At 41.9% G+C, this 202,716-nt stretch overlaps 10 protein-coding genes across 23 annotated transcripts; 5 read left to right on the forward strand and 5 right to left on the reverse strand.

Annotated features, from left to right (window-relative positions):
• Positions 1 to 10,885: 10,885 nt before the first annotated feature.
• Positions 10,886 to 76,867, forward strand: tox2 (TOX high mobility group box family member 2). Of its 4 annotated transcripts, XM_061291967.1 has the most exons (11): positions 11,000 to 11,048; positions 29,188 to 29,280; positions 32,135 to 32,253; positions 40,581 to 40,640; positions 52,021 to 52,356; positions 66,344 to 66,637; positions 67,503 to 67,733; positions 71,077 to 71,157; positions 73,797 to 74,207; positions 74,448 to 74,599; positions 74,893 to 76,867. In XM_061291967.1, exons 4-11 carry the CDS (start codon positions 40,596 to 40,598, stop codon positions 74,933 to 74,935), a joined length of 1,593 nt encoding a protein of 530 aa, XP_061147951.1. In that variant the 5' UTR covers positions 11,000 to 11,048; positions 29,188 to 29,280; positions 32,135 to 32,253; positions 40,581 to 40,595; the 3' UTR covers positions 74,936 to 76,867. The 4 variants fall into 4 exon arrangements, with proteins under 4 accessions (XP_061147949.1, XP_061147952.1, XP_061147951.1 ...); XM_061291965.1 differs by lacking the exon at positions 32,135 to 32,253 and having other exon boundaries at positions 10,886 to 11,048; XM_061291966.1 differs by lacking the exons at positions 11,000 to 11,048; positions 32,135 to 32,253 and adding an exon at positions 17,923 to 18,381.
• Positions 76,868 to 83,692: 6,825 nt separating this feature from the next.
• Positions 83,693 to 102,908, reverse strand: snta1 (syntrophin, alpha 1). Its single transcript, XM_061290704.1, has 8 exons — positions 102,626 to 102,908; positions 98,799 to 98,984; positions 87,585 to 87,774; positions 87,318 to 87,507; positions 86,652 to 86,782; positions 86,210 to 86,406; positions 85,458 to 85,645; positions 83,693 to 85,332 (listed from the first exon to the last, which is right to left on the reverse strand). Exons 1-8 carry the CDS (start codon positions 102,906 to 102,908, stop codon positions 85,240 to 85,242), a joined length of 1,458 nt encoding a protein of 485 aa, XP_061146688.1. The 3' UTR covers positions 83,693 to 85,239.
• cbfa2t2 (CBFA2/RUNX1 partner transcriptional co-repressor 2) lies at positions 102,850 to 152,412 on the forward strand. Of its 2 annotated transcripts, XM_061290703.1 has the most exons (12): positions 102,850 to 102,976; positions 110,252 to 110,378; positions 142,843 to 143,013; positions 143,195 to 143,436; positions 143,517 to 143,606; positions 145,858 to 146,042; positions 146,122 to 146,375; positions 147,594 to 147,679; positions 149,038 to 149,224; positions 150,695 to 150,763; positions 150,844 to 151,034; positions 151,108 to 152,412. In XM_061290703.1, exons 3-12 carry the CDS (start codon positions 142,869 to 142,871, stop codon positions 151,432 to 151,434), a joined length of 1,776 nt encoding a protein of 591 aa, XP_061146687.1. In that variant the 5' UTR covers positions 102,850 to 102,976; positions 110,252 to 110,378; positions 142,843 to 142,868; the 3' UTR covers positions 151,435 to 152,412. The 2 variants fall into 2 exon arrangements, with proteins under 2 accessions (XP_061146687.1, XP_061146686.1); XM_061290702.1 differs by lacking the exons at positions 102,850 to 102,976; positions 110,252 to 110,378 and adding an exon at positions 134,067 to 134,515.
• On the forward strand, positions 103,348 to 106,158 carry LOC133161952 (uncharacterized). Of its 2 annotated transcripts, XM_061290705.1 has the most exons (3): positions 103,541 to 103,806; positions 104,392 to 105,267; positions 105,375 to 106,158. In XM_061290705.1, the coding sequence occupies exons 2-3, from the start codon at positions 104,404 to 104,406 to the stop codon at positions 105,699 to 105,701; spliced, it is 1,191 nt and encodes a 396-aa protein (XP_061146689.1). In that variant the 5' UTR covers positions 103,541 to 103,806; positions 104,392 to 104,403; the 3' UTR covers positions 105,702 to 106,158. The 2 variants fall into 2 exon arrangements, with proteins under 2 accessions (XP_061146690.1, XP_061146689.1); XM_061290706.1 differs by having other exon boundaries at positions 103,348 to 105,267.
• LOC133161949 (uncharacterized) lies at positions 106,107 to 108,885 on the reverse strand. The gene is made up of 2 exons (XM_061290701.1): positions 108,683 to 108,885; positions 106,107 to 108,160 (listed from the first exon to the last, which is right to left on the reverse strand). The coding sequence occupies exons 1-2, from the start codon at positions 108,755 to 108,757 to the stop codon at positions 106,397 to 106,399; spliced, it is 1,839 nt and encodes a 612-aa protein (XP_061146685.1). The 5' UTR covers positions 108,758 to 108,885; the 3' UTR covers positions 106,107 to 106,396.
• Positions 152,413 to 153,202: 790 nt separating the features above from the next.
• LOC133161936 (cell division cycle-associated protein 7-like) lies at positions 153,203 to 157,035 on the forward strand. The gene is made up of 7 exons (XM_061290684.1): positions 153,203 to 153,387; positions 153,679 to 153,942; positions 154,049 to 154,141; positions 154,239 to 154,382; positions 154,456 to 154,596; positions 155,507 to 155,656; positions 155,749 to 157,035. Exons 1-7 carry the CDS (start codon positions 153,280 to 153,282, stop codon positions 155,938 to 155,940), a joined length of 1,092 nt encoding a protein of 363 aa, XP_061146668.1. The 5' UTR covers positions 153,203 to 153,279; the 3' UTR covers positions 155,941 to 157,035.
• On the reverse strand, positions 156,192 to 167,469 carry sp1 (sp1 transcription factor). Of its 5 annotated transcripts, XM_061290673.1 has the most exons (8): positions 167,335 to 167,469; positions 165,421 to 165,641; positions 162,010 to 162,104; positions 161,384 to 161,466; positions 159,196 to 160,633; positions 158,408 to 158,549; positions 158,115 to 158,308; positions 156,192 to 157,929 (listed from the first exon to the last, which is right to left on the reverse strand). In XM_061290673.1, exons 3-8 carry the CDS (start codon positions 162,014 to 162,016, stop codon positions 157,634 to 157,636), a joined length of 2,160 nt encoding a protein of 719 aa, XP_061146657.1. In that variant the 5' UTR covers positions 162,017 to 162,104; positions 165,421 to 165,641; positions 167,335 to 167,469; the 3' UTR covers positions 156,192 to 157,633. The 5 variants fall into 5 exon arrangements, with proteins under 5 accessions (XP_061146657.1, XP_061146660.1, XP_061146658.1 ...); XM_061290676.1 differs by lacking the exons at positions 165,421 to 165,641; positions 167,335 to 167,469 and having other exon boundaries at positions 161,384 to 161,451; XM_061290674.1 differs by lacking the exons at positions 165,421 to 165,641; positions 167,335 to 167,469 and having other exon boundaries at positions 158,115 to 158,305.
• On the forward strand, positions 161,500 to 169,240 carry LOC133161935 (protein TESPA1-like). 3 transcript variants are annotated; one of them, XM_061290681.1, is made up of 7 exons: positions 161,500 to 164,286; positions 164,530 to 164,696; positions 167,046 to 167,085; positions 167,354 to 167,562; positions 167,700 to 168,292; positions 168,417 to 168,474; positions 168,587 to 169,240. In XM_061290681.1, exons 1-7 carry the CDS (start codon positions 164,204 to 164,206, stop codon positions 168,601 to 168,603), a joined length of 1,167 nt encoding a protein of 388 aa, XP_061146665.1. In that variant the 5' UTR covers positions 161,500 to 164,203; the 3' UTR covers positions 168,604 to 169,240. The 3 variants fall into 3 exon arrangements, with proteins under 3 accessions (XP_061146665.1, XP_061146667.1, XP_061146666.1); XM_061290682.1 differs by lacking the exon at positions 161,500 to 164,286 and adding an exon at positions 166,078 to 166,118 and having other exon boundaries at positions 164,557 to 164,696; positions 167,209 to 167,562; XM_061290683.1 differs by lacking the exon at positions 161,500 to 164,286 and having other exon boundaries at positions 164,554 to 164,696; positions 167,209 to 167,562.
• tarbp2 (TAR (HIV) RNA binding protein 2) lies at positions 169,079 to 172,018 on the reverse strand. 2 transcript variants are annotated; one of them, XM_061290686.1, is made up of 7 exons: positions 171,816 to 172,018; positions 171,173 to 171,487; positions 170,749 to 170,818; positions 170,560 to 170,677; positions 170,336 to 170,463; positions 170,013 to 170,208; positions 169,079 to 169,915 (listed from the first exon to the last, which is right to left on the reverse strand). In XM_061290686.1, the coding sequence occupies exons 1-7, from the start codon at positions 171,866 to 171,868 to the stop codon at positions 169,761 to 169,763; spliced, it is 1,035 nt and encodes a 344-aa protein (XP_061146670.1). In that variant the 5' UTR covers positions 171,869 to 172,018; the 3' UTR covers positions 169,079 to 169,760. The 2 variants fall into 2 exon arrangements, with proteins under 2 accessions (XP_061146670.1, XP_061146669.1); XM_061290685.1 differs by having other exon boundaries at positions 169,079 to 169,918.
• A 9,108-nt stretch (positions 172,019 to 181,126) lies between these two features.
• On the reverse strand, positions 181,127 to 184,693 carry sp7 (Sp7 transcription factor). Of its 2 annotated transcripts, none has more exons than XM_061290679.1 (2): positions 184,571 to 184,693; positions 181,127 to 184,105 (listed from the first exon to the last, which is right to left on the reverse strand). In XM_061290679.1, the coding sequence occupies exons 1-2, from the start codon at positions 184,604 to 184,606 to the stop codon at positions 182,783 to 182,785; spliced, it is 1,359 nt and encodes a 452-aa protein (XP_061146663.1). In that variant the 5' UTR covers positions 184,607 to 184,693; the 3' UTR covers positions 181,127 to 182,782. The 2 variants fall into 2 exon arrangements, with proteins under 2 accessions (XP_061146663.1, XP_061146664.1); XM_061290680.1 differs by having other exon boundaries at positions 181,127 to 184,101; positions 184,571 to 184,669.
• Between the last annotated feature and the right edge of the window lie 18,023 nt (positions 184,694 to 202,716).

A 202,716-nucleotide genomic window follows, 5' to 3' on the forward strand; every position in this document is an offset into this window, starting at 1 on the left:
AAAAAAAAGTGTTGTGGATGATTTTTAAATGTTGTCCTCCAATTAAACAACAAAAGTGAGCAGTAGCCGAGTAGGAAGTAATTAAGTGCCACCTAACACGAACAATAAAATTTACAGTACAAGGACAAGCTTTAAAGCCCCAAAAGATTGGTACAGTAATTCCATGATTTATGACCACACTTGAGCAATACTAAAGCCTCACACACAAACACACACACAAACACACACACGCACACACACACACACACACACACACACACACATAAACACACAAACTCCTTACCTTACTGCAGATATTGTACTGTTCGAAACACAACCATCCACATCCATCATGAAAAACACAAATATTGCACCCGTCTGATTGATGAGCCACAAACATGCGCACGACTTGGACGCCGCACAAGATTTATAGCCTGCAAGTGAACAAAAAACAAACAATAGATGGGATTTAACCTATGTAATCATATAGGCAGGTGATAACAACAATGTGTCTTTTTTTTTATTCAATGTTGCAGGTGCAACTTATCATTTGTCTAGTGAGCATATCAAACCTCAAAGTTGGCTGTCATATTGATGTTGAATAACATCAGATGGCCATTAAATATGGCAGTTCATCAATGATGAACGCCTGTAAACTGCATTCAACAAACACCTTAACACTTTATTTATAGTTTAGGCTTATTAGTTAGCTATCAACCGTTTTATGATGTCGTTCCAGTGGAGATGCTCGCTGTTGTTAGCATGTCTCACACTGACGTTCATGGGAGTTTCCATTGGGGCCAGGCTGGACTGAGTGGATGTCTGTTGCGGTTAGATCATCAGTGAGGTCAGTCCAGTGAACATTACTGCATGGCTGACTGACATCCTCTCATCAGTGCACAGCCAACTAACTGTGCTCTGACACTAATGTGTGTGCATAGTGTGCGTGGGCATGGACTAGGAATCCTTATTTGAATAGAAATGGGCTGCATGGTCGAAAAAACCCTTGAATGGTCTCATAGGATTCTCCGAGAAGATCTGGTTGTCATATTAAGGACGCAAGCATGAGAGTTTACGAATTAGTAACTCAACTTGTCTACATTTTTCTTTGTTAAGAACTGTTGTGCTCTGGTGGAGGGGACTACGTAATAATATTTTTATATTTTTGAGACAAATAAAACGAATCAACACACATGACAACAACATGCAGGATGCAACTGTTGTCAATCACAGCTTGCATCTAGACCAGGGGTGGGCAAACCTTTTGGCTTGCGGGCCGAATTGGGTTCTAAATTTTGACCGGGGGGCCGAACCAGGAGCAGATGGATGTAGTGTTTGTGTGAAGTAATATAAATGACATGTAAAGGTCATTGCATAAAAGGTTTTTACTTTTAGTAGATACTAAAGCATGGATATAAAAAAAAGCTTTTTGAAAACAAATGCATTTATTAACAGCATTAAAAAAATATTTCACCAAAAAACTACTATCAGTGATTCTTATTAAATACGACCCTGTTATGATGAATAACATTTTCCATCACTTCAGCACCTGCAGGTCAGATTTATGAAATATGTTTATCTAATGAGGCGAAATCACATCCAACGGCAAACATTCCGACCAAATACATCATCTTGAAGAATCAGTGAAAGAATACATCTAAATAAAGTAATAAAGAAATCAATAGTATTGTTGGTTTTCCTTTTTTGCTAGTGCATCATAGTCTGGAGTAAAATTTGTTGTGGTAATTCTTAGGATAGAGCCGAGGTGTCGGTCCGTTAACCTAGATCTGTGACGGGCTTTGTTGACGTTCATGTTGCTGAACGTCTTCTCACACACATAGGTCGAGCCAAATTGTCCACTCTTTTTTAATATTCGGCACTCAGTGTCCACCTTTGTCGACTCCCCTTTCACGTGCCTGCTCTGCTCACAACACAACACGCCGGCGCGCCACTGCTCCCGGAAAGAGGAAGCAAGCAACAATGAACTGGATTTCAAAATAAAGTCGCGTCTAATGTCCGAGGTCAAACACGGCGATATAAATCGATGTTTACGTTTAGCATCGATGCCAATAAATCGTAGAGCATTTTATCGATTAATCAATGTGTATCGATGAATCGTTACACCCCTACTGTGTAGTGTCGTGATTAGTTTTACATACTCCAAATTGGTAGGTCCTGACTTCTTCTGACAAATTGTTGTTGCTAGGCAGCATGTTTATTATCATCATGTGAACTTTGTCCCAATATCCTGCTACTAAAGTAAAAGTGCACAAACTAACATACGATTTGGCCGATTTCCAAACTCTACCTTATTTATGCACCGAGGTACACTATACATGCCCTATGGTTGCTGCACATGTACTGACCTCTCTGCTCTAAACACAAGCCTGTGCTTGTGTGTGTTTGTGTGTGTTTGTGTGTGTGTGTGTGCGTGTGTGCGTGTGTGTGTGTGTGCGTGTGTGTGTGTGTGTGTGTGTGTGTGCGCGTGTACACGCCGCATGCCCATGAGTGGATGTAATGGATTTCATTTATCATCATCCACACAGCAGACATTATGTTAAACAAGAAGCATACTGTGTGAATATTGGAAGACTCAATGCTACATGTACGTGAACGCACGTTAGCTGTCGTTTGGTCTTGCTCACGTTTGCGAGATGACGTGAACACCGGTGACTGACCTTTTATATTATTCTCTCTTTTTTTTCGGACAAGAATAATAATCCGAGGTCTTATTAATCCTTCTGCCCTGACTTGATATGTTTGTCCTGAGAAAGAGATTTTATACAGATATGGTCGGGCCTAAACTTGGTGTTAGAAATGGTGTTGCTGGGCGACATACATTACAACAGCAGTAAAAAACATTTCAGTGGGCTTTGTCTGGCTTTCTCATTTGCGTGATGGGGTTGACTCTCTCCTCTCATCTCTTTGCAGAGAACACATGAGTGAGCGCCTAGGAGGAAGTGATGCGACCACAAAGACATTTAAGAAATGTAACAAGCGAAAACACCAAACGGTGCGGCGGGCTGACCTCAAATGAAGACAAGAAAGTTTTTGCGAGGCTCTAAATGTCAGCTTGTGACAATTAAAGCAGATTTTAAGTAACATAGCGGCTTGGAAAATATTCTGCTTAAATATTATTAGTAATCCATTGCCAGGTTGCCTCGGGCGCTGTAATGGAGGCCGCTGAAGCAAAGCTAAGCATTTTTGACGTTTTTTCCCTCGTCCTGAATGAACTGTCACAGCAGAGGGAGGAAAGCAACCATCTTGTCACATTGACTTTATTTCAGGATTGTCCTGTCTCGTCCTGTCCGGATCATGTCTGCAAAGACTCCTCAACTGAATTTCACTCAGCTCAATGTTTCAAGATAAGTGCATGACACCTTGGAAAATGTGACCCAGGATGAACTCAAGTTTGGAAAGTTTGGTGGCCCAGTTTTGGCAGACGACTGGCGCAAAAACGGGTGCAAATTGATTTTCGTGCCAGCGAGGGTCTAGTCTAGCGTGTTTCGGGCCGTGCGGCATTCATCTAGCCTCGCCCCCCGACCTATCTGGTGACAGAACGTCACCAAGTCTGCACTCTGCGTAAAAGCCGGCGTGGGACAAGCAACAATTGACCAGATTATAATTCTTACCATTATTATTTAAATTATTTTGAATTTCAATTTTAACAACCCCATCACTGTTATTTGTGTGTGCGTGAGGGGGGGGGGGGGGGGGGGTGTCACAATATATCCCAAATATGATGATAAAAAAGAAATGATTTCATTATAATTCTTATTAGTTTCCAGTTTTTGCCTCTTCCTTTGAGTTTATTAAATGTCTGTTTTTAATGCTTGGTACCAGAAACAATAAGCGTCAAGTACAAAATGAGCCACTTCTGCTGAACACTTATTTTAGAGCCTTTTTAAATCGCCCACACAAATTAGTCATTTCGCAAAAAACGAAGCCATTTCAACGAGTTTCGCTTTATGGAGAAGACTGGCTTTTTTGATCACTCAGCGGTGGCGGTGAGCTGATGGCAAGGTTATGACAAAATAATATTTTTTTTTTGCAAAGCACTTTACAAAAACTAAAACTAACAATGCAACAGAAACAAAACAATCGCAGAGAAAAATCTTCACGTGGATGACAATGAAAATCGTTCCGGCTGAATAAGCAATTAGAGGAGGAACAGTGATATTTCTTTTTTTTGTATCAAAATACAGAGACAACAAATAATTAGGGCACACTTTACATCCACCTGCCACACTCCGGTTCAATTCATTCCATCCTGCCTCATCTATATGCGGAATCTGGTCACCATGACAACCAGGCAGCAATTTTGCCACTTTCTAGCAACCAACTTTTAATAATCAGTCAAATTTGGAAAACGCCTAAGGTGTATTTATTTTCATTTTAAGATTTATTTTTTTGCACAGTCACGCTGGAATGCAAAATGAGACGCCTGAAAAGGAAAAAATAAACCCGTCAATCATGTCACTCCTCTTTCAATGGTGTCATAATCCCACGCTGAAAGCTGCCACAGTGGACCTGTTGCAGTCAGTTGAGGAAGTGAATGATAATCCATTTTCCACTGACTGAAAGGTTGGAAAAAGAAACAATATTTGCGACTGTGATGCATCCGTGTTGAACTTTTCAAGTCTTTTTCAAAGAAGTGCTTTAAGGCCAGGCGAACGAAGTGACATTTGGGGAAAAAAGAAAAACCTCACTAAACCAAATATTGTTACAGTGAACATAATACAAAAGGGAGCTTATGTAATGTAGTCGTCACCATGGCGACAAGCTGGGATTTGTGTACGGCTGCGGCGATGTGGTCCATCTGAATTAGGCTGCACCTGTGTGCATTGTACATGAAAATAATGGATGGTGCACATTGAATGAGACCATGCTTCAGATTGTTTACAAATTCTAATTATATCAGATCGAGGCAATTATTTGTTTATTTAAATGTTCTTTATTTTTAAAAAACCTATTAAATTTCAAACTTAAAAGATTAGACTTTAATTTTATTTCATTTTTGTTTTCTGTTTTTAAATGATCAGGTCAAAATTCTTATACTTCCTCCTAAATTCACAACATTGTAGTATTTTGTTCTTGTGGTTTTTTTTTTTATTTGTTTCATACATGAAAAGATTTCATGAGATGAGAACTTCCACTGTAAGATGAAGTCATACATACCCAAATAGGCTGAACGGTCAATACATTGTTTCAGCGCATATAAACATTGCTGCAAATTAATATTTATGACCATACCGCCATTTCTAATAAATATTTAATGTCATCTAACTCACAAAAAGGTTCAAAGGGTTTGTTTAATTCAAAGTGTTGATGTTTCTGCCCACTACATCATATACTGCATATACAGCAATTCGCATAAATATAGCATCCTGTTATCAGCTGTGTTAGTTTCAAAGGCATGAATATTTGACTTGTTCTTTGAGTACCATGCATGTACTGTCCACCAATACAGTCCGCTCCAAAAGTATTGGAACGGTGGAACCACCTCTTTTATTTTCTGAGATAAACAGACAGAAAGCGCTCATCAATTTAGTACTGTACTTTAGTATGTTTGTCAGTTTTTGCATATGTTTCGGAGATATCTGATTATGGGGCCTTGAGAAAATGCTCCACTTAGGTCTTATTCTCACTACATGTGTGCGCCTACCTCGCATAAGTGGTGCGTCCTCATTTTGACTCTTGGGTCTAGCAGTAAAACAGCGAGGTGAGGTGGTGGAGATAAAAGCAAAAGCCTGTAATGTGGTGCGACACAAGACTTTACATGTGCAGCGGAGAAAAGTCATCATAATAAAATCTTTCTCTGATAAAAAAAAATTAAAAACCCCTGTTGACTGTCAAATATTAATGACCCCCGTGAAAGGCTTTGCAGCACATCTGAATTTATAAACAGAAAAGGCCTTAAATTACTTTCCCATCTCCTTACGACCACACCCGAGATCACACTCTCTCTCTTAAACTGTTTATGCTCAGCAACTATGCGCGTGCGTGTGCGTGTGCACGCCGTGTCTGTGCAGCACTTATTATTCGTTTTTCCACTTCCTGCCGTGAGTCACCTTCAATGGAGGAAATTCTTTACAACTCTGCCTTTATCATTTTTTTAGCATTTGAAAAAATATCTTCATGCACACCCAGGACAAAGACAGGAATCTGTGTGTGTGTGTGTAGTGTGTGTTTTGTTTGACTAGTAGATTCCTTCATTTGCTTTGGTTACTAAAGCTGCATTATGAAGCAGTTACATAAGCACCTTGCTTGTTTAAGTGTGTCATGAGCGGTGTTACAAAACGACAATCAAACACGACACACCGTTGTATCCCGCTTATCTTCGAATCCAAGATGTCGTTTGCGCTGATGAAAATTGCTCTCGGTGGGGGAGGATCTTAAAGGGACTGTATGTGATTGTGGTGCATAAGAAATGGCTCACGTCTCATCAAATGATAAAAATGATGGGGTAGTAGTGTTAGTCGTGGAAATGGAGTTGGAAATATACAGCATACCTGATTCATATGATCAACTCATCAGCAAACTTTGCATAGGCCTGATAAGCATCTTTTAGCTCCACCAATGTCAATATTAAGAGTGAACAAGCCTGGACACCTCTTGTTTATCTGCTACCAAAAAGTCAGCGCTATCAACAGTGAGAAGATCTCAACTTAGTCATGCACTAATAAGATCAAAACATGAAAATATATTTTATATTTTTACGTGTTGTATTTTGACTTGACTTTAATATCAGGCTAATATGAAAAGAAGTTTACCATTATTTGTATAAGAGATATAAAAAGTTAAGGAAATTCAAGGAAAGGTTTTGTTCAGACAGTCAAGCATACGGGTCAAAGACTGCATATCATATTTTTAACATATAGCAAAATAGCTCAAGTGTACAAAATATAGACAGAAATTTTCTCATACTGATCTCTTTCTTTTAGTAAATAATTACATTAATAGTTGGCTAATTTCTAACCTCAAAACAGCACCATATATGGAGGACCATTCAAATTTTCCCCAAGCCACCAGTTGAGTCACTGGCCTATATCATGTTCTGACTTGTTTACAAATTTGCATTGTGACAGAATTCAGTCACAAATCGAGGACCCGCTGTGCAAGCATTCCGCCTGATAGAACCTCCACGTTGTCTGTAGCAGGCCTCAGCACGTTTCGTCACTTTCGCCGTCCTACCACTACCTGGTGACTTTTTCTATTTTATACAGGATGTTGGATAAAGGTCACTACTGTTTTTTTGCGATTGGAAACTATACTCACTCTCTGATCCTGATGTATATTTTTTTCCATTATACTTGAAAATAAACATGCAAATAGAATGATAAGGGCTTTGTTGGATTACAAGTGGACCAGGCAGAACATCTCTGCTTTGTACTATTTCATCATTTTTGTTTTGATTTGAATTATCTGTGACCTTCAACTAATACATTCAATCTACTGCAAAGTTAGACTTTATTTCATTTCATCCCTCTGTCTTCCATTCTGTCTTGTCTTTTTCTATGTGTGACACTTCTCTATTTTAAGTCTTGGGCAAAAGGAGATGAGAAAGGACTCCAGTTAAGCTCCCTCCCCCTCCCTCACAATGAGATGGAAACATTAATCAATTAGGTGGCTCTGAAAGGAGATGAAGCTGCCTCTGCTCTGGAAATGAAATGCCGTAGACCTTTAAATCCAGTCAAAAGGGCGTCCCCCTCGATTTACCACCCCAACCTCCCCCCCGCCTCCCAATCGTGTTCTCTCCTTCAACCCCCCCTTTTTCATCCTCCAGTCCCATACAAGTAGGTCGGCCAATGAGAACATGATGAGGATGAGGTGGGTTTATTTAAGTGTAAAATGGAAGGATAGTGAGCTTGGGGTAGAGGGGAAAAAAGCCATCTGTGCTAATTTTCTCTATCAGATAACTGATTTTATTGGTACACTTGTGGATGGCCGTAATCTAATCAAACAGGCGCATTGTTGGTGGCAAAGAAGCTCATTGACAGCATGGAATATGGGGTCGGAGGAGGAGTGGGGGGGTTGGTGTGTGTGTGTGTGGGGGGGTCTTGTTTGAATAGACCATTGTGCAGTGGAACAAGAGGCAACATAGTGTCATTATGGGAGGTCAGCTCCTCCAAAAGGTTGGCAAAGGTTCACTACTGTGCATGCTGTGCTCACTGCACCTCATCAAAAAAAAAAAAAAGAGTATCATTTTACATTATATAATCAATGCTGCAACTGTGAGTTGTCATTCGAAACATTCAAGAGACAACTATGTATCATTGTAAACTGTTTCAATGGTATTCTCTCATATCATGAGTGTGTCCCTTCATCTGTAACAGCCATGCAGAACTTTGGAAATATTATTTAATGTCACTTAAATAAGTTCATAATTCACACAAATTTCGCATTGTTTTACAAAGCAGGTCTGAGCTTTCATTCATTCATTCATTCATTCATTCATTCATTCATTCATTCATTCATTCATTCATTCATTCATTCATTCATTCATTCATTCATTCATTCATTCATTTATTTATTTATTTATTTATTTGCTAATATGAAATTGTTGTTCCTCGTATTAAAATACAATGTGGCAGAAATATCAAGTAGAAGGTGTTGATATTTAGTTGGACAATTTCATCGGTAACAACAATGTTTGTTTTTTTCATTCAGAGTTAAAGTAAAGAGGAAATGGTAGCCAGTAACGAGATGAGTCAGTCATGAGCATAATCATGAATTAAATGAAAAAAAAAAATCAAATTGTTCCCCTTAAAGATGTACTTTTTTGCCATTAAGGCTCATGAGTTAGTGTGACAGACAGCAAAGAGGTCCATTAAATGCTTCCTGCCTTTTTTACGTATATGAATGACTTTGCTTTTGACTTTCTCTGCCAATGAATTTCTCTTTATATCCGTTTAAGCTCAATCAGAAGAAATCACTTTTGCATTTCCAAGAGACCTCTGATGAGCTAAATGAAAAGCACTTTCACTTGCTGAAGCCCCTCGTTTGATTCTCAACCGAGTATTTTTGTTATTTTGAATCAGACCTTCAAGCGATGACAAATTAGAGAGACAAAGTGGAATTAAATGCTAAAGGTATTGCCATGAAATGAAAGTGACCTATAAGGGGGTTTTAATGACTTTTCATTCCGGTTACAAGGGAGCAGAAATGCTTAAAATAGATGCAAACCAAGAACACTTTAACAGGAAATAATTGTGGTCTTTTTTGCACCACTCTTCAGCTGTAATTTAAGACCAAAGCATTCTTGTCAGGAATACATTTTGTACTTTTTCTCCTCTACCCTGCATCAATTATTGTGTAAATAGAATATAGCAGTGGTGACCCAAGACTTTTGCACAGTGTTTACCAAATTAGTTAGGATTTAGTTGGTTTAGTTTAGTACTTTTTGGTTAAAAAAAATGCATGTCCTCTCAAATAATATATTTTGTGAAAATTAAACAATCTTGTTGAGTTCTTAAACGTGCTATGCTATCGTCAATGGAAACATAACTAGATTGTTGTTTTAAGTGGCAATGTACAAAGTAGTAGTAATCTGCATATTCTCTTCAATTCCTTTATTCCAAACACCTACTCCAAGATTGTTTTGATTCGATCATATCGATACTTGGATGGATCTGCACCTGTGCGACTGTATTATTTCCTCCACTTCACATTACATTAGCCTACAGAGATTATTGGTACTTGAACGGCACACCCAGCACTGGCCAAAAATCTTTTTGACGTAGCCTTTTATGTATAAGTCGTGATCGAAAAGTGTGAGGTCAGCATCAGGACAACTGGCCTACAGCCCAAAGTGTGTAACGTGTGAGATGCTCATGAAACGTGTCATGGAAAAGTATTTTGGCCGTAAGCGTGTTATTTTCCTTCTCGGGGCTCTGCTTGGACATTGTTCTGTACTTACATCCTGTTGTGTCCACCAGTGTGTGTGAGACTGTTCAATGCGTGTTTTAGTGTGTGAGAGGTCAAGACTGAAGCAGTGTGTTTAACATGGAAGCCACCAGAGGTCAAGTGCGCTGGTTAACTCTTTGTAGGGAGGGTAATGCGGCATACATGGAAGTTGATACTTAAATTTGGTTCCTAAAATGGACACGGAATGTCTCGATTGCAAAAATCAGGATTAGAAAACTGTTCCCAATGAAAAAGTAAACAGATAAACATCAAAAAAGCACATCAGTGGTTTATAATAAGCGTGGACTTCAATCAAGTGAACTGTGAGCTTGATGCATAAAAATGGATTGGATTGTGGGTGAGGATTGTTTGTAGTGGGCTCTTGGGGAAACTGAGCTCATTAAAATGAAAGAATTGTTACTTTTATGATGCATTTGTTGAATTCAAACATTAAATGAGGAAGTTACATATTTCATACAGATTTTATTATTCAATCACTGTTTTTACAATGGTTTCAAAAAGCCAATAAAGCAAGAACAATAATAGTGAGATTTCAATATATGTATTTAAATTAGAAATAAATAATACTTAAAATAAAATAATTAATAAATAACAAATAATAAAGCAAATCACATTGTACAGGTTTGTATTTTTAGATTAATTTTCTGTTATTTGACTGTGAAGTTTTGATTATTTTTTTTCATTATCATTTTACTTCTCAATGTTTTTTGGAAGTTTACTTTTATTGTTAATTGTATTTAACAATAAGTAAACAGTGTTTTTCAAATGTTTGTTCTTTTACATCTAAAATAAATAATGTCAACCAATAATGCGCGATGAATGGGTACTAAATCTGGTTTCTGGTTTGGCTTTCTGGTTGGTTCAAGGCGACAAAATCTCGATTTGTCCACACGAGGTCGCAGTTTGCTAGGCGCGTGTAGTAGGAAGGTGCGCTCTCCAATCGAAACAGTGCAAAGTGAGTGAGCGAGAGAGAGAGAGAGCGAAAGAGCGAGAGAGAGAGGTGCACATTCGACAGGATCTCCGCTCTTACCAGTCCCGCGGACCCTGTTATGGACGTCAGGTTCTATCCGGCTCCCCCCTCCAGCGTGGGTGCGTGCACGTTAGCGCCTGACTCCACTTTGGACTATTACCACTCCAATAAGGTAAAAAAAAAAAAAAACTCCTTTCTCTTTATACTTTCCATCTCTTTATGCGTGGCATCCATCGCAACCGTGACAAGTGCTCCACTTTTCCCCTCTAGAGAAATAACTGCGCAGGGCTCGCTTTGGACGGATAACTTTTGTGTTATGTAGAATTTAAAGTAAACAAATAAAAATAAGCATTCATGTACCTGTTTTAGTATTTACCTGTTTTTCTGATTTTGGGGTCACTTCCGACCAACTGCATTCTATTTTTCCTGATTTCTAGTTTTTGCTTTACAATAAAGTGCATGACAGCTTGTTTTCTAACTAACTTGGAATTGCAATAATTTGCCGTTTGACTGAGTGACACTAATGTATGCACTCCCACATTGTGCTTCAGGGTGGGCAGCTCGGGGGCCTCACATATATGGAATTGCTATCAAACCCCCAAAACCCGCTTAGAAATGTACAGTGGTGTCTTGACATATGAATTTGAATTTTTCAAGATACGAGCTGACTCGACTGATTTCACGATACTAATTAGTATCCATGTTGCAGTTCTTTTAAGCATTAAGCAACGGCTTGAACACAAATGGTTGAGCAACAATATGTAGACAGACAATATGACAGTAGTCAAATTTATTCTTTATTCTATGCTTAGAGATATTAGTGTAGTCGTGATGAGCTGAAGATGGAATGGTGGGACACTCTCTCCCCTAACCCTAACCCCCCCCTTCCTGCAATATATGGGATTCATAATGTTCAGGCACACCACATTTTATTTAATTATGTCATTACTGTTTGCGTTTCTAAAGTACAATATTATGGAGTGCATTTTTTTTTCATTAAAACCCATTACAACATTTTTGAAAGGTTAGAATTGATGATTGGCCTTTCCATTTATTCTATTAGTAAAAGATGATTTGAGAAACAAATGTTTTGAATTGTGTATATCTCAAGGCACCACTGTGCAATTTCCATTGTTGCAGCAGAACGGTTTGTTGTGATTGTGTCTTGTTTAGTGTCACACGATTTCAGTAGTAAACATGCATTGACTCCCCTATTTATTGTTTTACAGCTACACTTGACTTTTTGTCAATTTTGCAATATACTAAAATACATTTTTGGCTTATCGTTTGATAATGTGGCTCTGTAGTGGTTTGGGCACTGATGACAATGTGTTCAATCAGCTTTAAAGATAACATATTAAGATATTTGTTGACCCCGTTATGGTATCTGTGTTGATTGATGCACGCAAACGTATGCAGTCCCTATTTCTAGTGGTGGTGCGGTGGCTGTCGGCCATATATGGAACTGATTTGAAAAAAATAAATAAAACAGGGCCCGAATGTCTAATTATCAACATTTCTTTTCAGAGTTTGATCATATTTTACATTGGTTGCTCGACCGACACTTTGAAAGTGTAGATTTTTTAGATATGAGCCTTATATAAATATAAATATAAATATAGTACCGTATTAGAATTTGCTAGTACATGTCGTTGTATCAACAAATAGAAAGTGTCTTTTTTTTTATGTATTATTGCACTTTGATGACTCAGAAAGAGAACATTTACTTTAGAGAGTCCTATGGATGCCTTCTTGAGTGGTACTGACAATCACAGTATGTGAAAAGGTGATTTTAAAGCACCTTAAGGGATGATGAATTGCTTGCCCCTCATTGAGAAATTCAGTTTTGGTCACAGGGATCAAGAAGGAACTGTATGGTGCTTTTCTGATTTTTAAGAAAGACCTTTTTGTAAAAACACAACTCTCAATAAGTCTTTTCCTATAATTGTGTGGTTACATAACAAGTTGTATAGTTGGCGTTATGGGGCAGGCAGGCAGGCAGGCAGGCAGGTACACGGAGGTGTCAGATTACTCCAAGTAACAGCTGTTTCTGCGCCCACAACTGCGTAATTGTTGAATAACCATGCGTCCCGGATTGTTGTGACCTTTCGGTTGAGCGGGGATCCTCTATGCAAAGGGGATGATGTTGCGGCAGGTGGAATTGAGTGCAAGGAATTATTAAAACAACAGTTTTTTTTTTTCAAATATAATAGGCGGCATAGTAGATGAGTAGTGAGCAAATAACAATTACATTATTTTTCAAAATCGTTCAATCCTACCTATACTAGCTATTTAAGTGGTGTACCTAATGTTGTGTCTGTAAGTGTGCGTATTTTATGTCAACCTGGATGTGAGCTAGATATGATTCACATTCCATATGTCTATGCATGTCATAATTCATGTAGAAAAGCCCACACTTTGCTTTCTCAAGGAGCGTCTGCCAATGTGATTAGACGCTCATTCAATGTGCTTGATGGAAGAAGACATGATTTCTTGATTGACCATGCATTCAATCAATATGCACTCACTCTCACTCGACCTCACTATTTTATGCGTTTTTACAAAAAGCTAGATTTTCTATTTCAGCCAGAGGGCATTGCAAGCTCCCAGCTGTGTCCAACTTGTCCGCCGCTGCTCGCACAATCACCGTGAGTCATCTTTACATTGGGCCCTGAGATCCTTCCTAATCTTTGTGAAGCCCCCGCGCGTCCTCCCCGAGTGGGAGGCTTGTTTGCCAGCGCTGAAGGCCACTTTCTCTATAAAAATGCCTGTTTTAGCAGTGGGGCTGACTATTTGTCAAATGCATTATGACTTGTGCATATAACCCCCCCTCCCAAACACACACACACACACTTCCCCCCCAGGCTCAATCACTCGTCAGCGATGTGAAGTTGGTTAGATTACTGGAGCTACTGCACCCTCGTTCTCTTACTCTCTCCATCTACCCCATCCTTTTCTCGAAGAGGAGGCCCTCTGTAATTATATACGTATTAGGGGTGTAACGATACATCGATACACATCGATTAATCGATATAATGCTCTGCGATTTATTGGCATCGATGCTAAAGGTAAACATCGATTTATATCGCCGTGTTTGACCTCGGACATTAGACGCGACTTTATTTTGAAATCCAGTTCATTGTTGCTTGCTTCCTCTTTTCGGGGGCAGTGCGCCCGGCGTTGTTGTGTTGTGAGCAGATCACGCACGTGAAAGGGGAGGGGACAACTAGTACGCGGCTCCTGGGCTGCTGCTATGGCTAGTATCCAAAAAGACGAGGAAATTTGCTCCCCTTTAGGCTTCAAGTCATTCGTTTGGAAGCACTTTGGATTCCAAAGAAAAGATGGCTCAACGGACAAGACACGTGCAGTTTGTAAATCCTGCCATGCGGTGATCAAATATTCAGGGAGCACAAATCTCGCCGCACATTTAAAGAAAAAACACGACATCAAAGTTCAGTGTTAAACTAAGCAATTTGTATACTACAATACTCTTGTAATTCCCTAAATAAAGAGTTTGCAGTACCTTGTTGATTTTGCGTATGAATTGTTATAAATTAGGATATTGTTCTATATTTTTTATTAAAAAATAATATATATATCGATCGTAGAGCACTATATCGCGATATATCGTGAATGAATCGCAGCAGGCTTTAAGATATTGGCAAATATCGTATCGTAGTTCTTTATATCGATATTATATCGTATCGTGACAAAACCCGCGATTTACACCCCTAGTATATATATATATATATATTAGGGGTGTAACAATACATCGATACACATCGATTAATCGATATAATGCTCTACGATTTATTGGCATCGATGCTAAACGTAAACATTGATTTATATCGCCGTGTTTGACCTCGGACATTAGACGCGACTTTATTTTGAAATCCAGTTCATTATATATATATATATATATATATATATATATATATATATATATATATATATATATATATATATATATATATATATATATATTTATGAGGGGGAGCTTGATTCTATTTTGGTGTGCCTGCCTTGGCCCCCTGGGGGCAGTATAAGACAGACAGATGGATAGCTTATCAGTACGGCGCTAATACTTGTTGTTCTTTGCACAGGATAAAGAATATATGACTGCATCCACTTAGATTTACATTGTCTTCCTGCATGTGTTGCTGCGTCATTTGTGTTCCCTCTCTTGACATAGTAACACGTAGTTGCTAATTTAAAAAATGGTATACATGGGCAGCAATTTTGGCCAATGTTTAGTGCATTGACTGCGTGATTGCTCACCTCTTGCAAAAGTATTTATAGTATAAATGGTTACTCTCTTTCTTTGGAGGAATTAAGTGGGCTTGTCACCTTTTTGTGTGTGTGTGAGGGGGGGGGCGGTAGTCGCTTGAGGGAAAAGTTGCTAAACAGTGCGAGCAAAGTGCAATGTTCGCAGAATGTGCCTCTTTGGTTGCAGCCATGTTGTTAGTGAAAGTAGTGCACATTGTCAGGAATGCATGTCTTAAAATAAACAAATATAGTTCAAATTATTTTAGAAAATTTGAATAAGGAATCACGTGTCACTATTTAAGGTTGGAATTGTAACATACAGTATCATTGTTTTATATCTCTGTACCCAGCAGTCTCTGTATCACCGCATCAGTCATGCCTTACTTGAGATTACGGCCCAAGCCAGTCTATATCTGCTCTTCGAATGTGTGTTCATGTTATGTTTGGAGCTCAAACATAACTGCAACAGAAACAGAAAATTCCCAGCGGTTCCTCGTCGTGTTCTCACAGATGAAGAAGTTAATTACACGGAGGCGAGCATTCTTCCGCCGGCAGCCTTGGACACAGACGTTTTTGGGGTTTTCACATTGTGCCCATTCATAACATTCTGCTGACTGGCCTGTACCGGCCGGCTCTACTGGCTGAATGTTAACCCATGCGTGGATGGGATGCGGAAATGACAATGTGGTGCCTTTGCGGAGGCGTATAACGACACGTTGATTATAGTGTTTAGTATTTGTTAAGCTCTCGAGCAATAAGGCCTGCTTTTCCGTTATGGTCCCAGAAATCTTGTGAAAAGGTCATGTGGACAAGCTGCGTAGCACTGCAGGCTCCCGCTGTCTTGCAGTTAAGTAGTCGCACATTAACACTAGGAGAAGGTTGAGCATATCCTGAGTTTGTGGTTAACAAAAAGACTTGTCCTGACCACAACAAGCGCCACTGTACCATCAACTTTGTAGTGTTCCATTGTTGCTTTGGAATTTCTTCTGCCACCTCTGTCATTGGAAAGCTCGCAGGCTCACGCCACCAACTGCTGCATGCAAAAGCGACACGGCCACATCACATCCCATCCCATCCAAAGACGTCGGGGTAATTACAGTTTTGACGCTGATTGCGAGTGGAAGCCCGGCCTGGCTGGCCCCGACCGGTGGCCCTCATTAAATCACATTAACCCTAATTACCATCTCTGACCCCATTGATGCTCAAATGGTACAGTCTTTCATCGTTGACGTCCACGATACCAGGGTAGTCTCTTACAGTATATTCTTGATTGGTTCCGGGAGTATGGGCACAGTATATAATGTCGTTCAGCGACGTGGAAACCAAAAGAAACAAAAAAAGAAAAACCAGATGTGTTCCAGCCTCGATAAGGTCTTGAAAGACAGACGTTTATTATTCTGCTGCCTTTGGTGTGGTTCGAACCCGACCTGCGGGAAACGCTGAGTGATGCCTTTCACTTAGCAATGAAAAACAAACAGGAGAAGTACAGTGTGTGCATGCTCCACTGAAGATAAGTGCTGCGTGGCTATACGTAGAAGAAGCAAGCCACTATATACGTTTATAATGACAATGTATTCAAAGTGCTCTCAATTTGTGTTCAGTAACTTAATGGCTAGTGGAGGATGGCGGACCGCAGAAGTTATTGTTGACATTTGGCTGGCTTATAGGTCAGGAGAGTTTATTATAATGTTTAAAGCAGGCTTTGCCAACCCCTTTTTTTTCCCCCCAGCAAATTAGGAATGCGGTTTCTTCCTGGGACCAGAACGACTCGGCTGCATTATCTGCTTGCCAATACTTTCACATGTAATTAAGGTGAACTAATGATAACACAACAAGTATGAACCAGAAAGCCTTTTGCTAAGAAATTATGTCAAAATTGGAGAAAAAAGCTCTTTGCATGTATTGACCCGTAGGAGGTGTGTCTAACAACGTCTTACTGTAAAGCGCAGATCTTCAAACACGGTCCTCGAGGGCTTCCGTCCGTCCTGCATGTTTTTGATGTCTACCTCAAATGATCAGGGTCATCATCAGGCTTTTTCTGAGCTTGCGTTTAGTCTGAACATTTGAATTGAGCGAGTCGGAGGAGGGATACGTCTAAAACACGCTTGACAGCATCCCTCAAGGACCAGTGCTAGACATCCTTGCTGTAAAGTGGCGAAGTCATTATGATAACTACCACATTGCACATAAGAAACAAATAGAAATAATCTATAGTCCAAAGTTTATTGTAAGCTTGATGATGCACTGGCACAGGCGGAGCCAAAAGTTCCCATTTCATTGGCGTCATGCAAATCATTAATTTGCATATAAAAAAATGGATAGAAAAATTGGGGACAAAAACAACTTTGAAAGACAAAGTAAGAATGCGCCCATCTGGTGTATCAGGCGCAAAGATCGCAAGCCTGGGCAAACGCCGACGGTTGTCTTAGCGTCCTCAGGCATGTCCTGTGCAAACAAAAGTCAAAATGACTGCTTCGCATCCATTAAACACACTCACTCACTCACTCACTCACTCACTCACTCACTCACTCACTCACTCACTCACTCACTCACTCACTCACTCACTCACTCACTCACTCACTCACTCACTCACTCACTCACTCACTCACTCACTCACTCACTCGTCTGCACATGAGTCATGTAAACGAACAATCTTTTTGTTGTTGTGCGACTGAAACTCACCGTGTTAATGGATAACACATTGTTGTCAATAAATGAGCTGGTACTGTTTTCGTGTCTGCTTTTGATTGGTTGTGTGTGTGTGTGTGGTTGTGTGTGCTTTTATGTGTGCGAGTGTATATCATCCCAAAGCCGCAGCCCTCTCTCTCTCTCTCCCCCAGGGCCCCTTACCGCCTGCCTCAATCTACCCACGGCACCACTCGGGGCATTTTGGGGCTTTGTTCACAAGGTTTTTCGTCATGGATTTGCTGGCCGGCTCTCGAGGAATTCCATTTGTTGCGTGCTGATAGTCTCCGAGCCACCTCGTCCCCATGACTCGTGATCATAGGATCAAGAGAGGGCAAATGAAGATGTTTTGGAGTTTTCGTTGACAGTTTTTTGGAGGGTCACTTTCAAAGTGCAAGAGCTTTTGGTTCTTTTCTTGTCTTAAAATGTGTTCGCGTGATTGTACTGCTGCATAACAATTGAAGATAAATTTAGTATTTTAATATTTTTGGATTTTTTTCCTCACAATATTTACTTTTTTAATGCCTTGATGGTGGCCAGCAGATAGAGACAAGGTAATGAACAGAAAAAAAAAGAAAAGATAAATTAACCTGTTTTAGTTCGATTATTCTTTGCATTTAAACATTTCAGGTTACGGAGTTTTACTTCCTCAGGCCAAGAGAGGCACAAGTAAATTGGCTGAGTGTTTAATGAAACCAACTGCATAGGAAATAATTGATGTATTATTTGATGTTGTTTTTCCCCATATTGTTAATTATTATTATTTTATTTGACAATACAATAAAATAGTGTGACCTGGCCAAATGAGTCAGAAGTACATTCTCTGTACCAATAAACCAAAACAATAGGATTACAAGAGAAATAGCCTCTAATCACATACTCTACTGGTAATATTGTATAAACTGAATGCTGACCATATGTTTCCAGATGGAAAGATCCATAAAGATTCCTCCAGATGAATGTTTGCTTTCACAAATGCGTAGCAGTGCCGGAGCTGCGTTCAAAGTCACCTCCATTTCCTGTATTGATCACGAAGGCACAAAAAAGGCTTTGTGTCTATCGTGATAACTAACGTCCCGATGTGTTCCGTGTCCTCACTGTGCAAACATAGCAAGGCATTGACACACAGCTTGCACAGGCGTGTGGCCGTGCGAGCCTCACGCGTGGATGTATAAAAACAGAAGGGTCATTGTTCAAATGCTGCATACAGTTGCGCCATTTTATTTTTTTGCGGAGTTGTACAAGTTATAAGTCACTTATTCAGACAAATGTTTTGAAATCGAGGTCTCATTTTTTTATTCCCAAAAAAACCTAACTTTTGAATTAAGGGTGTGTAGACTTTTTAAATTCACTGTGTGAAATGTTCTCAGAAGTCATATATTTTCCTTTGTTTTATTTTATTTCTTTACTCGCTTGTAAATTACATTTAAATTACAGACCACATCTGTTCTAAACAATTCAAAAAGTGTGACGCTAAATAGGAATATCGATGGCCATAACATCTGCTAGGCAGAGGCAGAGTTGCACTGTGTTTGTTTACAGAGTAGCCGTGTGATTCTCTCCAAACTTCCATCTTGACACGTGACTTTCGAAAGTTATCTCTTTGAGACGCAAAAGCACATTCTGAGGAATATCACACGCATCCAATGAAGTTCTTGCATGTTTTTTGGACTCCGATGAGATTCAGTTGTGGCTAATCAGCAGCTTTTTTTTAATTTAATTGGCATGAGTTAATTCTTTTTAGGTATGCATTACTTAATATTCTTTTAATGGACTTCACAGGAAGTGCTGATGGAGTTGCAATTTGGCCAAAGTGGCTCATTTGCACGGCCTGGCTCCGCCCCTTGGCTCTTTGGGTTTGTTTCTGTGGAGTGATGGTTGTTAAAAGCTGTTGTGAAGACTGCGGCCATTTGAAATGTTGCTCAATTTCTTCAGCTGCCTGCCAATCATTTGTTTAGCTGGGATGCACTATATCTGCAGACTGCTTGGGAAATATTTTTAATGTGGTGTGCATGCCATCAATCCATGTAGTTTGTATTTTGAAAGGACACATTTACAATTTACGGTCCAAAATGATCCTGATATCCATGTTTGTGGAATTAGACAATGCACCTACCTCTTGACTGTGAAGTATATGTGCTAACCACTAGCCTACCGCGCTGCTAATATGGTGGAACTTAAAATTAGTTTTGAGGTGACTCCTGTGTTGTGGTTTCCCCGTTTGACATTTCAAAGCTATGATGCTTTTGAAGATTTACCGCATTTTTTTTTCCCCGGCCTCAATTGGCTTCCCTGCCGTTGGCTGACCTGCTGAGCAAAAAACTTTTGCAGTAATAATTTTATGAAAATCCTGTTGTTGAGTGTATACATGTCCACAGAGTTTAGAGATATGCATGACGAGAAAATGCTTTCAGATTTTCTCAAAACAGTTGACAGCAGTGAAATCAGAGTTTCCACATCAAACATTTCGCAGAGAATGTTTTCACACACATGAGCTGAAAATGAGCAGCAGATTTCACACCAGCTGCTTTATCGCTTCACGGGCAAAATAATTACAAGATGAGAAATGTGTATTGGTGATTTTAAAAATGCTGGGGGGTGTTCAGCAAAACACTTACATACCCTCAGCAGTATACACCATTTTATTTTATATATATAGTCATATTTACACAAAAGCAGCTACAAATTGAGAGATTGTGGCAAGATAAAATGAAGGGGAAAAAAACGAAGACCATAAACTCCCTTGCCGTTATTTTGATGCTAATTACAGCATGACATGGCCAATTACTGGTTTGGCATACTCGCTACAAGGCCGCTCCTCAATTCAATGTCAATCAAAACACTGATGCGATAAAAGTTTTCTAAAAATTGCAAAAGCCAACATAGGACTTCGTACTGAGCGCCAAGCACAACCAATTGAAACGTAATTATTGTTGTCGGTGCATTCGTAATGTGCCCGCTCGGAATTTTGACTTATTCCTCGTGTCGCTCGCTGGGATTCTCCCTCCTCTTCATCCTTCTCGTCAGCCAGCGTTAGTTGCCAGCGTGCGACTAAGTGACTGTGACAACAACCTCTGATGTTCCAGCTGCGGCAGATTTATGGCTTTATTAAAACGCATGTCGTGTAATTAAAAATGCTAATTCTTCCCCGTAGTCGCTCGCCATTTTGTTGTTTCTTCTTTTGGCGGCTCATTCAATTACATGGGAAACTAAATGAGGACGGATTATTCGATCTTTGCAGGAAGCGTAATTAAGATTGTTTGGGAATAAATGACTATTAAGGATTCCTGTTTGTTATGAGATTTTAATGTTTCACACACAAGTGATGGTCACGGGTTCATGTTAATTTGTAACTTAAATTTATTGTCACAATTCATTAAGACACATTCAACAAATTAGAGGTAAAATAAACACACTCGAATGATAATGATTAATGAGCCTATGATAGAAAAGAATTCAGTATTGCATTTCGCAATCTGTACTGGGAACTGAAGAGTGGCGCAGCACAAAAATAACTTTTTTTTTCTTTACAAGAACTGTCGTTTAAAAGTACACTAAAGTTTAAAAACTGCATTCAGTTATGATATTCCAACCAATTTCCTTCCTCCAAATTTTAGGTATTTTTTTGTTTTACGTGCTTTTTCTTCACAGCTAATTAAGGGGGGAAAAATATTACAACTTGTTTTTATTATACATTTTGTCTTTATTTGACATTACTGTGACTAATGAATTGTTTCCTTTCCTCAACGGTTCCCTTTCTCCCAATTAATTGCTTTCTTGGTGCTTTCTTTGGCTCTGTTTGGAATCATTACGAATTTGTTTATGTAAAGAGCAAGACTGGTTGGACGGATCTCCTTTGCTAAAATTCTGTTTTCTCAGATGCGGTGGAATTCTGCACACAAGTATACTTGGCCTGAGTTGAACCTCCCTAGCTGGAAATGATTGAAGCGCAAAAGTAATTCTCATTAAAGTAATGAGAGAGAACTTTCCTCTCTTGATCGCCTGATCTTTTTGAAGAACTCTTCTGCTGAGTTGCATATATCGCAAACCAGCGGCGAGATGACCAGCATGCGATATTTCTTTATGTACTGTACTTTTTAGCCTCTGCCAGGGATTTGCATTGATCTAGCATGTACGTACATTGTAGTTGCTTGATTTGCAAAACAATTGGAGTGAATCACAAGATGTCACATGACTGCAGTGATTTGCATTCTTTCTGTATTTTATGATGACAGTGTTTCAAAAGGGACATTTTAGATGTGTAATATTAGCTTACAGTTAGCCTAGTTTATGCTATGCAGATGGTCCATCACAGTGTTTACGTTAAGGTCTTACAAATCAGTATGCGCGTTCGCCATTGCAGCATATCTGTGGGAATAACCCGAACTCTGCACTCTGATTGGCCTTGATGCCAATTAAAGATGTCAAAATTAATTGATTAAGGGTTTTTTTCTTCAGTAATGTGCATTTAAGCTGTTATAAAATAATGTGCCATGATTTGGCCCTTGCAATGCTGAGCATCTGAACTAAAAAAAGAAAAAAAAAAGTACATGGCTAGAGTTAATTCTTTTCTCATTAAGGCATGGCGAGATTTTCTAATGTTTGACTGAGGTTAGGAGTCAACGTTTAACCAACACCGAAGCACATTTAAGTGCCTTCAATTGATTTTTCACTATTTTTCTTTACGCTGCCTTTTGCAACAGCGAATCCTCATTAATGATGAACCTCGGATTCAGAAATGAGAGCCGCACGTGTAAACTATTCAGACCGAAATGATCAGAATCCAATAATCAGTATTATAGAATGAGTGAGACCCTGCATTGCTACCCTGACTGCAAAACGAAGGTTTGTATTCCGTCAACAGTGTCGGGGAGTGATTAGAACTTGGCGACAAAGGCTGCGCTGTGCCATCAGTGTTCCCGAGCGGTATCTGCTTTTCGGAGCGTCCACAAATGTGATGGCGAGTCACGGTGTCGTGTCTCTTAGTGTTACTCACTGGGCTTCACACAGTCAATGTGTTCACCTTGTTGATCAGGCCGATTATGTAACGCTTGGAGTGAGATGGAAAACATGTCAGAAGACCACCCTCTTGATGTGAAATAGTGAAGCGCTGATAGTTTATCAGACCTGTCTCATTCTGCACTAAGGTGATGACTGAAATAGTATTTGGTCTGTCCTCAGGGCAGAGATGTATTGCACGATTGGGTTATGAATGTAACCTGACGTGCCAGATGGTTTGTTTTAGGAATCCTGGAGGAATTGTTTGGACAAGTGCTTTCAAATAAAACTTGGGCGATTGGACAAACATCCTCTTGGAATTGTTGTGTTTTGGGGGCCCCGATTTGCCCAAAAGTCCACCAGTTTTGTATCTTGGTGAATCATCTATTATAGAGAATCTGGAACATGAGATGTTTGTAAAACTCAGTCATTAGAAGCCTTGGAAAGATCCCTGACATCACTTTCACCAATCAACAAGATATTGATGGAAAGCCTGCCATTTTAGTTTGAAGATTGATTTTGGATTAATTCCAGGAGATATTTAGGGGCGTTGCTCAAAAGAAGCCAAAATCATAATCAGGTATAATTTTATTTTTTTTTTTTTAAGATTTGCCATGAAAAAGGTGGCGCAAGAACCTGTTTTATTATTACTGATTGCAAGTGGTTGGTAACCTCAGACCTAACTAATGGCCTTGATTAAAAATTAACATTACCATATTGACAGACAGCCAAACTGCACCCGTTGTCCTCTGGTCACATTTGGTTATGACCCCATCCCCCAACCCCTAGCAGAAAGGTTATGACCTGCAGAGAGGAGTACCGACTCGAGCCAGGGGAGAAATATCAGCCGGAGAATAGCAGGAAACATGGTGGTGACAAGGGAAAAAGCTGCCCGTGGTATTCTAGAGCCCCGATGAGTATAAATAGGGCATTGGGCAAGAAGGCAGGAAACCAGCAGAGCGAGGCCTCAAGTCGGAATTTCTTCTGGGGAGCAGAGATAAGGGACTTAACTCCCTCCTGTCTGGGCCGGCTGACTTCTACATGCCACATGTGATTGCTCGCAATGCTTGTAGACGTTGACAGAGGAAGACCAGATTGAGGGATTGGATACACTGATTTTTGGTGCTTTGAGAAGTACATTTGATGTATGTTTTTGGGTCCAGTAACTAGGACCAAAGGAGCTCTATTAGCAAGTTGGGTTTAGATACTTCACCCGTCCCGTCGTCACACTGAAACTTGTTTTAATCTAATTTCATTTGGGGGTAGTATCAGTGTTTAGCATGTCCGCCCTCAGTGGAGAGGTTCTGAATAGAGAGATTTTGCTTGATCTCCCAATGCTTCCAACATCTTTCCACATCCCAAAAACATGCGTGTTAAGTTCAGTGAAGACTGTAAATGTGTGAATGGTTGGTTCCATGCTGTCCATATTGTGAAATTCCTTTAGGGTGGTTTTACTTTGAATCCAGGAGGTACTTGTGAAGATTTACAGCTGTACTTAACCTTTTGCTTCCACTTGAACTACTTCAGACACTAAAACCTATTCAATTGTTTCTCTTCAAAATACAACTTTAATATGTTTAAAAAACTTTTTGGTGTGTTTAGAGGAGCTTACGTGTTGACGTGTTTTATTGGATGTGCCTGTGCACTCAAATAAACCGTCCTTTTGCGTGAGTTGGTCACACTATTTTATTTTCTTATGCGTTCTTGAATGTGAATCAGCAGGATTTGAAAGTCGCCCATTTCATCTGCAGGCATTTTATATTTTGCAAAGCGAAGAGCTGATCATTTATGAACGATATGCATATGAGGTGCAGGTATTTTGGCCATTTGCGGTCACCAACCTCACATTTTGAGTTCTAGTATCTGTGACTTTGTTGTTTTAAAAGACGGAGCATCTCCTGTTGAGGAATGAGGTGAAGCAATGTAGAACAGAATTGGATTGTGAGAACACAGTGTACGAGGATATGAAGCCCTGTATTACAACAAAATTAAAAAATGATACTCAGAATCATGGCACATGGTTCTAGGCCGCTCTCTCGTGACAGATTCTCAAAGCAGACAAACTCCCACTTCCTAAGATCTGAATGAGAATGACTTGAAGCACTGTTTGAACAGAAACGTGGGATTAGTTTCAAACATGTAGTGAGTCACCATTTTCACAGGAAGTATTGGAACTGACAAATCGTTCTCTCGACGTAAATCGCATGACCTTAAAAATAAGTGGAAATAAAGGGTCACCATTGATGTTGAAAGGAAACTTTTGCTCGAATAGAAAAAAACTTATGACACACCAGCATTAAGCTGCAAGTTCAAATAATAGTGTCGCACAGATGTCATTGTTAGTAAGTGGCTATTTGGTAATGTTAGACGAGGAACAAAAGTCAGTGTGAGACCATTTAATGCTCATTTTTTTGTGGCTTGATCTCATTTCCACCAATGAGCACTCACCGCCTACCGAAGCCTTGGTCACTCTCTTAAGTGATTGCTACATTTCATCATCTGTCGTTGAGGTATCATTATGCAAATGATGAATGGGCAATTAAATTTCAGTTGGTCATACGCGGAGGAGGGTGAGTCTAATTAGAGCAAGGTACTCAAGATGGGGAGAAACATGGGAGAACGGTAAGAAAGAGCGATGTAAATGGTTAGAAGAAAAGCACAAGTGCTCTTTTGTGGAAATAGCTATTTCAGCCATCTTGTCAGATTTTACACAAATCGCAGTCTTGCTCTGAAAAATCATCTGGAAACTGAGTTGTTATTTTACAAAAGCTGTTTCAACTGTCATAAAGGGATGTCGTTGATCATTATAAATGATTATTAGGCCAAAACCCAAGTTAAAGAATAATTTGTATATGTATTAAAGTGTTATTTTATAATCAAAACATCTATTTTTTCTAGATACTATGAGTGTCTAATTTTTTAATAGAAAACATTTTTTTGTAAAATTTATAAAGAAAAAAGGCAATTATTATTTCAGAGTAAGTAGCAATATTACAGGAATAAAGTTGTATTTTTATAATATATGAAAAAATAATATTTTTGGATTAATATGAGGCAAAATGCAGTATTACAAGAACAAACTTGAAATAAAAGTTACTTTAGTTTTTTTTTACAATAAAGTAATTTGATTTTGACATAAAAATTGCTTTAACTTGAAAAATATATTGATTTTTTTTTCTACCATGAAAATACAACACTTCTCATAAACGTTAATTTTTTTTCCCTAGTGATCCTAACTACTTTTTTATTGGCGAAAGAAAAATCCATCATAACACTTTGTTGCACACATAATTTTTGCTTTTTTTTTTCCTTCATTTTACCTCTGCAATCACATACTGTGCAGTATTAGAGCATATGTAGGCATGCCACGAAGAGGACGCACACACAGATATAGCCGAAAGGATTCAGCTGAGCTCAGCGGCTGCCGTCAAATCTTACAATTGGACTCTTTAATTCAAAGCGGCGTAACAGTTCTCTGTGAAACCAAATCAAGTGGCTGTTGTCAGCACATCAGCTCTTCCTCCTCCACTTCGTCTCTTCCTCCCACGTTGTTATCATCACCTCCATCACAGTCACCTGCCCTAACCCAAGAACAAAATGTAGATAATTGTTTCCACGGTTACTGCAATCAAAATGTGTTCCCACCATTGCTTGAAAATTTATTGAACAATATTTTTGTTGTAATTTGTGATAAGGCTTTATTTGTCATTTGTTGTTACTCCTCAGATGCTAAGCAAATACTTTCAGAATGTCATTTCGCCCCCTTCTCTTTCCGTTATGCTAAAGAGCCGTATGACGCCACGCAGATGGTACACGATGTGTTCAAGGAAACCAGATAACATTGCAGTCACAGGATTTCCTATTCAAGTATTTTTCTCCAAGATTCATTCTCTCCAGATGCTGCAGGTAGTTAAAAAGAAGAAGAAACGTCCAAATCTTCTGGCAGGCATCTGTTGTCTTTCAACGCTGCCAGCCAGCCGGCGGCCGAGATTTTGTTTTTGCCACGCTGGGCGGTTGTCACGTTGTTGTAACGACGTTGTTGTCGGCAAACCGCCTCGTGAAAAACAGACGAGCGGTTTTTGAGTGAAAAAGAAAAGTCCATCTTCTTTTCTTTAGACTGTGAGGGAGAGACTTGGGCAATAAGTAAAATGTTGTGTCATTCCTTTGAGGGTCAACCTTTGCTGAGGCCTAAAGCGAGTTTGTTGTGGTCTCACTCCAGTCTAGACGGTCGCTGTATAAAGCAAGTCTTCACCTGTAACACCTGTTGTTGTTTTTTAATCACAGCTCCATCTGCTGGAGTATGTGGGTCACTGGCCCAAATGGCCCCCAGGCAAGCAAACTAAAATGTTGTATATTTAAAGAGACTAGAATCCTTGGATTTTCAATGTCAACTTGTTTTAAAAAAAAAAAAAAAAAAAAAAACACTACTCTCTTCAATAATATGCAAAAAATATATTCCAATACACCCGCATATATTTTTTGATGTAATCGTGGGTAATCGCTAATTACATTACATGTATTGCAGGTCGTACATGTGTCATCACCATCAGTAACACAATGGGATTCTATAGCCACCGTCCTGCATGTTTTTACGACATGTATGATGGGAACCTCAATCTGTTCTATAGCAACTGCACAACATCCTCTGTTCGTCATATATTTTCTCATATGACATCATAACATCTGGTTACATTCAAGCACTGACACTACTCGACATAAGTGTCGTGCAAGTGTATTACTACAGTTTATAAGTGCTTGCTTGTTGTATATATCTATAGAACATTGAATTTTTTTCTATGACATTTTTGCTCCAGGATAAAACTGCATGCAAGTTGTATTTTTCTTTACTGGTCTTTAAGAACAATTCAAATTTGAAAGGAAATGGTGTTCACATTTTCTTAACCACTGCTGTGACATTCTGTAGGGTAATGCGATTTATTTTCATCAATATTTGCATTAATGTCACTCGTTGGTCATGCATTGCTAAGTGCATACTGTACATACAGAGCGGTCTACAAAATGTATACACACAGCATATAGTATACAATCGCTGAGTGATGGGATTTCCCCTCGTCTGGGGCAACACATTCCTCTCATCAATGCGGTGTGATGTATTTTTTATTTTTTTTTAGTTAAGCCGGGAAGAATGTTGCCTTAAGAAAACACATGTGTTGCATTAAGCACACCACATCTGCGCGTCGTGTACTATAACGTGAAACGGCTAACGTTACAGGTAACTATATCCCCTCAGCTGTGCCTAGCGGCTTTACAGAGCCATTGTTGGAATAGTCAAAATGTTGCACTGCTTACTAGATGGTTGGAAAAATGATGTTTATATGCAGCATTACAATAACAATTGATTTATTAAGTTATGACCAGAATTTAGAACAAAATCCATGTATTCATAAATCATCAACCTCGCCACCGGGAAAAGTTCATTACAAACGCTTGGTAAAGAAAATCGAAGGTTCACGCCGAGTTTACGCCCTAACAACGTGGTTTGCCAAACATGCATGGAAATCATGACCTTTCATTAAGTCCACTCGTAGTATGCCGCGACTAAGCTCCATTAGCTCAGCATCCTGTTAATATGCACATTATTCCAACACTGCTAATAGCTTACTGCATAGAGCATGCTTTTGCTTTTATCCCGTGGCCCATTATCTTCCATACATGGTATGGGAAATAAGCTTTGGCATACATTGCTTGTGGGTTTTGCTGCACGGTAATTGCATGGTAATCACTATGCATTCACAGCAGGCCCATAAACACAATCTGTTTATAGCACATATAATATATACAGCGAGTGAGGCTGTTTATGCTTGTGTGTAGACCCGTATTGTCCATTTGAATGCAGGTATGTGTCGCTGTTTTTTTTAAATTTATTTTTAAACATACAATGTTTTCGTCGGGAAACTGTTTGCGGTCCACATTACGATAGTTTTACGATTGCATTAATCAAGAACAAGCAAGCTGCTTGAGTGGGAATTGAAGCATGCAGCTCTTTTCAAATTAATCTATTCTGTTGTGTTTACAGTCAGTCGCCTGACTTCCGTGCACGGAGTGAGATTTTGGGTCCCTACTCGGTAACACTGTGAGTGTATCTATCCCGCGTTTGCTCTTTGCTTGCGTTTACATATCTCACATTTGTGTCGATAAATAATAACATTGTATTTGATTTTAGCAAGTTGGGCTTCAAACCAAATCGTGTCATAGGTTAGTTATCGCAGCCTACTGTCCACAGGAAGTCCCAGTAAACAGTTTTCTGGGTTTGGTCACATACGATGAGCTACCATTATTGGTAACCTTTATTCTTGACTGATGAAAAGTGATACTAAAAACTTGTTGTCTTGTTTTCACAGAGCAGATACAGCGGTGCAGATCGAGGCGTGAGGCTTTACAGTTCCCTGCCCATGCGCCCCAACCCCGACGCCAAGAGACTGCCATCCTCAGGGGTGAGTCTTGTCACATGCTGTATTTTGTTATAATAATAAGTGGTTAGACACTATGGTTTATTTGTGGACTAGGGATCCAGAAATGTCTTTGGATTCAAATGTGTTTCCACTCATAGATTCAATGTCATTCAAAATGTTAAACTATTTTCATTCTGGAGCAGATTGAGTCAATTTCTGCTTTACTTTTAAAACTCCCGTAATTTTCGGACTGTAAGTCACTCCGGAGTATAAGTCGCACCAGCCATAAAATGCCCAAAAAACAACAACATATATAAGTCGCTCCGGAGTATAAGTCGCATTTTGGGGGGCAATTTATTCGACAAAATCCAACACCAAGAACAGACATGAACGAGCAACAACAGGCTAAACGATATGGTATGCTAACGTGACAAACACAAACGAGGAGCTGAGAACGGGCCTGACGTAACATTCAGTTATTTAAAAAAAACTATTACATAAATAACATGTTCATAAAACCATCTGTGTCACTCCAGTTCATTAAATCCATCGATCGTCCTTTGTCAACAATGCCGTGTGCAGCGCCGCAGTTCCAATTATTCCACAGGCCCATACAACGATATATAAACTATATTTTAAATAACTACCACATAAACAACAATATTATCAAACCATTTGTGTCACTCCAAATCATTAAATCCATTGATCAAATTTCTCATCCTTTATGTCATCCTGGTGACAGAGGACATGTCCAGAGGATATGGCACTTTAAAGTGTTAATTACTTTATTTGATTTTTTCTCTCTATTTTTCATGTTTTGAATATGTTGAAGATAAAGATATCAAAGCATGTAAAGTGATCAACTATACTAAAAATAACATGTCAATTGGTCAACTATACTTGTAAGTAAGTGATGTGTTAATGATCAAGTAAAGATTTGTGAAAAAAAACATATATAAGTCGCTCCTGAGTATAAGTCACCCCCCCCCCACCCAATATAGTCCGAAAATTACGGTAGTCGTTTTGAGCAAAATTTCAGAATGTTCAATATTCTTTCAAGTCCAACAGTTTCAACAGAAAAATATTTGTTCAGCAGTTTTTGGAGAAAACGTTTCCTCTATTGGCATTTGTGTTAAATCAAGTGGCCACCATTATGACCCGCGATATGTTCAATATCGTAGGTCAATTTCTTTCTGACAGTTCAGGCTCTCTGAGGGAATTGTATTGTATGTTGTATTTTCATTTTCATTAGCCAGACTGAAATTAAATTGTTAAACTTTGTGAACTTTTACCAACGTGAACTTCCCCCATGCTCGGTAGGGTGCCCCGTTGGCTGCCACAAAGCTTCCGACAAAGCAGCCATCTGAACTTCTCTTTGGGTTTGTGTGGTGTCTGCCTGGTTGGCAGCTTTGTACAAGTGTGAAGCCAAAAGGCCACCAACTGTTATGTAGCCTTTTTTTTTTTTTTTGCATGAAATATTTCATTCCAAAACCAATTGCACTGCAACTCACTGAAGTTTTAGTGATGCTGCACTTGCAGAAAATATTTTGACTTTGACAAAGTGCTGCAAGACTACTTTCGCTCTAAACACCACCACTGTCTTTAGGACATCTTTCAGTATTGCGTGCAAATCATAATTACCATCTAGCTTGCCTTGCTTTTATGTGACAAAGAAGAGACAATGGCGGCAACAATAGAGCAAAAAAGAGACAATTTAATTTCATCTGGCGTTGCAATTGTCGCAAGCGCTTCTTGAATTATCTCCCGGCTGCTTCGGGGAACGTGGGGGGCGGTGAGTCCATCAATGCAGATTGTTAGTGTCCACCTTTTTTTTTTTCTTCATTACAGCTGAAATCCCATTGATGTTTCACGCCCTACATTATTTATGAATCCAGAAAGAGCGAGACTGCTTACAAAGCATTTCCACCTGCTCCATATCTAAAGCGAATACCGTTAGTCGTTCAGCCTGAGAGAGAGACGCTCGCAAATCACGGCGATGAGTTCTGTGTCGAAGGCATGCGTGATGTTGTAAAGATATATATCCGCTCGCAGTGGATTCTCAAATCTTCAAAATCCGCATAAAGCCAAACATGTTCAAAAAAATGTTGTTCTATGGTAAAGAGAATGTATAAGGCCTCCCTTCAGAATTACCAACATTGAATGGGCCAAAATTCAAACAATTGCAATGTAGATTTTGGGACACATGCAAGTATATATAAAAAAAAATCAACAATTTTCTTAGGAAAATAAATAAATTAATATAAAATTGTTTGAAATTAAAATATTCATTTTTTGGGGAGAAGACTACAGACAATCACAATGCTTTTCAAAGTGGGGGGAAAGAAATCGACCAAATTATGGGTGCAAAATATCTTCAAATGTTAAAACAAAATTTTGGGGGTGTATGTATGTCTCAATGAAAAATTTCAACCAAAATAGTAAAACGGGTACAAATAATCTAATTGCAATTATTTTCCCCTCTTCCTATATTCCTGTTTTTTTTTTGTATGTCAAGGCACCTTTGTTTTCCCCCCAAATCAAATAATAGTCAACAATGAATCCCCTTTACATCAGTATTTCTCCTAGGAGCATGTATTTTGAAATACAAAAAACTTGGAAGTCAACCAAGCAACCTCCCAGAATGTCTCCTGCTTGACATTGGAGGTTAGTGTACGCCTTTTATGGCCTGTCCTCAGCAAAGTATCAGCTTGCATGGCGTCTGCATGAGGAGCAATGCAAAGCACTTAACATGCAGAAGGAAAAGCAGACGTTTTTCCATTGCACTTATCAGGCGCTGTAGCGAGAGAGAGCCTGTGTCAAGGTGGACAAGCCGCCCCCTCTCCGTCCCTCTTCCTTCCCCTTTTGTAATCCTCTGATCTGGATCTGTGTCCTCAAGCACCAGCGCTAACACCAGCCGCCACCAGTTCAGTTAAAAGTGGGCCGGGCGCTTCCGTTGCAGCCGCCTACTTCGTTTCGAAAACCTCCATCTCCAACACCTCCTCATTTCCTGTCAAGGTGGGTGAAACCAAACCTCACCCACCGAGTGCAGATGCTTGACCTCGATACTTGCTCGTAAGAACATATTTCAGCGGAGTTTAATTTGTGTTAAATACAGGGGAACCTTCCGGGGAGCTTTCCGGGATGCTAGTCTAATTTAATTTCAAACACTTGTATTTTTCATTGCAAGTAGTGCAATTTGTACGGGCACATTTCTAAGAATAAATACATATTTTCTACTGTCACAAAGTTATATTGCAGTACGACCGTATATAATTCATTCCACTGATACTAATTAAGCCACATTTTACATGGCTAGGTTTTAAATGTATTACTTAGCAGTGATGAAAAGCAAAGTTGGACAAGTTTGTTTTTGTAGCAGGGTTGTAAAAAACAACAACTTTGTACACAGGTTTATTTTGTTTGGGCTTTAGACAGATTTGATCCACAGGGGTGAAAGTTCACAATGTGCTGTAGCGATAAGACGATGGGATCATCTAAGGATTGCTTTTCTTGCATTGGATCCCACGTATTCCTCTTGCTCGCTGTCTCTTTCCGAGTTGATTTGGAGCCTTGCATAGTCAATTATGTCGAGAGAGAGAAAGACAGTTTGGGTACCGTATTCCATATTTTGGTGGGATATTAATATTGCATGAGAGCTGTTCTGTAGCGAATAGCTAAGAGAGTGAGACTATTAAGGAGGCAGGAAAGATGTGACACGTGCACACACACAGTCACACACACCCACACACACACTGTAAGTACATTCCTCCATAAGCAGGTTGTTTTAATTAATGTATTCCAGATTATAATAGAACCTGCCTCAATTTTCATTTTGCTCGGCCAGCTCGACTGAGTGATGCAGCGCTTATATTGTGTTAAGAATGAAGTATTTCACACAGTCGACTGTATAAACAAACAAAGGAAAAAAAAAAAGACATTCCACCCAAAGAAACTGTCCTAGATATGATTGTGATGCATCAAAGCGGGAACAATGGCATGACAGGATATTTATTTTCCCTTGGTGATGCATACGACAGACTATTTGGTGTATGTACTAAGTGGCACTGATGCCGGATGGTCAATGATTGACGGCTCATTTCAGGCCAACGAAGATTGTCGAGAAGCATGTAATTGTAATTAAACACTTTTTCCCAGAATACCAATACAAAAAACATAACCCCAAAGATCATATTTCCCACTGCACCAAACACCGAAAATCTGTTCGTTTACGCTCTTTCCCCATCGCACAGCCGCCTTATAACCAGATGGGGGAAGAAAAAAAAAAACCCAGAACCATGGCCTAAAGTCGACACAGTCAGTTAGCCCCGGCACTCGGGGGGGCTGCACGCTGTGCTCGGACATTGAACAAGTGCCTGGTGACCTCACAGCACCAGCTGGGCCTTGAAGACTTATTTAAACGTTCAATTCTCTGTGGCGGTATCATCGGCCATGCTGCAAATAGGGCCCTGCAAAAAAAAATGTATGGGTGAAGCCAATGAGCATAAAGGGATGGCGGGAGGGAGGAGGAGCAGAAAGGAACACACACACACACACACACACACATGCACAAACATTCCCTGCCATATAAATGTAATTGGCTTTCTCTGAAATTCAAATGGCAAGAATGCAGGGGTGGGTGGGGGTTAGAGCCAAAGATGATGAAAAAGGAAAAAAGCAACCTCTGGCTTAGAAGGGGAGGGGCCTTCCCCAGAAAAAGAAAAGCAGCCATCTATGTATTAGTGCTCTGTAAATATTACATGAGCTCTGCATTCGCTCACTTGTTTGGCATTACTTCCAATGGATGGCTATATTATTTTAGAAACCATGCCTTGTTTATGGAGAGGCATGACCTACTTCCACTTCTCTCTCTCTCTCTCTCTCTCTCTCTCTCTCTCTCTCTCTCTCTCTCTCTCTCTCTCTCTCTCTCTCTGAAGTGCTTTCTCTTCCTCTCGTCTCCAATCTGCAAAAACCTGCGCCGCTCGTCCCCGCAGAACAATTACAAGGCAGCGAGACTCAAATGGAGATGTTTGTACAAAACAACATGTGTATAATTACGCTTTAATGAGCTCTTGTCAGGGCCGGCGTGCGCAATTACTTTGGTAATAGAATATTCCGGCTGGATGTGAGCGTGGCAGTGATGGAGAGAACATTAAATGTATCCTGAATGTCAGATTGGGTTCTGTTGACAGAACTGGATGCAACATTTAGTTTCAAAACGTAACTGAAAATAATTCATGCTATTTGGAATATTCTAACCCGATCAAGGCCATTTTGCTTTTATTCTGAATGGGGGGTGGCGTCCATTAGAACAGTCCATCCGATCATAATTTTAACTGGGAGTGCCGCCATTTTGTCACATACGCACAAAACTGTAAAGCAATGCAAATGAAATACTGAGCTGGGTACTGCGCACAAAATTCAGTTTATTAGACTTGCTTCAAAGGCAAATCCAATGATGGCTTAAGACCTCGACGCAACACTGGACATTTAAACGAATGACAAATAACCCAACAGACATTAATTTATTCCAGTTTACACAAGCCATAAAACAACATTCAGCATTTTACTTTGACACTCGACAAGCGAATAAAGTGACCCTAGTTGTGCGGAAAGCACATATGAATAATGGACCTCCGAGCTGAAATTCCACCCGTGACTGTGACTTATCATTTCAATTTCTCTAGCTTGCACTCACGTGATGACTTGAGCCCATGTTTCATTAAATCCATCCAATCCACTTGCATATATCATCACACCGGGCGCACAATGGGAACCTTTCAAGGGTCCCCAGCCCCCTCCCCTTTCCCCAGAGGATGCCGACAAAGCCCCCGCCCCTCCCCGCGCTTCTCCCTTCCCCAGTGAAGTCGACTAATTCAGCCAGAGTCCCCCTCATCATTTTTTTGTTTGACTGTGTGCGGATCACCGTGCAATCAAGTCGAAATGAAACCAAAGCAGAATAAGAAAAGAGTCACATTTCTTTCCACTCTCACGTTCTCAAGGTCTAGTGAAGTAAAATCATTTATCTTCAGGATGAAAGAGCACAAAGGTAGAAAGAAATGGAATTCTGGGAATAAATGAGGGCAGCTCACATTCAATAAGTACACTTGTTTGTATGTCTCACGGTTTCTCTGCTACACTAGAATAGTGAACATTGATGGCTATGTTATAGATTGGTTATGGAAAAAAAATGGAATTTGAGAACTTTTACGTACGTGTTGCCAACTATTGGTGCTCAGCAGCAGTTTGTTATCATTAAGCTAATCTGTATTTTCTAAGGCAAACGCACCAGAGTTTGTTTGTTTTTTAATGGAAAGAGGGTGAAGGAGAAGGTGAGCATCAGGGGTGTCATAGCATATTATCAGCAATGCATTAGCTTTGTTTTCAATATGTTAACAGCGGAACAATGGTGCAATTGTGCAACCATGAGAAACCCTACACCATACCAGTTTGTTTTGGGGGGAGGGTCATGTGCACTCGAAAGTGTCAACTTCTCCATCAAAACAATGTTGGCTGGCCTCCTCTGATTTTCTAAATTTACCCCCAGCAGCCTCCAGATCACCTCGGCGGCTCTGTAACCTGCCTCATTATGTCAAGGCATCATTTGAAAGCCCCCTCGGCGTGATGGACAAGACCATAAAGCCTGGCAATAAAGCTAAGACGAATGTTACATCTTAACACTGATAGAGGCAATTAAGTCCATCATAAGCAAGACGGGGGATGCGTCTTCTCAGGGGAGCCGTTCACTCGCTTGCCTTCGTTTCATTTCTCCTCTCAGCTCGCTGCTGACAGTCCATTACAAATGGAGCTCATGTCTTCTATTTATTGTTTGAGGTCCTGTTTGTTTGGGTCTCCCTCCCTGCTTTCTTATTTTTCCTCCCTTTTGCTGCCATATGACACGTTAGAAGCCCGTTTTATTGAATGTATTTTATTTACTAAGCCAAAAATCGGAAACGTGTAAAGAAAACCAATGATCTTGTTTGTATTATTAAATTAATGGTGGCGTTTTACTAGTCAAGTCAAATTATTATTTAAAAAAAAATTAATTGTTCATTTTAAATACTAATATTAAATGATAATTGAATATTTTTAATATTATTATTAATATTCCATTTTTTATGTAGAAAAATTGGATGTGTTTGTATGATATTATTTTGTAGTTCTTTTGTTTTTCAACTGTTTTATTTACTCAAAGAAGCAATCTAATTGTATATACATTCACTTGGACGTTTAAAAAAGCATATATGTAATCATGTTTTTTTTCTAGTTTCAAACTAATGAACACCATATTTCTGTGCGCTCTGTCGGACCTGTGGGTGTGGTTTTGGCTCTGGGAAAAAAATAAATATCATAGGAAGTGTTATCTTCATCTGGCAGGGATCAGCGTTGTGTATTATTAGTCAGGTCCTATTACACAAACAGTGCGATGGTGTTTGCAGAGAATATATCACTCTGAACATGCACATAAGGCACACACACACACATATACACGCACATACGCGCACACATGGAGGTAAAATGCAGCAGTGAATATATTCACAAAGGCAATCCATATCTACTGTGCAGTGCACCATCCCCCATTACTCTCTCTGTTTGGTTATGCATGCATTTGTGGATGTGCATGAGTGTGTATGTGTGTGCAGCCAGTCAACGTGAATGCTCTCATGACCGTAGCCCTGACACAGGTATTTGGACTGTACTGCGTTTGGGGGTGAGTTGGGGTACACATGCAATTTCTAGCAAGAAATTACACTTTGCTTTTCAAATGACAATTACGGTTGTCTGTGTTGTTTTCTCAACTCTTACATCCTGCCTGCTTCCAGCTCGGCAAACATGTAAGAAATATGTCGCCATAGTTGGTTTTCTCTCTCATCATTATTTTGTTGGTGACTTCTCTAAAACTTACTGCATTACATTGCTAGCAATTTGACCATGTTATCATTTTACCCCCTCTCGCGTATATTTGCACAGCTACTATGCAAAGCGGGTATCTGCGAAGTCGCTTGTTCACGGACTCGTTGAAAATGTCTTCACTGGAGCATTTCATCCATCCATCTATCTATTCAGTCATCCATCCATCCTTCTCTGCGTGTCTGTTTTCTTCCCCTCCATTGTGTTGAACGCTGTGATTGATGACCTCTAAGACCGGGGAAGGCAAACACACAATGAAACGAGGAACTGTGCCATTCGCTCTTTGCCGTGCGTCAACAGGTTCACAGTGAGTACATCGGGGTGACTGGAGAAAAAAAACTGATCTATAGGGTAAGGATTTGGGAGAGACACATGTTGCTCCATAAATCCATTTAAAATACGGTAATGTTTTTTTTTAACCCAAGAAACGGGAATAAACTTTGAAATGTGTTTTTTAAGAAAAACTGGGGATGCCTCCCATCATAAACAAAATCAAATAAAAGAAAAACAAAATGTTTTAATTGACAACTATTATTTTATTCTTGTAAGATTGCGACTATATTATGTTTTTTGGAACAATACCCAGTTTGAACTTTTTTTTCTTCATATTACGGCATTTATCCCCATACACGCGTGCATCCCCCAATGTAAAATTTTTCTCTGACGCAGCCATTTTGCGTTATTAAATTCTCTGTATGTCATATCATGTCTTGGCCAAATCTTTTTTTTTTTTTAAGTGTTAATGTTCAGCATGTGGAAATAAGAGAATAAGTCATTACCCACAATGACGTCAGACTATTAAATTCAATTTAGCCGTGGGTAAACATGACTAACCTGCGAGTATGTAGAGCTTTCATTCCGCGCAGAGATCTCAACTGTATCCGCACTGTAACATAATTATAGCCCACTTTGCCCAAATGACCGCTTTGTGACCACAGAGAGCCAGGCACATTTTTTGGACCCCTCAATGTAGATATTGTGTGTTATTCTGCCCTCTGTGACTCCACTTTGCTCTTTGCCGTGCTGTATAATTATTTGCTCCCTTTTTTTTGCATTACGCATCGAGCGCAGATTCGCAGGTGTGAAAATAGGCCATTCACAGACACTGTCGGCTCCATGGCCGCGCGTTAAGGACGCAGTGTGAAGTCGTTTTTCGAGAGCAACAAAGGAAGTGATTTCACCTTTTTTTTTTTTTTACCCCTCAGCAACCTGATGCAAAATGTAATGATTGTTCTCGACGGCAACTAACGGCGCTCTCGGAATGAAACCATTTGCTGTTCAAAGAAGGCTTCCATCACGGGGCCAATGATAACATGGAAATGGAATTGGGGATTTCATTTGAATAATGTCGCAAGAAAGTGGACTGCTTGTTTGTGGCTCGGACTGCCTTTGTACCTTTGAAATTATTCCGTGCAAACAAATCACCTTTATGTTAGGCCCATCATTCTGAGTTTGTTTGTCTCAAAAAATGTACTTTTCTGGAAAATAATTAGTTTTTTCCTCATTGGATTCATTGGATGTAGCCTTAACGGCAATATTGCAATATTACGATATTAATATTGCCACAATATTGCCGTCATGTTACGATATTATAAGCAGCACATCTCCGTGAAAATATATTACTTTTCAGTTGAACGTAGCATTGTGAACTACATGATACTTTGAACCAATAAGAACACATGAAAATAAAAGGACTGGCCAATAATATTCATTTTATGTGCAAGAAACACAATATTGTGCTTCTTACTCCAATATCATAAGTTTTTTGTTTTTTTACAATAATGTGAGTTTTTATCCAATATCGCGAGCTTTGTTATATCGTCACCTTGAAGTTCATACCGTGCTAATATCGTATTGTGATGTTTGGGTATTGTGAGAATGATCACATTATCCTTCAAAAATAGTTGTTATGACCTGACAGGTAGAAAAGAAAATGAGGCCATCTTTGTCTTTTTAATATGATAGTTTCATTCTTTTATGACATTGCCATTTTGGATTATTTTCCCAGGCTGTTAGCAAAGTGGCCTATTTGGCATTTTCTCACAAGAACACAACGTCCTCCCAACCTTTCCCAACATGCCTTCGAGCCAAAAAAATGTGTGAGCGAGCCTGAAATAATTTTGCACTTTGCCATACGGTTGACAAAAGGCCAATGGTGCTGATTCACAGTGCCCGATCAAACATAAGCGAGCTTTTAGGTCTTACAGAGAAGACAGAGGTACACCCCTGAGCTAAATGAAAAAGCAGCGAGTGGGTGAATGTTTAAGTGGGAGAGCACATGAAAGTGGCCAGGGTGCCTGCGGTTTATTTGCTTGTTGCACGATTAACAGCGAGGTCGCAGCCAGAGGCCCGCAGCTTGAAAGACAGACGCAGCAACACAACGCAGACATTGGACCAGATGTCTGTCCTTGTGTCTGTGTCACACTTTTTGGCAGCCGCCACTTACAAGGAAGCAAAGTGCAACGTCCGTGAAGCCTTGAGATGAAATATAGCCGCTACTGTTGTCTTAAGAGTGTGTCGTGTTTTACTCAACCGCAAACACTTGTGTCGGCATTTTTGGCAAATAATAAAAGTAAATACTGTCTTTAAGATGTCAAGCCATTAGGGCTGAACATAATGATTCATTTAACGATCGATTAATCGATGAATCGGATCAAAACCATGTTAATTTTCATTGCTTTATCCAAAAATGGGAAACTAATATTCAATTACTGCTTTTGTTCAGAATGTGTCAGAAAAAAGGCAAAAATTAAAAAGTCTATGTTTTATCTTGGTTCATCACAAAGATAATAATTCTGCTTACATTGCGGAATCCAGAAATAGCAGCATACTAGAAACTTTTATAATTGTTTCAAGAAAAAAAAGAGACCTCACAGAGTGAAAATAATTTTTTTATTGGTCTGTATTTTTCCTCTTACAGCGATAAGACTCGAGTTGTATTTTCCCAAGAAAATTCATAGGAATTAAATATTTTTTTTATCTAAAAAGCAGTCAAATACAAATTATATAATGTTGTGACATGACTTTTTTTTTTTGTAGTGTGCTCAAAGCAACTTCAAATCATGTATTAAATGAAGCTGAAGTGCTAAAACACTGCAAGAGGAGTGAAACGCTATTTGACAGCTTATTTGACAGCCTGTTATGCCTTTGTCACTTTGTAAGTCGTGCACACACACACACACACACACACAGTTTGAAGCTTGAGGCACGCTGAGGGGAAAAGTGTGAGTTACACAAGCTTTGACAAGGCCTAATTACGCGTGTCTCTAATGAACTGTAATTACTGGCACACACCAGAGCGCAGAGGTCCGTAAGCCGACGACTTGTAGTCATTAGGCTGCTGCGTCGCCGTGGTTTTTCCGGAGACTGACTGGGGAACTGTTTGCCTCTCTTCAGCCTCCCGCTTGTCTAATTGTTTCCTCCTCTCGTTGCAGTTTGATGGTGACAACATGTACATGAATGAAAACAGCCATGAGTTCCTCCCGCCCGGCCAGGTGAGTTCCTGCATATCTCGCCTTGTGTGTTGAGTGGAAGATTGGTGTCAAGGAAGTATGTTGAGCTGATACGTTTTGACCGTCCGATAAAGATCTTTGCAGGTCTGGGATTAGTTGAATTTAGCCCAGATTGGTCTTGGCCACATATTTATGTTTTTGCTGTTGCATATTTTCCAAATCAAATAATCTGTAAATCATGTGTACTCAAAACACATTGCAACACATATAAATACAATGAATCTGCTCCAGCCCTACAAAGAACATTTTTGTGATGTTTTTATTATAATGGGAAACTCAGCACTCTACCTTATTGTACTTTATGAAAACATACCATAGTTACATAATAAACACAATATTGGATATCCCTTTTTTCAGACCGATATATTACAGATAATGTATCCCTTGTAGCCTACTTTTGATTTATAAAATTTCATCGAAGTAACAACAAATTTGGCTTTTTCTAATATAGATTATGATTCGCCATAGTGCCGCAATATCGTGCACTTACTCAATATCAGAAATAATTTTTGCCTTAAGTATCAGGGCTGCTATCGGCAGCCTCCTCGAGTACCCCGATACCGTAAATTTAGGCCAGTAACAGCCCGATACCTGGTATTGGTACCTGCCCTTCATAATGTCCCATCACTGATAAGATATTTTTAGAACAGGCTACTACTTCTGTCCTTGCAGACGACCCAATACCTATTGGCACTATACTATATTTGTTTGACAACCTCATTTCAATAGACAAAAAAATAGAATTCGAGTGGCAGCCATGGAGATAACTCTGACTTTGACGTTCACTGCGTTTGAATTGTTTAGTCATCATGAAGCACGGCTTCACTTTTGAGTGATTTGGACCTTATTGTAGTGGCAAGTAGAATGGAGTGTGTGTGTGTGTTTGTCATGTGCATGGCAACCCTACCCGGCTTGAATCTCTGCAGCGGCACAGCTGGTCCCGAACAACTGGGTGAGCATATGGTTGTGTTTGGACAGGCAGATTTGTCAGAGTTTGGGAAATAAGCCCATCTGACATCCACGGGGAGTTGGGAATTTGTCTCTGTCAATTGTAATTACCGCAGCCGACTCACGGCCCACACTAGTTTTATGTTTCTGTTGAATTTACTGCTTTTTACACTGGTTAATTTCTTAATGCGCCACTTTATTAAAAGTGTGGCTCTGTGCCCAGAATGATACAAGAGAGTGGATTGTGTGGCTATTTTTTTTTTTTTTGCATATGATTTATGAAGTCAATTGGGAAGATCTCTGCCATCAAATCGACGGATGTCAGACAGTGATTTTGAACGCAGTTATCTGTCACATTTTCCCAGCTGTCAAAGAACTCTTTAGATCCACAGCTTTTCTTAACAACTCCGAATTCAGCATCTTACAGCCCTCGCCACTGAGTGATTACAAGATGTGCTGATGTGCACTCTGCGTTTTTGCCGTCTTACTGGAGAACAGATAAAAGCCTTGCAAATGTGGCGTAGATGATTGACAGGGCCAGAAAGACGGGCGGGGGTTCACCGAGCGAGTCAAATGGCGTGAAAGCGACGACTTCGCTTTGCCGTGTATGTTTACTCCCAGTGACCTTATGTTTGACATGCGCCTTGCTCTGCTTGCTACTTCACCAAGTCCTAGCCTTCTTCCATCTGACAGCTCCAGTCAGAGACAGAGTTAATTGCAAACAATCCCTGACGTGTAACCCATTTGGGTAGTGCGTAGATTTGTTTGCCTGTGTCAATTTGTGCTAACATGCTATTTAGGCTCATGTGAATACAGTTGTTTCTGTAACATAGGTTCATAATTGTGTACATGCTCGATGCTTTGGTTATTATTCTTTGCCACAATAAATAAATCAATGCAATCAGAATAGTTATAATTAGAAAGGTAGTTTTTTATAATATGGTCCCATTTAACTTTGTCTTGTCTCCTTGTTCTCCATTAGCTCCATTCCAAATTGAAAAGTCTTAAAAAGTCTGCATGTGTGCATAAAAACATGACCATGCAGTGAAAGTTACTATACTGAGAGTTGATAGAGCAGTGAGGATATTTCTATAAGCTTCTTGAATTCTTGACAAAAACACTACTGCGTGCACAACAACAGTATTCTCGACACGCTCCGGCTTAAAAAAACTAAACAAAAATAAACAACAAAAAACGAAATTGTATCGCCTAAAGCTCACTTTTCTGTTCTTGCTGCTTTTTCTTCTTCTAGTTCTTTGACTCCCCCTCATTTGCTCTTTTTCCTTGCTAGTTGCTCTCTTTCTCCTTCACACCTCATTGCATTGAAATGCATTTGGGTCAGCAGCTCGGCATGCACACTGTGTAGAAAGTGAATGCGAATATGTTCTTTTGCACAGGATGTTCAAAGCTGCACACCATCGTGTGAATCTGGCAATACCTTTCTTTTGTTGTTTATATATAGTGGATATCTTTAGAGTGGGTGTCACCATTATAAATGTATTAAAAATAATGAGAAATATTTTAACCCCTAAAAAAAATCACATTTTTCGTGAAAACGTTTTCCACACAACAGAAGTAAACCAAAGTTTTTTTTTTTAATATTAGAAGACAGAATAGTTGCTTGCTTGCTTGATTGATTGATTGATTGATTGATTGATTGATTGATTGATTGATTGATTGATTGATTTTAGATGGGTGGATGGAACATATCTGTAGCTTTTTGGTCAGTCACCAAACTGGAGCCCCCCCTCATCCTATATCTATGAGTGCCAAGTTGAAAGCACAAATGGACGGACATTGCATCACTCTGTTCATTCTATAGAGGGACTTTCCTCAAGTTCATTCCCTCTCATGGATTCCGTTCTTTGTCTTTCCGCTGTGATCATTCATCGTCTCCAGACAAGCAGGAAAACACCAACCCTGCCCCCAACTCCTCAAACATAAAAACCTCATCGTTGACGCTTTAATATGAGCAATGAATTTGGAGTGCCTCTTTTGCCCTCCTTGCGAGACCTTCGTCTGAAGTGGGATTTTACTTGCTGATTGTGAGCGGAACAGCAGGCGCATTCAAAGGTTGCCTTCTCACGGCATCGCGGGCCAACTGGAGAAAAAACTTCATTGGCACTTTACCTTGAGGATTCTTCGCTTTGATGTCGTCTTGTCTGACTTATGAATCCGTTTAACAAGACCGCCGTTTGAGAGGAATATGTCATAAGGGGTGTGGAGGGGGGATGTGGATGAGCAAATGGAAGGGAGGAGAGGTTGAGAGTTGGATGAACAGCACGGGGGAATAATTCCGCTAATGGAGTGACTGTTTGGATATTCGGCTGAAGTAGGAATCAGAGATTATGATCTTGCAATTAGTGTAACAAGGTTTTATTGATTGGCTGCCGCTGTTGCGTTTCTGCAGCCAAAAAAACGCCGCCGCATGTGGTTTTAGCATGCACTACATGTGGCGTGTTTAGCTCAGCCAGCCAGCCTCACTAGTACGGAGCTACCATCCGGCTCGCGGCATCAAAGCCGGAACATTATGGATTGCCGAGTTGAAAGAACCACATTTGCATATTTCTTTCACTTTTAAGTGAATGCGTTGCCCTCCAAGTAAAACAGGTACAAAAAAGGAAACATCTGCTGGTGAATGATTGGATTTATGTTTTAGTGGCTCGTTTGCTGATTTGTCTTTAATTACTGCGACAGCAAGCAGATGTTGCAACTCACGGCGATGCTTTCATGGATAATAAAAGAGGCGCTAAGCAATCATTTTGGTCATATATCCATATTATGGTCATATAGTAACAGTGGATGACCGAGCCTAACTGCAAATAACTGATGCTCTATGCAATCATCACAAAACACTTGAATACTTCCTCAAACATGTACTTAAATACCAACGGTGTTTTCCACTACAATCAAGATAGGATCGATCACATAAACTATTGATGGCTCAGTGCAAAAAACTAATCAGAGCAACACAATCTAAGATGTACTGCACCAGTGGTTTAATAATTAATTTTGATTTAATAAGCAGCAGCACGGTGCTCAAGTGGGTAGCACGCCTGCTTCACAGTTAAGCAGTTCTAAGTTTGGATCTCAGCTCAGGACTCAAAAGAGCAAATTGCAGGCCTTGTGATGCGAGTGCTGTGTCTGTCCAATAGGATGCGAGGGCCTACACAAACACATTAAGGTTGCCATTAGTTTCATCTCATCACCGAGGGCGCTGAGGTGAGAGTAAGAGAAGAAGGCCTTACACAAATATATGTATGGTGTATGGTCTGACTGTTTTTTTTTTTTTTTTGTAAGAGAGCTCTTAAATGGACATGATGCATTGAAAGGTTGCCGGTGAATGACTGCACCGAGGCCGAAAGCAAAAAACGAGAGTGAGAGAAAACGCTTTCCATCTCTCTGCCACCGCCGCCACAAATATGCCTGCGCATCTTTTTGCTTTGTCTCCCTGTCCCTGCATTGTCAGCACACGGGCTATAGAAATATTTTGGCAGACTGCCGCTTGTTTTCATTTTCACAAAAGATGTATCGGGGGGAGGGGTGCGGAGGGGAGGGGAGGGAAGGTGCAGTCGGTGGGAAACGGTGTGGAGACATCGCGTCAAGTCAGGCGGACGTTTGCGGGATGGAAATTGCTTGTGGGGAGGAGGAAAAATGAAAACCAGTAGATGGGGAGCTACCAGATCAATGTGCAGATGAGGTGAGTCAGGTGAAGGGAGGAATTGAAGTGAGGAATCAATGAAAAAAAGACCGGGGTAACCACTCCAGGCCCCGCCCCCCTTCCTACCTAAACAGCGAAAGGAAGCTGTAAATCAACCTAATGTGGCCGAGCTGTAATTCAGACCAGCAGGGCCCGCACGCCGGCGTAGGGCGCCGAACGGCGGGAGTTTGCAAAACCCCTGCGCTTTAATCAGCACACCGATCCAAAGATACCAGACCCCCCTGCCCCAATCACTTTGCTTCCTGTCAGTCACACACGGCTGAAGCCGGACTAATTCCGGCACGTTGACGTCTCCAGACGTCCGCGGGTTTTTGGGGGATTCTGGCCGCCTGCCAACGAGAATATTATTCATCTTGACTGAAAAGGTTGGAATGGGACTTTAATTCAGAACATGAAGGCCCCGATGTGATAGATTTGTTAAAGGTTGCACATAAAAGAGTTCAGGGATCATGTTCGACAATGGCTCATCAGAAACATATGGTGGGAAGACGAGACACGCATGAGGGGGGGAGGGAGGGAAACCTTAACCAACTCTGCGAGGGCAGAAAAAGTGTGAGAAACAAGTCATTGTGCCTTATCTTCTAAATCCGAAATTGCTGGGAAATTCTGAGGATGAAAATGACGCATCCAATTGATTTTGAAAGTCAGGAGAGGAAAAAATAAAGAGGGAAGAACCTGAAGGTGTGTTGACCAATATTCTAAGATTCTGTAGGATCTGACAACCGGAAATAAAATCTTCTCAAGGGTAATTTTGTAAGAACATTTTATTAATTCCTTACATTAATAATTTAAACCATGATCCTAAAACCCTTTAATATCATTTCAAACTCACCTTCCTGATGTGGATTATGAACAAATACACCAGAATATTTTTAAAAACTAATTTGGGTGTGTACTGCTGTAAAGTAGCTCCCGAAAATGTTGATTAATTGTTGAAATTTAAATCATGGGTTCTGTCACCCTTGGAACTGATTCTAATAATAACAATAATAATAATAATAATAATAATAATAATAATAATAATAATAATAATAATAATAATAATAATAATAATAATAATAGTATACATCTATTTTATTTGACTCTATTATATATACACCTCTATTTTCATTTTGCCCGACACATTTAAATTGAGCTTTTAGAAGAGGAAGTGAAAAGGTCAATTTCGATATCAATTTTCACGTCCTTAGCGATGATGAGCGTCGCTGTGCCAAACGGCGCAAACAGCGGAGTTCATTGACGCCAGCGGCGAGCCGTCCCGTCCACTCGCCGCCAGCCTCGCGGCCAACAATGACAACCAAGAGCACAAGGGCACAGATGTTAGCGTCCTGTTGACACCAGCTCTGCCAGTCTCTCATGGACTCTCCATCCCTGGAGGAGGGTGGGGGCACGATGACACTTAAGCACACAGTGACATCAACAAAGCAGGCAAAAGTTAAATGTTTAAAGTAGAAAAATCCGACATATGTATGAAATGTGCACAAAAAGCCTTTCAATGGCTATTACGCTCACAGGGATGAACGGAGGATTTAACACCCCTCCGTTTGTTTAAAGCATAGTTATTTGTGGGTGACAGGATCCTAACAATTCTGCGAATAATGCCGATTTGTCTGCGTGACTGCACCATCAGCGCTCCTTTTGTTATTCCCTACATTGTTCCACTCACTCAGTCCAAACGCTGCAGGCTTTTTTTTTTTTGGGGTACATTTTTTGTATTCTCCATTTACCTTTTCTCGCAACAATAATTTGTTTTGTCGTGCGCTCACAGTAGCGCCATTGTGCGCATGCTAATAGCCAGTTAGGCTGTGGGAGGAAGAAAAAGCAAAATGAGTGAACTCGCTTTAAAAGAGAGCGGCTGTGATTTTTATTATTTTATTTGCGTTGTATGTTTGAGCGCCTGCTGTGGAGAGAAGATAGTCGCCAACAAGTTAAAGAAATAGAAGAGGAGTAAAAGGGGGAATAAAATTGTACGCCGGCCAATGTAATCCTAAATGCGCCCTGTCAGGCAGCGACTGTGATTATGCTCCTTATTTGAAACATCCACTTCCTTCCTGTGCCGGCCCGCTAAACACACAGTAGCCTTAACATGACCGTCACTCTGCAGCACGGAGCTGGTTTGCGCTTTGTTTTTATCAGCGTTAAGCTTAAAAATGGGAACATTCGCCCATAATTGATCCAAAACACATTCCAATCAAAGGTTTTATCCTTTTAACGCTGAATCTGGGTCAAAATTGTATGTTGTATGTATTCTCTTTTTAAGGCTCTCTTCCAGTGATGGAGGTTAGGACACAAGCTCTGTCTTTAGGTTTGGGCACACAACAGGTTTTGTGCTCCACTTTACATTGGAGAAAATAAAGTACCCTTCATTACCTCTGTTAGGAGTGTGACAGATCTGCCTTAACACTAGTATGCACTTTTCTGCCTATTGAAAGGCTTGGTCACACTGCTGAATTACACTTCAAACTCCACTCGTGCTGCCATTACCTCTCACGCTACGCTGCAAGCTTCCAAAGAGGCAAGCAGACAAAGTCGGGCACTCTGTATCTCATCTTTTTTCCCGCCGTTTATTTACAAATGGTCTTGTTTATAGTGTTGCTAGAGTTCCACTTTACATGGAACACAGAGAGGCCCATTCTACAACACCATCCATCTCTGTTTGCTGTCAAGTTGGGCTTAATTAAAACCAGAGCTGATCTTGTGCCACGCGATCATGTCAGAGGCACTACAAAGAACATTTTGGCAGGAGTACAGCAAAGGCTGACGAGTGCCAGGCATCTGCTTACAGCTACCCTATACCTTGCTTGTCCCGCTTGGTGCCTGATCTACACGGTAATGGCGCTATCTCGCCAACGCTGACCACAGAAGACATGATGAGTGGTTTCATAAAATGGAGCATGGAAGGCAATAATGGTGCAAAAGTCCAAGTATGCAGATGTTCACGGTCACCTTTTTGCTTATTAACAAAAAAGAAACAGAGAAAGACAAACTTGGGTAAATTATTCTGTTATGTATTGATTTAAGATTCCGACAACAAAACAGAAACCTTTTTAATTTCATATACCCACTGCCACTGATACTTTCGATCTTTTCTGTTTCCTTTCTGTCTTCGCTACGTTGTATCCTGTTCCCACCGCTTGTCTCACTTGTCAGACGGGGTTCACGGGGTCACCGCCATCTGATGGCGCGTCAAGGCCGATTACCGTCAACTGCGTTTGCGCCATGTCATATTTCATTATGCGTCCAGCGAGTCAGAGCGGGACGGGTGTGATTTGATTGGATGACAGAAATGATATAATTTGTGTTTAACCTCGGGCGGTACCAGGCTCTGAGTGGCGTACTAATGCATGTTGCAAAAAGATGAGGGCGGGTCATCTCTCTCTCCGCCAGCAACTAATTCAAAGTGGCATGCGGCCGAGCAGAAGCCAAGTCAGGGCGATTGCCCAACATGTGTCTAGGTTACCAGAGAAGCCTTATCAAATAATAAACATTATTACTTAGCTTTAGTTTCATCTTTTCTCTTTTTTTCCATCCATCCATCCATCCATCCATCCATCCATCCATCCATCCATCCATCCATCCAGTTCAAGATGCTTTTGCTTGTTTCGACATGTAAATCTATTTTCAGCTTGATCTTCATCTATTATCACCGTAAATATAGCATGATGAAATTATTAGACGTTATAATTTTGTTTTGTCCTGGATGCTGATACGTTCAAGTGTTCTAACAATAATCTAATAAGATAAAAAAAAGTGCAGCTAATGAGCCATTAGCCACAGTCAATATCATCTCCAGAAGGCCTTGACTGCACAGGAAAGGCTACAGAGGGAGGATTAGATGAGTGCCAAAATAAAAAGACAAGCTGGAGCGCTTCCCAATCAATGATATTTCCTCGCTCTGTCCCACGCCAACTGTCTCTTCATCTGTTTCCCTCCGACGGAAGGTGCGCTGCAATGCAACTGTTACAGTCCAGAGACGCTGCGCTTAATTAAAATGTTACTGCAGCTCCCACCGTGGAAGCCAAGTTCCCTATTCCCCAGTCAAATAATAACCCATATCATATAGAAGCTAACGATGTCGTAAAAATGGATTATATATTTTCATTGTCTATGTGGGAAAGCATATTTTATGGTGGTATACTCAATTTGCAATACAGATTTTTTTTTATATAAATGTCATTTGAGACTGTTTTATTCCTTTTTTTGTTTGTTTTACTTGTTTGTTTTTCGTTTCCTTACGTTTATGTTTTATAGATAACCTACCTAGAAACAGACAACATTACCCAAGGTCTTGAATCAAATCATTCCACCAATATGGTGATTTTTATTTGATTCCATTTATTATAATTACCTTGCAAAATAAAAGTAATAATATTCAGAGTACAGTACAGTACAGTACAGTACAGTGTGCGATTTCACATGCAAAAAACACATGCATGCACAATGGAGATGTATGAATGATTTATCAAGCCACAATCCAACTGGGGATGTCTTTGGCATATTTACATTTTATCATCGAGTCCAATGGATGAGACTTTGCAAGCAGGAAACTATCGCTGCTTTCGTAGATATACACTTGGAAAAATGACAAACAAAAAAGGTAGGTGAACACACTCCATTATCACTCAAAGATGACACCCGTTGGAGCACAATGGCGAGGGACGTGCACAATGGCGTGGATGTTTACAGCGGACAATCCCATTTCCTTCCAACAATTATGAGGGGCATTGAATCTCAGGAAATGTTGCTTTTCTCATCCATTAGACCAAACAATAACACAAGTGATCCCTAAAGGTTTGCACACACACACAAAAACATCTGTCTTCAAAGGACGGAGACTGAAAAATCATGTGAGCCTATGTAGAGACTGGAAGTGATCACCTTGTTTCTTTCTCATTAAGTGTAAGGGAAGAGGATGAAATGTCCAATTAAAAGCCTGGCTCAAAGGATTTTAAATGGATTTCAATTCTGCTGAAAGCTACAACATTCTCTCTCGCGTGTGTAAAATGATGCAGCTGTTCTATTGGCTGCTTTGCACGTGGATTTTTATTAGACGGCCAACGATGGCCATTTTTTTTTGCTTCTTGTTTGAGTACAGTATGTTGTATAATTTTTTTATGCTTTTATTGGCCTATGAATTCATATTATACGGTAATGTTATATATTGAGAGATTCTAGTATGTGAGTTTGCAAAATATGGAACATTTCAAATTTAATCTATAGTTAAGTTTGACATATTTATTGTATTTCAAATGTGTATGAAATTTCAAAGTACAGTGGAACAGTTGAACCGGGCAAACAATGCGTTCACCTTGAAGAAAAATTACTACACAACTCTCGCTCTCTCTCGCTCTCTTTCTCGCTCTCTCTCTTTCTTTCTTCCTCTCTCTCTTTCTTTCTTCCTCTCGCTCATGCTCTCTCTCTCTCTCTCTCTCTCTCTCTCTCTCAGCCATCTTTTTCTCCTCCAAAAGTATCTGCCACCGAGATAAATGACCACTCCGCCGCCGAGCATGACAGCCTACACAAAGATGATATTGAATTGATTTGAGAAATGTTGCCGTACTGACTGTTTGATGTATGCCGCATGACGTGAATCATAAAAATTCTATTAAAAAACCCTTGAATGGCTGACACCGGAATATTATTTGTGATGATTAATTTGACACAGTCATTACAATGGGAGTCGTTTCAGCTGAAGATTGCTTTTTCGCTCCCTGCTGACTCCCCTGGCTATTTTTTCTCTCTGGGTGTCTTTGTGGAGCTGATTGGACACGCCGTGTTAGCGTTCAAGTATCTTTTGGGTTTTTGGGCGCTTTGTTTTGTTTTGCGACAAATGACATGAAAGAAAATTTGAATTGAAAGCATTAGTAAAAGTTTTGGAGAAGTGTCGCCGTCTCAGGTGAAGGTGGATGGGGTCACGAAAGCCTGCGGAAAGAACAAATTGTTGACATACTGACAATCTGAGTGGATTTGAGTTCTTTTCCCCGCTTCTGATCAAAGTTAGCAAACGCCTGATTAGATTTCTCTCAGAGATCAGCAATTATCTAATCGCTAACAGTGATTATTTTCCCCCCTGATCTACTTGAAAAACAATCACAGCGCTTGTGCTTATGTTTTGATATTCAGGAGCAAATCTTCATTAGTGTCTTTTTTTTTATTAGTGAGTGTGTTGGTTTTTTTTTTTTCTTGTTTTTTTTTCTTGCACATTACTTTTGGTATGAGTTTCTGGTGTCTGGAGTCCATTTGGGATAATATGCATACGGGTCATAACTTGAGGTGCCGTTTATACTTTTCTTAAATGAAAACAGATGAAACCGGCTTTATTTTCATACCTTTGCGTAAAAACATGAAACACTCAAATATAGGAATCTTTTAAAGTAACATTTCCATTTAAGAATGGTTTCCATTTAAGCAAGTCTGCTTCTCAGTTTAGATTAAGGATTTGGGGTTTGTATCTCATCTCCAGCTTTACCAGTGCTCCAGCTTCTTCTTACACTCCCAAAACTTTCTTGTTCTTGAAGACCCTAAATTGTCTACAGGCACAAATGTGAGTGGTCTACTCTATTGCCCTGCGATTGATGAGTGACCAGTCCAGGGTAGATACAACTTCTCCTACAATTAGATCTTACTGAGAGACTGGTGGACAGACCAGGGTGAAAACTGCTCCTCGTCCAAACATGTCTCTGTCTTCCTTAGAACTACACAGCTCAGACTGGCGGCGGTAGCGGCAGCAACGGCGGAGGAGCAGGAGGCGGCGGTGGCGGTGGAGGAGGCAATGGTGGCAGCGGTGGCGGAACGGCCAGCGGCAACGGAGCCGGCGACGAAGACTACGAGATCCCACCCATCACTCCACCTAACCACCCGGAACCTCCCCTCCTTCACCTGATGGAGCATGACTCCACAGGCTACCTCTGTCACTCGCTGTCGCACAATGGCCTCATCAACCCTTATTCCTACCCGGAGCTGCCCACCTTGATGATGTCCAACATGCTGGCGCAAGACGGCCAGCTGGTCTCCGGCCAAATGCACTCGGTGAGTACAAACCGGCGATTTCCAATGGCGAGATCACTAAAAACAACAATTGAATATGATGATAATTGATTCTGAGCTTTGGCCATCAATTTATCGCCTGAAAGATGCCGGCCAGCGTATTGTTAAAAGTTACTAGCCTACTAATGAAAACAAAAGAGGCTATATTTTCAAGGTCAAAGAGAATGTATTGGAGCATTTATCAGGCCCAGAGGCGATATAGGACCAAACAACAGTCAGCACATGGCTCGATATACATACTACATCTGAACTATAACTACAGTATTGTAGATCAGTGGTCCCCAACCTTTTTTGAGCCACGGACTGGTTACATGTCAGAAATATTTTTGCGGACCGGCCTTTATATAGATAAATAATACATTTATATAAATAAATAATACATTTATAATAAATATATAAATACGATGAAATAAAATGGTACAACTGGCATAAAAACAAGTATAAACGAGATGAAAATAAAACTTGCCATTACGTTGAATTTGTGGGAGCACTGAGCTTGTTGCTCAGAAACGAGCCGGCGTAATCGGAGACAATGACACCTGTGGTTAAGGTTTGTCTTTTAATACAGGATGCTTGGTCTCCATGTGCCCAAGCACTCATTGCCTCGTTAGCTAGCCTGTCGCCAGTCGCCACATATTATGCAGAGTGGCTTGGCAAGTCAGTCACCTGTGGCAATAAATCCATATTTGAAGTAGGACTTTCTTTTAAATGCAGCTTTCCTTTTCTTAGAAGTCATAGCCTCTTCTTCTTCCGTCTCCTCATTGGGCTTTTTTCCCTTTCCGAAGAAGCTTTCCAAACATGTCTGTTTCTTGCTCAATTTTGCTAGCTTCGCGGGCTCGACTGGGGGGGAGGAGCTTCTTGATCTAAATTAAGCTGACTCAAGAGACACAGATGCACCGACGGATGTAATTGGGAGAGAATCGCCATTTTTTTAAAATAATTTTTCAAAATAAATTCTTACTCTTTTTTTTGCTAGCTTTGCGGGCTCGAGTGGGGAAACACGTCACATGACCGGGACGAGCGTCTTGACCTGAATTAATTGATCCTCGTTAAAAAATATATATATATAAATTTCTGTGCGGCTTAGCTGCCCGGTACCAAGTGACCCACGGACCGGTACCGGTCCGCGGACCGGGGGTTGGGGTCCCCTGCTGTGGATTATGTGGAATATTGATAAGCATCCCCCACCACCACCCGGAGGAATTGGATTTGTATCATTTATCCTCATACACAATTTACATTTTGGTCGTGACCTTTGCCACAGAAGCAGTGCTTTAACTGTCAAGGTATTTTTTTAAAAACACATAGTTCAGGAATTTAGGCTAAAGGTCCATTTCATGAAGATTGCTTTTATGTTGTAGGAATAACAACCAAAACTGGTTCCGTAGCACCCACTGGATTATTTTTTTTTATTATTAATCCAGGCCCAGGAGCTATTTTCATAAGCGACATGAAATTGGGTAGGCATGTCTATCATGGATAGATGCATAAAAAGTCTCAAGGCACCATTGCTGAATAGAAATGCTATGTCTCCCATTTTGGTTTGCAGCGGTCATTTTAGGGTCATTTGGACATTTCTACCTTCAAACTGTCAAAGTTCCAAGTATGATGACTTGCCATGAAAGACAAAATGTCTAACTTCACTCCAAGATTCCGCCCCCTAAGCCATATTCGCTGAGCGACATGAACCTTTGGAGACATATCCATCATAAGTCGATGAACAAAAAGGTCTCAACCTGGAAAGACACAGGAAATGTACCTTTTTTGTTGTAACCGTACAAAATAATTTCATCCATTTCCACAGATCCTTAAAAAGAAATTCATCCTGGAAATTTTGTCTGATCGTTGATAAATTTGAAACATCCAGAATGGTCTGATTGAAAGAACGACAGAAAGAACACCATAAAATATATCTGCAAAAAGTTTAGATTGTCGTCATTGTGCATGGACCAATCACAGCTTTAACCAGAAGTGTATTAGATGCAATACTTGATTTGCTGGCAATGTACAATCTTTAGTTTCAATGTATTTCCTGGATATGGAGATTTGTCGTTTTCATATCCGGTGATAATCATCACTTGTTTGCCATTTTTAGAGATAGATTATTCCAAATGAAAGGAGGTGAAGCAGACAGCAATTTAGATACTTTAAATAGCTTCTCGACGTTTCCTCGGTGCACGCATTTTTTTTTTTTGCTCTGTCAAGCTCCGCTGCTGAAAATCAGAAAGGTCTAAATCAAATAGTTTTCTGCCTGGCAAAGCTACCAAAGCGTAACGGAGCAAGGTTCATTTGTGCAGAGAAGAACTTTCTATTAAATCTGTGCCTCACCTTGACACACTCTGTCGACCGGAGTCATTAAGCAAACGACCGAGTTCAAACGCGAGAGGCTGTCGATACGAATACCTGGGCGGACAGTAAAGAGGGTTAATTCTTAATTTTGGACTCTTCAAGATGAGATGATTTCATTTTGGAGAGCGACCCTGCATGTGTATGCGGCTATGTGTGCACACTATAAACAATATCTCTGTTGTTGAAATGGATCCACTACATCTGGAGGTCAGGGGCTTATATTCAATCTTGAGCACGTTGAAAAAAATCCATTAGGGTTCATCTTTCCTGCATCAGCCATTCTATTGTGCTGCTGCAGTGAGATCTGTTTTCATCAGGCAGATTCAATACGTGAGCTGGGCAATGAAAAGAGGAGTGCAATAGACTTGGATAGAGAGAGTTGAGATGGAAGAAAGAAGAAATTGCAAAGAGGTGACTCTTATTCTAAATGAGCAAGCATATGCTGGATTTCATCATTGTGTATTTTAGAAGTAATTCGCTCGAGTGAAATAACATTGAGCTCGCTCGGTACGGTGTGTGGACAAGGGCGATGAAAGTGTTTGGTCGCTGGCGCTCGCATAAAAGCATCAAGTAAATGAGCTAATTATGCAGAGAAATGAGTGGAGACCTATTGCGGTGATAGGTAAACATATTTAGGGAGCTATTAGGGACAAAAGAGGCAGTGTATGTTTAGTTTGCTGAAAACAGAGTTTAGATGGAGTTTCTCTAGCTGGATTTATACTCCATGGTTCACGACGCACTTGCATTTCTTTACTCTCAAGGGGTACTATTTGGATATACGTTGATGGGATGGAATCTGATATCTTCATATCAGAAAGTTTCTTCCTAATATGGAGAAAAATGTAATGTGTATCGGATATCTGCCCAACGGAGTTCATGGTGAAACATCACACATGACTCTGAAGTGTAACATTAGCCTAGGAGCTAACACAAGAGGTAGAAAAGGATGATCCATGGTTGCCGTGACAACGGCACAAAGGGCTTCACATGCCGACAGTTGACAAATATTAATGACATTGACCCCAAGGAGGGCAAAGAAAAACTACAAAACTGGAGAAAAATGAGAAACCATTGGGAGTTCTGAATTTGGTTGAATGTGAGGTCCCTCAAGAGTCTGCCCTTGAACCCTTGTTGTTCCATCTGAATCGGTTAGCCTTGGATCAAAGGCTTCAGAACATCAATGTTGGTTATCATGGCCAGACGGATGACACACAGCTGACTCGTAGGACAAAAACAAACAACAAAAACATACCTTCATTTTGTGAATACATAGTTTAAGTGCTCCTTCTCTGTGACTGCACTCGACGAGGCCGTGCCCCACTGCCATTGCATCTTCAGATTCCAAGACACATTTAATAGCTATGCTCAGGTTGCACTGATCTTATCAAAGCAACCAGGCAAAGATGCTCATCTCTGCCGGACTCACGGAGCTGTCTTATTTTTTTGCCTCTTATTCTGGACTTTGTCAACAACAACAAAAACACGACCAATATACTTCTTCATGTGGGATGATGGTGCATAACCTCACAATTGTGCTAGGCACCATCTGCACTTTATTTTCTATTATACGTGATTGAGAAAGACGCCGCTGAAATTCAAATGACCTCGGCCTCTTTTGCTCAATGGCGCGTGAGATATTAGCCCTCGTCAAAGTGCCTCCAGTGTGCTCGTTTGAATGCGGAGCAAATGATGAATTTACAATTGTACCGAGAGACGTCCAGGCATAACCCGCAACAAATTAGCAGATGAAGTCTGCATGGTGTAGTCGAGCTAGCAGGTGTTTATTTGACTTTATACAGAGATGACAAGTGTTCCAGTTTAGCCTTATTTGTTAGAAACTGTTGCCATTTGTTCGAAAACAGTGCGTAAACAGACACAAAGTGCACGGTAGATGAACTTGGAATTTGCAAGTGAGTCTCTAAGTACCACAGCTTGTGATTCCCTGACATTTGGACTCTACCAGCCAACCCGTTGCAATAACATTCGTTGATGTCGTTGGATCTTCCCCCATGTGTAAAAGCTGCTCCGCAGCTCCATGAGCCCGCGGCCGGCTAGCTGGCTAACGTAGCGGATAAACAGCAGCTGCTCCTCCACAAGTCCAGAATAAGTAACAGGCAAGCATTGTTACAATGAAAGGAGAACAAGTCATGTGTTTGACAGGAGAAAAAAGGCCAGGGTTCCATTCATGAATCTTAAAGCAATGTCTTAATTGGCTTTAAAATGTTTTATATTAATCGAAATATTTACACTTATAAGTAAGATTTTTAAGATTGGTCTTACGTCTCAAAATCATTTTACGCTGCTGAAAAATTGTAATCTTTTTAAATAAATATTTTATTTATTTTATTTGACTCATGATAACAGTGCAGCACGGTTTAGCATCGGTTTGCACATCCGCATCACAGTTTGGAGTTTGTGGGTTCGATTCCGGCTCCAGCCTCCCCATGTAGGCCAATTGACCACTCCAAATTGTCCGTCGGTGTTATTGTGGGTGTGATCTGGTGTTTGTCTATATGTGCCCTGCGATTGGCTGGCAACCAATTCAGGGCCCAAACAGGGCTGGGATAGGCACCAGCATGCAGTTCACAAAATGGATGGATGGATGGCTACAATTAATGTCTTTGTTTCAATGTGAGGTATGGTTCAGTGCCAGAGATCGCTTATCATATTATTCCCGTCATGATTGTCGCATTAACTTGACCTGTGCGCTCCTTTATTCCTTCTTGTTGTCCTTGTTCTTCTTCACAATGGCTTTGTTTTTCCTGGTGAGCAATGAAGTGCTCCTGGCAGGTGTTGGCGGCTCAGCTGAGCCGACGCAAATGAAATTTGAGCTGCAATGTCAAGTGAACTTGTCACAGTCAATTGTGAATTATTGAGGAAAAAAATCGGCAGAGGTGTGTTTTAAAGCATTTTCCCTTCACTGTCAATGTTTTTGCAAACAAGAAAAATGGTGCATTTAATAAGAAGCTCAAAAGGAGAATCGCACATAACTTTTCCAATTTCAAAGTACTATATTACTCTGCTTTATTAATCTCTTTCTTCCTCTGGACTTTTTTCCCCCTCCTTTCCGATGAGAAAGGGCAAAAATGATTCTTTAAAGTCATTTGGTGAAAGGGATTAAAGAGCGTGTGCAAAAAAAAAAAAGATGGTGAACGTCTGGTACTTTCTCGACACTTCACTGAGTCTCAGCGACAGAGTGGAACTTTATTAATTATACCAATGTTAACTCCTTCACTTCCAGCCCAGTTGAAATTGATCTTTGACGTGTATAGCCGTCAGTGGCATTAAATGAGTTAAATCCTCATATGTGAATACTTTTCATACTATGATTGCAAATGCCCCCACAATAATTCTGCGAAAAACATTCAATATGTAGGGTTCAACTGAACATTGCATTATTTATTGTGCAGTATATAAAACTATTACAAAATCATATATAATTTTATTATATCATTCATGATGATTTAAAATAATCCAAACATTCAATTAGACCAGATATTTAGGACTGAGATTAGATGAGATATCATTTTTGCATCCCTATATGTATTTTATTATTGATTAGATTGTATGACATTAATTAGGTTCTACACAGTTCTAAATATTATTTATTTATGCATGTCTGACCCCCATATATGAATCTTGAGTGGCCAAACACCGAAATTGTACAAACCAAGAAAGGTTCCTTGGCTTTATGTAACACATTCATGTTTTCCACTTCCTCATTTTAGTACCGCGCTGGTAAAGCCTGGCTAATAAAAGGCTCCTATTAATATGTCCTGTTGCCTAGCGACGGCAGGCAGCGAGTAATAGCATTCTGTGGAAAAATAGATGACCGATAAGGAAGAATTCAATTCTTTTCTCATCTCCTGGGAGAAAGTGGCTTATTTTTTTTCCTTCTTCTTCTTCCCGGCAATGTGATATGAAACTGTAGTTGTACATTAAGAAATAGCGGTTATTTTCCATTCTCATCATTTTGAAGGGATATTTATTGCCGCTGAGGTTGGCAGCCCATCTTTTTTCCTCTTATAAAAGACAATTAATGTCTTGAGGCAATCAGATGATATGGGCCCTGACTTCAACGGTTTTAATCAGAAATTCTAAAGAGTCTGTATTAAATTAGCCAAAGCAAAGTTTTAAATTGCATTTACTTCTCATCCCAGGTGTAAGTTCGACCTATGTGTAAACATGGCCTTCAATATGGATGCGCCACTCCAAAAAAGCACTCGCAATAATGTTACTTATCTGGGCCATCGCGGATAATCTCCGCAGAAGAAAATGTTCAATTTAGATAATTCATCACATCGTATTTCAAAAACAACAGTGCGAAAGATGAGCTACCGCACACCTGTTGTTGTTTTTTTTGGGCCGCCATCTTCATTCCGTGCCGCAGATGTGATCAACGGCGCCACTCAAGTGAAGAAGAAACAGATGCGGCGGCGGTGGCGGCGGCAGATCGCCGGCATTATAAGGCAGATACATGGCGCACACAAGACGTTTCATATTGGAACCCGCCGTGGGGCCCTGCTGGGCGTTATCATGCTATGAAATCATGTCCATATTGCACTGTGGCCTATCGCCTCATTCCGCTTTCATCAGCGCGAATATTCTGCCCCCGGTGGCGGGCAATAGCCGGCCCATGTCATCTCACTCAGAAATGAGTGGCCCGCTAGCCACCAACCTCTGCTACTAGCTTCTAGCACCCCCTACTGTGCCACCAGACCAGAACACAAGGTCCAACATGATTCATGTAAGCCGAGAGAATATCTCTCAACTCCAGTCCGAGTCTGTGAATACTCATTCATTCAGGTCATATCATTCTGAGGGTACTGAAAACAAAGGTGTCATGTCACAATGTCCAAAATTATCCTTTTATTTCTTCCCTTTTTGTAAATATCTGCCTGATTAAGGTTTTTTATTGTTCACCAGTGCTTGTCGACTAGTTGCTTGTGTCAACCAATCCGCTTGTGTCTTGTCCAGGTGGACCTGGTCGCCTCCTCCATTTGTTTGTATATATTTGGTTCTCTCCTTCTGTTCAGTCCCTGTTGGTTCATTGTTGTTTCTTGCTTCAATTTAAATCTTTTGACTAGTTTGTTTTATTGCTTTGACTTTAGTCATTTTGGATTCCTGCTTATTTTGTTTTATTCCCCAAGTACCTTGTTTGCCTATTTGTTCTCTTTGAATTGATTTTTGTGTGCTCCTCCCCACCCCGCTATTCTGCTTTTGGGTCCTCAGCCACTTGCAAACGTGACAAATGTAGCATTATAGTCATTATGTCCTTAAGAAAAAAAAAAATAGGGGGGAGTTGTAGTAGTGTACAAGAGGATCCCAGTGCCACAGCCTAAGCTTTTGTCCTTAATGGATTTCCCGCCCCCTTTGCATTACTTTTGTACTTGACGTCCGTCCTGTAGTTTAAAGCCTAATATCGATGAATGTGAATCACCTCTGATTAAAGCGCAGCACTAGCCTGAGAAGACTAAACAAAAACAAACATGCATCACATCAGCCTTTCACTTCCATACCAGCTTTTTTCTCCTTTTTTTGTTCTTCCTCTTCTTTCTTGTCTTTGCTCACTCTTATTTTATTCATTTATATCTGAGGGGTGATGGGGGTGTCAAACTTAAAGTGCATTTGACACAGAAGTGAGGAGCCTCATTATCCGAGCATCCTTTTTTTTTTTTTTTTTTTTTTTTTGCCGTCTGCTTGTCAAGGTTGATGCGTCCTCCTCACAACTGTCATGTAAGACGGGACATGCGATTCTTTCCGCTTTTTGCGAGGTGAGCCGAGACACGCCCAGGTCGAGGGTGGGGCTTGGTGGGCACAAAAGAAAGGAATAGGGGAAAGAAAATAAAAGTTAAGGAGGTTCCAACATCGGCTGTAATGAGCATCATGGAGGATGTCGCCGAGGGGGGCATCATGACATTACTACCTGCCTTGTTGTCACGTTGCCCTGAGCGCCCCCCCTCCCCCATCCTTTTAAAGTCTTCAGCCGCAAAGATGGTTGCATACAACCGCCTGGAGACATATTCAACATCATAGGATCAATCAATCAATTTAAATAAGACATATGCAATAGTTCCTTTGTGACTCGAAAAAAAACATCCAAATTTATGCCAAAATGGAGATGTTGTTTTGCATGATCCAAACAAAATGGCAATCAAAACAATCTTTCTTTATTGTTGTCCTTGGCAGAGGAATGAAATGCATTTGAATAATAACATAACAGAATATCGTGATAAAAGAATCCATTCATCGTCGCCCTGACTATCAGCCTCCTGTGTTAAAACTATACAACAGACACAACACTGAGACAACCAGCATTACAATAGAGGCTTAAAGAAAAAAAGAAAATACAAAAAAAAAAGAAAAACACACGAGCATTTGTGTGTCTGGCACATCTTTAAAGCCAGCCGTCTCCTACAAAATGTTGGCGTGTTATCGACTTGGCTGTGACTACTGTTGTGTCAAGGTCCATTTCAGCAGCGTGGCTAGCTGGAGATATACTTGGACTAAATTGCCTTTTCAGACCAGTTTTTGCTCGTTTGCGAGGTATTTCTGTTTGCCTGCCAGGATGACATCATGTGAGCACGTTTGAGCTAAAGTGCAAGATGTGTTTTATTGTTTCGCTTGTGGCTATGGAACTCAACTGCTGTCCACATGTCGGCAGCTGATTGGGAGAAAAAAAACAAGGTCCAAATCATGAATTGTTAATGTGTCCGTGTTGACCGGCTGCTTTGGTATTTTCAGCCAAGCAGAAATATGTTGAAATTGTGCATTATTTTTTATTTAATGAGATATTGATTCAAGACAAAATTTAATCTCTCTTGAATTACAATTCAAATAAAAAAAAAAGCCTCTTTATTGGGTAGTTGGACCTAAATAACCTAAATATATATTGAGCCACCATACTATTTCGTACATTGAATTCCACTTGGCTAGAACCTGCAAAATATTCAATGCCGAGTGCCCCCGATACAGTAAGAATGAAATCTATCTTCAGATGGCCTCCAATGAAGCTTCAGCATATGCTTCTTGCGCTTCTCTTGACTCAGCATTTGCGTGAAAGCAGCGTTGGCTCCCAATGTATGATTCATAAAACGGCTGGTGCATTAATTCAGTGTAAATGACCCCCCTAGTGCATGCAAAGCTTGATAAAGCAAAGACACGATAGGGAGAGAGGAGGCGGCGGCGACGACTCGCCGTCGTTAGCGGGCCATGCCCTCGGGGCGAGCGTCGAGTAGCTTTGAGGAACTTGCACACATACACACACACACATCTTCCTCTCCACAACCCCTCAGCCTGCAGGCTCGTGTTTACTGCGCTTTTTGAAGGATGGCTCCCGAGCGCGCCTCTAATTAAAGCTGTCACGGCTGGGTGCCTGCAGGGATAATGTTCTATTATTATAGTCATTTGTTTCAATTAAACGCTGGCTGATTTTACAATAGCGGCCGCGAACCTGCACGAGTGAGCCATCACTCTAAACAAGATGGCTCCAGTCAAGCAGCCAGGAGGAGGCGGAGTGTGCGTTTGTGTGTGTACAGTCACATGATCACGGTGTATTTGAACAGAAAAAAAAACGCGAGAAGCTTATGAAAACTGTTCAAACAGTAAATAATGTGCTGTTATAGATTTTGTTTTATGCTCCAATGAAGAGGTAGCGTCTGTTTATTTGGTATTTTAGTTAGGGTTGTCTCTGATTGGTTGTTTTTCCTCTGGCGCGGTGTTTATTAAAATCTTTTTAGTAGTACAAGATAGAGCCGAAAAAAAAAATCCCCACATAGACTACAATGTACTACAATGAGACTGTTCCGACAGTTTTCACAAAAATGACAAAAAGTTATTATTTGGAGAATTGCAGTTTCCCCGTCCTAAATGAAGGCTACATCCATGAGTCACATGATCCCCGGGTATTAAAAAGGCACACAAGATGGGACAGAGCTTATTAAAACAGAGCAAACAGTGAATAATGTACAGTTTTATCGTCAGTGGACTTCATTTTCAGCTCACATTTAACAGTTTAATGTGAAATAAAATGATTGATTGAGGCAAGAAAGAAGGGATTCCAGTCAATAATGAATCAAAACTATCTGACGCTAATAAGGTGGGGTGGGGGGATAAAGAGTAGAAGCTACTCTTCAGGAGGACATGCCAAGGTGAGATGTTTTAGGCTCTGCGTTAAATCTCTCTCCTTGTATCTGAATAGCACCCTGCACCCCACCATCTCATCTCAGTGCTGCTGGTCAAATCCCCTTAGCTAAATCAAATGGTGCAGGCAATTGCAGGTGAAGTCGGGCACAGAGCAAAAGGGAACAATGCCTCTGTGATATTCCATCTCCGGCCTCCAATGTGCTGCACATAATTGGAAAGCCTTTTGTTATTTGACTCCCATTTGACTGTGATGTACAAGGCAGGAATGCAAACACGACAGGCGTAAAGACGGCGGCGCGGGGTGGGGGAGAAGCGCGCTCACCGTCCATTTCCTGCCTTTATATCACACGTTTAGCCGCGCCTGGACGCTCGCTATTGAAATATCCAAACGGTTCACCTAGCTCACTGTCTTTGACGGATGGATTTGACGCCTCGTCGTCTTTTTTGATTTCTTTTGAGTACTTTGTCTCATTTTTCTTTTATTGAATCCTCCTCCTTTACGGAGGGGAAATTACCTTTTGGTTGTGGGTTCGTTTGTGTTGTTATATCAACTTGTTTTTAGCGATTAGCTCTTCTAACAAGTATTTTGAGAATAAAATAAAATACTGTAAATGGATGAGCAGAAGTGAAACTTGTTTAACATGTTTAATCCGAATTGAATCCATCTGTTCCAAATTGCTGGTACCACATTAGATCAGGTTTGAATTTGCTCAACTAATGATTAAAAATCGAATAATTTGTCAATTACTATTTTGACTAACCAATGAGTCGATTAAAAAATATTTTTTTTCAATTTGTTTGCTTTTGTTTACAAACATAGAAAATTGCTGGTGCAGAAAATGCATAAACAAAAATTGATGCGCATTCACTGACTGGTTTGCTTTGTATGTTATCAAAAAGAAGCAAAATAAATGTAAATCATAATTTTCCAAAGAAAAAGCAGGCATGTTTGCAAATGTCATTTGGATCAAACAACAATAATCAATCCACTTTTGTAGAAGACTACAGAAGTCAGAGAATATTTACTGTTGATTGTCTGAAATTCTGTCCCTAAAAAACCCATTTAAAATAATTGTTGATTCATTTGATAATTGAATTTTTGCACCTCTAGTCACTGACGATGTGTTCACCAGTTGTGAATTTGGATTCAACTTCAATTCCTTAGGATTTCACAGTCGTTTAAGCCTGTGCAGAGTGCTGTTCATGGATTTTTATTTGATGTCTGTCAATAGAAATCTATTCAAAGCGCTGCTGAAAGGGGCCAGCTTCATTGTGGGATGTTTGCTTCCACTCGGAGCAAAATCATCTCAGTACCAGAGAGTCATTCATGCTAAAAGCGGAGAGCGCGCTGACCGATAAATTCCTGTTACTCAATGTTCTCCCTCGTCTCCTTGCTCAGAAATAAAACCATGCCATTATGAATTAGCATACAGTACCTATGGCAACTGGCAACCTTTGTCTCTGTCTTTTATAATGTTTGTACAGTCATCTGTGACTGGTTTGAAACGGCTGCTGCTCAATGCCACGGATGATAATGATGAACCTTTCCTCGAAAAGTAATTAAATGCAGATTATTTGAATGAATTAATCACACTGTGATTTTTAAGTCTCTGGCTAAATGTAATGACTCGTGATAATGTATTACACAAAGGTCTGTTTTCTAAATTGGCATTGACCCATCAGACCTAAAAGCAACAAACAACTTGACAGGCAGAGTTGACATGGCAAATTAGGAGTTCCACAAGGCTCTTATTGTGAGCATGTGTTTTTCTGCTCAAATTTAACATAACATGCTTCTCAGCAAAATATGTATAGCAAATGGAATCTTGCTGGCTGCTTGCCATATTTGCAAATAAAGACTATATACTGTATGTATATATATATTGTTTATTGTTTTTTTCAGTTGTGCACCAATTAACCGCTTCATTAGTCATGAGGCGCGACTCTCAACTGGAATGTAAAAACAGTGATTGCTGTGAGCTATGAGAACCAGTATGAATGATGATGGCAGGGGGAGGGGAAATATTTATGTACGATTCACAAACCAGCAGCAGCACAGTGAACGGGTTTGTTCTGCCTTCTGGGTGGAAAAAATATCGATGCCAATCAAACGTAATCCGACATCGAACACTCTTGATGGAGCTAGGGATGAAAAGAGCAATTATGTCGCCGTGAATATGCGTAAATGCTGGTTTGTTCTATTGCAGGTAGTTGATCTCCTTGTTGTTTACATTAAACATGGTGGCTCCCATTAAAGGGTGACCATTTTTTTCCAGTGTGCGCCAGGAGGCTGTTGCTATGGAAATAGAAGCACTATGATAGGCCATTCATGTTTGATTAATTGGTTTTTCAACGCTTCTCGGCTCGTGAGGACCTATAAAGAGCAAGCCCGTGAAAAATGGAAAATTAATGGGTTTCTATTTCCTACTCCCCCCCCTTTACTCTTTTATTCACTTATTTTCATGAGGCTATTTCACCCTAGTGAAAAAAAGTGTTTTGAATTATGATTGGAAGTTATTCGAAATGCAAAAGGAATGTCTTTGTTCATGGCGGCAAACACAGAAAATGATGACTTTGAGCCTCACTCGGCATTACTTTGCTGCTGTGGTTTTTTTTTTACTCAGGCAATCCGCCGGAGGCCTATTATGATTAGAGAGTTTTCATCTTTAAACCTCTACTTGTGTTTTTCAAGACCTCGGCTCTTTTGATTTGATCTTTTCCAGCTCTGGCACTAATGTGTAATGTATTATTGAAGTCATAAATGTTTAAAAACAAAGCAAAAAAAAAGAGAACCTAAAAAGTCCTAACAAATGCTGGCTCATCGCTTTCCGATCAAGTAAATTGCCAAACGCTTCCCCATTCATGGCCGCATTAAAAGCATCCTTCTCTCGTTTTGTCTCGACGCATCTCAGAGAAACGCTTTGAATGTGTTCATTGTGCAGGGTCTTTTAAAAGCGCCAAGAACACAATGTGGTGAGAGTCTTCCGCGAGCACCCTTGAAGGAAAATAAAAATTTTAAGAACACTTTTCAATCTGCTTAAATTCAGTCTGTGGACCGAGCGCACGCAGTCTATGAGATTCGGCAATTGGTTATTGTGAGTCGCCGACATTGTGTATTGATTTTGTTAAGATTCCAAATTATAATCGTGTCTGCAGATGTGATAGCCAATCACAAAAAAAAAGGAGCAGAAAGTATCTACGAAGTATCAGGGATAATAAATACATTAATGACGTTATCCCCAGATTAATCCTTAAAACAAATGCTAACAACATACACAGCCACTTACAGTATTGTGAGAGGGTTTCTTCCCTCTGTATGCTCACATAATTGATCATATTCATTGTCTAGCCTCTCTCAAATTGTCAAATGCCATCTCCTCTTCTATTTGCATATTTGGCTGATTGGCATTTGCACATTCTTGGGCTGCAGAGAAGATGATACTGTAGTAAAGCTGGTCTTCTTCTCTCACCCCAGATGCACGAGATGGCTTTGCACCACCACCACCACCACCACCTCCACCAACAACACCATCACCCCCACCAGCAGCACCACCCAGACGGCGTTCGTTACGACCCCGCCGGTAACCACCCCCTGATTAACCGATCGCCACCGATATTGGGCAACCCAATGAGCGCGCTGTCCCAGCTGAACCCTCAGCTGGGCCGGAGCGCACTGCCTCACGGTTCCCCCTCACCTCCCGGAAGCAAATCTGCCACGCCCTCCCCCTCAAGCTCCAATCAGGAGGAGGAGACCGATCCTCATTCAAAGGTACTGATGCGGCTTGAAGTAGTAAACCTGAGAATGTTGTAGGGATTTTTGTTGTCTGATTCAGTTTGTGGGAGTGGGTTCATGGCATTTGAGATGTAGCGGATGAAAAAAGGTCCTATTTGCCAGAGGCTATCATCAAAAGTCAGCTGAGATGGATGGATGGATGAATGAATTGATGGATGGACGGACGGACAGGCAGATGGATTGATTGACGGTTACAAATCCCGACTTGTTTCCTACCTTTCTTGCTAAAGAGGGTGCTGAGATATGCCCATCTTAGAAAAACAGACTGATGGATGATGCAAATCCTGATAATATATTAATGGGTCCCAGATGAAACTTGAAATGTATTTTGCATATTGAAAGGTCTCCTTCGACGGATGCTCTATTTGCATTCATTTGAATGCTAAATTGTAAAACTGTGCTCGTAAATCGCCTATGGGCCAAATTGTGAACGAAAACACACTGAGCTTCACATACGTGGCCAAATGCAAACGAGCGCTTTGGCGCTCTTAACACTATTAGATATTAGAAGAGCAGACTATCCCGAAATATGTCCCCTTCTTTTGCGTGTGCGAATAAAAATAATTAGCATCTCGCTCTCTGTATCGGTAAGTAATTCCATTTGCACTCTCCACTCCGCTTGTGAGACCACCATCAAAGCTGGAGCAAATCCAGCAGGTGATTTAAAATTCCTCTTGCCCAGAAATGGCCATTTCTTTTAATAACTTGTTGAAAAAGATTTAATGGTTTCGGCAATTGCGTCATGCTGGTATAGCAACAGGCTTGTGCTTGCTTCTCTTTGGAGTTCTTCAGGGCAAAGTGAATGACGTGGATGGACGCTTGTTTGTCTGCTTTTTTCCAGATGACGGGTGAAAAACGGTCATCCTCCGAGATGATGAAGCCCAAACCCAAACCGCAGAAGAAGAAGAAAAAGAAGGACCCCAACGAGCCCACCAAGCCCGTGTCAGCATACGCGCTGTTCTTCAGGGACACCCAGGCGGCCATTAAGGGGCAGAATCCCAATGCCACGTTTGGGGACGTGTCCAAGATTGTCGCTTCTATGTGGGACGGCCTCGGAGAGGAGCAGAAACAGGTGCATTGTCTTGGAACGATAAAGCCGCAAGTAACGGAAAATATAACATGTAACACATTGGAAGTCGGCCATTTTGGCCATTTCCAGGGTCCTTCAAAAACAAACATTTCCGAGATATTTTGTCCCCATGTAAGCAAATTTGAGCCATGCATCATGCTTAGACCCACAAAAAAAGTCTCTAGATGAAAAATTTGGCATTTTGGTGGAAGTCATAATGGGGACATATTGGCCATATCTGGGCAAAAATCACCCCCTGAAGCATGAATCCTTGTTAAATTTGGTTGCCACATCTATCAAGAAAATAGGGAAAAAATCCAAGAAAGTGAAAAACGGGTTTCAATGCATTCTGAAATGAAATCCTGTCGAAAACATATTTGATGATTCTATTTGTGGCAGAGATTTGTCATTTGTAGTTTGAAGGAAAAGCTCTCACATGGCTGACAAAAGTCCTCAAGTTAACTGTGTTTGTGTGCCACCAAACACTCTCCAGGTGTCGGACTTTGCAGGCTGTCCGTCGTTTTTATTCGCAGTTAATTTTTGCCGCCTCCACCGCTTCTCCTTGCCATGAATCTTCATTTGGGCGTCTGACACCCCTGAATGTGAATTCCTCATTTCCTGTCCTTTTATTTATATGTGTTGCTGGGTGATTTGATCACGCCGAGGGAATACGAGATTAGCAATTGCATCCGCGTCCTTGGTTTGGCCTCAAGGACATCTGCTGCTGAATTGTTATAGTTTGCAACCCGCCGCATGCTTCCAAAAAACATTTTCCGTGTTACCTAGGTAGAGAAAAGGGCAAATCTGCCATTCCCCCATTTTGTTTGCTCTTTTGTCAGTTCAGTCAAACGTGTCAAACCTCGTCATTGAGCTAACGGCGTTGTTCTGGCGAGAAAGCTCTCTGGCCGTCGTTGCGCTGATTGCTCTCTTTCCAGAACTGACTAATGGATATAACTTTTCAATTAATAAAGAGCATGAAAGAATTATGTCCAGCAGACTAAATGTGACTAATGATTATGGCATAAAATGTAAAAGCTAAAAATGATACCCACAAATGATCCAAGTATTTTAATGGATTTACAGACTGATCAATGGATAGATTGATGGACAGATAAATGGATTAGTTGCCGCATGCTTCTGTTATTGTACGACACAGTTGTTCAGCCCGCAGATAATCCCAATGAAAATATAAATGTTTAATTTAAAAAGATAAAATGCGTACTGGAATCAATAAAAACACTGTGAAAAAATAAATGTGAATAATTATCGTTTGGGGCGTTCAAGGACACTGTCAATTGCTCTGCGTTAACAGCACTTTCCAATTAGCTGCTGTGTCCTGTTATGATCAATCAAGCATGACAAAACTTTCTTTGTTTTGGTCTTTTTCTCTTTGAGATTATGCAGTCGTTGTCCTTGAGTTTTCTTTCAAGCATGTTTTTGTTTGTACTTGCCTTGTTATCATTATTCTTCTATTTAATTCCCAGAGGCTTTGTGATGTGAGATCAATGCATTATTTGGTATGTTTCTGTCCTGAAGGTGACGTCATTTTCAAGCTGCCCCAGAAACACTAAAGCACTTTCTTTTGTTTTGACTTTAGATGAAGATGTTTTTTTAATATATTTTTGAAGAACATGAATTAGTGAAGGAGTGTAAAGGTTAATACTGAGGCTAGATATTACCGTACAGAGATATTAAAAGTCGCCTGGCCTGTTTTCTTTTCGTACTTTCGATGTTTTCGTCAAGTTAGTGTGTCGTTTTTAGGGGCCTCAACATACGTAAAACCTAACATTAAACATTGAAAATCAGAAAGTTAGCCAAGTTGGTTTGAATAATCAATTTTATATTCGATTGTAGGGCCCGGGCAATATGGATTTTTTTTAGGCCGATGCTAATTCCGATTTTGTCAGACAAAAATATTGAAATAACCAATATATTATTTTTAAAAACATACAATAGGTGAAAGAAAAGCTTTCTGAAACCTTTTTTGCATTTGAAATACGGTATGGACGTACAGAAGGTTCAACGAAAACGAGTGTTTGGGCCTATTTGTCACAGCTTTAATCGTCACTAGAGGTCGTTTCTTCTGCAGGCCCAGAGCTCATCACTCAGCTGGCTGTCAGTAGGGTGCAGCGTTATTGTCTCCTGTAATTAACTGCTTATCAAACAAGCGTATTTCATTAAGCTACAATTAGGCGAATAATTTGCACAGCGCACCTCTGTGTCGGGGTGGCAACGGCAGCGTACTCGCCTCTCGCGGCTTTAATTTGCGCTGACCTGCAGCCTCCCGATGTCGGCTAATGAATCCGCTCTTTTTGAAGTAATTAGACATCCTTAGGCGGGGGTAATTTATTTAAAAAGTCAGTGTCACTGTGTAAATCGTTAGCGGTGTTGAAATTAATTTGAAACGAAAGCTGCTGGGAATCGTTAGAGATTTTAAGTGGTTGCAGCAACATTTTTTTTTCACTCCCACAGTCCATGTAAAGACGTAAAGTGTCATTAGATTAGCATTGATGCTAGCAGTAGAACGACATCAGTGTTATAGAGACATTTCACTCCGTTAGTCATTTGTGTCGTCAGAGAGGACCGTTAAAGGTTTAATACAATTTCTTCGAGGGAGAGAATAAACATCAGCTGGAGAATGTATCCACCTTATTTGCTTGAGTGTGTCTCTGCCTGTTTGTTTCCATGTTAGTTGTGGCTGACAGCTTACACGACATGCAGTGGTAGCGCATGAATGCTTAATGGTTATTTGAGACCACCTCTTGGAAAGAAAATGACCTCCCGCCACATGTAGGGCTCCCGAGGAAGATCACTACTTACCCATGAAAACTTCACTTCATGGAAACACACTGAAAAAAAATGAGACTCGGCTGTAAATTTGATCAAATGTTTTTTTTTTTTTCCTTTTACTAGTATTGCTAGGTGACAGGGAACTTGGAGAAGTTGTTGAATGAGTTACAAATCTAACACCAGCAGGACCCACTCGATCGTGTGGTGCCACCAAGAGCACGGTCTGATGGCCCAGGGAAGGAGAACAAAATGAATAAATTAATTAATTATGAACAAAATAAAAATAAATTAAAAGGAGGGAAAGAGTTTGGAAGCATGCAGGAGCACGGGACGCAAGTGCAGGTCCATGCCAGAGTTTAACTCTGCATGAACAACGAGCACATGGATATTTTGGACAGAAAGGAGAGCTAGTTGCACGCTGGTCAACAATGGTTCGCTCCATCAAGCTCGTACTCAATAATGTGATACGTAACACTTGTCATTTTCACTGAGCCTATGATGACCTCCTGATGCGAGCTCACTTTGTAAGTACTTTTGTCATTGTTTGTTCCTGCAGAACTACAAGAGGAAAACAGAGGCGGCTAAAAAAGAGTACCTGAAAGCCTTGGCTGCCTACAGAGCCAGTCTGGTTTCTAAGGTAACCGTGTGTGTGCAAGTGTGCATACGTGTGTGTAGGTCATGGTTTTGATATACATGGGTCAGCAGTGATATAAAGGATGATAAATTAAACCAGGAGAAGGAATAGGAAGCGTTTTCGTGTGTGATGGGACTTTGGGGTGTTTGTTCACATTTTCTGCTCGCTACACTTTATTTGAGTCCAGAAAACAAGTGTGTTTTTTTAGCAGTCAATACCTACAATCATTTCAATTATACATAAATAAATATTTGAAATAATCAATAAATACATGGAAATACTCTAATACATAAGTACAAACAATATTTCACTCCTTTAGTGTTTTTATGTACGTACGCCTTGAAATATGAATAAATAAATAACGGTGAGTATTGTAAGACAAAAATCAAATATAAACTAATACAAGTAAATATCACTCCATCATTTCAATTTTTTGACCATCTGCAATGGATTGTAATACGTTTGTTTTTGTTGTTATCCGCATTTCCATGTGTGACTTCCTCATGTAACATCTTCAAACCCTCCCTTCCGAAGCACATTCATTTCACCACATTCCTCCTGCATTGTTTTCTTTTCAGAAAGTGACATTTCCATACTAAGCCCCACCCCTCCGTCAGCGCCGCGTCTCATTTCCTCTCCCCGAAACAAGCACCTTGATTGAGGCATGAATAGTTCATTCATCACCCTCTTGACGGCGGGCGCACTTTTAACTCAAAGCCGCTTGTCTAAGCTCAATTACGCCTTGATTGAGGCTATGCATTGACAAGATTGCTAGTCAAAAATAAAAACTTTGTTAGCCAATCAGATGGCAGGTTCATTGAAATGAGACTTTTGACTCTAAGTGGATTTGGAGGTAATCGTGGCTGCACATCATCATCGTGCACCTGTTGCCTTTTTTTTTGTCTAGTTAACAAATGTAGCTAACTACTCTGTAGCACATAAAATCCTGGGAAAAAGTCTTTTCATAATCACGGTTTAAAAATGACTCTCAGCCTCGGGTGCTTTGCCTTGGATAAATCGAAAATCGATTGAATGACCGATCCTCCTTCTCCTCACTAAATTCTTTATCATATCATGTTGTGTGTGCACCCACTAGTCTAAACACTGAATTCTGATTAATATTGCTTTTGTGGAATATAAATTAGGCAGCCAAATTCACCAACATTTATCCAAAATGGCCGCCCCCTTAAGCGGATTTAAAAAAAAAAAAAAAGAAAACATTAATCTGAGTAGTTGGACTAATTGCGCTGCAAAGAACACATTATTACAAAGATTTTTTTGAGCTGACTTCCCCTTTAAGTCACCATTTCATTTTCAATTTAGCCCTGCTATCACCTCTCTATCCATCCCTTCATCCGTTTGCATTGATTACACCGAGGGAAAGGAGTCAGGGGTGTACATCACTCCAACCCCGCTTGACATTTAATGAGAAGGAGTGCTTGTATGGCACACATGACACACACACACACACGCACGCACGCACGCACGCATGCACGCACACACACACACACACACAAACACACACACACTTTTTTGCCAATTAAATTTCATATTACCGTTTTTTTCCGTGTATAATGCGCCCCCATGTATAATACGCACCCTAAAAATGGCATGTTGATGCTGGAAAAAAGCCTGTACCCATGTATAATACGCACCCAATTTTTATGATTTTTTAAAAAAATATATTTTTTTAATTTATTTATTTTTTTTAAGTCCCAATGATCGTCACACACGAAGGGAGGCAATGGGTCTCATTTTTATAGTCTTTGGTATGGTCTTAACTAGGCTGGACGTAATTTTTTTTGTTGGCGTTGATTTCTCCGACTGCCCGTAAAGACACCACCGCGGTCAGTGCGGACATGTGAAAAAGGCGTGCGGACGTGAAAAAGGCGGCTCTGTATGGGAGAGACGTTGAAGAGGAATAAAAACACCCTTGGAAACCAAAACTTGCCCCTCGTCGTGACTCGGAGCCGCAACAAATGTCTCGGATTTGTGTAGAGTACATTGTGAAAGCAAACGAGCAGGTGATCGAGCAAGCGTCTGATACGAGAGCATTGCGGTCGTATGGACCATGATTTTCTTAAAAAAAAAAAAAAAAAAAATTTTTTTTAAATTGTATAATGCGCACCCCAGATTTTAGGACAATAAATTAGTTACATTTTGCGCATTACACACGGAAAAAAAACGGTATTAGACGTGAAGACCTTTGTTACAGTATTGTCAGTAGCATCTGACAAAGCCAAACTATTGCAATGTAAATATATTACAATACGAATGTTTCATCCAGAGTGTGAGTGAAAGTGGGTGTTGTATGTTTATTTTGTGTATGTATAGAAAAGGAAAAAAAAAAAGCAATAGCGCTGGCAGAAAGATGTGATTGTTTGTTGGAACAATGGAGCGTGCTGTTGGTCGCCTTATGCTGGCACGCCGCTTCACGCTGGCACATTTCACACCATTGAAACTTTGCTGTTACAATATCACACACTAGGACAGTTTTGACTCTCATGGAGTTGAGACAACGCACTCATTGACTGACTTGAACTCAAGCGGGTTGTGTAGAAGGGGCCGGAGTTGCAGAATTGCCATAAATACAGAGCAAGAAAGAAATGTGAGAATCAGATTGTTGTTGTTGTCCTCCGCAGACGTACAACGACCTCGTGGAGCCAAAAAGTGCCCAAACAAGCCAAGCGTCTCCTCACATGCTTTCCGCCAATCCCTCCCTGTACAGCGTGCCACCCCCGCCTCAGCCTTCGTCCCCCTACCTGGGCCCGGGGGCCTTCCCCCTCGCCGACCTGCAGAGCTACGCCGGCCACGCCCCCCGCCACGCCCTCTCGCAGACGCTCAGCCAATCGCAGATGCTGCCCAGCATTAGTGCCTCTCCGCCCTCCTCCTTCCAGATCAGCCCGCCGCTCCATCCCCATCAGCAGCTGACCCTGCACCAGAGCTCGCTGCTCAACCAGCCAATCCGCATGCAACAGGTCCAGTCGCAGCCAATCATCTCCCACCAGATGGGCCTGCAGGCCTCCCTTCATTCCCCGCCTCCTGGCCAGCAGGTAGCGTCTCCCTAAAATTAGAGTCCGGCTAATATAGATTTTTGGGTAGTATGATCAGCCCGTTTTGATACGAATGACCGAACAATTTATTGTTTTATAATGCTTTGTCCCATAGTACAGTATTTGGTTGAGAGAAAAAGCTGCAAAAATTGGCCAAGTTTTTAGTGGGCGGGCAATGTTTAATGTACAAAAGACTATAATATCTTCAGACGTATATTCAGAAAGCTGCTCTTTCTTCAGGGCTTTCCCCACCTCCAGTCGGAGTATCAGAAGAGCATCGGGGGACCGCAGTCTCCAGGGGGGTCTGGGGGTCCCGGTCCAGGTCCGGGAGTTCCTCCAGGGCACGACTGGGACGGGGAATACTGCAATCGGGAGTGCAGCAACCACTGCAGGTAAGTGATTTGGGAAAGTTCATCATTTGTGAGTTGATGGTAATGCCCCAACTTCTTGCTCTGATTATCATTTCGGCAGTTTTTGAGTCAATAGAGTTCTTGCATAATCAATACAAAATGGTCCCCATATTCACAATACGGAGTGTATCCACTAATAATTGATTTTCCACCAAAAACGGTTTACAATTGCCAATACAGTAGTAAATTGAATTTATTCATATCAATCAGTTTTAGAAAGTATGGATCCCCTAAAATCACAAATCAACAAACTGCCCTTGTGATGTTTTTTGCAGCGGCAACATGATAGGCAGGGACAAGCCCCTCTACCTCACCTGAGCCACCACCGGGACGTCAAAAGTGGCCACCGATGGGCCCAACCGACCATCTCTTCTCTCCCTTCCCTCCTCTCTTACATAAGTGTACATACGTGTACTTAAACATACAAACACGCCGCTCCACGCTATCGTTTCCTCTTGTTGTTGGACTTTTTCAGAGGGACCAGCTGAGCGGTGGGGAAGGGGCGACTTCCTGTATAAGCACTTAAGAAGCCCCCACCCCCCCACCCCCTTTCTGGTAAGGACAGGTTGTGGAGCACGTGTCCTTTTTGTCCCCTCAGGGACCCCATCCAGCTTTAATTGGAGAAACTTTGTTCTTGTCGTTGTCGTTGTTGTTACTCGTTTTATTTATTTCTGCCTTGCTTTCCCCCCCACCTCTGCTCTCAGAAAATATTTACTCCCACTTTGACGTTTGCATTTGCTTAAAGGGGACATATTGTGGCCATGTTTGAATTGTTCATGTTTGTATACAGATAGTTGGCTCTCTGGAGTGCCTGTCCACCCGTTAAGTGAGAAATGAAATGACAAAGTGAGTCTTAATTGTATATTTGACAATGTGCCTGAGCGAGCCCATCCATAGATACATTTGCCCCAGTGTGATGTCACAAAGTGGCTAATTTGCATAACCTCTATATTAAATTTCTCAACCAATGACGTAGCAGATTAGCATTAGCACCCTTACACACTAAAAGATGCTGGGTTCTTTCCTAACCTATTCGATATTCGGGAAGATACATGATATGTCTCCTTTAAGGGCCCGCAAAGAGTTACAAAAAAATATCATGTCCTTTTTTTCAGTTTTTATCCTTATATTTAAATATTAAAGACCCGTGGAGGTCCAATGAGCTGTCACACAGTGTGATTGTAAATACAACTTTTATGGGATCAAATATGGAAGTTCACGTAGGGTTCTTCGTCTTTAAAAAAAAAAATTGTGTCAGTCATTGAGAGCGCGTTTGCGTGTGTTTACTTTTTTTTAGGCTGGATTTAACACACATTTCATGACATGCAAGGACATAAAAAATAAAATTAATAATAATTATAATAACCTAATAAAACATTGCCTCTAGTAAGTCATATGAAATATATAATTTTGTCCCCTCTGTGATGTCAGTTTTAGACTTTAAAATATTTTTATTTGACTTTTTTTTCATAGATTTCTGGTTGTGTTGATATTTTTTTACCTCCTGTGTGATGGACATGAAATAAATTTTACAGAAAAACTCGCCTGACCATTTTAAGTTGTACAAAAAAAAAATAAGTCAAGACAAATAAGACAATTGTCAATAAATTATTTGTAAAGTCAGTAATCATAAATATTTTAAATGGTCAACTTTTTTTTACCACTTGCCCATCGCCCAAATACATTTTATTCATGAAAAACTTTAATGACTTTCCACTATGTTTTAAATAAGTTTCATTTTGTTTTTATTTTGCTTTTGTGTTCTGTAGTCTTATTTTGCTTTATTTGACTTTTTGTGTTATGTTTTTTATTTCTTTTTTTTTCCGTTCTGTTTTAAGGTTAGTATTTTACATTTTGTTTGAATAGTTTTGTGGTATTTTATTAGCTTTATTTTTGTTTTAAGGTTTATCTTTTTGTTTTGTATTTTTATTTTGTACTATTTGGTTTTGTTTCATCAGTTTTTATTTAATTGTTTTATTTTTTGTGTTACAATATCTCATTTTAATTTGATTTCTTTTTTGCTTCAGTTTTTTTGTTCATTTCATTGTATTTACATGTTTTGATTTTTATTTGAGTTTTGTTTGGTTTATTTTTTCACACTCCCTGACATGAGGTCTGCCCTAAGCTCAACTTTCTTTTTCTTTCTTTTGTACATGTGTGGCTGCTGCAGCATCTCTTGTGTCACAACGCTTTTATTTTCCCGAGTTGCATTTTGAAGATGATGATCATAATAAAAATGTTGAAAAGTGACTATATTGCCTGACATCTTTTCATTTATCCACTCTAATATTTGACTCTATTTCATTATGGTATATAGTCAGTGGTTTTCTTGTGACACACTGAAGTGTCATTGGCCTTCAATGTTTTTTAAATTTTTAATGTTTTTTAATTTAAATATAAGTATCCAGAATCTTTCAGCTGTCATTGACCTGCATTTGTTTTTGTCAGTTGAGGTCAAACGATATGAAATGGTGCAAATCACTTGAGCGTGTTTCTCCTCATTTGAAATGTGAGAAGAGAAAAAAGAAGTTCTTGTTCACGTGAGTGTCGCCTTGAAGGACCGCAGCAGGCAAAACTGTTCCATTTGCGACTTTGATACCGCTGCGGTGAACAAGTCATGCAGAGAGAAATACTGGGACTGTACTCAAAGTTTTGAACAAAGCTCACATTGCCAATTTTATGCAAAGATAAAACTAATCATGTGGCAACACATTTGAAAAATAGGATGATGCTTAATATGATTTTGCAGCATTTGTTGCAGTTGCATCTCATGTTGAGCGGGTGACAAAATGTACCACGGGACAGGATGTAACACGCGAGGCTCAAAGAACATTTGCGGTTTCACATCACCTCATTTGATGTAACCTCCTTCACGTGCTACGTGGCAACTTCAATATCGTCCCGTTGCGTTTGTGCCATTTGAGCCCTACGTGCAATGTGTAAAGTAGATATATTCTTATTTATATTCTTTGTTTCACAACATTAAACAGTAATTTTCGGACTATAAGTCGCAATTTTTTTTCATAGTTTGGGTGGGGGGGCGACTTATACTCAGGAGCGACTTATATACATATATATGGGGGGTTTTTTTCACTTTTTTGGGCATTTTATGGCTGGTGCGACTTGTACTTCGGTGCGACTTATAGTCAGAAAATTACGGTATACCTGTACATCAAAAAAATGCTTCGGAAATGTGAATGAAAATTTTTATATTTTCTCCTCTACTCCACAATGACTTCTTCTTCTCTATCTAAATTGATGACCTCTTTACTAATCTATGTCTTTGTCATTCGTGGTCTGCAGCTGTAGCATCGTCTCAAAGTAATTTCAGTGGAAATGGGAAATAGAGGTAATTGTGCTTGAGAACTCTGGCCACAAGTCTCACAGAGTTGTGGGCGACAAAAACCAGAGGGGAAACCACCAGGTGCTGTGGTGTCGGTCTGTGTAAAAATGAAAATGATGGAGCCTCAAGATTTTCTCCTTCTCAGCACTTGTTAGCATAAAGTGGAGATGAGTCAGATGGAGAGATCTGTGCAAGTCTACAACACTGTGGGAAAGTAACAAATAGAAGAGGTCCCGTGTTAAATGCTTCACACGATACGTTTGTTTCTTCAAGTTGTTCAAGAAATAAGCAATTAAAGGCGTGTCAGCAGTTTTGGCTGTCACCTGACCATCACATATTCATTTTCTTTCAAGCCCTGATGCTAACACTCAAAGCGGTGCTGTGATAAACTCTTCAAATTACAACATCAGCATCAATTCAAACCTATCCAATTGCTCATTAGCGCGCTAATTGCATTCGTTAACTGCTCGCAGCTAATGACTGAAATCCCGTTTTCCTCTCGCACCCACGCTGACTTTGTTTCTGTGCTTGTTGCTGTCAAACATTCTGGAGAAGGCCATTTTTATTTTTCTATTCTATATTTATTTTTGGTCACATTTTGATTTGATTTACGGATTAATCAAATGAATGAGAGCGGCAGTGAGGAATGTCTATTCCTGTCTAATTGAATTACGGGCTGTGGCGTGTGTGATTTTCCGTGTTTGTGTTTGGCACCTGCCATCTGTTTGCCTGAGAGCAGCTCTATTAATAAGCCATTCACATTGAGATGGGCCTCTGTTCTTCATCCCCCTCTTTCCATCTAAATTATCAGAAGCTGCCAAAAACCCAGAAAGCAAAGACAAAAGAAGGCCTTTTCCCAAATACACCTGAGCCAAAAAGAACAGAACTGCCGTCTAATTACCAAGGCAAACAATTAAGGCTGTGCATATGTATTGACGAGGCAACTCACAGGGGAGCATATGCTGATGAATAGCTCAGGATAGAAACATAAAGCAAAGAGTGAATATATTTCAATGTTGTTATGATGTTATGCAAAGTTAACTAAGGATGAAAGTATGCATGAGAGGCGTAAAATAGGCTTTGCTTTGCCCCTTTAAAACGTCTTCACACTCGCTTGTTTCTTTGGTTGCTTCTTTTTAATCATTCATTGACACAAATAGTGGAAACATTAAAGTTAAAAACAACTGAAGTATCATGGAAAATCCACTTTTTGTTTTTGCTTTTATATCAATTCTATTGTGTACTTGGAGTCGCCAAGATTGTAGAAAAGTGTAGTCTATCCCTCCAGGTGCTGCAGAGAAACCTTTATGATCGGTTTGGGGGCTATTTTTTACTTCGTTAAGTTTTCTTTGTTTTCTATTACGTGTTTGTATCTATTACATCACATCCGTTGGGGCGGCACTACCAATTAAGGAAAATTGGCGTGGCCAAACGGGGTCCGCCATCTTTATTACTCGGAGGGATTCCAATCCACACTACTCATTGCACCGTCCCCCAGCATCAGAATCTCAAAGAAGTGCCTGGTCAAAGTAAAACGGTAAGCTTAAAACGAAACAAAAATAATAAACTGTATTTCACATTCATGTTATTTCGTGATTATGATGCATTCGTTTTCATCGCATTAGCGTCAGTCTTTCTGCTGATTTTAGAACTGTGCGCTCTGTTTTTCACTTCTTGTGGGTATATTCTGAGTACCGTAATTTTCGGAGTATAAATCGCTCCGGAGTATAAGTCGCACCAGCCATAAAATGCCCAAAAATGTGAAAAAAAAACCATATATATGCATATAAGTCGCTCCTGAGTATAAGTCGCCCCCCCACCCAAACTATGAAAAGAAACGCCGGAGTATAAGTCGCATTTTGGGGGGCAATTTATTCGACAAAATCCAACACCAAGAACAGACATGAACGAGCAACAACAGGCTAAACGATACGGTATGCTAACGTGACAAACACAAACGAGGAGCTGAGAACGGGCCTGACGTAACATTCAGTTATTTAAAAAAAAAACTATTACATAAATAACATGTTCATAAAACCATCTGTGTCACTCCAGTTCATTAAATCCATCGATCGTCCTTCGTCAACAATGCCGTGTGCCGCGCCGCAGTTCAAATTATTCCACAGGCCCATACAACGATATATGAATTATATTTTAAATAACTATCACATAAACAACAATATTATCAAACCATTTGTGTCACTCCAAATCATTAAATCCATCGATCAAATTTCTCGTCCTTTATGTCATCCTGGTGACAGAGGACATGTCCAGAGGATATGGCGCTTTAAAGTGTTAATTACTTTATTTGTTTTTTTCTCTCTATTTTTCATGTTTTGAATATGTTCAAGATAAAGACGTCAAAGCATGTGAAGTGATCAACTATACTAAAAATAACATGTGAAGTGGTCAACTATACTTGTAAGTAAGTGATGTGTTAATGATCAAGTAAAGATTTGTGAAAAAAAACATATATAAGTCGCTCCTGAGTATAAGTTGCCCCCCCCCCCCAAACTATGAAAAATAACGCGACTTATAGTCCGAAAATTACAGTAGTTGTATCAGATGAATTGCATCGACGGTGCTGTTTTATTCTTGGGGAACACAATAATTTGTTAAATTCATTCGTTAGCTTGTCGCTAGCACTAGCATTCGCTTACTTCGTAGCTTGACTGCACTGCTTGTTTACAAGACGTTCATAGCGTTAGCGTCAATCTTTCTGCTGATTTTGGAGCTGTGCACTCTGTTTTCACTTCTTGTGGGTGTATTTTGAGTTGTTGTATCACATGAATTTATGGAAGGTGCTGTATTATTATTGGGAAACACAATGTATTAAATGCATTCGTTAGCTTCTCCCTAGCGCTAGCATTAGCTTACTTCCTAGCTTGACTGCAGTGCTTGTTGACAAGACCTGTTAAAATATATTGTAAGGGGATCTATTTTGTTACGTGTCACCTCAAAACAAGGCTAAAAGAGGGACATGTGATGTTAAAGCGATGAATTCAGACAAAAAATATTGCTGTTCCACTTTATATAGACCACAACTGAATGAGTAAAACTGAAGAATTTATAAACGGCTACTGTTCTTCTCACTCGGTATTCATGCAATCATGATGTATCTTTTTCATCTCCATGTACAGTATATTTATACATATGTTAGAATGTACTGCCCCCAAATGGTCAAGGCGGGCACACCAGAAGGGGCAGCCCTCTGTGTACTGAACTGAAGCAAAAACTGCAGACAGCAAACTGCTCACCGCTGTCTGCAGTTACACACTAATAACGGTAAAGCTTCGGCTTCTTGTCGGAAGTAAGAACAACAAAATAGTGTTCTTGTCATCCCGGCAGCCAATAGTGACCTCCGCCCTTTTTCTTCCTCCACTTTCCATGTTGACAGCCTCCCCCCCTTCCCTTAAAGCCCAACCAAGAACAAGGAATTCCAATCTGGTGCTTTGTGTTCAGTATTCCGATCACACACACACCTCTCTCCTGCAGTAATACAAGTCTACTTTAAAATTCATAACTACTTTTAGAAGGGGGTGGGGTGGGGTGGGGTACTGGGGTGCCCTGATGGAATATTTCCAAGGAGCTTACTTGTGCAAAAATACAATTTACTTTGGCATATTTAACAAGCCGCTTCCCATAAGACACACAGGAGTAGCAACAATCCTCAGGAATAGGCTAGTGGAGGGTCAGGCAAAAAAGGCAAGCTCCAGTCTTTTAGTCAGTCATTCTGTGAGGGAGATTGGGGGAGGGAAGGGTGACAGAAAGTTAGCCTCAGCTTTGATTTGATGCCTTTTTTTACCCCCCTTTTTCCTATGCGCTTGATCCCATCCACACATTTGACACACTTTTTGGAGAAGGTGATGGGAATGTGCACCTCTCTAACGTTCCACCTGCTCTTAAATGCTACCACCATTGTTGTTCCTGGAAAGTTCCCCACAATCCTGCTTTGAAGGGGAAACTAATGCCAGTGTGTGCGTGCGTGCATGCATGGGTGGAAAAAATAGATAACATGCTCTTTGAATTGGAATATGAATTGCTCATCCCATGCTTTGGTATTAATCTCTCTGCCTTTTTCTTCGCTCTAGTCCTTTTGTGCTAAAGAGAGAAAAGAAAGGAGGGGGGGGGGAGAAATATTGGATATTGTAGGATGTCCTGTTTGGAATTAGGTCAGCTCCAATCAAATCTTAAGCGTTAACAACCCCCCCCCCCCCCCCAAAACAATCCTCGCTGTACTTCCACTTGAAGGAAGTAATGTCTTTCTTTGTGTTTCCTCTCAATGGAATCACAGAGACCGCTAGTGACTCCCAACACACACTGACATGTGTCTCACGTGGCCCACGAGTGCCACCTATCGGCCTTATCAGTAGAATACTTGAAAAAAATGAAATGGGAAAAATAAAAATACAGGAATAGAAATACAATAAAAAAAGACATCCAGAATAAAAGAATGTAAACAGTCCTTAACCTTCTTTTTTGTGTTACAAAATGATTTATCTTCTGCTCATCTGTTCATTTTTTTAAAATGTATTAAATGCCTGCAATTCCCACTGGTAATAGATTTCTAGTTTTTTTCCCCTGCACCTTGTTCCACATTCCTCTCCCATCCCAACATGGTCTCCACTGCTCCTAGTTCATCAAAATACCCCCCCCCCCCCCCCCACACACACACACACACATACATGATACACGCACACACTCTCTCCCCAGCAGATCTGACAGGCTGATTGCCAATTTCAGCAGAGTTCAGCAAAAGCCAATGTGAGAGCACCCCTGCCGTTGCCACGGTAACAATGCAACAAGAGAGTGAGCAGAAAGGAAGGGCGGAGTAGATGTGATCAAATGTGATTGTTTTGATATATGCGCAGCTCGCATTATGCTGCTACACATGCACTCGCGCGCACACGCACACACACACACACACACACACACAGAGTATCTGCTCCATGCTGATAACGCGTCCTTGTTGCAGTAAAAGCATGTAAGAGGGAGAACAGTTGGCAAGCAGCAGGCCTAATTGCCTCCATCACACACCCCGCCGACTTATGTGGCCTACCATCATCGACATTGCACGCATGTGTGTGCATGTCATAAACGCCCCCCTGTTGAATAAAGGCCCCACGACAGGCACTTCTGTTTGCTTGTTTACGATGATGAGATGAGCCATTAAAGCTTACCAGTGTTGCATTAGTTGCCAGGCCAAAGCAATGTATTCCATCAGTCAAAGGTTGCAATATTAGATACATCCAGGGTGGCAAAATGGCATCAATGTAAAAAGTGGGACATTTTGCATGGAAATTGCGAAGTAGCTCAAGTCATCTTTCGTCACTAAAATCAGTGCCCCCCGACAAATTCAAATGATCATGTTTTGGTTTTTATGCATGTGCAATATTGTGCATTAACGTAATAATTCAATTGAATTCAAAGAAATATCATGATGTAATTCTGCGAATCAATTCATTGTGCTTCTGGTGTGCCTATCTTGACCACCAGGGGCAGTATAATAGTCGTTACTCTGTCATTTTTCTTACAGAACATATCACTGGCATCAAGCTCATATTGCCAAAATCCTGACCCCCAAAATGGTAAGTTTATTCAACTATTTGCAATGCAGGGTGAACAATAACAAACCATTTTCAACATTTTGGATGGTCAATAATTTGCAAAAATATTACCCACACGTGGACTGTGATATATGTGAATGCACAAAAGGAAACAGTACAGCCATGTATGTTAAAAGTTACCAAAGTTTATTACATGTTTATGTACAAACAACCCTTAAAAGGCACACCTTTGCTTGTTTAAATAATAATAGACATTTTATTTTGGACAACATTGACACAGGAATACAAGTTTAATGCAACGTTTCATTGTTTGTGCGAGTACTTTGTGATGAAGGCCATTTGGGTGCTTTAGTGTTTAAACAAATGATTAAATGTTAATTAAAATGTCATGAATCTAGATTAGAGACATACCTTAAGCAGGTGACACACACCGATTTTTATCATTTTAACAGATTTTTTTAAAAGGCAAAAGACCCCACAAATCAATGCATCCATTTTCTGTTCCTTTTTTGTGATGAGATAAAAAAAATACAATTGTGTTCTTAGTACCAAGACGAACATGTGGGGAGCACTGTAGTGCCACAGTTCATCCAAAAAACACACAGAAGAAAACAAGTTGTAGTAGAAATAGCTTGAGATCCAGGCCAACTCTGTGTTGGGCACATAAATGACAATTTGACCTACATACGCTGAATTTGATTGTAAGGGGATGGAAATTCTCAAATTAGGCCCAACAGACTTTCAGAGATTTACCAAATGTGAGATCATGACTCATGACAAGTAAAAACAAAAAAAAAGAAAGTTTGTGCTTATTATAGCATATGGTATACTCAATATCAAGTGTACCCCACACCACAGAATAATCTCTCAGCAACATCCAATAAAATTTTTGCAATTGAGTGAAGCACTCTAATTTGGTATTGGCCACACTATACTGATTGCGATCATAAATACTGACCAGGTTGAACATTTACAAATGTCACTCAATTGTTTTCTGAACTGTTTTTTTCCCTCTTTACACAACTTTTAGAGACATTGAAAAATGAGGGTTTTGCCAACTTTGATTGGAATGTGTGGAAAAATGTAGTCCAATTATCGGTATGTGTACACTTTGAAGTCCATCTGTTCATGAGGCTCTTTTTGTTAGTAGCCTTAATAGTTTTAATCAAAATCTGCAGCTTAACTAAAGTAAGTCAAATAAAAATAACAGTCTTTTTTTTTTGTCATATTACGCTCTTATTTAGTATTATCATAAAACCAGAAAGAAAAAGTCGTAAAAGGGTGTTTTGTGAGAAGGCAACTTAAACATCCATAAGTTCAGCATTTAATGAATCCTTACATCCATTTTAGATCACGTAGTGATCAGTCTCCCGTCATTCCGTTAAAGCTGTCTTCCTTTACTTAAATAATGGCTTCTCCAACATCAACCATCAAGACATTCAAGGCGCACACATACAATGAATCAATACAAGGTGAAGTGACGCTTACCAAAACTACAAAAATGACAGCTGCATAATCAATGCGTGATTCATGAGCTGTGCATTTGTGAAAAACCTCAACTACCCCAATGTCCGCCGGTCTTCCACGAGAGACCGGGACAAGCCGGTAGAGAGGACAGGAGGTTTAGTCATCACTTGCTGCGCTCATAACGGTCTGGGTTGTTGTTTTTGTCAATTCGTCAAATATTCCTAATACAAACTTTACGGACGTCATCACGCCAGGAGGCCGAGTCGCTTGACCTTGGCTGACAGAAATGAGTGGATGATGAACACCAGCGTCTTGGGGCAAGAATGAAGGTCCAGTTGCTGAGGACAAAAGGGAGCAGTTAGTTTTGTAATAGTGGATTTAAATAGTTGCCTGGTACTTTCTTAACTTGAGTAAGTAAACACCCACGTGGCCATTATAGGATGCAAGGAAATACTTGACTCACAATTTCGGCCTCAGGCCCTCCGAAGTCAAGGAACATCATGCGGACGCCGTCGTCCGACGACATCCTCAGACGCTCAAAGGGATGTTGCAGCAGGACGCTCTTACGCACACCCAGCTCTTCGGTGAATAGCGTGAAGCCCTCGTCAATGTGCACACCTAGGGTGCACTCCTTTCCGTTCCAGCTGCAGGCTACCATGGGGAGGGTACATTGTGTTATTGAATTGACACTTATTGCTACGCTACCTCATATGACCACTAGAGGTCACCTTAGGACAATTAAAAAAATCATTTTAGTACTGTATTAAAAAAAACTTTATCCAGGACTATCTACTTCATATCCACTTAAAACCAAGGAAATTAGTGTGTTGACTTTGACTCTAAATCTTGGCCCTTTACTTATTCTTGGAAATATAATGTAAACAACTCTTGACGTCATTATCTCGATGAATGATTCCTGGCGCCGGGTGGTTGTTTATGTCTCCCGAGTGGGCATGTGGGCTGTGTTAAAAGCAAACACGTTATGGATCATTTTGAACATTTGATGTCCAGACTAAAAAGTGATAATGAAGGGAGTCAATTGTGGGGAAAAGTAATCTCAAAGAGGGTTGAATGGCTTTGAGAGACTCCTTCCCATTCCTCTAAAACTACAGTGGTAGTTGTCTTATGGCATCAATATTCAATAATAAAACCACTTTGTTACTTGCAAATTGTAATATACATTTTATTTGTAAGTGCCTTCAACTACGTAGTTACCTGTCGTGACCTCCTTGATGAGCTCGGCGGCAATGTGGCAGCCGTCGACCAACAGGTGAGTCCACGCCGACAGCTCCTTAGGGGAGTTCACTCGGAACACATGGGTCTCCACACCTTGCTTGGTGCCCGTACGCAGGCCAAATGAAAGCTCGGATTCCAGGAGGGGAGAGGTTTTCCCTGGGCCGGAGTGGACCAGCCTAAGGCAGACATGTCGAGAGGACATAACAGGGTTAAAAGTCTAAAAGGGTGGAACCATATGACTCACAAATTCTGGTGTCACCCTTGTTTTCCGAATTAAACATCTGCTGAGGCAGACATGGAAAGAGTGAGAGTGTGCCTACTTCAACACGAAACTGGACACAAAATGCTTCATGCTGATAAACATACTGTTGTTAACTATTATGTAAATACTGTATGTGCGCACATATTAATATATTTATACCTAGTGGTGATGAGAGGGTGACTCTTAGTGGGGTTGCTGATGGCGTCTTTGCTTTCGGGCAAGGCGGGGTAGAGAAGCAGTTCCCGGTCGGTCAGCACAGCGAGGACGGGCCTCTCCGGTCCTTGGACCGCCTGCACACATCAAATGTGTTGACAGCCTCTTAAGGGAGGAGCAGGCACGGTGACGGCAATCCACATTATGCCGTTCGTATTAATACTTTGCATACATGACTGTCAAATCATCAACATGCATCGAAGCCAAATTAAACGGTCATAAATGTCCACTTCCTGCATTCAAATTTCAAATGTATTTCCCTTTCAAAACCAGTTATTTTATTCCCAAAGCGAAGGAATAAAAAATATGTTCTATGAAATAAGAAGTAGCCTGTTGCATAGATGCAAAATAAGCTACTGCTCAAAAGAGACCCGCCCCTCAAATCTGAGTGATTTTAACCAGCGTGGATGTTAAATGTGCTGTAATTCTTGATCCTTATCTATCCTTTTTGACATAAGAATAACTTTTTGAGACTTTTAATGATACCTGGGAATGGCTTGAAATTGTGAGGAAAGGACATCTCACATTTAAGTCCTTCTATAGCCATTTTACCCACAAACAAAATGGCCACCCAAAAAAACCCTCGTTGGTAGCAGTTGATCTGATCCTTACCTGTTCAACAATCCATCCCAAGTGTTTGACTTCCATACCCGGCTGCAATCTCTTCATCTCCTCCTTGACTAGTGGTAAAAGGTTGGCAGCACCGGCCTGAATGGCGTTGTACCAGGACTGGGCCATGGCTGGGTCTTTGGCCCGCAGAAACACAGAGTTCCTCCTGTTGGGCGAAATCACCTCGAAGTACCTGCCAGGAGGAGATGAGGGACCTTGACTATTCCCTTCCGATCAAAGCTGACCTCAGAGAGTGAAGCGCCTGCGTACCTGTTTTCTGTGTCAGGAGGGCATTGTTTGCGGGATACCTGGCACATTTTCAAGGGGATGCTGCGGGGTTCCCTGGCCTCAGCGGACAACTGGTCCTTCTGAGGCGTCGGGGGAGGCGAGTCCCACGGGAGAGCTCCGCCAGGGGATCCCGAGCTCTTGAAGAAGGCTGACATCTCCTTGATGTACTTGACTGAAACATAATGAGCAATGTAGCGGTTCTTTCAAAAGCTGTAGTTCTTATAACGCTCATCGTAAAATCACTATGATCGGTATGACAGGCAAAAAAAAAAGAAGTAATATGCCATCATGAGCTATTTTCCGATTCCCACTCTTAGTTTCCAGCTGTCACCAGTGGGATTGTTCACAAGGAAAATTGCCCATCTGAGAACGTCTCAGCATTACTGAGAGTGAAGACAAGTGGCCCTTGTATATCTGTAATTACAGGCAAAATGGAGGCCATAACTACACTTGGTGGGCATTGGCCAAAGATCTATAAATTCAATGTGTTATTTGCCAGATTTTCCCATGAGGTCTTGATGCTGCCTTTCACCAAGAGTACTTATTTTTGAACCTTTATTCCATGTTTACCTCAATTGAAAATGTGTTATGTAGTTTATTCCAACATATTCCTCATTTTTTGATGCAGGATTCTTCACAAGAGTTATTTAAAGTTATTCTGAACCTGAGGCATCTTTGACTTCTTAACCATGACACCAACACATGTACAACACACGCAGAGTGAGCTCTGGCGCAGCAGGCCAAAGTCTGCGGTATGAATTTGGCACCAAGTAAAAATAGCCCCGAGGACTAAATCGGAAGACTGAAGGAAGGGATCTGGTTTCACTCAAGAAGTGTGAAGAAGTGCTCTCGTCTTGCTGAGGATAAAGAGTCATATAGCTCCAAGCGAAAGAACCTCGGGATGGGATAACGGGAGCGAGCGAGGGGGGCTTCCACCGTTCCCAAAATAGATGGCATTCCTGCCGCTCAGTCAACCAAGCAGCTATTTGGTTTAAAAAAAAAAATAAAAAATTGAGCTGCAGGGCAAAAGTCGACAACAGATTCATTTGGCTCTGAAATGAAGGAGTAGCTCGAGTGTCTTGCCTGATCACTGCTTTAGAGAAGTCAATTCATTCACAGAAGAGATGTCTACATACTACCGACAAGTAAGGCGAGGGAAGTTGTGCTATCATGTGCAAGGTCCAACTTTGTGTTGTCTTTGGCATGGAAGGGCAACAGTGCGAATTACGTCGCTGCCTCCAACTAGTCAGAGTGAACGTTAATACCTGGCGCTCTGAAAACAAGTGGTTTGGATATTATACGCATAGCTCTCTGAAGTCAGTTAGAATTCAACCAAAATGTTCTTGGAAGAAATGTGTCATGTAAAACCTCAGTTTGAACTGAACAACTGTTTGCTGTCACAATGATGTCTGGGAATGTGAAAGTTGTCTTAATAAAAGTATGTTTGAGTATTGAAGTTACTTTTTTTTCTGCCATGACTCTTTCCTTGTCTCAACTACACAGTGCAAGTAGGTAAGTGGCAGAAGACTAACAGGTACCTGCCACATTTCTCAAGTAGCTATCAACTTGTGTACTTAGTGTCTCAGAAATGACCTTCTGTCAATATGCCCCGGTACTGAACGATGGATATTTGCTGTGTTCGGCAGCCAACATCGTTCACGATGACCACTCGGATTTAATGTAAGAGGTTAAACACGGGTTTAAGTGACTTTTTTGTTTTTACTTGATTACACAAAGAGGCAGTTAGGGTGGATTTACATTCCTCCAGTAGGTGATGGCGCCATGTAGCCAGACATCAAGACTACCACTTTGATTGGTGATGTTTGTCAAAATGTAACAAGGTTCACTAATCCAACTACAGCAAAATCGAGTTAGTTGGAAAGAAGTAGCAGCAAGGAGGCAAGGTCATGCATTTTGTGATGTTCATACAGTGCCTTGCGAAAGTATTCGGCACCCTTGAACCTTTCAACATTTCAGGCTTCAAACATAAAGATATAAAAGTTTAATATTTTGTCAAGAATCAACAAGTGGGACACAATCGTGAAGTGGAACAAAATCTATTGGATAATTTAAAGTTTTTTTAACAAATAAAAAACTGAAAAGTGGGGCGTGCAATATTATTCGGCTCACTAGCGCTAATACTTTGTAGCCCCACCTTTTGCTGCAATTACAGCTGCAAGTCGCTTGGGGTATGTCTCTATCAGTTTTGCACATCGAGAGACTGGAATTCTTGCCCATTCTTCCTTGCAAAACAGCTCAAGCTCAGTGAAGTTGGATGGAGAGCGTTTGTGAACAGCAGTCTTCAGCTCTTTCCACAGATTCTCGATTGGATTCAGGTCTGGACTTTGACTTGGCCATTCTAACACCTGGATACGTCTATTTGTGAACCATTCCATTGTAGATTTGGCTTTATGTTTCGGATCATTGTCCTGTTGGAAGATAAATCTCCGTCCCAGTCTCAGGTCTTTTGCAGACTCCAACAGGTTTTCTTCCAGAATGGTCCTGTATTTGGCTCCATCCATCTTCCCATCAATTTTAGCCATCTTCCCTGTCCCTGCTGAAGAAAAGCAGGCCCAAACCATGATGCTGCCACCACCATGTTTGACAGTTGGGATGGTGTGTTCAGGGTGATGAGCTGTGTTGCTTTTACGCCAAACATAGCGTTTTGCATTGTGGCCAAAAAGTTCGATTTTGGTTTCATCTGACCAGAGCACCTTCTTCCACATCTTTGGTGTGTCTCCCAGGTGGCTTGTGGCAAACTTTAAACGAGACTTTTTATGGATATCTTTGAGAAATGTCGTTCTTCTTGCCACTCTTCCATAAAGGCCAGATTTGTGTAGTGCACGACTGATTGTTGTCCTATGGACAGACTCTCCCACCTCAGCTGTAGTTATCTGCAGTTCATCCAGAGTGATCATGGGCCTCTTGGTTGCATCTCTGATCAGTCTTCTCCTTGCTTGAGATGAAAGTTTGGAGGGACGGCCGGGTCTTGGTAGATTTGGAGTGGTCTGATACTCCTTTCATTTCAATATAATTGCTTGCACAGTGCTCCTTGAGATGTTTAAAGCTTGGGAAATCTTTTTATCTCCAAATACGGCTTTAAACTCCTCCACAACAGTATCTCGGACCTGCCTGGTGTGTTCCTTTGTCTTGATGGTTCTCTCTGCGCTTTAAACAGAACCCTGAGACTATCAAAGAGCAGGTGCATTTATACGGAGACCACACACGTGTATTCTATTTATCATCATTAGTCATTTAGGACAACATTGGATCATTCAAAGATCCGCACTGAACTTCTGGAGTGAGTTTGCTGCACTGAAAGTAAAGGGGCCGAATAATATTGCACGCCCCACTTTTCAGTTTTCTATTTGCTAAAAAAGTTTAAATTATCCAATAAGTTTCTTCCACTTCACGATTGTGTCCCACTTGTTGATGATTCTTTACAAAAAAATTAAATTTTATATCTTTATGTTTGAAGCCTGAAATGTGGCAAAAAGTTGAAAGGTTCAAGGGGGGTGAATACTTTCGCAAGGCACTGTATATGAAGATAAAAAAATAACCGAAAATTCGATACAGCTCTATTTTCACAAAGACGGTGAAGAAAAGTAAGCAGTGTTGGATTCCACAAAAAGCTAGCTAAAAGAATTGTGGATGGAAAAAAAAGAGTTTGCGGATAGAGGATTACAGAGGAGTAAAGGAATGAAAATAAGAGAGAGAGGAAATTGAAAGTAAGAATAAAAAAAAAAAACCTACACATGGTACATCTAGTAAAGCCTAGCCAGAAATGTTGCCATGAATTCCAGGGGCGGCACATCCAATACAGAGGCTAAAATTAGCTGAGATGGCACTGTTATTACTTCAGCTTATCTGGCAGCCAGTGAGACCACTTTTTCATACAGCTTTTGTGTGTGTGTGTGTGTGTGCGTGTCTGTGTGTGTGTGTGCGCGTGCGTGACTTCCACAGAATCCCCCTCTAAGCTTTCTTTGACAAATCCTGACCAGACATTTTCAGCCAACTCACTTTAAACATTTTTTTTCCCCCATAAAGCTTTTATGTCTCTCAACTGCCAGGAGAGTTTCCAAATAGCCAAAGCACCATTTCCAAAATGCTAAACGCAATGGAAAAGTACCACCACATGATTTGCTTTAGAATTATAATTATAGACACATTGGATCAATACCCCCACCAAACTGTCAGTCATAGCTGACAACATGACAGAATAAATACCGCCTGCTACTTTGACTTGATAAATGTCATCAGTGCATGAAAGAATGTGTGATCACACAGTTTGGTTCCGCCTTTGTGTCAGGGCAGCAAAAGGAAAATAAAAACAAGAGCACACATGAGAAAGAAAATTAAAATAAATGTCAGACTAGGACCTCCTAGTTGAGCACATGTGTCAACAGCTGAGTTGAATTTCTGACACAAATAAAAGTTAGACTTTTAATTCAAGCTATTCCGCCAAGGCCTGTGGGGGGCAGTCTTTCACCTGTAAAGTGGCTGGCAATTAAAGAAGAAGAAACCATGTCTACCCTTGTAAATGGATACAATTTGCAGGATAAATTATTAAATAAAAATCTGACCAAAACATTCAAATCTATTGTTACATAAATGCAATCTCACACAAGTGAAAGGCAAAAATAAAATATTTTCCAGTCCATAAAATATGCAGTTTTGTCCCCAAATGCATTTGAAGTCATACAATTTCCATAACCATAAATCTTCAGATGATACGGGTAAGCTGAAAGAGCATTTCATATTTTTGAATGAACAAGCACAAAGCAGAAGAATCTTGGAGCGCTTTTTCAAAAAGAATACTTCAGAGTTATACAAAAAGAATACTTTAGACTTATTCTTTTATCTTTACTCAACAAAGACTGTGCAATATCTGAGCAGCATTGTTTTTGCTTATCCCGGGTTTATGGTCTTGTCTCACTTGGTTCCTCTCTGATTAAATCAAACTGGAACAACTATGCCCCCCGACCCAGCAGTTAAATAAGTAATTATTAAGCAAGTCAGCAGTGAGATATTAATGTATAAAAATAATATCCCATTTGTTCCATTATTTATTTGAAATGCAAAAAAAAAAAAAAAACGAAGGTTGACAAGCGTCTGGCAGCCAAGTGTTTGTCATTGGAAGGTTCAAGTGGTATTGTAAGAAGATTTTCTAAAAGTTCAGCCGTTCCTCCTTCTCCACTGGTAACCGTGGGAACGGCTGGAATGTCATTGCTCAGCCAGCGACCTCAGAAGCATGCGGTTGTCTCTGGAAAGCATGCCAGGAAAACAATGTCCCAATGTTACAGCAGCAACAAGACAAAAAAGAAAAACGATATCTCGGGCCAAATCGACGCAGTAGATCACAAGCGTTTGCCTTTGCCCATTCTGTGTACTCGGTTCAATTGAGGTAAAACAAGCTATTAGTGGCTGCAATAAAGAAAAAGTGGAGTTCTTACAACAAAGCGCAAATATTTCAAAGATGCAGCACGTGCACGCCACGATTCTACCGTGAGGCCGTGAGATTCTTGGACCGCTTCCCAAAATGTTACTTCTAAAGATAGTTTGCTAGAAAATTAATGCTTTGATTGGACGATACTGAAATCCGACTTTAAAACTATTTTATGCCAAATCTCATTTTTCGAAGCCTGGAAAAAAACCCAACAAAGAGTAGTTGAAGAAGAAGAGAAGCGATTACTTTTCTGCTAACTACATTGACGTGATAATGTACATCTTCTACACTACAAAATCTTTGAATCTTGGGAGGGAAATTCTGCTTGGGTTCTTAACAGAAGGTACTAAAAGTCTTTGCCAAGTTATGAGCATGTGCAGTACATGTGTACAGTGATGCCTTAAGACACGCTGCTAGCTCAATGCTAACACATGTGTAACAACGTAGCTGGGCTAAGGAAGAGCATCTGTGTGGCTGTGTTGTAATATTTACGCAATGGATATTCAAAGACAAACTGTGCAGCAACGCATTAGGGCTTTATTGAGCTTGCTTGTGGAACATGCAAGAGCAGTAATGCCTCCACACAATGACCAAACACACAGTTAATAAATAACGCGCTGCCAGTGTGTTCCCCCACTTAAGGTGTGCTCCATTCAGCTATTGTCAGTCATGTGTCGAAGGCTTCTCCTCTCCTGAATGATTTAGATAAGTTCATTATTTCCACAGCCCATCTCATTAAGATCACGGCTAACTGCCAGCTTCGCCAAGGTAGACAGAGAATCCGACTCGTAAACTCATTCACATTCTCCCAACGCGTCAATGTGATTACTTTGCGCACGGCGTCAGGAGAGTTCATTATACTAATTCCACAAAGTGAAAGTGAAGCAAACTTGAACAGGGCCTGGCCTGAAGACGAGAGGCGAGTGTAAAGGAGGTCAGGCTGCTGACTTCTCCAACATTCTGCACACAAACACAGTATGTACTCATGCATCAAGCAGCGAGACTGTTCAGTCCAGTCCACCGTCACAAAGGCCTGGCCGCTAATTTATCGGGGGCCCTGGAAAAGCCAGTGGGGTTCACAAGGGGTCCCGCTAAGCAAACGTCAAGGTACACGCGAAGATGGCCCTCCGGGCAAGAGTTGCGATTTGATCAAGCATTGTTATTTTCTGAGATAATCCATCCCCTTGCTGTGCGTAAGCGCAATTTGCTCACAGGGCAGCAGAGCCAAAAGAAAAAGAACCGAGCTTTGTGTCCTGAGGGTCAGAGCTTTCGCAGCAGGGATAATACCGCACGTAGACTTGGCACAGTGACAGAGTTGGGTTTTTAATACAAGAAACGCACAGTGAAACCTCTTCTCTCATCTCGAGTTGACCTACAATTTGTTCATTTTTATAACATTTTCAGTTGGTATAAAAAGGATGCTGAAAAAAAATATTTTGCCGTTTTTAAATCAATAAAATGTGCATGTGAGGCGCGGGTCAACGTCGGGTCACCATCCTTACATTTTATTATAATATCTGCCACAGCGTGTTTGAATTTTAATAGGTGGGGCTTGGTCTGATGAGTGATGTGGGTGACTCAGTGCTGCTCAGGTTAGCAGCTGGCTGTTAATTAGTTAACATTTTCTAACTAAAATGTTTCAATGTCCGGATGTCAACTGTAGCCAGAGCAGCGAGAGTATGAATGTCTGTCCCCCCCAAAAAAATGATTGAAAGTGCACCAGCGGCTCTATGTGATCATGCCAACTTTGTCGTAAATTCAACTTTGGAAATATAACTGACATTCACGTCACATGACAATAATCAAATTAATAAGCCATTTTCAACTGCACAAAAAAAAATATAACCCCGGGAATTAAAGTGAAATGTGTTCATTTTACACAGTGACTCGGCAGCCTACTGGTGCCTTTTTTTAATTAAAGAAATCCTAAGTAAAAGTCATGCATCCTGAGGGATTAGAGATGCACCGATCCGACTTTTTCAGTTCCGATACCGATACCGATGCCGTGACTTTGCGTATCGGTCGATACCCGATACCGATCCGATATTATGGTTGACTTAACAAGCTACATAACTCTACATGTGGAACAGAAAAGACCAAAGGCAATGGCATCAGGCAGACTACACAGTTCTTTGCTCTAAATTAGGGGTGTCCAAACTAACGGTCCAGTTTTTATTGGCCCGCAGCAAATTCTGAAAACATAATTGAATATGGCCCGCACAAGAAGCTTGAGCTCAGCTTCTCAGTTTCCACACTAGATGGAGCCCGCCACACAAAGCGTTTGACGTCCCATTAACACCCCCCCGGAAGAGAAGCGAACACGCAGCGAGAATCAGCGGGACATCGGCGTGCAGAAGGTCACATTTAGTCTAACTGTACTGTACTTTCTTGGAATGGATAGTATTCTTAATTACACAATGAAGCTGGAATTTTGGAAAAAAAACAGCCACGCGAGATGCATTGCCAGTTACTCATTTGCTGACAACAGAACGGCAAGAACGTAAGGTAAAACAAAACAACTTGTAATAATAAGCCAAGGAAGACAATTTCACTGGACAACAATGATTGTCTGACTCCGAGTAATTTCAGTCGTTCCAGAATGGGCTATATTGCAGGCAGTCAAAAAATGGGATTCAGGTATGTGGCAAAGACAGCGAGAGATTAGATTTGGGGTTAGTGCCTGTTGAGAGTGCTGACAAAGCGTCACAGGCACAGATGAACGTCCTAAAAATCGAATCGCACCCCAGGCATTGGCTAAACACATCAAAGCTTGCGCACATGGAATTTTCACACGCTTGTAAACTAGTATTTATGTGCTTAATGACCACAGTTGGTGCGGTTTTGTTTGCGTCCATCTGTTTCGTGATATGACACCGTCAGCATAGTCAAATCCAGCAGAACATGGCTCAAGGCCAAGGACTTGGGATGCAACAAAGCCGCCATTTGTTTTCTCGTGCAGTCTTCCCTGAAAGTGACCAAACAATTGGGTCGTTTCCTCTCACACAAGGCCTCTGCCACTGATTGAATTTGCTCAATTAGCCGGAGACAAGAGCCAAAGAACAAACCAGTGCCAATATGGACAAAAAGACGATCCAGTTTTTAGAGGACTGCCTGAATATGCACAAATTACCACGAGCGGGACGTCTCTTCCCTTTAGTGCCGTGTGAAAGAATTTTTGCACAGTGGTATTCAACTTCTGAAATTCAATCTATTTCCATTTAATCTTTTCTAGAATGTTTTGGTTGAACACCAAACTGTATGACTTTTTGAGTCAGAACATTTCTTTCCCTTCCCTTGGCTTTAAAACGACTTTCCCAAATGCATGTGCCGATAGATGATGTCATTGAGGCATTGAAGATTCCACCGCGAGCAGCGGCGTAATTGCTATTGCACAGACTGGACGGCCCCGATGCGGCTGACATAAGATCTAAAACACGTTCCCAGCCAGCCAGTAAAAGTTACTACAACAATGGAAGAACTGTCACTGCTGTGCTTCTATAACTAAATCCGCTTAATCCATATGTGTGTAAGGAGCAGTGATGAAAAGACCATGGGACAAAGAACAAGCTCTGTCCAGAAATGTCCTGGGTGAGGGAAACAACAAAGCAAACTCCGCACAAGTAACTTGGGGGTAAGCTAAAGTCCATAGCCAGCATTGCGTGAAGATGTTTTATATAACTCTGTGATGAATGCATTTTGGTGCAGCTGTGTTTGAAAATACAAACCGCTAGACAACGGAAACTAATTTGGCAGGAAGGCAAAACACGCAGTGTGGGAAGTGAAACCAACAATAAGGTCATGTTCATACACTATTGTTCCATTTCATAGTTGTGACTCTGGAGCGAGGTTTTCAAAAGTTAAGTCAGACTGACTTCAAGGTTTACAATTCAACATGTTTCAACATTTAAACAACTTTTATAATCAAGCCAGAGTCATTTATTATTCTTATAAACAAAATGATTTCTCATGTGCACACACACGCGCAAAATTGTAAATATAACTGGGAGGAAATGAAGGCAGCTGGGGATTTATTGTTTCATCTGGTGTTTTATATTTATCTGACCCTCTCAAGTGTTTACTGTTCCTCTCACACACACACACACACACACACACACACGCACGCACACACACACACACACACACACACACACGCACGGAGACACATTGATTATTCCATCACATCTTGATGTAAAGTCAGACAGGAAAAGAGGGCAACTCAGAGGGCAAGAGGGCACCTGACAGCATGGAACAGTCGCAGGTTTGATTTTCTTTCAAGAAGTCCAATAGACAACAAACACACTTTCCTATTCATGGTGAGACGTTTGGGGAGGACAGAGGAAGCACAATTTTACATTCCAACTCAGTATTTATATACAGCTAGTGATTTGATTAAAAAAAGACTAGACAAATTAGAGGATTATTATTTTTAGAGCCTCAATTATTAAGTAAAAATGTCAATGATTATAGAATAATAATCGTATAAAAAAAGGGGCGATTAATTTGATAATTGATTTGTTGTCGATTAATCAATTTATTTTGACACCTCTAGGGATAACATTAACATTCTTATCGGTCATACAAATGTAGGAAAACAGTTAAGTATGTCGGATTTTTATGTAAAATCAAAAAAAATTAAAACCAAGCAGTGATCAACGGACCCACTTTTTATAGATAGATTATCATTATTATTATTGTAACTCTGACACCATCCTCCACCCACATAGGTAGAATAGAAAATAGAAAAACATTGATATTTTTTTGGTGGCATGGAAGAGATGGAATGGCTTTCCGATTCAATCTTACTCTCGCACACATAAATAAATCTTCTCTTATCAGATCGAGTATAACATGTAACTCAAGCGAAAAGAAGTTTGCGCTGTTAAAAAATACTGTCGTGCGCACCAGTGCCCACTTTGTGAGTGTCCTGGTCTCTTTGGGTTCATTGCTGCTCTATTGAAGGAGGGAGCCAGCCTAAAAGGATTCCTGACGTGATGGATCACAGAGCGGCACCGCTTGTCTGCTATTAACGCTTTTCTGCTTGAGTGTGGACAAGTAAAGCAGAAGCGCTGAGCTCTTCTGTCCGCAGCCTTGCTTCTCTGGCTCAAGTCAACAAAATTTGGCTGACGGCAAATCAAATGTTACCACAGTCAAAATGGCAAGAATTTGCAACCTCAATGAAGTTACAAGATGAGCTCGCTCTAGCGACGCTATGTTGCTTTGTTTGAAGAGAAAAAAAATGTCATCTACAATCGAACAAAAAGTTCTCGAAAAAGTTTGGAGAATGATGGAGCATTCATGAATATTTGAGTCCCCTTTTTGTTTGATCTTGTACTTAAAATTCTACAAAGTGTGTCACTTTTCTATTCCATTTCAAACCTCACTACATGAGCTCTGGCGGCAAAACTGATGAAAAACAAAACAAAAAAACAAACAAAAAACCCTGCTGATTCTCACTGTAAACATTCTTCAGGGCCTAGCGGGTGTTTTGTTGAAGTGGAGCACAGTACTTGATATCAGAAATGTCATCTCTGCATTGGTATTCTGTTTCGTTCTTTGGGTCTGGTTTCACAGACGCTCATTATTTAAATCCATCAAGTGTGATCAAAGTATAATTTAACATAAATGATCCCACATGACCTTAACCAGCATTATGGAAAATGTATTCAATCAAGGTCAGAAAAAGAACTTTGGTTTACTTGTTGTATATCTGAAGTGCTTGCGTAAATCTTGTGAGTGTGTAAACGTCTTACCTTCAAGGATGACTTCTTTGCCAGTTTTCTTCAGGGCCTGCACGGCCTCGTCGTGCGTGGCCTCCCGTAAGTCGCAGCCGTTGACAGACAGTATGGCATCGCCCACATAAAGGGCCTCCGTTTGGTCGGCAGCCAAGCCCTTAAAAATCTTTGAGATGAGAATGGGCATCTTGTTCTCCTTCCCACCTGCACGACATGAATCTAGTCATTTTCTTTGCAAGAGTCTGACGTGGGGAAAGGTTCTGGATTTTCTTTGACTCTTTTTGCTTTGTTTTGCAACTGTTACAACACAATGCAAATGATAGGTAACTGACATTCCCAGTCAGAAGATATAACTGATATATTATGCAAACATGGTGGTCAATAATGTCAGCTGGCAGTTGAACTCTCGATCTCGCAGCCGGCCCGTCATTATCTATTATAAAAGACAATATGACATTCAATTAATTTTAAATACGTCTCGCGCAGGTTTGCGCCAAGTGGGACTTAAGAGTCAATGGCCTAACTCCTCCTGTGCAAGCCAAGCACATTCCCAATCGAGTTATGGACAGAATGGGTTCCCTGGCTTTTGACCTCGATGGCATCAGACAAGTCGCTTGCTGCATCAGTAAGTATTAGAAATGAGGTAATGCCCAGAGGAGCCGAGTCAGTCAATACTTGCTGCTTTTATATAGTTCTAAAAAATAACAACAATGCTAATACAGTTGTGGTTCCAAATTAGTAATTGGTAGAGTTCAGAAATGAAAATACTGCCTTTGTCTTACACGTTTAAATCTATGAAGGAATGCTACAGTGAGTCTCCAATTATTATTTCTACCCATAACTGGCAGCCTAACGCTTAATCCTCGCATATTCCTTCATCATCCCACCGTGTCTTCTTATGTCACGAACACGGCTGCACCTCCAAGCTGGCAAAGTGTCACTTGAACGACATGTGGGATAGCGCCGAGTGATGCAAATGGTGACACAGGTATATTAGTAGTACCGTAATTTTCGGACTATAAGTCGCACCGGAGTATAAATCGCACCAGCCATAAAATGCCCAAAAAAGTGAAAAAAAAAGACATATATATGCATATAAGTCGCTCCTGAGTATAAGTCGCCCCCCCACCCAAAACTATGAAAAGAAACGCGACTTATAGTCCGAAAATTACGGTAGTTTTTATTTTTAATTTCATACGTTTCATGCCCTTCAATTTGTTTGAATTTGGAATAATAGAAAATAAAACTGCATAGTTTTAGGACCTAAGAGAAAAAGTGGCGAGATGTTGCACTAGCAGCGAGTCAACAGCTGAAAGGAGCAGCCAGCCATCATTTGTCGGCCCACCACGTCATTTTATGTGGCTCACAAAGACAAATTTTGCATCAACTTTATGTCATTACTAATTAATTTTGGGATTGGTGGCTTTGATATTACTTGGGGTCACTTTTTTTAAGCGCTTACGGCAAATAGTCGACTCTACAGTCTTTTAATATCATGAATTGTATGTCTGAAGTTGATTTTCATATTGATGCAAAATCTTGGTTTCTCTAAAAGAAACAGCATATTCCATCATTAAATCTTGCGTTATATAAAAGAGAAAGGACTAACTGTTTGGAAGGAAAAAAAAAAGGCTTAATCCAGGCCCATGGCAACAAGGCTTCAATCTGACCAGACACTGTCTGGAGACCTGGAACTTTGCTCTTTGCTTAAATTAGACAGACCAGAGTGAAGGTTGACTGCCTCCACGCTTTCTAAAAGCCAGGGTGGGCTCCCTAAAATTAACACAGGCGGTTGACTCCCTGATACATAGCTTTCGTCTCTGACCAATGACAAATGATGGCTGGCTGCTCCTTTCAGCTGTTGACTCGCTGCTAGTCCAACATCTCGCCACTTTTTCTCTTTTGCTCCGTGTTGCCTCCCACCCATCTTCATCTTTGGTTACCATCCAAGCCGATTTGTAGCAACAACATCAAGCTAGCAGGGTGCCAGCAATTATTTTGTTTTAATAACAAGCTGCGTGGCTCTACAAGTCAACTATGGACAGAAGAGTTTTTGCCATTAGAGGTGCCATTGTTGTTAGGGGGATGGAAGCACACGGAGCTAAAACGACCACGTTAGCATCAGCAATAATGAGGAGCAACAATGTCTTGTCATCATGTGCATACTGCAGACTAAAAAAAGATACAAGAACCTTTTGCGCTGTCTAGAAAAGCTGACACGGGTGCCTTTTTTCTGCATCGCACGGGCAACTCAACCTGGCAGTTTTCCTGCATTCTGAGCTAGCATCCCCAGAAACTACCATGACAAAGGCACCTGAAATAAGAAAGCCAAGTCAAAAGTCGAAGTCCGTTGTTGACATCACACATGTAATTATCTGATTGGCTGATCTGAAAAGGCATCAAACATAGCATCTGGGTTTTGTCTCCCAAAGAATATGAGCTCACATCTATTTTTCTTGTTCCAGAACACAGTGTGAAAGCAAAAACAGTTGTGTGCCTTTGTTAGGTTTTGTCATCCGTCACAAATGTGAGGATCTCTGTATAAAAGAAGCTACAGCCCTCCCGCTTGGCATTCTTGCTTAAAGGGTGGAAAGTTCCATGAACTTCTCAATAAATGACCATGGGAGGTTAAAATGGGGATTTTTTAAAGATATTCCAAATTGGAAACTTTTCATGGAGACTAAATGTAGGGGAATCAATTGGCAATTTAATGGAGGGTAAAAGTATGACATTCAAGCATCAATATAAACATTCAACAAACAAATACAGTCGTAACTACTTTTAAACCTTGTTTGCATTTCTAAAAATCCAACCATAGCATGATCTTTATATGTTACGTATTTAGAAAGTTTTAACCGCCCAACAAACTGTCCTGCCAACCGAGATACCAGCTGAGGTCTTGTAAACAGGATTGCAAAAGGCTTTCCAACAACCACCACACTGTTGAGTGAGTAGGCTACACATCAGTTATGTAAGCCTGATGTTAGATGTGGGAACAATGCAAGATTGTCTCCTTGGGCCAATTTTATAGTAATATTTAAGTCATTCAAATGCTGTCGATATTTGATGAAGATAATCGGGTATACTGTAGATTGGTGGCTACTGTCTTGACCTGTCTATACAGATTAAGCAAAAGAAAATGAGTTAATGTAGAAATTAATGAATAAACATAACTGGTGTCATCAGATCTTCAAATCTCTTCTATTATAGTTAAACAAACAAACAAACAAACAAAAAACGACAAATAGAAGATAATGTTTAACTATATTGTTAACCAAATCAAATGAATCGCTTAATGTATAAAATAATTTACTGTACAGTTTGTTTTAAATTCAAAGCTTTTTCTTTGGCCAAATAGCATACATCAGTGTCTACAAGAAAATAACAACACTTTTGGACAAACATCCATCCATTCTCTCATATTTAACTAAATGATTTCATGCACTTAATAATGCATCGTGCTTTGAGTAATAATAATGTTTTAAAATTAAAATACACAATTTCCCTGGGGAGTTTTTTTTCTTAAACACTCAAGAGGCTACGCGGCACCCATATTTTTTTCTTCCTTACAAACGTTTCCTAATGACACTCACCGGACTCCCCGCTGGGGTAAATTAAGCATGACGGCTGTCAACCTTCGGACCACACAACAAGTTGGTTAAAACATTCCAAAATTAACCAAAAAAAGCGATCTGCTTCCATTCGAAACACCAGCGACATTGCATTTCAAAGTTACCAATCAAGTTTTGCACGCTCGGTGAGGAAAAAGTTCAAGTCAACTCGCGGTGTTTTGAATGGCGCTGCGACTCCACATTTGAGCCCCATGAGGAAAAGATTGATCTCACCTTTAATACTAATCCCGAGTCCTCCAACGTCTTGCTTGGTAACTCGCACCGTGCGCTTCACATTGGTGATGGTCTCCGGGACGGGACATGAGCTGAGATTAGGGGGGTCTCCGTTGATCGCGCCTGCGGGATTCGGATTGGGTTTGGCCGTCTCGTCGGCACCCTCGCCGGGGTTGACCGTCAGTGTGTCATCGGTGAGGGTGGCCAGCACCCGGGTCCAGCGGTCCACGGTCACCCGGAGTTCCAGTAGTCCGGTTTTCTGCGCCTTCATCGCGGCCGCCATGTTCTTCGCATTCCTGGAATAACTCTATAAGGGGCTGGCGGTCCTGCGGAGCGATATGGAGGGCTGGGGTAGGGGGCACGCACACACGCACACACACACACACACACACGCACGCATGCACGCATGCATGCTCACACAGCTCCCTCATGCACAGTTGCACGCCCTCGCAGTATGTTGTCCTGCAAAGAGGCTTATCCACGAAGTAGTAAGAATTAAAACTAATTGAGAGTGACACCATTGCACACTTACTGTAACACAACCCAGTTCAAATTAAGTGCTTCTTGTTCACATAGCGTGTAAACACAAAGTGCAATTCCCTCAGAAGTGCTGGAAAGAGCTGCCGCAGCTCAAATGTACGGAAGAGGATTAGGGCCAGTGAGGAAAAAAAAAACGAGGGGTGACAGGATTCTGACTTTTTTTCTCAGAATTCTGACTTTAAAGTGGGAATTCTGACTTTATTCTCAGAATTCTGACTTTATTCTCAGAATTCTGAGAATAAAGTCAGAATTCCGACTTTAAAGTCAGAATTCTGAGAATAAAGTCAGAATTCTGAGTTTAAAGTCAGAAATTGGGAATTCTGACTTTAAAGTCAGAATTCTGACTTTATTCTCAGAATTCTGACTTTATTCTCAGAATTCTGACTTTAAAGTGGGAATTCTGACTTTAAAGTCAGAATTCTGACTTTATTCTCAGAATTCTGACTTTAAAGTCAGAATTCCGACTTTAAAGTCAGAATTCTGAGAATAAAGTCAGAATTCCGACTTTATGGCGTGGGGTGGCGGAGGGAGAGTCAGTGTGGTGTGGTTTTGACCAGAGGGACATTATGTCGTAAACGAGTGACTTTTTGCGTGCCAGAGGATTGCCGGAGGACATCATTTCACACTTGGAGGAGCAGGGGGTGAGTAAATAAAGCATTGTGTTCATTTTGGTGACTGTTGCGTATATAACTGGCTCCGTGTAGCATGTAGCTCCGTTGCTAATTGATAGCTCTTGACGGGACGCGCCGCATTTACACGTAAAGAAGCATTATGCGTATTTTTGTTCATTCAGTAGTCAGTTTCATTAACCCGATGACGTAATGTACGATTATAAATATATATACACGTCACGGCAACGTCACAAAGCGTCGGTAAAACACCGCGACTTGCGGCATAAACTATGCCTTGCTAATTGTGACCGGCCGCAATATCATTAAATTAACCTTATATTTAACTCAATACACTGATCACACTGTTGTTTAAGAGTGGTGATTCTACGCACCACAATTCAAGGTTACATCATTTGAAGGATAATCATGCACACACGCACGTCTTTATTTACTCACTGGATGAGACTTGTTTAGTGATGTTACACCTGACATCGTACCAGGAGTATTAGTATTAAAAACAACTTTATACAATAAGCATACTGTCATAAAGTCATGTTTTCAAAATGCCCACTGTTGTGTTTGACAAATTGTAATTGTTTTTACTTTGTTGTGCAGATAAAGTGACTGATGGAGGGTGCAACTCAACCAGTGCCCGAAAAGCCGGATTTGGATGACTTAATCAAGCTATGCTTTAGACTTGCATTCAGCAACAAGGAAATACTTGCAGTTTTAGCACATAATGCTCAGACTATTATAAGTATTAGGACTCTGAAGAGAACTTGTAAAAGACTTGGTCTGTTCCGAAGAAAGAATCAGTCGGACCTGGGAGATGTGTTGGCTTTTGTCCAGCATGAAATCCTGACTTGTGGCCAGATGCAAGGTTATCGCTGGCTTCATCTACGTGCGATTCAAAAAGGATTTGTTGTCTCACAAGATACAATAAGACAAATTATAAAATTGGTTGACCCAGTCGGCGTGGAATTAAGAAGAGCACGACGCCTTAGAAGACGCCAGTACAGCTGCAGAGGCCCAAATGCTCTTTGGCACATGGATGGCTATGATAAATTAAAACCCTATGGGATTTGCATCCATGGTTGTATTGATGGGTTTAGCCGGTATGTGTTATGGGCAGAGGCCTATATTACAAACAATGATCCCAAGGTGATTGCAAGTTATTTTATCAAAACAGTTTCGCGCATTGGTGGATGTCCAGAGAGGATCCGTGCAGACAGGGGCACAGAAAATGGTTGTGTTGAACAGATGCAAGTGTTTTTGCGACAAAACCACTCTGACAATTTTGCTGGGGAGAAAAGTTTTCTTTACGGGAGAAGTACTGCCAATCAGCGCATTGAAGGGTGGTGGTCCATCCTTCGCAAACAGAGCGCACAGTTCTGGATTAATTTATTTCAAACTCTTCAGGAGGATGGTCACTACACAGGAGATTTTCTGGATAAAAGTCTTATCCAGTTCTGCTTTCTTAATCTTGTGCAGGTAAAATATTTTGTATCTCCCATCATGTTTTTGAAGTTGAAATGAATAAATTGAATAATAAAAAATAACAATGTACTTAAATACTTAACTATGCTGCTCTTGTGCAGGATGAGCTGGATGAAGTTGTGAACACATGGAACTCACACAAAATAAGACCAAGGTCGAACGGTGATACAGCTTCAGGCCGGCCAGTCGTCATGTATTCATTCCCTGCCATGCACAGTGCCGAGGATCGACTAAAACCCACTGGAATGCAAGATATCACTGCGTGTATGGAAGAGTGCACTCCAAAATGCCAGTTTCCTTGCGATGAAACTGTATTTGAACTGTGTTGTCTGCTAATGGAGGAAAATGAATGGCACGCTCCATCAGATCCGTTGCATGCAAGTGACTTGTATCTTATGTTGAGAGAGGAATTACTGAAGATTGTTTGACAAGCGTATTGATGTAATACATATAAACTCCTCAGAAAAATAATTTAACTGATTTTTTTTAATCAGTAGTCTGTATACTCAGTTACTATGTTTTTTTAGTCCTACAATGCCTTCTTGACCTTTAAATATTCCTTAATGACCCAAATTAAACAGAATAATTCATTGCAAAATTGAATTTTTTTTAACTATGCTTACCGGATCTATGGTTATTCTTTTCCATTTGTGACTAACAAAAACCAAGATGTTACATTTTGCTTGAAATGTCCTGAATTTGACTGCTTAAATATGTATTAAGTATTAATGTATTACTTGTATATTAAAAATTGTGTCTTTTCATAGAAGGCATCTGTACAACATAATACTTTATTTTTATATACCAACATTCAGGTGCAGTCTGGAAATACATAGTGGATAAAGAGTGAGTTTATTGAATGCAATAAAATATTACCACTCTTCATTACAGAAGCATTCACTTAATACTATGTAGCTGCTGAAAACAACCATCCAATGGTTATGCATAACATCTTGGGTCATTTTAATAAAGCCCTAGAACTTTTATATAACTGGAACACAATGCCAAATGCAAGCTGTTTCTATAAAATTCTAAAAACGGACCAATATGAACAGTGAACAAAATATGTTGTGTTGATGCAACTTACAACGGATAATTAACGGATTTATGGTTATTGACACAATTAAACAATATCCATGACCCAGATATTGCTTTCAAGAATGGCATTGAATTCTGATCGGAAGTCTGGGAAATTTCCATAGCTGTCAGCAATGTACAAAACCTTTCCACACGTGTGCCCCACTGGTCTTCTACTAAACTCTGTCATTTGTTGAAACTCCACAAGGATGGTGTCGGTGACAATAAGATCAGATCCAGTGCAAAACCGGAGAAATTTCTGAAGCTTGAGTTCATCCAACTCTCTGATGAACCTTTTCAGATGATTTACCACTTCCTTCTGCTTTGAGGTTAAATCGTTTGGAAATTTCAGCAGTTGGCAGACCTTTTTGGAAGTAGGTTGCAAGTCAGAGCACAACTTGTTAAGTGCATCAGGACTTATGAAGTCATGGTGAAAAGTAACCTCCCTCCAGCAGTCAATAACAAACATGGGCTTTTGGACAAGCTCTTTGTGCGCTATTTCCTGCAGTATTGTGGGAAAGGTTTCAGGTGTGATCCTCTTTCTACACCCATAGCTGTCAAGAACTTCCACAAGATCATCTTGGTCCACTTCTGAAAAGTTCTTCATTGCGTCCATCAAAACGTCACGCTCCTGGCTGCTCACAAACTGCAGAAAGTGGGCCTTTGGATCACTGTAGACACAGTTGAAAAGCACTTGCTCAAGGAAAGGAAACGCAAGTTTGTTTGGGAAATAGCAACACTCTTGGTAACCTTTTATAAGTATTCTCCCAACTGCTTTCCACTTTGCTGCAGAAAAATCATGACGGATAAATGGCACCTTAATTGATGTACCAAGGGTGCATCGGTCATAGAATTCCTGCCAGAAACAGGTGAGAACATCTCTCAGTACTCCAGACCCAACACCTGCTTCTTCTCTATCACCTGGGAGTATACGTTTCACACTGAGTGGTTTGTTCAGTATTTCTTCTTTACAGAATGCTCTTATCATATCATTCAATGTGTCACTGGAGTGGACAGTTATAGTCAACACATCTTGTGGATCAGGTGGATTGAGGGGCATAGCAGGACCATCGTAGATCATTGTGACTTCTGTATCTTCCTGTGTGTCATATGTGGGACCAAAGGTAATTTCTGAATCAACAGAAATGTTGAATAGCTGGTAGACTTCATTTGAATAAACAGAGACCTCGTCACTTTCTGCGGCATTGTATTCACTGCCATTGTCTGACGTAACTTCCTCATGTGTGTGGACATCATCTTGGTTCTCTTTTGGTCTTGTTGCAATGTAAAAACGCAACAATGTTAGCTTTGCAGCCTCGTACATATAGCCGATGGAATGGCAGGTGTCATCAGTGAGGCAGTTTTGTTTGAAATCCCAAACCTCAAACTCAAAGTCCAATTCTGATCCTTTGGGAGAAATCCCATTTGGGAAAAATAGTTGTTTTCCTTCCTTGAGAATGTCTTTCAACCCAGCTTCTGTGGACATTTGAAGTTTTCTGGTACCCCCTCCCTGCTTCTCCCTCACCTGTTTGGTCATCTTTCCATCACTGTGTATCCATCCGATCGCAATATTTCTTGTTGTTTTCTGCTTCTTTGTCTCTTGTGGTTGTGTCTTTGAGGTGGTGTCCTCTTTGTCACTGTCTTTCCTGAGTTTCATTTTTTCACGTAGTTTTTCTAAAAGTCCGTTTTTTCTTTTGGATGTAGGCTGTTTTGTCTTGCAAAAATTAAAGAGTGCAATGCGGTCTCCATAGCGAGGGATGTAATTGGCAAGAGCGGCATCGTCCATCAGTGCGATGACATCACTGTCAATCTGCACGATGACAGAAAAAGAAATCTGTCACACACAATCACTTAATTTGAAAGAATGAAGCACAAATATAATACTTATAGTAAATCAAATCCACACTCGACAAACATGTTGCAACTGTTTAATCTTTAAGAATTTATTAAGCCACATTTATACCTGAAGTCTATGTGTTTTTTTATTTCATTTTATACACTATTTCAATCATCAGTTGACTTAATGTGAGTGTGTAAATACTTAAAATGATCTAGCGTTGGATTGTGGTATGGAGAGTCAGCAAGGCATAAGGGGTTTTACCGACGCTATGTGACGTTGCCGTGACGTGTATATATATTTATAATCGTGCATTACGTCATCGGTTTAATGAAACTGAGTACTGAATGAACAAAAATGCGCATAATGCTTCTTTACGTGTAAATGCGGCGCGTCCCGTCAAGAGCTATCAATTAGCAACGGAGCTACATGCTACACGGAGCCAGTTATATACGCAACAGTCACCAAAATGAACACAATGCTTTATTTACTCACCCCCTGCTCCTCCAAGTGTGAAATGATGTCCTCCGGCAATCCTCTGGCACGCAAAAAGTCACTCGTTGACGACATAATGTCCTCTCTGGTCAAAACCACACCACACTGACTTTCCCTCCGCCACCCCACGCCATAAAGTCAGAATTCTGACTTTATTCTCAGAATTCTGACTTTAAAGTCGGAATTCTGACTTTAAAGTCAGAATTCTGAGAATAAAGTCAGAATTCTGACTTTAAAGTCAGAATTCCGACTTTAAAGTCAGAATTCTGAGAATAAAGTCAGAATTCTGACTTTAAAGTCAGAATTCCCAATTTCTGACTTTAAACTCAGAATTCTGACTTTATTCTCAGAATTCTGACTTTAAAGTCGGAATTCTGACTTTATTCTCAGAATTCTGAGAATAAAGTCAGAATTCTGACTTTAAAGTCAGAATTCCCAATTTCTGACTTTAAACTCAGAATTCTGACTTTATTCTCAGAATTCTGACTTTAAAGTCGGAATTCTGACTTTATTCTCAGAATTCTGAGAATAAAGTCAGAATTCTGAGAATAAAGTCAGAATTCTGAGAAAAAAGTCAGAATCCTGTCACCCCTCGTTTTTTTTTTCTTCACTGGCCCTAATCCTCTTCCGTACAAATGCCAATGAAGAAAGTTAGAAACACAATTTAATCAGCACTAAGATACACACACAGTATTATGTTTCGCTATTATGTTTCCATTATACCTTTAGGCCAGGCTTTCCCAACCTTTATTGAGCCAAGGCACATATTTTATATTAAAAGAAAACTCACCTCACACCACCAAAGAAAACCGGAAAAAAAGTGGACCATTGAGACGTTCACTGCTAAAAAAAAGTAATTGCCATTCTCCCAAAAAAGGTTTACACTGTACTGTAAAGGCCTGTAGTGGCCACAAGAAAGCGACAAAGTACTACGTTTGTCTAAAATAAAGTGCCTCACTTCACTTCGACTGTTCCTTAACGCCATAATGCCAGTTACATGTGTGAAAATTTCAGCAAATAATTCAGGCCAATTTTGAAAAGCAATCTGTGAATAGGCAAATTCACAATCCTTTGTACATAACAAAAACACACAAACTCATTTAAAATAAAAAATAAAAAACACATAGCATGTAATCTGCAAACCGAATGCAATGGTCATGAGCATCCCCGAGAATTCCAGTATTACAGCAGTTGCACAATGAGAAGCCTCATTACTGAAAGACACCATTGTTGCCATGTCTAAATCTCACTCTGCTATGGTAGTTAGTGGGGAAAAAGTAAATTATTGTCTTCATGAAAAGTCTCTCAAGATGTTGTTGTCCTTTGCTGTGTTCCATTCATGTGTGATTGTGTGTGTGTGTGTGTCAGCTGGTGTTGCATCTGTTTCTCAGCAGGTGAAACAACAGCAAAAGTTGCAACAGTCAATATTTGCTCAAGCTTAGAACATTGTTATGTTGTTGAATAAGTGATTTTAATTCATCTCTTGTAGTAGTAAAACATCCCAATATGATTCATTAGCCCACGCATGCATTTTATCAAATTGACAATTAATACTCTGCTTCTCTCTAGTGGTCGAAGGCTGCACTACGTCACAACAAACGAACTGCGCACTTGAGCTCATGTTTCATACTTCTGCATCAAACCCACGAGATTCTGGATTTGAAAACGCTTCGGGCCCTTCTGTGAGAGTTTACAGGTAGGTACATGTTCTCCATATGCTTACGTGAGTTCTCTCCGGAGACTTTGGCTTCCCTCGCGTTATAAACACATGCATGTTAGATGCACTAAATACTCAAAATTATATTACATAAAAGTGTGCATGGTTGCTTGTGTATTTCTACCTCAATCTGATGTTCACCCCGTTTCTCTTATTAAAAGTCAGATGGAATAGGCTCCCGCTCAAACAATTTTAATGAGGACAAAGTACTATTTAAAAAAATGAAATGGACGGATGGAAGGATAAAATGCAAACAAACAATGATAAACACAAGATAACCAACACCACTGCTTGAACATGCAATATGAACAGACTGGAGCTAATCTTTCTGATCTCCTCTGTCTTATATTACATGGAATAATCTCTTCAAGATTAGATAAGATTAAAGGTGCATTTAATGTGCTTTAAAAATATATCCCTGCAATCTGTCCCGGGATTAAAAACACCAAAAAAATAATGTTATTTCCACCATATGGTGCATGAAAGTGGCGTATTAGAATTTATTCAGGTCAAGTGGGTTGTCAACAAATATTGGTGCTTTTGATTTTAGGACAATTATTCCAAATTGGAAATCATAGGAGTATTGTATATATAGCACATTTGTTCAGAGTCAAGTTGTCATAGTGTTTTTTAACGGTGCACTCAACGATTTTTTTTAAATGTTTGTATTTATGAAAGTGTCCAACCAAATTATGCCTAGCATATTTTTTTACATGAAATGTATTTTTTTTTTTTACTGTTTAAAATAATTCCTGGATACCATAATGACAGTAAGAAAAATGTTTCAAGTTGACTTCTCCTCTAACACCTCTTGTTGAGACCAAAAACATACAACACTGGCCAATCCTCTGAGTTTGCTGAACTGAGCTTTCGCGTGCTGTATTATCATTGGGGGCGGTGATGATGCTTCTTCGCATGATGACAAAGTGCGCCATCTGACCCCCAGTCTGTACATCTGTCAGTCTTGTTCGCCTTTGTGATGTTGAGCGGCAGGTGGCCAGCAGTCTATCCTTCACACCAGACCCCTTTTTTTTTTTTTAAACAACGCTGGCATGAATAGAAGGCACAAAGAATACAATGTCCTCACATGGAAAACACATTTCTATTTGGTCAATAGGACATTAGCTGTGTTGTGGCTGTGGCGTGTGCCTGCCATTAACATGTGGTCAGTGGGACATTGCCAATTGTTTCAGCCACTGACTTTTGGCTTTTTTTTATTGCCTTTGTGGATAGCCATCATATAATCAGTCATTCAATCTTAATCCATTGGAGAAAAATAATAATGTATACATGGATAATGCATTTATAGTTAGTTGATGGAAGTGCAATACTGTATATCGCGTATTCATGGTAACTTTGTGAATGTATCCTGGAGTGGTGTTGAAATCAGTATTGTGAGCTATTTCTAATATTTTGATTCATGTCGATAAAGTTGAGAAACACCTCTTGATGCAGCTGAGTTGACACTATTATGAAAATACTTATTGAATGAAATTACATTATTAACTTTTCTCATTGTTTACAACCGGTAACTAATATGATTATTTAAAAGACACATTGATGTTAGTATGATCATTCTCTTTTTCAATCCATTTTATGAGCTTAAAATGTTTCTCTCCTTTACATGGCACATCGCAAACCTTTATGACGCAAAGTTTGATGTGCTTTTTTTGATTGCTTTTTGTGTTTTTTTTTGTCCACAAAATGAAAGTGGGAAAAAAATGGAATAATAGATAATACTTTATTCTCGTATTATTATCTCTTGCTTTAAAATATCCATTATCTCATGTACAAATATATACAATATACATGTACATACTAGTTTTTGCTCTCTCAAACGCTCAAGAATAATAATAATTGGACCGCGGCCCCTTCCGCCGAGCGTCCCGCTGTTCAATCAGACACATATATGCATGTCTCAATTCCCCAAAGACAGCGGACAGTTGGGGCGGCCCACCCCCTTAACATTCACCCCCGCAGACCCCGATTCCCTCTGCCGCCTCCTGCTCCTGCGGCCTTCTCTGCATCCCTCCCCGATCTGCTGAGGGCAACAGCTCCAGAGGTCTACCATATGGGCCAGTGTCTGAGCCCTGTGTGTGTCTGCGTGTGTGTTGTGACTGTTATCTTGCTCCACCTGTTCCACTATGACAGCCGAGTCCACGATGCTGCTGCAGGCTGGTGGCTGCAGATGAAAAAATAATTATGCAGCGAATACTTAGGAATTCATACATACGTGGTTTACTCTGTGCGGTTACATAAGACTACAGAACATCACTCAAAGCTGGAGGGTGACCATCTCTGACCGTCATCAAGCTTCCTCTTGACAGACTTGATTCACATTTCCTTCTGTGGTCTTCGACAGCTGACACGCCAGACTGTATCTGGTGGTGACACCTCAGCCCCACTAACCCACGCCTTGCCAGGTCCATGTGGGAGCCAGACCCCGGGCCAAGGCCAGAGCTCCCGCTTTGGAGGGGCGGGGATGATGTCGAGGAGGGGGCAGGGCGGGTGCCGAGAGGCTAGCAAGATGGCCCTAGTCATCATAATCATTAGTTGCCTGCTGGTCCTTCTGTCCTCTTCCTCCCGCTTGTCATGTCAGGGGGGGTGGGGGTGGGGGTTGCACGGCACGCGTATCAGCTGAGCCCAGGATGCTTTTTGAGTCATCGGGGTCATGTGGCAGACGCCTGGTTAATTCTCCTGAGGATCCCCAGCACTTACGTCAGCTCCGGGCTGCGGTCGCACCGTCATAGTAAAGCTCTGCGGCCACGACATTAGGAACACCTGCGTCAGGCTAATGAGATCTACTACAAGTGGATCGTGCGCACACACACACACACACACACACACGCACATTTTTGACCGTTTTATACTGCAATACTTTGACTTTTACAACAATGCAAAAAATAGTTTTTAACAGAAAAAAAATCTTGGGTGGGGTATTTGAAGGCCACTGCGATTCAGCTGGGGAACATATAAAGATGATGAGGCACCAAGAGGGAGGTGGGGTCGATGACAAAGACATGACCAGATGGAGAGGGAGATAGCCCTATTATGTAGATGGATTCGTCCCCTTCATGCATATACACCTTTACATTATTCAGAAGGCTATAATGAGAGTAACCGAACGCAGCAGAAGGTAGGCCACAGGTGTGCAAGGCTGACATCTATTCTTCTGTCTGACCTCTCATTACGAAGCTCCACTTGAGATTCTTTACGGGGCGGCGGCCGGCGGTCTGTCGTTCACATACAAATGATTCCATATTTGAATTTTAAAATCTTATCGTCGGCTCGTCTGGTAGTCTGTCGTTATCGCCGACATCTGTGTTTCTTTTGTTGCGCACCATTCCCGATGAGTCGTCCCCTCCCACCCACTTCTCGGATGATCTGGATTATTGCATGGATTATTTATTGTCAATTCCCAATAGGGCCACTCGTGCCGTTTCAAACGATAAAAGCTTCCATAAAAACTGACATTGAGAACAGTGAGCTCTCACTAGCCGCTTGCGAACAGCCAAAGTGCAATGATGCCCCGCTAAATATTTATGATTCTCCATTTCCACATTTTTAACCTCAAATATACCCCAGACTATGACCCCAAAACACTCTAATGTCATTTCAAATTCATTTTATATCATTCTTAAAATTAGAAATGCCTGACTAATGATTTGATTTAGAAATAAAATGCACCAGTCGCAAAGTATGGAAATACCAATTACTACTTTCCTCTTAGCTATTTTATTATTATTTTCTACTGCTGCAGAAATAATTTGATTTTTTTCAAACCAAGTCAAGTATGGCATTAACTTCATAACCTTGAAATGTCGGTTTTGCCGTGAAGCGAGGGTCGCTCGACTCTACCAGCTTTCAAACAGCCTTGTGCCCATTTTGTGGAGGTGTGCCAGCAGGCCAAGCACCTGCAGAGCTCACACAGATGGTACGACTGCTGAGAAAGTCCGCTAAATAGTCCACCGCCAGTGACCCGGCAAGTAGCAAATAACAGAGAGAAGCTTTCCTGCCAAGACAGAAATCGTACGTTAAAGGTCACGTGTGTGCGGTGTGCTCAGATCGCAGAGTCATTGTCTCCTGCAGGGGTCCAGTTTAGGGAAATGTCTTCAAGCCAACATTCGGGTCACCAAAATGTTGAGCTCTCTGCACTGCATAGAGAGACTTCAAAAAATATATTTTATTGTCTTTATTTTATTCTATTATTTATTATATTTTATTAAATATTTTATCATTAGTCTAATTTTAAAAATAAATAAATTAAAATATAAATAAATAAAAATCACTTGTCGGTCATGTGATTCAATACGTATACATATTAAGTAAAAACTCTGAGCTTGGAGATTAGTTGGGCTTTGTAGGTTATAAAATTGGATCAATCAGCAGATGCCGGTAGCCTGGGAGGGTGTGGCTTTTCCGTTGTATGAGAGATTCAAATGAGACGCTTCCATCTTATCCTGCCATCCAGACACTCAGTTGGCCAGCAGGTCACGTCAGCTGATTTACTCAGCAATCCTGCTGCTGTGACAAAGAAGCAGCAAGGCCATGTCGGTCGGTCGGGGATGGGGATGGCACGATGTCGGGGTGGGCTCAATGGCCAGCTGTCACACAAAGGGGCCATAATGACCGCAGCAAATCCCAGCGCCCGTCTGAGCCTACTTCTGCTCTGACTCGGGCCTCCTGCTAACAGACCAGTCATCCTTTTGTTAAACTGTCAAGTAGCTGGTTGACAAGATGAGTTAGACAGCACATTGTTGTCACAATCAAAGCTTTAGTCTGGATTGATGCATTGTTTGGGTTGCTCACTAAACACGCGCTTGGTTTGAAGTTGCAACGATTGATGACTGACGAACATAGATTTGAAAATAATGACAGATTGTGATGTGATCAATCAGATGGATGCATAGTTGGCAGCACAAACGGATGCCTTGAGTTTCGAGGTTTTATTGTAACACCTCGGCTCACAATGTCTATCTTCTGTCCGCATGTAAAAGTGCACAGTAGCAGCGAGGCTTGTTCCTGCATCGTATTAACGCCGCTGCTTTGTCCTGACAACTGTTTACAGCGTGCACCTGCTAATAACTGCATGGGTGGCTGCTCTATACAACTGATAAACACACTCCATTAAGGCCACGGGCTAAAAGCTTGGCAGCTACAGCTCTCCTTAAATTGATGAACTTCGACATCTCCCTGAAGGAGAGATTTGATTTGATGAAGACTTTTATGACAAAGAGGGTTGTACTTGATTCCTGAGATATATTTTGGGGGAATTTGAAGGTTTGGCGTATTTTGCAATCGAAGCAGCAAAGAGGAGAAAAATTATGGCTGGTCCACATGAGTTTTTATGTTGTCCTTGTGTGTGCTTGTAAACATCACATGAGCCTGTTACCAGAGCAACTGTGATGTTTTATTTTCAATCGACAGTAAGTGCTGAGATGGATAAGAAAAAAACCAGCTACATTGAACGTATAAGGTCATTTGTAAGATTTGGGGGTTGCCCACAGCCCTGTATCCAATTACAATAGAGCTCCCCCTCCTTCAAAACCAAAACAAGAGCAATCTGTCATGAGATGACACTTTTTAAAGCTATGTTTACGTGAGAATCATTCAATTGATAAGTTCACAAATCCCAACTGGACACGCTTGACGACCATTGTTCCTTCAAGTCAAGTCAAGTTTATTTGTATAGCCCTAAATCACAAGCAGTCTCAAAGGGCTTCACATAGACAAAAATGGACAATTATTCTCAAAGCATCCCCTGATCTTAAGTTCCTTATGAAAATTAATTAGATTTATTCCCCAAAGCAATATTGGCTACAGTTTTTTTTTTTTTTTTTTTAACACACCTTTTTCCCTGAGGAATCACTAATAAGGTATTTATTGATTATTGACTTTACTACTTCTTATTTCGGCTTCTGTGTTGTAACAATACATACCGTTTGAATGTTCTCTATTTTACCGTCATTTGTGACACGTTTGGCCTCTGGCTCCCCTTGAAGTCCCGCTCATCAGAACGATTGACCCCCCCCCCCCATCTTGTAGCCGACGCTTTCCTCCATGGCAAGAGCGATAGGTAATGACTCCTGCCACAGTGGAACTTAATTTGTTATTGTGGTGGAGCAGCTGTGCGGCATGCTGCAGAGAACAGGTGGCGGCCTGGCAGGAGGAGGGGACGGAGGGGCAGGCTGGACGAAAGGGGGAGGACCAAGGCGTGTGGCATATGTGGGTGGCTGAAGGGGGGGTGGAATGATGATGATGATGATGATGATGATTGTGCGTGTCCTTGAGATAGGGCTGGTGTAACTCACAGTTTTGTCAGCCAGCATCCAAATATTATGCTTGTGAAGAGCACAAATTCAAGAGATTCTGGATGCAGGCCACATCTGATCTCACTTGTTGTTTTTTTGTGGCTCAACAGTTGGTGCATTGCATATTGAACATATTGAATTGCCCTCATTTTTGCATGTTTTATGTGAAGGCTTTAATTATAAAAGCTGGCCGTTAAGTACATTTGAGTGGAGCTTCAGTTTTGCAGTTGGTATACATATTTGTTGGTATATATACGTATATTTTTCTGTTTTACATGTTTTCCTCCTGCACTCCCAATCCATTCTGAGGAGAAAAGAAATTGTGAGGGGGGGGACGCAACAATATATATCAAGGTCAGAAGTCAAGTTGCTTTAATGTAAATTCAGTGAAAGAAATAATTGCAAAATAATTCAGCATAAAAACCTAAATTGAGTTGTGAAACAAAGTGAACCCTTTTCTCATCAGGGGCCTGATATTGTTTTTCTAAATACATCCCAGGCCCTTGCTGAAAGTATAAAATAAATTATGATGCAGGGCAAATATTCATTATTATACTTAATGAGCACTTGGACGTTTCAGGGCTTTTTATAACAGCTCCCACAAAGTGTGTTTTCGGTTGATGAGCAGACCAGTCTACAATTACATAGCGTGGGAGGTCATCGTAGAATTACAATGCATAAACCCATCATTACAACATCTATGTGAAGGTTTGATGACTGCAAAACAGCAGCAACATTGCAAGAGGGACCGAGGAATTTTATTTTTATTTTAAATTGTACAATCTGCTTTAGAAAATTGAGTCAGTCTTACATTTTTAGACATTTTGTACTCGCTGTGTCAGCATATTTTGACTCTTCTGACTACCGTCAGGTGTGAAGCTGCACACTCTGACCCAAAACAAACGTCTTCCATGTCCTTGGCACCGTTTTGTTTCTTTCATGGATACTCAGCCTGCATCAAAAGGGTCATAAAAATGCACAAATGACAAATGAATAACCAAAGCGTTCTTTTCTTTTTTTTCTTTTTTTAATCATCTGCGCTTGAATGTGCCTCAAAACAAAACACAGCCGTCCTATTGTCAGCCCAGATCTTACGCCCATTAAGCTCTATTAAAGAGTGAGAATAAACTATGCATAACACTTACTCAATTGCATTATCCAATATTTAACGACCCCCCCCCCCCCCCCCCCCCCACACACACACTCACGACAGCTATTATGCTCCCATTTGTTTGAGTAGCAGCTTTTGGGTCTATGTGTCTTTTCAGCAACGGATTTGCAGAGACTTAATCCACCAGGCAAAGTTTTTTTTCTTTTTTTTTTTCTACCATCTGGACTTTAAAGCTTTCAAGAGAAAAACACCAGGCGGTGAGAAACCAGGCTGGAGCTTCTGCTTGATGCAAGAAGGACTTTTCTTTCGCCTCATTTTTTGTTTTGTTTTCTTGTTTAGGCCAGCTTTCATATCAGGGTTTTGTTGTACCTTGCTGCAATGCCAGCTGGGTCTGTTTGGGTCCAAGGGCATGACTGCAAGCCCCCCCCCCCCCCCACTCCATACATAGAGTGGGAATGAGGATGCTGATGACGTTGATGATGGGGATACAGTGGTCGCTAGGGTGCAGCAGAGAGGTTAACTGTAAATGGTCAATTGGCCTGATTTGTCTTCATTGTTTTCTATGGCTCCAGGCTGTAAGTGAGGTCACGAAAGGGTGGAAAGTGCACGGTACATTCCCAGAAACATTCCATGGTAAAGTTCATGAAAAATTGTGGCGGGAGCAAAAGAGATTAGCATGGATTTAAATGTGTTTCTCAAATTATTTAAAATATATTTTTCATAGAATAAGTAATTGAGTCACAGACTTAGAAAAAAATACTCAGACAGTATTCCCTTGACTTGAACTGATGTTTCTTTTTATTTTTGCAACATGAGTCATTTCTTAGACAGTAAATGTCTACTGTTATGTTGAGTCTCATTTGTAAGTACTACCATAAACTTATTCCCAATTTTTTTTATAGTATCGAATACCCTTCAACCGTGCACATTTACAGCTTTATACCCACAGATCTATTCCATCCTATTTGATCCAGTTACTACCAAAGAAAGTGTCCAACTCTATAATTGTGCAGCCCTATAAGGCTAAAAAATGTCGCTGTGTATTAGCCACACACGAGGCCAATATCAGTGTGTCAACTTGTCCCAAACCCACTAACGTGACGCTATGCAGAAAGCTAAATAGGCCCGTGGGAAAGAAAAAGTGTATTTTGCAAGCGAGCATGAAGACTCGTCAATCATTTCCATGTAGATCCCCTTGATTCAATTAGCCCCTCTTGGAAACATGTGGGTCCTTTTGGATGGAAGCCCCCCCTCCGATCATTTTTCCCATTCGCCTTCTATTCTTTGGGGTGAGTCGGATTCCAATGGCCTGACGTGAAAAAGGGGAAATAAACGAAAAGAGGCCCTGCAGGTTTCCATTAGAGTTCTAATTGCTTTTGGCTTTTGCTGGGCGGTCAGCGCCGGTGCCAGACGTCGGCCTTTTGTGTTTTGCCATGTGGGGGGAATGTTCTGGAGGTAGACGGCGGTACCTGCAGTCATCCCCTTCAACTCCTCTGCCCGGTTGTTTTTGCATGAGAGTGTGTTGTTTTTGTTAAGATTTGTGTGTTTTCTACTGGCGGCCAATATTTGTTAGCGCATGCGTCATGTGTGCACTTTTCGTTTTGTGCCGTGCGTGCAAGGGTTTTGTGAGCCCTCCCTCAAAAGTATCACTCTCCCTCGGTCACCGCGTGGGTCTTTTCCACCGAGACCGCCACCTGTTAATGTTTTACTCCGGGGGCCCCCCGAGACTACACCGGTTCCAGAACCTTCCAGATTTGCTCATCGTGGTCCATCAGACCACTCAAATCTGGCTCACATTTACCATCACAGGGCCCGATCTGGGTTGGATTTTGCACTTCAGCTGAGTCAAGATGCTGATCCAACTTTGATTAATGACTCACCGGCAACAATTTTGTTCGGCGAGCTCGCCCGGCTGGATTCCCTTTTTAAGATGTTTGCAAAGTGCGGCTCTCGTGAGAATGGAGCGAATTTATGGGGTCATTTTGTTGCCCAATTCTCCTTGTGAGATCACCACAACAAAGGAATCTGACTACTTCTGTTTGAATGATAAAGTGGTGAGCCCGCAAATTAGCCAGAACTTGCCATGGGTTTGTCACGCATGTATTCCTAAATCTTAAGCAAACATTCCCAGGCTGTGGCGTAAGCGGGTTGCCAGAACTGGGCTGAGTCAGACTCTTTGGTAAAAAAAAATTTGACCCCGGAGTCAAAGTTTATGTCTTTGCTGTCAAAATACAGGCATATAAAAATATTAAAACTTTTTGAGACTATTAAGTGCTCTCAATCTGTCTGGTTTGAATTTTTAAACCTTAACATTATTTAGGCCATTTGGTACCAGGCCACACAGTTAATTTTTTGGGGGGGTTGGGGAGCAAATTATATATTCTTGATCAGGACTATACGTTAGCAAATTTGTACGCCCATGGACCAGCCCCTAGCGTAAAAAAATAATCATTTGGAGACAGTGGTAGAGGATACCTGCTTCCAATCGGAGCTCATTTGGGCCAATTCTCAAATGAGCAACTCCTTGCTCAGTTTCAGGAATGGGGCCTTGAGATCTTATGATAGCCCAATTTGTCAGTGAAATTTGTATCATGGAATGTTAATATTTGGTAACCTTGTTTTGTTGTTCCATGAGTGAGTTTTCTTTTTAAAAAAATAAGAAACTTTTCACTCATGTTATAAAAAAAGAAGCAATCCTGTTTCTACACTGTTGCGGAGCTCCCTGTTGTTTGGCAAAAAAAAAAAAAACAGCGTCAGCCTTGTCAACCCGATAGGAAATGTCGAGTTGCGTGTTTCGTGAGACCTTGTGCACTCTCTCCGCCGACGTCTGTTTCCAATTGAGCGCGCTGTCTCCCCCCTCCTCGTCGATGACTGCAGACAGTGTGGCAACTCCAAGTGAGGAGCGAGCGAGCAGTTAAAAGTGTGGGGTAGGTGCTGGGCTTGGATGGGATGGGGGGCGAGGAAAAAAAGAAACGGTGAGAGAAACGAGTCGAAAGGGATTAGCTGTCAGGGAGAATGTGAGGCTAATTGAAGCCAGCTCTCGCACAGCTGCTTCTTGTTGCAGCTCGGCGCTCCGACAGAGGATGGGATCCAGATGTGCTCCCAGCGCCGAGATTTCGCCCGCCAACAACAATCCTCACAAATACCAGCCTTGCTTACAGAAGTCCCGGGCTATTTAAGGTGCCTCGACAAAACATACCCCCCCCCCCCTCACACCACTTTTTTGGGCTTGATTGCGGGCTCCTCCGGTTCTGCTTGCCGTGTAGTTAACGTTGTCATTTTGCACAAAGTGGGATACACATTGGCTTGGAGTTGCCTTGTGTATGATATTGCCCTGCCCTTACTCATATATGTTTGAGCTTTAAATCTGATGAGAATAGATTTAGTTTTCACCAAGAATTCAGTCAATTGAAAGGGAAAAAAAAATCCCCTAAAAAGGAGTAATGAAATCAGAAAAAAAATTGTAATTACATTTTTGGTGGGGATTTGAGATTCATTTTACGTTACAATAAAAATAAATATGCATAAATTAAAGAATAAATAATCAATTTGACAGAATCTTTCACCGCCACCTCCTTTCATGACAGTGTTGACAGCTTGGCATCTTGTCAAAAGATGCCATTTATCTTCTTTGCCCGAGGGGAAGCACATTAAATGATGAGCATCTCCACTTGAAAAAAAATAGAAAGAAACATGACAAGCTAATGACAGAGATGACACGTCTGCTCATCAAATTCATGAACCACAGAGGAGCTCTATTACTTCCTGGCTTGTTCGCCCACCCCCCCACCACCACCCAGCACGCTTGTGAGGAGATTTATGACTTTTGTCAAGTTCACCTCATGTCCTAGTGCATCTTTCTTCACTCCTGCCTGTCACAAAGGTTGGATCTACACTGAGCTCCCAACTGCACGCTTAATGCCGATATCCTTTCCCCCCCCTCATGTACATTCAAATGACATACATCCCATATGGCTGACTGATGTTACACATGAAACTACCCGCATGCGCACAATGCAAATTGCATTGCATATTTTAAAATCTTAGATTTTTCCGAGGTGGGGGGTAAGAAATTTGGAAATTTTAAAGGCACCTTATGGTCATATTGACTCATTTTGCTAAGACTTGGAAACCCACTAGATTTATTTTTTAATTTATTTATTTATTCATTTATTTATTTTACTAATTGTGTCAACTCTGCATTTTGTCACACGTGCTGCATGCAGTTTCAATTCATCCCAAGTTTCTGTGTGGCTCAGACTGGAGTTGAGCTCCATATCTTCCTCCCATGGGTGGAATGTGTTCCGGCCGCCGTTGTTTATGAGCCTTGTCAGTTTGTGTCTCTGCTTCTTGTCCTTGCTCGGGGGTCCTTGTTGAGTTCTGGAGCGAGATGTCACCGTGGGGGTCACAACAACAGCCCAGTAGGGGGTTGCCACAATACGCTGCTGGAGACATTTGTGAAGTGTAAAACTTGCTCTTTAGCACCGGTAACAATAAAATTGTATACCTTTCAAAATTTTGTGGAGCCAAATACATTAATTCATTTCCGACTGGCACCACGCACCACTGATTCCGTCCAATTATATTGCAGATAAGTCAACCCAATGAAGTGAAGTCAGAGCATGGGGGACTTACACGTGCACTTCCAAGATTCTAACAGGCTTGTAACAGTACCGACATTATGAGCAATACTTTAAATGATGATGTTCAAGCAAAATCCCACCACCGAGGATATTATAGGTTCTCGGGGGAAAGGAAAAACGGTGCAAATCAAACTGTAAATACTTCTCTTGTATACAGAAAAGATTGTATTGCAACTTTGAGAAGTCCAAACAACCCCGAGGCACAACCTTGGGAAATACTAACACCTTCCTGTGTGTGTGGCTTATCTTCCCTTGGGTTTAATTGAGCCCTTCACAAACCCCCCTCAAGCGCACACAAACAGTGACGGCACAGAACACCCGAAGGCTCTATTTGCTGCCAGGCCAGGTGTTGCCTTGTCGGCTGCCAGATGAGCCACCTGCACATCACAGGTGCCACGGCCGCCGGGGAAGTGAGCAACACAGCTGCCGCCGTGGCCTCGGGAGCACCCTCTCCAAAGAAAATGATGGGAAGTTTATACAAAATGGTAGCAGGAAGTATAGGATAACCCGTTGTTGTCAACGCCAGACTTTCTCCTCTCCGCAAATGACAGAAAGTAGGCGTTGTGGTTCAGACCGGACTCTTGTAACTCTTGACGCTGCATGTAAGTACATTTATTACTGATATTTAGGAAGCGGTGGTATTTTTGGCTTGTGTTTCCTCCCCCTTAAAATGAATTTAATTGCTATGAAGAGTAACAAAACAGATGGGAGCTTGTTCTTTTTTGTTCTCAGCTAAAAAATAAAATAAAAATGCCGGTTGTTCCAGGATTGGATTCCATATCATTTTTTGTACAATATCCTCAAAACATTCCGTGATTGGCTCGCAAGCCACACCTCCTTTTTCTTGCCAAATGTCATCTGGAATAGCTTAAGACTGACATATCAGTTTAGTGAAGACAAACCTACAAAAATAGTTGGATGAGACAAAACATTGACTTCAAAAGTTATTTTCAAAATGAATCAGTTCTGTTTGCATAGACACAAAAAAAAAACGTGACCTTAAAACCAGCGTACATCCAGAGCCGCGATTTACGACCACTAATGCCGACATAAACAAACTTACATAAAATAACAGTTCCAATTTACCAAAGCAGGCACACCTCCAGCACGAGGCGAGGTGAGTGGATTTACTCACTGTATGTGTTATGACTGTGTGTGGGCCCAGCCAAGTGTTCTCCTTCCCCAAACATGGACTTGTTTAGAGAATTGTCCGTGTTTACGTGCCAACGCGGTCATGACGCCAGCGGCACACAGCGCATTTCTACTATCCCTTCCACCTCAATTGCCCAAAACCGCTGCGCTTACAGCTTGAAAAGTGCCGAGAGGAACCGATGAATGTCCACAGCAGTGCTTGTGGTTTGGGTCAGGGAAATCATTTAAAGCAGGCGTTCACCTTCCTTTTACTGGGGTTATTATTTTCTAAGGACCCTCTCACATATATGATGCATTTATATAAATTATATCATATGATATTTTAATCAAAATTTAAATAGCTGGATTACGGCCAATATTCGCATGTTTGTCTACAAGTGTTTCTGCACCGTTTGTTTTCACATACCCGTCTCGTGACTAGTGACAACATCACCGGATAGATGCGAATTCTTGGCTAACGCTCTTATGGAGTTTCCCATTGTATGTTGTCACTTTGGGTTGGGGACTTCTCTGCTTGCTCTGCTTTTTCCTAAATACGCTGTTGTCCGACTTGTGGCACAAAGCGGTACTACAGTAAAGACAACACCGAATGTGATCTCGTTGAAAGAAAACATCCCTTGAAAATCCATGAAATAGAGGGGGGGTACCCTGTATTGTTGTTTTATTGGCACCCCAGTCTGGGTTGTGGATCCCATTTTGTGAACCGCTGGTTTAAAGGGATCGGGGTTGAGGAGTTTGAGGGGTGGACTTTGGCGTCTGACTGCGTACTTGGCCTCCCCGTTTGGAAACTTTAGAAGAAGATGCAGCCAAGAGAGCGTGTGACACCGCCGCTCATAAAAAAATAGAAGCACACATGCAGCCACTCTCTCACTCACACTTTCACACTCACTTGCACTCGCCGCTCAACCCCCCCCCAGCACAAAAATACCTGCGCCTCTTGTATTGACCGATCTCTGTCATTGGCGTATGGGCACATGGTAGCCACCCCCGCCTCCCCGTACGAGTGTAACAGGAGATCTGAGGGTTTTTCGTGGGTGAGTAGGTGGGTCAGGCCTTACTTAAACTAATGGCTCCCAGCAGTGTTGAATAGCCAGACACGCTGGAGCCGAGGCCTGAGGTATTGGAATGCCACTGCCGGGCTCAATGCCTGCCTTTCATCGGCATCGAGTCGGCGGAGGAAGAAAAAGTGAGGGGTAGAGAGAGCGAGAGAGAGAAAGAAGGGGGGAGGAGGAACCCATTTGTTATGGGTGATATATGAAGCTAGCTGAAATAGTGGGGAGAATAGTTGGGGGGAGTGAAGAGAACCCGAGCAGGGAGAGGCGTGATAGGGCTAGTAGGATGTCAGGAGGGGCTAAAGCACCAGTTGGCTGGGAACCCCCAATGATCAGCCCCTCATTTGTTTCTAATGCCTTTAGGGTGGGCAGCAAATGAGTCTCCAGAGAATTTAGCCAGAAACAGAGCCTGTCGTCAAACTATCCGTTTATCCTTCTACCCATTTTGAAGAGCACTTGTCTTCATTAAGGTTGCGAGTGAGCTGGTGCCTCTGCCAGCTGATTTTTGGCGGGAGAAGTGGGACATCCATCCATTCATCTTCTATAGACGAGTTTGGCCTTTTTCCCACAATGCATTGCCGGCAGACATACCGTATTTTTCGGACTAAAAGTCGCTCCGGAATATTTTGGGGGAAATTTATTCGACAAAATCCAACACCAAGAACAGACATGAACGAGCAACAACAGGCTAAACGATAGGTATGCCAACGTGACATAAACACAAACGAAGAGCTGAGAACGGGCCTGCCGTAACATTCAGTTATTTAAAAAAAACTATTACATAAATAACACGTTTATAAAACCATCTGTGTCACTCCAATTCATTAAATCGATCGATCGTCCTTTATGTCAACAATGGGTATATGAAGCTAGCTGAAATAGAGGGAAGAATAGTTGGGGGGGTTGAAGAGAACCCGAGCAGGGAGAGGCGTGATAGGGCTAGTAGGATGTCAGGAGGGGCTAAAGCACCAGTTGGCTGGGAACCCCCAATGATCAGCCTCTCATTTGTTTCTAATGCCTTGCACCCGGGTGCGCCCCTCTGACGGCGGTTGGACTTCAAAATATTCCACAGGCCCATATAACGATATATAAATTACATATCAAATAACTATTATATAAGCAATAATATTATCAAACCATCTGTGTCACTCCAAATCATTAAAACCATCGATCAAATTCCTTGTCCTTTGTGCCCCCTGACGTCAGCCTCGTCGTTATTCCACAGATCTAGTATATAACTATATTATAGCGTTCAATGAGCCAACAACTACTGATGTGTAACGATAAAAACAAGTTGCTATACGAAATAAAATATATCAAATAACTATAACCTAAATAGTTCACCGCCACACGGCCCCAAGCACCGGCGTCAACTTCCAGGCGTGTGGCGGCGTGGACTCCCATCCCCGGAGGTGGCACTTCCATCCACGGAGGTGAAAGAGAGCTCGGTAGAGTAGGACCGGGCGTGCGTAAAAGCCATGTCCGAGCCCCATCCACCGTCCCCGGACAGCCACCTGGCCGAGCGCCGGCCCCCGACTTCAATCCACGTAGGTGAAAGAGAGCTCCGTAGAGTAGGACCGGGCGTGCGTAAAAGACATAATAGTTTTTCAAACCTTCTGTGTCACTCCAAATCATTAAACCCTTCAAACTCTTCGTCCTCCGTTTCACTTACAAACAAAGCCGCTAATGATGCCGGTAGTACGTGGGGTCCATCGTCATCTTCATCATCCCATGATCGAATCTTTGTCCTTTATGTAAACAACCGCCGCGCCCCTGACTTCACTTGAAATTCAAATTACAGTACCGTAATTTACGGACTATAAATCACGTTTTTTTTCATAGTTTGGGTGGGGGGGCGACTTATAATAAGGAGCGACTTATATGTGGGTTTTTTTCAAAAATTTTCAAAAAAAAAAAAGGTGAAACCGCGATAAACGAACCGCAATGTAGCAAGGGATTACTGTAATTTGAATTTCAAGTGACATCAGCAGCGCAACGTCACGTCAGCAGCGCAACGTCGCGTCAGCAGCGCGACGTCGCGTCAGCAGCGCGACAACGCGGCGTGGCGCGGCGGTTGCTTACATAAAGGACAAAGATTGACTCGACGGAGCTCTCTTTCACTTCCGTGGATTGAAGTCGGGGACCGGCGCTCGGCCGGTTGGCTGTCCAGGGACGGTGGATGGGGCTCGGACAATGCTTTTACGCACGCCCGGTCCTACTCTACCGAGCTGTCTTTCACCTCCGTGGATGGAAGTCAAGGGCCGGGCGTCCGGCCGGGTGGCTGTCCGGGGACGGTGGATGGGGCTCGGTCATGGCTTTTACGCACACCCGGTCCTATTCTATGGAGCTCTCTTCCACTTCCGTGGCTGGAAGTCCACGCCGCCACACGCCTGGAAGTTTGTTTTGTTAAATAAAGAGGCGTTTACCAAACCCACGTCTTTCCTTGAACTTTGTTAATGGTACAATATAGTTATATAGTAGATCTGTGGAATAACGATGAGGCTGACGTCAGGGCGCACGCGCGGCGTTGTTGACAAAGGACAAGAAATTTGATCGATGGATTTAATGATTTAGAGTGCACAGATGGTTTGATAACATTATTGCTTATATAATAGTTATTTGATATATAATTTATATATCGTTATATGGGCCTGTGGAATATTTGAAGTGCAAGTCAGCGGCGCGCACGCATTGTTGACAAAGGACGATTGATGGATTTAATGAATTGGAGTGACACAGATGGTTTTATTAACGTGTTATTTATGTAATAGTTTTTTGAATAACTCTGAATTTTACGTCAGGGCCGTTCTCAGCTCTTAGTTTGTGTTTAGTATGTCACGTTAGCATACCTATCGTTTAGCCTGTTGTTGCTCGTTCATGACTGTTCTTGGTGTTGGATTTTGTCGAATAAATTGCCCCCCAAAATGCGATTTATACTCCGGAGCGACTTATATCTGGGTTTTTTTTCACTTTTTTGGGCATTTTATGGCTGATGCCATTTATACTCCGGAGCGATTTATAGTCCGAAAATTACGGTAATCCCTTGCTACATCGCAGTTTGTTTATCGCAGTTTCACTTTTTTTTTTTTTTTATTTTGGAAATTTGCTCCTCAGTATAAGTCGCCCCCCCACCCAAACTATGAAAAAAAACGCGACTTATAGTCCGAAAACTACAGTATTGAATTGCTAAAATAGCCATTTCTTACGTTAGCCTGCCGTTAAACTACCAGTGTGTGTGTGTGCGTGTGGAAAAACATGAAATGCGAATGACCTCCGAAAGTAGCACGATGGGGTAATGCCTGCTAATGTGTGCCATGGAAACAACGCTGATGGCGAGTCATTAGGATCTGTTTCCCAGTAAAATGTCACACAATTGGCAGCGCTTATAATGATCGAAGTAGCCTCAAGTCTAACCAGACCGAACAGCTTTGACACGTCATTAAACTTCGCAGTGGGGGTTTGACTTCAGAAAAGCTACCTTGTCGGCCAGTTCCTTCAAATAGTAGTAAACATAGCAATCTAATTGCGTTTTGTGACTGTAGTTGGATCGAGATTACCGAATCCACCACAGAGGCATCTGAAATGCTTTTTTTTTAAATGGCCATTGTTTCATTCTTTTGTAGAAAATGTTGCCATGTCATCACCTCAACATAATGCGATGTTAAATGGCTTGTGGCCACTGTTTTTTTTCCCCCTGTTATACAACGTTGAGTCAAATATTTACTCCTGGAAGAAGTTAGAGGTGATGCGTTGTTCCTTATGTGGTTATTTCGCAAAACAACGCCAACTATCATTTAAAATTACTCATTTCACAAGCTGTGCTTTACATCAGAGGTTCAAAATACAGTACAGATGAAAATGCTATTAGTGGTTCTTCTCAGAGGATAAAGAATATATGACTAGGATTATCCTTTTGACCGTCTACATGTTGTTGATGCACAATATCAAAATTTAGGACGACATTTTGTCTAGGAAAACATTGAAAACTGAATTATTTTTCTTACATTACAAAAACGTCATATCTAAACAGGGGTGTGTAGACTTCCTATAGCTATTGTACATAGAGACACGTATAAATGACTCCGGCGGGCGTTTTCAGCCACAAGGCTAAGAAAAGGCATGTGTGAATCCACTGAGCCAAGCTGCTTACCAGAACTGCTTTGTGGTTTCTCAACTGCTCTTTAACTCAAAGTGCAGGAGGAAGAATAGATTTTAAATGAGCGTCTTTATTTCGGGGAAGCGCATTCTTTTCCCGCGTCGTTTGGGAGACGAACAGTCAAATCTGTTTTGGATTTACGCCACCTATCATTCACTTCATCCCTTAGCGATAATCCCCCCCCCTAAAGACAAAAAAAATCATTTTATTTCATCTCTTCTTATTTTTCCTTTACAGTAAATGGACCTCTGGACTATTACGGGCCCTTAAAAGTGATGTGTCCCTATTAGATAAACACACTGTGGAGGAAGTAATGGATAAATATGTGCAAAATCAGACAGAGTAATCTGTGGCTGCATCAGATTAGCCAACATTGAGATAGTGGTGGGAGGAAAGCATTGCCGGTAAGGTGGTTAAAGCGAATCAAAAGGGGCACTAATGAAGAGGTTGGATCTGAAAAAAATCAAACAAATGTGTCGTTTTATCAGTAGAGCCGGAACGTCCGGGAAAAAGAAGCAAGCGGGAATGCTTTATGATCCACGTGACACTTACTGTGACGACTCATTTACCAATAAACATTGCCGGACTGCGCCATTACTCCGATTTTAGATGTATGTTTCTTGCTTGAACGAGGAAATGTTTTGCTAGTGAAGTTTGTGATTAGGATGACCTCATCGGCTAATGGAACATTTGTTTGGTTTCTAAAGAATTACTGGCAATGGGCATTTTATTTATTTCCTCAATAAGTAACTCATTATAAAATATTTATTTAAATTTGTAGAACTTAACATAAATTATACTACTATAATCATTTTTATATATTTATGATAATTATGATTATATCTTATGTACTGCAGTTATTATATTATGATTTTTATGTATATTTATTGACATATATATTCCTTTGCTTGCTGTATAGTGATGAAAACACCAATCTTAAAAAAAAAAACTTCCCCCAAAAGTTGATTTTACGCTCAGTGGGAAGTGCTAAAACTCAAAAAAACAGTGGCTGGAATAAGAATCAAGAATGGCACCCTAGCAGCTTTATTTGAGCTCATAAAAATCTCTGTCATCATTTTAAAGCCATTTGGCCGCTATTCTCTCGGTTAAATCCCATTTCTCAAAGGAGAAAAAAAATACCCAAGAGAAATGCTGTCTGGAAGAAATAAGCACGGTGACACAGTGGTTAGCACGTCCGCCTCACATTGCATGTTCTAAGCCTAACCTTCGGCTGCAGCGCACTCGCAACCTTCGTAAGGCACGGATGATGAATGAATGAATATTATCCCTAGGTATTATCCTGTGATGTGGGATGTGTTAGGAGTGATTGAAGACTCACGATTTGTTGGAGGAGTTACTGTTATGTGTGTGGTGTGCCGTGTTAGTCATCTTGCATGAACAACAGAACAGTAAGAACACACACGTCAGTTTTCTCCTTTTTGTGTGGGGCCTCTTACAATTTAAAAACGGGTTAAAATGTTAAAATCAGCATATGTATAAAATCAAGCTGTTTTGGTTGCATTTACAAGCAATCCTTGTGGTGAGTCACTGGGTGTGCTGCAGGAACATCAGGTTCGCATTTAGACCAAATCGCTTACTAATATGCCCACTGTCTTAAATTCAGCAATTTTCATCTTCAGCACTAGTCCTTTTTTCTTTTGCTGATTTCGATCCTTGTACAAAAAGTTCCACCAAAAAAACGAACAGACATTACACGTGTTTTCTCTCTCGGCGTCCGCCTGTATTGCTGACGAGGCCCGCGAGGGAGTTTTTTTATGGGCCGTTATGTTGCATTCCTCGGCTGTTGATTAAATTACAAACCACTAATGGAGATGTCAATGCAAGACCACGGGAGCATGGAAATAAAAACTCAAATAATGTTTTTAAAAGAGCCTTTGAAAACAGTCCAGTCGTGAGGAAAGGCGTTACATTCATCCAGTGTGACTACAGTGCATACACAGCCATTCAGCCGGTTGACAACGGTTCACAGGGCAGCCATATAAACGTGTGTGTGTGCCGTATATTTTTTTTAAATCAATTTAATTTATTTTTATATATATATTTATAAATACATAAAATGGTAATTCGAATTGAGTTGCAAATTCCCCATATAAAACAATAGGTGAATTATTTATTTGCAGTATACACAATAAAATACCGTAATTTTCCATGTATAATACGCCCCCATGTATAATACGCACCCTAAAAATGGCATGTCGATGCTGGAAAAAAGCCTGTACCCATGTATAATACGCACCCAAATTTTGACTCCTACTTAAGTCCATAAACGTAAAATTATTTCAGAAAAAAGATCATCTTTGGGAACAACCGGATGTTATTCTGACGGTCGGTATCACTGCGCATGCGCTAGCATACTCAATAGCGAAGAGATGTTTCGGATTTGTGTAGGGTACATTGTGACAGCAAACGAGCAGGTGATCTAGCAAGCGTCTGATACGAGAGCATTGTGTTCGTATGGAGCGTGTTTGAAGTGAACAGCAGAGAAGAAAGGAACAAGGCAAAGTGTTGTGAAATAAAATATTACCTGTAATATGCATTTTGTTATTTGCTGATTGAAACTGCTAATTAAACTGTGAAATGAAACTAATAGGTAGAGAACTGAAGTCTCGCTCTTTATATAGCTGACGTGTCTTGCGCATCCGTTCTGCGCATCTGTGATGGCGGCCTCCGTATGATATCCGGTTTGCGATGGAGATGAAAAAACAAACAATATTTGACAATAACACACCATCAAGGATTGCACCATCGCATCAAACCATGTGTCGTCAATTATGAATTTTACTGACTAAGTGTGTTGGGCAGGATGGCTGAATGCGATGCGCGATTGACAACAAACAAGAAGAAAGGTGATTTCAAGTTTTATTTCGAGGGAGATTTTCCTCAAAAATGGTTGTACCCGTGTATAATGCACACCCCAGATTTTAGGAGAATAAATTAGTTAAATTTTGCGCATTATACATGGAAAAAGATGGTAACACTATGCAAAAATACACACACACAAAATCTCGCATGTATGGAAAATTTTCAAGGACTCATGGAGGGAAGTTGGCCATTTTTGTTTTGAGCAGCTATTTTGGCCTTTTACGTTGATAAACTTTCCTACAAGGGAATTCACCCTAATATGGCTAAATCAGAAGTAGTTTTATTGGACACATGCTCAATTCTTAATTGTCCATTTTTTTATCTAAACTTTGTTGGGTGATCATAGTGTCAAATTTTAATCATTTCAAAAATTTGCTGCTAAAAAGGGGATCTTTTTTGTGTCTTCTTTTCATTTCAATAGGGCTGTGTTCACTTCCAATCCCACTGTATTTCCATAATGCTCATTTCCTCAGATCCCCTACTGCCTCTTTTTCTTCAGTCCTTTCTTAAAGAAGGAGGAGGAAGAAAATGCTGTTTACATTTTCTAAAAGGGGAAAATTGGAGAAGGGAGCGTGTGAACTGAAACAGATGCCGCACACACTCTCTTGTTCTGTCTTCATCTGGCTGCACACACATGTACACAATGGCAAACAGCTGCGACGCCAGGAAGACGGCCCGGCGCAAGATTGCCTGAATGTAACATGCGTTGTGATTGCTCTTGCTTTTTTTTGGGTTGGGGCGGGGGGGGGGGGGGGGGGCTGAATCAAAAGGGTTCTTGGTTTAAGTGGAAAGTACGCTGGAATTGGTCCAAATTGGGGCAGCTGGAGAGGTGACAAGTTGTAATATTGACAAATTCAGTATTGATGCTAAAACCAATAGTTCAAAAAGGAATATATAATAATATAATTAAGTAATATAGTAGATACTTACAGTCATATTGTTACTGAGACCAGTGGTGACTACTAGTCAAAATTAGTTGCAAAAAAATGTTTGTTTTTTTGGGGGGTTTTTTCTTTCAAGAATAATCAGGTATCAGATTATTATATCAGGTATATAATATCACCAGTTTTCCGAAGCTGAGCCGTGATTGGTTGTGAACTGAAACCAGGCAACTGTGATGGCCGCCCCCTGAATTTTGCTGCTTAAGTCATATTCCACAAGCGCATTATTAAACAAAATTCAGAGAAGTGGCAAGTTCCATTTTCAATTTCCTTGGCCATAGTTTGTGGAGTTCTTGTTTAAACACTCAGTCACAATCTGACTTTGCTTGCCTTCATGCATGAACAATCCCAGGCACTACAGTAGCTTTAATTCCTTTCACATCAGATGGAAGGCCTTCCTCATTGGCGCATCACTGACCCCCCCCCCCCCTCATCCTCCCTCCTGCTCGCCGCCACCTGGCGCTGCCTCTGAGCCTGCTGGCTGACCAGATGCACTCTGAATGGAGGAGAGGAGGCGAGGCCAGGTTATTACGGATGATTATTCACACAAATTCAGTTTTTTAATGTGTGTGCCAAACAGTACTTGCAGGTTCACGGGGACACCTGGTTGTTACACCAAACAGGAAGTGGAGCATGTCCGGGGGAATGTGTGTGTGTCTGTTCTAGTTCATCCCTGACGTGTTTGTTGGGGTTTAGGTCAAGGGTTCTTCCAAGCTCTACTCTGAAGAGTTTCTTCCCAAGACAAATAAATCCCTCAAAGTTAGGAGAGGACATGTGACAGCTAACTACAGCACTTTGCTCCAGTGCTCCATTTTTCTTAGTGTCTTCAGTCTCCTGGCAAATAAAATAAGTAAAGGACAAAATAGAAGAAAAGGAGGACAACCTCGTTGTGGTCTGCAGGACTCTACAATCTCCACTTTGCACTCGCGCAAATGTACTTCGCTGTGGTCTGATGATTGAATAATTGAGTATCGTAGTACCCGCAAAGCCCTTCCACATTGCCCGTGTCATTGAAACTGGTCCACGTTGTACTGTAAAAGTAGAGTGGGGGGCTCCTAAATAGCCGCCATTTATCACCACCTGCATTGTCTGCTTGTGCACATAAATCAGCTGGCGATTTAAGTTTAACTTGAGCGGGTTGGGGTGGGGTGGCTTCAGGCTCCTCAAGTGTCCCCCACCCTATCCTCGGACCAACACAATAGGTTGACTGCATTAAGGGCTGAGACAAAGGGTATCGGTGAGAGACAAAAAGGAGGCGGGGGCCGAGGCGGGAGGGCTCGCATTCACATGCATGCAGATGCGCACACTTTTGTCACCCTTGGCACGGCCTCTTGTTTAGCCTTTAGGTGCCAAAGCAATTAGTTATGTTAATTGCAGGGTCCATCTCAGTGAATGAAGGCACTACTGGATGCTTGCTTGGCCAGCAGCCATACTGTGAGGAGAAGGAGGCGAGGGGAGTGGGCTTGGTGATGTCACACACGGTGGGAAATTGAGGGCAGGACTTAAGGCACAGGAGGCAGGGTCTGCGTGGCTCGGGTGGGAGGAAGCTCAGAAGCTGCGAGAGCACATGCAGTGGAGGCAGTACAGTCGAGTGGACGTGACCAAGGCGAAAAGGCACACGTAGAAGCGAGAGAGAGAGAGAAAGAGAGAGGGGACGTGAACGCACCACAGCACTAAACGCATGTGTGTGCGTGTCGCTCCATCTGGGTGCCATCTGTGTCTTCACATTTGCGGGAATGCAAACACACGCGTGACACATGCGGGAGAGGCAAAAAAACAGTGGATAAGAGCGAAAAAAGAAGCCACAAGTGCAGCTTTTGGACGGTCTCTGCAGGAATTCAGACGTGTGGATTCTACTAGAGAGGAGGTAGGAGCAAAACGGCATCCACATGCGTGTGTTTGTGGTTTTCTTTTGTTTTTTGTGATGTTGCTTTTAAGTCCCTTGTGCCGCCTGCAACGTGCAGATGGTGTCGCCTCATCCTGTCCTCTTTATCCCTCATCCTTGTCCTCTGAGCTAATGAGGAATTACTGTACAGCACAACACAATCTGTTGCGACCTGGTGTCCGCTTTGTTCATAAAGAAACAATCCCCCTATACAGGAAAGAATGTAAATGAATTGAATCGATAATTGACTACAATTTTTAAGTGACATTTGAACAGGCAGCCGCAGAGGAGTAATAATAGGGCAGTAAAATGGGAAACGTAATAAGAATGTGTCTGCGGTGTTCAACTAAATTCATACAATTCAATTTAATGACAACTAATTATTGTATTAAATACGAGGTTTTGAATGACAGGTGATGGACCATAGGGGAATAATTTTGCCTGAGAGGCGAGTCTCATCACATAGAAACAACTCACTCCTGTAAAACAGAAAAATTTCACCTTCCATGATGCTACTTGAAAAATAATAAATTAATAATGATGAAACTTCATGTTCACATAAAGATCAAACTGGTGTACAAAAGAAGTGAGAGAAGAACAAGTTGCTCAATGAAATTTTCACGTTGAATATGTGGGTCGGATGCAGACAGGGAGATTATTGCCTGTCCTGGGAGACAAATGTATTCACCTAAAGCAAAGCAAAGCAAAAAAAAAAAAAAAAAAAAAGACCCATTGTGCAACGTTATAAAAATAAGAAACAAAAAAAAATACGTGCAATTTGGTATTGTGTTGCGGTCTGCATCTGAGAGGAGAGTCTTGATGTACTTGTTACAAATCAAACACCCAACAGTCTTGATTGTCATGGGAGAGAAAGCAAGCAAACAAGAAAAGTGCTTCGTTGTCATTTCCTCCCAAATAGCCATCACTTTTGTATGGTGTCCAGGACATATGGACACGGAGCGGCCAGGGAATCCGCTCTGTGTGCATCTTATGCGTCAAGCTGTTACTCAACAGGGATGATGTGTTTTTGCCAAAACATTTAAGGTTGGTTGTTCTTTCTTGCATGGGACAGAGCAGATTGTGTGTGTTGGAGGGGCATCGGAGTAGGTCGAAGTTAGATAGTGAAAACACAGAAGAGTCCTGGCTAGCGTCACACCGGGCCTGCTCAGCGAGGAGATAGGAGCGACGAACTGTCGGCCAAAACAGAGACCCCCGTCTGGTCTGCTGGTCAGCGTCAACCTTGTGACAGCATCGGTCGCTGTGTGGAAAAGCAGGACAGGACAAATGACTAATGCAAATATATCGTCATATTCTCAACTCAGAGGAGGTAATTTTGTCGTTTTTGTAGATTTCAGATCTTCCATGAAATGCATCTGCGTCCTGTAAGGTTCTCATTAGACTGCACCGTTGTATTGTTGAAGTAGTGCCACGTTCCCTGTGGCCAAGGCACAAAATAAACCTTTCCAATTATCAAAAGAGCTGATCTTAGCACCACCCTGCCATCCACCATCCTTTTTTTTCTCTCATTTACGCAGCGTGGAGCAGCTGCTTTAGAAGTGGGGATGCAGGAAGTACTCTATTAGTTCCAGTGGCAAGGTCTGTGATATCTGACCCCCGAGGATGGCGATTGGAGGGTGTGGCTAATGGGGGGGGTGGGGGGTCACTAGCGTGACGCAAGAACGGCCTCGTCACATCATAATGGCCACAGACGGCGGGGTTGAAGTGATGGTGTGTCATCTGACAACCTCGTGACCCTTAGCCGCCCCGACGACTGCCACCCGGTGACCCGGGAAATGTTATGGTCTGAAGAAAAAGTTGTGGCGGCAACTCGGACAACTCTGTTGATCTCCAGGAAGTGTCTTCCCAGTTTGACTTGTTTGAGATGTCTGATGATGACATTTTTTTCTATACATATATAAATTAACATTTATCAAGAGTAGTTCCAGCCTTAGAATGGGCTCCTTTGACACAAGGGGGGCATTGCGTTAATAGCAGGGGCCAGCACTTTTATGTCAAGCATGTTAGATGATTAAGAGTTTTAAGAGTCCCACTTGAGGATATGCAAAAAAAAAAAAAAAAAACAGCCTTGTGCAGGTTCTGATAAAACTACCACAAAGTTAGCATCCGGGCTAATCCTCCTACAAAAGAATGCTGATCAGCCTGCAATCGTCTTGGGTGGATTTGTGGGATTGACACACCTGTACTCTCACTAATCTAAGTTTTGCAAGGACACACTGAGTGTGTGTGTGTGGGGGGCAGTCTCGCTCACAGACTTAAACAAGACAGAAGAATGCAAGGTATTCAAATGAACAGTTTGCATGTATGTAGATAACACATCCTTATCATTCAAGCTCATCCTCCCCAGATGTATCTTTTTTTTTTTTTCCGGCTAATATTCCGGAGTACAGCTGGCCTCTTTGTTTCACTTATCTGTCTTTCCCAGCGGCGTACAGCTGGGCTCCGCTCGCCCACCCGTCTTTTCACCTAGGGGCTGCATTACTTAAGGCTTGGCCTCAAGTTTTCGGTTTTCTCCTCCAGCAGGAAGCTTCTGTCCGTAATTGTGGCCCCGGATGAATGTCAGAGAAGAAATGGAAGGTTATGGGATTATGTAAAGTAGGTCAGGGGAGTTTTGGGTAAACATCTTCAGCCTGACCCACGTGGTGATGGCGACATCTGGTCCAGCCCCAATTCTGGGACCGTGCGGTCCCCTGACACGCCGTTTGATCTAGGTCAGCCGCTACGTTTTCTGTTCTGCTTTATGAAATACTTTGGAGAACCCGTGCATATGTGTAGAATTCTGTTTTTGGTTTAAGTGGATTTTCTATCTTTAAAACTGCACAGGAATGCACTTCATGCTCATTTTTGGGTGAGCAAAGAAAAGCTACGTTTCCAATTTCGAATGCTGGCTCACAGGAATGATAATTGATAGGCAGGATAATCAATTAGCAACAGAGAGGTGAGGAGGCTAGTAACCAGATAGGCAGTTAATCCATTACCTTAAGTGTGTGTGTGTGTGTGTACGTGTGTGCGTGTACCCCACAGACACACACACGTATGTGTGTGACAAAGGCAATAGACATCACCTGGTGTTTGTAGCCAATACGCACAAACACACAGACACACACACACATTAAATTTACTGCCATCACTGGAATCCCAAGCCACAACTCTGTGATTGGATGATTGCTGACAGATGTAAAAGTGATTGATCGTCTGGTTAAAGATGCAGCTTTCCATTTCCAGATTTCCAGCCATCCATTTTCTTATTACTTATTATGTCGGCATTTTTAGTCTATCCCAGCTGGCGTTCGCCGAGAGAAGTGGGATCAACAGTCAGTCACTGGGCAAATATAGACAAACAAGCATTCACACTTCTCCCAAGGACAAATCCAGAGCCTTCAAGTGTAAGGCAGATGTCCTAACGCGCCACTTGCCATTATTTCCATGGGCAACTTTACCTTACTTACTCGATCTGCCAACAGTGTGAAAGTGTTTCCCCAAAGTCGGTGATGATGTGTTGATGGGTGCACTACCACAAATCCAAGATCCCCAAATTGAGCATAACCAAAACCCCAAAATGTCTTTAACAGCGGTTTGGTTTTTTTCAGGCAATTGCATGCTAGTGAAGTTGTTCTGCTTCTTTGACTTTTACACCTACAACCAGTAATTTTATTTTTTGCACAGAAAAGAATCTCTGGATCCTCAGAATATTATATTTCCACTAAACAGAACTGATAACTGTGTTATGGATTTGATTTGGGAAATAAAGCACATTCAATAAAAGACCCGCTAACGACCCATGCTAAACTTAGCTCCTCCGTGACGTGCAGAGATTTGGTGGGAGTCGCGCAACTTGCTTCACAAGGAGCACTTTGTCAGATAAAGTTAGTAAAAAGATTCTCTGAGAAAAAAAAGAAAAGGCCTCGGGCTATTTATTGACACTCCCAGTTGACATCTACTGTCAAATTAAACAGAAAAAGAATGATACCTTGCGTATTCAAAATAACCACATAGCTTGCCTTAACCATATTGGGGTTTACCTTTTCTAACCATAGCATGGCTAACCAAAATCCGGTCTCTACCAGCTCATGTGCAGCAGTACCGAACAATCCGCTTCCAGAACGACATCACTGTGCTTTTTTTTTTTTTTTTTGCTCCCCCTTTTTTTTTTTCTTTAATGGATACCGTCTGTATGCCTCGCCAGTGGCCTCTCGCAGTTCCTCTCCCACTAAGTACAATTCCATCCCCTGATTCCTTTTCTTTCCACAATATGCGGCACGCTGCATTACAGCTGTGTTTTTCTAATCATCCCACCGAGCGACGAGGTTACGCCAGGGCTCGCTCCAGGAACACATCTGTGCTTTCTCACATGGAAGTCACACTAACATTTTTATCCTGACTCATTGTCCTTCACCTCACTTTGTCTTTATCCTCCCCTTAGTCCTCTTTGATTTCCTATCCTCTGGCGCAGCCCGATACCTTTCTCACCTTAAATATCTCGGCAGTATCACAAGGCCGGCGGCTCTTACCCCTCCCTGGGCCTGAGTGAAGAGAGCGGCGTGTTGACGTTGGGCTTGCGCCAAATATGTAGTCGATGGCGCAGGAAGGCGGTTGGCGGAGCCAAGAAAAACAGCCTGGCTCGGAGTCCGACAGCCATGCTTGTCTTTCTGATGAAACCCAATGAAAACAGTATTTTCTAGCCTTGTTCCTGCACCGAGCCCCGCCTGCTCTCCATCTGCCTCTCCCTGCTCGTACCTAACCAACAAACCTTCTTCAGTCTCGGTAGTGACGGCCATGTTTATGACCAATAGTTTTTTTGACACTGGGTCTTTTAAAAAAAGTTGTTAGGAAATTCTGGGCACTTTGACTAGGAGCCTCTTTCAGGTAGGGTTATTTTAAAAATGCACAAAAGCTGGTCGCCATTTTGGAGTTGTGTGGTTCAGTGGGTAATGGCGCTAATTTCAAACACGGTAATCAGGGTCCAAATTCTGCTCAGGGTTCCCATAAAAATCGGAAAATGCCTAAAAATTAATTATCTGGGCTAGCACCTGAGGATGTACGAACATGTTTCAGGGGTGGGCGGAGGCAGTTCCCGGTGCCCCCACCTTCTAGCTCTGCCTGTGCCATATAACCAATTTTAAGTGTTTCACAAATATAGGAGTCTCGATGGTATAATGTAAAAACTTGATCGACCATTCTTAGCCCAGCCCTGATTAAAATGTCATAATTAAAAAAAAACAATATCATCATGGTGATGAACTGTTGTACTGCATAATATGGATCTAATGTGCCAAGAGCTTTGGCCACCTGGGACCTCCAACAGTCCCCTGTGAAGGGAAACATGGGTGCTCCAATACACCCTCCCTCCACCCCAAGTGCCCCCGCCCTCCTCCTAGTGAGCACATGTAGGTTGGCTGGGGGTCGGAGGGGGAGGGTGGTGGTGTCGTGAGGCACGAGGACGACTGAATGAGAGCGAGTAGACTTAAATGCTAAGCAGACAAAGGCCGCACCTGGTCCCCGTCCGTCCATGCACAAGCGCCACAATGCGGCGCACATCTGTTCCTCTGTCGTGTGCTCCCTCTTGACCTCCACACACACACACACACACACACGCACACACACGTGTTGTCAACACAAGTGCGGCAAACCATTATCACTCGACAGCGCGTGATCTTCTTGGTGTCAGGTTGTTGTTGTCGTAACCTTCGCAGCCACTCGACAGGTCGGATGAATGTGCGTTTTTCAAAAGCTTTTTAGGATGTGTGTGCTGTCGCAAAAGAGACACGTGTTGCTTCTTTCAAAAAGGATATGCTGCTGCCCTGACTTACAAATGTAGATGATCTCATTTTATATTTATCCAAAAAGTTGTTAGTTTTGCAGATTTGAGAATTGGTATTTTACCAAAAGTGCAATAAAAGTCCTCCCGAGTGTTTCGGTGATGTCACTGATAAATGAGTGGGGCCTGCGTTACGTCTCTTCTCACCTCATCTCCAAAAGGCGGTCAAGAGATAGCAACTCACACATAAGATACACTTTGAAAGTTAACTTTGGAGTGAAACCATAAGCGTGATTAATCCTGCACATTTGTTTACGTCTCGTCATGTCATATATCTGAACTCCCGTGCTGTCCTAAATTAACATTTAAATGGGGCAGTCGCGGGACTGTTTTTTTCCGCCTCGTTCGCATTCATCAGCCACCGAGGCAATTACATGTTTTAATGCGCACGTGCAGCACCTGAACCTGAACAAACAAGCAGCACCTGGCTAGCAACCAAGAGATACGTAGATGTGCCCTTTAGGTTGCTGTGGTGACAATCGTTAGGAAACCACGTAAGCCTAAGCAACCTTATACAAGACACTCCTGATGACTTTCGCTTTGCAAACTGGGTTGCTCGCCAGCCACATCAAGTCGCGCAACCGTGCGGGCTCACCTTACATCTGAGGCGCCCCCCTTGTTGTCTTAACTAATTTTCAAAATGGGAGAGACCGAACACAAAATAGTAGTAGAAGAAGAAATAGAGAATCTTTAGAGACATCAGGCAATGCGCAAATATCGGTATGTGCGTTCCCCGCTTTAATAAGTGTTGTGTGTTCTCAGTGTTGACATGAAGGCCATATGCTTCATTGATTGTGTTATTGAGATGTCAGTCTAATTTCCTGACCATACGCAAGTGTGTCTCTGTGTGTGCGCTGCAGGCTGCATCCTGCTGTGCACTGGCACCGCAGATACGGTAGATACAAGCGTGTGTGTCCGTCCTTCCTGCTCCCCTCGTTGGTGAACAGGTGGACAGGAGGGAGCGGTGGCCGCCAAGGCACAGTGGGTAGTCGGAGAAGAAGCAGGCTGAACAGTCAAAGATGTTGCATGCGCGCGACAGATGGGCAGCACGAGGGGGGGAAGAGCGAGGCACGAATATGGATTCCACAAGCTTGTGCAGACATATTTTTGTATAGCATCGTATTCGAGTTGCCTTGCGCTGTTGAATGACGGACGGACGGACACTGCTATGCTATCATATATTCATAATACTATCAAATGTATTTTATTTTCCAAATCTATACAGTAAAAGTAATGTTTACATTATCTTATTATTCTAATTAATTTTAGACCACAACTAATACTTGAAATGACAATACTCTATTCATTTCTAATATTAAAACTGTAATATTGCATCTAATTAGCTATTGTAGTTATTGTATATATTTATATATGTATTAATACTTATAGCATTTCTATATCACATCAATCTCTATAATAATAACTATCGTTTCAGGGCTCTACTTAAACTATCCCGAATGGGTAAAGTTGTGTGTTACAGCCTTTGGAGGTTGAAATCCCAAAGCCCTCGTGAGAGTCTAACTCTGCCGCCATTGTTATGCGTGGCCCGCTCTCATCTTAAGGCCTCCATCTTTATAAACTTGGGAACCTGTTGCACAGGGCCGAGCAGAGTTCATCGGCCGTGAAAGAGACATAAAGAGCTCCATTGATGACGAGGCCACTCGGAAAGAGCATGAAACCGTATCTAAAAGGCCTTCTCCGAGGATGAACTTCGACCCCGCCGGGCCTTGCGTGTCTATTAATCGGCCTTTCTTGGAGCACTTAGAAAAGTCTGATCCACTCCAAATGGAGATACTGGTGGTTGAGGAGGGGGTACGTCGCCTCCATGAAGCTGCAGGAAACAAAGGCATCCCCTTATGCCGCATAAATGACACCCCCGGCCGGTACCCAAACAAGCCCAATGCCCCCTTATCTGGTGGTCTCATTCAGCGGCCGTGGCATATTGAAAAGTTGCATTTAACATTCAAAAGCTTTGACAATCTTGTTAGTAAAGCGTGAAATAGTCCCGGCCCCATTTCTCTCTTTTCTTTCTTGCCCCCCCCCCCCATCCCCCTTCTTGGCCACAACACTCAATGAAGGGGCATTCTTCCAGGCGCACAATAGCATTCTTTAACATTTCTTCTGTTAGTGATCTGAATGGTCGAGAGTGAGGGGCTAAACTTTAGACATCTGGCTCTTTGATGGGGGGTTGGGGGGGTTAATGCCGGAACATATGACGAGAAGTGAAGCTTTTTGTGGGCTTTTCACTCTCACCAATAATGTTCCAATTTGACATGGGGTGTATGTTCTTTTACAGAAAAGTACTTCAAGAAATAAAATTATAATATACATTAACAACAAATAACTTGTTTAACCAAAAATGTAATTGTGTCTATATTTGTGTAAAAAAAAGATAGAAACAGGATTGAAGACAACTTGTCAACTTTGCATAGGAAATGGACCTATTTTCTAAGTTTGGCCTCCTCTTTTGCAGACAGTAGAGAGAAGAAGAGCCCTGCCATGCCCGGTTCTCCTGTGGATGCTAAGACTCATTCCAGATCAGCTCCCAGTAGCAGCAGCAGCAGCAGTGCCGCAATCATCATGCCCCCCCTGCCCTCCATCAACCCCAGCGGCCCCCGCCTGGCCTCCTTCTCCACCACCGCATGTACGTCTTTTGATTTTTAAAGGCGTCAGAAATGTTCCAGTAGACAGAAATCGAAGAATCAAGTGCATGAACTGTAAAACAAATGAAAAACATTTCATTGTTATACCTGTCACTATATCGCCAACATGGATTTATAGTACAAAAATAATCAATGTTCTCTTTGCCGCTGTCTTCTTCGCAGTGACCAACGGCAACCACCATTCGCCGCCGACACTCAACGCCGTGCCGTCGCCGCCTCAGCGCTACAGCAACGGACCTTCGTCATCGTCGTCATCTTCGCTGGCCAACCAGCAGTTGCCGGCCACGTGCGGCGCGCGGCAGCTGAGCAAGCTCAAGCGCTTCCTGACCACGCTGCAGCAGTTCGGCAACGATATCTCGCCGGAAATCGGCGATAGCGTCCGTAGTTTAGTGCTGGCTCTGGTGGTAAGCATTGCTAAAAATAAAAGATTTGCGACACGGACGTGCCCTTTGAATGTATACTGATTGTCTTTTTCTGTTTGTAGAACTCAACAGTGACTATCGAGGAGTTTCACTCGCGGCTTCAGGAGGCCACCAACTTCCCCTTGAGGCCGTTTGTTATCCCTTTCCTCAAGGTAAAACATTCAAGTTCGACCTTCTCGCTCGTAAAATATGTCTTTGTTTTTAACACGACTATTTAATTGCTTTGGTTTTATTTGAAAAGGTGAGCCTGGCACTCCAAGTTCATCTTGACCTTTTCTGTGCCTTATAGGCCCCAACACCTGCACAATCTGATGACATATTTTGGAGTTATTCTGTTTAGACATGACCAGTTCTTACATTTTTTTAATACTTAATCAAATTATTATAAAATGACATCTGTGTGGTCCCTATTGTAATTTAAGAAATGATTCTTTATTTAAAAATTACTTTTTAATTTTATAATTAAAATGAAAATGGTGGTTACCTTATTTACTTACGATCAAATATATTTTTGTACATTTTTGTAAATAATTGTAAAATATTGATTAGAAAATAATAACAATACTGTTAATATGATACAATAGTATAGGTCACAACCTGCGATGCACTTGTGCACTATTGCAAAGTGTGGTTTCTACGTACTTATTGAAGTGCGCGCCATTACTCTTCTTATCTGCTGCCTTTTCAATTCATGACAGCAGTGAGGTGGATGCGCACGACCCCGTGACACTTTGAACTTAGCAAACGCTTCCTCAGAATGGTTTCACCATCATGACCTAATGCGCAGCAGATGACGTCGTGTGTTTAACGGTGCCCCCGAGAACCCCTTTTTATAACCGGGAGACGTCTCTTGGAGTGTATACTTTTCTATTTAGGATCTCCCCTTTCGGTTTCACAAGCAGCCTGTAAATCTTCCCGCGCCGGCTCTTTTCTCCGCGCATTTACCTCTCACTCACCTCCATCCGTCTGTCCTGAGAGGAGAAAGCTCCGTTGCTTTTGCTAATTTATGACAGAAAGGGGGGGGGGGGTCACAACTTCATTCTCGAAGGAGAAGGGAGGCTTTTTGGTGGGCAAATAGAACGGGGAGGCGGAGGGAATAGAAAGTCGGAAGTGTGAAACATGCCTATAAAGTCTTGCCTTCCACCCCCTTCTTTTTTTTTTATGGGCTCTGAGCGCCGCTGTCCCGTGAAGAGCGCTCAGCTGCCGAGGCGCCGCCGATCTTGTATCCGCCACGCCAAAAAAAAAAAGGAGAGAGCCTCTTCTCAAATGTCCACTGGTTAGGGGCCCGGCCCGGGGGTGAGGGCCAGGCCGCCGCTTTTTTCTTTCTGTGCTTTCAACTTTGTGGGAACCGTTTGGGGAAGACCCCTTTTTGTGATCCCAGTCCATAAAAACAAGGCAGACCTTCAGAGTCCAACTCTGGGATGGACTTGAACAGGGTTTCGCCCTCATACATGGAGAGAAAAAAAGCACATCCAATGTTTTAGTCTCTTTAATGCTTTCCTAACGTTTGTTGCACCAACGCACAAAAATGAAAACGGACAAGCACTAGCAATAGATGAAAAAAGACCATTTTGGAATGAAAACATAAAATGTTAAGAAAATTATACAATTCGTGAAATTATGAGACAAATAAATGTTAATTATGAAGTTAACTTATTTTAATAACTTGGGTAAGCATTATATAAAAAGTGAAAAATGTCTATCTATTGTCTTTTCATCTATGAATAATTAAGCAACAATTTCCAAAAACACAATTAATAATTTCATTGTTTTACTGTATAATGGTCTCGTAATAGCCTAGTTTAATTGTTCAAATCGTAAAAATACCACAAACAATCATCTCGAAACAGTTAAACATTACGAAAGTCATTTTACAATATAATCCTCCATTCCAGATGAGATTTACAGATGATGTCAACATCGTTCCTTGGCAAATCTGTTGTACGTTTTGGGTAATAATGGCCATATGAAAAAGTGGTCACGTTGTTTGTGCAAACCTCCGCCGTGATGGTTTGAAAATGCTTTGCAAAATGAAAAAAAAAGAAGGACAACTCTTGCCTTTTATTTACTCAGCAGAGAGAGGAAGTGGGGTAATTGCAAGCACACCAAGGTCTGCTTCTAATTAAAGACAAGGAAGAAAAAGGGAAAAAAGAGAAATGTTGAGGACAGGATGGAGACAGAGAAGTTCTCAAAAGGAAAAAAAAATCACAAGTGGGGTGGAAGAGTTTGTTGTAAAATGTTTCCAAGATTGTGTGTCAACGTGCATGGCTGTGCTGTGACTCAGCACCCAAAGTCAAATAATGGACTTTTTACATTGTTGTTGCTTTAGTTGTAACACGGCGCAGCGTCTGATGTTGCATTGTACGTGCCGACTAAGCAGATTTCTTCTTTTGTCATCTCCAGGCGAACCTACCCCTGCTACAAAGGGAGCTGCTTCACTGCGCACGTGCGGCCAAGCAGACTCCAGCCCAGTATCTGTCCCAGCATGAGCACCTCCTGCTCAGCACCACCATGGCCTCCTCTCCGGACTCCTCCGAGCTCCTCATGGAACCCTCCGACGCCGCCGTCAAGCGGCCCAGCCCGGGCAGGTGAGCTAGAATAACCCAATTTAAGACCGCCCGCGATTCAGCGGAAGCCCGTCTGACCGCACCCGCTAATGACTTTCAGGGTCAAGGAGAACGGCTTCCACGAACGGCCGCCCGTGGCCATGGAGCCAGCCGCCAAACGCATTTGCACCATCAGCCCGGCTCCCCGGCACAGCCCCGCGCACCCGCTGCCGCTCAACGCCCAGCTGCACCCGACGCCGCCGCCCCTGCAGCATTACGCCCTGGACGACATTGCCGCGCCGCACATCCTGCACCGCGAGCACAGTCAGCGCATGTTGGAGCTACGAGAGCTCAAAGAGCGACCCAGGCTGCCAGGTAATTATTTAATAGCATCAACTACTTTGTGGAAAGAAATGATGAATTTAGCAATCTATTCTTAAACTATAGCACCCTCAAAAAGACAGTAAAAAGCTGAGTTTGCATTTTCGCTCCCGGAGGCAGCACTTCATCACCAAGCGAGCCGCACGCTAACTAGTATGTGAAGCCGTTGCGTACGCAAAAATATGTGACAGCAGGAAACATTGTGCCTGCCAAAAATAAAATGCTTCACCCTCCATGAGGTTTTTTTTTCCTTTGAGGTGCACTGGATAGCTTGCTTGATTAAGGGTGGTCTCCTGTGTTTGCTTAATGGCGCCCCCATGAATTGGTACTCAGTGTATCGTCGGCGTGCCGCCTATAAACAGAGGTGCGCTGTCCGTGAGCGGCTGGATGGACTCTGGTGTATATCGGCCCTCCGTTTCAGGGGGCTTGTCAGCTCTCTTTGGAAATGGCTACGGTCCTCTCACACACACACTCAAACACACCTTAATATGCTTTTGGTGGAGGTGCTGTGTTTATGAGGTCTTAGTCCCTTGTCTCACAGTCTCCCGCCCGCCTGCCGCCACTTAACTAGAGACACACACACACACTATTCCACACACACGCATGGCTTTGAACTGATGAACGCTGATGAGAACCAGGAGGTCGAGGCGAGCCACCATAGGAATCATTCTTCTTCTCAACACGCCCTGTGTGCATGCGGCTTCTTGTCGGCTGTTTGTTTCTGCATTTTACCAAGATTGGCGCTGCCCACATGTGTTTTTTTATGATCGCAAACAGCACGGCTGGTTGTGTTTAAATATCAGAGCCACTGCATTCAGCCTGAGTGTCTCCCTACTGGAATGCCGGGAGATCCGCAAGGGGAGGGTGCCTGCAGAGACATTTGGCGTGTGTGTGAGTGTGTGTTTGACAGCTGACTTCCAGATGTGCTCCGGCTCCGGGTGCCGAAAGTCTGTTTTGCATCACGGGGCTTCACTTTTCCTCTTCATTTCAGCTTTTTCGCATCCTTCATCTCGCTCATTTTTTCTTCCCCAAGTCAATAGTAGTGTCATGTGCAAAGAAAATGCACGAAAAATAAAACTGTATTTATTACGCGCCATGTGAGGACACTGCTGTCATGTTACAGATTGGAATGATGATGTTTTTTTTTTTTTGCATGAAGAAGAATGTTTAATAATTTATTGGTTTTGCGTGTGTGTGTGTGTTTTTAATCAGGCACTAACGGGGGCTACCGCGAGGAGCCGGTGGACCACAGGCTGACTGACAGAGAGTGGGCTGATGAATGGAGGCATCTGGATCACGTAAGTGTCTTTTGTGTCTTCTCTGAGAGATGCATCAACACATATTTTCATCTTTAATACAGATCATGAGTGTTCATTATCCTGACATAAATACTATAAGCCAGGGGTCCTCAAACTTTTTCCTGTGAGGGCCACATAACCTTTCCCTTCTCTGATGGCGGGCCGGTGTCAGTTTGTAACAGAAAAAGTGTGACGATCGTAGGGGAGCTTAAAATTTTTATTGTTTTACAGAAAGCCACCCATAACCAAATAACGGTTATTTAATAACCCTTTCCAGGTTCTTTACAGAAAAAAAGTCAGGAAACAAATAATAACACTATTAATGAAATAAATAATAACTAAATAACCCTCTCTGAGTTCTTCACAGAAAAAACAGGAAATAAATAATAACTAAATAACTCTCTCTGGGTTCTTCATAGAAAAAAAAACATGGAACATTAACTTTCTGTTGTGCCATGCACAATCTTAACAGATAAAAGTTCAGCTCAGTTGTCAGAGCAGAACCTCTCTGACACATATGAGCAGTCTCTTAAAGTTCTTGTGTTGATTCCTTATAATCCTTTTGTAGGTTCCAGTAGGCTTGTAGACACCGCTGTCTTTTTTGTTAAAGTTTGATAGTGCGTCATAGTCTGGGGTAAAATTTGTTGTGGCAATTCTTAGGCGAGATCCGAGGTGTTGGTCCGTTTACCTCGATCTTTGAGGGTAGATGTTGACGTTCATGTGGCTGAACGTCACGTCGCGTACGTCGAGCCAAATTGGCCACTCTCTTTTAAACGCTCGGCACTGTGTTCACCTTGCTTTTCCTTGGGCGACATTTTAACGGAAGGATTCCAGGGGAAGGTTTGTGGGTGGCTTTAGCGCAAAACTGCATCTGAAAGCTCAGCGCGCAAATTACAAGAATGCTGTCGTCACAGCCCACGCTCTAAATTCGGGACTGATACAAATAGAGCGCGAGTGCACCATGTCCGTACACGCACTTGTGAGTGTGCACCGAGCTTTCTGACACGGCTTCCGGTAGTAAATGCGCAGGCGAGCGCTTCCCCATCTACTGGGGAAACGCAGTCATTGCAGGCAAAATGAGCAAAAAAAAAAAAAAAAAGTTTAATAATACAATTTGTTCAGGGTTGGCGGGCCGGATTAAACGGTCCGGTGGGCCGTATCCGGCCCGCGGGCCGTAGTTTGGTGACCCCTGCTATAAGCTATATCAAGTATACAATTGAATAAGAAAAAAAAGTCCTTGGTCAAGATTTTATTTCCAATGAAGTAGAAAATGTATACAATATACAAAAATGAAGTTTCCTTGATTGACAAATTCTAGAGAACTGAAATAAAGGCTAACTCAACATTGTCGTGTCCAGGTGCTGAACTCCATCGTGGATATGGTGGAAAAGACGCGGCGGTCGGTGAGCGTCTTGCGGAGGTGCCAAGAGTCGGATCGCGAGGAGCTTAACTACTGGAGGCGGCGCTCCAGCGAGCAGGAGGACGCTCGCAAAGGTGGCTTGGCACCCTTCTCCAAAACGCACAGCCCTCACTCTGCAGAGTCTGGTAAGGATTTTGTTCAAATCATCAAAACATTTATTGTTGTTTACTTCAGGCATTGGTCGTATTTTGTCGTACTACGAGCTGTGGAATTTGCAGAAAATAGCCGCTTCAAACTAAAACAGGATCCTCTTATGATTGACATGTCCACCCAATTTCATTTGAATCGAGGACACGAGTGTGGGAACGAGTTTTTGTTTTTTTTAAATGTTCCAAGAATCGTCAAAGTCAAAACTTTGGCGCCATGCTCTTCCCATATTTGACGGCATGGCATAGGCAAAAAAAATCTTGGCAATTTAAAAGGGCCCATCTGTTTGGGACACCTGCTTTCAATTGGGACTCATTTGGGCAAATTGCCCAGTAGGAGTGCATCAAACTACAACCTTGGAATTTATCCGAAATGGCTGCTTCAAACCAAAATGAGTGACCGCCTGTTCCATTTCAGGCACGGGTCCTTGTAAAGTTGAGACTTTTTCGTGCATTCGCTTATGATATAGAAAAGCCCACCCAATTCTGTGTGAATCAGTGGAATAAAACATTCCAAGGGATGCTACTGTCTTTCGGGGGCTCAAGTTTTAACCCCCTCAAATACGTACATTGTCACCAGGATACCTACGTACATGCACTTGCAATAAATGGTGAGTTTTTGGGCATGTTAACATCCCCGAAAACAACAATCCCAAGGGGGCTCAAAAGGTCAAGAAAGAGCAATACCGATTCAGTACGGGACTGACACTGCCTTCTAGTGGAGGCAGGAAGAACTCCGCTTCAGCTGTGCCCTGCCAGGCTAGCCTTGGATTGTCCCCCACTGGGCCACAGTCACATTCACAGGTGCCAGGACTGGCCTGGGCCATATCGGCCACAGAAGGGCCATCCTGCGGGCTCAGCGAGACAAAGCTGGCCAACGTGCACGAGTACCATCTGGGCCCCCGCACAGCCGGGAAGACAGCCCTGCCGTCCGAGGAAAAAGAAAATGTATAAAAAATATCAACAAAGAGCGAGACTGTGACATCATTAAATATTGCAGGCTTACCTGATGTTGTGGTTTGCGATGCAGAACGTATCAAATGACACACTGTGAGATGAAGGTGATTTGCAGGCAGATAGAGAGTTGCAAGCAGACACAGAATGTTGACACAGCTTGTAGGCCCGCCTCCCCACCGTCCAAGCCAAACACATTCCTCTCAGAGGCTTTCAGATCTCACATGAGACGACCATAAACAACAATTCTGCTGCGTCTCCAAAGCAGATATGAGAACCCCGTTTGCATTGCTTCCAAAGTAAAGGGTGGGGAACCTCTGCTATTGGAAGGCATAAATGGGATTTAGAAAAAAAAAAAGCGGCAAAAATAGTCAGCTGCATTGAAAGTCACATGATGAGCAATCTGCAGGATCATATGGCGCAAAACTCAACATGGCTCAGTAAACCGCTGTGAAAGGAATACTCACACACTAACCGTGCTCTATCTCTCTACAGAGTCTCAGCGAGACTTTGCCCCACGACCTGGCTCGGCATACGTCACAGATGAGATCTGGAGGAAAGCAGGTCAGAAATCGCTACAAGGATCGCCTGTCGTTTGCCGTCCACGTAAGCTAACCGAACAGCGTCGCTCTTTCCGTGCGCAGAGGAGGCGGTGAACGAGGTAAAGAGGCAGGCCATGGACGAGGTGCAGAAGGCGGTGGCCGAGGCTGAGCAAAAAGCCTTTGAGATGATCACAACCGAGCGGGCCAAGATGGAAAAGACGCTGGCCGACGCCAAGAGGAAGGCTCAGGAGGACGCCATCATAGTTATCAATGAGCAAGAGGATTCCAGTGAGGTGAGCCCACATATACATTTTTCCGCAGTCAGCCTAGTTTCTTACTAACGCGCCTTCCTGTGTTTTCTCACAGTGCTGCTGGAACTGCGGCCGCAAAGCCAGCGAGACGTGCAGCGGCTGCAACGCGGCGCGCTACTGCGGCTCCTTCTGCCAGCACAAAGACTGGGAGCGGCACCACTTGATCTGCAGCCCCGGACTTCAAGCTCAGCCCAAACCCGTGTCCGCCATCTCCGCTGCTAGGGTGGCGGCAGCGGCCGCCGCAGGAGTGTCCCCCACGGTGCTCACAACCTCCGATGTCGCGACCTCTGCATCCAGTCCTGGCGGGGAAAAGGTTCTGGTGGCATCTCGCTCGTCCACCCCTTCGACGCCGGCCTCGGCGCCTGAGACTAATGGACATTAGGAGGAAGATGGTGGCTGAACTTTTTATTCAGAGTCACTCCAGAATAGCAGATGTTCAACCCTAACCCCCAGTGACTCACCTTGGACCAACAGATCCCATTGACAGATGGAAACTTGTTTATAGTTACCCCCTCCCCTCAAAAAAAAAAAAAAAAAAAACTCAAGATGATGACCCATCTCCGGTGGCAGGGTGAAAATGATTATAAAACGAGAGATTAAACATAAAGTACACTTTCCTTGAAGCAGCTTTCCTTTCCACTCATTTTTGTGTATACATTTAAAACAGTGGCAGGTGGGTTACGTGTAATAAAACCAGCCATGAAGATTTAGTGGTGTAGATTTCAAGACAAAACAATGATTGTGTGAATGTGTCAAGTGTTTTTTTTTTTTCTTTCTTGCCAAGCAATATAATGACACAAAGCGTTCAGGTATTAAACTGTTTCCGTAACACCAAAGTTAATTTTAATGAGGACCTCAGGAAAACAGACAGAATGATGTTTCCACCAAGTTAGTACACTTTGGTTTACTTCCCCAAGGTTGGCTTCGGAGATGCACACACTAGCCTCTCCCTTTCATACACAACTCTAGCTGCCGTGCAACATAGCTGTAGCTTACATGTGTTCAATAACTATATACACAGCGGACCAGCAATCGGGTTAGTCCTTCAATTTATTGGTGGGCCCTTAAAAGGCAGATCATTTTGGCACACGGTGTCATTGTTGTAGCAGCTCGGCAAAAAGTCCCGGTGACAACTCCTCACGCAGCACAGACAGATCTCAGGAGATGAACTCACACAACTTCACGTCCAATGTTGTACGAGCTACTACTACACTTGCTCTCGTTTGTTGTAAGAGTTTGTAAAAAATATAATTATGCCGTTATTTTCTTTCATTTGCCCTGTTTGTCCTTTAAAGATTTGGTACAAGTCACAAAAGTTATATTGACGCAAGGTACAAAATAAAGGAATAGAGCTACTGAAGATGTTTTTTTTAATTGTTGCTATGGTTTGTATTTTAATTGGCTTACATTATATACTACTACCGTTCTTCCAATTTTTACAGCTCTACTCCAGCCCTTCCTCACTGATCTTTTCAGCTATCTTTTGGTAAAATTAACTAGAAATTGCATGTACACAACAATCCCTACTAACCTTGATGTTTCTACAAATTTTAGACAACCCGAGCTGGGAATTGAACCCGAGACCTATGAGGTAGGAACCCCAACCATAATTCCACCATGCCGCCCTACATGAAGGTTGTAATAATAACTCCACAATTAGATCTGTGGATTATACTATATGTAGAGTACAGTACAATGCCTATACTTACGTCATTGTGTTAGAGAGACCTTAAAATCAGAAAATCTGAAATTAATACATAAAATCTGAGAGTAAAGTAATAGTCAACCAACTCAAAACTTACAAAATAGACAAATGTCTAGAACTCACCACAAGGTGGCAATAAACCGCACAATTGCATAGTGCTCGTAAATCCCACGACCTACGGAACGCAGGGAGGGTTCAAAAGTACGGCGTCACGAAATAATCCCTAAATACCACGGCGTCACGAAATAAAACCTAAACCACAACAAAAATATATTAGAAATACAAGTCGATGTGTCTGTTTAAATTCCCTGGGTGAAATGACGCGGGCGGAGATTTAAGCAGTGTGATAGTGCTCGCGCTACCCTTAAGGGGAAACCTAGCACTCAATCGTCTTAATTGGCAAGCAACGTTACCTGCAGCACTTCCTGTTTCGTCATAACTAAAATGGTGTCACAAACGGCGCGTCGTTAAACGCTCTTTGGCGTTTGTTGTTGAGATTCTAACCACCAGAAAGTTTTAGGGATGTTGCACCTCACAAAGGAACTGGCTGAAATTTTTGCTGAAGACTCTGACAATGAAAAAACGTTTTGTGGCTTTTGTGAAGATGAACTGAGCGACCCCTGTGACAAGGTGCACCATTTTATGTTTATAGACTTCATGTTCATTTTATTGTGAGTGTTTGCGTGTGGTTGTCTTGATTTATGTAATTGCTGTTTTTGCTATAGTCTTACTTTTGACTGACAGATGAAAAGGTATGTGTGACCACGGAGTCAAACCAAAATGTGAGCAGATTACTAACATGGTGTAGTCATAGTTTGGAAAAAAAAATAGAACAATTATAACACCTGGAAGTTGTTGTATAATATAATATGGTGCTTCAGTGGTCCATTGAAAGGAAACTTGTTTGCTTCTCCCATGCAGAATAGTGACCTGGAAGATGAATATGATGGTCAAAATGGAGACCAGCCTTCTTGTGTTACCTCCAAGCAACAGAATGCCAAAACGTCAAAAACCTTCAGGTTGAGGGTGGCGCTCCATTCGTCTCTGACTGACCACAACTCCGATGAGGATTGTGTTTGTGATGATGATAATGATCACGGAGAGGAGGAAGAGAGTACCCAAAAGAGTCAGTCTGACTCTTTCCTGGTGAAGAGAGAGCGAAACATTAAGGCAAACAAAGCCATGGTAAAGTCCTTCAGTTCACTTACAATTAAGCAGAAATTTGTTGGATGTCGCTGCAGCTAGACTTAAAAAGAATCTGCTGTGTTTAATTTGCTCTCTGCTGCAATAGTTGGCTCAGCTGATGGCGGACCTGCAGAAGATGTCTGGAGGCACCAGTCTTCTGAAAAAACAGGAAGTAAAGCAGCCCAGTGAAAAAATATCTGTGAGTAGACAAAGAAGAAATACCATTTCTATAAATACTATAACATGAGGGCCAGTGAGTGTCTTTCAATGACTTGTGTGTACAAACCTGGCTACAGCATCCACCTCGCATGATACGGGAGTCCAGGAAGAACCCGGAGCAAGTGTCCCGCCGACGGACCCGCTCCATGGGCCGATGCGAGGACCATTGTAGCGCACGAGAGGATGAGCTTGAGCTCAGCTTGGAAGAACAGCTTCTGGAGGTAGTTTCTCTTGTCTTGATAGTGTCTGCAAATTTTAGCACGTTCATATTATGTAATTTACATTGGGTTCCAGGTCTGGCGAGCTCCGCAGCAACGTAGCACCCCACGGTCCAATCCCAACCCTCACGTGATCCGGCCCGTGGACGACATCACGGAGGATGAACTTCAACTGGTGGCCAACCACATGACAGGCAAAATCTACAACAGAGTCACCGTAGGTTCACGCTAGAGGTGTCAAAATTAATCGATTAGTCAACAGCAAATCGATTATCAAATTAATAACCTTGTAATGGTTTTAATCAACAAACACCAAATGAATAAAAATGATTGCTTAAATAAAAGTAATCAGCGGTGTTGGGCTACGGATTTTAGTTATTGATCTGACTCCAAATTGATCAACACTTAACACAAGAATTATGTCCAAATCCACACACTGTCGCACCTAACAATTTTGCGAGTTCGTTCTGTCAAAGAGAAGACCAGTAGATCAATTAGGCCGAATTTACCAATTGTTTAAATCCTGACAAAGCAAGCTAATACAGGCGCCTGGGTCTCGGGTCCTTAACACAAAAACTCGTGTGCCTTTGTGACCATCAAAGACAACACATTCCTCCGGGTTGCCCAGTTTTAAAGAAACACAATATGAATATTCAAGCATGCAAAATATTGTATGGTGATTGGTCGATGGTCATCTCCTCCTCGTTTGGGTTTTTCCCCTGCTCAGCACAGGTGTCTGGACCACGAAGACGAGTTGTTATTTGCGTTCCTCACCGGCATTGAGATGTCCTCCCTGTCTGGACCTCCTGTTCCACAGTACTTTGTAGAAAACAAATTCATGTAGTCTGCACATTCCTTTCCACTTATTAAGCGACCACACTATTACTAGAAATTATATTGATATGATTATATGTGTCTAACGCAGCCTTAATCAAATGTGTTTGCAAACTGCCGAAAGTACATTTCCCTTTAGCGGATATTTTGATATTTTAATGCAGATAATCTTTTTTTAATTTCATTTAAGATGTTATTTAAATTTTATATTTTGTATTCTACCACTTTCAGGATGTTTTGCTTTGGACGTGCAGTATACGTATTAATGGAGCTTTTTTTTCTTTTTCTTTCAGGGCTCCACGTGCCACCAATGTCGGCAAAAGACGGTTGACACAAAGACATGCTGCCGGAGCGAGGGCTGCCGAGGTATCCAGGGCCAGTTCTGCGGGCCGTGTCTGAGGAACCGATACGGAGAGGATGTCAAGAAGGCTTTGCTGGATCCGGTTAGACCGTTAGACCCTCCAACATAACATTGACTTTTATATATAAAAGTCTTAAACTGTGTTGAAGTCATTTTTTGTGTACGCACAATCAGGAGTGGCAGTGCCCTCCCTGCCGAGGCATTTGCAACTGCAGCTTCTGCCGGCAACGAGAAGGCCGCTGCCCCACCGGCATCCTGTTCCCTCTTGCACAATACCACGGCTTCTCGGACGTGCACTCCTACCTCAGCAGGTACCTTTCATCAGTTGAGGTTGACGATGGTACAGATATCTATTGTAGGCTATGAAGTGGATGCTGTGATTTAGTTTGCGGGACAGTCACATTTTGTTTTGTGTTTATGACTGGAAACTAACTTAAAATGTGTAACACAAACATCTCATCTTTCAGTCTCCGCAACAAACTTGAAGAGTGATGGTGACGACTTAGACATGTGAACTTGGGAATGATTATTTTAGTTTTAAACAAATAAAGTTTTTTTTCTTTGATGGTTGAGCTGTGCTTTAAGTGGGAAATACGTGTATATAAAGTAAGCAAAAGTAAGAGAATGATTTTAATCCAGCTGTTTGCATTTGCAGTAGTATACAATATAAAATCCCTCATTTAGAACAGGCAGTGGGAAGAAAAAGAGCACTTGTATGTAGAGTTTGCAACAAAAAAAGGAAAGCCTGACACATGGGGTCTAAGGAAGACATTCTCACAGTGGTGATGAGCATCCTTCCAAATTGACCTGTTGAATACACTGAGCAACTTGAGCCAAACTCGTCGTGTCGCACTGATTACTTTGTCCAGTTACAATTCAACAAAAGACATGACCACTCTTCATTTCCACTTATTTGTGTGTGAACTTTGGTCTGAGCATTTGCGCCGTACAGCTTTGAACAAAAATATTTCACAAATAAAAATTAACTCCACAAGGCAAAGTGTCAGCTGGTACCACAGAGTGGGGAGATGAAAAGTTCTTGGAACATAATGACCGTACACAAATGCATCGTTCACTTGATCGACATACAACAACAAAACTCATAATATGATTTAAGATTGTGCGCAAGAGGCAAACAACTAAAAAGGCAACCTCTCACAATCAACAAGGACCATTCCGGCCTCGGCTAAGATTGCTGGGATTTCTTTTCTTAGCAAATAGATATTTTTATATATATATATACACGAAGTTATTTTGCAATGAAACAATTAATCCTAGCACTTTAACTTGGCTGTGTACCTAAGCATGTTAAATAATTTCATTTGTCTCAGCAGTCACAGTTACCGTAGTAAGGATGATGTGGAAAATCCAGTTCTCTCAAAGAAGAAAAAATGCTCCATTTGGCATTAAAGATGGATTGGATGTAGTTTTGAAACCAGTCATGTGTTGCATTGAGCAAATGGCGGGAAGAAAAAAATAAAACCACCTTAAAAGGCAAAGGTGAGTCAAAAATTGTCTTGCAAAACGTATGAACTCAGTCAATACACTGCAGTGTAAAATTGGTGGTTTTTTTCCACCTGCTAATTTCACACTCTTCAAACATTTCGCAGAAAACTGTGTTTAAGAATCGTGGGGGTGCTTTAACACTACTGTATTGTGAAGGATTTTTTGTTTGTTTTTATACTTCCCCTATAATTCAATCTAATTTGACTTGCGAATCAGTTTGGCAGTGAGCAGGGCTACTCAAACAAAGGTAAGTGTATGTGTCATTTCAGTATCCAGGATCTCGTTTGAAAATCCTGCGCTACATGATGTAGTACAAAACCTTCTTTGAAATAAATTGTGCTTTTCATTGTGCTGAACGGGGTTTGTAGGGCATTATTGTTGTAGAGAAGACTGATTACAATTTCGGTCATTTTATTGCAGTTCCATTACGGAGATGATTGTAGTCGTGGGGCAATGATGATTTCTGTAAACAAATAGGCAAGGAAACTTTTCAATCTAAATGCATAATCTTGTTTGATCAATGTCTGCGGTCCCTGAATGCGGCATGCTCCTCTTAGTAGTTGCCGTTGATATGATTTAGGTCCACCTGCACCATGTTGATCCCGCTGCTGGCGAGCCGAGCTAAGCTCTCCGGGGAGAGCGTCTCCATGGTGACGATGGAGTGCTGGTCGCCGGCCGACATGCCCTCGTCCTCCGGGGATTGGGCAGCGGGAGGGGTGTCGGAAGCAGCGGCCCCGCTGTTGCTGGGCACCGCCCCCTTCTTGTTGAAGTGGGTTTTGATGTGTTTGGAGAGGTGGTCGCTCCGCATGAAGCGCTTGGGACAGTCCGGACAGGCAAACCGTTTCTCACCTTGGGGATGAATGAAGACAAATATGCATCAGAATGTAGCTAGTCTGATTTTAAAACCTCTCCTTCGCTAGTGCTCAATGAAATGTGTCACGCGTGAAAAGAACAATGCATTTTGAGACTAATTTTCGCTCTTTTTCAGGCCAGCGCCAAAAAAATTTCACGTTGCATCCTCCCCCTTGTCTCACCTGTGTGCGTCCTCTTGTGGCGCTGGAGCTCGTCAGAGCGTGTGAAGCGCTTGCCGCAGAAGGCCCAGCCGCAGACGAAAGGTCGCTCGCCCGTGTGCCAACGCAGGTGAGCTCGAAGGTGTGACGTCTTGCCGTAGATTTTGCCACATCCCGACATGTGGCAAATGTGTTGCTTTTTTTTGGTTGGGTCACTGCTTTTTTGGAGGCACAATATGCGCACACACACGAAATCAGCTCACAAGTGTCGAGGAAATGGTGGTTGGAAAGTGTTTGGGTTTAGGACTATGACGTACCGTGCTTCCCCATCCTTGCAGAAAGGGCAGGTGCAGGCTTCTCTGCGGTTGCGGCGTCCCTGCGACGGTGGGCTGATGTCCTCGTCGTCGAGGGCTGCGCTGTCGTCCAAACCTTCCGTGCCTGTCTGCAACGTTTGGTCTCCTGCACAGTGTTAATACAAATTAAACACTTAAGTATGCAACTACATCTGTAAATTCAGAACTTAAACTTCCTGACATCATTTTCAATAGAGAACGGTTTATCTCAGTATATAAGAAAACCATGAAAGTCATTTGAATAATTTCATTGAAAAACTTTAACACTTGTAAATACTGTAGCTAATCTACACAGTTAAATGCACTGTGCTCAATCTTTGGAAATCTAATGGGAGTAATGTTTGCGACACAGCGACAGGAGGGGTCAGGTTACACCCTGTGACGACACAATTGATGACCCACATTGACGCGGTTGTTGGAGTAGTTTGACTGGTTGTGCCAGTGATGTCATTTGCACACAGGCAAACATACACTGCGCACGGGGTATTAAACAGATAGAAGGCTCTTAACATTGGATAGCAAAAACCTTTGTTTTATTATGTACAGTGAATTACAGAAAGTAATGGCATTGGAATTAATCTACTCTCAGACTAGTGGGGGTTCTTTAACACAATTCAACGTTCATTTCCTATTTAAAAAAACGTATCTTAACAGCTGTGGAGTTAAAGCTAAACTAAAACTATTAATCCATTTTGCAAACATCTGCTTCTACTTTGGGTAAAATAAAATGGGTGCATGAAGATGCGACTGACCTGCTTGGCTAGTAAGGGTGATGGGAACACTCTGGAGCTGGTGCATCTGAAGGCCCGATCCTCCGAGCGTGTTGAGATTGATGGTCTGGAGTCCAGGGATTTGCACGGTATTTACCGATACTCCTCCGGTAGCGGGGGCTCCCTGCGTCTGGCCCACTGGGGCCAGCGTGATCTGCGCCCCAGCTGGACTCTGGATCTGCAGAGTCTGCCAGCTGACCTGGCCGTTGGGCCCGACTGTGCGCAACAGGATAGGGCTAGTGTTTGGCATGATTTGAAGGTTCTGGAGACCTTCCTGGCTAAGAGTCGGGGTGGCAAACACTTGACCGCCTGCCGTTGTGATGGTATTGGCCTGGATGGTTTGGAGGGGCGTTGCCCCTTGGAGGACTTGCTGGGGCTGGATAAGGATCTGCTGGTGCTGTGGCTGTGTTTGTTGCTGCTCCCTGTTGTCCGGCTGTATGGGGACACCGAGAGAAGATGCGCTCTGCTGGTATGTCACTGCCGTGGCTCCATTACTACTCTGCGCCATGCCGTATGAAGAGGAGGTTGGCGTTGTGATGGTGGACACACTGGTCAAGTAGCCCGCATTGCTGCTGGAAGACGTGGGCTGCTGCTGTACAAGCTGGCTTCCGCTCGCGTCGCCATCCGCTGCTGCTGTAGCCGTGGCTCCGGTGCTGATGGGCAACAGCGTGATGTTCCCATTAAGCGACATGGGCATATTCGCAAGAAATTGTGTCTGGTTTTGCAACATGCCATTGCCCAGGGTGATATTCTGGAGGGGAATGGACCCCTGAATGAGACTTGGCATGGCGATGATGTTTCCAGCCGCAGTTCCTCTGTTGGCAGCGGCTATGATCTGCTGGCCATTGGCGGAGGACACAATCTGAAACTGCTGTCCTTGAGCTGTGGCAGCAGCTAGCGTGGAATCTTGCTGGCTATGTGCAAACTGCAGCGGTTGACCGTCGACAGTCTGGAATTGAGGAATGACCTGATACTGAATGTTGGGCATCATGCCGGGAATGGCGGTGAGCACCTGTTGGCTCTGCAACGTCGGCGCCTGAGCGACGACATACTGCTGTTGCTGAGTGCTCACGGCCACAGAGGACGATGGGGACAGCAAGCCTCTGGCCTTGCCAGCCTCGGTTTGTGCGTGCATGGAGTCGGTGGTGACCGTATTGCCGCACGATGACGCCTGCACGCTGATGGGCACAACCTGCCAACCATTGGCATTGGAGGTGAATACACCTTGACTCATGTCCAGCTGCTGCTGTTGCTGCTGCTGCTGCTGCTGCTGCTGCTGCTGCTGCTGCTGCTGCTGCTGCTGCTGCTGCTGCTGCTGCTGCTGCTGCTGCTGCTCCCCGGGAGAGTCGCTCTCTCCCGGGGTATCAATACGACTGCAAGTGGCCGCAAGCATGGCCAGTGGAGATGGCTGCTGAGAGTCCTGAAAAGGGGCGGAGGGGAAATATACAAGAACACAGCGATAAAGAAGTTAGAACATGTAGCTTTGTAAATGATTGAGTGTCAATACTGATACAGCGGAATCGCCCAAAGAGGTACAAATTATTATCCAATCAAAGTGTTATAAAACAAATATGGCTATAAGGTTGGACAAAATTAGTCCAGGGGTGCCTTTATTTATGAATTTAATTTATCGGGTGCTCGAAATTAATGGATATACAATTAATCTACCATGTTTTTGTTTTTTAATAAAAATCTCTACATTTTAGTGCTTAATACAAATAGCCATGACAAAATTGAATCGAATCTTGAGAATTTTTATACATTTAAAAAATTTAAAAAAACGAGAAATTTTAATGAGCTATACGAGAGGCCGGTTGGGTGGTAGGGGAGTGCCCCATTTCTCTCCCTCCATACCACAACAACGGCCGGCTCGGCCTCCCCCTGCCCCCAATCCCACCCACTTAAAATGCGGCCCTATAAACTCTCAGCGCTCCGGTGGACACCGCCCTCCCCACCTCCCCCTCCGATGCCAGCCAAATGGGCCGAACGAGAGGCTCCGCGAGCGAGTGGGTTTGCCGGCAACACCCCGTTTGTGGGCGAACTTTACCTGCCCACGTCCCACCCCGAGACATGTGCTCCACAGAGAGAAACAACATACAGCTAAACAATGAAAATCCAGACACAAACCATCAACACAAGAATAACCACGGTTGAAATCTAGTTGACCTACTTGTGAGTTTCTCTTTTGGCTGAAGCCTCCGCCGCTCTCCACAGCGGCCATGTCACCCTGCTGTTGATCTGCGGAAGAAGACTCTTTAAAAAAATAAATAAATAAACACTTAAGACTTTTAACTCCGTCGTTGTGCGAGTGCCATTGTAGCGGAAAAGACGTGGCAACTAATCGCCATCTATTTTTCACAAGACACACGGTTAATACTTTATGTGACATTCATTCAAACGAGAAATGAAGCCGTATTACATGCCACAAGTGCTCGAAGGGAGCTAACAAGCTATTGTATTAGCAGTGCTAACGTGAACTTAAACTACAGATCAAGTAGGGCGTTTATTCACAGATCTTCACGCACAAACTAGTTGCCAGCTCCTGAAGTGGTGATCATTAATAACCTTTAATCGGAGTGTAAGAAAAGCGTTAACCCAATCCGCGACAAGGGCCAGCAAAGTATCTCTATTTAACTGCAGTGACTAGAGAGCCGCAGAAAAGCCAAAGGAAATACATACTCTTTACACATCATAAAACTTTGGAAACGAACATACTTTCATAACGCAGTCTACTTGGTGGATAAATGTTTCGTCTTGTGGAGACTTACGACTTAGGGGGAAAAAAAGTTGACTTACTGCTCATAATGTTCAGGACGGGAGGAGTTTCTGTTCTTTTTCTAGTTGACAACTTTTCCCAACTTCACACAAACTTGTCGCCTCCCCTCACCCACCTATGAAGGAGACGGGAGAGGGTGCGCTTGATTAAAGGCATAGGGACGCCTGGTTTGCCTCTTGAGCGTTCCACGTCTTGTTCACCAGTTCCCATTGGTGGAAGTGATCACATTCAAATAATTACTGGTAGATGTGTCTGTACTTTGAAGAGTATTAAATATTCTTACGACTCTTTTTTCACTTCCGACATTTAGAATATAAATATACAAACGTTAAGTTATACCTTGTTTAATATTTTTTTCTAATTTTAAATAGTGCAATAGCCCTAATAACATACAAATAGGAATTGAGATTTTGGGGTGTTATGAGACAGAACAAAATGGATTGCAGTGACATGGAGGAATGGGAACCATGGTTCATAAATGAAAAATTCAACAGTTTTGGTTTAGCAAGACAACCCTCTTTCATGGGCTGGACAGAATTGCTTGGTGGTGTTGACATCAATTGGGGGAAAAACTACTTTGGGTGCAGTTGTGTTGTTTATTGTGCCAGCGTGGGTGTTTTATAGTGGACAGTGTATTATTTTTGTTGCACTATTCAGAGGCTGTACTTCAGTACTTATATATAGTTTTAATGCTTATCTGTACTTACACTTAATACAATTTTGCCACTTCAGTTAATTGAGTTTAAAACGTTTCATGCTGTTGTTAGTTGTAGTCATCTTCAAGATCTGTCGGCACTAATATTTGTAAAATGTACTTTTGCAGAGGTGATCGTTTTACGCCCTACTGTAGTTTTATTGCATTGATCAAAACTGACGACGCACACTTTGCTCTTGAAGCATAAACCTAAGCTATTTTTGGTTGAAAAGAAGCGCGCCTCTATCAAGACTGATTGCTTTTTACACCAATCGAGAGCGTGTTCTCTAAATCAGGTCCGGAACAACTCGAAACCCGCTAATATTATTGGCTACTAGTCGAAAAGAAGGCGGGTCTATTCATGCTAGGTTGCGCCTTTTGGGTTAGCCAGACGTGGGATTTCTTGTTTTCGCCTCGTCAAAGGCGCCATGTTAATTGATCACACTTAATACAGTTAGACTTCCCCCTTGCATCAACTTGTTCGCCTTTTCACGACTGGGCAGCGAAATATTGATGTGCATGTAAACACGAAATTGGGCGGGTGTGTACTGTGGAAGGCGGGATGGTTATTTTCAGTCTTGCCTCCGTGGCTGCTAGCCACTCCCTTGGTGGCGCCCTGTGGGCTGGAAAAGAGCGCGGAGGCGGTCGGGGGGCGGCCATGGCTGAAGAGCGAGGACAGGCCTGAGCCACGCCGGGGGCAGGGAATGGCTCTCTTGTGGGAGGGTTTTTAGATCATTGCGCCGTGCGAGGGGGCTGTCAGTGTAGCAGCACATGTGCCCACGTAAACAAAAGCTATTACGCTGCACAGTTACCGGCGGTTCGACAAAGGCGTCGGCGAGGAACTCACGAAAATACACCATCGCGATATTTTGCCTCTGCTTCGACAGAAGTATCGCGATACGATGATTGCGCAATAGTCAAATCAAGAGAAAGTGCAGTGTAAAAAAAAATCATGAGACAACGCAGAGGATTTTTTTTTTTTTTTATCCAATGAGAAATAGTAGCAGTGAATATTTACTGTCCCCTCAAAGTAATAATATCATACAAATGTGACCACTCAAATCAACATGTGTAGATTTTATATTGCCCAGAACCAAATCACACACATGCAGGCTTGCAAAGAGAGATGTCCGCCAAAGTTCTTACAAAGAAATCTTGCACTCATCAATTTATTCCCAACAATACTATGTGTTGGCATGTTCATCTTATTTCCCAAGGCCTCGAGGAGTAGTAGTGCAGGTTGTTGTTCTTGTCACATCAACCACAGTATATTAACAATGAGGCTGTTTGTTTAACCACTGCTCCTGATGATATTTAAAATGACTTGTTTTTCTCATGTCAATAGATAAATATTGAATCTATATTATAATATTGAAAATGCTCATGATGATAAATATGTGTCTCTTATCTCTGCAGGATGTGTGGTTGTGAGCATCCCACGCAATGTGTCAGTTTTAGATGCTCACAGTCACTTCCCCCTTCTATTCAACTTGACTTGCAGACTGATATAGAAGGCCAAAATGGTGAATTATTATCGCAAAGAAGCGGAAGCGTCCGAAGCATGCGGGGTGTCAGCTCTGCTAAGATTGCAAATATCCTTCAGGTAAGCTCACTTTGACCCACCAGGAGATGTAAAGTGAACATATACTATATGCTTCAAAGTGAAACATGTCTGCAAGTCAGGTAATGCTGCCTTTTACCTTAGAATCTTGGAATATACAGTTTTAACCTATAGATTTAAAACCATTTACACTCGGGGAGGACTTCCCTTCTATTGGCAGAAAAGCGCAACATCAGTCAATGGTTTTCTGCAAACCATCTTAAGCTTCTGTTCCTGTATTTGAAGGATCTCATCAACTACTCTGACTTCAATGATGGAAAATCTGTCCTCCACTGCCAGAAGACAAAGGTGGCCAGTGGAGGTCAACAGTGCTCCATCCTGGAAGAAGTGGGTCCTCTGCAGCTTCCTCTCGGAATCCCTATCAGATGATGACAATGATGTCTTTGCAGACGGTTAGTGTGAAGAATGAATCTCTTAAACCTACCAATAAGTTTCTATCATACAGTATAAATGTCCTTTCTGTAAGTACCGTAATTTTCGGACTATAGGTCGCACCGGAGTATAAGTCGCACCAGCCATAAAATGCCCAAAAAAGTGAAAAGAAAAAAACATATATAAGTCGCTCCGGAGTATAAGTCGCATTTTCGGGGCAATTTATTCGACAAAATCCAACACCAAGAACAGTCATGAACGAGCAACAACAGGCTAAACGATAGGTATGCTAACGTGACATAAACACAAACTAAAAGCTGAGAACAGCCCTGACGTAAAATTCAGAGTTATTCAAAAAACTATTACATAAGTAACACGTTAATAAAACCACCTGCGTCACTCCAATTCATTAAATCCATCAATCGTCCTTTGTCAACAATGCGTGCGCGCCGCTGACGGCTCTTGCACTTCAAAATATTCCACAGGCCCATATAACGATGTATAAATTATATATCAAATAACTATTATATAAGCAATAATGTTATCAAACCATCTGTGCACTCTAAATCATTAAATCCATCGATCAAATTTCTCGTCCTTTGTCAACAACGCCGCGCGTGCGCCCTGACGTCAGCCTCATCGTTATTCCACAGATCTACTATATAACTATATTGTAGCGTTAACAAAGTTCAAGGAAAGACGTGGGTTTGGTAAACGGCTCTTTATTTAACAAAACAAACTTACAGGCGTGTGGCGGCGTGGACTTTCAGCCACGCAAGTGGAAGAGGGCTCCATAGAATAGGACCGGGCGTGCGTAAAAGCCATGACCAAGCCCCATCCACCGTCCCCGGACAGCCACCCGGCTGAGCGCCGGCCCTCGACTTCCATCCACGGAGGTGAAAGACAGCTTGGTAGAGTAGGACCGGGCGTGCGTAAAAGCATTGTCCGAGCCCCATCCACCGTCCCTGGACAGACACCCGGCCGAGCGCCGGCCCCCGACTTCAATCCACGGAAGTGAAAGAGAGCTTCGTCGAGTCAATCTTTGTCCTTTATGTAAACAACCGCCGCGCTGCTGACACGCGATTATTGATGGTGTCAATAACCATGGGACATTTCTGGAAATTTACCAGAAATATCCCTCCCCCTTGTCATTTTTACTTCATCCTGTTGTGAAAGTGCGTCAAAGCAGGAAGTCCGCACACTGACCGAAGTTGACGTCTTTAAACATAAAAATAATTCATATATAAAATGAAGAGCAATCAAATGTGGTTTGGAACTTGCTGACCTTGATGTTTATCAACACGAGGAAACCACTTTAACAGAAACATTGCGCAATACCAGTTGAATGTTTGTGTATGCATCGCGCGGATGACCAATGCAAGATGTGAATGTGTGTTGCAGGTTGGAGCCCTGCTTGCATAACAACTCTCTTTGGAGTTTGGGTATGTGCAGGACTGTGCTCGCTATATTTTATGGTCAAAGTAGCATTATTGTTAAGATTTTTTTTTTTTCATTTCTAATATCAGCATTAGTTGGAACAATATTCTATGTCCAGGCTAAGTTTGTCCAGTGTTTGCAGAAAAAATCATCCGCTTGCTGATTTTCTATTCAGGCCAAATAAATAACAATATTGGTTTGGTTTCCTCTAGTGGCATCACGGTGCCAAGCAAGCATTCTCTAATGGTACATAAAAGTATCACAAAATAAAAATACCAATAAAATTTACAACATTTAACATGTAATATAATCAACCATATTAGAATATAGCTTGTAGGTAGCTTGTATTTTTAAATACATATTTGAAATCTGCACACGTCTGCCTCACAGTTAGGAGGGTGCGGGTTCGATTCCACCTCCGGCCCTCCCTGTGTGGAGTTTGCATGTTCTCCCCGGGCCCGCGTGGGTTTTCTCCGGGTACTCCGGTTTCCACCCACATCCCCAAAACATGCTTGGTAGGCCAATTGAGCACTCCAAATTGTCCCTAGGTGTGAGTGCGAATGATTGTTTGTCTCTGTGTGCCCTGCGATTGGCTGGCAACCGGGTCAGGGTGTCCCCCGCCTACTGCCTGATGATGGCTGGGATAGGCTCCAGCACACCCGCGACCCCCGTGGGGACTAAGAGGTACAGAAAATGGATGGATGGATATTTCAAGTCCGTTACATTTTTTGAAGTTGTTTGTTGTTTTCAAGACACGGGTTACCAGGTTACCTGTGATTAAAAACTAAATTTATTACCATAACTTTCATCATTTCTAGCATGTCACGAGGTAGTATAAAGTGACACACACACACACACGCATGCAGCAGCACTTATCTTACAGACACACGATGACGTTCCTTCCTTTATTTGTATTCCAAAATGCATTTCAGATTCAACGTTAAGTGGCGGAGATGTTCCATCCAAAGTGGGGTGAGTGAGAAATGCAGTCTGTTGTTTTTTAACTGAAATGATATAATAATTTTCTAATTGAACTGAATCATTCCTTGTCTTCACTTTATTTTATTTTTCTTGTATTCCCTAACAACTCTGAAGACTTGCAATGCACCCTTCCAGCAAGCAAAGACACAATGACCTCTCCAGCAAGCCTCTTTGATAGACATTGCTCAATTAAAATCAACATTCGAACATCATCTGATCCCTTTGTTATTTATGATATACCTCCTTTTTCTCCCATCAGTATTCCGGAGGTGCTCCAGTCACATTCAGTAGATGCCGAAGAGATCCTGTGGCAGTTGGTCTTTGGCTCCGACGACCCGCAGCCCACTGTGCGCATTCCCCCTCGCTTCCTTTCCTTCCCCTCTCAAGCTCGGGGTATCAACTTCCGCCTTTTCTTGGAGTCGCAAGTCCGACGGATGCGTGAGGAGGACCCCACCCTGTGTTTAGCAAGTAAGATTAATCTCAAAAATAGTCAGTGTCGTGGGTTTTTATTTTTTCTCATGTGGTAAAGTGCTTTTGAAACAAAATGAATAAAATTCGATTTAAATTAGTTCAATTAAATCATGAACTTGCCATCTTTCCCACAGGCCGTTTCAGACAAGTCCAAGCTCTGACCGCAATGGCCAACGCATTCTACTCGCTGTACTCGCACGTGTCCGGCACGCCCCTGCTTAAACTCGGAACTCCGCAGTTCACCTTGTCGCCGCCCACCAAGAGCGTGAGGAGCAACCTGAGGAGCAGCGTGAGGACCGAGCCGCGCTCACCCGTTGAGAGGCTCAAGGATACCGTCTCCAAGATGTGCCTCTACACCTCACCCAGGACAAGGTCCATCTTGCCTGATTTGGACAATCCAGTTCCCCAGCAGGTCCAGAATGAGTCTAAGAATGTACTGGGAGAAGAAGACTGCAGTTTGGCATTACAAGTGGGGACAGATACACATGCCAAGCAAAATGATAGTGTCACAATAAAGGATGAGTTAAAACCAATTGGCACGGTAACCTACGAGATACTCAATCCAAAGATAGTTGAGTGTGTCCGCCAAGCAAATGCCCTACATCACGTCTTCCCTGAAGTGTCTTCAGATGTCTGTCAATACTCAATTGATATCTGCCGTGCAAAGATTCCAAGATGCATCATGGACCTCAAGAAGTGTGATGAGGGGCTCAACTTAGATTCAGAGGTTTGTAGACCTTTGTAATTGCAAATGGTTGTTTTTTTTTTTGTGTTATTTTTTAGGTGGCCTGAGATTGACCAGTGCGGATGCACCCCTCTTGATATTGAGTTGTTCCATTTGTTTCCAACAGATGGGTTGTGTAGGAGAGGAAGAAACAGCAAGAGAAAGCTCAATACAGCAAATTAAAGGTACACTTTGAAATGTATTTCACTAATGTATGTAGTGAAGCATTTTTTGTAACTTCAAATTACAAAAGGTGACGTTCTATAGCCTGACTGCTTGCGTCCTGGATCTTTATAGGTGGTGAGGTTGGCTGATGAAGAAACTTCGGACAAAGACAACATACTTCGATGAGGCCATTTGGGAAGAAAAACAACAGCAACAATGCCCCTGACAATAATTGACGGGTGAAGCAACCCAAGCTAAATTACTGGAGAGTGTTTAAAATAATTGAACTCTTACGCATTATAGGGTAAGTCAGTTTTTTGGTTGCTTACAGTTTTTAGGTCATATTTATCAAAGATTTTAGAATTTTCTGTGTTATTTAAACATTTAATTTACGCAGCCTCATTTATGAGTTCGCAGAGAAAATATTTTTATGTAACATGAATTTCTCAATGATGAATGAATTCCACTTGTATGCATACAATTCTCCAATTTATTATAACAGTAACAGGTTGCAAAATAGTTAAAAGTGCAATTGAATTCGGTCATCTTTGCAACAAACTCGATTTGAACTACAGTACTGTGTTTTTATGGTCCCCAGGGGGTCTATTTAAAAATGGGAAATACTTATGTACATTTCAAAAAAGCAACACTTTAATACGATTTTTCTACACAAGTGCAGCAGCACACAGAACGCTGGAGAAATTTAAAACAAAAAAAAGAAAAACACACATACAAAAGAGAAATATAATTTGTTGAAGACCATATTAAAAAGTAATCTCCAACATGTATCTCATTTGAGGGAATTCAATTTTTTTGTCAGCACTGGCAACAAGTCGTGCGTTCAAATTGGTCTAATAGGAGTATTCCACATTATTGTCCCAATTCTCCTTGACAAGGCAAGAATTGTCAAGTTCATAATGTGGCCACTGTTCCATGTGCTAATTTTAAATTAGCTGAATAACAACTGATAGTCATACAAATCATTATCAGGACAAAACAAACACTTTTCTCATCTTGTTCCTAATTTATCGTGTTAAAATTGCTAAAAAGATAATTCTGCAGTGTCCCAGTGTGTGTAATCTTTTTGACTTAAACATGATGACACAATCCTTTATAGCTGCTCGATGGATTTGTTGCTGAATATGTCCATATTTTTTTTTGTCATGAAATGTGTGAGAGAAAATGGACATTTGGGATGATGTAAATATTCACCGGTGGCATTTAGACATGAACAAAAGCATCTTTTTCCAAGATGTCTTCTTCTGTAAAAATGAGAGGTATTTGGCGTTGTCCTCATCCATGACCTTCACTTCGCCCCGGCCATGATTTTGAGGTACTGAAGTGCATTGTGGGCAGCGTTGGCACGAGCGTCCTCAACGTTCATGGCAAAGCCGTGGCATACTGTGATTGGTTGCGTAGACAGCTCCACAAGACACTGGCAGCGGCCGCTCAGACTTCGCTCTTCTGAAACCAAAGACAAAAATGCAAAGGAAGGTTCATTCCTAATTGTTTTGAATGTTCTTAAAGTCTCAAAGCACTATCAAAGCGCACGCAATACCTAGGTCGAGGTAGCTGACTTCAAAGGACTGCTCAATCGACAGCTCCTCAAGCAACGAGCAGAAGACGGAGTCGTCGGGCAGTCCCAACGGGTGAGTGCGCAGTTGCAGAATCTTCTCACCGGCTGAGTTCCTCAGCGTGTCCCAAGTGCAGCTGTAGCTTTTATTCTTGCTAGACTCCGCCCTGCTCCCCGCGTGCTGTACGACAGTATAGGTAATAATTAAAAGAAACCAAGACATTACTTGTTCAATGTGCACCTCGTATAGACACGTGTTGTTGTTCAATGTGCACCTCGTATAGACACGTGTTGTTTTTTTCGCTCACCATGTTGAATGTGTCATCTTCTACATCGCCATCGTTGTTGGTCCTCATGTCTACTGGGACGTCGTGTATCCGCGCTAGCATTTTGGCGGCTGCGTTTCTCTTGGCCAGCTTCTTGGATGTACCACTTCCTGATTCAAAAACACCACACATGTTTTATTAAGATAGCCACTCACTGGCTCATTCTTACAAATTATTGAGAGGAGCGTTGCGTTTGCTGTTTGTACCAATTTCCATAAATTTCTCCACTCTGCAGGTCATAGTGAATTCCTTGCGATGCGCCGGTCCGGACTCTTGCGTCACTGTATATTCTGGTAGACGCCATCCCTTCTGCACCACCAATTCCTGAAAGACAAATACAACATAATCACACAAGTGTTTGAATGTATTTAAAATATTCCAGAAAGGGAACAAACCTGCAGAGCTCCAACGGGGTTACATTCTGATTGCTGCGAAGTGACTAAAGTCTTCATCTCGCATGGAGAGCTGCACACAAGACCGCAATGTCAGAAACAGACATTTCAATGGGACAGGCACCTTTGATACCCACAAAGGAAGAGACGACATCACCAGAATGATTTTCAGAATTTTTTACATATCAAAGAAGCCCATGGAAGACAATCATGGAATCAATCGCACTAAACATTGTTGAAGTCCATTGGTGAAGCAGCCATTTATCAACATCCTGAAGCGAGGTATATGCTTCCAAAATTAACATGTTTGCAACAATTGCATTTAATGGGAAAATGACAATGTGAGAATTTACGTATTCTTACTTTTAAGACATAAAGTATCAATGGAAAATTTCATTTGTGATTGTTGGTGTGTATTGTAACTGACCTATCTTCATCCACAGGGGCATCAATTCTGACAAATGAGTCTCCTTCAAGACCGAAACCTATGGGACCTGCAAGATTCCCCTTGAGCATCTTCAGTGCTGCCTCGGCCGCTTTGTGCTTGGCCGCCTTCTTGCTGGGGCCTTGGCCCGTGCAACTGATCTCTCCCACAGAGACGCGGAACGTGAAGTTGGGCTGGTGAGCCTGTCCCTCGGCCTTCAGCAGGTCGTATACCGGGGTCTTTCCTATCCGCGTTCCATATTCCTGCAGCAAACTAATCGGCGTCTTTCCGGGATTCACTGCCAGCATTTGCTCAATACTGGATAGAAGCAAAATATATTAATTTGATCAGCATTCTTTAATTAAACTTTACAGATACCTTAAAGAACAGAGCATAATTTGAGTCAAGAGAAAAAAAACAAACAAGTCTGAGTGACAGGAAGAAGAAAATGAGTAATGCTGTTGTAATGTAGTGTAATCCTACACTTCTGCCAATTACAATAAATGCATGAGGATCACTACATATTAACAATATAAATCTCTAGTCTCATTTACGAGATGCACCAAACAATGCTAACGCAAAAATAATATATACTGTATGTCATGTTTTTACCATGCTGATAGCCTAGCCTGAATGCAATTTTTACCTGGAGCACCCGGAGTTTCTGTTCCAGCTGTCCGAGGCTGTCTCGTCGTTCATTCCCTATTTCAGACGGACAGCCGGTAGGATTCGGATGGCAAGCCCCCCCACCAGAACAAACGCTTCCTTTCATTAGACGGGGTTTCCCACACAACATGTAAAAACGCAGCCCTTCTTTTCGTTAGCGTCAGAGTTGCTTGGCAGCACAAATATGACGTAGGGTGGAGAACGCCTTCTGATTGGTCGGGAAGATCGGTGTTGTTGTTCACGGGGGCCCACTTGCCGGCTGTTTTTTTTAAAAATTATTTTGACAACATCGAGATAACAGTTGATTAAAAATAACTAAGCACAATTTTTGTAAGAGAAACAGAACATTTACTAAGGCTAAAACTACAGTATTTTAGCCAAATTAAAAACCAACCATAAAATTTATTACACATAGTAGAAAAACAGTTTGTAATGGATTTTGCAATCAGCAATTATGTTGTTATACCATGGAAAATCTCAGCAAGGACATACAAATCCTATACAAAATTGTGTATAATGATATTGGAAAAATTATTATTCGGTAGATTGTTAAAAGAAAAGAAAAAAGACCCGTGGTCATGGTTCCCATTCGATCCACCAGAGGGCGACATTTATTCATACATCTGAGGTAGTGTGGATTTTGATCTTAAAATATTAAATGCGCTTTAACTCTACTTCACGCGTGTACTTTATTGCATTAAAAACATAGAGTTTAATCTACGGAAATATTTTTCGCATTTCGGACTTTTAAACTGGTATTTTTTACATACCACAAATCTAACTTGCTTTTCCAACTTTATTTTTTCTTTTTAAGTTTAGCTTTTGATGAATTATGCCCTTTCAGTTCTCTGTATGTAAAGTAAAAGCTGGATGGGTCAACATTTTTTGTAAGGTAACACCTCTCTGTTTGCAGCCATATTGAATCACCGGGCACGCGCTTTCAACTACAAAAGACCCACAAAAATAGCAAATCTAAAATAAATTTGTCGTTACAAATTATCTTAGAATAAATACATTTCTAATATTGCTTCACTTCAATTGTCACATGTTAATCATGCTACTTTTGGAACGCTTCTGCTGGACAACTAACGTCAGTAAAATGGGCAGAACTAGCCACGCTTCTGCGCTGATTGGTCTACAATCATTTTTCCGTGTGTCAGCGGTAATGGCTTGTAAACTAAATTGTGGATTCAAAGCAGTTTGTGTTTCTTGTTAGAAATCTAGTTTCTTGTAATTTGAGCAACCAGGAGCTGATTTATTGATTATATACACAAATCTTTTAGTGTTGTATTATTTTCCCCTTTCAATCTTGGTACTTTGGATGGGTTTGTGTGCCGAGGTCCCCCACAAAAATTCCCACAAGTTCACAGGCCCCGGCCCAACTGTTGTAGCAGCATTTCCATGAAATATCTCATCTGAAAATTTTCCGCTTTTCCGTCTTTACTCTTGCGGTTGAAGCAAATTAATCCCGCGACACTGTCGAAACGGCGCTGGGCCTTCTGACGGCTTTATCCGTCGGCGTCAGCGCGCCACACACATTCTGCCAAGCGCAACACCAAAATCGAACCAGCCGTGAAAAGCGGCAGTCCTTACGGGAGACAAACCGCTCGTTATTTATCCTTTTTGCTAATCGTTCGCCTTGTACGCTCATGTTTCACCAGGGCTTAATTTGCTCGCCTGCTTGTGTTTTTATTGGGTCGGCGGTTAGATCATCGACTGAATGAGATCAGGAATAAATGCTCGTCTCGCTGTTACGTTATGCCTCATCCAGAGTGCACGCGCGTGTCCACAAACACACTTTTCCTCCAGCTCGCCTCGGGTTGCCGCACAAGTACGTCTGCTTCCTTTTGTTGCCAAAATCATCAGCAGATAGGCCTCCCCCCCTCCCTCCCGCCATCTCCTTCCTCAATATGATGCGTTTCCTTTTTTGTGTGTGTTTTGATCCCTCTCTTGCGGCCAAGCTGCGCTTGTGGCGAGGCTCGGGGTTTGAGTGGCGCTCCCGTATTATTTTTGGCAGCGGCCGTGGTTGGTGGCTGTTTGAGGGGCAAGGAGTCGGGGTGCAACCCCCCCTCTCCCTAAAACCAAGGCTGTTTAAGGGATTTGCGTCTGAAGAAATTGCTTTGTTAATGATCACAGATGCAACGGGGTTGTGAGCATAAGCATTTAGAGGAAGACTGGCATGGACATTTCTTGCTTCAACACCTTATATGCACCTTTTCCGTTTGCAGGCCACACACTCAGACTTGCAAAACATTGAACTTGCGCAAAGACGATAACATAGCCTCGTAATTTATTTACAAATGCTCATTTCTACCTATGAAACAGAACCTCAGAGGAAAACTTGACATCCCTGCTTTAAATGGATAACCGATGCATATGGTGTAATTGTAGTAATGTAGTCGTTATGTGATTACACCTGGCGAGTTCATATTTTGCTTTGGCCTCTGATGTCACGACACAATCACAGTGGTTGGTATTGATGACCCGCTTCACTCCACTTTTTGCTTCACTCTCCCATTGAAGGTGGAATACCGCTATCTAATCTGTTCCCGATAAGAATGCCTGGGTCCTTTATAAAGAACCGTAACCCAGGGAAAAAAAAGATTAGGCAGAAAACCTCGGTTTCAGCCAGGGAATATTCCATCGAACGAGACGTAGCGCTTGCTGAGGCAACATACGGTGTCAGACACGGCACTCCTCTTTCCTCCATTCAAAAATGATTTTCTTCAATTCTATTATTGGCCACAGATCAAGAGAAGGTTATTACCCAACTTTATTTATTTATATATGCAGGACAGCTATGCGTGGAAGTGCATGTGAATGTGTGTGTACTATGTGCTGCTGAGTGGCATGTAATTGCGTGTGTGTGTGTGGAAACCACAAAAGATATTTCAATTTCTTGAGAATATTAAATAAACAAAGCGAAGCGCAGGCTGCCAGTGGCTTCAGGGTGGATGGAGTGGCGGCAAGGCCTGGTGGCGGTGGTGGTGGGGGGGGGGGGACGTTGTGGCCGTGGCTCGGGGGGGTGTTGAGGCTGCTCACGGTCCGGGCCCCCGCCGGACACACTGGCGCCTCCTCGCGCTGGAGGACTTCAGAACCACCACACTCGTCTCCACCAAAACCTTGCCAAGTCCGACTCCCCGCTCTCGCTTCCAACCGCGCTGCTCCCATTCCAGAATTTGACTCTCACTGTCGCTTTTATTTTCTTTCCTTCTAATTGCTCCAAACCACCATTCTGTTGTCTCTTTTTCAGTTAGTTTATTTGTTTATTTGTCAGGAACCGTCTATAGAAAACATTGAAACTCCAGATGCTTTGTGCCGGACTATATCTTTTCCATCTGCTGTCTCTGTGACAAGTATGAAAGAAAGATGGATTAAAAAAAAATTTACACACCCCTGTTCAAATGCCAGGTTTTTATGATATAAAAACCGAGACCAAGATAAATAATGAAGAATTTTTTCATAACAACTAAAGTGGAAAAAAATAAAGAGATTTATTCAAATGGGGAAGAGAAAATAAACAACGGAGATACGTAATGTGCTTTCACAAGTGTGCACACACACTCTTAAGGATGTGGCTTTGATCAGAATCAACCAAATCATTTTCAAACATGTCAAATGTCATTACACCCTTGCCAATGATTGTTCCAAATAAAGTTTAGCCGTTATAGTAGTAGTAGGCTAGAATCTAGTAGGCTTAATCTGCTTTTTTTTTTTCAGAAACTTGAAGATTTTGTGCTGACATTAAATGCCATCTGAGGCTTTTTTTCAATTGAATTGTATAGGTAATTCACATTAATCATGTTATGTTTTGATATTATTTACCTTGGCATTTGAACAGACTTTTTATAATGTATGCACTGTACGTGTCAGATTTTTTTTAACTCTATATTAGGAGGGTGCGGGTTCGATTCCACCTCCGGCCCTCCCTGTGTGGAGTTTGCATGTTCTCCCCGGGCCCGCGTGGGTTTTCTCCGGGCACTCCGGTTTCCTCCCACATCCCAAAAACATGCTTGGTAGGCCGATTGAACACTCCAAATTGTCCCTAGGTGTGAGTGCGAGTGCAAATGGTTGTTTGTCTCTGTGTGCCCTGCGATTGGCTGGCAACCGGTTCAGGGTGTCCCCCGCCTACTGCCCGATGACGGCTGGGATAGGCTCCAGCACGCCCGCGACCCCAGTGGGGACTAAGCGGTACAGAAAATGGATGGATGGATGGATGTTCGTATCCATCAACCCCTTAAATCCTTTCTCTTGAAATGTTCCACGGAAGTATTTTGTGGCTTGAGCGTAAAAAAGAAAACAAGAGCTGTTTTAGGCTAAGCGTCACTCACAATCCAGTCAAGATAGTACTTTTTTTTTTTTCTTGCAAAGGAAAGAACATTTTATTGCTGTGCTGTAAGGATATTAAGTCAGGACAGTCCAAAAACCTCCATAAGTGTTTTTCCAACCATTAGAGGGCCTTAAAGGGAGGAGGGGAGAGTCTCTGAAATAAATAAAGATTATGAATGGAGATAATATAAGTCGCACCAGCCATAAAATGCCCAAAAATGTGAAAAAGAACATATATAAGTCGCTCCGGAGTATAAGTCACATTTTGGGGGGCAATTTATTCAACAAAATCCAACACCAAGAACAGACGTGAACGAGCAACAATAGGCTAAATGATACGGTATGCTAACGTGACAAACACAAACGAGGAGCTGAGAACGGGCCTGACGTAACATTCAGTTATTTAAAAAAAAAACTATTACATAAATAACACGTTTATAAAACCATCTGTGTCACTCCAATTCATTAAATCCATCGATCGTCCTTTGTCAACAATGCCGTGTGCAGCGCCGCAGTTCCAATTATTCCACAGGCCCATACTATATTTTAAATAACTATCACATAAACAACAATATTATCAAACCATTTGTGTCACTCCAAATCATTAAATCCATCGATCAAATTTCTCATCCTTTATGTCATCCTGGTGATAGAGGACATGTCCAGAGGATATGGCGCTTTAAAGTGTTAATTACTTTATTTGATTGTTTCTCTCTATTTTTCATGTTTGAATATGTTCAACATAAAGATATCGAAGCATGTGAAGTGATCAACTATACTAAAAATAACATGTGAAGTGGTCAACTATACTTGTAAGTAAGTGATGTGTTAATGATCAAGTAAAAATTTGTGAAAAAAAAAACATATATAAGTCGCTCCTGAGTATAAGTCGCCCCCCCACCCAAACTATGAAAAAAAAAAAACGCGACTTATAGTCCGAAAATTACGGTATATGGTATTATCCCGTTATGGCCAAAATGGAGCTCATAGTACCAATCATAGCTTCCTAAATGAATATTCGTCATCATATTTCTATTACTAGATGGTAAACGTGAAGGACATTCCCATGGATATGTAATTTACGTTTACCATAACTTGAATTTCATGAAATTAAAAGATTTTCCTTCACAAACTTAAATCTTGTGAATTTAACTTATTACCCCAAAACGTTACTATTTTTAATGTAAAAAAAAGATCCCTAAATCAGAGGTACCCAACCACCCGCAGAGGAAAAAAACATTTTTTATGCCTCTTTGGCAAAAATGTTTCTGCTGTCTCTAATTTAACTATGAATGTTCAACATGGATACATGTCTTATGTTGTGTCACATGTTGCAATTTCCTTCGCTAAATTTTTACTCCCTGGAAGTAATTTGTCATCCGGAGGCCATTAAATGGGGAGCACATTATCTTTTAAAGGGGTGCAGCGTCACCCACAAGCCTCCCGCAGCTGCTTATAAACAAAATGACATCGTTTAGTGTCGCATTTGGTGCGCTGGGCAGTGAGGGAGTAGCTCCCTTTTAAACTTTAAAGGCGGCTTTCGTGTAAAAAAAAAAGAGCGGTTACATATGTATGATTAGTGTCAAAAATATGAGCGGCGCTTTCATGATTGATACTGCACACTGCCACATTAAAATACATATTAAATCATTTATACCTCGATATAAAAATATTTATGATACAAGTGTTTTGGTGGTGTTTTCTAACCTTGCAACGCATTACCGACTTATCAGTAGGAATCGCAGAGTGACACAGTAAGATGGTGACGCCGTTTTTTTTGTATATCTCTCATAATTCGGATCGCTCGTAAGTCAAAGCACCGCTGTGCAACAAAAAGAAAGACAATGAAGTCATTGTACATCTATCCCGATTTGTTTCCTCGCTTGTCGATCTCAATGATGTCTGTACCTGATAAAGCAATGACAAACAAAGGAGTCTCTATCACACGGCTTGACCTTTCTACCGCTCTTATCGCTTTCCTCTTTAAGCCTCGTCACATGTTGGGCCCGGGGTCCCCTTTGCCGGGTAGCCTTATCTTGTCGTTACTGACGGCCTCTCTGTCGAGCCTCCGGGCATGCTGGCCAGCATTCCGCCGCAGAGTTGTGCTCACTCACACCTGCAGACACCTGTGCTTTTGTTTTATTGTTAACCTCTAAAACCTCCCTTTTCATAGGCGGTGGGGGAGCAGTGTGCACTCTTGCCTGTGGCTATGAGAGCACATGCACCATTGTGCGATTGATTCTGCTCTTCAGGTGAAACCTACATTATAACATACATCTTGTATTGTACTGTGTCTTGGACAGTACTTAAAGATGCATGATGGACATTGTAAATGTGTTTTATAATATGTGAATATAATGATATACCATTTATTTAGAAAGAACTCAAAATATCAAAATATATGTCATATTTGAAATGTGTTGCTATCACAAAAGAGGTGTTTTTGTTGTCATACATTTAATTGATTTTTATAACCACTGAAATGCACATAATATCAGGAAGGTAGATTCCATGTCATGAACTTCTGTTTTTATACCCGGCAAACTAGTTGAGTGACTCAACAGCGCCTCTGCTGTTTGCATCCAAGTACTGTACTCCCTTTTTGCCCCAATTCTTTCATGATGCAATCATTTTCACACACTCAACAGAATTTCTTGCAATAAATCAGCCAAGTAATCGATAACCAACCGGAATTAAATTTACCATAAGGAGGTAAAAATATAACACAGGTAAAATGTTTAAATTGTGCATACAACATGCGCACAGTTACTCTTCAAGTCATTCAAAGATTTTCAAGGTAATTCCATTTTATTGTTCATGTAAATATTGAGGTGTTAAGGCTCAACTAATCAGTGTTGGGATGAAAATAAATGAAAAGTAATTTCATTTAACAGGTGTTTCTGGGCTCTAATGACATAATATGCTGGTTTCTTAACAAGTCTGTTTTATTTTTAAATGAAATGGAGCGGAAGTGCACTTGTGGCTCAAACATATGGAAAGAGTGTCCACCTTGTGGTTTTGCCTTTGTGTGTCCCAGCGTGATTATTTTCCTCCTTATGGTTTACACTTAATGTTTCCTGGCCGTTTTAAATAAAACGTGTAAAAATAAAGCTCAGGCCGCCACCGCCACTGTGGAGGGGAAGAGCGTGTGTTTTAAAAATGTCAAAAAATACCCGTGGTGCTGACCATCTTGTCAAAACCCCCACTCTCCCTACCTCATTGGCCTGACACACCCAAGTCCAAGCCATCCTCAATCACCCAAGCTTGCCTTTTATTCTGCGGATTCGACCATGCACCCACTTCAGACCACCATAAACACGGCGCTCCCTGATGACAGAGCCGGCCCCGGGACGTTTTATATAAATTGACCTCAACTACAGCTCATTAGAAGCCCCAAATTGGAACCATGCAGTCCTCTAAGTGTAAACGTTACAACTGGTGAGTCGGTGGCTTCTGGGAGGGGGGGGGGGTCACTGTAGAAGGAAGATTATTAGAATGTTTCCTATTGCGATAGAATAAAAAATATATTAGTATTATCAAGGAGTGATTGATTTTATTTGTTTGGCATCTCACCTGCTTGCTGGGTTTATACTACACTGTCCAAATGACACAATTCCAAGTTTATTTTTTTGCTTCCGTGATTGCAAATGTATGGAAGCGCCAATGTGGAGTAATCATTTGTGACTGGCAAATACGTTCAAATGTATTTGCATGTAAAAATTTGCATTTAGCCTGCAAGTATGTTAGAAGGTACTATTACCACGTCAACTCAAATGTATTAGTCAGTCAAAAAATTATCCACATTGGCAGTTCCAGGCTTCTGTACAAATACAAACACATAGAGAAAAAGGTTTTGTGAAAATAGACAAAAAAAACTAGCTTGTGCATAAAAATACGTGATAACGCAGCACAAGAGAACAAGCTCAGTTACCACCAAACTTACTGTTTTTAATTTATTTTGTCTTACTGTAATTATGACTTTTCTACTTCGCTAGCATAGGTTAGTGACACAGCCCTTAGGTCCAAATTTGGTTTATGTCGTTGCCATAGGAATGAAACAAATCATAAACTAAGAACCCCCTTGTAGATTTAATGTCGAATGTCACGCAACACAAGGAGAGTCAAGATTCAAACTCAGAAGCTCTCAAACATGAAGCAAACATGATAACCTCTAGTCACTGTGCTGCCCAAAGAAAACCCAAACTCCCATAAAGCTCAAATTGTAACTTTAACCTTACATATAAACTTTAAATAGGGTAACTCAGAATTGCATACTGGAGACTATTAAGGTTATTTCCTTCAAATCAGTCCAGGCCAACGAAACTGTATGCAACGTAATGTAATGCGATTAATTTATTAATTTGCGTTCCATAAGAATGCACGTAAATAGAGAGTTAAATAAATGTTTAGATTGGCTCAATTTTCCACTCAGAAATGTAGTTTGAATCCACATCTCTATTTTGGACTTGCATTGAGTCTCTCCTGGGCTTATCTCTATTAAAACGCCCAGCTCCACCCACCTCAAGCATTTTTACTATCATGACAGGAAAGTGGACCTGCGGTGACGGTAGCTTGGTGGTATCAAATTATAGTTTTTTTTTTTGCTTTTTGTTTTTCCCGACAGCCTGCAACACATTACCCTGACTTCACTTGTATCTCCACATCACGTCTGTCATCCTGCTTTACAGCAATTGTCTCTTTTGTTGGAGCGCCTGAACAATGCAAGCACTTACCCTCAGTCCTAATCCTCTCCACCTTGTGTTTTTCTTTTTTTCATGACTGACTGATAATTACGCCTCTTAATCTTAAGAGAGGTGCAATTGTTGTTAACTACAGTGCAGGTCCTTGTGTGGTACGAATGGCTCACCTGTGTGCTTTGTTTGTCTTACAAATGACAATGAAAGCTGTTGAAGTGGAAACAAGACAGGAAGTGAAATCATTTGTAAGGATGCAGTCTGCAAATTGTTTTGAAATATCTTTACTTTTTTTTAAATTGTCACAGAGCAGGACTCTTACATGTACACCATACTTGCCCTTCACTATGTACAGTATTTTCTTATTTCACATCAGCCAAAAAGCAAACACTGAAACAGTGCTCACTGTGCATTTCTTTTTTTTTTTTTTTTTTTAACAGAAGCACATGGCTTCATTAGGAAGGTTACAGTTTCAATGGAAAAACAACATGAAAAATATAATAAACACATTGAAAACCATCTATATATTGTTGAAAATATATAGTATGTAGCCCTTAATTCATCATTTGTGTGGAAGACTTCACACTCAAAAGAATACATACAGAGAAATAGTCATTGTCAAGATCTTTAAATAAATCTTAAACTTCCTTGTTATAGCTAATAAATAGTCTTAAATTAAGGCATTAAATTTTATATTTGTCTGGCTTCCATTCATCTTGCAAGCCTCGCTGCCGTGACATTTCCCTGCAAGCTGCAATACAACCGGCAATGTTTATAATTTAAGACATAAATTAGATTATTCATGAAAATAGGAATTTAAAATACACACACCAGGAAGCACGATAAAAGACTTTTGACATGACAACACTTTTTTTTTTTTTGGGCAACGAGAAGCGTCAAGTCCCGCTGCGTGTTGATTGTTTCAAGAGCGACGACTGAAGTATCAAAGTACAGCTGTGAATCAGATATGTGCGGAAGGCTCCGTCAAAAGCCCGCCCGCCATCTTAACCAAAACGTCTCGCTCTCAAACGACTCGTCTTGTGGCTTCGGAGCTACTTTTCCCTCTGCCTGTGCAGATTCAATTTCCCCAGTGGTTGCGCTCATTTGAAAGGCAAAAAAAAAAAAAATGCATGCTGGGTTTAGAAACGTGGACGTACGTGCGAGCCTTCGTTGTTTTCCTTTTTGGTTGCTGAAAATATTTGCTTGCAAGACTTGCTCGTATTTACATGGCGATGCTTGCTTACGGTCCAGGCAAGAGGAAATGAAATGATTGTCAAGGCCGAAATGCTATCAAAAGCACTGACGTACATTTCCAACTTATATTCCTCACTGCTGCTTACATGTATGTGGATGTTTGCTTTTTTTTTATCCAATCAGAATTTGCCATCGTTACCATGTCAGTCCAATCTACCCAAGGCATCAGAATCAGTAGTGCTGGCCCATGTAACTTAACTCACTATGTTGGCAATGAGTGTGTTTCTTTAACGAAATCAGACTGGCCCGCAATGAGCCTCAGCATTTTTCCATTCTCTGACTTGTCACAGCTAACTTTGACAAGCAGAACATGTCTGTGGCAATCTGAGCACATTGTTGTATTTAATGATAAGCGTCTCCGGTGAATATGATGTATTTTATTTAAATAATTGTTTTTGACATGTTATTAATGTTGATTCAGAACTGCTCCAAATGACAAACACAAGGCCAATAGGGCAAAGTGGTGACCCGTTATCTTGCATTTCTCAATAGTATTGATCAGTTCTATAACTGCTACATAATAGTGGTGGGATAAGTCGGGTAAATTCCCACGGAAAACCCAAGTACCAGATGCACGGCCCGCCACTGCGCAGTCATTTATTGCATTGATCTCTTGGGCATGTTTGGGACAAAAGGAAAGAAACAAAAAGATCTGGGTTAAGTTGAGGCTTCAGATCTCCAAAAGTCCACCGCTGTTCTCCACTCCGGCGGGCACCCCCGTCTTTTCGTCTCCATTGGCGATTGGCTCGCCGTTGCTGGCGTTGATCTCTGCTGTCTCCTCGACCCGGTGGTCCAAGTCCCCCTCGGCGCCCGCGATTTTCCCCTGCAACGCCGAGTCGGCGTGGGTCTTCTGGTGCTTGGAGAGGTGATCGCTACGTGTGAAGCGCTTGTTACACAGCAAGCAGGTGAATTTCTTCTCCCGCGTATGGGTGCGCACGTGGCGCTCCAGTTCGTCCGAACGGGTGAAGCGCTTGCCGCAGAACAGCCAGTTGCACACAAAGGGCCTTTCGCCGGTGTGCCAACGCAGGTGGGCCTTGAGGTGGGACGCCTTGCCGTACACTTTCCCGCAGCCAGGGATGTGGCAGCTGTGCACCGGCTTCTTCCTTAGGGATGCGGCCGAGGCTCCCAGTCGCTCCAGCTCCTGGCAGTTGGGGCAGTCGCACGAGGACCTTGTGGGTGTCGAGCTTCCCCCGTAGCCCCCTGATCCCCTCGCTGGCTTTAAGCCCATGGGACTCTCCATTAGCCCAGCACTTTGCACCGGCTTGGGCTTGTACATGTCCTGGGGCAGCATGTGCTGGGACGGCTGGAGGAGATGCGAGGACGAACCCAGTCCCACAGAAGGGTAGGGAGCTGGGTTCAAGGTGGTAAAATCGGTGCTGTAATTAGGCAGCTGGGGGCTCAGGGAAGCCTGCGGAGCCACAGGCTGCAGAGAGGCCTGGAGACCTCCGTCTGACTGAGGCTGGGTCGCAGACAGCCAGTTGGAGTTGGGATGGACGTCCCACCAAGAGGACGTGGCGTTGGCCGGAGCGGCCGTAATACCGGGATGGATACCGGCTTTGTACCACGAGCCGTAAGGGTGCGTCATGTCCAACGAGGTGTAGACGCTGGTGAGGCAGTCTGCCGTGGCGTGGGTTTTGGACACTAACAGGGACGGGTCCTGGGAGACGGACGTTTGGAAGGAGTGAGAGAAAGGGTTGTACTCTGTGGCGTAGCCTCCGGTCGTAGGAGGGGGGCTTCCGGTCGGGGTGAGCAGTCCGCCGCCACCGGCTGTAGTGAAGGAACCGCTGTAAGAGTCCGCCAGGCCGCTGCCATCGGCGGTGCGCCCGTTCTTGGCCGTCTGAAGGTCGGAGGTCATGTTGTAGGGCTTCTTTAGTGGACTAGTGCCGCCGTTCTTACCGGGTGTTGCAGAGTCCCTCACTGGGCTGGTGCTGCCAAACTTGTTGCAGGTAGCAGTTAACATAGCCAGAGGACTGGAGCCATAGCGCCCGTCTTCCTGGGGAGGAAGAACAACATGAGACTGTGTGTCTGACTCGTGGGGCTTCTGTCAGTGTCAACACTAATACAAAACTCATGTCCCGACGCCACTGCTGGCTCTTCCTGTGCTTGCAAAGTGCTCAAGGCTATGGCAGGCAGCACGTGTTTATGCTTGTGGAGGTCAAGCACTGCACCTTTAGACTTTTTTGGTTGCTGTTTTTTATTGTCTCAAAACCTCCCGCTAAATGTAACAATGTGTAGTTTTGCATTCATCATACTGGAATATTTGGGCTAATCACTTAAATCGAGGATATTTTGTTTTTAGTAGTACTTTTTCTCATTGTTTTCAATTCTGTCTTGTATCATGCAGTTTCTCCTCATTGCAATAAATATCATTCTGCTGTAGTTGAGAGAAATAACAAGAACGTGCAACCACTTAAAATATCAACTTTGAAAGGGGACAAAAAAAGTTTTCCATACTTACAATGAGATTCCCTACCTCCAGAATCGATGCGGCCATCCCTGAGAAACAAAATCCTAGAGGAAGCTGGAGGTGCAGCGGGAGAGGCGCAGCTCAGAGTCCCGGGACAGTTTGGAAGAAGTTGAGCAGCAACGCGTGGATGTGTTTTGAGTCTCCGGGAGCCCGGCCCCCCTAATTACAGGCTTGGGGCTCGCCTGGAAGAGGCAGAGCTCGGGTTGGGGGAATGAAGGAAAATAGATGCCGATTGGTAGATGAGAGCGCACAATCCCGCCTTCCCAAACACAGACGCATGAATGGGTTGTTCATCAATTGCCTTGTAGACATTCATTTTGATTGATAGTCTATCTAGTATTAGCTAGCACAGTTTTTCCATTAAGATGAATGACTGAGTCTCATGTTTGGAGACGGGAGTAGAATATAAATTAAAGGTGGAAAAATCACAAAAGATCCTCATGGCTCATACACCATAGTTGATCTTAAAAAAAAAAAAAAAAAGACTCCACAGTTTTATTTTGTGGTTTATAATCTAGATTTTATTATTCTGGTTTCAAGCATAAATTTCCAATGCAATGGAAGTTTTGACATGACAGCTCACATCGAGTGAGCAGCACAAACAGGAGAGGAAAAACAAGATCAAGTCGTTGAAATAAGGAGGAGATTATCACATCACATAAAGCCCATTTATAAAAAGAAAGTTGGGGGGGTGACTGATGAAAAGAGGGAACAAATGACGAATGAACGGTTGTAAAACTGCATGTGCAACTCATGGAAATTTCTTTCTGGCATTGTTCATCAAGAATAGATTGCTCATGTCCCCAGGCAGACTGTGTGCTACTTTAATGCGTTTTGACGATTGGCGTCGCACCACAAAAATTTGGTTGATTTTAATGTATCAACTAGCAATTTTGAACAATAATAGGATAAAATGACTTGTCCATTCAAAACGCCATGGACAAGGACATAAAAAGGTAAAGTTAGTTTTGAGTGAGTTGAATGAGTCCTGGTCAGTATGAGGTCATTTCGCTGTCATGGTTTCCACAAATGGGACATTTTGACTGAAAATCATACTCATGTGTCATATTATTGCAAAGATACACAGCTCTTTCTTATATATTTAACTAAGAATTGAATTTGAAATCAGAATTGTGTGTGGGGACACACACAATTGTTCAAGTATACATACAACTAATCATTTTACCTTTAGAGGTTTGGTGGGGGAAATATTTTTTTGTGGGGCTTTTGGTTCAGATTTTCGTGCGTGTTTCTATCTTGCGTTAAAGCTCATGTTGTTCATTCAAAGTCTTTGAAACAAGGACATGCATACAAGTGAATTGTTGTTTTCCCAGCTGAGAAGCTGTTTGTTTGTCTTATTTCATTTGTTGGTCAAAAAAAAAAAAACTCTCCCAAAAAGAAAAAAACCTCTCCACTTTGAGTCAGAAAGACATATTCTCATCTCCTTCTTGTGGGCGTCTCATTTTTTCGTGAAGGCGAGCACAGAAGATTAAAATTGTTGTCAAAAATAAACATATAATTTCTGTCCTTATTTTCTCCTCAATTACAGGGCACGGTCGGAGCTGGGCTTGTCGTCGGGGAGAGTCTGGCCCTCACAAGAACACAGCGGCTATATTTGGGAGTCTGCTCTCCGGCTAACCTCCGTCGCTTTTATTTTCCCATTCCAAGAAGGGCTGCAAGTGAAAGAACAAAGGCAAGTGCTGTCTGTCCATCCATCCATCCATCCATCCATCCATCCATCCATCCATCCATCCATCCATCCATCCATCCATCCATCCATCCATCCATCCATCCATCCATCCATCCATCCATCCATCCATCCATCCATCCATCCATCCATCCATCCATCCATCCATCCATCCATCCATCCATCCATCCATCCATCCATCCATCCATCCATCCATCCACACCAGGGGTGTCCAAACTTTTTCCACTCTGGCCCAAATCTAGAAAAATTGAAGGAAGGTCAGGATAGGGGACACTTTACCCTGTGTTTGTCAAACATCAAATTTTCCGTTCCACTGTATATTTTAATTCTAATATTTCAAAATGTGCCAGCCCAGTTAAAAATATTTAGCAGGTGGCCCCTAGTCTACGCCTTCGATGTGTTATAAAAGCTTATCAAATCTTCCGAAGCAGTCTTGAGGGATTTCCGTCCCCTCTCATTTGGCATGAGGCCCATTACAGGTTCTAGCTATTAACAAAGCCGCTCCTTTCCTTAACGCCTCGTTAATGTTTACCGTTTTACATACAAGTAAAAATGACAGGGCAGGTGAGGCTAAAACTGCGAGCGGCCGCTTCGCCCCGGCTTTACAAGAGTTACCATGCTCCGAATCTTTGGCTTTCCTCGTTTATAGCTGCCCATCAAAACGAGGGCAAGCCAAAGGTGTAATTAGAGAAATGCGTAAAGCTCTTAACAGTCCTTTCAAAAGGCTTTCCCTTACTCCACTTCCAAGTTGCAGTTTTATTTATTTTTTATTTTATTTTTTTATTTTCCGAGACGTGATTTTGTGTTGACAACTAGCTTTCCCTTCAGTCGCGGTCCTAGCTTGAATGGTGTCCAGTGCAAACATCAACGCTAAAAAGCTAATAGGCTAAATGAGGCTAAATGTTAAATAAGAGATTATTTTGATTTAGTACATTAAAAAAAAAAATCACAGCATTCTTTGCCTTTCCGCATATTCTGAAATTCATCCAAATTGTCACTGTTTCCCTCTTAGAAACTGGCCTCTTTAGTTTTCTTTTAGATATCCATCACTCCATTTTCTATAGCACTTGTTAAGGTCATGGCTAAATTGGGGCTCATCTTAGTTGAGAAGAAGCGAGATACAAATCTCACCCCCAATCTAAAAATATGATTTGCTTTATCTTCTTCCTGACAATTTGTGTAAGTTGTCCCACTTTGTTTGCATTATTTTATGATCTGGGACTGTAGGCGTATCAACTTCCTTACCAAGGTCATCGAGCGGCCTTCTTTTCAGAAATAGTTACACCGAGGTTTGGCACATTGGTTTAGCTACATCGCATCTTTGTTTCTAACCCGCTTCTCTGAGAGCTTAATTGGCGTCCGCTCTTCTCATTTGTCTCGGATGCTTTTGTATCACGTGCCACCAAAGTGCGTAGTGACTCATCCATGGAATATCTCCAATGCTTTGTCGGACCTCAGAAAATTAACAATGTTCATAATACTTCAACGGCAGGCGGGGGGGCGGAACCAAAATGATTAGAAGTGTTTGACTTTGCTGCTTGATGGAAATGTGGTGAGAGGGAATCAGGGTCAGGGATAGACTTGCCTTGCAGCATGACTCTGTGCTATTTTTCCAGGCCGTGTGGTCAAAGATTGAGAGCGCCTGTCAACGGAAAATGAGAGCGAATGAGAGAAATGTGTGTGTGTATTTTCACGTGATGGGGGCTATATAGACGGACAGACAGAGGGAGGGGGGTTCCATTTGTAGTTCCATCCATGCTGGAGATTGTGGCTTCGAATCTGAGTCACCTTTCCCTCGTTTTTGGCTTTCAAACATGCGAAGTGACGACGTGCTTTATGATAAAACAAAAAAAAAAAACACCTGGTCAGTCTTCCACGCTTCGGGGCAAAAAGGGCGGTTTTGAGTAATGTGACCGCCAATAGGGTAACCGGTGGACAGAACATACTCAGTGGGGAGACATGGCGGCAAGCACGTAACGCCTCAGCGTCTGCAGATTTTTCCGAATGGCACAATGCAAATGGGGAGACGACGTGCATTAAGAAGCAGACTGAAATCCCCTTTGTGTGTTTCCAATGGTATCAAATCTCACTCCTCCAGACTAAGGACAGGCATTGGACTCAAGCCATGTCCACACGAACATGAGTATTTTCTTTACGTATTAGCTTTTTTACTTTTTTGCCCTTGGACCAGCGCAAGAATTTCTTAAAACTGCAATATATGCGTTGACAGTCATTTTTAGCACGGCCAAGGCGACAATGACAATACATGGGCTACCATAGTTGACACAGGAATTTTTAAAAAACACTTCAAATTGTCCAGTCTGCATAAAAGATACAAGCAAATCTTCTGACTAATGCATGACATACTTCTACAAGATTCTAGAATGGAGTCCAGTTTACAGCCTCCTCACGGCAAACAAGTTGCCATCGTGGCCTGTAATCTGTCTGTTTGTCACAAAAACTCGCGGCCACTTAAATGGCGCCCAGCAGGTGTCCATTGCTCAGGGTGGCCATCTCTTCATTTGGACTGTTCCCCGGTGGGAATGTTTGGACTACATTTCTGGCTACTTAAATGAATAAAGTGACTTATGTTTTATACCATCCACAAGACATTTACCTTGTGTAATATTTTTACACGGCAGAAATATTATACCCCAGCAATTGTCTAAACAATCGAACTGTAACGCCCTTGTTTAAGTAAAAGAAAACAAATCTAAAAATGGAAAACCCGAACCTTACAGCAGCAGCGGCTCGGTGCCATACGTCTTCCCAATGTACACAGCGGCCAACTATAACATAATAAACTGAAAAAGCATTTTCTTGAGAAATACAGGTTGAGTGCGTCAATTTATCAAAGCGGCTCAAACGTACTGCAGACCCGGTGAGGCGCTAACTCGACTAGCGTGTGGAACCTCACGCCGTTTGCCTTACCGTCCCCCCATCCCAGACTTGATACTGTTTTTACACAATATGATAACACTGCACATGTACGTTTGAAAAGTCTCTCTCGTGGCTTGGAGAGCCATAAATATCTAAATGATTGTTCCTTTAGACAGTAAACTTGGTGGGCTGCACAGACACACAAGAAAAGCACCACATGAGTAGTCAGTGTAGCTCGTGAAGCTGAGTGCGGCGGGGTCTTGTGGGCGACAATAATTTATTTGTGAGTTAAGCGAGGGTGAGACACGTGTATGTTTCCTTGTCTTGATATGTGTCATGTTAGAATTGCATTTCCATCCAAGTGTGCGGCATTTTTCATTCATTTTTGTACTGCATTGCTATGAATATAATTGAAGAGAGAAATTATGTTTTTTACAGTGTTACCACAGACAATAATGATGAAACCAAAATCAAATGGCTAAATAATGTAGAGATTTCCAACATCAGCAAATGAGTCGTGTTATTTGTGTTTTTTACACAATTGCAGCTCTGCTTACCTTTTGACTTTGGCGGGCACTCGTTTGGTGTGATTGCCAAACAGGAATAAAGGTGTAAAAATGGCATCTTTTACCGTGGATGGGGGGGGGGGGGGTCTGCACCTTCCGCTCTTGCCAAACAGCTTCCTATATATTTAGTCAGTGCCCCCAGACCCTGACAGCAGCTGCTGCTGAGGTTTGGGTGGGAGCTCATTACTCCGCGGTGGAGCTCAGCCAGAAGTTGGGGAAGCTTTCTTTTTTTGGGCTGCTTTATTTCATATGGGTAAATCTTAACGCTATACGTGCCATGATCTGTTCCATGTGTGGTGCGTGTGCCACCGCCAGTCATCTTTACCCCCCAACCCTGCCTACACCCAACTTAAGTCAAATTGACTTCTGTGGGTTTTTTTTTAATCTTTGGATGTACCAAAATATCCCACATGGTGGAAAGGCCCAATTTTTCTTTCTTTCTTTCTTTCTTTCTTTCTTTCTTTCTTTCTTTCTTTCTTTCTTTCTTTCTTTCTTTCTTTCTTTCTTTCTTTCTTTCTTTCTTTCTTTCTTTCTTTCTTTCTTTCTTTCTTTCTTTCTTTCTTTCTTTCTTTCTTTCTTTCTTTCTTTCTTTCTTTCTTTCTTTCTTTCTTTCTTTCTTTCTTTCACCCCGCTCATTCTTTGTTCGATCTTCTGCCCTCTGGGAAGAGGTACAGGAGCCTGCGCTCCCGCACCACCAGACTCACCAACAGCTTCATTCTCCAGCCTGTTAGAATCCTGAACTCTCTCCCCCCTTCTGCGTAGCGTCCTGTACTTTTGCGCTATATTCTGACTGTCTGCTGCATGCACACTTGCTCCATTTTTGCTCCTCTTATTTATTGTGTTTATTTGTTTATATATTATTTATTCATTGTTTGTGCCTTCTTGTTTTTATTTTTTGGGGATAGTGGGAATGTAATTTCGATTTCTTTGTGTCTTGGCATGTGAAGAAATTGACAATAAAGCAGACTTTGACTTTTTGACTTTTCTTTCATTTTGTCTTTCTGTCTTTCTTTCCAATGCAAAATGTAAACTCAGAAGCACCGTATGATGATATAGACTCCGTTTTTTTTTTTAGGGTTTTTGATAGAGTCCTTTTAAGACTCAAGCAAATAGTTTGAAATTGTGAAAAATGTCAGAAAATGTCTCTTTTAACTCCTCCTGTCTGCACTGCCAATATTTCAAATCTCTTCAACTTTGTGGTCCACGGCTCTCAAGACAAAAAAGTGACCGTGCCTCAAGCGCCTCTTCCATTAATCGAAGATCTTTCGGAGCTTCACACTCGATGCCTCCTCGCACCCGCAATCGTGTGGTTTGGGGAGATCGGGGATCTGTCGTTTATTTATCAGAGACATATTGAGCTGGCGGCACGAGGGGGGATCTTCAAGCGCGTCAAATCTCCTCGTCTGCAGGAGTCGGGTGACCGAGAGTATCGGATGTCCCCCGTCTTTTATTGAGTGATTGGGTGCAACCCAAGTGAAGTGTGCTTGATTTGTATTTCCTTTTGAGGAGAGGGGACTGATGTGTGGGCACTTCCTGGTCAAGATGAGAAAAGGGGATCAAGATGAACAAAAATTGGAGAGGCTGTCAAGTTCAAGAAGCTCAGATTCGGAAGGAGAAAAAAAAGACAAGGTGGGTGGAGTAGAAGCACAGTCGTGAAATAGAAAAGGTCTTATAAGCAAGGTAAAATAAGCATATAGCTCATGGAGACTTTTATTACTTATAACATGAAACCCCAAAAATCAAAACAAACACAAAAAAGGCCAAGCTGTGCCATATGTGTGTGCAAGAGGAAGCTCGACTTCATTTCGTCAGACCACCCAGCGCTCCTGCCCACATGCTGCCTCCTAAAATGAGACTGTGCAGGGCCCAACATGGCATACTTGACAAGATCCCCAAAATGAATCCTTCTCATTCTTCCCAAACGTTGAGAAACGAGCAAACGTAAACAGTTGCATCTTCAAATAACTTTATTTCAAAACGATGGCAGACGGCAGCGCAAGATATGAGATTGAGAACGCTCTCTCTACATTTTTTTCCCGTTCAAAATGGTGGCGCGTAGGAACAATTTGTCCGCGCCGGCTGAGTCAACCGGAGTGCAAATGTCGAAATTCTCCCCAAAGCTCTTTGGTGCTTTGAGCGAAAATAAAGAAAACGTCCTTCCCCCCGCTAGCCCGAAGCCACAGCATGTGGTCTACTCTGGTGCTGCGCTAAAAATGGCAGTCGGGCGGCCTCGGGTGAAGCCCAGAACAGCATCCACCGTAATGGCCCCGCGTGGGTGTGGCCCCTCGTAGATGGCTTTTGAGGGGGCCCCTCCCGGACGCCCGCGCCCCTTGCCAGCGCCCAAGGGCTCCAGGCTGCCTGACCAGAGACACCGCGATGCGGCCCACGCTGAATCCCGGCCGAGCCGGCCCGGGCCAGGGTGGGTTGGGCTTAGGTCAATGGCGCTGTCGACATGGCTTTCGACGTCTTTGCAGCAGTTCCCAGCAATCCTGCCCTCTGCTGGGGTCACAGGGCAGAAAGAAGGCTAAACCTAAATATCGGCCATCCAAAAGTGTCATTCCAATGTTTGCTCCCCTTGGAGATAGTTCAACTGCAGCCACATAGTGTCATGTATTTAAAAAAAAAAAAACACGTGTTGGAATTTTCAGCAAATGTTTTATTGTATGATGGATGCAGTTTGCAGTGCAGTAGAATTATCTTGGGTTTCGTGTTACTGCAAATTACCAAGATAAGAAATAAGATAAAATAATGCTAATTGTTTTCAAAACTTAACATTGTAAATTTAAAAAATATTTCAAAGGCACAGTATAGTACTTTTCATATACTATTAATTTATGAAAGATGAAAAATACTTTAATAGCAGTCCAACCAAGAAAAGACAAGATTTGACCTCTTCCTACTCCTATCACAACAAAATTAAATATATAAAGTAATTAAATAAAATAAAACTAATTTGATATTTCCCTTTTTAGACTGAAGAAAATTGAGGCACATTAAATAGCATTTACTTCCAAATACATCTGCATCCAGTTGAGTTTCTTTTGTGCTACCACCTGACAAAATATTGTTTTCAGTGTAAATTGACAACTTGTATTTTCCACTCCATCAAACTGTCCACTCGGGAGGCTGCATTTAGTATATTGCTTCAATTTGTATATTTCAAAGCAGTTATGTAGGTAACGCTGATGGTCCGAAAGCAGTTCGGTGTGATTGGCGGACATTTTCGCCAATCTGGTCTGTTTTCATTCAGTGGCTCGACTAAGGAGCTGAATGGCTCTCCTGTCACTCGAGTCAAGCGCCAAATCTCTTGATCGTGTCGACATTTCACCCCCGGCAACTATATGGACGTGCGTTTGTGTAATGCTTCGCCGTGTGGGTTAACGTCTTCGTGTCAAACGTGCACACGTGGTAATAATGCAGCCTGGTGGCGATAGTAAACGATATGTCTAAAAAGACAGCCAGCCAGTCACCTTCTGGTTCGAATCAGCGGGGGGGAGGAAAGGGCTCAAAGGGGGTTTACTTTTGGATAGGTTGGCTTTTATTGCTTCTCTCCTTTGGTTCGGGCCTGTTTGTGGAAGTGTGGCTGGCGGTCGGCCCCTCAGCTGGCAGCGCGGCGGCATTTAATTGCCCTTTGTTGTGGCGGGCTGGATGGGGTGAGGGGAGCGCGGAGAAGGGAGGCCCTGTGGTCTTCCCTGCACAATGGGGCTTTGGCCTGCCAACTCACAAACTGCCTGTGCACCTTCCCACTGCTTGAAATTCGTCATCATTGATCAACAGTCTCAAAAATATGATTCCCGTCATTTGAAATTGACTAATCGCACACATGGACAAAATTATTGGTGCGCCCTTTCGTTAAAGAGAGCAAAACCCACAATGGATCATTGAATAACTTGAAACTGACAAAAGTAGTAATAATTCAAGCCGGGCCCTCGCGGTGCCTTCTCCTCATCGCGAATCCTCTAAATGTTCATCCAGCTTTAACACCCGCACACATTAAATGGCATAGGCCAAAAAGCTGGATAATTTAGCGTGGCCCCGTCTGTCTAGGATACCTGCTTCCGATTGGGGCCCATTAAGGGTAAATTCCTGTCATAGGAGTTCGTAATAATAATACACGCCCTGGAATTTTCCCAAAAGGGCAGCTTTGAGCCAAAATAGCCAACCTCCTCATCAATTTGAGTCAAGTGTGCTTGATACGTTTGTGAGCCCTCTCATGAATGAAATGTCCACCATCGATGGGTGAAAACGACTAACTAGCGCCCCCGACCTCTGCCAAGAAAATTTGAACATTATCACATTATTGAAAATGATCACCAAAAATCTTGCCACTTACCAAAAAAACAACAAATACTATATATTAGTCACTCGTCCAATGACTGTGCCTGAAGAAAATGGCGCTACAGTCACAAAGCAAGACTAAAAAGGATAAAGACAGAAAAGACCGCGCATGAGATGTAGACGTTTGTATAGCAAAGAGCTTACTGGTCTTGGCAGACAGCGGAGTGTTGGGGGAAATGATAAATGTACGTATAATTATAATCTATATATAATAATAAGGGATGGGATGAGAGTAAACAGAAGCTACATGCTGTGTGTGTTGGTGCTGTTTTGTCAAGGGCCAAAGCCTATCATTATCGCATTTGTGAGGAACAGTTGGTGAATAATGGGTCGCGTGTGTGTTCAGAGGGGTAATGCGTCGCAGTGATTGGGCCCCTCCCAGTGGATGTGTCTCCGCGTGCGCGAGAGAGATTCCTGACGACATCTAACATAAGAATCTTTTATGCCTTTTATTAGTGTGGTGACATGTGAACAGCAACTCATTCCAGGAACAGGACTGGCTTGAATGTAAATGGAGAAAAAAATGGGTATATATACAAAATGAAATGCACCTTAGTAAAAAAAATTTTTTAAATATTTTTGTGGAATGACTGAAATTCATTATTTAGGGTGAATAACCTTTTTTTAATTAAATACTTTGAGTGGATAAATGAAAATGATCATTTAGAGGGAATAACTTCAAAGATATTTTTAATTGAAAGCATTTTCTTAAAAAAAAAAAAAACATTTGGATTAAATCGTTAAAAAGATGTTTTAAATTGAGTTTTTAACTTTTTTTTTGCTAGAACAAGTTTGTTTTTTTTCCTCTATAAAGTGTTTTAAGATGTTTTTAACATGATTAAATATGACATATTTGTTTTATATTTGTTTATCTGTTTTTCCTATAACATTGCAACCATACACTTGTATTTATGTTTTATCATTATTTTCAGTGTGATGCGTTTCCCAAAAGTTTTTGTCGTAAATTATACTTTTTCACCATATTGAGAGTTTAGAGATGTTTTTCCTCGCAGGGTGTTTCCCCGACACACGTGTCTTTACCAGTTTTTACTTTCATATTTACCAGCTTCATATATCCAAACGTGTCTTTGCATTGTTGACTTTTCCCGCATCCCCTTTTTTACCCAGCGCACTCCTCATTTCCCTTTTCTGCTCCTCCGTCACGGTGGCTTTTGTGCTCACTTTGTGGTGAGTTTTGTGTATTCCTTGTGTGATTTACTCCACAACTGGAGAAATATGGCGATCGCCTTCTTCTTTTCCACTGATGCACTTACTGCAAAAGTCTTCCCCTTGGCCACAATGGCTGATGAGTCAGTGCACGCACGTTAACCGAACAAAGCACAAACAGTCTGGGAATATGTTTACATATGCAGCACGGTGATGTGTGTGTGTGTGTCTGCTACTGATATCTGTCCTCCCCCCTAGTGTGTGTGTGTGAGTGTGCGGAAAAGAAACCCAATGCTGGGCCGCTGCGAGTTTCTGGAAATGAAAATGGAAACTGGCACCAATTAAGGAAACCAATAAAGTAACCTCATTTCTATACGTTTGCCAAGTGGTGAAGGGGATTGGGACTGGAAACGGCTTCAGTTACATTCAGGCTCCAGTTAACGTACAGATAACCTCAGACAGTTGCGGGTTGTCTTTTTTTAAGCGTGCGCTATTGTCCTCTTTGACCCTACACGAGCTGGACATGGTGTACATCGCATTTAGGAGCATTTTCTGATTCGGTTTACCACTGTGACCCACTGGAAACTTCATTATGGGAAGAGGTTAGCTCAATATGGCGGACCTGTTGGGGGACCTAATCTCATCCAAAGGAGCTACTTGTTCACCTCGCCCTGTTGAGTGAGTATGAATGCAAGCTTCAACTGTCTGTATAGTTGGGAAATATGCTGCGCAATTTCATGATTGGCTATCATTCACACTCATACACACTCATATGGACAATTTGAGTCTTCATGGACCAAACTTGCAAAGTCCACAAAGAAAGGCTGCAGCAAAGGACAACGTGAGGTTGGAAAGCAGAACCGCTTGACTGTGCAAAGCACTCAAAACGCTTGACAATATTCGCAGACTTGAACTGGTCAAGAGGCTTCCATTCCACAGCTATGCAAAACCATGCACAGTCAGAGCATTTTTTTTCTTTTTCTTTTTTCTTCATCTTTTATCATCCCTACTCTCACAATGACTCATGAGTCCGCTGAAATACTTTTGGATGGTAAAAACCATTCCCCACTCCAGACAGTAGTTTATTTTTTCACAAGCAAGAATTTCAAAGCATTTCTCACCGTGGCTTTGATTTTTTTCAAATATATAAAAATCCCAACATTTCCTTCCCCTTATGGCTCTTTTCTTTCCGCTGGGCCATTTGAAAGCTTTCTCGTTCCGTTGATTCTTCCTGTCACCCCCCCCCCCCCCCCCCACACACACACACACACTGTACCCCTCTGCCTCTCTGGCATCTCGGTAAGACTCATGTGGGACTGATTGAGGCTGGAGGATGCAGACCTCATCAAAGCGTCAGTGCGGTCGAACGCGAGCGAGCGACGGAGGCTCCAATCTCGCACTGGTTAATGAGCCCCCCGCCATCGCCCCTCAGCACCCCCGTCCCTCTCCTCCTCTTCCTCCTTCCTTCCCCACTCCTTCCCTCCAGCCGTGACATCCCTCCAGCGCCCATGTTTTATCTTTCCTTCTCTTGTTGCGACCCCACTCCACTTCCTTCCTTCCTCCCCCCCTCCCATCATTTTGACACCCCTGGATTCAAATCTCCCCCGCTTCCTCGTCCCCCATTTAAGCCACTTGGATTGGGTTTTATGCATACGCGCTTGTGAAGACGCAAATGTTTTGGATGAAAAATTCATGACTAATGTATGAACTCCGCCTTTGGTTTCTCTGCGGACAAGCATGAAAAATGCCACAACATGAATACAGTAAGCAAAGCCACTTTACCAAAAAAGAAAATCCAGATGGTAGTTGTTAAATTTCATCAAACACTTTTGCAACGTTGTGCGGTGGTCCTTCGCAATATTGCGGTTGACTTTTTGCAGCCTCACTCCATCACAGATTTTTTTTTTTGTATTCATACTGCACGTAATATTTTAACATTATTTTGCTGGGATTATTTTTCCACATGGACAATTACTGCAGACTGACAAGGCAATAAATGCGACAAGAAGAAAGATAGAAGGTTCAAAATTAGGGATTATTTCACACCTAAAGGGAAACTAAACCCCCCCAAAAATGTTTGTTTTTTTGTTTCGACATCTATAAAATAAAGTACAAGAAAAACATACAAGACTGCTTCTTGTACGTTATACCACAAGTTATAAAATAAAACAAAACTGACAGCACAACTAGCAGGAGCCAAACAGCAGGAAGACAAAAAAAATCTGCTGAGTGACTCATATTTTATTCCGCTATGAAAATGTTAGGCCGATGTACCACCGTCCATACTTATATTCTTGAGTGGGAAAAATCGTCTTGAATGATTGAATGTTATGTCTGACACATTTGGGTATAGAAAGGTGAATTCAGTGCTACAGGTCATTCGCTTTTACCGTCACGGAGCCTCACATTCTACATCCCGGTCTTAACGACACGCTCCGAAGCTTAGCTAAACATTTATCGTCGCATTCTTTTAATAAAAAAGAGGAACCCAAAACCCTGGCTAATATAGTTCCGGCAGTAAATTAGCCGTGTCCTCGCTCTCCTTGCACCCACTTTCTTTATTTTGTCTAGCAGCCCGAGTGAACGTGTGATATTATATATATTGTCACTGTGCATTGAGAGGATGACAGCTTCAGGATGTGTTTCTATACAGGAACAAAATAATCCCGGGACGGATTGGTATCCTTGTTCATGGATGTAGATAAAGAAACAAACCATGCAACCTTTTACGACACATATGATGCCACACACGGCGCAAGGTCCGTGGATGGCACGGGGAAGGTCAAGGGGGTGTCTATAGTCTATAGTGGCCTTAAAAGAGACAGAGTGCGAGTAGCGTATGTCTACACCTAGAGATTCAGGTCCATTGGGTTCAGTTTTTATCAATGAACTCCGATCGACTTGTATGTTTGGCATGTAACTAAATGCCAGTAAAAGTCTGCTTGAAATGGAACATCCACATATTTGAAGTCCAGAACTCATCATTTTACATGTTTGCTGATTTTGCAATTTGGTGTTTATTGTGCTCGCTAAAGCCATGTCGAATACAAAAATAATGGTTTGATGCCATCTGGTGGAATTTTTGTGCCACGTAGTTGTGTTGAGGTGAAGGGGTGTATCTTGTTGGTCAAGATATAACTTGAGGCAATAGGAAATAAAATTGCTTTGCTGCCATCTTATGAAATCTATAAACATTTACAAAACTTTTTGGGTGTGTCAATTACTGGGGGATTATCATAGCAGTGTCCCCAGTCATTGTGTTTGGTCATCTTGAGTACACTGCGATGAGAAAGCAGTAAACACACAAATGCTCCTCGTGGTTCCGGTTTTAAAAATTGCAATGCGTTACCCCGCATAATTACGTTTGTTTCAATAATGACAGAAAGCAGCGACTGTTGGAGTGGTGAAACTCAGTTTACTTCTGCGTCCACACAAGTAACTCGACTCTTCATGTGTGCCGTCCTCTCTGCTGGAGTCTGCATTTTCTGCCAACCGCCTTGTCAACCTGAGAACACCCTAATGACTTCCTCGCTCACTCTCTGCTGAGTGAAGTCATCTATTTTCCCTTGTAGTTTCAAGTTTGAAGGCTTGAAGGAAGAGCAAGCGCGTCAGAAGTTGGGAAAGAAACGGAAAGGGAACGAGACAAGGCGCTAATGAGCTATTCTCGAGTGGCGTACATCCTCCTTGAGAGAACCCATGAAATTCTACTCATTAAGTGTCCTGTTTGAAAAGCCGTAATGGAAAGAATGATTCGCTGTAGTAGAAATGCCCCCAAATTGGTACAATTGGGAGTTTTTTTGCCGGAAAGATTTTTTGTTTTTTCAATCATAAGTCAACCAACAAACAATGGCTGTACATTGATGCTGAAAGACACTCTCCATTGGGTAACAAACTTCATCCAGTTCATTTTTTTCCACAAAGCAATACCTTTGGTAGCATGACTTATTCATAATTGAGTGTTCCCAAACATCTAAATGTTATTCAAGATTCAAGAGTTTTTATTCGCCATGTTTGAGCATGCCAAACAAGGAATTTGACTTCGATAAAACACACCCTCTGTTCAACATTTAGGTGACTAACAACACTCAGGACATGTGAAAAATGGCAAAAACAGTGTAGACAAATTCAAAAAAGGTGTGAAGAGCAGGATGTTATTGCACAGTAATGACTCTGAGACTCTAAGAGTAGTGTGAGTTCATCAGAGCAACAGCCTGGGGGAAGAAGCTGTCTCTGTGTCTGCTGGTTTTGGCGTACCAAGCTCTATAACGCCGTCCGGAGGGGAGTGGTTCAAACAGATTGCAACCTGGGTGAGAAGGGTCTGTAGAGATGTTCGTTGCACGTTTCCTGGTCCTGGACAGGTATAAGTCTTGGATAGATGGGAGGTTGATTCCAATGATCTTTTCTGCAGTCCTGATTGTCCGTTGCAGTCTGTGCTTGTCTTGTTTGGAGGCCGATCCAAACCAGACAGTGATGGAGGTGCAGAGGACAGACTGGATGATGGCAGTGTAGAAGGTCTTCAGAAGCTCTCGCGGCAGGTTGAACTTCTTGAGCTGTCTCAGGAAGTAGAGCCTCTGCTGGGCCTTCTTCCGGACAGAGTCTATGTGGCCGGTCCATTTCAGGTCCCGAGAGATTGTGGTTCCCAGGAACTTGAAGGTGTCTGTGGAGAGAATAGTATTACTGCGGATAGTGAGGGGTAAAAGTAGTGAAGGGTCTCGCCTGAAGTCCACTGTCATCTCCACGGTCTTGAGCGGGTTCAGCTCCAGGTGGTTTTGGCTGCACCAGTGGACCAGCCGCTCAACCTCTTGTCTGTATGCAGTCTCATCACCGTCCTGGATCAGTCCGATGAGAGTGGTGTCGTCTGCATACTTCAGGAGCTTCACAGGAGAGTCACCTGAGGAGAAATCATTGGTGTAGAGAGAGAAGAGCAGTGGGGAGAGGACGCACCCCTGAGGGGCTCCAGTATTGGTGGTCCGGGTGTCAGATGTGATGCCCCCCAGCCTTACACGCTGTCTCTTGTTGTTCAGGAAGCTGGTGATCCACTGACAGGTGGAGGCAGGCACCGCAAGCTGGATGAGCTTCTGTTGGAGGATGTCAGGAGCGATGGTGTTGAACGCCGAGCTGAAGTCCACGAACAGGATCCTGGCGTACTTTCCTGGGGTGTCCAGGTGGTGCAGGATGTAGTGCAGATTGATTGATTGTTGACCGCGTCATCCACTGACCTGTTTGCCCGGTAGGCAAACTGGAGGGGGTCAAGCAGGGGACCCGTGACCTCCTTCAGGTGGTTCAGCACTAATCTCTCGAAAGATTTCATGACCACAGATGTCAGTGCGACAGGTCTGTAGTCATTCAAACCTGTGATGGCGGGCTTCTTGGCCACTGGAACGATGGTGGAGCTCTTGAAGCACGAGGGCACCTCACACAGCTCCAGAGAACGGTTGAAGATCCGTGCAAAGGTGGGCGCCAGCTGCTCAGCGCAGACTTTCAAGCAGGAAGGTGACACGCCGTCTGGGCCCGGTGCCTTCCTGGTCTTTTGTCTCCGGAACATCTGGCGCACTTCCTCTTCGCGGATCTGGAGTGCGGGCGCGGCCTCTGCAAGAGAAAGAGTGGGTGACAACGATGATAGAGGTGTGGACAGAGTAGTTGTGGGGAGAGGTGAGTATGTAGATTGTGCCGCAGGAAGTCCCGTTGTGGAAGACCGATCAAACCTGCAGTAGAACCTGTTTAGCTGGTTAGCAAGCCTTGGGCTCTCCACAGGACGGGGGGTTCGTTTCTTGTACCCCGTGATGCTCTGCAGACCTTTCCACACTGTTGAGGGATCAGAATTGGCAGAGAGGTGTCTCTTCAGGTTCTCCCCGTAACACCTCCTGGTTTTCCTGACCTCTCGGTTCAGTGTGTTTCTGATCTGCTTGAACAGGTCGCGGTCGCCGCTCCTGTAGGCCTCCTCCTTGACTTTGCGCAGCCTCCTGAGGTTTGGTGTAAACCAAGGTTTATCGTTGTTGTACGTGCAGAAGGTCTTAGTCTGCACACACAGATCCTCACTAAAACTGATGTATGATGTGACAGCGTCAGTGAGTTCATGCAAGTCTGAAGTTGCAGCCTCGAAAACTCCCCAATCGGTGCAGTCAAAGCAGGCTTGGAGGTCCTGCCTTGACTCCACTGTCCACTTCCTCACAGTCCTCACCACAGGCTTAGAAGTTTTTAGTTTCTGCCTGTAGGCCGGGATCAGATGAACTAGACAGTGGTCCGAGAGTCCTAAAGCTGCACGAGCCGCAGAGTGGTATGCATCCTTGATCACGGTTTAGCAGTGGTCCAGAGTCTGTGCCCCTCTGGTGGGACACGTTACGTGCTGTCTGTATCTGGGGAGTTTGTGTGCGAAGTTCACCTTGTTAAGATCACCCAGAACAATGATTAGTGAATTTGGTAGAAGTTTCTCCATGTCTGTTACCTGGTCACCCAGCATCTGCGTGGCTTCACTCGCACGTGCGTGTGGTGGAATGTAAACAGCCGCCATGACGATTGAGGAGAACTCCCGTGGTGAATAGAATGGCCGGCAGTTTATGAAAAGTGTTTCTAGGAGAGGGCTGCAAAACTCTTTCAACATCGTGACATCAGTACACCAACGTTCATTAATGTAGAAACAGAGACCACCTCCCTTTGATTTCCCGGAGACCTCCGCGCTGCGGTCTGCACGAGTTAGCCGAAACCCCGCTAGCTCCACGGCGTGGTGGGGGGTTCGTTCGCTGAGCCACGTTTCAACGAAGCACAGCGCGGCGGATCTGCTGAAGTCTGTGTTCCTTGAAGGGAGGAGCAGCAGTTCGTCCATCTTGTACGCCAGGGAGCGGACATTCGCCAGATGAATTGATGGTAGGGCAGAACGGAACCCTCTCTGCCTCAGCTTTACGAGTGCTCCGGCTCGTTTTCCGCACCGCCGTTGCGCTAGCTTGTATAGCACCGCCGCTCCGGCTAGAATCTGCGACAAACAGTCTGAATCAGAGAGAACAGGAGAGAAAATACCAGAAGAAGACTGTCCGATGTTTGACAGCGCTTCTCTGGTAAAAGTGATCCGGGATGGACAGCAGAGGACACAGAAAACACACAAAATAAGACAAAGAAACAGAGAGCGACTCACCGTGGCTGCCATCCGCGGCGCTATCATATGACGTCATCTATATAATCTTGGATATTCCAACAGTTTTGGAAAGCTCTCAAATCCCAAGATAATTAAAGAGTGCAAGGCTGCAGCAGTGTACCAGTGTGTACACGTGAGTGAGTGCATGGCAAATGGTTTGACACCTCATTCATGCCTTCAGACTCTGATTGGTTGTTCTTCCTTGTGCATGGTGGTTTGAAAATGAGTCTCATCTTAAGAATGTTAAAATGTTACGTTGCGATTACTTTTTAGATTCAATTTACGTTTAAGTGTCTCTTGTCTGGTTAACATAATCCATACTCACATTGGTTGTGTTTTTTTAAAACTA

This window comes from Syngnathus typhle, linkage group LG11, assembly GCF_033458585.1.
Source record: "Syngnathus typhle isolate RoL2023-S1 ecotype Sweden linkage group LG11, RoL_Styp_1.0, whole genome shotgun sequence".
NCBI classification, from domain to species: Eukaryota; Metazoa; Chordata; class Actinopteri; order Syngnathiformes; family Syngnathidae; genus Syngnathus; species Syngnathus typhle.

Coding starts and splice junctions, on each gene's coding strand:
- tox2 (XM_061291965.1), top strand. CDS start 10,956: ATGGACGTCAGGTTCTATCCGGCTCCCCCCTCCAGCGTGGGTGCGTGC. Junction 11,049..29,187: donor ACTATTACCACTCCAATAAG/GTAAAAAAAAAA, acceptor TTGTTTTCACAG/AGCAGATACAGCGGTGCAGA. Junction 74,208..74,447: donor CCCCGCCTCCTGGCCAGCAG/GTAGCGTCTCCC, acceptor CTCTTTCTTCAG/GGCTTTCCCCACCTCCAGTC.
- snta1 (XM_061290704.1), bottom strand. CDS start 102,908: ATGGCGGCCGCGATGAAGGCGCAGAAAACCGGACTACTGGAACTCCGG. Junction 86,783..87,317: donor TGGGATGGATTGTTGAACAG/GTAAGGATCAGA, acceptor TGATGTGTGCAG/GCGGTCCAAGGACCGGAGAG. Junction 85,646..86,209: donor CATCAAGGAGGTCACGACAG/GTAACTACGTAG, acceptor TCCCCATGGTAG/CCTGCAGCTGGAACGGAAAG.
- tarbp2 (XM_061290685.1), bottom strand. CDS start 171,868: ATGAACGACGAGACAGCCTCGGACAGCTGGAACAGAAACTCCGGGTGC. Junction 170,464..170,559: donor GGAGAAATTTATGGAAATTG/GTACAAACAGCA, acceptor TTTTTGAATCAG/GAAGTGGTACATCCAAGAAG. Junction 169,919..170,012: donor AGTCAGCTACCTCGACCTAG/GTATTGCGTGCG, acceptor CTTTGGTTTCAG/AAGAGCGAAGTCTGAGCGGC.
- sp1 (XM_061290673.1), bottom strand. Junction 158,309..158,407: donor TGCAAGGATGGGGAAGCACG/GTACGTCATAGT, acceptor CCTCCAAAAAAG/CAGTGACCCAACCAAAAAAA. Junction 157,930..158,114: donor CCACAAGAGGACGCACACAG/GTGAGACAAGGG, acceptor TTCATCCCCAAG/GTGAGAAACGGTTTGCCTGT.
- sp7 (XM_061290679.1), bottom strand. CDS start 184,606: ATGGCCGCATCGATTCTGGAGGTAGGGAATCTCATT. Junction 184,106..184,570: donor TGGAGGTAGGGAATCTCATT/GTAAGTATGGAA, acceptor CTTCCTCCCCAG/GAAGACGGGCGCTATGGCTC.
- LOC133161935 (XM_061290681.1), top strand. CDS start 164,204: ATGGTGAATTATTATCGCAAAGAAGCGGAAGCGTCCGAAGCATGCGGG. Junction 164,287..164,529: donor AGATTGCAAATATCCTTCAG/GTAAGCTCACTT, acceptor CTGTATTTGAAG/GATCTCATCAACTACTCTGA. Junction 167,563..167,699: donor CCCCACCCTGTGTTTAGCAA/GTAAGATTAATC, acceptor TCTTTCCCACAG/GCCGTTTCAGACAAGTCCAA.
- LOC133161936 (XM_061290684.1), top strand. CDS start 153,280: ATGTTGCACCTCACAAAGGAACTGGCTGAAATTTTTGCTGAAGACTCT. Junction 153,388..153,678: donor TGAGCGACCCCTGTGACAAG/GTGCACCATTTT, acceptor TCTCCCATGCAG/AATAGTGACCTGGAAGATGA. Junction 153,943..154,048: donor TTAAGGCAAACAAAGCCATG/GTAAAGTCCTTC, acceptor CTGCTGCAATAG/TTGGCTCAGCTGATGGCGGA.
- cbfa2t2 (XM_061290703.1), top strand. CDS start 142,869: ATGCCCGGTTCTCCTGTGGATGCTAAGACTCATTCCAGATCAGCTCCC. Junction 150,764..150,843: donor TGAGATCTGGAGGAAAGCAG/GTCAGAAATCGC, acceptor TTCCGTGCGCAG/AGGAGGCGGTGAACGAGGTA. Junction 151,035..151,107: donor AGCAAGAGGATTCCAGTGAG/GTGAGCCCACAT, acceptor GTTTTCTCACAG/TGCTGCTGGAACTGCGGCCG.
- LOC133161952 (XM_061290706.1), top strand. CDS start 104,404: ATGGAGGGTGCAACTCAACCAGTGCCCGAAAAGCCGGATTTGGATGAC. Junction 105,268..105,374: donor GCTTTCTTAATCTTGTGCAG/GTAAAATATTTT, acceptor GCTCTTGTGCAG/GATGAGCTGGATGAAGTTGT.
- LOC133161949 (XM_061290701.1), bottom strand. CDS start 108,757: ATGTCGTCAACGAGTGACTTTTTGCGTGCCAGAGGATTGCCGGAGGAC. Junction 108,161..108,682: donor CACACTTGGAGGAGCAGGGG/GTGAGTAAATAA, acceptor GTCATCGTGCAG/ATTGACAGTGATGTCATCGC.